The 288,358-nt window shown below is 43.6% G+C and overlaps 1 protein-coding gene across 1 annotated transcript; it reads right to left on the bottom strand.

Moving 5' to 3' along the window:
- Positions 1-66,096: 66,096 nt before the first annotated feature.
- On the bottom strand, positions 66,097-284,163 carry ZSWIM6 (zinc finger SWIM-type containing 6). The gene is made up of 14 exons (XM_062212045.1): positions 283,470-284,163; positions 145,390-145,746; positions 127,789-127,937; positions 123,562-123,712; positions 93,546-93,725; positions 87,502-87,678; positions 87,078-87,224; positions 83,423-83,569; positions 81,140-81,400; positions 76,884-77,019; positions 71,719-71,876; positions 70,895-71,058; positions 68,697-68,778; positions 66,097-66,978 (listed from the first exon to the last, which is right to left on the bottom strand). The coding sequence occupies exons 1-14, from the start codon at positions 284,161-284,163 to the stop codon at positions 66,116-66,118; spliced, it is 3,666 nt and encodes a 1,221-aa protein (XP_062068029.1). The 3' UTR covers positions 66,097-66,115.
- Positions 284,164-288,358: the final 4,195 nt, after the last annotated feature.

Below are 288,358 nucleotides of genomic sequence, written 5' to 3'. Positions count from 1 at the left end.
GAAAAGCTAAACAAGGGAGCATGAAATGATACACTCCTCTTTAGAGCCCCTGAATGGGAAGTTTAGGCAGCTCTGTCAAGTGGAGGAAAATAACAAGTGAAAGAAGCATCTGGAAGGCGATTTCATTTCTTAAAAGAGCAATAGAAGCTGGCCTCAAAAGCTTTGTAGGAGGTAGCAAGTGTTGCTGGGAGTCTGGGGAACCAACAAAGCCAAGCACGACATACACAAACAGGCAGTGTGTGCACAGGTTCAGTTGGGCATATGCCAGAGGCCGTGCCCGCTTGTGAACGTGGGCTCACGTGCACGCACACACACACACACAAACACGTGCACACAAATACTGTTTGCTCCCACCGTGGGATTGCTGGCCGATAGATGCCCTGCTTGGGTGTTAAGGGTCATTCAGCACAGTCCAGTTCCAGTGCCCTGAGCTCAGGGGGTACTGTCAGGAGAAAGGGCAGTCTGATTAGAGGCTCAGGTCCCACGTGGGTCCCAGTCCACAGGGACACCTCGACTTTGTGGCACTCCGCAGCACTCTACAGCACAGGCTGCAGGAATCACTGGGTGCCCACGCGTTTGACCAGCTGGGCCCTGAGTGGTCAGCATGGCAGAGGGCAGGCAGCAGAGCTGGCGAGCCACCCCGTGCCCAGTTAATAGCTCACATTGATGCCTTCCCTGCTCACCTCACAGAGGATGTCTGGGAGCCAAATGAACTCTTGTCCAGTCACAGAGGCTGAGCAGCACTGACCCCTGGTCTGCTGGGGGATGGACCATACCTTCTGCCACAGCTCCAGACTCAGCCCCAACCTCCTGGCTCTAATGGAGATCAGAGGGTTGGCAAGCATCACCTCCTCTACTGCACACCCCCCCCCGCCCCCATCACCAGGAGCCCTAGAATACAGGGAACCCCTGGGAAAGGAAGAGGCCCAGTTCTCTAAGCCTTTGGCCATGAGATTGGAGACAGAGGGAAATGGTTTCCCAGCACACCTGGTGAGCTCATGTCTTTCCAATGCCTGACTTCTTCCTGGGCACAAAAACAACTTCCCAGGTCCCTCACCACTGCAAGCCTCGGTGGGATCCTCAACAGGGCAAAAGTTCATGAGTATAGAATCCATACCTTTCCTTCTGCACCCTGGGCCAGGTCACTCCTAGAGCAAGGAGTTGGTGGGAGCAGGAAATTGACCAGTGGTAACTGCTTCACGCAGTGCGTGGTGCTGGGACTTAGAAACCAAAGTACCTTTCTAGTTCTGGTTACAAGACAGCCATGTGGTCAGAACAGATAGGAATAGATCATGACCTGTGAGCCCTCTCCCAGCCCTGGGGCCCAGCTCCAGTTTGGTCCTGCTCCTTTTTGTCTGATCTGCCTCCCTCCCAACTGCCTCACTCCATCTAGGTCTCTCTCATGAGTTGCAGGGGCCCAAGTACTTGGGTCATCTTCCAGCACTCTCCTAGGCTCATTAGCAGGAAGCCAGATCGGAAATAGAACAGCCCGAACTTGAACCTGCACTCATACAGGATGCTGGCATTGCAGGCAACGGCTTTACCTCTCTGTGCCACAATGCTGGATGCTGAACAATCTTTCTAATCAGCCTCTGTAAGCCCAGGCTCAGGCTCAGAGCAGCCCGGAGCCAACTGTCTACAGGTGTGGCATTCCTGGCGTCAGCCGCCAATCAGAGAGTGGAGAGGGCACAGAGCCAGCCAGCCCATTATAAAAACCCACTCAAGAGCTTCTGGAACACAAGTGTCCAGGCCAGTTGGGCATCTCCCCTTCCCTCTAGAGACTTCCCCCACAGTCTCCTCATCAGCTAGGGCCACAGCTGCCGAGCAGAGAGCCTGACTCCAAATGGGGACAGTGCTCCACGGAGCCCCTCTCGGAACAGTATATCCCCTGAACAGCTGGGGCTGGGGCACTTGTCCTCCAGGAAAACGCTTCATTCCAGAGCAGTGGAAACCACATTTAAAGGCGAAGTCTCTCCTTCCTGCTCCTTGCCGTATAGGAGATGGTAGGCACTGTGGGCTTCTGGGGGAAAGTCAGCCCGAAGCCCATCCCCACCACAGTGCTTAGACTATGTGTGAGCTTTTGTGTCTTCAAATGGGAGCAGCCGTGTTGACTTAATCACCTTCAGAGACGCAGAGGGTGCCAAGGGTACAAAAGCTCAAAAGATGCAGCCCTCGGTGTTACAGATCAGTACATGATGGTTGAGGAAGGCAAGAGAGGAGCGGGGCATCCGGGGCTGAGGCCAGGCTAAAGCTCAGGTCCTCTCACTCCTGGCCAGTGTTGTTTCTTCCCTCAGCATGACACAAGGTCAAGATGGGTGTGTCCAGGACAGGGTGCCTGCCAGTGCTTCCAAGCTAAAGTTGTTCCTTCACAGGGACCTCTGGGGAGAAAGCTCCTTTGTTCCCTACCAGTCTTTGCTATTATTATTATCATACGTCACGAGCAGTCGTATGGGTGCCTCGCGCTGCTCAGTGGCCAGCAGGAAGTGATGCAAGTGCCGGTTACACACTTCCCATGTTCAGAAAGAAGAAAGGGGGTCATTGGCTCTTCAGCCTAGAGGCCAAGCTTTTTGCCAGCTGGATCAGAGGGTAGTGTGGGCACAAGGCCAACTGGGGACATCCTGGTTGACATATCCTCCACCAAGGAGCACCCAAAATTCAGCCCCATTCGGTTGTCCAGGCACCCAGGGGACCAGGGCCTAGCACGGAGGTCCCTGAAGCTGGGTGTACACTAGAACCACTTGTGGCAGTTTTGCCCAGGCACCACTTCCCTCGGAGTCTCTGGATGGAGCCCAGACATCAGGGTTTCTCAGGGCACCTGCTGGCGATTCTATGCGCACCTGATGGATTACAGACCCGGGAGTGGACAGTGTGCAGTGGGGTGCCCCCAGCCGTGACTTCCCAGGATAAGGGAAGAAAATACCCCTTTCCTAGGACTCTTTTCACTGTGGCAAGGTGTTTCCTGTCCAGAAGACCCTGGTGTGGGCCAGATGTGGCACTGAATGGGTCTACTGATAACTCCCAGTAGGAATTTGGCCTATGCATGCTCACATGGCTTCCTTACACAAGGCGGGGCTGGGGGCCACAGAGTAGGGTCACCTCCCCCCTCCTGGTCCACAAGAGAGAGTGAAACTGGGCATTGAGATCCTATCACGCAGCACAGCGTCTCAGGACACCGGGGAAGAGGGAGGAGGAAAGGTCTGCGCATTGCACATCTCTCACGAACGCACCCCTCATTCCCATCATTTCCCCTGGCTTCCTGGGCAGCACGGAAGGGAAGAACAGGCTGGGAACCATCCTGAATCCTGAGAGTGCAAACCTGGAGGAGACCCCAGAGCGGGCAGGGCTCGGGGTCAGGATGGACCTCTGCTGCAGTGTCACGGACATCATTCATAATTGGGTTTCCATGCCCATCTCAGACAGTCTGACCCAGGAGGGCCAGGGAGCTGCTTGCTCAAGAAGATCTCTACATGGCCCCCCAGCCTCAGAGCCAGCCAGTCCTCTCCCAGGGGAAGACTTGAGATTCAGGGGCCCACGTCACCCAGCTTGAGGAGGTGCAGCTTGGCAGAGTTCGAAGGCCTTGGACTTGGTCCTTCTGTTGGGGTCAGAGTAGCAGCTCTGCCACCCGCTGTCTGGGAGACTTTGGTGAGTCTCTTAACCTCAGCAATCCCAGTACCAGACATTCCTATCTAGCCAAAGACAGGGACCAACCTAATTTCCCATCATAAGGAGAACTGCTATATGAATTCCAGCACATCGAGCTTCTGGAACACTGTGAAGGTTCTACAGGCAAAGCAGAAAAGCAGCAGTGCTGAACGTGCTGCGAGAAGTGGAAAAGCAAGGTCCACGCTCTTACCTGCACCCCCCTCCTGCCTGCTCAGTGTTTCCCCTCCTGCTGCTTCCGGGAAGAGGCCCTCAGTCTGGTGGACTCCATCTCTCAACTTCTCCAAATCCATGCCCTTCCCTCCCCACTGCACCTTCTCCCCATGGATCCTGGGACATCGCTCCTCCCTCACAGCCCAGCCTCCCAGGCATCGCCATGTGCAGATCTGACCTGCCCACCCCTTTCTATCATTAAACCCCTTTGTCAATGCCTCATCAGCGCCTGGAATGTCATCTCCAGCAACATTCCATCCTCCCACCATAATTCTGAAAATGCACCCTTTCTGTCTTACCTGCAGGTCTGCTGCACCCAGTGTCCAGCCATAGCCACGCTGTCTTCCGTGCAGAAGCTTCCTTCACAACATCGTGGCCTCCCCACCAAGCCCAAGTTCTCCCCTGGTTCAGCTTTCTTTCCACATTGTCCTTGTGCATCTCTCCCTTCCTACTTTTCAGTGCACCTGCAGCTCTGGGAGAGGGGGACCTCAACCTGTTTGTCTCCTAGGCCTCCAGGATCCAGCACCACCATGAAGCAGACGCTGAATAGATATTTGTCTGATGAATAAATAATAGCACTCACCACAATGTGTTAACAATTATCTGAGCTCATCAGTGGCAAGCTCTGGGTGACAGATGCCGAGGATATAAAAATGAATTGGCAGTGTCTGGGACACAGGGAAAACGCAAAGGAAAACATGCCAAATGAGTGCAGGAAGGCTGTCTTCCTCCTGCGGGGCATTTGAGCATCTCAAGTGCTCCCGGAGTCTGGAGAGCCACAGAACGTCACAGCGGTCACTCAGAGCCAACACAGAGGGTCAGAGAAAATGGGCGGGATCACCAGCAGGTCAAAGGGCTTCAGGAACAATCGAATGCCGCCTGAAAAAAACCTGGCGCACTGTGAAAAATTCATCGTTTGCAAGGTTTGAGGTGTAGACCCTCCGTACAGTATTGTTGGCAGGATTCTAGGTAACTCACGCGTCATTTGTCAGTGTTAAGGATCAGAGCTCCTGCAACCACGCTGAGATCCCATTCATTCGGGAACACAAGGGCATTCTCTCCTTCTTCTTCTTCAATGCACTAGGCACCATTTGCAAAATGACATCTCCTTGTGGGTTTGTTTGTTAAATATCTAACTCTGTCACTCACCTCTAAAGCTACAGTCAGGGCCAGGAAAACGTCTATTTCTATCTCCAGCACCCAGCAAGGTGTTCTCGCACTTAGTAGGTGCACTAAATGTTTATTATTTGAATGAATGACTGAATGTGTACTCAGAATACAGCGTGGGAGTTCATTCACCCATGGAAAAGTACTGAGCCCTAGACAGGAAAAAGCCATCACGAAACCACTTTGAAAACCAAGGCAAACGAGAGGCAGGGCTAAGCCAAGGTCACTAATGAGTCAGATTTGCAAACAGAAAAAGGAGAGACAACCAGAAATATGGACGCAAGAGGAAGGAGGCTTCGATGCGCACTGACAGATCAATTCGGGGCGTCGTCATGTCCCTGAGCTGTGGACAAAATCCTGCTTACCTAGGCCCTGCTGGCGAGCCTCTGCATTGTTTGCGTTTCGCTTAGATGAGAGCGCCAAGGCTGCCCCGTCAGCCTCCATGTTCAACTGCCCCAATCAACTGCCGCCTGTAATTAGGGAGTGCTGGGGAGAGGACGTGGAAGAGAAATCAGCGTGCATATTTTCCCTTCCATTGTGGCTGGCTCATTTGAATGATAATGGTTAGCAGTCAAGGGTGCAACACGGACTGTGTTGAATAATGAGGCAGCCCTGGACTCCCAGTACCTGAGCTAGTGGCCCGCTTAGTGGCCGGCAACAAAACAGGAGCAACATCTATGGACGGTCCACTGATGTGAGCGTGGCGGGAGACAGATGCTGGGGCATCTGCAGGCAGCAACAGGAGCTGCCGTCACTGAGAGCCTTAGGCACTTTATTCACAGTCGTTTTTCCAGCTGAGAGACCTGCAAGGCTTCTGGCCGGTGACGTTCTGAGATGATAAAACACTGGGGCGGTGTCCAATAGAAGCACAGGACACAACCCCCCTCCTCCCTCCCACCCAGGGACGCTTAACACGCACAGAGTCCGTTACCTGTTTTCAAGGATGCAGGGGACAGAGCCCGATGCCAGCCGGAGGGTCCTGCCAGGTTAGAGATTTTTTTAGTATCACTTTATTCTTGTGAATATGGATAGCCCTGGAAAGCCACCCACACATATAGACACCTGGCTCTGGTCACCTGGAGGTGTCCAGGTACGAGAAGCAGCATTGTGCGTAAGGAGGAGGGCACTCCCTGGATCCAGACTGCCTGGGTTTGAAGCCCGTTCTGCCACATCCCAGCCACGGCACGGCTGTGGGCCTCCATTCCCCCATCTGTAAAATGGAAAGATGATAACAACAGCACTTAACCTCATATACAAGGTCGCCGTAAGATTAACCATGTAACTCAGCATAAAGCACTTACAACAGTGCCTCACACATATCCAACGCCCATAAACATTAGCTATTATCAGTGACACCTGTGCAAATGCCAGGAGCTGCATTGCCAAGCAGCAGAGCATGGCTGTGGTAGAGGCCCTAGGGCAGACTCTGGAGTCAGGGCATTGGTCAGCTGGGTTACCTTGGACAGTACTTAGCTTCCTGAGCCTCGGTTCCCTCACATTAAATAAGACCCCCTAATGCAACTCCATCACAGCATTGCTTCCAGGCAGCGAGTATACAAACACTTAAAACAGTACCTGGTGCATAGCATCAGTAATAAAGAGGCTACCTTATGTTGCCACATTGTTATTACAGCACACGGGAAGGGGGGTGGTCTTTGGGCGGCAGGCGGTAGAATGTCATGGGCCATTCATTTGAGGGGCTGCCTGTCCCCCTCGTGTGCTAGCACTCTCACACCAGCAGCAAGTGGGCAAGTGAACTGGGAAGGGGAGGTCCACCAGGGAGACCAGCCAGGAGCCACCGCAATCGCAGGGTGATCAAGGCGAACCCAAGTCACCCCTCAGAATCCTTTCCATCCAGGTGGACGTTGTAGTGCAGCCGGTTAGGGTGCTGCCTGGAGCATTCACGTCCCATATCAGAGCATCACTTCGAGTCCCAGCTCCTCCGCTTCTGATCCAGATTCCTGCTGACATGCTGGGAAGGCCCTGTACTTGGGCCCCTGCCATCCATGTGGGTGACCAGGCTGGAGTTCCTGGCTCCTGGCTTCAGCCTGGCCCAGCCCTGGCTGCTATGTGTATTTGGAAAGTGAACCAGTAGATAGAAGATTTCTCTCTTTCTCTCTCTCTCTCACTCTGCCTTGCAAATAAAAGTAAATAGTCTTTTTCCCTTTAAGTTCTTAAATATGGGGCAGGTGTTGTGGCACAGCGGGTTAAGCTGCTGCTTGCGACATCTGTATCCCATAACTATCCAAGTACAAGAACCTGCTACTTCGTGTTTCCAATCCAGCTCCCTGCTAACGTATCCTGGGAGGCAGCAGATGATGGCTGGTGTGCCTGCATCACTGTCACCCATGTGGGAGACCCAGATGGAGTTCCAGGCTTCAGCCTGGCCCAGCCTCCAGTTGTTGCAGGCATTCGGGGAGTGACCCAGTGAATGGAAGAGATCTCTCTTTCTCTCTCTCCCTCTCCCCGACCCCCTTTCAAGCAAATAAATTTTTCTTTTAGTCCCTTAAATAGCCAGAACCTGAACATGTGCAATTCACATCCCTTATGACTGTCTTCTCCTTCCTCTTCTTCCTTCTTCCTCTTTCTCTCCCCACCCCCAATTCTATTAATGATATATCACACCAAGATTTCTTAAAATCTTTCTGGATGGGGCCGGCATTGTGGCGCAGAGAATAAAGCCACCGCCTACAATGCCAGCATCCCATATGGGTGCCAGTTCAAGTCCCACGTGCTCCACTTCTGATCCAGCTCCCTGCTAATGCGCCTGGGAAAGCAGCAGAAGATGGCCCAAGTCCCTGGGCCTCTGCACCCAGGTGGGAGATCAGGAAGAAGCTCCTGGCTTCGGATCAGCCCCGCCCCAGGGGTTGAAGCCATCTGGGGAGTGAACCAGAAGATGCAAGATCTGTGTGTGTGTGTGTGTCTCCCTCTCTCTGTGGGTCTAACTTTCTGGAACAAGACAGGAGATTAATACACAGATTGATCATGCCAGCAACATGGGTGTGGGGAGCCAGGTGAAGGTGTTGTGATTCTTTTCCAGAGGCTGGCTCTGAGGAGGACCCTGGGGCACCACTCCCATAGCTCCTCTGGGCCTGGCGCCTGGGACAACGCTCTGGAAGCCATGGAAGCTGCTTTGCCAAGTGCCCCTCCCCGCCGGCTCCCCACCCCCTCCCCACGCGCGGCCCCACCCCCGAGACAGGACACGCCCCTCCCTGCTCGGGCGACGTGTGCAGCGCGGGCGCCCAGACGGGGCTCATCATCTTGTCACCGGGACAAAGGGAAGAAATCCCATTATGTCACCTTGCACAGGCGGGCGACAGCGGCAATTTTCCGCGTAAACACTGCCCTGACACTGTTGTGATGGATCTCAGGCGCGCCTAATCAGTATGGCAGGCGAGCGCCTGCGGAAGCTCTGCAACCTCAGACGCCCTTCAGCGGCAACTGGGGGCTCCTGTCGCCACCGAGTGGACCGGGCTGGGGGCAGCCAGGCCAGCAGACGCTGGTGCGGGGCCCGCGGGTCCGCCCTGCTCCACGTGCGCGCCCAGGTGAGGCAGAGTGGGCACCCGCCCCCCCTTACCACGACCTCACCCGGACTGACTCCGTGCCCTCCCGTGCTTTCTCCCCCTCCAGATTTTACGACGGTAGAGGTGTTTGTTTCTCCAGAAAGGACTCTTCTTTCTCTCGCTTTCTATGTCCCCAACAGCAACCAGGGCCTTGAGTTTCCCAAGGGGGGCGGGGCAGGGGATGGCACAGCAGTTCAGACCCCGCTGGGGACGCCCGCGGCCAGTGGCCGCCATCCGAGCTCTGGCTCCTCCGCCTCCCTTCCCGCAGGAAGGCCGCAGGCCATGGCTCAGGGACTTGGGCCCCTCCAGCCCACGCGGGAGACCTGGACTTTGTTCCAAGCTCCTGGTTTGGCCTGGCCCAGCCCCGGCTGTTGTGGGCATTTGGGCAACCAGTAGGTGGAAGATCTCCGTCCGTCTCTCCGTTTTTCAAATAAAGTAAAAATAAATTTTGAGAAAATAAATGTGTAGCCGACAGTACCCAACCATAAAAGTGTTTCCCACTTCAAAGCCGTGTGTTCTCTGCCTACAGGTGTTGACCCTGGCCAAGAGAGCCGCAGCGGACAGCTCCGGTCAACATCCCTCAGGCTTCCTGTCACCATGGGCGGCACAAATCAACTTCAGGTGCTTCCTAGGGGGATGAGCTGAGAAGGACAGAGCACCACTTCCAGATCCCAAATTATGTAGGCAGGGGCACCCCCCTCCCACCTGGGCAGACTCAATTCAGGGACCCCCAGGAAACAAGCCGGCCTCAGGTGCCCTACCCCAGGCCATCAGGTTCTCTGGTGAGTGCAGGCGGGGCACCGGGTTAGTGCTGTTCCCCTTGAAATGCTCTGAAGGCAGCCTTCACACTCCAGCTGAATGGGATTCTGAGCAGCAGAGTGGGCCGGTTTGGAGCTGCCCCAGGCCAGGGTTCCCACCCACCTTGTCCTGGCTCACCTCTCAGACCGGGACCAGCTCATGGCCTGTGAATAAGAGAGACTGCACTGAGTTGCAGGATTCCCCGAGGTCCTGAAAGTAGCCCTGCACCTCCTGTGCACTCCCTGAGACAGAGGCAGGAGCGTGAGCTCACTGCAGAGCTGCCGTCCCCGCCTGCACGTGTCCCCAGGGAGCCACTCTGCCTGGCGGTCGCCCACTGCCCTCCTCCACCGGGTGGGGTGGTAACAGTACCTCCCATGGCTCTCTATGCAGAGTGTTTGTCATGTGGGCTGGCACCCACTTGACATTATAAAAATAGCAACCCTCTAATTTTTGCTACTCTTCTTTTATTTTACCTGGCTGGTGATGACTTTTCTGGCACATAACATGTATCTCTGATGAATGTCATTTTATTTTAATTAATATTAATGACTTTTTAAATTGTATTTATTTATTTGAGAGGTAGAGTTACAGAGAGAAGGGGAGACACAGACAGAGAGGTCTTCCATCCACTGGTTCACTCCCCAAATGGCCGCAATGGTTGGAGTTGGGCCGATCTGAAGCCAGGAGCCAAGAGCTATTGCCTGGTCTTCTACACAGGTGCAGGGACCCAAATGCTTGGGCCATCTTCCCATCTTCCACTGCTTTCCCAGGTCATAGCAGAGAGATGGATCAGAAGTGGAGCAGCTGGGATATGAACCTGCGCCCATATGGGATGCCGGTGCCGTGGGAGGAGGATTAACCTGCTGTGCCACAGTGCCGGCCCCAAAGACTTTTATTTAGGATGTAGAAAAAACTCTCATACGGGGGCTCACTCACTAAAATGCCTGCAACTTCCATTTAGCCAGGAGCCTGGAACACAATGCACGTCTCCCTCGTGAGCAGGGACCCAAGTCCTTGAGCCGTCACAGCTGCCTCTCAGGGCACACAATAGCCACAAGCTGGAGTCGGGAGCGGAGCAGTCTCCACGCAGGCACTCCCATATGGGATGTAGGCATCCCAAGCGGTGTCCTAACAGCTATGCCAAACGCCTACCCCTAGTACCAGTCTTGAACACCACATTCTCAATTTTTACACTCACGGCTAAGAAGACATATTTGAGTTCCACCATCACGTCCTCCCCCGGAACCCCCTCCAACTCCTTCCCCTCCCCTTCCAACCACCATCCTCTCATCTAATGTAAAAACCACATGGCAAGGCAAACCCAGAGTCCGGGGCTTGCCCACCAGTTCTGCCACTCACCAGCCAGGTCCGCTGGGAAGGGCACCTGACCGCTCCGTTCCTCAGTTTCCCCGACTCTAACAAGAGGGTGAGGAAACCCACCTCCCTCAGGTGTGCCACGGGATGAGTGGAGAGGACACGTGGGAAGCGTTCAGGCAGTGCCTGGCGCATAGCAGCAGCTCAGTAAATCACATCCACTGTGATAGCTCCAGGGAGCTCACTTTTTAGAATGGAGATTAAAGAGTTACTTAGAATACTAAGCGAAAGGAATTATTTTTAAAAATTGTTTCACCTGAATGAGAACGCACTAATAATAAGACTGCTTATAGAGATCCTCTGTCTCTTGTTTTGGGAAGCTTTGGGTATATTCCTTAACCTAAGACCTTTGCCACCAGTTAGTCTAGTGACCAGTTATTCATGTCCCCATAAGTATAATAAAATATCATCCTAAAACTAATCTGTGTCATGCTACCTGTATTAGCGTTCTTCAAGAAACAGAAGCAATAGGATATCTATCTAGCCATAGATCAGTTGATTGTTTTTAAGGAACTGGTTCATGAGACTGTAGCAGCTGGGAAATCCAAAGCCTGCAGCGTCGGCTTTCAGGGTAGAGACCCAGGGAGGAGCTGAACAGCACCGCAGGTCTGAAGCTTCTGTGAGCAGAACACCCTCATTGAAAGGGCTCAGTCTCCGGGCCGGCGCTGTGGCTCACTTGGTTAATCCTCCACCTGCGGTGCCAGCATCCCATATGGGTGCCGGGTTCTAGTCCTGGTTGCTCCTCTTCCAGCCCAGCTCTCTGTTATGGCCCGGGAGGGCAGTGGAGGAGGCATCCATGTGGGAGACCAGGAGGAAGCACCTGGCTCCTGGCTTCGGATCAGCGCAGCGCCGGCCGTAGCAGCTATTTGGCGGGTGAACCAACAGAAGGAAGACCTTTCTCTCTGTCTCTCTCTCTCTCTCTTTCTAACTCTGCCTGTCAAATAAATAAATAGAAAGAAAGGGGCTTAGTAGACTGGATAAGGCTCACTCACATTACAAAGGGTAGTATACCCTACTCAAAGTCTGCTGATTTAAATGTCAACCCTGCACAAAGAAGTAAATGCCCTCCCACAAACATCTAAAATAGTGTTTGACCACTTCTGTTACTGCAGCTGTAGCAAGTGAGAGGAAAGGATGCTGGAATGAGGGTGGTCGCAGTGATGGAGAGAAACAGGGACACTGAGACACCTTCGGACAGAAGACGGACCCTACGCCTTGTTGCAGTGGAGGGAAGAGAGATGGGACTGTCAGGAGAGTGTGGGACTTCCCACACTCCCCCGGGCAGACCCCACCCACAGGTCTGAACAAGAACCAAGGGCGGGAGTGGTCCCCAAATGCTCCCAGCAGCCTCCAGGGCCAAGTTCAACAAGGCCAGGGTCTGAGGCTTGGGCTCTGGGCTGAGAGCGCATCTTTCAGAATTTTCTCTTTTTTTTATTGCCTTCATAGAGAGGATTATAGATAGCTGACACGTGTGAGTGAGATTACTTCCATCCATAAAACAGAGACTATAAAATCTTCTCACCCTCATCAGAAACAAGCATCCTTTTGTCCCATTGCATCCATCAATATGTCATATTTAACAGTTACAATTATTGACAGGTATATAAAATGTTTGGTGACAGAGAAAATAGCTTCCTATAAAGGGTTCATTCTTTTTTTATTGATAATAAGTTGGCTTCCCTAGCCCTACCAAGAGAAAATGGATCACTAGCAAGAGATCGAATTCATGTCTAGGACCTCACTCCTTCAACTCTGGGGCTGTGGTTTTAGCCCTACCTTTTGAATTTCAGCAACAGTGGGAGCTTGGAGCCCCAGAGCAGGGTCCTGTTACTTCTGTAATGAGGTAAGCATCATTCTAACGGCATCCCTCCCTACACCCTTTCATTGTTCATTCTCAAAGTAGACTGGCTACTGTGTGCCTACGACTTGAACCTTCCAAACAGAATTCCAGCAGCCGAGGAATAGTAATCAAAGGGCCTGCATGCAGCGCCAGGCTGGTATTGGGCATAGGAATACTAACAATGTATTAATAATAACCATACATGTAATTGCTACTTTTACTGAATGCCTACTGTGTGCCAGGCACTTTACAGAAGCCACAGTGTGGAGCTGTGCCCTGCACAAAAGCATCCGATTGGAGGCAGGTGGGAACTGAAAGCTACTCACCAAGCCCTTGTCCTTGAGTTGTGTCGATTCAAAGCAAGGGGTGCTTTGTGTTACGCCGCAGTGTGTACTAGCAGATGCCTTGCCTACTTGCTTACTTATCCATACATCCTTTCTGGTCACTGGGACATCAGAGTATTTCACCAACATGGAAACTTGAATTTCTCTGACTCAAAAACTCGGTGACAATGATGCTTTTCCACAGAAAGAAAACCTACAGATAGAATTTTCTTCTAACCCCAAGGGAGCACCCACCAGAAACAGAACTGACTCCATCATAAATGCCCGCAGAGGTGTATTTGATCTCTCGATTGGTCTGTCTATTGATCTGATAGAGCGGATCATTCACGTGGCTATCACCTGCTCACCTGCTTGCCCCCACGCTCTGCCGCAGCAGCAGGTGCTGATGGGAGGGAAGGCACCGTGGCCTTCAGCCCATGTTCTCAAGAGAAAGACATCTGAGCAGAGAATCACAACCCCGAAGTGGGCAGGGAGCCATGCCAGCACAGAGAGGCTCAGTAGGCATTGAAGGAAGCCTTGAAGGATGAGAAAGTTGTGAATCCGGGAATGCATGGGGCTGGGGGCGACTCCAGGCAGTGGCATGAAAGCTGCACCCAAGACATGAAGCAACACCACCCCATCCCTGCTCTAGCCTCAGCCTAGCCTTCGTGTCTGCCGCTGCCCAGGCACCGACGCCCATCTCCTGGCCCCATCACTGCCACTCAGGCATGGAGCACTGTGGACAAAGTGGGGTACCCCTGAAGGCAGAGGCCCTTCCCATTACTCCTCACCTGCCCACTGGGCCCCATCTCCCCAGCTTCCTGCCCTGGCCTCAATCTCTTCTTTCCCATGCATTTTATCAGCAGAGTATTTATTGTTAATAAAATTGCTGGGGCCAGAGTTGGTGAAGCTGTTAAGACACCACCAGGGACACCTACCTTCCACACCCTGCACCCACGAGGGAGACCTGGAAGAAGCTCCTGACTCCTGGCTTCTGCCTGGCCCAGACCTGGCCATTGCAGGCATTTGGGGAGTGAACCAGCAGGTGGAGGATCTGTGTGTGTGTGTGTGTCTCCCTCTCTTTGTATAACTCAGACTTTCAAATAAATGTTTTTTTAAAAGGGAAGGAAGGAAGGAAGGAGCCCAAGGTCACACAGCAAGTGCACGGTGGACCCGACGGAAGCCAGGCTCTGATCACAAGCCCCTCTTTCCCGGACTGGATTCAAGCCTCCCTGGGAGGCTCTGGGGTCTCAGCACCCTCTCAGGATAGATGAGCTGAGTCCAGCACTTAAGGAAGACAGAAAATTCACTCCATTTCTGCAACATAGTCAACTGCTTTCAAAGTCCCTTCAAATCCTTTCAAAGTTCCTTCCCAGAGTCATGAGAGGGAGAGAAAGCTGGCCTGATTCTTCCCCCTGTTGACATATAACGGGTTTGGTTTGGTTTTGGTTTGCCTGGCTTTTTGTGCCTCTGGTTCTCACTGCTTTAAATACCAACACTTGCCAGAGATCTCACTGTGTGTTTCACGCCTGCTGCTCCAAACCCAAGCAGCGACTTCCCCACCCCTGGGCAGCAGTGTTTTGCCTACAAAGCACCCCCATCACCGTCTTCAGAAGGCTGCACGGACGTGGCCGTGACCTCCCTCGCTTCCAGACCCTAGCTTAGGAAGCAGGAAGCAGAAGGGTGAAGCATACGCCATGGGGCTCCGACTGGAAAGGGATGAACTGTCTACAAAATAGAGATGGTTTGAAATGAGCAAGACAGAGAAGCCATGACAGACGAAGCAGGTCTTCTCTGTGCAGCCAGCGGAATGGGATGCGGGGGTGAGATGCAGGCTGCAGGAAACAGTACCGAGCCTCCCCCAAGCTGCGGCCCTCAGTCAAGGTTCACCCTGGAGGGTTGGACTGGCCCACGGGGTGGGAATTTGCTCCCCCACAGCCCCAGGCACCGTCGCTGAGGCTCTCACGTCCTCTCGACCCAATTCTGAGAGGCCCTCGGCCACCAGACCTTGGGACCCAGCTCTGCTGGGGACTCGGCGGAACTCCTCAGCTCCAGGAAGTGAGTCGCTTTCCTCATTCCCACGAAGCAAAAATGCCATGAGAAATGCAGGGGTTGCACTAGTCCAGGAGGGCCCAGGGGTGGATCTGCAAGCAGCTTCCCGCACAATGGGAGCTCCCAGCTGCTCCGGGGAAGGCAGCTCGGGTAGAGCCTCAATAGGGCTGCAGAGGGAACGGGCAGGCACCATGGTGCTGCTCCGGTGCAGGGCAGGCAGGTGCAGGGGTTCCGAAGCCACAGGCCCACTACGCGGAGGGCTTGTTAAACACAGATGCTGAGCCCCAGACTGTCTTCCGAGCTGCTCAGTAGCAGTTCTGGGGCCAGGGCCCATGAACTTGCATTTCCGTCAAGTTCCCAGCGCTGCTGCTGCTGCGGGTGCTACTGGTGCATTCTCCACCCTGTCAGAGCACTGCTTTGCTGCCACACTCTGCCTCTCAGCCTGGAGCTACAGGAACTGGTAGGTGATTCAAACTTCACAAAGACCTGCCTTGTGTGGTTGCATGGTGTGTGCACTGCCCAAAGGCACTTGGCTGAGGCAAAGGGGGTGGTAATTGAGTGCATGGTCCACTGGCCAAGCTGTGTGCTTTGCCAAGAGGCTGTGTCAGCCCAAAAACGGAGCTCACGCATCTGGAGAAGGCTTCTTTTTTCCAATCCATCGACCCAAAGAGACCACATTTGAAATCTGCAAAAACACACACACACAGGCTGGTCCCCTTAAATAAATATCCCTTATGCATTCTGACACATAGCGGGACATCAAATGCAACCTACTGTGAGACCCTGGAAAAGGCAAAAGGTGAGTCCACCATTTGGGGCAGGTGGGGGGAAAAGTTGGCATCTCAACCTCATTTCTCTTTCAATAAATAAATTTATCTTACAGTTCTATTTTCCATGCATTTTAAAAAATTTTTGAAAGATAGGCATAGACAGATCTCCCCAATGGTTCACTCCTCCAATACCCACAACAGCCTGGGGCTGAGCCAGGCCAAAGCCAGGAGAACGCAATCCGTTCTCCCACGTACGTGGCAGCAACCGATGAGCCATGCCCTGCCGCCCTGCAAGGTGCACGTTCGCAGGAAGCTGGAATCAGAAGCAGAGCGAGGACACGAATGCAGGCGCTCCCACATGGGACATGGGTCTCCCAAGTGGTGCCAGCCACTGGGTCACATGCCTGCTCCCTGCAGCCTCCCACGGAGGCTCTCAGCCAGAGAGGGACAAGTCATTTCCACAGCCTTGTCACTGCAGAACCTCAGATCGCCAGGCAGGGAGCTGCTGCCACAGAAAGAATGTTCTATGGCTAATCCCTGTCTTCACCGGCTGGCGCCACCACTATTGAATGCTGTCTACACTGCAGGCACTCTCAGGGGAGTGCTCCCAAAAGGCCTCCCCTTACTTAACTGGCGCTGTTGGCTGGTGCCCACCTACCCCTTTCCCACTATAAAACCTCTCATCTGCTCCCTGCAGCGGGCTGACCCTCTCGGCCACCGCCTCGGGCAGCACCTCCCACTAGGATGCCCACGCCGTCTCTGCCTGCTGAGCTGTGCGCCAACCACGAGTTCAGTGTGCATCTTCCCAAGCCATCCATGCCAGCTGAGTGTCCTTGTCAACACGTGATTTAATTAACTACCCTGTAAGCCGGACAAACAGAAAACAAAAGAGAACTTTGGGTTTCCATGAAAATTAAGTTGATTGCTTTGGAAAAGCTCAATGGAGGCAAGTTTCCAAAACAAAGATTACTGTCTAATTAGACAGCGCTGGGGGCAACAAATGCACAGGATGGAGGCGCCGCCCTGCAAATCTGGAAGCTCCGTGCTTGGATCACTCACTTAGCGCGCGCAGTTTCCATCTACAGATGCCGGAGGTGGGAACGGGAGCTGTGGCGTTACAGGGAGGGTATCTACGGGGAGCAGGGGGTGTCGAAGCTTCCACGGCTTCAGATCCAGTTTAATAAAGATGCATCTAAGTCAGCGCAGCGAGCAGCAATAGAGGGGTGGAAATGGCTCAGCTGGGGAGCCCAGGTCACTGTGTCTCTTTCTAGCGGAGTGATCTCAGATGCATCATGGTCCAGGCCTTGAATTCCTCACCTGTCAATGAGGAGAAAGCATCATCCCAGGGAAAATGTGAGAACACACTGGTGTCCGCTGAGCTTGCAAGCCGGCATCCCTCTCCCCCATCCCCAACATTGTCCCCACCCTCCTCCATGTCTTCCCCTACCCCGGGCAGGTCAGGGCCAGTGAAACTCAAGTTAGCAGGGATCTGACCTCCCTCCTCTCCTGGGTTGGCTGCTGCAGTGACGTGAGCCCGAAGCTGCCTGAGGGCAAAGGGAAAAGAAAAGGCTGGAGGACTGAGCCAAACAAACTGGAGGAGGGAGAGCAAGGAGCGGTAGACGCCATTTGAACCCTGATCAAGCCAATCCTGAAGCTGGAGTTTCTATTATCCACGCTAATAAATGCCTTTGGCACATTTAGACAGTTCATTTGGGGAAGGGGGGTGTCTTAGCTTATTTTCCCCAGAGTCAGACCCTAAGGCTGAAACTGAACAGCAAGATGTTGATCTGGAAGCTGATCCCAGGAAGCTTAAAGAGAGGAGTGGGGAGAGAGGAGAGCCAGGTGAGGCCCATAAGGGGTCCATTGCTTAACAGGTGTCACAGTGAGCAGCTGGGGCATTACGCCAGAGAGGAGTCTAGAAAACAAGGTAAAGCACACTCCGCGGGCTGTCCCACCCGGGGGCCAGGGAACAGGGGTCTTACTCCACCCGGACCACCCATCATTGGTTGCAGGCTGCTCTGCGGTGCAGCTGAAACATTCGGGCCATGCACAGGCAGAGGAGGACTCCTGCTTCCAGAAAAACCCTCCAAGGTAGCAGGTGCTGGCAGCTGGACACAAACAAACTGGGCTTAAGAGGGTGCGGCGGGCGCTAGCCGCGTCTGCTTAGCTGGATTCTCCATCACTTGCGAAGCAAAGATCGCGCTCAGGGCGGGTCGCACCAAGCCTAGGACGTAGCAAGCGCTCAGAGATGGCAATCCTCCTTGCGGTTGTTGTCATTGGTTCTGACCAGCAGCGGCCGTTGCGAAGACCCAGCTTGTTATGTAATGACAAGTACTGTCACGGTAGCTTCAGAACTCTGGGCAGAGGTGAAGAAGTGATACCTCAAGGGGACTCCCTCCCCGGGCTCCTCGGTGGCCATCCAAGCCACAGCCACAGCTCCAGGTACAGGAAACTCCACCCACAGGCTAGGCCCGCCCAGGGGCGGGGCTTGTCTGAAGCCCTGAGCCAACTAGAGCCAACAGAACCCTTGCGAGTTTGAGAAAGCCAAGAGAAAGAGGTGGGGAAGTTGGTGGCAAGAGATTGAGCATAAAGGTTAAGACCGAGACCTGGGGAGGGGGTGGGGCAGTGTTGTGGCCTACCGGGTTAAGCCACCACCCGCAATGCTGGCATCTCATACAGATGCGGTTCCAGTCCTGGCTGCTCCACTCCCGATCCTGCTCCCTGCTAGTGTGCCTGGGAAGGGAGCAGAGGATGACCCAAGTCCCTGGGCCCCTGCACCCATGTGGGAGACCCAGAAGAAGCTCCTGGTTTCGGTCTGGCTCAACCCTGGCCATTGCGGCCGTTTGGGGAGTGAACCAGTGGATGGAAGACCTCTCTCGTTATCTGGACCTCTAACTCAAACTCTCAAATAAATCTTTGTCTCTTCTTATCCCAGTCTTGGTTGCAGACCCCACTTCTCCTAAAACTAGGGAGGAGACCTAAGGTTGAAGACGCCGATTTGTTCATGGTTAATTGCTTGGACTAAACATACTTAAACACTCGAGGGTTGCCTGTAGTTGTAAGAGTTCACGAAAAAAAACTTGGGCTTCCTGAGAAGGCATCAACTTGCTCTGTTTGGGTCTCCAGGTGGATCTGGAACCCAGCACCAGAGATGGGGTACAAGTTGGGACCCGGCCACTCCCTCGAGGGCTCCTGGGGAGGCTGCCCTCGGCCTGCATCCCCGAGGCTCCCAAGTCCCAGGACGACATAGTCCAGGCGCTTTTGTAAGCGCTTGGCCACCCTCAAAGGTGGGAAATACCATTATCCCCATTTTACAGTTTTACATTTTACTACGGTGCCAAAAGGACACATGGCTGGTGAGTGTTCAAGCCCGCATGGGAACACGGGCGTCCTGGCTCCGAGGCCACAGGGCCGCTGTTGCAAGACAGAACACTCTAGGAGCTGCCGTGTGGCACAGCAGGTGAAGCCGCCGTTTACAACACCCGATCCCATATCTGAGTGCCGGTTTGAGTCCCCGCTGCTTTGCTTCTGATCTGGCTTCTTGCTACTGCATGTGAGAGGGCAGTGGCAGGTGACCCCAGCTGAGCCCCTGACACCCTTGGGAGAGGCCCGGATGGAGTTCCTGGCTCCTGGCTTTGGCCTGGCCCAGACCTGGCTCATGTGGCCATTTGGGAAGCAAACCAGTGGATGGAAAATCAATCTCCCCCCCCTCCCCCATGCTCCACCTTTCAGCTAAATAAATAAGTCTTTCCAAAAAATAAAAATGAGAGTAGCATGCCTTGAACACAGGGTTTGTGGAAGCACAGGTTGGGTGCCCCGCTCTGTACCCAGCCAGGAGGGGGCGGCGTCTTCCCCCAGCGCCCCTCTGCCTGCCCCCGGTAAGCAGGGAATCCTGCTGCTTGCTGTTCCTGTGCTTGCTGGCATCCTGTGCGCTTGCGGGTTTGGCTGGAGGCGGCCATCTCTGGCAGTGTGGTCCAGCACAGCCTAGCGCATCTACCAAGTGAGCTGCGGGCACGGCGGGGGAGCTGGGAGCCCCGCTGGTGCGGTCAGGCGGAACTGCTTCAAGGAAGTCAGGGAGGAGCGCGGGCCTAAGTGGGGACTCCGGAAAAAATCCAGCAGGGACGCCCGTGGCCGGGTGTACACGCAGAATCCTCCTATGCCAGGGAATCGACCAGTTCTCCCAGAGCCTTCGTTCTCATCTCCTGCATCAATTGCAAACAATCGTGCCTGCCTGGCAGGGCGGTTGCAAGATTTAAGTGAGAAAGCCTAGGTGGCACTGGTGCCTAGCACAGGGCACCGCATACAGCAGGCTCCCCATAAGTGCTCACTCCCCTCTCTCTCGGTAGAGAAACGGGCCACACGGAAGGCCGATGACCGTCCGGTTCCGGGAATAGTGGAAGTGGTTCTGCTGATGTCATGGGAAGGAAAACCTCACTTGGGAATGGACGCTTTCTGGGGAAGACAGCTCAGCTCGGCGTCTGGCCGCGGGGCGTGGGTGCCTCGGCTCGGGCTGCGCCGATGTTGATGTGGCCAGGGCAGGGGCAGGGGGAGGATTCCTGCTCCGGTCCCCATGTCTCCAGGCCACACGCACCTCCTGAGACTCCAGCTTTGGACTGAACGTGAACCCTGCAGTTTGTGAGTTTGTTTGCTTTGGGCAAATAACGACTTCCTGTTTCTTAGAAGACTGAACGGAGAGCTTCCCCAGCTTCTGTGCCAGGCAGCAGTTCAGAGCACACAACAGGAATGTGCGGGTAAACAGAGCGGAGACCCGGGAGGCCGCCCACCCAGCTTCCCCAAGGAGGGGCCCCCAGGGCGCTTTGGCTGCCCCAGCCCCCCGGGTTTTAACGGAGTCCCAAGGGCAGTTTGTAGGACGGAGGCTTTGCCCACGCACACTAGCCTCTGCACTGTGAGAGTCTCACTGGACCTCAGGCCCTCGGCCCTGTCCCTCTGCCTCCCAACCCCCTTGGCAGCTCTTCCCACCCACCAGGGAGCCTGACTTCCTCTGTGTCCAAACGGCATGCTAGTCTCACTCCCATTCCCAAGCCTCGTAAGTTGTCTTGTTTGTCTTCCCATCTTTCTTGTATGTTCAATTCATATCTTGCCTCCTACAGGGAGTCCTCTGGGATTGTTCCCCTGAGCTGCCTGTTCACAACCCTGAGCACTCAGTACTGTTCAGTGAAGTTAGTCTCATTTCCATAGCCCCAGATTGCAGATTGTCTGATGGCAGGGGTTTTAACAGAGCTTTTCATGCTTCATTTCATTTAAACTTTCACAACCTTTGTGAAGGAGGCACTTTCATTATCCGCATTTTACAAATGAGGGAACATAAAGAACACAGCCAAGATCACAGAGTTGCTTGGTGGCAGAATGGGGCAAGGAGCCAGCGCTCACGCCAGTGCCTGTTCCCCTGGGCCCTGCAAGGCGTGGGCCGACTCTCCCACAGAGCAGCAGCAGCACCTGGGAACTCGTTAGAAATGCAGATTCCCGGGCCCTACCCCAGGCTTCCTGAATCCGAACCCCCACAAGCTTTTGAAAGCCCTGCAGATTTTTTTCTCATGCTTGCTGGTGTTTAAGACCAGAGACCGATGATTGGCAAACTTCTTTCCATTACACACTATATAAAAAAGTAGGCTTTGTGGACACGAGGTCAAACAGAGGCTGTCATGTGGATAGCTACAGAGCAAGACAGAAAACACATTTCCACATCTTTTTCTTATTGATGAAATTCAAAATACGACCGTAAGTGACAAAGTCTGACTCCTTTTTTAAATAATGCACATCTAAGGAAGGGAAGAGTGACATTTAGCAGGAGGAGTAGCGTTGTGCTTTCCAGGGTTCCCTGTCAGCAGATCCGTGGTGAATGGCCATTTGGGACAGAGTCCTCCTCCAGCGCCTGCGCATAGCAGGTGATGGCTGGAGCTGGCCGGCGGGCATCTGCCACGCCGGGGACACGGGGCTCGCTGCTCGTCCAACGGAGCCGCCGGCCGCTCTAAACAACCCGAGGGGTGGTTGCACACCTCCGACCCAGCCCCCACCCCGGAACAGTTGCTCAGCCCAATTGACAGATTTGGCCAGGCGCTGCGGCCTCGCAGAGCTCTCCGCCAGGACCGTGCTCGCCTCGCGCAGCTCCCTGACAGGGGGACAGCTGTCCAGCCAGGTGGCAGAGCAGCTGCAGAAAGCTTGGGCCCCGCTCCTGCTGCCACCTGTGGCTTCTGTCCCTTCCTCCTCGGGCCCCGCCTGCACCTCTGTGGCCTGCTTGCTCCCAGCAAGGCGGGCGTCTGGAGAGGAACCAGCTCCCCACCCTGTGGTCCCCGGCCAGGCTTCTGCAGCACCTGTCTGTACTTGTGGCTGAATGGGAGGCCGTGGGGAGCTGAGACACAGAAGTTACAAGATGCTTAAGACCTCTGCTGCTCCCTTAAAAAGATGTGTAAAAGTCACCAACGGTGGCGCACTCGTCCCCCAAGGCAATGTATTCAAGTCCTCACTCCCAGCACCCACGAATGTCACTTACTTGACTTGGAGGTGATCAAGTTAAGATGAGGTCTCGCTGGCCCAGGGTGGAGCCGAAGCCAATGATTGGTGTCCTTAGAAGGAGGAAATCTGGACCCAGAGACCCACAGGGCACAGAGAGAAAGCCGTATGGAGACAGAGGCAGACACTGAAGTGGCGCATCCGCAAGGCGAGGAATGCCGAAGACTGCCCGCGCCCCCCGGAGCTGGGCCAGGGACTCCAGCACAGCTCCCAGAAGGAGCCAACACAGCGCACCTCGGGGCTGCTCCCTGGCCTCCAGAGCTGAGAGAGCCCTTGTCTCTACTGGGCTCCTCCAGTCAGGAAAGGCGGTCATTAAGAAAGAAGGGCAGTGAAATACAAATGGTAATCTGTGTTCACCTTTGGCAAAGACCAGAGGTTGGAAAGCAAGAGGCCCACCATCTAGAACAGAGCAGCCGCGAAGTGGGCCCCCGAGACGCTAAAGAAGAGCCTGGAAGGCTCCCGGACGAGCAGCCAAAGTGAGAGCAGACCCCAGACCGCTTCTCAGCCACCCCCACACCTTAAAATCATCTAGGGACATTTTCTTTAGGTCCCACCGCAGGCCGACGGAACAAACCAGGAGAGGCCACCTAGGATGGCAGGAAAGTTAAATTTCATTTCACCGGTCTTTGCTTTGAGAAACTTCTGCACCATTCCCCCTTGCCCTTTGACCCCAAATCCCTCGCCCGGCAGCAGAGGCAACTGCAGAACTCTGCCTCCGCCTTCTGCTCCTCTCGGTCGCTCCTCCCCTGCCCTCCTTCAAGCCCAGCCCCCAGACTCAGAGACCCCGCCCCTTCGCCAGCACCTGCACAATGCTCACTTCCAGGAAAACAGATCCACATATGCTAGAATCAAACCAGGGTGGGGAGAAGGCAAGCACAAAGCACAAGAAGGGCGAATTTCTTGAAAAAGATTGATTTATTTATTTGAAAGGCAGGGTGACAGAGAGAGAGAGAGAAATCTTCCATCTGCTAGTACACTCCTCAAGTGCCCGCAACACCCATGGCTGAGTCAGGCCAACGCCAGGGGCCCGGACCTCCATCCAGGTCTCCCCACATAGGTGGTCGGGGCCACAGGACTCAAGCCATCTTCTACTGTGTCCCAGAACGCATTAGCAGGAAGTGGATCAGAAGTGCGCGGAAGCCAGGACTGAAACCGGGCACCGGAACACAGGCTGCACCTGCCCCAACTCTGCTGCTGTTCAGTGACCATCTACTCTGTTCCCAGCCCTGCTCTGGAAGCCAAGCAAAGGGAAACGTGCTTATGCCAGCGACTAGTGAGCTCGTGTGACAAGTGAGCGCCTCCGTGTCTCCGCTGGGGCTGGCAGCTGGAGGCGTGGACATGAAGAGACGTGTCGACGGGATCACTGTCCTCAGGGAGTTTATAGGGGAGGGAGGAATCTGGTACAGTTGAAGGCCAAGGCTCCTTTAGCAAAATTAACAAAGTGCCTTCTAGGCGCCAAGTTCACCACCAAGTCTAAGGTAGTGTCTAGGCCAGCACAAAGCCAGGCTGGCACCATGGAAGGCAGGAGGCAGGTGGGCCTGGGAGGTTGCCCAGGGAAGGCAGACCCGAGCCCAGCTCTCTCCAACTCAGCGCTTGCCTTCCACCCCCTGGTTCTGCTCCTGCTCCTTTGCCAGGCTCTGCCCTGCCAACCCACTCCCCAGCGACCTTCCCCCCGTCTGTACGGGTCTTACTTTCTCCTTCCCCTCTGCCATGCCTCAGCAAAAACCCATCCTCAGATCGTCCCTGGCTCCCCTCACAAAGGAGGCCCAGTCCCAACATGTTCTGTGTCTGTTTCTTGTTCATTTCTTTCTTCTCACCACAGCGTCTTCATTTATTTCATGTAGCTGTCCCTTTCCACAGATTTGTGTCTGTCTCCCCACTTGAAATATAGACTCCACTGAATCAGGACCGTGTCCCTGTTTCGCCGTACCTGACACATGGTTGGTGCCCTTCAAATACTTGCTGACCGAATGAATGGATGTGACGATACGAGTCTGCAGCTACCCCTGAGGATATCAGACCTTTAAACAGTCCAAGAAGCTGGTGCAGTCCTGGATGCTTTATAATGACAAACGCATTTCCTAGCGCTTGAGCAGGGTCTTGAAAGGCAAATAGAGTTTGCCAGGCAGGGAGAGAGGTGGGCGTGTTCCTGGCAGAGGGAATGGCACCTGCAAAGGCCCGGAGGTGTGGAAACACCCGGCGCGCTCAGGAGCTGACAGCAGGTACGGAAGGTAGCACACTAGAGCAGTGGAAGCCATCAGAGGCGAGCTGGAGAGGAAAATACAGAAGCAGCAGCGAGAGGTTTGGGGAAGCAAAGCCCGACGTCCTCCTCCTGGTGAGGAAGCCTCCCTGCGAGAGGTCTGCAGATGCCCGTGGGATGTCACAGCCGCCAGCTCTGCCGGTGTCTCTGCCAGCCCGCCGGGCTTGGCTGCCTCCCTGTGCTTTATGGGAACATTCCTCCCCCAGCAGAGCCACTCGCCAACATCTGTTGTGATAGGTACCTTCTGGGGTCCCCTAGACTGGGCCACGGGGTGCCCAGGTCTGGTTCTGGGTGCGTCTGGGAGGCTGAGATCACCACTGGAATGGGCAGACTGGGTACGGCAGGTGCCCTCTCCCCAGCGGGCATCCGCCTGTCCAATGCGCTGAGAGCCTCGCCAAGGGGAAGAAATTAACTCCGGGAGCAATGGGGAGCTGTCTGTGCCCGGGGCTGGGGACTGAAGCCGCCTAGGTCGTGCTTCTCAGGCCGGGGGACGAGGCCGGGACTCAGCACCGGCTCTCTGGGGTCCTGGCTTGCAGCCAGGACTTGCCAGCCCCCATAATGACCTGAGCCGATTCCCTCTGTGTCTCACTGTCTCTGGCGAATGCAGACTCACGCACACGTTCCTCAGATCTTGACCTTGCGGTGAGGGGGAAAAGGCAGTGGGAACAACTTCAGGGGCTCAGAGAAAGGAGGGAAGGGCAGCATGGGAGCAGAGAGCCAGGGCGGGCAAGCGAGAGCTGCTCACGGGGCTCCTGCTCAGTGGCTGGAGGCAGGTCCCAAACCACCAGGGGCAGGCGGAGCCAAGTGGCCTCCCCTGTCCCTACCCCATCACAAAGACAAAAGCGGGGCTTCCCGCCATGGCTGGGGTTCCAACAGGAAGTGCCCCTACCTGGGTTTCTTAGCAACGTCCTGTCATTTACAGGACCCTCACACTCCCCTACCCCCCCACCCACAAGACAAGGCTTCCGGTGAGAGGTATCCAGGCCATTCACTGATGTTCTGCCGTCTGCCAGCTGCCTTGAGCACGTGGGGCCGTGCTAACAAGCAAGGGTCCCAGTGGGCACGGAAGGGACAAGCAGGATGCTCTGAGACTTGGGTGGGTTAGCCCCGTCCGACTCAGCTGTGGAGCCTCGGGCAGCTCTCTCCTGCTGAGTCTCCAGTCGCCGCTCTGTGAGACACGGTGTCCTTGAAGACCCCTGTGAATCTGCAGTCGAGTGGCTGGCTCAGGAGGCGACCTCTTTTGCATCCAGGACCTGGAACGGCAGACCCCATGGCTTGTCTGAGCAGCCCTATCTGTCTTAAGGAGGGCCATGGAAAATCATCACAACAAAAACGCGAGCCAGAAACAGACCATTCACTCCAAAGGGTCTACCTTCCCTGAAGGACCCAGAAGTCATCAGACTCTGAGAACACGGATTGGAAAAACACACACACAGTGGCGTAGCAGGTAAGCCACAGCCTGCATGCCGGTTCGAATCCCGGCTGCACCCTTCTGATCCTGCTCTCTGCTAATGTGCCTGGGAAAGCACTGGAAGATGGCCCAAGTCCTTGGGCCCCTGCACCCACGTGGGAGACCCAGATGAAGCCCCAGGCTGCTGGCTTTGGTCTTGTCCAGCTCTGGCCATTGCAGCCACTTGGGGAGTGAACCAGCAAATGGAAGACCTCTCAGTCTATTTCTCTGCCTCTCCCTCTCTGTAACTCTGCCTGTCAAATATATAAAATTTTTTTAAAAAGAAAGAAAAATACACATACAAGAGGGGACTTTAAAAGTTCATGGAGAATGTGCATAATCTTTTAGTTTCATTTTCCTGCAAATATTTCAAAGCTCCTTCATATTGTTCAGCAGCTAAGACTCCACACATAGCAGTTAAAGCCCATGTCACGTATCAGAGTGCCTGGGTTCAAGTCCCAGCTCCACTCTCCGCTTCAGCTTCCTAATCATGAAGACCCTGGGAGGCTCAATTGGGTCCCCGCCACCCTTGTGGGAGACCCAGATTGAATTCCTGGCTCCTGGCCCCAGCACCAACTGCCATGGGCATTTGGGGAGTGAACCAGCAGATGAGATATCTCTCTTTCCCTCCCTCCCCCCCACCTTTCAAATAAATAAATAATAATATTAACAAGAATACCAGATGGAGAGTCAGTAGACTTGGGTCTCAAGTCTGTTCAGTTCTGGTTCCCGCTCACTGGATCCACTTTAAGCAATTAATTGTGTGCAAACATGTGGCGAACGAGGCTCATGACCCTTCCTACGGTAGCTTAAAGACAGCCTCCAGTTCTCTGCTTCTCCCACACTGAGTGAGGTGGTCTGCTTCCCTCCCCTCGGATCCGAGCCAGCCTGCATGAACAGAATGTAAAGGAGATCCGTTATCAGCCGTGGGCAGGGCCGCGTGGAGTCTGGAACTCCCATGGTGGTCTCTGCAGGTGCTCCATCTCAGCCACTCCCTCTCAGGACCCCCACGCGGCGACCCGACAAGCACAAGGCCCCAAGGAGAGAACCGGCTGCAAACAGCCTCACTGAGCTCCTGGCCCACACTTGGCCTCACCTGGCAGCGTGTGAATGTGCTGTTCTAGACACATAGGTGTTAACTTGAGGGAATTTGCTGCACAGAGACCGTGGAGCACCTGTCTTACAAAGCAAGAGGCTACTGTGTGACATCATCAAGCACACAGCAAAGCACCTCATAAACCATGACGCGCTCCACAAACACAAAGGCTCATTGTTGGCACCGCGAGTCCCTGCGCTGACTTCCCTTCCACCCGAACGAGGGCCCAGCTCCGCGCCCTGGCCGCAGCCTACGGCACTTTTCTGCCTTGGCTCTGAGCCTGAGCGCTCGGATCTTCCAGGTGAGCTTCTAAAGGTGGCCAAGACCTCTGAGGACTCCCAGGAGCTCCTGGGGCTGCTTAGCTGATGCCTTGACCTGTCTGCCTGCCCTCTTGGGCCTGCCTCTGCTCACGTTTCCGGATCCCCACATGCACCTCGACAGAGGTGCCCGCTTGTGCCCTCAGCACTGGGTGCGCTCCCTTGTCCCTTGTCAGAGCCGTGCACGAGCTTCCTGCGGGCGAGTGCTTACTATCACGGGGAACCACAGAGTCCCACATCCAGCGCACGGCCACCGGGCAGGAGCCTGGCGATGCCCCCCAGTCAGCTGGCTGCACACTTCCTCCCCTGCTCCCTGTGTAAACCCACTGCTTGAGGATTCAACAGGGTTTGTTCACTGACGCAGGCCCTTGGGCCCAGGCCCTCTCCCTCACATTCCTGCCTTTTTCAATATTCCCAGCATCCATCATGAGACAGTGTTGATGGCACACTTTTTTTTTTTTTAATCTATTCAGATGTGCAGCTTTCCTGGTCTTGTAGAGTAAAAACGATTGAAGGGAGCTTTGATCTAAAATCCAGTTCTTCAGACGAGCGCTCGTCAATGATCTCCAGGTCTCCCACGGGACTGATGTTTGTCACCTGTCCCCCCAGCTCGATGGAAGACAACGCAGCACCCCTGCGAGAGTGAGACTGCTGCAGGGGACACTGCGTGTGGCATGGCCGGCCTACAACATTCTCGCTCTCTGTGCTGCCTTCTGGGGGCTGGAACCCACAGACAGCGTTTCCCAGGCCAGTTCCCACACCAGCTGGTCCTTAAGTCCTGCCCATGGCAGGCACTGGCAGGAGACCGGAACGAGGGAACAAGGCAGAGGGCTTCATTTGGCTTGCTGCTACCATTGGCGGCAGCCGCAGGTGCGGGCAAAGAGCACTCTGGGTCCCTGGCCTGCAGTGGCAGCACCTTGGCCTCCCCGTGCTTATGGGCTCTGGCTCCCGCAGCAGCACTGCCGGGGTCAAGGTCTCCATAAGTCCAGGCCCCTGCAGTCCCAATGAGAACAGATTCTGGCTTCTTGTAAAATGATAGCAACAGTGAGACCAGCAGCAGGCACACCAGCAATTCTGAGTTTGGAATGATAATCTGTTTCCTCTGCAGTCAGAGCCTAGGGGTGGCAGGGACCTCCTTCCGTTCCTCATGCCTGGGTAAGCTCATTGTCCTCTTGTTTTCCTCTCCTGTGACCCTTCTGACACCTGTCCAATAAACAAATCCCTGCCATGAATTCCCTCTGCCTGACACACCTTGAGTGGCTTTTCTTTCCTTCTTTACACCTGGCTGCTACTCAGTAGTCTAGCACCTCTGGAAAACACTGTCCGCTGTCCACTCAGTATCCACTCCCCTCCCTGTCTGATACATGCAACTCCAGCTGTGATCAGATTAACAACATTTCCAGCTAAATACTCACTTCCACAGTCTCCTTTGTAATCAGAGAGAAGCCATGTGCCAGCTTTAGCCAATGAAACACAGAAAGTTTTCTGAGATTTCACGGAAGGTTTTTTTGTCTTCCTGACAAGATGAACAGTGCTCTTTCTCCATCTTCCTCTATGCCTTGAGTGCAGATGCGATGTCTGGACCTGCAGCAGCCTTCTTGCATCCCAGGGTCAACAAACAGGAGGACAAAAGGCAATACTCTAGAGATGATATAGTGGAAAGATAAGAGTCCACGAGAAAAAGAAGAGTCCATGCCCATGTGGTTGAGCAGCTAAATTAACTCCAGCAACCCTAGGATCCAGGCATCCAGGCCCTGGGTCCACCCTAACCCCAGGGTCGATGCTTCAACCCCATCCTGTGACAGCCATGCACCCTGGAGCTTCCCCAGTTCTTTTCCGTAAATTCTGCTTTAATTTGAACACTGAAAGTGGCCTGCAGCTCCTGCATACACACTCAGACAGGGCCCCTAGACAAGAGGGAGTAGGTCAGAGACAGATTATTTGGGTCATGGCCAAATAACGCAATATTGCAAATCCTTCCCTCTCACCCTACACCTTGCCTGCCTTTCTTTCTGTCTTTTTTTTTTTTTTTTTTTTTTTAACCAACATTGGCTTTGAAGGTGCATCTTCCGGGAGAGGCAGGCTGATGGCCCTCGCTGACCGTGGTCTCTGTTGGCAGCAGGTCTAGCTTGTTGGGTCCCCCGTGGTGCTGAGCCTCCCTCCCCGGGAGCCCTCCCACCGCCCGGCCCTGCTGTAATTAAGTGGACATCTCGTTCCCGCAGAGGTTGTGCAGCTGCTGTGTTCTGCTAGGATCTTGAAGCCAAATTAGAATTTTTCAACTCCGTAGCGTTTATTTGCTGAGTTCCCTGGTATCTTGTGGGAATCGCACCCCTCACCCCACCCCCGTCCTGTTCTTTAGGAAGCCTGGCTGAGAGGCAAGGAGGAGGGGTCGCGCCCTGGAGCCCGTCACTGTCACGTGCGCGAGCACCCTATTTGCGAAGAAAGGGAGGCAATGGGAGAAACCTCATTTCTCTCCTTCGATTTGTTTTTTAATCAAATCAAATTCTTAATTACATTTGGCTGGAATGAAATTATGCCTCTGAAGAGCTTCCAGATGGAGCTCGGGAAGTGACTCGAGCTGAACTGTGCAGCCATGTGGGTCAGTGGCCAGGCCGCTGTTCTCTCCTGAACGCGCTGCCGGCCTGGGGGCTTGGCCCTGAGGGGCAGAGGGCACGTCTCCCCCAGCTCCCCCTGCAAACGTGGCCGGGACACTCTGTTCCCAGGTGGGAGGCACGGCCTTGTGCAGTTTGTGGGAGTTCTCATCCTGCAGGCGGGGGCTCCAACCTGAGCTGCGTTCCCCAGGGTAGCAGGAGACAGGGCGCCACCCTCCCAGCCATCCTCCTTCATAGGATTATTGCAAAGCATGGATGGTATGGTTTCCACGTAGCATGGATTGCCAATCCTTTCCTTGTTCTCCCAAGAGAGAACCTTGCCCGAAGAAGCTTGGTCTGATGGTCCCGTTCTCAAGGTTTGACACAGCGGGCAGGCGTGCACCCATCGTGTTGGAGTTCACGTCCCTGGCCAGCTTCCGTGCCCAGCGTCCTGAAGTTCTGCTGTCCTCAGCCTGCTGGCTGCTTTGCCGCGAGTGTCCTCTCTCCTCTCGGGCTACGTCGTCTGCGTCCATCCAGCCCAGTCTCCTAGAAATGAGTTCTTGCTATAAAGCACACACAAGCCCAGCAAGAGGCAGGCAACGGACATAGGCTGTAGGAGCCCAGGCGGGACACTCAGGGATTCCTCCGGACTCCATCCCAAGCCCAGTGGACAGGAAAGGGGAGGGAAGGCAGGAGGAGAGCAGACCTGCTCGCGTAGGGTAGAGCAAGCTCAGATGTAACCACTGGATTTCTGGGACGTGACCAAGCCATGTGGTCCAGTGCACCTGACACACAGTGCAGAGCCCAGCAGGCAGAAAAGACAGTAGCTGCTACAGAAACTTCCAGAGCCGGGCCGCCTGTGTCCTGATACACTCTGCCCCCATGCCACACCCGCCATGAGCACATGTGGGATTCCCATAGGGGGCTGGCATTGGGTGAATTTCTAGGACAGCTCCTTTCGATGTTCTCAGGGGCTTAGGCCAAAGTCCCCAGGTGTGGCTCACCTGCCCCTGAGTCCCAGCCATCCCAGACGTCCCAGGAGGAGCCCACGTCAGAGGCTGCTCCGTTTGCAGCTTCTGGAAGAAGGCGAGATTCTCCCTTTCCCTTCTTCATGGCCCAGCTCTTACATTTGCTGAAATGTTATGAACGCTATGCTTGTTAACATGATGAAAAGTCCAACAGAGACGCCGCACGTGGGCGCAGCCACGTTGGGGTTTGCTGTTCATCTCTGGGCTGAATGCGCTGACCTCTGAGAAGCCGTGCATACGTATGTACGGGTCCTTGTGCTTTGTTGCAGGCTGCTTGCTGTAGCAGGTAACGCAGATGGGCTTACTTGGTCCTCATTACCAATCACATTCCTCCTTACCTTCCTAACAACTGAAGCACTCAGCTCTCCCAGCCCGCTTCCAGCCAGAAACCGCCACGCTCCAGCCAAGGAGTTGTCGGTGGGAACCACAGGGAGGCACCTCTTTTTTCCAAACAAAAAGAAAAGGCCTCCCAAGGAGAAGGCTTTGGCATTCCCCTTCTTCCTGCCTGGAAGCAGTCTTACAAACAGGAAGCTCAATGCTGCACGCTAAGAATGACGGGACAGACGAGGGGGGAGAGAGAGAGACAGAGACAAAGGAACTGACAGCGTCCTGGAGCAGCTGTGCCAGCCCCAGGCTGCCCGCCTCCAGACTTCTTGTTACTTGAGAAAAATAAAATCCAACTCAGCAGTTCAAGTCTCTCGGATTTGGACTTTCTGTTATTCAGAGCAAAACTCATTCCTAAATTATATAAATATGATCCCACAGAGATTCTGAAGAGTCAGGGTATTTCTTTCTGGCCCTAAAGAATCACAAGTACATGTATTAGTACCTGGATTTTTGTTGTTGTTTTTTTTTTTTTTTTTTGGAGGGGGTGGGGCACAGGATTGTGCAAAGGGACTAAAAGGAAGCGTTCACAATCAGCCACAAACCCAGAGCTGGGGTCAGAGCTGCTTGGATTGTGTTGCTTGAGTTATGGACTTCCTATTTCTTTGTGTTTGGGGATTTCTTTTTCAGAATTTGATATTTAGAAGGCTGGATGAGACTCAAGTCTCCCGACATAAAAACATGAATGGTTTCACTTCTCAAACATTTCAGTTGAATGTTTGCCAAAGTTTTTATCTCAGGGAAACTATTTGCTGAGGTTCTGATATTATGTAAAATACTGAAGCAAGACTCCCCCCAGGGGATATTACTATTTAGTTTTATATTTCTTCTGATGCCTCCAATAAATCATGAACTTCTTCAGAGATGTCAGAGGGCAGCCTGTCTCTTGCACTGCAAATGACAAGCCATGAATTATGCACACAAATCTCTCGCAGGGAAGCTCCCAGACCAAACAGCCCGTTGCCTTCAGGCCTGGCTTGCGGTTGATCAGTGTGTGGCAGTGGAGCCTGGCTTCTGATCGGTGCCGGTGAGCCCCGGGCTGGGCAATCACAGTGCATCCCCGGGGACAGGCAGACCCTCACGGCATCAGGAGCACCAAGAGGTGCCTGCAACTGCCAGAAGAATGAAGCCAGAGAACTCCCGAGAAGCAGCCTGTGGGTTTGAACCCTTTCAGGTAGACTCAACACCCCTGCAAGACGACCTTGGTCTCCAGTATTTCCTAAACCAGTGCCCGGGCCTTAATAAAGAGCTGATGCATACTGATTGTGTGGAAGGATGGACATGTGGGTGGATGGATGGAGGGAGGGAGGGATGGAGGGAGGGAGGGAGGGCAAGATGGGCTGTCACAGAAACCCTATTGGCAGAAATCAGATACGCAGTCTACAAATCATAATGAATAGAAACAGTAGCAAATAAAAGCTTGTTTGCCAAGTAGTGTGCCCAAAGAAACTTCCTGGGGACGAACGGCAAGTGGAGAAGAGACTCATCTTGCTCATCACGGAGGCACCAGAATGACTTCTCTGTCCTCCCAGACTGCAGCACCTCTCAAGTCCAAGGCCATGAAGACGGATATCAGTCAGTTTACCAAGCCCAAATTCTCATGAGAGGGATGCTAGTGAGGCCAGCTCCTATCAGAGAACCACTCACGATTCCATCAGCCACAGTCAGAAGTGTCCAGCTGGGTTAGAAAGGGCACTTAACAAGGCTGAGAAACAGACCCAGACCGGAAAGCTGCCTCAAGACGCGCCTTGCACAGCTCTGACGTCACAGGTGCTCTGATTTCAAACCAAGGGTCTGTTTTTTGTTGTTGTTGTTTTGCTTGTTTGTTTTTTCTGTATCCCCACACTGGCCTATTACAAGCCAGACATATCCAAAATCAAGGAATGCCCCTTCAACAAACACCTTGGAATTTCTTCATGGCAATCAACATCAGCTCTCTCCTGCTGTCTAACATTTCAAAGTTAATCTCAAGGTCTCCCTTTCTTTAATGCTTTCCCCCTAACATTCTGCCCAGACAATATTCAGTCTCCCGGATTCATTACCTTTTCCATCCTGAAGGAGGCACTGTGGTTCAAAATGCAACAGTGACTGCCACCACTTGTCAACCAAAGAGCCAGCCGGAGAAACCTCCCTGCTACCCATAACACTTGAGTAAAGTTGGGTGGTGGAAGATTAACTAAGCTACCTTGGACTGAATCAAGAAAATTGTAGGAGCAATTGTTGATACTAGAATAAAAATGAACTCTATTACAGAGAAAGTACAATCCAATCAAGTAGTTTTTGAAAATCAAAGGAGGGGCCGGGTGCTGTGGCATAGCGGGTAAAGCCGCCACCTGCAGTGCCAGCATCCCATATGGGTGCCAGTTCAAATCCCGGCTGCTCCACCTCTGATCCAGCTCTATGCTGTGGCCTAGGAAAGCAGTAGAAGATGGCCCAAGTCCTTGGGCCCCTGCATCTGTGTGGGAGACCCGGAAGAAGCTCCTGGCTCCTGGCTTCGGATCGGCGCAGCTCCAGATGTGTCGGCCAATTGGGGAGTGAACCAGCCTAGGAAAACCTCTCTCTCTCTCTCTCTGCCTCTCTTTCTCTATGTAACTCTAACTTCCAAATAAATACATAAATCTTAAAAAAAGAAAGAAAGAAAGAAAGAAAGTCACAGGAGAGGGCCAGCACTGTGGCCCAGCAGGGTGAAATGGCTGCGGGCAAAGCCAGCATCCCCTAGGAGCCCCATTCAAGTTCCTGCTGCTCTACTTCTGTCCCAGCTCCCTGTGAATGCTCCTGGGAAAGCAACAGAAGATGGCCCAAGTACCTGAACTCCTGCCACCCACATGGGAGACCGGGTAGAAGTTCAGTCTGGCCCAGCTGCGGCCACATGGGGAGTAAATCAGTGGATGGAAGATCCTCTCTCTCTCTCTCTCTCTCTCTCTCTCTCTCTCTCTCTCTCTCTTTCCGTGTGTGTGTGGGGGGGGGGGGGTCCATCTCTTTCTCTGTCACTCTGCCTTTCAAATAAATAAATCTATCTTTAAAAAAAAGTCAAGGCATTGGGTTTGGTCTATTAATTAAACATGAACTGATGAAACAATTGGAAAGGAGAGGCAAGGGAAGAAAGAGGGCGGGACTGAGTCAGTACTCAGTGGCAGCCGACAACTCACTGAAGATGTGAGGGAAATGGAAAAAGTTCACCACGAGCCAGGAAGATCTCAGGCACAAAAACAAACAGAACAGAGAGGACGATCGCATGCATCTCCCCAGTAGGGTGCAGGTAGATATTTCACAACTGCCCGAGAAAGGCCTGAATGTGCACCAGTTTCCATGGTGACAATTGGCCACCCCAGCCACTTGCATACCATCCTCACCTCCCTGAGCTAGGAACCAGACCAGGTGCTCGCACCAGCAGATCCGGTTCTCACCCTCCACCAGCCATCGCCAACCTCCCTGCTCTCGGGGGTCCTAGAATGGAAGGAGCTGCAGTTGACCCAAATTAGAACCCTTCCCAATGAAAAGTCCCTTGCCTCAGCCAAATGAAAGGACCCGGAGGTCTTGGTTATTAATAAAACACGCCCCTCCCAAGATCAAACATCTCTTTGATCTTGCCATAAATCAATTTGTAATCTAGTATGCATTGGAAGAAATGTACTTTGAAAAGGGCTCTTCAAGAAGAGAGGAAGGGAGTTGGGGCTGGGGCTGGATTTGGTGGATGGGGAGTGCAGGTGGGGAAGAGGCAGTCGCAGGCAGAGGTCTAGACTGAGACCCCAAGACGGGGAGTCAGGGCCAGGGGTGTCGTTGGTGTGCATGGCTAGAGGCGTGAGCTCCGGTAATGTCTCCGGGGCAGCCTGCTCTGGGCCACCCGTGCCTTTGCAGTGTTCTCTGGCCATGGAGGGACTGTGTCAGAGCTGTTCATGGTGGAGATTGCTCTGGAAGCCGTGTGTCCTTGGATGGGGCGTGGGGCTGTGCGTGGGTGTGTGCGAGGCAGGTGCGCACATGCGTGTTGAGGGTGTGGTGGGGATGAAAGTGATGAGACCACTAGTGAAGGAGCAAAACAGAAACCGTGGCAAAGTCATGGGATCTGGGACTTAAGGGAGGTGGCCGGAGGATAAAAAGAAAGTGGTGACTCCAGAGACTTTGGTCAAACAAAGAGGTAAATATTATTTCTGGAGACGCAACATCTTTGCGGGGAAGGTTCAAGAGCGAGCTCCCTCGGAGGCAGCACTGTGGCTTTTAGTAGACGCATCGTGAGGCTCCATTCCCAGATGCACCCCCACACACACCGTGTCTGTCCCCTTCCCTGTCCCATCCCTCACTCCCACGCGTGGTAGGGTCATTGCAGCCGCTCAGGGCTGGCCCTTATGACTCAGGCCATGGGGAAACCTCACAGCTGGACATGGTTTGCTCTTCTGTACGAACTCAGGAAACCTCGGATAGACACTTTGGCTCACCAGCTATCTTTGCAAACTTAGTTACAAACTTTAGTTTAATTTTAAAAATAGGAAATAAAATTGTATCATTCACAAGTCCCAAAAGAGGAAAAATTATACAGTACCTGTTTCTCTTCTACCTGCATCCCGCACCTGTGCGGTTCCCACCTGACCCCACACCTCGGCTACGTGTGCTAGGTTTCTTGTCCTGCTCTGTAATCCTGACCGCTTACCTCTCCATTTGACTGACGACTCAGAAATCCACGGCGTGCTTTCCCTTCCTTTGCCGCCTCTCTCAAACCCAAAGCCTCATGTCTCTTTATTCTCTCTTTGCCAACATCCTTCTCACTTTTACCTCCTCCAACACACATGTGCGCACCTGCCTCGCGCACACCCACGCACAGCCCCACGCCCCATCTAAGGACACATGGCTTCTAGAGCAATCTCCACCATGAACAGCTCTGACACAGTCCCTCTGTGGCCAGAGAACACTGCAAAGGCACGGGTGGCCCAGAGCAGGCTGCCCCGGAGACAGTACCGGAGCTCACGCCTCTAGCCATGCACACCAACGACACCCCTGGCCCTGACTCCCCGTCTTGGGGTCTCAGTCTAGACCTCTGCCTGCGACTGCCTCTTCCCCACCTGCACTCCCATCCGCCAAATCCAGCCCCAGCCCCAGCTCTTTCGTGTCAACAGGGATTTCCTTTTATTTAAGAACTGTTTTCTTCAAATATGTATATATATTGAAAGGCAGAGTGACAGAGAGGGAGAGGCAGAGAGACATACAAAGAAAGACACTGACAGATCTTGCCCACATGTTCCCCAGCAGCCAAGGCTTGGCTAAGGCAGAGCCAGGAGCCAGGAAGTCCACTTGGGTTTCCCATACCGGGTGGGGCAGGAGCCCAAGGACTCGGGCCATCTTCCACTGCCTCCAGGTGCGTTATCAGGGAGCTGAATCCGAAGTGGAGCCGCCAGGACTCAAACCGGCGCTCCAGTATGGGATCCGGGCACCCCAGGAGGCAGACTAACTGCTTTGCCACGACATGTGTCCCTCCAAGAGCCCTTTGCAAAGTCAGCCTTGCACATTTCCTGGGAAGTCTGCTGCACGGCAGCTTCCTTAAGTTAAGCATTATCTGCTGCGATAGGGCGCAGAGGTCCCCCTGACTAAGCACCTATTTAGCTTGTTACATTCTGAAAGTGCAAGGCAGAAACTGCTAGCTGTCCCCTCGTACCCAAGCTCCACTGCTGGCTTCCAGGGAAAGAAGACCTATGGCCTCCCGGTGACCCTTACACCTCCTGCCTCCCCCAGTTCACGCTGGCCTGGTGCCTAAGTGCTGGCCCACAGGAAGTGAACCAAAAGGCAAGTGCAGTTCCAGGTTTTTCCCCCTCCCCCTCCTCCCCCTCCTCCTCCCCCTCCTCCCCCTCCTCCCCCTCCTCCCCTCCTCCTCCCCCTCTTCTTTGTCCTCCTCCCCCTCTTCCTCCCCCTCCTCTGCTCCTCCCCCCACCCCCTCCCCCTCCTCCTCCTCCTCCTCCTGCTCCTCCCCCCATCCCCCTCATCCTCCTCGTCCTCCTCCTTTTCTGTGGCTGGAAGGCAGCTGTGCTGGCCTCCACGTTGGTCCCGGCAAAGGTGAGCAAAGCACCCTGTCAGTACAGAGAAGGAAGAGGCAGGCAGCTCGTCCCAGATCACACAGAGCTGCCTTTCCAGCCAGCTGTGCACAGGAAGGCAACACAGGTCCCCTGTGCTCAAGCCGCTGTGACTTTGGGTCTGCCGCACACCTGCATTTATTAACAAGGTGCTTACTATCTGTTTACCGAACTGAATTCACAGGTGGATGGATTCAAAGTTTGTACAGGAAATAGGAAAGCAGAGTATCCTCTTCACAGGTTCAGATTTAAGTTTTGGGCAACTGCACTTCACACGACCACCCTCAGAGCTCCTTCCCCCAGAGCAGTCGTTAGAACCTGCAGGAGCCAGGACTTCAACGATGAAGGGCACTTATCTGAGATCAAACATGCCCCAGTTGTGCCAGACATCAAGTTCATGGAGGGCCCTGGCCAAGTGTGGCCATTCTCTTTGCTGGGAGAATTTGCTGCATTGGGGCAGCCAATGAAAGACAGCCATTCACAGAGCAGGGTGAGCAGGTGCACCTGCTGAAGGGGCTAGCGAATGTTCTTGCAAACACTCCCAAAACGACAGTGCCCTTGCACCGTCTTCCATATGTAATGTTCTCATTTTCTTTTTATTAAAAAAATTGATTTATTTGAAGGAGAGAGAGAGAGAGAGAGAGGGAGTCCATTGGCTGGTTCACTCACCAAATGGCTCCAACAGCCAGGGCTGAGCCAGATTGAAACCACGAATTCCATCCAGACCTCCCACATAGGTGGTAGGGGCCCAAGCACTTGAACCATCATTTGCTGCCTTCCCAGGAGCGTTAGCAGGGGGAGTGGAGCCACCAGGATTCACACTTGCTCTCCAATATGAGAGGCCGGCACTGCAGGTGCTCAGCTGGCTGCACCACAACACCCACCCTGTTCTAATTTTCTAAAGTGACAGGATCCCTGGGGAGTGTGAGCGCCACGCTGGTGAGCAGTGCTTCTTCCTCTATGAATTCTGCAGGCTACTCTGCCCTACCTCACAGCCAGGCTCCGTGCAACTGAGCAGGCCTCCCTGGCTGCCTTCTCTCCTAACCACTGGGCTGGCATCATGCTACTTACAGGAACTGCATGCCACATGCGAGTGAAACAGGAGATACAGGAAATGAGCCCGATCCGGGGCTGGAGGGAGGGCTCCTTGTTCAGCAGAAGCGAACAAAACAAGAGCAGCACACATGGCGCCCGAGCCCTTGGCACACTACACAAAGGAAGGCTGTGTCCGCCCCTTCTGGAGATGCTGTCGGGCTGGATTCTGAAAGCCCAGCTTCTTTGCTTTTCCTCTAAGCTTGAAGCCTTGAGAACTCAAGGTTGTGCACACATGTGTGTGTGCGCACGTGCACATGCGCACATGCCTGCTCGTGTGTGAGCATGCACGTTTTTAACATGGCTGTGGATCACACAGACTGAGGATCTGTAGACAGTTAAGAGACCGAGTGGGCTCCCAGCCGACTCTGCCGGCTCTGCAGAGAAGTCCACATGGGAGGTCCGGGAAGTGGCCCTGACTCAGCAGCTCCAACCACACACTCAGCCCAGCCGGGCCGGAGCCCCACTGTGCCGTGCAAAACGAGGGGAAGGCCCTCCAAAGAGCCCAGGCGTTTAGGTTGGGGACTGCCCACAGAAGTGCCCCTCCTCCTGCTCCTCTTCCTCCTCCTCCTCCTCCTCAATCCTGCATCTCTGCCTTGGGGGTCCACAGCCTCTGCCTCTGAAGACGTGGATGTGAAACTCTCTTAGGCTTTCTTGGTTCCTCCCAGGACCCTTCGCTCTGCCTTTTTGCCAAATGCACAGGTACACACAGGGTATGAGCCCTGCAAGGCGATAGGAAGCCCCATGGGGGCAGGGGCTCCAACACCTCTGCCTCCACACAATGCCCAGCACAGGCACCTGGGTTTGGTTTCCTCTGCAAGGATGCCTTTCCTCTGCTCCTATGAGATAAGGAGACAACATGGCCAAGTCTCCCCCCACCCCGCATCAGATCCCAGGGTGCTTGGAGATTGGCTGTGTGTCCCCCACTGTGGGCTACACCCAGGTCACCATTGTATGGCTCAGAGACAACCACACCCCAAGTCTGCCCTGTGAGAGCACTCCCTGCTCCACGCCAGCTTCCCCGGGGAAACGTTGGCCTCGGGGGCAGGGGGCAGAGGAGGAACCCCATGGGGACAGGGACTCCTTCCTCCTGAGGGAAACCCTTGCTCCCCACCAAAAGCTTCCCATCAGACAGAGGATCCAGAAGCTGCTGTCTGGTGACATGGAGTGACCCAGCCTTTTTTTTCCTGCGGGCACAGAATCCACCAGCAAGCCCCAAGTGTCTGCAGAGGCTGCAGCCATAGGTCTGGTACATGCGACTAATGAGGGGTGTCCCTAGCAAGTGTCCCCTTTTCCCGGTCACAGGTGTCACCTCTGTGGCAGGTGGCGGCAGGAAGCCCGCGAGGTTGGGCCCCGGGAATGGGCGGCAGCTCCCCGCTTCTGTGAGCACAGCCCCTTTTCTCATACCACTCCAGGGCCCCCAGGTCCTCAGACACACCAGGCACGTTCCAGGGTCAAGACCTTCGCATCTGCACCTGCCCTCCCCCTCTCGAGCGTGTGCAGATGCCAACCTCTTAGCGAGGAGCTCTTCCCCAGCAAACTGCTCCTCTCCCCCGGCGGGCCCCGCGCCCCACGCCAGCTCTATCTATCTCTGCTGTGCCATCACGCCTCTTGCACATTTTGCTTACTGCCTGCCTTTCCCCTTGACAAGGTGAGATCCACAAGGGCTGTTCTGGTCTCTGCTCCTAGAGAACGCCAGACAAACAGGAGGTACTCAAAGATACTGGGCGTTTTCACCAAATAAACAAAGGAATTTGTCACCCTGGATGGCTCTGGGAGTCAGGACTTCAAGGCAAGGGGGCCACAACTCAACCCACTACACTCCACCAACCCACAGACAGACGGATGGCCTTCCAAGCAGCGACCTCTTCTCATGCTGCTCTCATGGCTTCTCAAGGGAAGTAACACAGACGGCATACGGAGCTGGTCCAAGAGCAGCCCAACAGCCAGCGCCCACCTTCCCCAGGCCTTCCCAAAAAAGGGCATCGTCTGGGCAGTGTAGACTGCTGCTCCCTGCCCCGCAAAAGCAAGTGGCCCTCCCTGCAAGCGTCCCGCATCCCTTGCTGATGGGAACACACCAGCGCCCCAACAGAAACTGTTCAGACGGTGCTCCTGAGCAGAACCTCAACCCTGAAAACCCAGGCCCCACAAATGCCCCAGGCAGGCGGGTGCCGGCCGAAGGTGGGCTCACCCAGCATGCACTGCCGTGGGGTGAGGGAGCCGCCAGCCCCTAACTAGGGCACCTGCACGCAGTTCCCAAGGCAGCTCATCCACGCTTTGCAAACAGCCCAGAGATCTTCAGAGGCCTCAGTGGGATTCATTATCCAGCTGCCCGTCAGCGTGGACACGCGGACGCTGGTGTCGGTGTCACGTGGTGCGCCCCAGTTCCTGGTGCTTCACAACATGCTGAGCGTGGGCTGGCCAGGTCTTCCGGGGGCCTCCCAGGCGTTAACCCGCGCGCGTCTGCTCCCCTGGAAAGGCACTGGAGAACATGGGTGCTGTCATTTTTACAACCAGTTTGATTCTACCGGAGCTAAAACTGGAATCATTAAAACCCCATGGTCCAGGCCTGGCTGTGCGACCTCAATAAAGCCTGAGCCCCGATTTCCTAGTGCAAACCCTTCAGAAAGTTCATGGAAATGGGAATAAAAAGATAAATTCATTTTGGTAATCCCCCCACCACAAAAAAAAATCCAGGCATCTTTTTTTTTTCCTTGAATATTTTGAAGATTCCTCGTAGATGTAGATTTCAAAATTTTTGCACCAAAATAAACGTATTTAATTCCATTTTCCACAAACTCTTTGAAAGGCTGTTGCACTGGCTAAAGAGTCCAAGTCCTTCCCTTCATTGCTGCTGGTGGGGATGTGCGACTGGGGTGCACACAGTAGGTGCTCACTAAATGCAAAGGGTCTCAGCTGAAGGAGGAAATCCCCCAGGCCTTGGGGCTGCTTCCCTCTTCCCTTGCCGTGGAGGCGGACGCAGCCAGAGGCGAGGCCGGGAAGCTGGGGGCTCAGCGCTCCCAGTGGGCAGAGTGCGGTCCGTGGCAACTTTTCTGCTGCTCAGATTTAAATTAAAGCAGGAAATTTGCATTCAGTCCCCTCAGGGCCTGACTCAGTGACCGAAGCCTCAGGTTTGAAATACTCTGCTCCGGGGAACTGCAGGTTCAAATCCCAAAGGGATTTCTGCCAGCCCTGGCATCCTTCTGAGACACATCATTTGAATAAATGCAATTTAGGGAAGGCAGAGCTTGCCGAGGAGGGCTGGGGAGGGGGTGTGCGGGCGGGGGCAGGGTTTTATCAGTCTTCTCGGTGTCCTTGCCAGACGTCACGCGTGCACAGAGGACTTGGGGGAACAGAGAAAGCCCATGGGGTGCCTCCACCCCCTCCTCATCTCTAGGCTGCATCCCCCATCTTGTCTTCCTTCCCAGCTGCCAGTGGGTGCTTTGTGAGAAGGGGAGAGTGTCTGCCTACACTCCTGGCCAGTCTGGGGCTGGGCTGCTCCAAGCTGCAGCCCTAGGACAGAGGTCAGCTCAGGGGCTGCAGCTGTGGGCTTCAGAGTCAGCTGGCCTTTGTAATCCTGGCTTCTCCCAGTCCTGCCTGCATGGCCTGGGGCATTACAAGAGAAAAAGTACTCTTGTCTCCATGCTCTTAAAAAATAGCCCAGGGGTAGGGTGCCCTGGTTCAAGGTCTGGCTCTGCCTCTCATTCCAGCTTCCTGCTACTGTGACCCTGGGAGACAGCGACTGGCTCAAAGCACTTGGATGTCGCCTTCTGATGTGGGAGCCCCATCAGGGCTGCTGGCTTGGCCCTGGCCTAGTCCTGGCTGTTGCGGGCATCTGGGGAATGAACCCGCAGATGGAAGATCCACCCCCACTCACCCTGCCATCTTTCTGCCTTTCAAATAAATAAAAATGAACAAAACACAAATGTTTAAACACCTCAGAGCTATCTGCTCTAAGGTGTATTCACAGTGCCCTGCTGCCCTGATGGGAGGGTAGTTGGGGGGCTTCTAGAACAAGGGGGTCTCCAGGAAAGCTCCCCCTGGCCTCCTGACCCCACAGCCCATGGGCAGCGTGGATGTCAGGGAGTTCTCAGGGGCTCAATGCTTGCAGAAGGGAAGGGAAGGGGCAGGTGGCACAGAGGGGGACAGAGCCGTCCCAGGTGGAGGAGGGCGCCAGGCTGGGCTCCTGCCCTGTGGCTCAGTCTCAGGACATGCGCTGCTCAAGGAAGGGGCCCTGGTTCTGGGCAAGGTGGCCGTCATGGTGGAGGCAGTTCCCAAAGAGAGAACCAGCCGCTGAGGGCTGTCTTCCCGTGCAGCTGAGAGCAAGATCCCTTGGCGTCCGCCAGGAACCCCTGCCGCGACAACCTCTTCCTTCATGAGCGGAAATACCAGCCATCGCGGAGCTCCTCAGCGGTCCCAGATCCCAGAGAAGCCGTTTCCTTTCAGCCAGGGGCGCGTCCATCCAGCCCCGCCTCCGAGTCCGGGCCAGGGACAGACATAGGAATATTTCCAGCCGTCCAGTCCTCGGGTTAGGAAGAAATTCAGGGGTCACTTTGTGGATCCCTCACCCAAGGAAAAGGCCCCCATCACACCCCCAGGGGTCGTCCTCATCTTGCTGCTCATGCCTGGCCTGGGGGCTGCGGCCAGGGTTTACTGACGGGTCCTTGCCAGTGTGAAGATCCTATCGGCATCTCGGCAACCATCATGGATAACTCACAAAGCAAATTTCTCTCTCATCCATCATTCTTCAGCTATTTGGGGCCAGAGATTCGGTTCCCTTCCACGGGCACCAGCTGTGTGCTTCCTCAACATTCAGGCGTTTGGCAAACACTGCCTGGTGCCCTCCTCCCAGTCCCTTCGGTGTGCACTGAACGACTCAGTGACTGTAGGAGTCTTCCAGCATGTCCGTCCCCGGTGCCCACCCGGGACAATGAGGGAAGCTTCCCCCAGGAGAGGGGGACTTCAGGCTGGGCCTGGAAGAGCAAACGGAAGTCTCTTATCTTAGAGGGGGTGGCGTTCCAGGCTGGGGGGCAACACTAATGCGGAATCAGAGCATCAGGGGCCTGGCGTGTTTGGGGAATACTTCAGATGTCCGTGGAGCAGTGGTTCCTAACCAGGGACATTTGCTCTCCGGGGGGTATTTGGCAATGTCTACAGGCATCTCTGCCACAGCTGGAGGTGGCGCCTGGCATGTAGCTCACGGAGGCCAGCATTGCCACCAAACATCCTTCAAGTCATGTATTATCTGGTCAAAAGTCTCCGTGGCGCCAAGGGTGAGAAACCCTGATCTAGATCTTTGGGGGAGGGGGCGATGGTGAACACGGAAACGGGGGCTAGATTCTGAAGGACCAGGATGTGGCTGAAAATGGAAGATTGGGGTCAGGGGTCACAGAGCTCGTTTAGGCGACTCCGGAATTGTCCACACATCCGTTCTTTCCCTCATCATCTGTTTCACAATTGATGAGCATCTACTGGGGTCTGTGCTCGTCACAGGAAGTTAACGCTACTAAAACAGTTCCCACCCACTCGGGTGTTCCAGCCAGAGCGAGTGAAGAAGAGAGACACTATTTAAGTAATCTTGACAGGGTGAGCGTTTAGCTGAGTGGTTAGACACCTGTCAAGATGCCCGAGTCCCACATCCAAGTGCCTGGCTTGAGTTCCTGGCTCCAGCTCCTGACTCCAGCTTCCAGAAAAGACAGACCCCAGGAGGCAGCAGCGGTGGCTCAAGTAATTGGGCTCCTGCCCCCCACGTAGGAAATCTGGATGGCGTTCCTCTCCCTACCAGCAGATAGGAGGACTCTCCACTCTTTCTGGCTCTGTCACTTCCTCAAATCCCTATATAAAAGTTTTAAGTAAATAAAGAACCTCACGAATATGTGAGCACACAGCAGCAGGCACCAGCAAGGGAGCTACCAACTGATGTGACGGCAAGAACCGATCAAGCCTGGCTCCCAGGAGCAGAGCGGTCTGAGAGATGGGCAGAGAGGGGAGGCATCCAGGCGAGAGATCCACCGAGCCTCTGCTGGGCGGAGCGAGAGCGGCTGCGCCAACTCAGCATAACCTTCGGAGGCGGAACCCAGGTACTATGTCACCTTGTCCACCTGGGTCAGTGGGAGCGGCTGGGGTCCTGCCTGGATTCTGGTTCCAGGTATTGCCTCACTGGGCGGGGGGGGGGGGGTGTCCGGGGGTCACACCCTGATGAAGAGCAAGGTAGGAAGAAGGAGCCTTCACATCCGTGAGAGGCAATGTCCAAACACACGGGGGGCTCCCAGTTCCCTCTGGGCCCCAGGACGTACAGAAGTAACCCAGCAGTGGGCGCTTCCTGGAGCGCCCTTTCCTGCTCCCGTTATCTCATTTTGTTTCTGGAAGAGCCCTTAGTCACGAAGCCTGACTTCAGGGGACAAGTGAGCCCCTGAGGCCAGAGGGGCTTGGGGACATTCCCACGGGGTACCCGCTCTAGACAAAGCTAGTACCAAACCCCAGCCGTGAGCACAGCAGGGCGAAGGCAGGCCCGGCCTTCTGCTGCCCAGTCACATTGGTCGTCCCCAAATTGAGGACCAGTGCCTGTCCGAGGAGGCCTGGGCTAAGTTGTTTTGGGAGCACTTCAGCCCCTGGTCCCCAGCAGCGAAGTCACAGCGAGAGAAGGTGGGGCTGTCAGGGAGGCTGAAGTACGTCCAGGAAGCAGAGAGGAGCTTGGGATGAGGCCCAGGGATCCCAGGGCAGGATGGAGGGGGGGACATGGCCTGCAGCCTCCCGTAGGTGGTAGAAGATGGGAGCCATCTCTGGGCTGTCGCACAGGACTTTCCCGGTCTCCGCGTGCTGCCCATGGCCCCAGCACCAATAGCAACAGAGCCTTAAGAGCCCCACCCTCTGCGGTATGGTGTGGAATCTTCTTGCAAATGGCTCTGGCTGGTCTGGCCCTGGAGGTGGTGCAGGCTGGAAGCTGAGAATGACTTGGAGTCATCGTTCTGGGGACAGATGAGGCTGGTGGGAGGGAAGTCTCTGGAGAAGCCAGGCTGTGCCCCAGGCACAGACCAAGCCAGGGGATCCACAAGGAAACCGCTCTGGAGGGGGCTTGGGTGTGAGTCCTGGAATTAGGCAGCTGAGTGCCAAGTGGCAAGCTTGGAGGCGGAGCTCTGGCTGGGTGAGGGGCGCCTGCTGAGGCAGAGACAGCTGGGGAGGGGCACCCTCAGAGGCACCGGCTTCTGGATCCCCAAGGTGGGAGGGGGTAGAAGGCAGCACGAGGAGAGAGCAGGAGATGTAGGGAGCCATGAGGCTCAGAGGACCCGCATTTGGGCATCCTCGAGGGCCCAACCCCGATTACTGCCTCAACCTGGGCTCTGTGCACTTGTGCTTGCATGAGTCCCTCTCTTAAACTGACCCCAGGAAAGGCCAAAGGAACAAGGACCGGCTGGGTAAGAGATGGGTGGGACAAGAAGGTGGGACCTTCCCACCGCAGGCTTCCAAGGTCAGACCCGAGCTGTGCATGTGTGTGCTCATGAGTCTGTGTGTGTGTGCACACGCAGGCACATGTGTACCTACCTGTAGGGGGAATGTGTGACAGGCAGGCAGGGATACACTTGAAATACACGTACAAGTAGAGCTTTGATTGAGATGTACTAGATTTGTAATCGCTGTGGCTAATGAAACTATTTTTAAATTTTATTTATTTGAGAGGCTGGGAGACAGACACAGAGACAAATCCCATTTGCTGGTTCTTTCCCTCAAATGCCCACAAGCCCTGAATAGAACCAGGTACCTGGAACATAATCCAGGTCTTGTGTGTGGATGGGCGAAACCTAATTCCTTGATCTATCGCTGCTCACAGCCAGGGTCTGCACGGGCAGGAAGCTGGAGTGAGGAGCCGGTGCTGGGACATGCAGTGGGCACTCTGACGTAAGACGTGAGCATCTTAACTGCTGGGATGAGCACTGGATCCCCGAAATAAACTGTTCTAGAGGATGAAACTGAACTCGAGTGGGAAAGCTTTGTGGCCACCCAGGGATATGGAAGGAGGAACCAGGATACAGCCCGGGATGGCGTTCACACCTTATCAAGTGCAACTCACACAGCAGACAGATTACTCTTATGCAAAGAAGCCACAGCCCGGAGCCCGCCTCTGGACTGGGCAGGGCCTGGCCGGGGGCCGCAGAGTGGCAAGGCAGACCTGACCAACCAGAGGCAGAACAGGCCCTGCGTCCTGGATTGCGGTCTCTCTCCATACCCAGGAGCCTTCTCAGGAACCATGCCGCTATACCGTTGGGAAGAAAGATGAGAAACCAGGGCTGAGTCCTTGGGAAGAAAATGCCAGCCTCATATGCAAGCTTGAAGGCCCATGGTCCCCGTGGCTGCAGCCCAGCCCAGCCTAGCCCACCGGGAGACCCTCACCCCAGACTCACGCCCAGCCAGGACGTCGGCCTCCCCTCCCTTCCCAGGCGGAGGCGGCAGTGGAAATGACCCCCCTTCCCTTTCGCGCAGATGAGAATTTGTTGGCCATGAGCCTTTTCAGCACGCATTTCCTTCCCAGGAAGCTGATGCCTTCACACATGGATTCTTTGCATTGAGGCTGAGAATTCCTGCTGCCTGTCTCTCTTCTCTGAGGCCCCGGTCCCTCTGGGTGCTGTGAGAACAATGCTAGGGGCCACTCTTGTCCCCACAAAGCAGGAACTGGCCCACCTAGTGCTCAGATGATGGGCTGGGCTTGGCTGGAAAGTCCTTCTGGCTCTGCACAAGCCAGAGCTACCTGATCCCAGCAAAGGCTTGGACTGGGAGGTCAGAGGGTGGAGAGCAGGGGCGGGGCTGCGAACGGGGTAGGTACGCAGTGGGTACCCACTAGATGTTGCTAGTTCAAAATAAAGCCACCAGATTCATTGTCCTGGTTGCCCTACCAGCTTGTGGGCCAGCTCATTATCCCATTGGCTGTTCTCCAAAGCCACGCGTGGAGGTTGGAAAGGCAGCTGACGGCCAGGTGCAGGGTGGCCTCTGGTGGCTTTTAACATAGCCCTAGTCCAAGGCTGGACCTTGTCTTTCGATACTTATAATCCACCCTTTCCTTTAGCCTCAGCGATGGTCACATAAGGCCTGTGGATGAGCCAGGCTACCAGTGTGTTGATCTCAAGGGGAGAGGGTGAGAAAGAGGGGGGCCCTTTCCAAGGTCCCCAGTACTCACAGCTCCTTGTTCAGGATTCTGCAAGTTCCCAAGTCTGAAGCTCTCTGGCCTCTGATCAGGGAACCACATTGCCTTTTCTTCCTTATTTTCTTGAGTTTCATTATGTATTCCACCCCCCTGTGCTTTCACCAAGCCTCCTAATAGTCCTGAGTCTTCCATTATCATTTATGCTTCAGTGAGCTTGGGGAAACCTCAATAACATTTCACTATGTGTTGATTTCACTAGCTGAGCGTTCACAACCTCCAAGTCTGGCAACTTCTTGGAAGGCTTTCATGCAAAGATACCTTCCAGCCCCGGGCAGGGCCGTCTGGGCTGGTGAGAGGGTGTGACAACAGCACCATGTCAACGTCTAAAGAAATACACTTCCGGCTTCTTCAAGCTGTTATTCCACATGCATTGCAGCCAGGGGAGGAGCCAGGAGCCAGCTAAAAGCGGAATGTATTTGACCAGAGAATTGAAAGGATGCAAAGATGAGAGTCGAGATCAGCGTGGTGGAAGCGGCTTAACATTGGAGCTAGGTTGCCTGGCTGCACTTGGAGGCTAGAAACTAAAAATGCATCTCACCATACTGCAGCAATAGTCAGACTCTGTGCCACGAGGCATCTGTGTGTCTTTGTTGCAAAATCTGGGGTCCCTGGGTAGTCATTCCAACTGCCAGATGCCCTCCAACAGAGCTTCCCCTGGTGGAAAGGCTTCCCCAGCCTTTGGAGCTGGGGCCAGGATGCAGTACAAGCCCAGCTTGCCACTGGGCAACAGAAGCTCAATGCTACGGTTTGAATGCACTCCTCTTCTTAAATCCAGGAGTGACCCACGGGCTAGAACTAAGAGGTGATTAGGCCGTGAGGGCTCCTCTTCGTGACTGGGGTCTGTTGCCCTTTATGAGAGGCGTTGGCAGAGGGAAACTTTCTGCCCTTTCGTTTTCTGCCATGGGAGGACACTGTGTGCTTTGCTTCTGCAGGATCTGGCGTTCAAGGCACCATCTTGAAAGCAGAGAGCAGCCCTCACCAGAGACTGAACCTGCTTTAATCTTGGCCTTTGCAGCCTCCGACTGTCAGTTACAATTTCTGTTCTTTGCAAATTGCTCAGGCTCACGTGTTCTGTAATAGCAGTGAACAGGCTAGGTATGGGGCCCTAGGCTCAACAGCACACAGAGTGTGGGAAGGCATGGCATTCCTGAATAGTTCAAGGACTCTGAAACCAGCTCACAGACCACTCCCAGTGAAGAAATCTTCCGGGAAGCACACTATAACCCAGGAACCCACTCAGGCCAAACAAACTGGGACCCAGGCAAAGAGTCTCAGAGAGAGAGAAAGACTGGAGAAGCCCAGACAGCAGACCAGAGATGGAGGGGAATGGGGCTGTGGCCACCCTGAGTCCTCGCAAGCTTTTGGGCCCAATCTAAGCAGATGCTAAACACACGCTTCTCTCCTGAGCTCACTGACATGTGTCTCTATTCCTTGATGCGGCGATGCCTTCACAAAACCATCCTTAGCCAAAGAAACTGAACACTGAGAACCCCTTGAGTACTTGATGGTTATTGTGACTGTCGCACCTGGCCTATGCCTCTGTTTGAGAACCACTGTCTCCATTTACTGAATTCTGCAAAGCCTGGGATGTGGCCCTCAGACACCTGACATACTTCAGTCTCAGAGGTGGGGTAGGTACTGCTAGCTCCACTCTATACATGTGAACACAGACTATCAAATGGCTTTAAAAAAAAATGACTAAACCTTCAGACGTTACTAGTGGGAATGTAAAATGGTACAGCTACTTAAAAAATAATCTGAAGGCTCATCAAAATGTTAAACATAGGGGCTGGCCTAGTGGTACAGTGGGTTAAGCCACTGCATACAATGCTGGGGTCCCACGTCAGGCTGCCAGTTCAAGTCCCAGCTGCTTCCCTTCCAATACAACTCCCTGATAATGCGTCTGTGAAAGCAGCAGAAAGTGGCCCAAGGACTTGACTCCTGACGCCAGTGTGGGAGATCTGGATGGAGTGCCTCACTCCTGGCTTCAGCCTGGCCCAGCCCTGGCTGATGTAGCCATTTAGAGGATGAACCAGCAGGTGCAAGATTCTCTCTCTCTCTCTCGATCTCTCTCTCTCCCTGTCCCTCTCTGTTTTCCTCCTCCTCCTCCCTCCCTTCCTCCTTCCCTTTCTATATCATTCTGCCTTTAAAATGAATACATCTTTTTAAAAATGTTAAGCATAGAGATATCACATGACCCAGCAGTTCTATTCCTTGGGATGCACCCAAGAGAATAAAAATCATGTCTATACAAAACTTGTACATGAATGTTCATAGCAGCATTAGTCATAATAGTCAAACGTGGACATTCCAAATGCCCATCAACTTAAGAATACATGAATAAAATGTGGCATACCCATACAATAGAACACTCTTCAGCAGCAAAAGGAATGAAGTCCTATTCCATACTACAGCATGGATGAGCTAAGTGAAAGAAGTCAGACAAAAATGCATACACGTAATTCCACTTCTAGGACATGTCCAGAACAGGTGAACCCCTAGTGCAGAGGGTGGGCAAAAACACAGTGATTGTTAATGGTTATATGGTTTCCTTTTGGGGTGATGAAAAGTTCTAGAACAAGATTATGGTGAGGTCTGCACAACTCTGCAAAACACACTTTGAACCATTGAATCAAGTATTTCAAATGGTTGAATCCAAGGGGGTACCTGGGTCCGTGACTGCAAAGTAGCCTTTGAATGTAATGTCTGCAGCTGTTTTTCCAAGAAGAGCAAAACCAGAAGTGTCTGTGTGTTATCAGAGAGGACACAGAGCTCTGTAACAGGAAGATCTGAACTTATGTGACCTTGAAGATTCAGTGCTTCTGTGCCAATCTCTAATACTTTCATTAAGATAAGTTGGGATAATATTTGTCACAGACGCTCATATGTATTAGTGGATAAGTACATTCATTATACTCTCCCAGTTCCTAGGAGAGTGACTCAAAAGAAGAAACCAGGGTCCCAGCCCTGAAAACAGGGCTGAAATCCATGTTACAGGATTTCAATAGGAATTTAGGAATAGGAATAAGGCTGAGGTCCATTGTGACTGCCGGGGCCCAAGCAGTAAGGACTCAGGCTCAGTGACAACTTTAAACTTCAAGACTTGGGTCCAGACCGGTGCCATGGCTCACTAGGCTAATCCTCCACCTGCGGTGCTGGTACACCAGGTTCTAGTCCCGGCTGGAGCACCGGATTCTGTCCCGGTTGCTCCTTTTCTTGTCCAGCTCTCTGCTGTGGCCCGGGAGTGCAGTGGTGGATGGCCCAAGTCCTTGGGCCCCTGCACCCCATGGGAGACCAGGAGAAGCACCTGGTTCCTGGCTTCGGATCAGTGTGATGCGCCGGCCGCAGCACGCTGGCCGCGGAGGCCATTGGCGGGCGAACCAACAGTAAAAGGAAGACCTTTCTCTCTGTCTCTCTCTCTCACTGTCCACTCTGCCTGTCAAAAAATAAAAATAAATAAATAATTTCCAACCAACAATCTAGTCGTGATACTCAGCCTTACATTGATAGAACTTGAGACGGTTAAACACCTCTTTGTTCTGATTATACATGATTCTGCAGTTCATGGGAGGCCTGGGGAGGTTGTGGAGACTCCAGCCCAGCTGTGGGGAACGGAAACAGGTGGGACATTTTCAAAGCAAGCAACACAGAGACATGAGCAATCTCAGTCCTTCAAAGATTCTGCACTGATCTGTAAGAATCTATTTCTTTCTGAAAAATGTTTAAGCTATATGGATGAGAGAAATAAAGCGCCATTGCTTAGATTATCCATGCATTCAAATTTTTCATTCATCTCACTTATTTCCAAAGAGTTTCCTGCTCAAATCCAAATTCTAGGCCAGTGGCCCCAAGAGCTTCTTGACTCCACCTTAGAGGGCAAAAGAGGAAGTAGCAAATCTACATTCAGTCAAAAAGCTTTGTTAATCCCTCTTCTATGGCATTTTTAGTGCTTTCCATTTAAAACTCTTTTAAAAATGTACATAAAATCTAACATAGCTTCCTTCCCTTGGTTCACTCCTCAAATGTCTGCAACAGCCAATAGCCAGGGCTGATCCAGGCTGAAGCCAGGGGCCCAGACCTCCATCCAGGTCTCCTCCATGGGTGCAGAGACCCAAGCACTAGAGCCATTATCTGCTGCCTCCCAGGATGCATTAACAAGAAGTTGGATTGGAAGCGGTGTAGCCAGGACATAAAGCAGCACTCTAGTATGGGATTCAGGCGTCCCAAGCATTATCTTAACGTGCTGCAGTACAAACCTGCCCTGCACTTGTCATTTCTTGAAAGAAAGACAGGGACAGAAAAGAAAAAAAAAACTATATATTTCTATGGTTAAAATCTCAGCTCCTGATTTTCAATTCAGTCAGCCCACTTAAGATTCAAGAATAGTACCATGCTTACTGATGTAGGAGCTAGAAATACAGATAATAAGTATCTCTTAGGATTACTGTGCAGATGGAATAAGGCAGTGACCCAGTTGAACAAACTGTAGATTTGGTATCAGGCAGAAGAAGGCCTGTGTCTGAAAGGCCTTTAACCTCATGCACCTACCCCAAAAGGCTGTTGTGAAAAATCACTCATCAAGGAGAGCTGTGAGACAGGGAGGTGGCTTGGGCTGCAACCTCACACTGAGGGCAATTTTAGTCTCAGATCTCAGGACTGGGGCAATGTCTGTCCAGGCAGGGGAGACCACCACACTCTCTGTGCCTTAAGGAATAGCCATTGCTCCACCGGGGTGTGGGGTGGGACTGGTCAACCTGGCAGGGAGAGGGAGCCCACACAGAGAGGAGGCACCTGCTGACACATGGCATTTACAAATACGACAGGCGACAGGCGACGCAGTGCTCTCTGACCTCAATGGCATAGCTGCTCTGTGGGTCTTGCTCAGGCCCCATAGAAAGGCAGTGGTTTGGAACAATTCACCACCCAGCTCTTCTCCTGTCTCCCTCTGAGGCTCCTATTGAGCTCTTAGATCCAGTAGTAAAGAAAGCAGCCACTGTTTACATCCTGAGCCTTTTGTGCCCACTGTTCCTGCCTCGGTGGGTGGCAGGTGTCCTGCAGAGAACAGAAGGAGTGACTTTTATTAACCCCCTTTGTGTGCTCACCTTTCTCTCCCCCCAGGCACACACATTCAGCTCTGAAGCTGGGGAGGAGACGCTTTCATAGCAAGCCAAAGGGTGTCCCAGAGGCCATAGGCTGGGCTTGGGGGGAGGGGGGGACCGGGGAGAGCATCTTTTTAACTGAAGAGGCTGCTCACCGGGACCCAAGACCTTCAAGGTTCTAGGATGAGAAAAAAATTGATGTGTGGTTGCTCAGCCAGGCTCAAGCTGATAACCTGGGGACTAGCAAAGGGGACTCAGAGCCAAACTCACCAGGCCAGGGGAGCTGGAAGATGCAGTTGTCTAGAAAAATGGTAAAAGAAGGAGTAGTGTACACCTGAGGCTCACGAAGAGGTATCAACACCTGGGTTAAAAATAAGTTCTTGATTAGTTCATGTGAGCATGTGGTGTAACACTCTGAAGATAAAATTGAAAACCATGTGTTCCGGCCGGCGCCGTGGCTCAACAGGCTAATCCTCCGCCTTGCGGCGCCGGCACACCGGGTTCTAGTCCCAGTCGGGGCACCGATCGTGTCCTGGTTGCCCCTCTTCCAGGCCAGCTCTCTGCTGTGGCCAGGGAGTGCAGTGGAGGATGGCCCAAGTGCTTGGGTCCTGCACCCCATGGGAGACCAGGAGAAGCCCCTGGCTCCTGCCATCGGATCAGTGCGGTGCGCTGGCCGCAGCGCGCCAACCGCGGCGGCCATTGGAGGGTGAGCCAACGGCAAAGGAAGACCTTTCTCTCTGTCTCTCTCTCTCTCTCTCACTGTCCACTCTGCCTGTCAAAAATAAAAAAAAAAAAAAAAAAGAGGAAAAAAAAAAAAGAAAAGAAAAAGAAAACCATGTGTTCTGCCGGCGCCGCGGCTCACTAGGCTAATCCTCCGCCTTGCGGCGCCGGCACACCGGGTTCTAGTCCCGGTCGGGGCACCAGATTCTGTCCCGGTTGCCCCTCTTTCAGGCCAGCTCTCTGCTGTGGCCAGGGAGTGCAGTGGAAGATGGCCCAAGTGCTTGGGTCCTGCACCCCATGGGAGACCAGGAGAAGCACCTGGCTCCTGCCATCGGATCAACGCAGTGCGCCGGCCACAGCGAGCCAACCGCGGCGGCCATTGGAGGGTGAACCAACGGCAAAAGGAAGACCCTCCTCTCTGTTTCTCTCTCTCACTGTCCACTCTGCCTGTCAAAAAAAAAATTAAAAAAAGGAAAAAAAAAAAGAAAACCATGTGTTCCTGTTATCCATGTATTCTGCCCCAGCAAATCCTGTCCCTGGAAGAAGGGTTTCTTGTACATTCTTTGAGAGGTAACCCGTGCATTTGAAAGCACATGCCTGTGTGTGTGTGTGCATGTGCATGTATAATCTTCCCCACCCGGTAAGTGGTGGTTCATATTGCTCTGACTTGCTTTCTCTCTGCTTGACCATGCTCATATATCTTACACACTATTCAATAGCTCTATTAATTACTATTAAATATATTTATACTATTATCATTTACTTTAAAAACTCTGATTCATCCTCTAGCTCTAAAATATTTGGAAATCAGTGTGTTTGCCTTCTTTTTCCCTTCCAGAATCTCATATTTTGGTGAAACATGTTATTTCTATGTTGAAATAACATATGACACTTAAATTCTGTATTATGACCACCATTTCCTCCAGATGTTTTAATTCTCAGTCCTGTGGCTGGATGGATTTGATGCTCATTGCCATTTTTTGTTCAATGTTTCTCCACTGACCTCTGGTTGGCCAGAATTTGTCTTCTTGTGATCTCTCTGAAAACAGTCACAGGGATGTTGGCCTTGCATATCTGAAAATGGTTTTCTGTTCCATGTATAGTTAACTGACATATTTGCTGGGTATAAAATTCTTGGATTCCTTACTTTCAGTTTTCATGGTTTGGCAACGTGTTGATTGTTGCTGTGGAGAGCTTATCAACCCAATGTTCCCCTAGAGAGCTGTTCACAGGATTCTTTGTTCATCTCTGAAGCCCAGTTATTTTACTAAGATGTGTGTGTCAGTTCTTTTGGGAGTAGGATTTGCTCTTTCATGGCATAAATTCAGGTCTTTTATTTCTGTAAGTAATCTTGAATAATATCTTTGAGTGTTGATACTCTTCATTTGCCTGGTTCCTTTTTCTATGGATACTATTTACAGAGCTCATTGGACTAACACCCCCACTTGTTGTTTTCACATTATTCTTGCCAAACTCTTCTTCATGTCCAATGCATCTCATCTGCTTTTCAGTCCTCCATATCCTCTGGAGTTCCCATCGGTGTTCATTCCCTTAAACACTTGTTTCAATGTGGACTTCCCTTCTCTGTGGGCTCTCCCAGCTCCCTTGGCTGGGCAGCATCATGGTGACCGTGAGGCTCTGAAGGCAAGGTGACCAGAAGGTGACTCTGGTCAAGTTATCTGGCTTGTGGCACTTCATCTTTAAAATGAGTAAGCCAAGAGCACCTGTTGAAAGGAGGAATGAGTTAGTACAAAAAAGGGGGAGGGCACTCTGAGCGCAGATGGGCACATTGAAAGGTCAGTTTGTAAATTAATAAAAGTAGATAATAATAACAACAGCTGTTCCTTCTCTGAGCTTTTATTTCTCTGCTTTGCTCTTAGGCCAATGTATGACTTTTTTTAAAAACAGATTTATTTATTTGAAATTCAGAGAGAGGGAGGTCTTCTATCGGCTGGTTCACCCCAAATGGCTGCACCTGAGACTGGGTCAGGCCAAATCACGAACATGAAACTCCATCCACGTCTTCCATGTGGGTGACAGGGGCCAAGCACTTGGGCCATCTTCTGCTGCTTTCCCAAGCACAGTATCAGGGAGCTGGATTGGAAGTGGAGTAGCAGGGACTCAATCTGGTGCTCATATGGAGATGCCAGTGTTGGAGGCAGTGTCTTAACCCACTGAGCTACATTGGTCCTGATTTGTGAAATTTTTAAAAACAGGATCATGGGGCGGCACACTGTGGCGTAGTGGGCTAAGCCTCCACCTGCAGTGCCAGCATCCCATATTGGGGCCGGTTCTGGTCCCAGCTGCTCCTCTTCAAATACAGCCCTCTGCACTGGCCTGGGAAAGCAGTAGAAGATGGCCCAAGTCCTTGGGCCCCTGCACCCACATGGGAGACATAGAAGAAGCTCCTGGCTCCTGGCTTTGGATCGGTTCAGCTCCAGCCATTGCAGCCACTTGGGGAGTTAACCAGTGGATGAAAGACCTCTCTCTTTGCCTTGCCCTCTCTCTGTCTGTAACTCTGCCTCACAAATAAATAAATAAAATATTTTTTAAAAAGGATCATGACTTTTGTCTACTTAATGCTCATATCTTTTCTGGCACTTATTTTTTGATGTTTATTTTTCTTACTCGTTTCCTTGTGTTTTTCTTGAAAGCTGGTTCCTACAGACGCTGAACCGATTCCCTTTGGTTATTATTTCAACAACGCTTGTTCCCTGCGCCAGTCTGGGTTTCAGACCCGCAGAAATTCTCTGTGCGATCACAGTGCCACACATACAAGTGAGTTTTCTCCCTCCCAGAAGTCACCAGTTACTAGGCCGTGCACCACTGGGAGTCTCTCCTCTTCATCCTCTCCCGCCAATCACCTTCAAAGCTGACTCAGGCAGGCCTCCTGTCTTCGCCACGTGCCGAGTTCCCGCCCCCTGCCGGTGCACACTTTGCCCATTTCAGCCATGGGAGAGGGGCCTCGTGCTCTCTGGGGTGGGGAAGATGATGGGGGCAGAGCGTGAACTCCTGTTTCTGGGTTTCCTCTCTGCGGCGGGACCGTGGCTTGGACCACTTGGGAGAGGAGAAGGCAGAGTCCCAGAAGGAGATGGCCTCTGTCTGCCACAGCGGCCAGACGCCCCCAGGCAGCCACCTCCAAGGAGGGGCCGAGGCCTCAGCGCGTGAGTGGAAGGCCTCGGCCATCGGTAAAGCGAGCGAGGCCCACCTCCCCAAGGGTTTACATAATCATCGGGGACCTGGATCCCGCGCTCCATGAACACATCATTCCATCTCACAGCAGAGCCTACAGCGTCCCAGCCACCACCACCTCTGCACGGCTTTAACCGGAGACGCCACACGCTTTGTTTTTGGTGATGTATGGTGGAAGGTTACATTTTCTCCCTGACTAGCTGACGTGGAGCCTTTCTCCTTTGGAAGTTTCCGGAACACGGGAGCACCGACTGGATGGCAGCCAGATGCTGGTATTTTTTAAATGTTCCCTTAGTTAGGGAAACCACAGCAAAGCAGCAACAGCTGAGAGCTCGCCGGGCAGCCTCCAGGACAGTGGGGGCTCCTGAGCCGGGTCCGCCATGCACAGTGGTGTGCTGAGGGTGTGAGCTCGCTGCGTGGAGATGTCTCGCCAACACAGGCAGCTAGACCGGGAGCGGGCAGCGAGGCCTCAGAGGGAGCCCACTGCGGCCTCTGAGCTGTGTGTGGTGGAGCTTCTGTCGGACTAAGTGCTCGGAGAAAGAGCCTTGAGAAGGGCACGGGGACAGAGGGATTTCCCCTGAACCGTGGGCAGCGCACTCATGACAGCGCAGAGGGACCCGAAGGGCGCGGAGACCTTGAGGGTGAATTCTCTGCCTAGCAGTTTGCAGAAACGTCTTCCGCACATCAGCACTGGTCCCGGGTCTCCCAGATCTCTCAGAATGACAGCCATCCAAATTGATTCGGGAAATTTCATCCACAAACGAAGCGTGCTGGCTCCTAGTATGAAAGCTGGGTGGCGTGGTCTTGCCGCCAGCAGGGGCACCTGTAGGTCTGAGGTCTGATTCATCGCAGACAGCAAGGCTGAGTGGGCCGGCAGTGGATGCAGGTGCGGCTCGAGCTCCGCGTGCGGGACTTGGTGTACCCAGGGAGGCTGCAGGTTGTGTGCGTGGGGGCTAACACATGGCTGGCTGCAGGAGCCATCCAGGCCTAACGTGTTGCTCTGGGACAGGTGTTTGGCACAGCACTTACGATGTTGTGTGAGATGCCGGCATCACAAATCAGAATGCCTGGGTTTGAGTCCCAGCTCCACTCCCAATTCCAGATTCCTGCTAACGCAGAGCCTGGGAGGCAGCAGGTGATGGCTCAAGTAGTTAGGTGCCTGCTACCCACATGGGAGACCTGGATGCACTTCCTGGCTCCTGCTTTTGTCTGGCCCGGTCCTGGCTGTTGTAGGCTTATGGAAAATGAACCAGTGGATGGGAGATTCTCTCTCTCTCCCCCCAAATAGTTAAAAAATTTTAAAATTCATTAGCCTTGTTCCAAGAGAGTTCTTTTGCTAAATGGTTTTGGTCTCTACTAACAGTTTTCACCAAGAGAAAGATCCTCCGGCGTCTACCCACAATTAATTCCATGGGAAGCGGTGTAGTGTGCTTGCTTAGGACGGGACTTGCGAGCCAGTTGCCAGGGTTTGAATCTGCCACTTACTAACACTGGGCAACCTGTGTCTCAGTGTCTTCATTGGTAAAATAGAGCAGACAGTAATACATGCCTCACAGGCCAGCTGTGAAGAAAATCAATGAGGTGATCTATACACAGAAATGGTGCCAGGTACACAGTAAGTCTAAAGCAGATGTGTTTGCCAGCAGTACTGTGATTGCTATTACGGTGCTGATACACAGAACCATAGTTGTCTAGGATCAAAGTGTGCGAGCACGGGTCCCTAACACCCTCCCAGTGCAGATGTGTGCAGCCTGCTGATATAAAGCAGAATCAGCGCTCAAACCGCGCTGAAGCACCTGCCATCATTTCTACATTTTGTATCACCTAATGGCACATCTCTACAAGGCAGCAGGCCATTTAAAAATCATTGGTGGAAGCTGGTGTTGTGGTCTGTCAGCAGGTTAAGCTGCTCCTTACAAGACCGGCCTCCCACAATTTTTAAAATTTAAAAAAAAATTTAAAAATTTTTTAAATTATTTGGGGAGAGAGAAAGAGAATCTCCCATCCACTGGTTCATTTTCCATAAGCCTACAACAGCCAGGACTGGGCCAGACAAAAGCAGGAGCTGGTTCGAGTCCCAGCTGCTCCACTTCCTGTCTAGATTCCAGCTGATGCTTAGGCCTTGCACCCACGTGGGAGACCCAAATGGAGTTCTTTTTTTTTTTTTTTTTAAAGATTTATTTATTTGAAAGTCAGGGTTACATGGAGGGAGAAGGAGGGGCAGAGAGAGAGAGGTCGGTCTTCCACCAGTTGGTTCACTCCCCAGTTGGCTGCAATGGCCAGAGCTGCGCCGATACAAAGCCAGGAGCTTCTTCCAGGTCTCCCATGCGGGTGCAGGGGCCCAAGGACTTGGGCCATCCTCCACTGCTATCACAGGCCATAGCAGAGAGCTGGATCAGAAGTGGAGCAGCCAGAACTCGAACCGGTGCCCTTACAGGGTGATGGCACTGCAGGTTGCGGTCTTAGACGCTATGCCACAGCACTGGCCCCAGATGGAGTTCTTGACTCCTGGCTTCAGCCTGTCAGCCCTGACCATTGCAGCCATCTCTCTCTCTCTCTCTCTCTCTCTCTCTCTCTCTCTCTCACTCCTCCCCTTTCTCTCCCTCTTCCTCTCTCGCTCCCTCTCTCCCCTGCCTTTTAAATAATCTTAAAAATAAATGCATGGAGGAAGAGCGAAATTCCTCTGTCTGTGCTTATAATTAAAGGTCTCCATCCCTCAAGTTAGGATTTACCAGGGGAGCTGAAGTTTCAGTTTTTGAATTTTTAATACAGTGAACTATGGCAATTCTTTCAAAAAGTAGATTTAAAAAGTTTCTTCATTCTTCTTCCTACTTCCAGTAGAAGGTGTTTCCATTTGGCTGAGTGCAGAGAGGAAGGGGCTGTTTTCTCTCTTTTCCATTAGAACTGGGTTCCCTGTGCTGCAGCCACGCATCCCAGCAGTGCTCAGCATGTGTTTTAAAGATTTATTTATTTATTTGAAAGGCAGAGTTACAGAGAGAGAAGGACACACACACACACAAACACACACAGAGAGAGAGAGAGAGGGAGGGTGGGAGGGGGAATCTTCCATCCACTGGTTCACCCCCCAAATGGCCACAACAGCCAGGGTAGTGCCAGACTGAAGCCAGGAGCTTCTTCCAGGTCTCCCATGTGGGTGCAGGGAACCAAGCACCAGGGCCATCTTCCACTGCTTTCCCATGACCGTTAGCAGGGAGCTGGACCGGAAGTGGACTGTCTTCTGGAATTTGAAGCACCGCCCACCTGAGAGGCCAGTCACAGGTGGCTGTTTAACCAGGCCCACGAGTGTCAATCACCACACTTTGAGTTCTGCAGCGAATGTGGACATTTAGAAAGTCCAGTTTTCATCTTGCTACTCTAGACTTTTCTGTGTACTTGGAAAGTTCAGAATAAACAATTACAAAACAAAAAAAATAAAATTAGGGAGGAATAAGGACTGTAGTTTCTTCATCTGGTTTTTAAGCAACCACAATGAGTCTCCAAAATGTAGAAAACCTATCAATCTTGCAGGTGACAGCAGAGTATCAGAGAAGTTTGGATCATGCACAAGGTACTTACATCTTTAAGGCTGTCCCTCAGTAGCAGGTACTGTTCCTGGCATGGAAGGTACACATGACCAAACAGCTGAAAAGAAACCACTTCTTTCTGGAGCTCCCCACCCCCATAAATCAGGCCCCCTACTTGGCCATGTCTGTCTCCAGGACCCTCCCCCTGTATCCGAGTCGTGGCGGGGTCTTCCTGGGGATTTTACAAACTGTGGAGCTCAGAGAAGACAGTGCGTCTCCAGCATCACCTGTCTCTCCATGGAGCACCTAGTTAGCTATTTTAAGAGAGCTTGAAGCCCACGTGCAGAGAACAAAGACAAGAGGGAGCAGTGGACTGAGTAGTGAACAAGTGCCCATTTGGTCAGCCAGAGGAGGATGGACTGGCAGGCTCAGCGTCACGGTCCAGGCCAGGAAGCAGATGTTTTCAAGACCGTCCCGGATCAAGTTTGCTTCGTGCCCAGTCTCATGGCTGCACACAACGTCTAATACTGAGGACTCAAGTCTGTCTAGCGCTGGGCTTTCTTGTGCACCACTCCCATTTGATGGCTCCACAGGGCTGTCGTTTGGGCATTGCAGATTTTGCCACGTTCAGAACTCCACTCCCTGTCCTCCGAAGACCTTGCTCCCAGGCACCTTCCCCAGTTCAGCTACCGGCCACTTCCAGTTGCTTGTTGAAAATTCCGTGTCTCTTTTTCACACCACATCTATTATCCGGAAAAGGCGGCAACTTCCCAGGATTATGTAGACCCTAACCGCTCGTCACCATCCTCACCACCCCCACAAGATCCAGCCCCATTTTTTTTTTTCCTGGATTTTTCTAGTAGCCTCCTAATTTATATCCCTGCTTCTCTCTGGCTGTTCTAATCACACCTAACAGCAGCCAGCGAATCTCACCTCATAAGTCAGATTACTTGATTCCTCCTAGGTTTGGATCCTTCAGAGTAGAAGTCTACTGGGACCTACAAGCCCTGCTGGGATCCACAGCTTCCTCTCCTGCCCTTGGACCCCACCGCTTCCTCCTCTCTCGCCCTGCACACATCTGCAGATCCCTTTGCTGATGGCTGTCAGCTTAGCTGGCACCTTCCCACATTTCCACCTGCCCTAAACTCCCTTCCTTCAGGCATCTGTTCATGCTTAGCTACACCAGAGGGCCTTCCTGACCATTCTACCAAAAACGGACCCCTTCTCTCCTGCTTTTTCTTATATATATCAGCCAATACACTGCTTACATGTCACCACCCAGCGGAGTATGTTCCATGAAAATAGGCACTTTGCTTTCTTTACGATTTCTTGTCTTTGTGCCTAGACACAGGCCTGTCATGCTTTTTTTTTTTTTTTTGGCGGTAGCTGCACAAAAAAATGTTTGCTGAATGAATCATTCAGAATCCTTACATTTTATTTCCTCATTTGCCTAAGCTATATTGAATTGGTCCACATACTGGTGTAAAACAATTCATCTTAAATTTTACCCCAGGCATGGGGTGTTTTCTTAGTGATTAAAGCAAGTTGAAATGCCTGCATTCAAGATGATGGCCTGGATTCGAATCCTGCCTCTGCTCCAGACTCGTTTCCTACTGGCCCACCCTGGGAGGCAGCAGGTGATGGATGGCTCAAGTAACTGGGTCCTTGCCACCCACATAGGAGACCCAGATTGGGTTCTGGGCTCCTGGCTTCACCTGGCCCAGCCCTTGCTGTTGAAGACATTTGACGAGTGAACCAGCAAAGGGAAGAGCTCCCTCTCTGCACTTTGTACAAAGCAGTACGTGTTAAGATGCCAGTGTCCCTTATCAGAGTGCCCTGGTTGGAGGGCTCGCTCTGGCTCCGATGGGAGGCAGGGGTGATGACTCAAGTAAATTTGACTCCTATGGGGGCTTGAATTGACTTCTTGGCTTCAGCCTAGTCCAGTCTCAGCTATTGTGGTCTTTGGGGAATGAACCAGTGGCTAGGTGCTCTGTCTCCCAAAAACAAAAGTTAAAGCAAATAAAAAAAAATCCACCCCACACATTCTTTTTATCAAGTTACTTAATAATTTTCTTAATTTCCCTACCTTCCATTGATGACTCATTAATTCCTGAGCCAGCTGCCATTTTAACAGCAACTTAATGAATGCTGTTTCCAAAATATCCAGTGTTTCCTAATATTACTATTGTACTACTGCAGTATTGTGACTGTAGTAACATTGGTCTTAGTACTCACTTGCCTGAAACCGTAACTTCTATTCTCAAATGAAATCCGAAGTCAAAGAGCACCAAAAATACGGAGTTCCTGTCCAGCCTCCAGTGAGGAATAAACTCTCTTGCTGAATTATCTAAGCTTGTCACTTCTATTTCTCCTTCTTGCTCTCCAAGTTTTAACACCCTCAAGGCTTCCGTCTCAGCAGGCCCGCAGCAGGATGAGACAACATGGACACATCCAGTCAGTGCACCTGTCTGCTTGGCCAGAGGCATGGTGGTTCAGGAGTGCTGGCAAACACGGGCATGGGCATGGGGAAGTCATTCCAGTTCATCCGCTGGTCATCCTTGGGCTCCGACTCTATTTTATGAAGACCCATGGTAATCCCAAGAGCTCTGCAAAGATACTGAACGAGCCCTGACTACGTCCATCAGAGATCTTAAAATCTTGGCTACCAGAAGCCACTTCATCCTTTGATGCCACTTCTTTCTAGCAGTCTATGTCACCGTGAAGTGTGCCACTGTTTTATGAATTTGTATTTGCCCTTAAGCTCTATCAACTTACACAAAAGCAAGTTGGAAAACAGAACAAACTCATACTACTTCGTAATTTCTATTTACTTGGCATTGATGGGATTTTAAACATCACCTTAAACTCATTTATCTTAACTTTCACCAGTGGCTCAACTTCTTGATATCTGGAATCTACTGCTAAGAATGGGTCCCAAAGACAAACTTTTAAAATATTTCAGGGGAATAAGTATTCTGCAAACTACAGCTTCAAGAAAGCATTTGTCAATCCCATTTCTGGGTCTGTATCCACAAGAATTGAAAGCAGGGTCTCAAAGAGGTATTTCCAAACCTGTGTTTGCAGTAGCATTGCTCATAATAGCCAAGAAGTGGAAGCAGCCCTAATGTCCACAACTGATGAGTAAACAAAACGGGGTTAATACACACAACGGAATGAACACAATGCAGCCTTAGAAAGGGAGGAAATGCTATCACGGGGAAGAAATCCTGTCACATGGTACCTGGTGAATCCACAGGACACTATGCTGAATGAATTAAGCCAGTCACAGCAAGGTGCATACTGTATGATTTCACTTACAGGAGATATCATAGAAGCAGAAAGTGGAGTAGCAGTTAGGGGTCGGTGGGAGGGGTGAAAGGACACCTGTTTAACTGTAGCTTAGCTCTCCAAGATGAGAAGGTCCTATATTACAACAGTATAAACATACTTAATGCTGTTCCACTATACAGATGGTAACTTTTGTGATTTTTTGATGCATACACACACAATCATTCTGCATAAAATTTTCGATGGAGATGGAGTGGCACATATATTTATACTGTGCATGTAGCATTTACTCCTTATAATGTGATTTCCTTTTAAACCACACATGAAACAATACCTCACAAACTCAGCATTCATGAAATATCGAGTACATCCAAAATTAGAGAGGAATGACCAATGTACAGACTAACTTAGCTATTCCGTCTCCTGTTTCATCTTTGCGATGATCAGATTTATGCCTGTCTTCTCTAGTAAGCCGAGAGTAAGCTTCAGGGTCTAGTTTTGGTCACCATTGTCTATCTGGAGCCTGCTACAGCGCCTGGAAATTAGTACATCAATATTTACCAAATGAGGGAGCATAGTATTAAACTCTAAGGCATACTAATCACCAAGTTTAAGTGTAGTAAGAGGTATACCATAAAGGAGGCAGAATCAACTTTCAAAAAACTAATTTTAATCAAAACAAAAATTGTTGATCATTAACAAGTTTATAAAACAGTGATTTAGTTACATAAATAAATTGATATCAGTGTATCAAATCTTAATTACTTTCAACTTCATGAGCATGTTTACATGGGTGATGAAGTACAACCTTTTTTTTTTCTTTTTACCTATTATAATAAATAAAATGGAACGCATGAAATAGTTCTTCTAAACAAAAATACCTACAAACATACCTCTAGCATGTTCTCTAATGAAGGGAACAAGAGACACTGGACAACTTTTGCACCAAAACATAAAAATTGCTTTAAAAAGCACAAGGTTACAGAACCATCAGCTAAAGTAAAGACACTATACTGTAACCAAAGTTGGTATTTAATAATATAATGAACAGTTTGGTAGTTAGATCTCCAGTTTGGTTATTTTAAAGCATTAAGACAAGGCAAGATAGAAGGCTGCTTTTGTTTTGAGTAATTCTAGAGAAAATAAAATATATTTAAAAAAAAGGGAAAGAAAACTGAAAAGTAGAACAGTCATACCTACACAACTTTCTGTCCTGCACAAAGTCAAAATACCTATGCAGAATAGATATATAATATATATAATGTTATTTGTGCACAAAGGTTAGCTTATTATTAGCTCACTGCAAAGGCGTAATGTATCATATGTCAATTGTTTTGGAAAACATTTTGCGTTCTGTGTCAAAGGATATTTCTTTTTAAGTTTCCTAGGCTAGGAGGCACGAACCCCAATTCCGGCATACTGTATATTCTTAATGCTAAGGCTTGCTGCTCTGGCTGTGTGTTTTGTTGTTCCTCTTTATTCTAGTGCCTGTTATAAGCATGTGTGGTGTAGTGGTTGTTGGTGTTGTGTGTGTCTGTGTGTATACATATATATATGTATACATAAGTTGTATAAATATATATACATATATAGTTTCTCCCAATAGATCTCAGTCCAACCATGCAATCCAAAAGGTGGCTCTGCATAGATGCCCAGCACGAAGTTCACCACCTGAGCCAACCCTGAAGCAAGGCGCACTTTTAGTCCTTCTGATAGGTTTTCTCTCAGTTTTTTTGTTTTTGTTTAAAACCAAGCTACTGCAGCTTCAAGTATTTTGCATTACATAGAATATTTTTTATAAATTAGTTAATGTTATATTTTCAATATTCAGACATATACTATAATATATATACAGTACAATAAATGCTCTCATTCTTTTTTTAGTTTTTTCGGATAAATCCCTGAGAATGTATGTTGACAGTCGCTAAGTTTCCACATGCACAAGCATCGTGTGCCATGCTTCTGGACGAACAGCACTGCAAAGCCACGTGGGTCAGCCTTCACTGTTACTATTTCATTGTGTTGGTTTGTTTAAATACGCTGCAAATGCAAAGATGAGTTACAAAGGAGTAAAGCTGAATCCATTCGAGGTACTTATCACAGGATGGAGGTGTTTTGTTTGGTTTTTAAAGCCATTTCAATTGGTTTTTTTTTGTTTTTTTTTTTTTTTTTTTGAGGCTGTGAACGTATACAGAAAACAGGAGAGCTATGTGGACTTTTGCCACTTGACAACATATACTCAGTGTAAACCAAACCTTTTTAACCTCTCTCTCATACAAAACTGAAAATAAAAAAAGAACGAAAGAAAGAAAAGAAATTTTAAAAATAAAAAGAAAGAAAAAGGGAAAAAGATTTTAAAAACACGCAAACTTTCACAACATGACAATTTAGTCTGCAAACGCAATAGAACTATACACATATAATACCGGTGTGGCTCTGTTCTTTTAAGTTAAAAAGGGTACAAAGGCAGGCTCAAGTAAAAACAAACCATCCCTCCCTTCCCACCCCCCGCCCCATTCATACAAGTTCTATCAACCGAACCTCTCCCGAACCAACATCATCAGTTTCTTTTTGCCTTTGTAGATCTGTTTCAGGTTGTCAATGAACTGTGTAAACTGAATGTGTCCGTCATGCGCCATGAGGAAGGTCTCTCGGGCCTTGCTAAGGAACTCGATGAACTCACTGTAGTGCCGAGGGCTGATGTGCGTGAGCCGCGAGTGCGTCGTGTTGATGTAGGCCCCGATCGTGGCATCCAAGAGTTGCCTCAAGGGGGCTTTGTCCAGTGACATGAGCTTACCAGAGTTCCTCCTGCCGTGCAGTCCCACCATGCCGGGAGTGGTCAGCGTGCATCTGCGCAAAATGTCTGACAGTACCGTTGCACATTTGACACTTTTGACCACCAGAGGTATTATAGCTGCAAGCTCATTTTTACCAAGGGAGTGGCTAAGCGCACAGGCCCACAAAACATCATTAATGGCAGGGTGCGTGTCCTGATTGTAGCTCAGGTTGAGATGGGTCATGGCCAGGGTGGCCAGCTTATAGGCCCTCATGGGGTACCCGCGGTGCTCCATGTACCGTGCTATGGTGAAGAGCTGTGTGTAGCTCATGCCAGTTGTAGCAGCGTCAAGAACGATTTGGTAAGCCGTCTCAAAAGCTATGTGATCCTTCTCACAAAGGGTTAGCGCAGAGAGAGCACAGTTCTGAGGGTCCTTCATGGCACACTGCAACGCGAGGGTCCGGGCACTGCTGGCCAGCTTTTCCTGCTGGTGGCAGTCCAGGTGGAGGCGGACAATGGTGCTGTTGGACATCACCGTCGTCGCAACTATACTTGTGGCCTCGGTGGGAGTAAATAGTGTAAACCAGCTCTGCATGATGCTGTCCAGGGCATAAACACCTGCAAGGAACACAACCAAGCCTGTAACCGACTGGGAGGCTGGCCAGAGGTGTCGCCTGATTCCTACTTTTCTATCAATGCTTACATTGTTAACCAACACAGCGCACCAGCTAGGCCAGAAACTCCTGTAAGGTAATGTGCCTGGGGGCCACCTTTGAGAAGAAGGTTATTTTGGACTGTTAGTGAGATGTCTGAAAGGAACATGAACTTCCTCTAATAAAGAAGGAATCCCCTTGGTAGCTGGTATTTGTACTGTGCTGTTTGCCATTCAGACAGTGGCTCCTTGCTAATGGTTTCTAGTTCACTGGAACCTCCTGTCGGATGGCCAGTACAGAATTTGAGGCAGCAAAAGTGCAACCCTCACCAGACAGGAACTTTACATGGTGTGCAAATCTAAAGTACACACACTCCAACAACTCTAGACACAGGAAAATGGGATCCATAATCAAGAGAAAACAAAGTCAACACAAGCAGACCACAGATGTTGGAAATGGCTCAGGTCTTGCAAACGACCATTTTAAGTACACAACCCAAATATGCCTCACCTGAAGGTAAGCAATCTGAAGAAAAGGTGCTGTGCCTGTCTTGGTGCAAGGAGACAGGAATTGCATGACAGTGCCTGAACTGCAATCATATCCTATTTCTTCACTAAAACATGACTTCAATAACCTAAAGATAATTTTTATATTACAACCAAGTCCCTGTTTTCTAAGGTAACAAACCATCACAAAAAAGACAAGAAAATGATTTTACAGTGTCTGCTGTGTGTATTTATTTTTAAAAAATCTTTAAAAAGATTTATTTTATTTATCTGAAAGGCAAAGCTTCAGAGAGAGAGAGAGATCTTTCATCTGCTAGTTCACTTCCCAAATGGCCACAATGGCCAGGCCTAGGCCAGACCGAAGAAAGGAGCCAAGAGCTTCATCCAAGTTTCCCACGTGTGTTCAGAGGCCCCAACATGTGGGCCATTCTCTACTGCTTTCCCACATGCATTAGCAAGGAGCTGGATTGGAAACAGAACGGCTGGACTCGAACCCGTGCCCTTACAGGAAGCCAGTGTGCTGCAGATGGCGGCTTTACCAGCTAAGCCATAGCGCTGGGCCCTGTGTCAGTACCTAAACACTGAGCTGGCAGTGTCTTCTCAGCAAGAGGTGTATGTCCTTTTCTGGTGCAAATAGGAAAAAAGACCAAACATTTCACGAGCATTTATTTGAAACCGCATTATGTTTGGGTTGGAAATCTTGCCAGCAGTATGGTTTTCTCTGGTACTCATCTACTGGTGTGTGTGTGGGGGGAGAGCTGGCTGAAGAGCCTCACAAATTGCAGCTCAGGGGCGACCAGGGCATCTTCTACAGCCCACTACCATTTCCCACGTCTCAAAGCTCCCCTAATCCACATCCCACAGGAATCCTCCTCTGCTGGACCCAGTGAGATGTGTATACCCTCACAAGATGATGAAAACTCAAGGCAACTAGGTACCTTTATAAGAGCTGCATAAAACACGTTCTTCCTGACAACCTATTTTAAGTAAGAGGCTGGAGCTCCACAAAATGTGATGGTTTAGAAGATGAAAAATCCAACTGTGCGTTTGCAGCTAAGGGAGTAAGGGAAGGGCCCAGAAGGACAGAAAGCTTGCAAAATTCCCGGTAAAAATGAAAAATGGCCTCCTATCTGCAAGCGACGTTACATCCCACCATCAAGTACCAGAGCTGACTTACCGACTTCAGTAGCACACGTGACCAGCCACCTCACCATCTCCCGCCGTCGCCAATTTAAGGTAGACAGTGTCATCCGCATAACCTATAAAGGCAAGATAACGAAATGTTTTGGTAGATCACTCTCATCAATGGGAAAGGAAACCAATTCATTCCATAGTATGAACTACGAGACATACTCTCTACGAGTGAAGATCTTTCTAGGAATTTGGCTTTTCTGTGGCTCCCCAGCTGTCCAGTCTTGCTGAGCCCACTGACCAGGCGTGGCATCCTGGGCAGGTCACTCTCTTTTCCCATCCACAGAATCAGGAGCTGTGCTAGCATATGAAACACAGTCCAAGCCTTCACCTCCTCAGCTTTAACATTCCACAGTGTGCTTTCTGATACTCCTTGTGAATCGTCCTAACTAGGGACTCTTAGTGAACAAAGAAGCACTTTAAAAAAACCATTTTAGGGGGCTGGCACTGGGGCGCAGTGGGTTAATGCCCTGGCCTGAAGTGCTGGCATCCCATATGGGTGCTAGTTCTAGTCCTGGCTGTTCCACTTCCGATCCAGCTCTTTTCTATGGCCTGGGAAAGCAGTAGAAGATGGCCCAAGTCCTTGGGCCCCTGCACCTGCGTGAGACCCGGAAGAAGCTCCTGGCTCCTGGCTTCGGATTGGCGCAGCTCTCACTGTTGCGGCCAATTGGGGAGTGAACCAGCGGATTGAAGAGCGACCTCTCTCTCTGCCTCTCTTTCTCTCTCTGTGTAACTCTGCCTTTCAAATAAATAAATAAAAATTTAAAAACACCATTTTAGGCATGTCTTCAATCTCAGGCTGCTCTTTTTCTGGTGACTACGAAGATAACCCCCAGTCTATGCAAAGAAATCATCATTAGTATCATTAGTAATCTGGTTTTTCCACTTTTTAAAAAAATAACTATTTATTTTCATTTCATTTGAGAGACAGAGAGAAAAAGATCCATCCATCCACTGGTTCATTCCCCAAATGCCTGCAACAGCCAGAGCTAGGCTAGACTGAAGCCAGGAGACAGGAGCTCAATGCAGGTTTCCCCATGCAAGGCAAGGGCTCACCCACCTGCTGCCTCCCCAGGGTGTGCCTCAGTAACAAGCTGGATCAGCAGTGGGGGAGGAGCTGGCTTTCAAACCAGACCCTCCAACGTGGGCACTGCTCTTACAAACTCCCACCCCTTCCTTCATTCTTTAAGATACAGAACATCTAGGGGCCCTGTGGCATTCCTTCTTAGGTTTGAGAAAGAAAGCAGGCAGTAAGTTCTCACTAATTTGTCATTTACCAAAGGCTCTGAATAACCAGGAAGCTTATATTAATGGTTCTATCTTCATCTACCTTTAAGATGAAGCAAATGATAACAACAAAAATGTCAAGTAAAATCGATTTATTTTTACAACGGAACTTTCAAACTGTCAGTGTATAGCTTAAATTCAATTTCCTATAACCTCTGTACATTACTCTCTTGTCACAGTGGTATGCATATTTTCTAATCACTGTTAAGGAGAATCTGTAGCTTAAATCAGATTAATCATCTAATCAGGGCATTCTTTCCCCATATTTAGGTAATTAGGATATACAGTTTTCATTCATTTTTTTTTTTAATGAAGAAAATAAAAAGGAAATGTTAATAGAGAGTCTGTGAGAAAAGTAGAAACAAACTTCATTTTATGGTTTATATAGCAATCTGTTAAAACAAAAACAAAACTATAAGGCAGCAAACCTCTACCTGCATGATTAACTCAAAATGTCCCTACAACGCGCTGCTGAAATGTAAAGCTGCACCCAGGCCTAATCACCCTCTTCTCCCTAGTTTTCTGAATGTTATAATAAAAAGGAGCTAGGATTTCCAAATGCAAACATCAGTATCTCTTGCTAGCAATAATTATTCTCTATTCATGCCAAGGAGAAACACGATGTGAAGGCCTGCAATTCAGAAATGATTTTTTAATTGAAAGACACAAGTAAGGCTTTTAAATGTACAGCCCCTGTACCTCAGACCGCAGCCTGGTTCAGCTGGGAGTGACCAGAGCTCTGAAACACAGAATTCACTGACTTCTGAAGGCTAACAATCTGCACTCCAGAGTCATTTATCTGCACTTAAAAACTCAAGCAAACAAACAAAAACAACCTTAAGAGGTGCCTTTATTTAGCAGTCCTTGGTTCCCCAGGAAAGACCACCAGTCATGTACCTGCAGACCCAGCTCCAGAGACACTTTCAAAAGAGTGATGTCTGGCAAACTGTCCATGAGAGTTGCTATTTTAAATGCGTCTTGGGCAAGCTTGAAGATGTGTGATGAGGAGTGAATATTTTTCTGGATGGATTCTAATACTGTTTCCAGCCTCCGAACATCGCCTGTAAGGAACAAGGGAAAACCAAACCAAACCAAATCAAATGAAAGCAAAGCAAAATAAACCAAACAAAGTACAACCACACACAGTACAACCACACACAGACATACACATACACACACATACTCACACACAGCAAAAAAATTATAAAGCACAAGTTAATTTACCTGACATGTTCGCAAAGGGCACAGATGTTACAGCAGAGTATCCTGTACTTACTGCATTGTGTATGAATCTGACCTTCACAGAGAGTCACCGAGACCTACCCCAAATGACTAAAATTACACATAAACCAGAACCAACACAATACAGCACACAGCTCTCCTAGTTCCTAATTACGTATTTTTGGAGATTAGTTAAGAGACCAAGAGAAAAAAAAAGTAACTGAATTTTTTCATCTGCTTCTGAATCTCATTCATTGACATTTTCTTGGCATAATAACAAACCTGAACTCTGCCAGCAACAAGCTTAGTAACACATTAAATGAGGAAAATGCCAGGCTTCATTTTGCCTCATAAGCTAGTATCTCTGGAAAAGGATTCCTTACAACCTGTCTGATACTAATATCACTATGAGAACTTGGTAGGAAACATCACTCTTGGAGGCGGGGGTGGGGGAGGAGAAACTAAGGAAGCAGTTAGAAGGCCTGGGGACAACACAGTACCTTTGGCTGCAGTTAACATGGTGGATGCCAGCTCGCACTGCTGGGATTCAATGTGGCTTAGAGTGAACCAACGAGGGTAGCGGTTAGGAACAACTGATGCAATGTGGTGTGGGCGGGTGAGGTCTCCCGTTGGAGCAGTAGATTCCAATACTAGTAACCTATAAAGAGATGACAAGGAGAGCCTCCAGTTACTACTTGTCCATTACTTTGGCCACAAGGCCTGGCCAGCAGATGCTAGAGGAGCAGTAGATGCTGGGAGAAACTGTTCCAGCTGGGTCAGGAAGAGCTGATAAAGCAACACTCTTTTCTAGATGCTAAGTTATCTTGCTTGTTGCTCACTTCCAAACCTAAAGGAAATTAAGATGCTCTCACTGAAGACCTTTGAAATGCACGTCTTGGGGTTTACGTATAGCTTTGGATATTATCATTCATTTAAAAAAAATCAACAAAAACTGAGAGTGAAATATATTTAACACAGATTACGACACCCAGGAATCAGTGGGTAGCTAACATGAAAAAGCTTAACTTACTAATCATAAAATAAGAGAAGTACAGCAAAAATCATCTCCCTTTCATACATGCATACTTTCTACAGAACTCTTCCTTGTGACTTCAGGAATATGGAGTTAGAGTATGTTCTACCATCATACCAATATGTTCTATCTATCACATCAAAGAAGATGAACCCAATTGATTCAAGTAGCTGTCCTTTGACAGTTTTGTACAAATTCAGTGACTTCTGGCTTCAATCAATCTAACTTTGATTAAGAATATGTTCACAAGTAAGAAATAATTATTGAAAACAAAGCACATGCTTTGCTTTGTTAGTGATAATTTTTCTTTCTTTTTTTTTTTTAAAGAAATAACTTTTTTATTTGAGAAGCAAAAAGAAGGAGACAAAAGAGAGGAGAGAGCTTCCAACCATTAGTTCACTCTCCAAATGACTGCAAAAGTGAGGATTGGGTCAAAAGCCAGGGGCTAGGGACCAGGATGCCAGTCCAGGTCTACATGTGGTGGCTAGAATCAGATCTGCAATAGCAGGAACTCGAGTCAGGAGCCTGAGCCAGGTATGAAACCCAAGCTCTGAACTCAAGCACTCTGATACCAAGATGCAAATTTCAGGGCTGGCATCGTGGTGTAGAGTAAAGTCATTGCCTGCAATGCCGGCATCCCATATAAACACTGGTTCAAGTCCCAGCTGCTCCACTTCTAACCCAGCTCCTTGCCAATGGCTTGGGAAAAGCAGCAGAAGATGGCCCAAGTCCTTGGATCCCTGCACCCACGTGGAAGACCAGGAAGAAGCAGCTGACTGCTAGCTTTGGTCTGGCCCAACCCTGACCATTGCAGCCATCTGGGGAGTGAACCAGCAAATGGAAGATTGCCCTGTCTTCCCTCCTCTGTAATTCTGACTTTCAAATAAACAAATAAATAAATAAATCTTTAAAGGAAACAAAACAGAGGCAAGTGTCTTAGGCACTAAGTCAAAGCACCTAGGGATGTCTTTCAATTACCAAAGAGATCAGAGACTGAATTTTTTTTGCAATCATTAAGACACTGGCCTTCATTCAGGTACACCAGAGTAAGGGAGTACAGAGTCATAACCTGAGACGAAGAAGAGTTGGCGAGATCAGCAAGTGATGCTATCCTTTAGAGAGAGCTGTCCAAAAGCAGTTATTGCTCAGGTAACCCAAAGGGCTCACTCTGTGTTCCTTTTATCTAGGGTAAGTGGTTGTGAGCATTAGAAAGGATGGCAAGATAGGCAATTAAGCAACAGGATGTTTTTGCTATTTACCTTTTCCACAAACTCAAGAGGGCTCTGAATTCAGACACGTCTTGCCACAGGTGCTGCGGCAAAGTCAAGACCCCTCAGAGCCGAGAAAAGGAGACCAGAGGACACCTTTCCCCAGCATCCTCTTCTGAAGGACCGAGGAAGCGTGCAAGCCACCTCTCTTTTTTCCTTCCTGTGCCCATGGCTGCCTTGAAAGGCTCTGGCAGGCCACGTGATCTTCCTGCCACGGCAGGCCTTTGGGTGAGGCAACAGAGGCAGGTAGAAAGGACAGAGAATAATCCCCTGTACTCTGCTGACATTCTCCACTATAGACGCTGCCTGGGCAACGACCAAGGAAGAGTGCGTGTGTTCCTGAGTGTTAACCCTACAAGCCTCTCTGCTGGCAGACACCTTCACCTAAGCCAGAACTGCACAGAAACCTTGTGCTATTTCACCCTTGAAATTCTAGCAGTGGAGGCAGCAACAGCATCTAGTGGCATTATAACATTAGCATTCTTGCCTTTACAACAAGAGTAGAATTCTGAGGATTTGGTAAGTATAGAGCTGAGCATCTGTCTTCATAAGGTAATTTCCATTTCTACTTCCAAAAGTGAGAACAGGAACTACATTTACTTATTATTTTGCTTGAAACTATAAAGCAAGTGGTATAAAACAATTTGGTGGGAAATTTTTACTTATGACAGTTACTGATTTTTTTTTTTTTTTTTGCATTTTAAAAACAGGCAAGTGAACACTTGAAATGTTTCTTTAATAGGTGAATGAGATTTCCTGCTGCCAAGGAATGTATGTGAAACACACTAACACACAGGTGTATACACACATATACCTACCACTGCATAAAAAGAGGCCTCCTGACAGATACAAGCTAGAGCTAACACTTTAAGGACAGGGTAACTCTGGGGTAATTTACAGACAAATATTTCTCTTTGAACACCTATCACTCTGATTACAGATACCGAATCTTTGATGACAAGCTTCTTAGAGGATTCAGTTATTCTCCAGCACACGAAGCTTTTAGTTCTGTATATGGCTTATCTTTAGGTAACTATAATGCTGTCTAATCTGTACTTTCCATTAGAAACATCAGAGCATTCTGCTAATTTTAAAATTTCTTTTTTTTTTTTTTTTTTTTGACAGGCAGAGTAGATAGCGAGAGAAAGAGAGAGACAGAGAGAAAGGTCTTCCTTTTTGCCGTTGGTTCACCCTCCAATGGCCGCTGCGGCCGGCGCATCTCGCTGATCCGAAGCCAGGAGCCTGGTGCTTCTCCTGGTCTCCCATGCGGGTGCAGGGCCCAAGGACTTGGGCCATCCTGCACTGCCTTCCTGGGCCATAGCAGAGAGCTGGCCTGGAAGAGGGGCAAGCGGGATAGAATCTGGCGCCCCACCCGGGACTAGAACCCGGTGTGCTGGCGCCGCAAGGCGGAGGATTAGCCTGTTAAGCCACGGCGCCGGCCTAATTTTAAAATTTCTAACAATTTTCATTTTCATTTTACTTGAAAGGAAGAGAGAGACAAGAGAGAGACAGACAGAGACAGAGAGACACAGAAAGAGAGAGAGAGAGCGAGCACAGAGAGAAATCTTCCATCCACTGGTTCACTCATTAAATATCCATAACAGCCAGTGTTGGCTCAGGCCAAAGCCAGAAGCCTGAACTCCATCCAGGTCTTCCACATGGGTAGCAGAGACCCACCTACCTGTGCTGTCACCTACTGCCTCCTAGGATTGGATTCCAAGGAGGATGGATTGGAAGTGGAGTAGCCAATAAATGAACCAGGCATTTCAATATGAGATGTGGGCATCCCAAGTAGTGATGATGACCATTAGGGGGGTGAACTAGCAGAGGAAGGACCTTTCTCTCTGTCTCTCTCTCTCTCACTGTCTATAACTCTACCTGTCAAATAAAAAAAATGCTGTGCCAAATGCCTAACCCATTATTATTCTTAACTTTTTTAAAAAGCAAAAAGAAGGGGCCGGCGCCGTGGCTTACTTGGTTAATCCTCCGCCTGCAGGCGCTGGCATCCCATATGGGTGCCAGGTTCTAGTCCCGGTTGCTCCTCTTCCAGTCCAGCTCTCTGCTGTGGCCTGGGAAGGCAGTGGAGGATGGCCCAAGTGCTTGGGCCCCTGCACCCACATGGGAGACCAGGAGGAAGCACCTGGCTCCTGGCTTTGGATTGGCATAGCAGCCATTTGGGGGGTGAATCAATGGAAGGAAGACCTTTCCTCTCTGTCTCTCTCTCTCACTGTCTAACTCTGCCTGTCAAAAAAAAAAGCAAAAAGCAAAAGCTGATGTTTGAAGAAAAGTGGATGTTCCCATTAGGTCCTTAAAGTTTAACAGGTTAAACATAGGACTGAAAAATAAAACCTTATATACATTAAAAAGTATTCATCTTAACAAATGTATGATAAACACTTTTTGGTGAATAACTTTAAAATCGGATGTGGGGGCCAGCATTGTGGTACAGCAGGTTAAGCTGTAGCGTGCTATGTAACCAGTTTGACCCTGGTTGCTGTTTCCTATCCATTCCCTGCCAATACGCCTGGGAAAGCAGCAGAATACGGCCCAAGTCTTTGTGCCCCTGCACCCAAGTGGGAGACCTGAGGAGAGTTCCAGGATCCTGGCTTTGGCCTGGCCCAGACCTGGCTGCTGTGGCCATTTTGGGGAGTGAGCCAGCAGATGGAAGAGCTCTCGCTTTCCTCCTCTGTCACTCTGCCCTTCTGAATACGTAAATACAGTTTTAAAAATACATAAATCTATCAACTTAGAGAAAGCAATGTGAACACAGAAAGGTGAGTGGTACGGAACAGCACTCTGCTACTAATGAGAAGGGACTGGTGAGGTGACGCAGTCATACTGAGGCAGGCAGATCCTGAGGCCCCCTGACTGTGCCTCCCACAACATGAGACACACGCCACCTTCTCTCAGCCTCCAGTCGGCCACAAACGTGTCTTGGTGGTACAGACACCTTCCTCACTTCTTATATTCAGCCAAGGATATGTACTGTTTACCACAATTTCAAAAATCAACTTTGTTTTTTCCAAAATACTCAGGAAGGCTTCCACTGTTGCTGTCTTATGATTATACTTGGCCTAGAACTGTATTCTATTCAAGATATTATCTTCAAGAAAAGTGAGAAGCAGCAGGTGGCAGAAGAGTTGACAGCAGTTAAAAACACAACAAGTCTTCCCTTCCTTTAAACTGGAAGTAAAACAAGTCAACAAACAGATCACTCCCACAACAAGACAGCAAGCATTCCTAAGTACTTCAGTCAGCTTTCTGCTGGCTGCAGAAACAGCAGGAATGAATGGGAAGTCAGTGGGCCATCTTTCCCAGCGAAGGAATGTGGACCACCTCTGCCTGCTGGGCTGTGAATACGTACCGCATTGCTCTCAGTGCAATTGTGTATGCCAATTCAGCATCGTGAGGTAGGAGAGAAGTGAAGAGATACTTGGCAAATGTGTGCATTGGAACGCTCTCCCGATGGATTATTTCGCCTAAACCACTATATGGACCAGCTGTGGGAAGAGAGTATACATGGTTTACATTCCTAAACAGGGAACTAACACCTCTTGTATATTCAAAAATGCAAAGTAATCTTAAGAATTTAATCTAAGAGACACAGTAGAAAGGAGTACAATTTCCGAGTCAATAAAAATTCCTCAGGGTACAGTATCCAATGCAGACTTAATTCCACGAACAATACCCTAATTGTCCCACAGCCAAAATGAGGACCACAAAACTAAGGGGCAGGACTCTTTCACAATACAAAAACCCCAGAGAAAAGAACCCTCTGGAGCATAAAACTGTGCAGAATGTGAGAAAGATCCCCTCCGTGTGACAGCCACGCTGTCGGTACCCAGATCACAGGTGATGCTGCAGCCTCACCCTGGACTCACCGCTGGGCCCAAGCGGTCTGTATGGGGCTCACATATGCCAGGGGCTGAGGGCTGAGGGCTCAGTACCACACTGCTGCTACTAAGGAGCAGAAATAGATACCAATTCCCCGAAAGTGGGCATAATAATAACAAATTAAAAAAATAATAGAAGAACAGTTAGCCATTTGATACCATAACCAAAATAAAGAATATCAAAGTAACTGGAAATCTACTACTCTTTGGGCTCCAAAAGGCCAATGTCAAAAGCAAAATTACATAGAAGCTGTTAAAATTCATTTCTTAGCAAATTCTGACAGGTGTGGTGGCAGAGCCCACTTCCCCTGTCTGCGCCCTGATTGCTTCTCTGAGAAGGGCAACACAGACATTTAAAATAAATTTTGAAAGGAAACCACAGTGGTTAGTTCAACTACTTTGCACTTAGATACTCTGAGGTTTAGTGACGATAAAGTGTTTAATACATTAGTTTCCATGTCACCTTTGGGTAACACCTGTTTCATGATTTTCAGGATTATGAACCATGACACTACTTCTCAGAAGCCATGATACATTTGTTTTCTATGAGAAGTCTGGCAAAGAGTTCAGAATACAAGAAATACAGTTCAGAAAAAACACCAAGTTACCGAACTGGGTATCGGACAGGAGCAGGATACATTTTAGATTATTTAATTTTTATTTGATTTTCTATGAGCATTTTATACTACTCATTCCTTAAATACTTTGAGAATCCTACAACTTATCTTTTCACTTAGACAAACTGAAATCTATCCTAAATTTCTAATTTTATCAAATCTACTAATCTTGTTTTTAAAAGTCATTTTAGAGAATTTTTTATATTCCATAAAGCTTTACATATTTTTCTGATTAACAGGTAATACTTGTATATACTTATGGGGTACACTGTGACATTTCAAGACATTTATACAGCATGTACTGATCAAAACATGGTAATTAGCGTTTACATCACCTTATCATTTCTTTACGTAGTTCTTCATAAAATATAACTATGTTACTGTGCACTTCTTCATAAAATATAACTATGTTACTGTGCACTACCGTCACCCCAGCATGCTGTGCAGAACCAGAACATGTTCCTTTTGTCCATTATCCAACCTCTATCTATTCTCCCTCCCCAATCTTTTCTTTAAAGACATTTTAAAATGTGGCAGTGATCTTGATCTGATATTCTTCAAAACCTGTAGGAGAATTATACTGAACCTTTGGTTTACATAATGAGACTACTTTTTAAAGTAGTCTTAGTATATTACAGATTAAATGTGTTATGTTCCCCACAAATTTGTATGCTGAAATCCTAAGACCCAATGTGATTATAACTGGAGAAAATGAAAAGTTAAATGAGGAAAGAGGGATGGGGCACACAGAACTTTCTCTGTCACGTGGGGACACAGTTGAGAGATGGCTGTCTTCAAGCAGGGAAGAAGGCTCTCTCCAGAGGCACTTTGATCTGGAGACTTTCTAGCCTCCAGAACTGTGAGGAGTAGATTTGTGCTATTTAAGTCAAGCAGTCTATGGTATTTTGTTATAGTAACCAGAGCTAAGACCCTAACTCTATTTTAAAGCCTAATTATAGCAAACTTAATAGAATACCTGTATTAGTCCTTTCTCCTCCATTTCCTCTCCATGTTTCAATCCTATTCAGCAAAAGCTAGCATGTGTACTCAACATCTTGTTACCAATACCTCCCCACAAGCCATTTAGGTATCACAGAAATATTTATGGATTGATAATTAGAGCAAACACCACACTCAAATGTGATGAATAATGAACAACTAACATTCAGCACTTGAGACTTCCAGTGCTGTGGCCAGTAGAGAGTAACACTCAAAACATAAGATTATCATTTGCTCTTTTGACATATCTGGGCCTGCTAACTAACCTGCCCCTGAAATTTGCAGAAGAGCGAAAATGCATGAAGAAATTTGAGCTCCAGTGTAGTCAACTTAGTCATGGTGCTCTTTTGCAATTTACAGAAATGGTTCCTTGGCCTCCCTTTGGACTGCTTCCAGCCCTGCAACCCCCGCTATTGGTGGGCTTCGCTGGGCTGGGAAAGGAGGCCCAGCTCATACCTGATGAGAGGGCTGGACTAACCAAAGACTAAGTTTAAACGTATTCATGAATGATGAACACGGAGACTTATTTTTAAAAGGAAGATGATAAATACGTATCAGACAGTATTAACTATGAAAACCATGCATCTTTTTCCTGAACTTCAGTATGATGGGAGTCAAGTCAGTGATAAGAGCCAATGACATATAGCATTAATAAAGTTCGTGGCTGGGGCTGGTGCTGTGGTGGAGTAGGTAAAGCCGCCACCTGTGGTGCCCAGATCCCATATGAGTGCTGGTTTGAGTCCCGGCTGTTCCACTTCCAATCAGCTCTCTGCCATGGCCTGGGAAAGCAGTAGAGGATGGCCCAAGTGCTTGGGCCCTGCACTCGCATGGGAGATCCAGAGGAAACTCCTGGCTCCTGGCTTCGGATCGGCACAGCTCTGGCCATTGCAACCATTTGGGGAGTAAACCAGCAGATGAAAGGCCTCTCTCTCTCTCTCTCTCTGCCTCTCCGTAATTCTTTCAAATAAATAAATCTTTAAAAAATAAATACACGAAAATAAAAATAAAGTTCATGGCTAACTGTATTGCTTATATCAAATGGAATTACATGGAAAGAAACCGAAAGGAAATAATAATTAAATAATTGTGATCATTTCAGAAATTTGCAAAGATGGGATTTTAAGTTTAAAAGAAATTTAACATTAGGAACTTTTCTAAAATTAAGCATGTTTAGACTTACCTTAAGAACATTTTCCCTTTAAAATGTATTTCTAAAGTAAATAAATGTATATAATATATCTGAAGAAAATATATTTCCTTCACATTGATCCCTGGTTTTGGACAAATAAAAGGTTTGAAAATGCTATTTTCTCTAGCTCCCTTCCCCTCAAGTGTTCTGAACACAAGAAGAAAACACCACAATTTATTAGTTTACTAATCACAGAGAATCCCAAGGTAACAAACCCACTACTTAGGAGATACAAGTAATTTTATCAGTTGGACACCATTTAAATTTGCACAGAAGATTAGGCCACTAATACTAATAAACTTACCCTTTTAAGGAAAAAACCCTGAAAAATAGTGCCAGTCAAAAGTTGTTAGGCCCTTATAAAAAAGAAGAAAATCAGATTTTGCCTTAGAAATTCTATGAAACATTTTCTTCACTGAATCTATGCCTAATGAAGCCTCTGAAATAATGAGAGCAGCGGAAATTCACTCTTGCGGTCCTCAGTCCTTCAGTGTATGCATATGATATATTCAAAACTCAAGTATCACATAACAGCCAGTAATTCAGAAATGCCAACCAATTTCTAATTTCTTATTTAATTGATCAAATAGGAACAGAGCTACTAGTAACAGCTCACTACATAACAAAATTGCAATTATCTCAGACCTAAATAAAAAGGTCTTTGTCAAATCTTGTGGCATTAAACTGTGCTGATCTCTAACAGGCTACCCTACAAGACCACCTACTTCAAATGCCACAAATCCAAACATCTGTACATTTTCAATTAGAGACACTACTTTTTAGACAGCCATGTCTTGGATGTTTTGTTATCATATTAATCATGCTAACTACCACATTAAATGCATTCAAAGTACTCTTAACACAAGAAAGATTACCACCCTAAATCGAATTGGCTAAATAAGTGGAAACTTCTTCAACCTACCTTCTAATAGGAAGACTGCTTGCTTTCGAAAAATTTTCACTAGCGTGTCATCCAGTTCAATTTCCTGAAGTTTAGATATGAGTTGCCCCTCATTCCGACAAACTTTCTCTTGTGTGTACAGCCCATCAGGCATAACACGCTGCTGTCCCAGTCCTATCAGGGCTACTTCCACAGCCAGTGTTAAATAGGATTCTCCTTCTTCTAAAAATTTGTGTGCAGGTATATGCTGGTATTCCAGAGACTTGCACTGTCCCATATTTTCTATAAAACACCACAAAGAAATCAGAGTTCAGAAGCTACTTTTGCATGTATCTCGACAAGTATAAATACTTATTCTATCCAGTACTAGTAAATGAATTATTGACTTAACTCTGAGAAAGCCAGCATTTCATGGTTTTTAAATATCTTTTAAAAAGTGATCATGAGGCCGGTGCCACGGCTCACTAGGCTAATCCTCCGCCTGCGGTGCCGGCACACCGGGTTCTAGTCCCGGTCGGGGCGCCGGATTCTATCCCGGTTGCCCCTCTTCCAGGCCAGCTCTCTGCTGTGGCCCGGGAGGGCAGTGGAGGATGACCCATGTGCTTGGGCCCTGCACCCCATGGGAGACCAGGAGGAGCACCTGGCTCCTGCCTTTGGATCAGCGCGGTGCGCCGGCTGCAGCACGCCAGCCGCGGCGGCCATTGGAGGGTGAACCAACGGCAAAAAGGAAGACCTTTCTCTCTGTCTCTCTCTCTCACTGTCCACTCTGTCAAAAAAAAAAAAAAAAGTGATCATGAGTGGGGCCGGTGTTGTGGTATAGCGGGTTAAATCACCACTTACAATGCTGCCCCGTCCCATACTGGAATGCTGGTGTGAGTCCTGACTACTCCACTTCTGAGCTAGATTCCTGCTCATGTGCCTGGAAGTAGTTGCAAGTACTTGGCCCCCTGCCACCCACAGGAGTGAGAAGGATGGAGTTCCTGGCTCCTGGCTTGGTCCAAACCTTGATGTTGTCATCATCTGCGGAGTGAACTACTGAATGAAAGATCTGTATCTATTCTGCTCTCTCTTTTAAATAAGTAAATCTTTAAAAAAAAATCAGAGTGATTTAATGCATGTATTTTGGGGACTAGAATCTTCTTTTCCTACTAAACATGAATCACCAAAGAAAATTATAAATCTAAGAGTATATAATAAGAATACTAAAAAGTGAAAAAATACTTCAATTAAATAATAGTAAAATTACATCATGAATGCAACAGTTAAAAAATTTTTGAGGCTGGCATTTTAAAAAAGCATCCACACTTTTATTACACTGTTGAATCTTATCATTAAGAACAGTAGAGAACACAACCCATCTAACCCGATCTCAAGTCCTTTTTTGTTATCCGAGAGACCTATGGTACAGTCTCTTGACTCTGGTAAGGTGCTTCTAGTAAAAACTGTAACAAACTTCAACCATCAAACTTTCAAGGAAAACCTCGCTCAGATGCATACCTCTCACCTTCTTGATAAGAATCTGAGTCACCCTTATTCCATGAAGGCCATCACCACATGGGGAATTAGGATGACCAAAATAATTAGCTGAGCTCAGCATGTCAAGGGAGCTACAATAGGACCATCCTTGGGCAGTCTTTTGAGGAATGAGTCTTTACTCTCACGGAACTACAGAGAAATCTCAAAATACTGCTTTAAAGGAATGAATGTTACATAAGTTTTAGATAATACTTAATGCTTTACCCTTAAAGTATATCTAAATTTTTTTTTTAATGCTATGATACACATCCTTCTTATCCTTCTTTTATATCTTTGTGCTAGAAAACAGGTACATTCTTAGATGCAGAATAATGGTTAGAAGAGAATAAATACAAGGGTACTTCAAAAAGTTCACAGAAAATGGAACTGAAATATTTTGGCAGAAAAAATTTTGAAACCCACGTGTGTACAAAGTATCTTTAGAAAGTACATGAGGAAAAATGCTCATTATAAAAAGTAGGATGGATTTCAAAATTTTTGTGCCCAAATAAACTTACCTTTTAATTTCATTTTTCATGGACTTTTGGAAGTACCTTCGTATTTTTTAAAAACTGACACATGCTGCCAAACTGCTAACTCTCAGACTTTCCCCAGCTTTCGAAGCCTGCCTAAAAAGCATGAGAGTGCTATTTCCTTGCTCTTTTGCTAACCATAGGTGCTATTAACTATACATTATCTGCACATAACACATACTGTAAGAAACAATGACTAATGCCATTCAGGGTTTACAAAAAGAAAAGCACATGAGAGAAATTGTAATGTCTTTACCTGTAAAATCTGAGAACCCAGAGAAGCTGTCATCACCCATGTGGCAGGCTTCCATAAGGCTACTGAAAAGAGTACCCACAGGGTCTAGGGGATGTCCGACCCAGCCTTCCAGATTGGTTATTGAAGTTATACTTTTATGGGGTAGCTCTGTGTAAGGGAAGGAATTGAGAGGGGTAGAAGGGGAAGATGGAGGGAAAAAAGTAGGAAGAAGTGAGGCTTTACCACTTAATAAGCAACATCCTGACAAATTAGTACTCAATTCTGTTAGATATTACCCTTTAATTAACAAACAAGTCAAAAGGTATCATAATCCCCAAATTTTAAGACATTCTGAGTTCTAAAGGTTCATCTGTAAATTTTTACTAAAACTCCCAGTAGAAGTACCAATCATCTATTTAATTCATGTGCCCAGGGTATCACGCTAACTCTACTACTTACAGTTAAATCATTGTTGTATGGGGAAAATATGAACTCCAAATTTTAGGAAAGGCATCAGAAAGACCTAAGAAATTCCTTGGAATTCTCAACTGGATAACTGTACACTATATTAAGATGATTTCTCTAGGAGTCAGTATACATTGGGTCATCTAAATTGAGGACTTGCGGACAGCAATAGCTTGGGTTAGACCTGAACTCCCTGTAGTTATTGCTAAATTACCCCCTGTCACCTTAGAAAAGTCTTCTTTATTGTGGATTTGCACACTATGTCAGAGAGGGCCTTTGCTACAAAAGTAAACATAGAATTTGGGTGAAACACAGCCCTTTCATTTACTTCACAGGATGTTAACACTTATGGGTGAAATCATGGAGTGCTGAGAGAAAAGCCCCAAGTGTTTTAAGAAGTGTTTACTAAAGTAATAAATAATAATGGCTCCCTCTTTAAGAAAAATATAATAAAATCTAGAAACAACATGCAAAGGAAAAAACTGGCTTGTCAATGGTTAAAGAAGCATCTCATGAATCTAGCATTCCTTCAGAAGTCTTCTGGTTTGGAACAATCAACTACCACCAGTACAAATAAGTGAAAAACAGCTTGGCCTAATATGGTAAGATTTACTGAAATCTGGTCCTAAACTCCTTAGAAAGATCTTTCCCTTTGATTTCTGTCATTGGCTTCTTTATATATAACCAATATGAGAAAAAGCAACATGAGCAATACTCTTGGGAAAAATCCAAATACATATGCTTGGTTAAAGAAATATGTATATGGCTCAGAGAAATGTTGTGTTTTCTACGAATATTGTTTGTAGAATTTTCTGAGGTTGACCCACAAGTAACTTTTATGGCACTTTGGACTTTTAACAGCCACTAGAAGCCTAGTCTTTAAATATGGACAAACAGCAACAAAAAAGTAGGCAAAGATTTAGGTATAGACACATAACCCAAGTAATAGTTAAGAATAGTCTAAAATAGGCCGGCGCCGTGGCTTAACAGGCTAATCCTCCGCCTTGCGGCGCCAGCACACCGGGTTCTAGTCCCGGTCGGGGAGCCGGATTCTGTCCCGGTTGCTCCTCTTCCAGTCCAGCTCTCTGTTATGGCCTGGGAGTGCAGTGGAGGATGGCCCTAGTGCTTGGGCCCTGCACCCCATGGGAGACCAGGAGAAGCACCTGGCTCCTGCCTTTGGATCAGCGTGGTGCACCGGCCACACCGCGCTGGCTGCGGTGGCCATTGGAGGGTGAACCAATGGCAAGGGATACCTTTCTCTCTGTCTCTCTCACTATCCACTCTGCCTGTAAAAAAAAAAAAAAAAAAAGTCTAAAATAGGCTTTCATTGCTTGCAGAATAAAAGAAAAATGAGTCTAAGAATGGATCTAAACCTAGGTGACAGAATTATCTTAAAGGAGTTTAACTTAACATGCATTCTTAACATATCTAAACAAACTAACAGTATTATTCTTTGCAATTTTCTAGATATTACAACATTTTTATTATACATATTATCAAAGATTAACATTTCTTAGTAAAATCAATGATTTTGTTAAAATAGCTAGAAGTTCATTATGAGCTGGCTCTCCTTTGGTATTATACAAAATGCTACACTCTTCTTTAGCCTGAATGTTGTGCTTTTTAGAACTAAATACCTTTGGCTACAGAATGTATATGTGTTTAAGGCAAAAAGGATTTCAGAAAAAGTTCTAAAGGGCCTAGCAATGTATTCTGCAAACACCAGTATGATAGGAAGAATGTCAAGAACTGGACAAAGTAATGATGATCAGGGTTATTCCATGTCCATCACACCTAACTTCCTCCTTTCCCTGGTTCAAATTGTAACTGAATTTTTTTCATCATGAAAATGAAAAGTGTTAGTTAACATTCTTAACACTTCCCATAGAAAGGGCATTAACAGTTATCAATAAACACATTCTCCAAACTCCACACTATTTCATTAACTTTTAATTTTTAGTTGTACTCCAAGAGTATGATTACTGGAAGACTAAAAACAACACACACACACACACACACACAGGCAGAATAGCAATTTAAACTATCCCTCTTAATAAAAAATGAAATTGAGAAGCAGAAAATAAACTTTGTTTCAAGTACCAAAGAAACATAAAAATGAAATCTATACCTATAAAAGGAACAAATGCGTGGATTAATCAGAAAAAGCATATACATTTCTTAATCTGATCAGGAGCTTATGCTTGCATCATAACCCTTTAAAAGATGACTAAATTGAGAAAACAGAAATTAAAGTTCTGTCAGTTGACAGCTCATCAAATGTCATTTATAGAACTTGAAAAATCCAAGAGCTTTTTCCCAGTTACTTTCAATAAGTAATATGTCTTGCAGCCAGCGCTACAGCACAGTAGGCCTGCAGCTCCGGCATCCCATATAGGCACCAGTTCTAGTCCCAGCTGCTCCTCTTCAGATCTAGCTTTCTGTTAAGGCCTGGGAAAGCAGTAGAAAATGGCCCAAGCACTTGGGCCCCTGGAACTGCATGGGAGACCCGGAAGAAGCTCCTGGCTCCTGGCTTTGGATCAGCTCATTGCAGCCATTTGGGAAGTGAATCAGCGGATGGAAGACCTCTCTCTGTTTCTCCCTCTCACTGTCTGTAACTCTGCTTCTCAAATAATTAAACAAAATCTTCAAAGAAATAATATGTCTCAATGTGCAAATTATTAGTTAGAATGTTTTAGAGTACTTACATAATGTGCTAGGTTTTGTTTTAAGTGCATTACAGGAATTAATCTTAATCAATTTTTAATTTAATCTTTAATCTTTTCAACAACTCTAGGAGATAGGTCCTCTACTGTGTACCATTCCAAAGAGGAATAATAGAACTCACAGAGAAGTCAGGTCACTGCCTTGGGTCATCCAGCTGGGACCTATTGCTGTGATTCAAGCATACAGAAGTCTGCTTCTAGAGTCCTTATTGCTGGAATTAAAATGCACTTTCACTAAATAAAGTATTTGGCTAAGCTGTCTTTAGGTATTTCAGACATACTAAGTAGTTACTCAAACAACAAAAAAAATTTCTCCTTCTTACAACATTCAACCAAGAAAAATGTGCTTAAAATTTCTTATGAATCAGCTGAGTAAGCTATCTCTATGATTCTAAGTTTTAAAAGCCATCTAGTCCACAAGAACACAAAACTTAGTGATGTCATCCCAAGAATCCCATTCCAATGGAAACAAACTCCTTCACATTCACCTTTTTTTTGAGTTCGGAACATTTCCAACTGTTTCTGTTGTTGTCGTCTTAAAGTGTTAACAATAGCTATTGCTAGTCTCAATGCTTCTCTGGGGTACCCATGAGAACGTAATGCATCCACTCTTGCACAGGCTGTAGGAACATGTTCTAAAACAGAAAGTCAAGGGGGTAAAGTTGCCACTGTCAGATATATCTATAAAAACAAGATATAATAGTAAGATGTCTCTCCCAACATACTATTAAAAAGACACAAGAAACCATTTCTGAACTTGGATTTGAATGAAAAACTCAGCTCCTAGTGCCAAGTATTCATCCATCTCCCATTGAATGAATCCCTCAATTCTCTACCTCCCACTCCAATAATGCTATAGAAACTAAACAAAGAAGTAAGTCATGGAAATGTCTTTCCGGTTTGGCCACTTACCATGCCAGAGGGGCCACCCGCGGGAGTCAAAGAGGGAGTTTTCAGTGTCGTCATGGTAACAGTAGTTGGTGTATAGGTCACTGCTGATAATGTGCTGCAAATGGCTATCCTGCCAGTGGAGATCGCATGCCTCAATGGCTCGGGTGAACACTGTCCGATGTGGCCTGTTCGATGAATCTGTTTTTTCCACAATTCAGAAAGCCGTGTCAGCTATTATTCACATGTGAATAAATCAGTCATACCATTCTGTGGCCAGATGTTCATGAACACACCCACACACATTGCCCTGCACCCCCTATGCAGCAGGGTGAAGGGTGAATATTCTCACATCCTAAATACTAGGAGGCAAGTCAGCCCAAAGAGCCACCATTCACTCACTGGTTTTATCAAACACAAACACTCTGCAGCCATTTAAAGCTAAGGTTAAAGGCATCCTGCAAAAAGAACTGTCAAGTCTAGTTTCCATGCCAAATACACTGAAAGGAGGCACTCGGCACAAAAATCACAGGAAAACTCACTGCTCCCCACTTCGGAGGTGCCGTGGTGGGCTGCCCCTGATGGGATCAACAGCTCTCACAAACACTATGCAAGAGATGCGACACCAGCCATGGAACCTTTCAGGAAGATGCAGTCAGCCTTTAAAGATATGCATAAGGACTGTGCTTTTGGTTGTATTTTTTAACTATATTGTGCGGTTTTGCACAATTAAAACTATTATGCTTCTTGGGATATAAAGATTAAATGCTACTTTATATCCCAAAGGGCATAAATGCATATTATTTAACAGTTCACAAAGCCACACAACATAGCTACAAAACAAACCAGCGCACTTACCTTCCCCTACAGGCTGCCTCCTGACTCCTGGGCAGGTTCCATGACTGGTGTGATGTCCCCAGCATAGCGTATGCCAGGGTATCACAAAAGAGTAGAAGCATACACTCCGAAGAGGATTCAAGTCTCAGGACCTGACGGAGAAAAGAAATGTTTGGGGAATAAAGAAGATTTTCACCCAACTCTTGGGATTATTCAATTCCCAAGGACAATATGGATCAAATTCTACCTGGACTCCCATCCCCTTGGGTTCCCAAACCAAGCTTAACTTCGACCGTGGCACAAACCTCAGGAAGCCTCAACTGAAAATCAGGATAACAAACTATTCCCATTTCTGTGTACTTAGCCTAGCTCAAGTAATTCTCTGTTCTGAGAAGCCAAATCTGGAGCGTCCTTAGCTGTTAACGATCCATGGTCCTTTCACTGGACCTCTGCTGAGGACACAAGGGCAAACACAAAAATCAAAGAACAGCTGAGAAGAGTTGGGAGAACTCCTCTAGTCCACCTCCTTGATGCTGCAGGTGGAACTGAACAGCAAGGGAGGTAAAGTGACTGACCAAGATCAGTCAGTCAGTCAGGGTAAGAGCAAAACACAGATTTCCTTCTGTAAATTCAGCTAATTCAACTGTTTAGAAAAGCTTCTGACAGGTCTTTACCAGAGACTTCACCTCAGCCTGGTCTCAGGTCAACTTAGAGATCTGTGTTTGAATGGCAGACATATGAAAATGCATGGATGACAGATCACGTGAAAGGCATAAAAAATGATGCACTTGTTACATTCCCTGTTTAAGCTCCTTACTAATGGTAGAGGGATATATACACTGCCAATGGAAAGGGGGGACCCCACATTTAAACTACTTTGAACTATTTAGGGCTTTTTGTTGAACAGAATAAGTACACCCATACCCAGTGAGAAACTGGTTCCATGACCTCTCATAGTCAATCCATCAAATATTCCATAGTCCAAGTCTCATGTCAGTATTTTTAAGCAGTACTGTCATTTCATTTATTTTGTTTAGCACAAATCATAGGAAGATAAAATCTTTAAAAGAGTAACTTGATGTTATATGTATATTAAAAGAGTAACTAAATTAGCCTTCCACATGTTGACCTGGCTCACTATCTGTGGTATCAATAATAAAAGCAAGCTGTGGACTATAATTTCATTAAAATAATAATAAAAACCTGAACTTCTGATATTCTGTATGTCATATAGAAATGACGAATATACAAACCTGGCTTTTAACAGTGCATTGTTCTGAGACCAAAAAAGGTCAATTACTAATGAAATGAAATGGTATTTAAATACAAATGTAGACTATGAAATCCTATGATAACATAAGAAACATATAAGAAATTGATCATGGTCACATGTCTACATGATGATGCACTGTTAAGGAAGTGCTCTGATGGGGAAATGCCCACCAAATGTAGACTCTGCTCCTTGGTCCTGGCACTTCAGGAGCTTACAGTCTTGTTTCGCTGACCACTCTATGGTCAGCCTGTCCTAATGCTGTGGACCTAAAATTTGCTTTGTTGAAGTAGTACTCAATTAAAAGGTTGTGCAGGTCACAGAAAATACCTCTGTGAGGGTGAGGGAGGGGTAAAGGAGGACTTCTTAGATATTTAAATATCTATACATTTTTCATTTCATAAAATGAATGTATTCATTCTAAAATTTTTATAAAGCTTAGTCTTGATTGCCATGCCAACTAAGTTGTTTTAAGGAACTAAATCTCAATCTACCCATACCACAGACCTTCTACATTTTTAATTGAAGATAATGATATTTTTTCATTTCTAGAAAAGCTTAAACTTGGAGGAGTGGCACAGTGATAATCACAAGGCCACTGAAAGGAACTAGGGAATGTGTCAGTTCTGGCCTTGTTCTCAGCCTGGAAGGGAGAAGATGGACTGGTGAGGTGTCCCAAGACAGCTGATAAAAATTCATTTCAATGGGGAGCGAGCATCTAGCATGTTGGCTGGAATGCAGCTTTGGATGCCTGCATCCCATATTGGAGCTCTGGGTTCAAGTCCCATTCTGACTCCTAATTCCACCTTCCTACCACTGTGGACGCTGGGAGGCAGCAGTGATGGCGCAGGTAGTTGGGTGTCTGGCAGCTGTACGGCAGACTTAATTAGGTTACAAGCTCCTCCAGGCTTTGGCCGGACCCAGCCCAAGATGTTGTGAGCTTTCAAGGAGTGAACCAACTGATGAGAGCCATTCTTCCTCTCTGTAGCTCTCTCTCTCCCTCTTCCTCTCTGCCTTTAAAACAAACGAAGCGGCTGGCACTATGGTGTAGTGGGCTAAGCCTCCGCCTGCAGCGCTGACATCCCATATGGGCACCAGCTCATGTCCTGGCTGCTATGACCTGGGAAAGCAGTAGAGGATGGTCCAAGTGCTTGGGCCCCTACACCTACATGGGAGACCCAGAAAAAGCTCCTGGCTCCTGGTTTCAGATCAGCTATGCTCTTGCCATTGTGGCCATCTGGGGAGTGAACTAGCATATGCAAGACCTTTCTCTCTGCCTCTCCCTGTCTCTGAAACTCTACCTCTAAAGTAAATAAATAAATCTTTTAAAAAACTGAAATAAATAAAAGCTAAAAAATAAAAAAATGATCATAGATCATGTATGTAGACAATAAAAATTTGTTTCCGTTAGACATCAAAATTTTACCTTGGATATTTGCTTTTAAAAATTTTTTACAGTTAAGATTCAAAGAAAGAAATATCAGGTATTTCAAAAACTTTATGAAAAAATAAATCAAAAGGGCACTGCCTGTGATGCCAGCTTCCCACATGGGCTCCAGTTACTGTCTTGACTGCCCTACTTCTGATCCAGCTCCCTGCTAATGCGCCCGTGAAAGCAGCAGAAGATGGCCCAAGTGCTTGGGCCCCTGCACCCATGTGGGAGACCTAGAGGAAGCTCCTGGCTTCTGGCTTTGGCTTGGTCCAGCATTGGCTGTTGCAGCCATTTGGGGAGGGAACCAGTGGATGGAAGATCTTTCTGTCACTCTGCCTTTTAAATAAATAAATTAAATAAATAAATAAATAAAAATGCATCCTTTTAAAAAAAAAAAGCATTAAAGTTTGTTTTAGCACAAAAAATTTCAGTCCATGCCATAGTTTTTTGATTTTCTATGAGCCTTCTAAGGACCCCTTCAGTCTATATTTTGATTGAATTTTTTAAAAGACAAGGACAGAAATTTGTAAGGGTTTTTAGGTGAAGTTTATATAAGGTTAATACATGCTGACTAAAGAAGACATGAGAAACTTAGGAAAGTAAAAAGAGGGAAATTCTTAGTTTTTTGTAGCCCAAAATATTAAAAGTTAAAAATTGGCTATCAATCTAGAATACTAAAAAAAAACAAAAATAAACCAAAAAACCCTACTCTTTGCAAAGATAGATTCCAATGTTCTTATTCATTAATTCTAACAATTTATCTCAATAGAAGTATGGCCTCATAAGCCCTTCACATTCACTGTAATGTGCGAACACATGCAATTCTGTACATGATGTATCTGTAGCAACGCACTCAGCACAGTTGCAAAGATGGGGCTGTCGGATTCTGCTGCTCACCACAGGCTCTGCCCCAGTGAGCCTGCTCCATTCCAGCAGAGGCACTTCAAGTGTGAGCACCAGACCTTCTCTACAGGGAGGATATGGCGTTTCTGCTATAAGCAGGCACCCTGGTGCCTTTAGGCACAACGGTTATAATACTGCCTCAGATACCAGGTCCTGACTTTTTACTGTCCAGGCCAAATCATAAGTGAAATGCACTATTTAGTCTGGAGGCTGCATCATTTCTTTCCAGCTTTCCAGAGCCTATGGAATATTCATAGTTAACCAAGGGTAACATAATGAATAGAAAGTAAAGCATAAAATGTCACAGTGGCAGTCCTAAAAAGCAGCAGGAAGTGAAACAGAAACTTCCAAGTATAAATAGAAAGGGTTTAAAGATAGTGCCTAGGCAGACCCTTTTCTAGCAATGTTGAACAACTAAACTTGAAAATTCTGAATATCTAGAAAAAATGGGGGTATTTTCTTTGAAATCATTAAATAAAATCATGGCCAATAAAGATATAACAGATTCCAAATACTGAATTTCCAATGCAAATATCTCTAGACAAAGCACAGCCAAACTCCTTCCCACAGCTAAAACTTTTGATCAGACAAATCCCTACAGAATAATATATATAATTTTCTTGTTTTAGAGAGACTGAAAACATGATGCTAACATCATATTGAAACTTGACACAAATTGTAAAGTTCTTTCTAGAAGCACAAACTCCTATGTGGCCAGCAAATAGAGAATGACAGTGTTTGATCCTGGAATCTCCTGATGTCATTTAATTCCTACCTTCCTTCTATCCTGATTTTAAAGTCTATCAAATTTTACCAAAAAGAAAAAAAAAAAAAAGCACAAAATCATGTAAAATTGATGGTATGAATTAATAAAGAATTTTAATTTACAAGAATGTGGTTATGAAAGAGGAGAAAATTCTGCAATAGCTAGAAAGGAAAATGGCACCAAGGAAGAATTTTTAAAGATGGGAGGAATTTGAGCTGAATAAATGGATCCAAGGGAGTGTTACAAGATGAAAAACCAGACAGAAGTGAGAGACAGGTTCTTTTGGAAATATTCAGAACACTTTTTGGTTTTCCCAAAGATTGTGGAGGGGGGCACTGTCAGTTTATAATACACAGCCACAGGTATGCTAGAGAATCCTTCACAGTGAATAATTTTTCCAATCCAAATTCCAACATCATGCCGTTACCCTCAATCCAGTCACAAAATGTTTCCTTTCTATCGTCCAGAACAAGCTTCGACTGATTAAATCATACAGCAGCCCAAACATAAATTAATCATCAGAGATAAAAACACCCAACTCCTCAAACCTCTCAATATTTTATTTTACAGAGTAACATATTAGCACACTACTCCACAACATCTTAAACTGAAAAAGAACATTCAAGTCAAATCATTAATAGATCACTCTAACACATATGTATGAGTATTATGCTCATCTATGAGTTTTTAAAAGTGTACAGAGGTCTCAAGTAAAATGAAAACATACACATGATTCACAGAATAATATATAAGGTCTTAAGTCAGTCAAATACTATTTCATGAAGTTGTCAGTTATTATTGTAAACATCTTTGCACAACTGCATAGGCACTAAGTGAGCAGAACATTACTGTGGACTCACCTTGGCTGGCATTTGCACCCTGAGGCAGAGCATTGGTTAAATTGGGTAATTCACTGCCATGATTTCCATCTTCCCATGGACAGACATCAACACTGTTCCACTTTTTCAGCTGTTTTAGCCAACTTGCCTTTTGCTCTAATTTGCAGTGGGGGTTTAAAACTATGCACATCCACAGAGCACCTAAGTTCAAGAGGGAGAGAGAAGTAATTCTCAAAAATTTATTAAAATATCAAATCTAACAGCTAAAGATAAATTTTAAACAATTTCAAAATGGACCCAAATCTGCTATTAAATTTTAAGACTCTATTCTCCTTAATGTAAGACACAAATCTCATACAAAGTTTATCAGGGGAGGTCAACAGATCCCAAGTTTGAAACAAAGATCGAAATATGGCTCTGCATAAATATGAAATATATTGCACAAATGCTAACTGCAACCAACCTGCCACTTACTCTATGTCTAAGAAGAAGAAGTCAGTAACATGACAGTCATAGGGTCCAGTTTACAGATCCTACACGTGGATGCTGCAACACATCACTCCAAATGGTCCGGCACAAAAATCAAATTTACTTTCTAAGATTACCCTTTTATAATAACTGCAAACAATCATAAAGGCATACAATGTACACAAATAAACAACCTCCCACTCTTAACAAGAGACTCAAACTCTTATTATTTCTTATTAACTAGTATACATTAAACACCTATCAATAAGATGTGAAACGTCTGAATAAAAATGCCAGTAAAATATAACTTAGAAAAATAAAATTCACTGAAATACACTTCTCTAAATTATTTACTAAGGAACTAATCTTTGTATAACTGAAATTGCTAAATGTATGTCTTTATATTTACGAAATCACTAAATATTAATGAAAATTTCACCAGTTTTGCAAAGGAAAAGTGGCAACTTAGAAGAAAGGTATAACTCATAATTAAATACTGGTAATCCCGGGGCTGCCTTGTGGTGCAGTGGGTTAAGGTGACATACTGGAGTGCCAGTTTGAGTCCCAGCTGCTCTGCTTCTGATCCTGCTTTTGGCTAATGTGTCTGAGAAGGCAGCAGCAGATGGCCCAGGTGCCTTAGTTCCTGCCACCTGTATGGGAAGCCAGGATGGAGTTCCTGGCTCTTGGCTTCAACCTGGCCCAGTCACTCATTTATGGAGTAAACCTGAGGTGGGAGTTAACTCTGTCGCTCCCTGTCTGTCAGTTTGCCTTTTCAATAAATACATAAATCTTTTAAAAAATTGATAAATTTATTATTCCTTTCTACATTTTTCAAAGTGGTAGCTAATTCAAGCAAATATTTTACAAATTTTAAGGTTTTACTTTACTAATTTCAAAATAAGACAGATAACACTACTCCATAGTCATTTTACAACATTTTTCCTTTGAAAAGCTATGTGTGTATCTGCATTTTAATCAGTTGTGTTGACTAATGATTAATAAAGGTATGAATTATCATTGTCTATATTTGTCCAAAAGAGATGCTCTACATTCTTCCACATAAAAATGGCAAGCTTCTTCAATTTGAGCACATGATATATTAAATATCACATAATTTTTCTCAGTAGCAAACAAAAATATCGGGGCAGGCATTTTGGCACCACTGTTTAGGATGCCTGCATCCCATATTGGAATGTTGGTGTAAATAAACATTTACAAATAAAAACGAGCACAACCTATCTAAGCCACAGAAACTTATAAGCTGCAGTTTGTATTTCTAAATGCCAATTAAAAATAAAACATCATCAGTCAGGACAGAGTAAAGCCCACTAGAGCTTCTAGAGCTTCTCTCTCCCAGTGATTATGACTAAAAACTCTGGACAAAGCACACAAAGCAGCAGCAAACCTAAGGATTCTGGAAGGTAGGCAACAGTAAGCCAAGGGGGGAAGGGAAGTTAAACTTGAAGGCATACCCCATATGGGAGCCATTACTTCTTCTTCTTCTTCTTCTTCTTTTTTTTTTTTTTTCTTTTTTGCTGGCTTTGACGTAAGATTAATCCCATTCAAGGAACTTTCTAGACACAGCAAAAACTTGAGAGAAACCTCACTTTTCTGGCTTAAGAACTGGAAAAAGAGATCCTTAATCCAGGAGTTGGAGAGGGGAATCTCTGAAATCTGTGTACATGCACCTGCCCTGGTTACATCTCATATATATGAGCAGATCTAAGGTAGGACAGCCAAGGACTGGAAATCAATTGACACTGGAACTATCACCCAAAAACGGTGAAACAATTTATGGCCTTAATTTACTCTGGTTGATTGCATGCTTTAAAAATTTCTTTTTAAATCCCTGGAGTATTTTAATAGCACCCAGATTCTCATAATTCTATATTCAAAATATCCAGGGACCTAAAATTATTTGGCCTACAAAGAACCATGGAAATATGACTATTTTTCAAAAGAAAAAAAAAAAAAAAACCAACAGATGCCAAGCAAGATGAACCAGATGTTAGAATCATCAAAGATTTTATAGTTACTTTAATAATTATGTTCCAGGAGATAAAGGTAAGCACTAATGAAAGAAATGGAAAGACAGTTCTCAGAAGTGAAATACAAAGTATAAAATACAAACAGAAACATCAGAACTAACAAATTATTATTTGAAATAAGAATTTACTGGATGGGCTCAAAAGCAGAATGAGGACGACAGAGGGAAAAAAAAAATCAGTGATTATGAAGACAAAATACTCTCAATGGAAAAAAGATAGAAAAACAACTGGAAGAAAAGGAATAGAGCCTTAAAGAGAGGTGAGAAAAATAGTTAAATGATTAAACATTTGTGACACTGTATTCCAAAAAGATAAGAAATGGATAAAGAAAAATTTGGAACAATTCCCAGACTTGGAGAAAGGAATACATAGATACAATGACAGATTAAATATAAAAGAATGGAAAAAAGATACACCATGAAAACACTATCAAAATAAAGCTACAAAGGCTATATTAGTAACCAATAAAGTGAACTCAGAACAAGTGGTACTACACCATAGGTAAAGTATAATGATAAAACGGGCTAGTTCTCCAAATAAGACATAATAATCTTAAAGGAGGAAGCTGCATCATACAGCAAGACTTCAAAATACAAGATAAAGCTATAATTCTATCTGGAGACTATAACGCTCTTCACTTAGTAACTTAATAAGACAACTAGAGAGAAAATTAGCAAATACCTGAACACCAATAAACCTGACAATTATAAAACATCCCACCCAATATCAACAGAAAAATACCACCACCTTAAAACAGAGAAATGAGAAATCAGAGTTGAAACAGAAGGAAAAAAATAACAGATCAGAAGTCAGTAAGATTAAAAATCCATAAGGGGAAAAAAAGAAACCAAAAGTTACTTCTTCAAAAAAGTCAATAAAATCAGTAAAGCTATTACCAGGTTAACTGAAAACAAATTGACAAGACACAAAACACCAGTATTAAGAATAAAACAGGGGGCCGGCGCCACAGCTCACTAGGCTAATTCTCCGCCTTGCGGCGCCGGCACACCGGGTTCTAGTCCCGGTCAGGGCGCCGGATTCTGTTCCAGTTGCCCCTCTTCCAGGCCAGCTCTCTGCTGTGGCCCGGGAGTGCAGTGGAGGATGGCCCAAGTGCTTGGGCCCTGCACCTGCATAGGAGACCAGGAGAAGCACCTGGCTCCTGGCTTTGGATCAGTGCAATGAGGCGACCGCAGCGCGCCGGCTGCGGCGGCCATTGGAGGGTGAACCAACGGCAAAAGGAAGACCTTTCTCTCTGTCTCTCTCTCTCTCTCTCACTGTCCACTCTGCCTGTCAAAAAATAAAAAAAAATAAAAAAAAAAGAATAAAACAGGGTACATATTACAGATCCTAAAGGTTTAACATTTATAATTATATGTAATTATAATATCTATAGGTTTATAAGATTCATAAGGAGAGAATGTTTTCATTTTACTTTATAAGGCCAGAATTACCCTGATACTAAAACCAGACAAAAACAGTACAAGTAAATACAACTGTAGATCAACAGCCCTCATAAACATAGACATAGAATGCCTCAACAAAGTAGTAGCAAATCTAACTGAGCAGTATCAAAGAGGAGACTATACTACAACCATGTAGGCCTAGAAACACAAGGCTGATCCAACAATCAAAAGTCCATCAGTGGGGGGATTTGGCCTGCTGACTGGGATGCTCACATCCCATACTCAAGTGACTGGATTCCAGCTCCAGCTCTAGCTGCTAATGCAGACCCTGGGAGGGTGAGGTGATGCCTGAAATGGCTGGGCACCTGTCACCCACATCCGTGACCTGGATTAAATTCCCAGATCCTGGCTTTGGCTCCCCAGTCCACGGTAAACATTAGAGAAGTGAACCAGGGGAGGGGAACGCTCACTCTTCCTGTCTCTCTCTGCCTCCCAAATAAAGTTTTTTTTTTTTTTTAAATCAATGTAATTCACCCCATTAACAAGACTAAGGAAGAAAAAAAATGAAATCGTCTCAGTAGATTCAGAAAAAAAAAATCTATGCATCATAAATAAGCTATAAGCAAACTAAGAAGAGAGCTGAACTTGATGAAGGGCACCTACAATAAACCCTACAACTACTATCATAATGGCAAAAGACTGCCTTCTGCCCTAAGATCTAAAACCAGGCAGATGTCTACTCTTAACCATTTACACCGAGCATAACCCTTAAGTTCTAGCCAGGTAATAAAGCAAGAAAAGAAGGTTAAAAGCACAGGATGGAACGGATAAAATAAAAAGACTTCCATTCACAGACAACTAACCTACCATAAAACTTGTAGAAGTAGTAAGTTTAGCAACTTCAAATGATAAAAGTTCAATGCAAAAAAAATTTTTTTTTAATTCTTTCAAAACAAATGCTAAATATAAACAACTGGACAACAAAAGTTACTTCCCCCAAAAGTAACACTTACTATTAGCACCAATACAATAGTAAAACAATTTTAAAGGACAATGTTGGAGGACAAAGATGGATCTGGAATGCCAGAATTTAAGACTTCCTATAAAGTTACAGTAATCAAAACAGTACACTAAGGACCAGCATTCTGGCACAGCAGGTTAAGCCACTATCTGCAAAAAGGCATCCCATTTGGGCAGAGTTCATGTCCCAGCTGATCCACTTCCAATCCAGCTCCCTGCTAATGGCTTGGGGAAGCAAAAGATGGCCCACATGCTTGGGCCTCTGCCACCAATGTGGGAAACAGGATGAAGCTCTTGGCTTCCTGCTTTGGCCTGATCCAGCTCTTTTATGTTGTGGACTTTTGGGGAGTGAATCAGCAGAAGGAGGATCTCTGTCTCTCTCTCTGTGTAATTCTGTGTTTCAAATCAATAAATCTTTTAAAAAATTAGTGCACCAATAGTGAAAGGACAGGTATATAGATCAACAGAAAGACTAGATAATTCAGAAATAGACCTACGCAAAGATAGCAAGTCCAAAGTCAGTTCAATGGAGAAAAGATTTAAGTCTTTTCAACAATGGGAGCTGGACCAATTAGACATCCACAAGCAAAGAATGAACCTTAAGCCTGTACCACACATCTTAAAACAGTAATTCAAGGGCATATGGCACAGGAGTTAAGATGTCCCTTGTCAGTTATCAAAGAAGGAGGTACCTTTCTCTGAAGGGAGGAGAGAATTTCCACTTTGATTATGGCCCTGTCTAAATAATGTCAAGAGTTTGTGAACTCAAGAGGCTTCCATAGCCTTGGCAGCTCATGACAAGAGCCTTGGGTGAGCGCTGACATCATAAATAAGAGTGTCAATTGTTAAATCAACAACAGGAGTCACAGTGCACTTGCTCCACACGCCTCTGTCCTTTATGTGTTGTACTATGAGAATTAATGGTAAAACTAGTCTTCAAATAGTACTTTATATTTTGTATGTATGTGTGGGTGCAAACTGTTAAAATCTTTACTTAATATAGAGTTGATCTTCTGTATATAAAGATAATTAAAAGTGAATCTTAATGAAGAATAGGATGGGAGAGGGAGTAGGAGGTGGAATGGTCTGGGGGTGGTAGGGTGGGTATGGGGAGAAGAACAACTATAATCCAAAAGTTGTACTTACAAAATTTATTTTTATTAAATAAATGCTTTCTATTAAAAAACAAAAATAAGAAAAATTTTTAAAAAGATTAAAAAAAGATATCCCTTGTCATGCCCACATTGCATAGTATAGTGCCTAGGCTCCAGTCCCAGTTCTGCTCCCAATCCCAGCTTCCTACTATTGCACATTCTGGGAGGCAGCAGAGGATACCTCAAGTATTTGGGTCCCTGCCACCCATGTGGGAGACCTCGAATGAGATCCAGGCTCCTGGCTTCAAGTTGACTCAGCTGCTACAGGCATTTGGGGAGTGAACAACAGATGGAAGATGTGTCTGTTGGTCTCCGTCTTTTTCTCAAAGAAATAAAAACAAACTCAAAATAGATAATAGGCTTAAACATAAAACTGAAAACCATAAGAATTAGAAAAAATCATAGAAAATCTTCATAAACTTGGGTTAGGCAAAGATCTAGATACAATAACCAAAATATGACACATAAGAGATAAACTTGATAAACCAAGTAGATTTCATCAATATTAAAAATCTTCCTCTACAAAAGATACTGTTAAGAGGATGACAAGTTGGGGCCGGCGCCATGGCACAGTAGGTTAATCCTCCTGCGGCACCAGCATCCCATATGGGTGCCGGTTCTAGTCCCGGTTGCTCCACTTCCAATCCAGCTCTCTGCTGTGGCCTGGGAAAGCAGTAGAAGATGGCCCAAGTCCTTGGGCCCCTGCACCTGTGTGGGAGACTTGGAGGAAACTCCTGGCTCCTGGCTTTTGATCTGCGCAGTTCTGGCCATTGCAGATGTTTGAAGAGTGAACCAATGGAAGGAAGACCTTTCTCTCTGTCTCTCCCTCTCACTGTCTGTAACTCTACCTCTCAAATAAAAAAAAAATAAATAAAAATAAAAAAGAGGATGACAAGTCAAGTTAGATGCCAGGAGAAGATATCTTCAAATCATCCATGCGACAAAGAACTTGTACGCTAGGCCCTCTAAAAACTTAAGTAAATGAATAATCCAACAAAAAGGTAAAACAAACAACGAACCAAACTATAAAGCCATGAAAAAAACAAAAAAATTTAAGAAACTTAAATGCATATCACTAAGTGAAAGAACAGAATCTTAGAAGGCTCCACACAGGATGATTTCAACCGCATGACATTCTGGAAAGGAAAAGTCTTTAGAGACAGTTCAGAAGATCTGTAGTTACCATGGGTTATGTGGCAGAGAGGGATAAAGGCGGCCACAGAGGGCTTGAAAACTACTCTCCGGTACATACATGTCAGGTTACAGCTGTCCAAGCCCAGTGAACGTATGAAGCCCAAAGTGAACCCTATGAACACTGTGACCTTTAGGAGCTTTAGGTGAAGGTGACGTGTCAGTGTAGACTGATCAACTTAACAAATGTTAACACCCTGGTAGGGTGTGCTGATTATCAGGGAGGCTACGCATGTGTGGCGGCAGGGGGTATACAGGAAATCCTCCATTTTTCTATGAACCTAAAACTGCTTTAAAAAATGGAAAAGTTTTAGTTTTTTTTAGAAAACAGCAAAAATTTATAAAGATACTTTACCACAGATGATATACAGATGGCAAATAGCAAACCAAACATGGTTAAACATCATTAACCATTAAGAAAATGCAAGTAGAACCACCACATATCTATTACAATGGCTACTACTGGGAAAAAATAATTAACCTGACAACAACTGCTGGAGAGGATGTGGAGCAACTGGAATGCTCATCAACTGCTTCTGAGAGTGTAAAATGATACAGACACTCTGGAAAACAATTCATTAATTCCCTATGAAGCAAAATGTATATTTATTGTGTGACCCAGCAGTCAAGACTACTAGGGATTTGCTCAAAAAAAATAAAAACTTATGTTCACACAAAAATTTATACAAGAATGTTTATAGCAGCTTTGTAAATGCAAAAGATGGGAAACAACCTGGATGTCTTTCAGTTGGTAAATGGATAAACTGTGACACAATTCAGCAATAACCAAAACCAAGCCACTGACAACTCACATCTTAAACGCATTATGCTAAGTGCAGAAGCCAGAATCCAATGGCTTGAATGTAAACACACACATTCTTTACTATTCAGTCTGTAGAATACTGGGGGAAAGGCAGAACTAAAGGGAATGATAACAGATCAGTGGTTACTTGCCCAGCTGACCAAGTCTGTGACAAAGAGACAGCATGAGGGAATATTTAGGGTGTGACAGATCCTTCTCTATCTTGATTGTACTGGTGGTTTCCTGACCATATTTGTCCAAATTTAAAACTATACATTAAAACATTTTAATGTATGTACATTTATATAGTATGTATTTTATAGTACATCAAGTAATATACAATATAATCTTAAAAACTAAATAATGTTTATTACCATTAATATCACCACATAGTAGCTGCTCAGTATAACCTACAGGTCCCATATTTAGAGCTTTCCAATAATTTCTCACTAACTCATTACAATAACTCATGTAATCAAAATTACTATTTCCATTTAAAATTATTAAAGATTTTAATATATATTTTTCTATTTTTAATGAATTATTTATTTAAAAAGTACAGTGACCAAGGCGGGGGGGGCGGGGAGAGAAAGAGAGAGAGAGAGAGAGAGAGAAAGATAAAGGGATATTCTACCTAATGGTTTACTCCCAAAATGCCAGCACCAATGCCAGGTACCAGGAACTCCATCCAAGCCTCCCATATGGGTGGCAAGAACCCAGGTATTGAGACATTGTCCACTGCCTCCCAGCTGCATTATTAGAAGGAATTTGGATCAGAAGTGCAGAGTAGCCAGGATTTTGATAGTGGATGCAGCAAGCAGTGACTTAACCTCCTGTGCTACAATACCCACTTCTATTTTCATTTTAGAGTGTCCTTTAAGTCTGCTATAAAATATATTTATAAACTGTGTGCCTTATTAACAACATTTGCTCCCCTCAGTTCTGGAGGCTGAAAGTGCAAGATGAAGGCACCAGCAGATTCTGTGTCTAGCAAGTTCCTCACAGATGGTACCTTTCTCACTATGTCCTCAACTCATGGTGGAAGGCCAGTCGAGCTCTCCTGGGCCTCTTGTATAAGGATGGCTCTGCCCCTGCAGTCTAATCACTTCCAGATTCAGGATTTGAGCATACAAATGTGGGACATACACAGACATTCAGCCCATAGCAATGAGAAGAGTAAAATAAAACTTAGAGAAGAGGCTTAAAAGCAAGGACCTAAATATTCTTGGTAACTTGAAAAGATTTCTATGAATTTGAGGGAAAAAGAAATCCCTAGAACTTATCTTAGATTCTCACGCTTGTATTTCTTTAATTAGAAGATTTCCATTTTGTAGAATAAGAAAAAAAAATTTTAAGCCAAGGCTTTATTAATTTGCCTATAACATTCTTTTATTGCTCACCTCCCTAAAGAGAGGTTTCATCCTGAAAGGATGTTCTTAATGTTAGAGTCAAGTTCAGAGCTATAATAGATATGGTCTTTTATCTTAACAGTCATCACTACAAAAGCTGTAATTAGCCTTAATAACCAAGTTAACCAAATTGAGTAAGTCATTCTCCAAATTTTATTAATTCAAAGTCCCACTTTGGGCATTTATCTCTTTCTCCTCCAACACGCCTAAAACATCTGTAGCTTTAAAAATAAAACTCTTTGATGATTAAACACTTCATTCTGCTGTCTCTATGAAATATAAATCTTTTTAAGGACTCATCTAAAAACAGGTCAGAGAGCTCAATGAGAAATTAGCATTTTGGGCAGCTAGCAGAGGACCTGGTACGTAGTAAGGTATTACTACCAGTTCTTTCATGAAGGATGCTTAATTATTTGCTATGTATTACAATGAAACCAGATTTAATACTTTCAAACTGCTTCCCTAGTGTCAATGCCTCTCAGTATATAAAGGCAATTATCAAGTCACTGATGTGTGCATCACCCAGTTTCTGAGTTATCCAAGACATGTTTTCACTCTAGTTTTTCTCTACCACCCAGCATCCTTTCTCTCCCCTTTCAGAAAGATGCACTGTAACATAAAGGGCAAAGTAAACTAAACTAGGAGAGCAAACTTCAATGCTCAGGGAAGAAAACAAATGGCATTCTTCACATAAAGTAAATAATTCTTATTTACTTAGCGGTTTTATATCTGCTCACATCTTATATCTGACCCAAGGGAGAATACAGGCAGAGATGCACTGAGGCAAATACCAATCATCAAGAAAGCCTTTGGTGACTTCTGCATTCCACCAATTACAGCGCCAGTGGACAACAGCAAACTCTCAGCAAATGTTGAGTAACAAGAACTAACCCTGTACTCCTTTAAAGACAGCCTTTGCCATCAAACATTTAGATGTACAAACTGTCACCACCATTTTGCCTCACTGCATAGGCTGTTTCACATTTCCAACCAGGAGAAAAATGTGACCAACAAGCTCTGATCTGGAAACAGGAAGATATGGGTCACCAGCCACAAGACCTTGGGCAAGCACACTCAGTCTCTCTGCAATGGCAGTTCCCTACAGTAATTTCAGCCTACCTCATAATGTTGTTTGGATGTTAAATGTTTTGTCAAACTGTGCAATTCACCCAGCTCCAAAAACTTTGATTTTGAGGAAATGGAGACTCAAAGATTAAAATAGAATTAGGAGGGCTCAGATTGCAAGTGATGCTCAGGATGTCTTTATAAGTGTATTTACATTTAATAAAATAAAACAGCAAATAAAAATCAATGACATCACGTATTTCTTAAGCCAGCCAGTAATGATGGGTGTTTGTGCATATAATTAATTTCCATGTGCCATCTAGAAACATTAATGTTTAAGTTCTAGTATCCCATGGAAACTCATAATTCAAAATAACAAGAACTTAATTTAAAAGTGTGGCCAGAGTCCTATTGAATGGGGAAAAGCTGGAAGCATTCCCACTGAGATCCAGAACCAGACAAGGATGCCCACTCTTACTACTGCTATTCAATATAGTCCTGAAAGTTTTAGCCAGAGCCATTAGGCAAGGAAAGAAATCAAAGGGATTCAAATCATGAAAGAGGAAGTCAAATTATTCCTATTTGCAGATGACATGATTCTATATATAGGGGATCCAAAGACTCCACTAAGAGACTACTGGAACTCAGAAGAGTTTGGTAAAGTAGCAGAATATAAAATTAATACACAGAAAACAACAGCCTTTATATACACAGACAATGCCGTGGCAGAGAAAGAACTTCTAAAATCAATCCCATTCACAATAGCGACAAAAAAATATATCAAATAGTTTGTAATAAATTTAACCAAGGAAATCAAAGATCTCTACGATTAGAATTACAAAACATTAAAGAAAGAAATAGAAAAAGATACAAAAAAATGGAAAAAAACTTCCATGTTCATGGATTGGAAGAATCAATATCATCAAAATGTCCATTCTTCTGAGAGCAATTTACAGATTCAATGCAATACCAATCAAAATACCAAAGAAATTCTTCTCAGATCTAGAAAAAATTATGCTGAAATTCATTTGGAAACACAGGAGACCCCAAATAGCTTAAGCAAATTTATACCACAAAAACAAAGCCAGAGGCATCACAATACCAGATTTCAAGACATACTACAAGGCAGTTATAATCAAAGCAGCCTGGTACTGGTACAAACAGATGGACAGACCAATGGAAAAGAACAGAAATGCCAGAAATCAATCCAAGCATCTATAACCAACTTACATTCGACCAAGGAGCTAAAACCAAGCCCTAGAATAAGGACAGTCTTTTCAACAAATGGTGCTGGGAAAACTGGATCTCCACATGCAGAAGTATGAGGAAGGATCCCTACCTTACCCCTTACACAAATATCCACTTAAAATTGATTAAAGATCTAAATCGACGACCTAATACTATCAAATTATTAGAGAGCATTGGGAAAACCCTGCAAGACATTGGCACAAAGAGATTCTGGAAAAGACCCCAGAGGCACAGGCAATAAAAGTCAAAATTAACAAATGGTATTACATCAAATTGAGAAGCTTCTCTACTGCAAAAGAAACAGTCAGAGGGCCAGCAGTGTGGCATAGTGGGTAAAGCTGTCACCCGCAGTGTGGGCATCCCATATAGGTGCCAGTTCATCTTCCACTGCTCCGATTCTTTTTTTTTTTTTTTTTTTTTTTGACAGGCAGAGTGGACAGTGAGAGAGAGACAGAGAGAAAGGTCTTCCTTTTGCCGTTGGTTCACCCTCTAATGGCCGCCGCGGTAGCACGCTGCGGCCGGCGCACCGCACCGCGCTGATCCGAAGCCAGGAGCCAGGTGCTTCTCCTGGTCTCCCATGCGGGTGCAGGGCCCAAGGACTTGGGCCATCCTCCACTGCACTCCCGGGCCATAGCAGAGAGCTGGCCTGGGAAAGGGGCAACCGGGACAGAATCCGGCGCCCGGACCAGGACTAGAACCTGGTGTGCCAGCGCCGCAAGGCAGAGGATTAGCCTAGTGAGCCGTGGCGCCGGCCCCACTGCTCCAATTCTGATCCAGCTCTCTGCTATGGCCTGGGAAAACAAGTTCTGGCCCAAGTCCTTGGGCCCCTGCACTCACATGGGAGATCCAGGAAGCTCCTGGCTTCAGATTGGCATAGCTCCAGCCACTGTGGCCATCTGGGGAGTGAACCAGCAGATGGAAGACCTCTCTCTCTCTCTGCCTCTGCCTGTCTGTAACTTGCCTTTCAAATAAATAAATAAATCTTAGAAAGAAAAAAACAAACAGGAAAGTGAAGAGACAACCGACGGGATGGGAGAAATTATTTGCAAACTATGCAATAGATAAAGGATTAATAACCGGAATATACAAAGAGATCAAGAAACTCCACAACAACAAAATGAAACACCCAATGAAGAAAAGGGCAAAGGACTTAAACAGACATTTTTCAAAAGAGGAAATCCAAATGGCCTAGACACATGAAAAAATGCTAAGGATCACTAGGCATCAGGGAAATGCAAATCAAAACCACAATGAGGTTTCACCTCACCCCAGTTAGAAAGGCAGACAGTTTGGAGATACCTCAGAAAATCTGAATATAGTCCTACCATACAACCCAGCCATCCCACTCCTGGGAATTTACCCAAGGGAAATGAAATTAGCAAATAAAAGAGTTACCTACACCCCATGTTTATTGCAGCTCAATTCACAATAGCTAAGACACAGAATCAACCTAAACGCCTGTCAACTGAAGACTGGATAAAGAAATTATGGTATATGTACTCTATAGGATACTACACAGTTGTAAAAAGAAAAAAAGAAATCCGTTCATTTGCAACAAAATGGATGGGTTTGGAAAACATCACATTTAGTGAAATAAGCCAGTCCCAAAGGGACAAATACTATATTGTCTCCCTGATCTGTAATAACTAATAGAGCACCTAAGGAAACCTATAGAACTGAAATTGACACTGAGAAGCAATGACTTGAACAGCCCTTGTCTTGACTGTTGAGAACAGTTTTTTGTTGTTGTTGTTTTCCTTCTTAATACCATTGGTTGAACTCTTTACCTAACATAGAATTAATCATATGAATATAAAGTCAATTGAAAATAGATCCCAGGCCGGCGCCATGGCTTAACAGGCTAATCCTCCACCTTGCGGCGCCGGCACACCAGGTTCTATTCCTGGTTGGGGCGCTGGATTCTATCCCGGTTGCCCCTCTTCCAGGCCAGCTCTCTGCTATGGCCCAGGAAGGCAGTGGAGGATGGCCCAAGTCCTTGGGCCCTGCACCCGCATGGGAGACCAGGAGAAGCGCCTGGCTCCTGGCTTCGGATCAGCACGATGTGCCAGCTGCAGTGGCCATTGGAGGGTGAACCAACGGCAAAAAGGAAGACCTGTCTCTCTGTCTCTCTCTCTCACTATCCACTCTGCCTGTCCAAAAAAAAAAAAAAAAAAGATCCCAGTAAAAAATAAGAGTGTGAATAAGAGAGTGAAGAGGAAGTGTGTAACTGTAAAGCTGTATAGTTCTACATACATTCCTACGGACTTACTTCTAAGGGTATAGCTAAGAGCTTGCCATGGGACTCCAAATCCCATTAAGCTAGGTGGTAATAATGCCATCTTAAGTGTTAAAGTGATCATATTAACTGTTAAATTGACCATATAGATATAATTAAGTGTTAAAGGGATCATATAGATGAAATCATGTGTCTGGTAATAATAATAGAATTAAAAAGGAAAGAATGTTCCAACCTGGGAAGCAGTTCAAACAGCAGACTCATAGAATGACAATTGCTTTAAATAGTACTCTGACCTCAGAATAAGCCCTTAAGGCATTCTGGTCTGGCTTAAAAGCCCATGAGAGCAGTTAGGGCATGGAAAGCCAAGACACCATGGCAAAAAGAATATCCTAAATGAAGGATATCTGTAAGTGAGACCTCAGTGGAAAGAAGGGGCCATCAAAAAAGGATGTACTTTTCTCTGAAGGGAAGAGAGAACTTTCACTTTGCTTACAGCCTTGCCTAAATACTGATGGAGACTATGGATTCAAAAGGCTTCCATAGCCTTGGCAGCTCACATCAAGAGCCTCAGGTGATCACTGATGTCAAACATAAGAGTGTTAACTGTTAAATTAACATCAGGAACCACTGTGCACTTACTCCTCATGTAGGACCTCTGTGAGAATTAACTGTAAAATTTGTTCTCAAACAGTTTTATATATATATATATATATATATATATTGTGTGTGTGTGCAAATTGTTGAAATCTTTACTTAGTATAGAGTTGGTCTTGCTAATTGAAAATGAATCTTAATGGAGAATTGGGCTGAGAATGGGAGAGGGAGGAGGACGTGGGGTGGGAGGGCGGGTATGTAGAGAAGAATCACTACATTCCTCAAGTTGTACTTATGAAATTTGTACTCATCAAACAAAATGTTTCTTAAAAAAAAAAAAAAAGTGTGGTGTTGGGGGGAAATGCACCCCTAGGCATGTGTGGAGGGTCGGGGTTGGGAGATAAGGGAGGAGAAGGAAGAAAGCCAGAAGTCAAACAGGATGAAATCTGGCATTTAAAAAAAATCTGTAGATGAGGAAAAATTACTATAATTTGTTATATTATTTCCTGTAATGAGATTCAATTTTGGCAAACCCAACTCAAGAGATAGCTTTTTATAAAAACAATTTATTTATTTACTTGAAAGGCAGAGTGACACAGAAGGAGGGGGGAGAGAGTGTGTGAGTGAGCTTACATTTACTGGTTCACTCCTCAAATGGCTGCAATAGCTAGTTAACTGAAATAATGGAACTTCAGTTCCATATAGCATTTCCACATTTCCTAGGACACCTGGCATTTGGAGAGTTTAAATCAGAAGAAGCATAAGGTACTGTCAGACTTAAAATCAGTGTTTTGATTTAAAATTAGCCTAAAGTTCAGTGTCAACAATATATCATATCTCAGGATTCTATGGCTGAGAAGTCTTCTCTCCTCCCCACTTCCAAACAACCTCTCTACATGAATAGCAAGGTTGTCTCATGGCAGACTCAAGATAATCAGACTACTTATGCAAAAATCCAGGCTTCCAAGATGGACAAATCTTTTAAAGAGACAAGTGGATGCTGCCAGCCACTTAAGGCTTGGACCCAGAAACCAGCCCAATATTTCCTCTGCCACATTCTGTTGGTCAAATATGTATTAAAATCACCCAAATTCAAGATTAGGGAAGAGATACCTCACATCTCAATCAGAGTAGCCATCTTTAATCTGTCACACTTAACCAAGAAAGATTACAAATCTGCTAGATTACAAAACAGAAAACTAAGCTATTTGCTATTTTTTTTGCCATATGCATATGAAATGTTAAATCAAATTCAACTAAACCACTCAACATGAGAGGAACTTAAGACAAAAAAAAGTCATTATGAGAACTTACCCATATAAAAGTATCCCAAAACACACTGCAATATTAAATGCTGGTTTGTATGCTAATTTTTTCCCTTCAAGGAAAATCCTAACAATATCAGGTTACACATGTTGGGTTTCTAATTAGATTCTACATTTAAAGTTTTTAAATGTCTATCTGTAGGGTACAAAGATTGTTCTATCTAATTCATCTTACATATTTCTAAAAGTAAATGGCATCGACATGTATCCACCTGAGAGTAACTGCTGTCACTTATTGAATATGTATCTCACATTAACTCTGTGCTAAATATTTCACATACATTGTCAAACATATTTCACCTGCACACACACAAAACCTACCTTGTAGATACTGAGGTTCAGAGAAAAGTAAGAAATGTTGCACTTCTATTAAAGAAGGGAGCCAGGATCTAGTCCAAAGCTCACATTCCCTAAAAACCAAAATCTTCACACTCTATGGTGTTCAGCAGTCTATATAGCTAAATGATCAGGAATCTCTCTCATAAGTCAAGATTCCTACGTGTAGCTGTGGACACACAAATTCCAAGGTTAACCATTTTAATATTTTTTTAAAGATTGGTTTATTTAGTTGAAATACAGAGTTAACACAGAGAGAGGAAAGGCAGAGAGAGAGAGAGAGACAGTGTCTTCCATCTGCTGGTTCACATCCCAATTGCCCGTAATGGCCAGAACTACGCTGATCTGAATCCAGGAGCCAGGAGCTTCCTCCGGGCCTCCCACACAGGTGCAGGGGCTGAATGACCTGGGCCATTTCCTACTGCTTTCCCAGTCCATAGCAGAGAGATGGATTGGAAGCGGAGCAGCCAGGACTCAAACCGGTGCTGGCACTGCATGTGGTGGCTTTACTCGCTATGCCACAGCGCCAGCCCCCATTTTAATCTTTTGAAAGTCATCATTCCATTCCTCATGTTAAAGCAATGTAATACAAATAGTGTATTATCTAAAATTATGAAGTATCCTTAATTGTGCAGCTTATGATCCTGTACTTCATTAACCATGTGCTTTCATGTGCTTGAAACATGTTTCTCCCATGTATAAGAAACAACACATACAGAGGTCCAACTAACAGAAGCCCAATTAAGCAAAAGAAAACTGTGCTTTTCAGGACTCACAAGCATAGCAAATAAATAATTTGACTGTAGATTAAAATAGCAGACAAACAATCAAAAGCTCAACTTAAGAGTTCAAGATTGATTACTCAAGTCAGAAGAAATCTGTTTTCTCTGAAAACATTATGATCAGGTGTGGTAGAGTTAAGTCTGTGTCAGCATTTCTGGGATAACGCACAGGAGTGTGACTGAGCATGCTCTTTGCATTGCTGGGTGTAGGCCAGTATAATTTTCACCTGAACAGATCAGCTGCCCACTCTGTGTCTATTGCTGCCCTACCCCCAATCCCAATCAATAAAACTTGTTTTTCCATTTCTTCTCCTTCACATTTTTTTTTGGCTAATATCAAATCAATTCAGTGCTTAACAGCTATATAATTTCTATAAGACACCCTTCCTATTTTTTAATCATTGTTTGTTTTCCAGAAAGATGTATATAATGAAAGAGTACACAAGGGCAGCTGACAGTGGGGACAGAAGAGTAAGCCACCTCTCTAAGGTAAAAATGAAAAAGATCAGTGGTTCCCTTTTCCTATGTCACAATTACAGGAAAACAAAGGTTGTTATGTGGAAAGTTTAATTTCTACTTATTTAATATGAAAGCAGAACAATAATTTTTGGTATTTCCCAGGGTTCAACAATTATAAAATAATCCATAATACTTATCATATTTATTTTTGTTCTCAAATGCTACAATTTCATGCATGATCCAATTAACTAATTATGCTTATTTAGAGGCCATGAAATGCCTAATTGCAGTCACAAATAGGAGATAACTGGCATAATTAGTTGTGCTAGCAAAATTTTTTTTTTTTTTTTATAGTCACAAAATTTCTTGGGTCAGACCGCACCAAAACTATGACCCTAATTACAATATTGTTCTCAGTACAATGCAGTCTTAATATATCACTCACCTTATCTTTGGAAAATAAGCTTAACTGATAAAAAAAATTCTCATTTAAAATCACTTTGAATCTGTTAAAAACTAATTAAAAATGAAAAATGAAAAAAATGATGTGCTAGTTTCTAATTCATTGAAACACTTCTGGAAATTTTTCAAACTAAAACCTCAGGAACACTGTAAAGGGTTTTTGAGATCGCTCCATCAGGCAGAATTTACACTCAGGTAAGTGGCACACAACTAATTATAACTAGGCTCTGAGAAAATTGTGAAATAAAATAACCACCTTTATTGTTGTCAAGAAAAAAAAAAAACACCCATGGCTATTTCACAACATTTAACTCGTATCCTGGATAAAGTTCCTTTTGGTAAACCTGTGTCCCTTATCTAGTAACATTCTTCCCATTCCATCTGATATCAGTTCTGTCAGGTCAACATGCAAGATTCATCAAAAAACAGCCTGACCTCATTAGAAGCCCCGTTCCAGGGATATCACCAGCGCCAGCTCTTTACCCCTCACTATCCTTCTTCTTAATGGAGAGAGGGAAGCAAAGACAGAAAAAAATTATTCTCAGAATCTTCTGAAATATCTCCCACATTGTATAACCTCATTTTCACAGTTTTCTTATGCTGTATTGGGCCACTTTCCATTTTTCATTTATTTTTCTATTTCCTAACTAGACTTTAAGCTCCCCCATGGCAATGCCCACCACACAGGCACTATAAGCAGTAGGTTCTTTTTACTTTACCTGCTTTTCTGATAAAGCACTCAATGGTACACCATTTATATTCATGCAAAAATGCTTCCCTAGCACACAGATACAACTACTTTTTCATTTGCTACGGAAAACCAATTTAGAGTAACAGACAATCAACAGCCCTACTAAAAAATAATCAAATTTGCCAATGGTTATTATTACAGAGTACTGATAAACATTTTAGCACTGTACTTAAGAACTCCAAGAAAAAGGCTTGCAGTGCCATCAGACTGAAGCTGCAGTTTTATTCTTAAAAAAATCTTAATGCACTGACTTTTCTGTAGAGTTCACAAAGAACTTACAATGGGTGTTGGGTTTCTTGGAGAACAGAATGTTTCATTTTGCTCTAATTCATTCTATTACTGAATTAAACTTTGATGTATTGGTCTTGACAAGTGCTTCATGCTGATTGTATTGTGTATGATAGTATAATCACTCCCCATGCATTTCCCACTGGCTGGCTGATTAATGCAATAGATTACCTGCAGCATTGATGGCAAGGGGGAATCATTGCCTTTCTGTACTCTAAATTGTTTGTGTTTCAGTGTACGTGTGTGCATGAATGCACACACATGCACACACAGGCACCTATGAATATCCTACACATGAGCAGAGGACAGAGTAGGAAAAGTTAAAACTGAGGACACACTGGTGATTAATTCCTTTCAGTCTCTGTTTTCAGTGCACCACACATACTTGAGCTTTTTAATGATTCCAAATAGATGGGATACATTATACTTCAACGACTCATTCATTTATTTATTCACAAATATTTACTGACCACCAACTATATGCCAGACAAATGTTCTCATCGTTAAAGGAAAAATAACCCTTTAAAAATCTGCTACTTTCACTGTTCTAATTAGTGGAATGAAAGGAGAAAAGGAGGTGACGGGTGGCATTGTGGTGCAGCAGGTTGAGTCGCTGCTTGGGACGCCCACATCCCACACTGGGAGTGCTAGTTAAGAGTCCCAGCTGTTCTGCTTCCAACACAACTGCCTGCCGGTCTACCTGGGAGGCAGTGTATGATGGCCCAGGTGCTGGGGCCCCTGCCCACAATGTAGGAAATCTACATTAAGTTCACGGCTTCACCTTGGCTGAGCCCCAGCTGTTCTGAGCATTAGGAGAGTGAACCAGCAAATGGGAGTATTTCTATTTCCCCCAAATGCCTCCTCACCCCTATCCTGTGCCATTGTGCTTTTTAAACAAATGTGTGTGTGTGTGTATATATATATATACATACATATATATATTAAAGATTTATTTATTTTTTTGAAAGGCAGAGCCACAGAGAGGCAGATGGGGCTGGGGGGAGGGGCAAGCAGAGAGAAAGAGAGATCCTCCATCTGCTGGTCCACTCCACAGATGGCCACAATGGTCAGTGCTGCGCCAATCCAAAGCCAGGATCCAGGAGCTTCTTCAGGTCTCCCATTTGGGTACAGGGGCCCAAGGACTTGGGCCATCTTCTACTGCCTTCCCAGGCCACAGCAGAGAGCTGATTCAAGCCAGGTCTTGAGTCAACGCCCACAGGGAATGCCAGCACCACAGGTGGCGGCTGTACCCACTACACCACAGTGCCAGCCCCATGAATATATTTTTAAAAACAGAGAGAGAGAGAGAGAGAGGTGGGGTTTGGGGGAGAGGTGAGACTCTCAAATGCACACTAATACACTGATTAAAAAAATAAAGATGGCACCTAAAGGAGTTTCAATAAAGACAGAAACTGATAACTAGCTTATCGCTCAGGTTATTTGGCCTATTTGGTCTACATAGCACCCTAATGTTTAGCAAAGACTGTCCTCTGTGTATGATCAATCTGTTCTAGTGAAAGGTTGCTATACATATTGATCTCATCTTTAATGTGTGTGTAGGTGGGGGAGACAGACTTTTGTGCTTCCCGGCAGCACTTAAAATTTGAGTGGCAGGGAGAGAGACAGAGAGGGAAAGCTCCCACTGGCTGGTTCCCTCCCCAGATGCCTGCAACAGGAACTCAATCCAGACCTCCCTTACGGGTGTGAGGAACCCAATTGCTTGAGCCATCACCAATGCCTCCCAGAGTCTCAGCTGGCAGGAAGCTAGAACTGGGAGAGCTGGAACTTGACCCCAGGCCCTCTGATGTAGGAAAGCCAGTCTGAACTGCTGGGTGAAAGGCCTGCTCTATCTTGGCAGCATTTGAAACCATGATTCCTAATGGGATTTTCTCTCAGTTCTGAGCTTGTATTTAACCCAAGTGCCCTGATTGGGACTCTCCCATCCAACCCTTATTCACACAGGAAAGAATGGCATCCAAGAGGAGCTATTACAAGGTCTCTATCTGATTCCCACTTAATGTTTCTCCAGGTTTGTAAAAGAAAATTGTGAAATATACTCACATCCTTCAGAATGAACTGGAAAGCACAATCGATAGTCAAAAAGGTCCAGCTGGTTATGGCTCAAAATCACAAAGATGTGGCTATTCAAAGGTCATTTTTGCAACAGAAAGCTGACTTAGCCAGATACTATCACTATTCCAGGCTATTCCATCACCAGATCAAACTTGAAACAGTAGCCCTGAGACAAGTGATTAACTTGTTCTAGCAAGTTAATGTCAGAAGGCACCACTATTCAGATGGAAGACCTCTCTCCGTCTCTCTCTCTCTGTGTCACTCTACCACTCAAATAAATAAAATAATATATAAAAAATAAAGCACCACTATTTTATAGAGTCCAATTCTTACTTTGGTTTTGAAATTTTTTAAAATTATTTTTTTAAGATTTTATTTATTTAGTTATTTACTTACTTACTGGCAGAGTAACAGAGAAAGGGAGAGACAGTCAAGAGATTTTTCCATCCCCTGGAGTTCACTCCCCAAAAGGCAGGCTGCAACAGTCAGGGCTGGGCCATGCCAAAGCCAGGAACCAGAAACTCTATCTGGATCTCCCACGTGTGTGATGGGGCCCAAGCACCTCAGCCATCTTCTGCTGCCTTGCCAGGACATTAACAGAGAGCTGGATTGGAATCGAAGCAGCTGGGACTTGAACTCACACCGAGAGGCAGTGGAAGATTAACCCACTGTGCCACAGTGGGGCCTGGTTTTGAAATTTTTAAATAATTTTTTAAATAAAATATGAAAACAATGTTATGCAATAATCAGAGAAGCTTATAGCAGCCTCAAAAAATTCACTTGCTACAAATCATTTACCAGCCTGCATTCCCTGAAGGTATATGAGAAAGTATCTAAATAAATTAAAGTCAGTTTTTGCTACACCTCCAAGAAGAATGACTATTTAAAAGCCTACTGAAGACAGTGATTATCAAGCATATAATTTTTTTAAAAAAATTATTTATTTATTTGAAAGGCAGAGTTACAGAGAGGTAGAGAGGTAGAGAGAGAGAGAGAGAGAGAGAGAGAGGTCTTCCATCCGGTGGTTCACACCCCAGATGGCCGCAATGGCTAGAGCTGTGCCAATCCTAAGCTAGGAGCCAGGGGCTTAGGTGGGTGCAGGGGCCCAAGGACTTGGGCCATCTTTACTGCTTTCCCAGGCCATAGCAGAGAGCTGCATCAGAAGTGGGATGCTGGCAGTGCAGAAAGCGGCTTCACCTGCTACACCACAGCGCCGGCCCCTCAAGCATGTAGTTTTAATCTCGGAACCCTTTCTCCAGAAAAACCTGGAACGTCTATGGTGAAAGTCAAACTGCTCTGATAGAACAGGATCTGCCTCCTCCTGCATGCTCCTTTTTCCCCTTTTGCCCTCAGGCTCTGTGCTGGGCAATGTCTGAACACTCCAAGCAAGCACTACCATTTCTGATTTCCTTGGATTCTCCTCCACATTCATGAACCTACCCGAACTTAAATTTACTAGAATAACCTCAGTAAGCAGCCTGAAGCAGCTTTTCCTGACTTCCCTTAGCTTCCACTTTTTTCATCCTAGCTTGAGAATTCTTGGTTGTGGATTAAAATGAGGATTCTCAGACTTCATTGATTTTTGTATGCTGCTGCTAACTTTAGGATAAGAAATGGTGAAAAGTAAATTTTCCACAGCCTACCTGGGCAGAACCCAGAGGCCTCCGATCAAGAGTACAGAGCTCTCAGTTTTAAGGAACAGAAAGCAGCAGGACTACTCAAAGAAAGAAACTAGGCCCTGGTAATGAGGACCCAACAGCAGATAGATATTCTGAGAACAATGCTGAAGGGAAGTAAAACCTCCTGGGCAATACAATTGACAAAGCCTCTGTATTTAGAGGGAGCTATGAATAATGTGGGAATAAGCAGACTGAGCAGTACACACCCCATGTGAGAGCAGAACAGTGTGTGTGCAGCAGTTTGCAGAGCCTACAGACCACACTAGATCACTAAGTGTTGGTAAGCATGTTATCATTACTAGGGCCTGGTGCAGGCCAGGGAAAAGACAGTGAGCCCGAGAGTACTCGGTAGCTCTTACCAAAAGGGACTGAAAATGGGATGAAACACCACTGGAGCCAATTTATAGCAATACTATCTGTATGTGTGATAAGCTTACTATAGAATACAGCATGAATTGGCTACTTTACACTAAAGTGTTTGCTTTCTCAAAAAACATGAAGTTTGAGTCCCTGTAAACATGATGCAGATAGGCAACTAGCAACTAGGTACACTCGGCTGACAACTAGCAACCAGGATTGTGCCATGGATAGCCAAGACCACAACAGGCAGCTTTTAGTTTTTACAGTGTTTATTGGGGTCAAGATAATCCTGCTCTGCCCTTAGCAGACAGACCCACCTGGCAGAAATCAAGAATAAGCTGATGATGTTATCCAGTTTGGTAATTTTTTTTTAAGTTACTTATATCTGGGATCAAATTCCTGTTCTATTTCTGACTTCAATGAACAAGCTACCTAGCCTCTTTAAGCTTCAGTTTTCTTGGCAGTAAAATGAGGGTTAAAAATTGTACCTATGTCATAGGGTTTTATAAGTATTAAACAAAATAACACATCATAACACATACATTAAGTACTTAGCATATTGTCTGATAAGTATGAGTAACTGTTACTACTAGCTGGACCAATATGGGAAATAAAACAAAGCCCCAATCTAATTCTATGATGTCTATCTACTCTCTCTTGTCCTTTTTTAAGTTTAGCTACAATAATGAACCGATAGTCTTAAAAAAAATAAATCTGGTAAAGAATGTGGTCTATACCCTCCCCCACTGAGCCTATCTGTGTTGATGTTCATGTCTCTTCTTTCTAGAGTATGATTATTATTTCTTTCCTATAATTTAACTCCATAAACATCTTGTAGAAACATTTTAAATTAAGTTTGTACTAATTTTTATTCTAATTAGTAACAGAATTATTCTACCAGTTCATTTGTCATGTCTCCTAATGTCCCCATCTCTACTTCCTCCTTACTCCCAGTACCATCACCTACACTAAAATCAAACACCCAAAACATCTATCCCTCTGGATATAGCAAATGCTTCTCATACATAGTGGAAGGGCCAGAACAAGACTTCTGGAAACAAAAGTAACACGAATGTATCAACAGTGGCAAGTAGTGGTGAACAGCTATATTCTCCTTGTGCCTAGTGAAGAAAAACTGGTAGATGATAAGCAATCCCTGACGTGTGGTTCATTAGGATTACCTTCTGTCCTTAGAGCTATTTTGAAGTTTCCAAGCCTAAACAGACACTGCTTTGCCCCAATAGAGCTTTGGCACTGGCAAAAAGGCCAACTACTGACAGGGCAAATCACTTTGGAATGCTTTCTGGTTCTCAGGAGAAGCAATTATTCCTTAGTCATTGACAAACCAATATCAACTTTAAAATGTGGCCATGCTTGAGTGTGAATTTACCATAGAAACTAAAAAAGTGACTCAAAACATGGGGGAATTATTAAGCCTAGTGCTCTCAGAGATGCTGGATGCTAAGATGGCATTCCCCGGAAATTTCTCCACAATTACCTTCAGAGCACAGCCTTTAGAATCTGATTTCTGGCTGTGCACAAAGACCTACATTAAGTAGAATACCACTTGAATGTGTGACTTAAGCATGTATTTTCCCTTTTAAAAAAATATTTATTTATTTATTTGAAAGGCAGAGTTACACAGAGGGAGAAGAAGAGACAGAGGTTTTCCATCTGCTGGTTCATCCCCCAATTGGCCACAATGGCTGGAGCTGTGCCAAACCAAAGCCAGGAGCCAGGAGCTTCCTCTGGGTCTCCTACATGGATGCAGGGGCCCAAGGACTTGGGCCATCTTCTGCCGCTTTCCCAGGCCATAGCAGAGAGCTGAATTGGAAGTGGAGCAGCAAAGACTTGAACTGGCGCCCATATGGGATGCTGCGGCTTTACCCACTGCAAGCCGCGGCTTTACCCACTCCGCCACAGTGCCGGCCCCCCTATATTTTCCTTTTATTCCATATTCATGTAAATAGGTGTGCAAGAACCACTCACTATGTTTAGGATGGCAGACATTTTGGGTACACGGAGCAGGTAATTTTTAGTATTTTGCAATAACTGGTGCCATTGGATGGGCTGAGTTCCATATTGTTGAACACAGTTAGATTCATGCTGATTCCAAGAGTCCTAAATCTGTGTTATCACTCAATTTAGTTCCATCCAAGGAATACTACAGCTGCTGCTTAGTAACAAGTGATTAAATTAACCTTTCATGGGAGTAGGGCCAGAAAGAAACATCTACCTATGGCTTTTCTGCTCAGACACAGAGTTAGATCCACAGATGAGAAGCTGTGAAAGGAACTCTGAGAGTCCCCATCCTGTTTTTTGTGACCTGAGTAAGCAGAGCTCAAAAGACTCAGGCTCCTACAAAGGCAGCCTACTCTCTTTCTAAGAAATAAGACTGACTCAGAGAGAAAAAGGTGTAAAACCTGAGGGAAACTACATTACATGTTACTTGAAAGTGAAAATTCAAGAATTTTTCCCTGTGATAAAACTGTAATTAAATCTTATTTAACTATTGCCTCTAATGACATCCATTTTAATTAGATTTTAATAGACTAGCAGCCACAACCTATAGTTTTATGAAGCAAAGTAAAATTACAGTCTAGGAAGACATTTATGGAAAGAGACCCATCAACGCAGATGAGAGGTTACACTCCATCCCATAATCCCTAAAGACCCCCATAGTAATTAAGTGCGCTGAACAGACAGCCATTAGGGCGAACAGTAGGTGTGCTTGCCACAAATCAGCACTGGGTTGTTCTTTAAAATCCAAGTTATTTCTGCAATCTGCCTTCCAGAAAATGTGCATGTCATTGAAAAAAGAATGCAACAGAAGTGTGTGTTCTACAGCTTCTACTAAATGTGTCATCTCTATCAAGTGTGCAGCTTCTACCATTGAAACGGGATTTCATGTTCTAAGAGTCTTTAATACATACTTTTCCTTATAGCTGATTATTATATAGTATTACTCATCTTGAGAATACAGAGCTATGGTTGGGGAAATGAACATTATGTAGGTACATAAAGTAAAACTAATATCTGAAAAACTGATTCACATGTAAGATAAATGTTTCTGCAAATGACGTGTACTAAACAGGATCTAAATCCTAGGAATGTGTATCTATTTCATATGACATTATGAAAAATCAGGGAGTAAATAACAAAAATGAACTCAGACCAAATGAGTATCATGGGCATTTAGATTAGAGAAGAAGAGCTAGGAATAATCAGTCCATTTGTTGGTTGGAAGAGGGGGGAGGGCTTGACCTGTTGCTACCACAAGTAAGTTTGCATGTACTTAACTGCAAGAGAGAAAAACTTAAAGTAATTTTGTTATTTTTAAAACTAATTTTGAAACATCAATACTGTTAAATTTTCATAAATTGCATGTAATCAGAAAATTAAATATCTTGGGAAAAGGGATATCTGGTCCTCCAAAAAGCAACTGTAATCTTGTGCTGACAATCTCCTGGCTCCAAATTCCTCTGCCAAGAAGCACAGTTACTTGGCTAAAATACTCTCACTTGTACATTTTCATCAGATTAAGATTTTCATGCCAGGATTTTTTTTTTTCCTGGTGTATTTGCCATGGCCAGATATGGACCCATCGAATCCACCGGTGCTAAGGAGTTAAGCATCTGAGATTTAATTTAACAGTTTCAGCTTTATTAAGCTGTCACAGAGCGGCCCCACTCTGATAACAGTAGCTGCTCCAATTATGGCTTGGTTTAGGGTTGACAAGTATAATGATTCATTCGTGGCACATGAGAAGCAATAAAAGGTTGTTTTGCATTACAGCTTTAAAAATGTGGGCACTTTTTTCATTTAATTTGTCACTTAGCTTTTGCTAAGAGGACATTTAAATTGCAGTAAAAGGCAAATGGGGCTTTTAGTTTAAATGTAATCCCCATATTTAAATGATCTGTAATGGTGCAGTGTTGGAGTGGGAACACTATTGTCTCACAGTGGGTCCTGATGGTGACATGTGACATTTGTATTCAGGTCCTGTATTATCCATGTGGCTAAAGGGCTTCCAATTTCATTTCACAGCCAGAAGCCTGCAGAAAACACCAATTAACTTGCAGATCCCATTTGCCGACAAAACTCAGCCTCTTCTCAATGTCTGGCATCTGGCAGTGCTCAGCATTTAATTCCAAAGCAGAGCCTTGAAGCAATGTGAGTCCTGTGTAGGGGCACAAAGTCAAATTCCCTCATTTTGTTAAAAAGCAAAAGCCTTTCCTTTTGTAATACAGAAGCAACTTTAGTTAATTTTTTGGTGAGTGAGTATTAAGATATGACAGCTATTGTTACTTCTACATAGGATTCTTCACAGAACTTAGATCCCATTAAAATGACAAGTGACCTCTGCCTGGCATCAGGGGTCACAGGAGTAATCTAGTGTCTAGTAGTCACTGGAGGAAGAGGATATAGAAAAAAGAAACTATGCTCTTCATCCTGGACTGAAATCAAAGAATTTATATAAAGCCTGGCCCTTAATTAAAAACTACTCCATCAGAGGTCATAACTATACTCAGTTGGTAAAAGTTTACACCTAATGAGAACTTGTGCTTTTTTTTAAAAAGATTTATTTATTTATTTGAAAGTCAGTGTTACACACAGAGAAGAGAGGCAGAGGGGGGGGGGGGGTCTTCATCCGATGGTTCACTCCCCAATTGGCCGCAACAGCCTGAGCTGGGCCGATCCAAAACCAGGAGCTTCTTTGAGGTCTCTCATGTGGGTACAGGGGCCCAAGTTCTTGGGCCATCTTCTACTGCTTTCCCAGGCCATAGCAGAGAGCTGGATTGGAAGAGGAGCAGTCGGCACTAGAACTGGTGCCCACATGGGATGCCAGCATTTCAGGCCAGGGCATTAACCCAATGCGCCACAGCACTGGCCCCAGAACTTGTACTTTTGACTGAGAGTTCTGGTACATAATTTTCAAAACCAATTTGGAGGGGCCAGTGCTATGGCACAGCATGTAAGCTGCTGTCTGCAACACCGGCATCCCATACAGGCACTGATGTCCTGGCTGCTCCGCTTCCAATCCAGCTCCCTGCTAACGTGCTTGGGAAAGCAGTGGAAGATGGCCAAAGTGCTTGGGACCCTGCACCCATGTGGGAGATCCGCAAAAGCTCCCAGATCTTGGCTTCTGATCAGCCCAACTCCAGCTGCTGCAGCAGCCATTTGGGGAGTGAACCAGGGATGGAAGGTATCTCTCTTTCTCTGCCTCTGCTTTTCAAATAAATAAATAAATAAATAAATCGTTAAAAAAAAAAAAACCTTGGAAAGATGAGATATAATCACGGATTAAATGTGAGCACTACAAATATTACTTGAGCGTATTATTTGTAAAGTTTGTATTTTCCTCCTAATCAGATACTTATAATTCTAAAGTTCCTCCAAGTCCCAAATCTCTTTAGATTTTATTCACTTAATAGTAATCCAGTATTTTTTCTTTAAATGATCCCCTTCATTCCAATTTTTTTTTAATGCTAGTCCTTTTTGCTTTTATAAATGAACTAATCAGTTCAACACACCCTGTAGAGCTACAAAATTGAAGTGGGTTTTTGGGAAAGCAAATCATTCATTAGTCTATAAAAATATTTGTTTCAATATTATATAACATTGTGTTGTCTGTATTATTCCAACACATTAGAATTACCTATCATAGTTACAAGATTGATTCAAATTTTGAAGGGAAAATCAACTATAATTATTTCAGAAGATCCAAGGAAGGTACCAAGATTAAGTTATTTAAGATATTTAAAAAAAAAAAAAAAGGGAAAAAGGGGAAAAGGTCAAGAAATTTCTAACACTTGGCAAGCAGCAGAGATATAAAAAAGAATAAAAAATTTGTATCCACAACCAAGTCCCTGAACACCCTTCCTATTAAAGGAAAAGATGATTATTAGAGATTATCTACCAGCTTGTTGCCTAACTCTACATCACACAATGTCATCTTGGGGAAGTCTCCTAACCTCTCTGGGCTCCAGTTTCCTTATCTGTAAAACAGATAATCTCAAAAGAAGCTTCCAATTCTGATGATTATGTACTATCTTCACAGACAACAGCTTTTCTTGGTTTAAAGTAAACCTGGGATCAACAAGCATGATGTGGCCCACCCTTGGCCAAGAACAATTTCATTGAGACTAGGATCTAGTGAATGTAACCAGTGGTTTCCTCTTGGAAATTAGTACACTAATACAATGTTCATCAAAGTTTCATTTATCACTCACAGATTTCTTAATAGAAAGACAACAAACATATCATTGATTACTTCCCTAGGAATGAGCATTACGAGACTCAACCTAATAAAATTTCAGTATTCTCTTAATTAGCATGTCTAGTGGATGCCTCACTTTTTCAACTACTTGCTACATTTATATCTTTAACCACCAGGGATCTGGGATGCAATAAATCTTAGAGTTTGCTCTATCTTTTCCGTTCTGAGGATCAAGAGTTCATCTAAATAGTAGCCAAAAATAACACGAATATCCAAACCACATTTAATCAAGGTTGGGAAGGGGAAGACAGACTCCAAATTTTAGCTGCATCAATTATATTAATCTAGAAATAAACAGCCAGTCTGTAACACAAAACAACTATTTAAAAAGTTATCTTCTTTTTTTCCAAGCAAATTATTTAAAGACAGATTCCCTTCCCCAAGATCAGACAATTCCCTCAAATCCTGCCAAGGCCATTTTCTGCAAATGTCAGTCCAAGTCCTCATTCTTCCTATTCCTGCAATCAGTGTACAGGCACTAAGTTCATTGATGAGCAGAAGACCTCTCTTCCTCAATATTATGACCATGTTTTTCAGATGTTCAACTCTATGTCTCTATCCATGCACAACTCATGGGTGATCTGTCAGGAAATGTATTTACCCAACTCGTCCCAGAGCTGCCTGTATTTGTCAGTCATCGCAGTGCCTTGTTGCCTCCAAAGTGACAGGCGAGGGTCAGCCATGAATTGCTCTGTTATCAGGGTCAACATGCGGGCCCCATTGGAGTCCCTCATCTTTAACATCTCCCGCACCTGGTGGGGAAAAACAAACCTTTAGAGAAATGTTTAAAAAGAAAAGAAAAGAGAAATACCCAAAACAAACCACTTTTCTCTATCTCTTCCAGGGAAGGAAGGAAGGAGAAGAGATTAAGCCTTAACACCAGCCCTTATAACCAAATAAAAGTAGTTTAAAATGGCTCTATATTCTAAATTGCAATTCAATCAAATCAAGAGAAATGACCATTGATTATTTTAAATTCCATTTAAGAATCAGTATGAGGAAAAGAAGTTTACTTCCCAACTCCAAAAAGTTTTCAGCTGGGTCTTACACATCTGATTAAGATAACTGATTAAATCTATTTCCTATGTCCGGTGCAAACTTTTTTTTTCCTTGAGGTCTCCTTAAAAGCAGTTTTCTTACTAAGCCAGATGCACTTTGTGGTTCAAGATTATATTCCCACTAAGTAAACTACTAGTTAATCATGCTTTGACAAACCATAGAAGTAAAACCTGGCACCGAAAATAGGCAACTGAACCTAACAAGGACACCACAATAGGTTTTAGCTCAGTGCTGCTGTTCATGGAGCTGAGGTGCTGTGATTTTGATGGCCTACAGAAAAACAGAATGCCAAAACAAGCACAACAAATAGTTTGGCAACTTCCTGACCGTCCCCCTCTGATTGTCCCTGCCACCAGTAAAGTAGTAGCTAAAGCAGAATGCACTGACAACTCTTCAGAGGTCTTCCAAATCGATCTAAGAATGCTTAGAATAATGGCATCTGTACTCTTGGTTTTTAGATAACAGCTTTACTGATACATAATTAACATACCACTCAGTTCTTGCTAATGGTTTTTAATATATTCACAGTAGTTCAAGTCCTTCTGTTTTTGAGATAAATTACTAATTTCAGTAAGTTCTGTCTCACTGAAGTTTTTTTATACAAAGAGCAGCAGCATGTAGTTGTTTCTCTGTATGTGGACAACTGGTTCCAGGACCCCCTCCCCAAGTGATACCAAAATCCTATAAAATAGTACAGTACTTACATATAATCCATACATATCTTCCCATATACTTTAAACTCCTCTAGATTATTTTTAATAGCTAGTACAACATAAATATTACATAAATGATTGTGATGCTATATCATTTAAGAATTAATGACAAGAAAAAAGTCTGCAAACATTCAGGTCATATAGGCCTAGCTGTGTCTTTGAACCACAGTTGACTCAATCTGTGGGATTCATCTGTGTGCACTTTTGACACAGATGGGGCTGTTTTTGCACCGGTTAAGAGAAAATGGATAGGGCTGCAGGGTCAAAGGCCTTTTGTGCTCTATGTGAGTGATCCACAAGGTAGAATAATAACCACTGACCTAATATGCTGGCCTCTTGAGCTGGAGCTTGCTCAAGCTCTGTCTGTTAACTCTCATGCTAAATTTCCCAAAAAAAAAGAAAGAAGAAAAAAACACCAGGGAAATCCTAAAGGAACACATCCATTTCAGAAGTGTGTACTGCCATGGATTCAACAAACAAGAATCTCAGCTGGTGCAGGAGATTTAGCTGCCACTTGGGACTGTCACATCCCTTATTAGAGCGCCCGATTTGAGTCCCAGCTACTCTGTTTCTCATCGAGCTTCCTGTTAATACACATCCTTGAGAGGCAGTACATGAAAGCAGAAGTACTTGGGTCCCTGCCACTTGTGCTAGACCTAGATACTGTTCCAGGCTACTAGCTTTGGTCTTGCCCTCCCCTGGTTGTATGCAAGGATTTCAGGGAGTGGACTGGCAGACAGAACATCTCTCTCTCTGCCTCTCAAAAAAAAAAAAAAAAAAAGGATTCCATGTGAAAGGCAAGTAAAGGAGAAACCAGCAGATCTTCAATAACACAGCCCAAATCTAAGTGATCAATAGATCCTGTCTATAACTATACCCAAACAAGCAAAGGAACGCCTTTACTCACTTAGGAAGTTGAGGCTTTAAGGAACTCAAAAGTACTTCTACCCTAAATCACAAAGGCTGTGCTTTTAGGAGGGTTATTTCAGTAATCCTAAAAGTTTATTCCTAATTTGGAAATACTAAAAAGTCATGAACCGTGAAGACCAGGGGGAAGAAAGGGAGCTGCCGGCCGGCGCCGCGGCTCACTAGGCTAATCCTCCACCTGCGGTGCTGACACTCCGGGTTCTAGTCCCGGTCGGGGCACCAGATTCTGTCCCGGTTGCTCCTCTTCCAGTCCAGCTCTCTGCTGTGGTCTGGGAAGGCAGTGGAGGATGGCCCAAGTCATTGGGCCCTGCACCCGCATGGGAGACCAGGAGGAAGCACCTGGCTCCTGGCTTCGGATCGGCACGCGCCGGCCGTAGTGGCCATTTGGGGGGTGAACCAACGGAAGGAAGACCTTTCTCTCTGTCTCTCTCTCACTGTCTAAACTCTGTCTGTCAAAAAGAAAAAGGGAGCTGCCATTTACTTGATATCATGCTGAAGAGTTTTATTTACATTTATACTTACCACTTAATCTTTACATCAACCATGTAACGTAGGCCCAATATCAATCCCAATTGTTATAAATTACAAAACTATGCCTCAGAGAAGTTAAAGGGTAAGGGGAACAGCAAAAATCAAAACCCAGATCTATTTTTAATTCCAAGAGCTATGCCATTTCCAAAATTAGATGTTGTTAATAACATCATATGGCATGTAGAATGTGTATACAATATATACAGATAAAAATAACAGCTGTAGACCAGCCTAGTAACACACATTTCATACTGTTTCTACCAGTCCACTCCGTATTCTGCTGACATGAGAATATATGAAATACTTTGTGTGTCTAAATATATCAAACCTTTTATATTATCAGTACATCAATAGATTTGATCTAGTAGTAATTTTCCTGGTAGATTTTTAAACTATTTCTTAGTTAGCAACGGTAATGAAAATGGAAGCTTTGCCATTAGGTGTATAATGAGAACTTTGTGTGCAACAGCATTCAAATGCATCTATAGCCTAATGGAAATTAATTTGCAAAGTGCTGACTTGAAGTATCATATGACTTTAAAGTACCTGTGAACTACCACAAAAATGATTAGGTAGCTTGTGAAGCAGTTTTACAGCTGAATGTGTTGTACTCCAATTCACGAAAAATGGCAATCTACATATGGTATACAGGATAAATCTTTACTAAAACAGGGTATTGATGAAATCAGAATACATTATTTTCTGGCAATACAAAATTAACAAAGTGTACCCTACTTCTTCTGAACAATGAAAACATCACTAATAGATCTTTTAGTTATTATGAATATTAGAGATGCTATTTAACAAATATATCAATGAACATAGCTATCTATTCCCTTAACCAATTTTAAATATTCCATAATTATAACTGTATTAGTGAAAATACACTCACTTAAATATTATTAAAAAGGCATTTTATCTGACATTTAACAATGTGCTTATGGTACTAAAAGTTCCATCTGAAGCAACAGACACAGCTTTTGCTCCCAAGTCACTTATGACCAAAATAACTCTATTTTTTAGGCAACCAATTTTTGGTAATCTACATTAACTCTAAACATCATTATCTAACACTATTATCACAAAAATAAAAAGATATATTATTATTCACTAATATCTAATAACTTGCTAAGGTTTGTAAACTTTGTAAAATCTAGAATTTAAATAAAAATCTGTATGATTCTAAAATCCATGTTTCTGAAACTTAGTGACATTATTAAATTAAATACTTAAAGCATATTTTAAGGATTGTGTTTAAAATTATACTGAACTTGGGAAAATTAACTAGAGAAAGAAAAAAAAAACTTGAAAAGGTGGCAAATTAAATAAGATCAAGATCTTTGTTTTGTTTTCACTAATGAATGAACTTTTTCAAAAATGTACGAAGTATTACCATTTTAGTACTGCCTGGGACAGACAAAAGGGTCTCACATTGTCTAAGGTGACCTCAACAAATTAAAGCTTACAACACAAAAGTTTCTAATTTAGACCCCGTTCTTAATTTACAAAAAGCTTTTATCCTAATGTAAACATGAGTGTTGATAGTTTCTATATACATATACATTTACAGAATTTCTTTTAAAAGAAATATTTCATACCTTTGCAAAGAGCAAATTAAGCTGCTTCCCTGATCCGTGGTACCCGCCCTGGGAAAGGAACAGTTTAACCTGTTCTTGTACCTGCTCTTCATCTAAGTGCCAGCAGTTTTCATCATCTATACTAGCACCTGCTGTTGGATCAGGAGCACCTAGAAATAGAAAGAAAAAAAATAACAGATATGCTATACAAAAACTCGGTGCTGAAAGGATCCTGATAATAAGCATGAAATTAAGATCCTCTATTTTTTACCAAATATTTTAAAATCCAATCTCAATGTCAATTATACACATAAATTTAAAACTTAAATTAATGGAAAATTCACAGGTTTATTTCTTGGACTTTGCTGATTTGTGACAAGCCAAGAGTAGAGTACTTTACAACTGAGATATCTCAATCTTTTAAATTAGAGATGATTATCTTTGGAAATGAGTTAATAGGTTCTCTAAACAATTAAAAAGCTAAAACAGTCTCATTGTAAATACATGATGTAATAAAGTTCTGTGGACAAGATGCTAGAAGAATGATTATTTTCAAAGACTTCAGAGAAGTAAACTCAGCAGAGTATTTCTCTTTACTATGTTAATTCAAAAAGCTTTCATCATTACCTAGTGCTGTATAAACTACATGCTGACATAAGTCTTTAGTTGCAGAAAACTGAAGATTAAAAAGGGAAATCTAGCCACATGGGAACAGGCAGTGCAGCTGTTGTACTAAACCAGGTTGTAGTATCACCTTGCCAAACTGCATAAATATTTTATTGCTGAAGTACACAAAAGATAACAGCTATGAAATACACCCTGCGTGTGTGTGTGTGTGTGTGTAGATTATATCAGAATTTAAAATTACTCCAATATTTATGCAGGTAAAAACCAGGTTTCACTATTTGTTAATAAAATAAAAAGGTATTTTAAGGCCTAATATCCAAAAGAAATTCAAAACATTTTAAATCTAAAAATCTTCAATCCCTAATGTATCATCTCCTTCCTTATTGACCCTTAAGAAAATAGATTTGTAGTTGTGGTTCAGCAATATGTCACTGGAATGTTGATTCAATCACTAACATCTGTTTAGAACCGGGGTCCACTAGTCCCTGTTAGAGGAAGGCAACAAGCCTATGACCCTCCCTGAAAAGTGTATATTTATTCATTTAGCCAGTCAGCAACTGTACTGAACGCATGACCAATGTCAGCCTCTGCTAGAGTTGGGGATACAATGGTGTGTAAAAGAGAATTCCTATCTTCACCAAATTTAGTGTTAATTCAGAGGATTTCAAGATTTTTTAAAAAATAAATAAAGGGAAAGACAGAGCTCTTGCATTTGCTGGTCCACTACTCAAATGGCTGCAATGCCCAGGGCTGTGTTGGGCCAAAACCAGGAGCCCAGAACTTCATTCAGGTCTCCCACATGGGTGCAGGGGCCCATGGACTTGGCGCAGCCTCCACTGCTTTTCCAGGCACATTAGCAGGGAGCTGGATGGGAAGCAGAGCAGTCAGGACTGGAACCCAAGCTCATATCGGATGCTGGCATCACAGGTGGCGGCTTAACCTACTGGGCCACTGTGCTGGCTCTGCTTTTCAAGCTTTCCTGACCAAGACCCACCACAAGAAATATCATACATAATGCACACACATGTCTGTGTGCGTACGTGATTACAGCTATTAATCTGAAGCAAAAGTCTGATGGGAAGAATAACCTTTACTATAAATGAAGATATTTTATATTTTCTATTCCATTTCAGTTTTTAAAAAGCTTGTCATACTTTTTTAAATCGATTTCATAACCAAAGATGGGTCACAACCCACTACTCAAGAACAAATTTGTGAGATAAAAATCAATGTAACAATCATATATAGAGATGGTAATTGCTCAAAGGAAGAGGACAGAGTGCTGGAGACTATTATCAAAGAGCACTGACTTGGCCTTGGATTGCTAGGGCAAGCATACCTTGAGGAAATGGCACTAAGCTGAGATCTGCCGTAAGCAGATAAGAAGCTAATTACAAGTTAACCAAAGCAGGCTAAGGAGGAAATGGGTCTACATGTGAGACTAAGAAAAGAACTCAGGGCTGGCGCCGCGGCTCACTAGGCTAATCCTCCACCTTGCGGCGCCGGCACACCGGGTTCTAGTCCCGGTCGGGGCACCGGATTCTGTCCCGGTTGCCCCTCTTCCAGGCCAGCTGTCTGCTGGGGCCAGGAAGTGCAGTGGAGGATGGCCCAAGTCCTTGGGCCCTGCACCCCATGGGAGACCAGGAGAAGCACCTGGCTCCTGCCATTGGATCAGCGCGGTGCGCCGGCTGCAGTGCGCCAGCCGTGGCGGCCATTGGAGGGTGAACCAACGGCAAAAAGGAAGACCTTTCTCTCTGTCTCTCTCTCTGTCCACTCTGCCTGTCCAAAAAAAAAAAAAAAAAAAAAAAAGAACTCAGGCAGAAGACTTAAGAGGGAAGGAACACAGTGCAGAAAGGATGTAAAAGACAGTTCATGCCATTTAAGAGTACAGGATAAGGGGAAGAGCAATATGAGGGTACTTCAAAAAGTTGGCAGAAAATGGAATTAAAAGATATTTTTAAAGATTTGTTTATTTATTTGAAAGGCAGAGAGTTACAGAAAGGCAGCGGCAGAGAGAGAGAAGTCTTCCATTCTCTGGTTCACTCCCCAAATGACCACAAGAGCCAGAGTTGGGCCGATCCGAAGTCAGGAGCCAGGAGCTTCCTCCGGTCTCCCACGCAGGTGCAGGGACTCTAGGCCTTGGGCCATCTTCCACTGTTTTCCCAGGCCATAGCAGAGAGTTGGACCGGAAGTAGAGCAGCTGGGATGTCGCGGCGGCTCTACCCGCTACGCCACAGCGCCAGCTCCGGTACAAAACATCTTGAAATTCATGTATACCAAGGGTTCTCAAGGAGTTCATGAAAATATGTATTAAGGAAAAAATATGCATGGCTTTCAAAATTTTTTGCACCAAAAAATTTACATTCTTTTTTAAAAAATTATTTAAAAGAAAAAGAATTTATTTAAAAGGCAGCATTTCACAGAGAGGGAGAGATAGAGAGACAGAGAGAGACAGAAAAGATTTTCCACCTGCTGGTTTGTTCACTCCCCAAATGGCTGGGGCTGGGCCATAACACAATTAGGAGCCTAGAACTCCATCTGGGTCTCCTAAATGGGTGGCAGGGACCAAGAATTTGAGCCACCTTACGCTGTTTTCCCAGGTGCATTAGCAAGCAGGGAGCTGAATTGGAAGTGGAGCAAATGGGACTTGGACTGGCACCCATATTGGATGCTGGTGTTGCAGGAGGCAGCTTAACTTGGTGTGCCATAAGGTCCCAAATTTATCTTGTAATTCATTTTAACGTGAACTTTTTAAAAAGTACTCTCATGGAAGACAATCCTGGAGAAATAGAAGTAGGGTCAGATTGTAAGAACCTTGCTGGTGAGAAGCTTAGTTTTTTTTCCCCCAAAGAGTAACAAATGGGAATTCACGACAAAGTTATCTGAAGTGGAAGAATGGAATACTCCAGATAGTAAAAGATGTTTTCTCCTGATCTGCATCTATTGCAACGTTGCCACCATGGAATAGCATGCAGCCAGAATGCCAATGTGGAAGTTCTTCATGTGCTACGAGGGAAATATATCCAGGATATATCATTGATTAAAAAAAATCAAGGAGAAAAATGTATACATACTATACCTACCACCTTTCATGTGAATAGTGAAGCCTCAGATAATGATAATGTGTCAAGTCCTTTTGAAGGTTATTTAAATTGAGTAATCCAGTTATATGAAAAAAAGAGAACCATGTGAATATGACTTATGTATCTAAAAATATTACTTTATCTGAAATGTAGAGAATGGCTGGGGAACAAAAATATGTAAGAGAACAGTGAGGGTGCTATTTTGATAGTCTGCACACAGGATGATGACTTGAGCCTAAAACACAGCTATGGGCAAAAATGGAGAATTAGAGAGGAATTCAGGATCTAAACACAGTAAGATTTGGTGAAGAAGTGAATGTGCAAGGAAGGTCTGGGAGATTAAGGGGGAGAGACACACAGGTTTCTAAACTCAACAACATGACAGGACATTGGGTAACCCACTGATGGACTGCAGAGGACTAGGTTTGGGAGTGACAGAGGCAGTGTTTGGGAGGTCAGGAGTGCAGTTTTACACATGGTAAATTTGAAATACCTTTGAGACAGTGGAGAGAATGGGAGAGGATTCCAAGCAGGGAGCTGGGTACACTATCGGGGGTAGCACAGGTAAAAAAGTGTGCCCAACACCAAGCCCTAAGAAAGGCCAACATTTAAAGGCTCAGTGAGAGGACAAGCAAGAATGGCAAAGAGAATGAGTGGCCTCTGGATGGAGAAATCTGGTCTTCCAGAAGAACAATGTTCTAAGCAGGCACTTGGCATGGTAATTAGATGTTTGAGCTCTGGGAGATCAAAGCTTTAATAAAAAAAGAAGAAACAAAACAAAAACCAAGAGGCAGATTTTAAACTCAACAGACAGATTCCAAGGTGAAGCAAGCTCCCATCTAATGGTTCATACCCCAAATGTCTGCAAGAGCTAGGCTGGGCCAGGAAGCTGGAAGGAGGAGTGGAGGTGGGATCCAAACAAGGCACTCTGTTGTGGGATACCAACTCATGTTATGCCCTGCTCACCAGTACCTGGGAGAAGGGCAGCAGGATTCTTACTCAGCAGGTTAAGAGCAATTGTCAAGCATCCTCACACACCTCATCTCATTTTTCTCCTCATAATGTCCTCTAGAGGCAAGTACAGTCCGCAATCCCTGTACAGACTCAGGATGGTTTTGACTGGTCCATAGCACACTGCTAATATCCAGCATTCTGGTTCTCTTCCAGTCAATGAACATATCTCAGAACCCTAGAGCCAAAGTTTTGAGCCCTGAAGCCATCAAAGCAGGCGGAGTCAACACTAAAACAAAGAGAAATTTAAGAGAGGATACTGGTACTTAAGGGCATTTGTTAGCAGGTTTCTCTTTTAAAGGAGGCATTAAGGATACACAAACCTGTGAAGAGTTAATTACTAGGTCTGCATTGGTTATTCCTCAGGGATTCCAAGCCCCTAATTTGGTCATCCCTTTGATTCTATGGGAAGACATACACCACACACCCCTGGCACAAGACAGCTTCTCCTGTGGCCTGAAATGGCAAAAGGAGTCTACATTCAGATATTCCCCCCAAAATTTCAGAATGTACTCAACTTTTAATTTTTCATGCTTAAGAGCAGAAAGTGATAGAAGAACCCAGTAATCACTCTGGACTTGAATTCCATGGTAGATTTTTCTTTTAAAATCTGACAGGTTTGCAAATTTGAAATTGCTTTAAGGGCCCATTTAATTTACTTACATACACATCTTGGCTCTGGCTAAGTGGTAAATACATGAATTAGGTTTTTTCAGGTTCTTATGGAAACTGTCTTTGGCTTTTATTGTTTAGTAAGCTAGTACTACTTCTTTAGAGTACAGGAAGGGCACTAGAGAAGAAAATGACCCCATGGATAACATTTATTGCAACTTATCTCTAAGGTCTACGAGAGCGGGAAGGACGTGAAGGATTCCTAAATCCCGGATTAGAATTCACAAGGTTTCAGTTCTAGGCACAGTTTGGAAAACCTGTGCATCCTCTGACAATTCATTTACATTCTTAGGCCTCCATTTCCTCAATTCTAAAATCTATAAAGCAAGAATAAAAAGGGAAGTGGGCAATAAAAATTAGGAATCTACTCATGAAACAGAAAATGTCCTAACTTAGTTGTAAGAATGCAAGGAAAGATAACTAGTGGAGAAATAAAACATACATTTAACTACATACAACTCAACATTTTAGGAATAAGACATGTTTACCATCCATTATACACCAGAAAATTAAATGTCTACAACAATATTCTCCCCCAAAGTGTAAATGTATACATAAAACTCTTGATGCTAAGGTTTAACTATTTAAATTTTCAACTGTTTATTACATCCTTTCCTAAGCTGTACATAAAATGTAAGATCTGCAACACTCATTTATGCTTGTTAATGGCCATCCATAATCAAAAACACCTCCCAGCATTTACCTTTGGAAAGGAAATGCAAAGGGAAATGTAATTCATATATTTATATATTTGCTATTAAATATCCTCTGAGTTGGGCAGAAACCAGAATGTGTATGTACATAAATTCAATGGTCCATTAAAATGCTTTAAAACCTATCACATTTTTCACCCTTATTTGTATTTATAATTATAAATGCTGTAATATTTATGACTGTATAATTAATTTTTGTGGGCATTTTATTACTAAAGCTCATTCTTCGAAGTTTTAAGCCTTCAGGGAAAATGAAATTATCTGCTAGAAAAAAAGAGAGTGTAACTATCTCTATGCCCAGACTGGGATGTCTGAGTTTGAATTAGCCTCTCCAGCACAGGAGGGGAGAAGAGGAGGATTCACAGATGCAAAGAACCACTACCTAAGCCTTCCTCCGACTAGTGCTGGATTTGGTTCTGAACTTAGTTTTGATTTATTGCAACAGCAAAACTCCCTTATCAAGCATTATCAAGATTCCTGGGGCACACTGTGAAAAACAGATGCCTAGGCACCATTCTAGACCTGTTGAATCAGAATCTCTGCTGGGGATAAAAAGGGAGGGAAGGGGGCAGAGCAGCATTCTAAATCTGGAGAGAATGTTAAGCATGTTGGCATATTCTGGATCTTAATAATGAAAAGTATTCCAGTTCCTGAGGCAAAGGAGAGAAACCTCTCCAGCGTATTTAAGGAAGCATATTGAAGACATCCTGATGAGAGATCTGTCTCATGCTATGGGGAGTCACTTGTAAGATTTTCAAAGTCAGCTATGAAGACACATTCACAACTGGCTTACGCTATGTTTGGTATATCCACAGTTTTGGGTTCTAATGAGGGACTTGATGCTTTCTCATAACATAGTTGTCCTAATACTGCTTTTGTAATCATTTACATGTATATAGCATACATTGATATGCTATGTAAATTCTTAAAGGGTCAAATGCAGACCATGTAGGCAGAATGCAGAGAGCAGATGTCTACCCTGCAAAGATAATTAATTCAGCCTCTTTGGGGGGAACCTATAGAAGAATACCATCTCCTACAGTTTAGCACCTGCTGTGAAAGCTAGAAAACATTAAGCCTGTGGCTCACAAAGGCGTAGGCACACCTGTCTTACAAGTTGAAGGCAAAATCCCAAACATCAGCCGTTGGCACTAAGAGGGGCAAGGCAAGATGGGACCCTAGTGATTTTGACTTAAAAGAAAAAAGCCTTAAGAGCAGAGAAAACTAGAAGATCACTAAAAAATAATGTGCAATGAGTAAACACACCCTTTAGAAAAGACTTAAATTTCATTTTTAATTGAATTCTCACTTCCAGGCAGTGCTGAATGCCTTCATTTCAATTTATAATTTTGTTATGGCTGAAACAGCTAGTTTCTTCATCACCTTCTATCCTCTCTGCAGGCAGCCCACACTGCTGCTGGGACAGAGTGCAGTGTCCTGTCCAGGAGCTGTCAGAGAGCACTCTGCTTACTGTGGGGTCTACTGACAGAAGCAGCCCTGGAACACTGCAGGCTCCGCTCCCCCAGCCAACCACCTTCCTCTTAGCTAAACCCACAGCAGTAAATAAGCAGCAGCATTGCCACCAGCATTTGCCACAGGGAACTCAAACACACCTGTCAGTTTATGGCCCCTCCTCTATTACTCTCCTCACTTCCCACGTTAGTATCTCTTGCCACCATTTAATTTACTTTAGGAGTTCAACAGTACACTTGTTCATGGCTAGAAACAATCATGTATTTCATACGAATAAAAAGCAATAAAGTAGTTGTATATGTGCCAGTGCTCACTTAAAAATACAGAGTGCATAACAAGTCACATCCCATTATTTATCTTATAAAAGTATTAGTGATCACTTGATATAGAAATATAAAAATTAAAGAGAAAGTTCTCAGTCTGCAAGTTTTAAGTATAGTTTGCTCAAACTATTTTAAAAGACTTTAAAAAACTAATTCACAAATACTTTCCTCAAATTTTTCTATGAACTTTTTGAAGACTCCTTATATTTACTATTGCCCTTGAAGATTTAGGTCAACTGCCACACCATAACACCGGTGAGGAGAGCAACTCATTTCCAGCTCTTGGATCCCCCTGACCTTATGAAACAGGCAGTCTTTGTTGTCCCCATTTTACAAAGAAGACCGAGGCCTGCACAGATCCAGTTGTTTGCACCCAGCAACAAGCTGGAAAGCAAATGCTGGTATTCTAACCTAGGCTATCTATCTTTAAAGTTGAATTCTTAAACATTTTGGACAGACTTACAGTGGGAGGTATGCGATACTCATTTGAGGGGATGCAGGAATAAAAAACTCACCAAGACAGCAGAGATAAGACTCTAGGGTCGTTAAAGGGGGGAGGAGGGGAGAAACAACACAGCTGATAGCAACACTTTGCACAAATTATAAGAAGACTAAAAGGTATACAGAAAACAAGTATTTGGAGATGAAAATAGAGTGAAGAGTTTTGGTCTAAAAGTATTCTGGCTGTCTGTATCACCCCAGCAGATCACTCATGGGCTAAAACTTTATGATTCCTACAAAGTATGAGATATAAATTCGAAGACTACTTCCTTTTTAAAGAATAAAATTGAAAAACATTTTCAGAGGAAAAAAAATCACCTGTGCATTACCACATAAATTCCATTCCATCGATGGTTTTTAAAAACATTATTTAAATTGGGGTGAACATTTTGCCTAGTGGTTAACTGGCTGTTTAGGACACCTGACTCACATGTAATAGAGTGCCCAGCTCCACTCCTAACTCCAGCTTCCTGCTAGTGCATATCCTGGTAGGCAGTGGTGTTGGCTTAGGTAACTGGGTTGCTGCCAGCCACTGTCAACTTCCTAACCCAGACAAGACTTCAAGACTTTTATTCTATGAGCATTTGGGAAGTGAACCAGTAGATAGGGGAACTAACACACACATATACACACACATGCACACACAAAAATGCACACACTTTCTCTCAAATAAAATATAGTTAAAAAGATACTTAAATCACATACAGAAACACAAAGTTTAAGTTTTAACTTAAGGATAAAGTGATAAATTTTTGGAGCGAAACTAGAAAGTTATAAACTTCAAAATGACATTTGTTCTGACATTTCTACTATTAAGAACCTGTTATTCAAACATTTATGCACAGATTCATACATACATACACACACACACACACATGGTCACAACAGCACTGTACATATAGAAAGTAGAGAACCTCCTCAAGGTCATTCAGGAGGTTAGTGGCCACAAAAATCTGTAACATGGAATACTACACAACATTTAAAACAATAAAAGACCTATTTGTACTCACATAAGATATTCATGATATATTAAGTGAAAAAAGCAAACTGCAGAAAAAATTTTTTGAATTGCAATTTATCTTAAAATGATGTAAGAGGCTACTTTAAAAGTTTAAGGAAATGGAATTAGAAGTTTATTTTAGTGCAAAAAATTTTTTTGAAATCCACACATTTTTTAATAATAGGCAGTTCCACAAACTTTTTAAAGCTTCTTGTATACATGTTTGTGTCTTTCTGCAAACATGCATGCTTACAAAAGTATATTCACTAAGAAAAATGCTGGGGCCAGAATTGTGGCATAGCAGGTTAAGCCAGCATCTGCAACACTGGCACCCGTTATGGGCACTGACTGAAATCCAAGTGACTCCACTTCCAATCCAGCTCCCTGCTAATGTGCCTGGGAAAGTAGTGGAAGATGACCCACGTGCTTGGGCTCCTGCATGCATGAGGGAGACCCAGATGGAGCTCCTGGCTTTGGTCTGGCTCAGACCAACCTATTGTGGCTGTTTGGAGAGTGAACCTGCTGATGGAAGATCTCTCTCTCTCTCTCTCTGGCTCTACCTTTCAAATAAATCTTTAAAAAAGAAACAAAGAAAACTGTCTACCAAAATATAAACCATGCCATCATCTGGGAGTGCCTTGGGCAAATAAAGATGCTATTGGGAGTATGGAGCCTATGGGGATTTACCTTCCATCTTCACACAAGGTACTTTAAAAAGTATGTGGAGAAATTAAATTTATTTTGGTGCACAAAAAATTTTAAATCCATGCATATGAGGAGTCTTCAAAAATTAATGAAAAATGAATATTATGAAAAAAATTATGGTTCTTAAAAATTTTTGCACAATAAACTTAACCTTTAATTGCATTTTCCACAAACTTTTTGAAGTACCTTGTGCACTCCCATACAATTTTTTTCTAACATGAATTATTATTTTAAATTTTCTTTCTTCCCTATAGAACATATTTTCTAATTTTATTGACCACCAGCAGATCACACCTTTGTTTCACCAACTGTCAACAGCAATATGCTCTACAATACAAAGGATATGCTAGGTGACAATCAGATTATCTCCCTAGGATTCTGAAAAAAACTGCCTGCTAATGCAAGCCCAATTACAATGAATACTACCATCCACAGGGAAATAAAAGAAACAGAGATGGAACATAAGGCCTCCATGCAGCAACTCCAACTGGCACTCACTTGTAGATCTGGAACATGTACGTGTACATGTCCTTTAAGAATAAGCTCCGGGCCGGCGCCGCGGCTCACTAGGCTAATCCTCCGCCTTGCGGCGCCGGCACACCAGGTTCTAGTCCCAGTTCGGGCGCCAGATTCTGTCCCAGTTGCCCCTCTTCCAGGCCAGCTCTCTGCTGTGGCCAGGGAGTGCAGTGGAGGATGGCCCAAGTGCTTGGGCCATGCACCCCATGGGAGACCAGGAGAAGCACCTGGCTCCTGCCATCGGATCAGCGCGGTGCACCGGCCGCAGTGCGCCAGTCGCGGCGGCCATTGGAGGGTGAACCAACGGCAAAAGGAAGACCTTTCTGTCTCTCTCTCTCACTGTCCACTCTGCCTGTCAAAAATAATAATAATAATAATAAAAAAAAAGAATAAGCTCCAAGTTCCTACCAAGAACAAAACAGAATGACAAATGACAGTGTAACTTTTTGTTTAACAAGTGTGAGTGCTTATCATGTCAAATAATGTGCTTAGGGAGGCTACCAAGACCCACAGGTCATAGTTTCAGCCCTGGTGGAGCTTAACAACCAAATCAAAGTGAAGAGCTAAGCTGTAAAAAAGGGACTGCTGAATGGAAAAGACGACCATTTCACCCATGTACAGTAAATAGAGCTGCTGTCTATATCCCCACTAAACTAGGGTCTTTTTTAAAATTTTTAAAAATTTTTATTTATTTGACAGGTAGAGTTACAGCAATGAGAGAGAGAGAGAGAGAGAGACAGAAAGGTCTTTCTTCCATTGGTTCACCCCCCAAGTGGCCTCCACGGCCAGCGCTGCACCAGTCTGAAGCCAGGAGCCAGGTGCTTCCTCCTGGTCTCCCATGTGGATGCAGGGCCCAAGGACTTGGGCCATCCTCCACTGCACTCCCGGGCCACAGCAGAGAGCTGGACTGGAACAGGAGCAACCGGGACTAGAACCTGGCGCCCATATGGGATGCCGGCGCCGCAGGCAGAGGATTAACCGAGTGAGCCATGGCGCCGGCCCGGGGGCTTTTTGATTTTTACTTGTTAAACTTCCTATTTGGTGAAGTATTAAGCCTTTTTACTGTAATTTTAAAATGTTACCTCAAAAACTAAAAAAAGAAAAAAAAAAGAAAGGAAGGGGAGGAAGGAAATATCATGTTCTTAGAATGTCAAATTGTATCTACAATGACATCGACTCTGTTAAAAAGTAAGTAAAAATGAAAATAAATATCTTTAAAAATGGGACTGCTGAGTAGATTTACTTGTTTTTTGCTCATACCTAAAAGAGCCTGAGAAAACTGACATATAACATGACGGACAGCAGCATTTGGAGGCTAAATTCAGCAGGATAGGTAGATGTGAATAGAATTCGCAATCTTAGTTTTATAAGAACCATACTCAAAACAGCCTGAAATGGAAGAACAACACACAAATGCAAGGTTGGGTAAAACTACAGAGTGCACCTTTGCACTTAGGATATCTAGGTGTCTCCTATGTCTTTGAGAGTTCGAAGAGACCTCAGATGTCACGTGCTATGGCGACCCTCATCTAACATGTAAATAAATCCTCCTCTCCGGCTGACTGAGACAGTATCTTTGGGCACATGGCATGGAAGTGAGGGATGAGTTTAACCTGACAATGAAAGGGTCACTGAAATGACACACTCCCCCCCTTCCTCGGTCCCATATACAGGATTATACCCCAGTACTAGTTTCCCCGCAGTCCAGCCCTTTGATGTAGTCCACCCAGTACACTTCACAGCAAGGTCAGTAAAAGAAAAGGCTCATGAGAAAAAGTAGAAGAGGAAGAAGTAAATGCTACAAAGTCAGAGGAAAGCACACTGGCCTCCGATTCTAATATTATCAATTCGACAGGTTTCTGCTCTCCTCTTTTTAACTGAGTACTTGTGAATACCCTAAGAAGAATTCATTAATTAAGCTCAGTTATCTTTTTTATTATTACTGTTATACATGTATACATTATATCACTAAAAATTCTCCACTACTGTTAAGAGAAGATTCTGTGTACTTTAAATGTTAAAAAAATAAAAAAAGAAAAAACTTCAGTCTCATCTAAGATCACACAGGTAATACGCAGCAAAGACAACATGGATATTAGGACTCCAGATTTTAAGGTCAATGTTCTGTCCCTTCATCACCAATTACCAACCTACAATACATCTCCTTTAATAGGATGTGTAAAGACCAGAAGAAGCTGGATTTAATTAACTGAGTGTGGATAATTCTTAGAAATTAGTAAATCTCTTCTAAGGACCTAGCAAAGACAGCAGCTTTACTTTCGTTCTTTCTTTTTTTTGAAAGATTATTTATTGAACAGCAAAGTGTCAGAGAGAGAAGGGAGCCAGAAAAAGAAACCTTCAGTCTGCTGGGTCACTCTCCCAACCAGGTCTCCAACATGAGTGGCAGAGACTCAAGGACTTCTCCCTTCCCAGTCGCAATAGCAGAGGGCTGGATGGGAAGCAGAGTAGACCGGACTCAGACCAGGTTCTGATGTGGGATGCTAGTGTCACATGTGTAGTAGCTTAACTGCCGTGCCACAACACCGGTCCTGAGCAGTTTCTTTTTTAAGAATATGGAAGCTGGAGAAGTTTTATGAGAATATAAAGCCAAGGGCAAACAACTGTTCTTAAAAAATACAGAAGGACAACTGGAGATCTCCTTGGTGAGCAATCAACATTAACTATCTTACAGTGAGCTTTAGCATACAGTGGTTAACTTTACAATCTAATTAAAAGTATATAGGAAATTTTATGAAAACACAATGCAACACAAAAGGGCCTACTGATGAGCACCGAAATACAATGATGATTATGTCTGAATCTGTGACCCTGGGTGCACCACTAAACCATTCTCCTTGATTTCTTCATCTCCATCCCACTGCAGTTATCTACACTTACATGGAAACTGAGGAGCAATGTTTATGAAGCAGACTTGAAAATGCTTTCAATTCTTCAGGATAAAATTCCTCAAAAACAAAATATTTCAAAATAATAGGAAAAGCAATGAACAGAATTTTAAGAAGTGGTTCATAAGGGAAAGGGAAAAACCCTATTGTTACCAACATATTTCAGATTTGCTTATAAATTTTAATTATTCTTCTCTTACAAAGAGGATTTGGATAAGCTAAATCTCATCTTCATGACAACTAAAATAATGAAGTCTAAATCTTATCTTAACCCTATTTACCAAGCAAGGAAAAAATTATGCTTTTCCTTGAAGAAAAATTAAATCCTCCCAATATTAATGTTCAGTACATTTTTCTCAAAGGAAAAAGCATAGAAAAGCATACAAGAAGTACTGCTTTAAAAAAGAGACTTAATAAAAGAAGAGTGTTCTGTGTACAGATGTCAGGAGGCAGGTGGGACCATGTAGTCAAGTAACTCCAAAACATTTTTAATCCCATCCCCTACTAAGTCATTAATCTAACAGTTAAAAGAAGACCCTCCAGGGAGCAGATTTCCCATTTCATGACTTAAGGTCATGGCCTATTTCCCACCTCTCTTCTTTTTCACCACAAGAATGGAGGGCAGGAAGGCAGCTTGTCTAACTGGCCCATTTCCAGCAAAATCTGATGATAAACTAAGTGGAGAGAAAGCTTGAGGGATAAACTGCGTAAGTTCACTGCTCAAGAAGCTGCTCTCACAGAAAAGTTATTTGAAAATCACAGTGGGTCTAAAACTATTGTGCATTCTCTCCTGATGTTTCTTTAGATCTCTTTTCCTTCTAATTTTACAAACTCTGAAACATGTCATGTGAACATATCCATTTTAATTTACATTACTGTTTCATTAGTTCCATTATTTCCACATGGAAAGGATGTAAATTTTTTGTCTAAAACTCTCGATGACTGCTATCCTTCAAAACAAGCAAGAAAACTGCAGAACAAGCAACTGACTTTAGATGTGGACCTTTGGTTAAACTAAAATTCAGACAACAAAATGCTCCTGATGGATTATCACATGAACTAAGGGGAAAAAGAGCAGATAACTGAGAATGCATAGAAGTTTGAAGAAATGACATGTCCTGTTCTTCACCTCCATTGATCAACTGAATAAAACGCCACAACCAGGATCCTGGACGATCCTGGATGACTGCCAGCTGGCCTGAAAAGTCACAAGGCAGCAGACTTGAGACAGATGTTATGACAGCAGAAGCCCACTTGAAAGTCCTTGAATACATGTATTTTTGGTGGGTTGAAGGTTCTTCTATAACTGAGTTGTTTATACTCCTGTTACTTAACGGTGGCAGGCTCTACCAAGTAAAATGACTTATATACCTGAGATAGCTACTTAAATAAAGCTGGGTCTGACATGGGGAGCACTAGAAGAAACAGGACTAGATGGATTTTCCTCTGACATAAAAACTGCATTAGAAGTATCGCACAGTACCAGGAGACTTGTAAAACAATCTTCACAGCAGCTCTATTCAAAACAAGGTCCCATCACAGTGGAACGGACAAATAAACAGTGGTATTCTCTTACCAAGAATACTATAGAGCTGTGCTGCCCAATACCAACCACATGTGGCTATTACACACTTGCAGTAATTAGAGGCAGTAATTTCACACTTCAAGTGAAAAAGTCAAATGTATCAATATTTTTGTTGATTCAACAATTATGAATATTGTGATACTTATTAATACAAATAATCTGAATTGGTACTTTGAATATATTGAGCTAAAGAAAATACATAATGAGAGTGAATTTTACTTTTTAAAATGTAGCCCCTAAAACATTTAAATTTACAGTGTTATTTGTGATTCATATTGTATTTCTACTGGATGGTACTGCTCCAGATCAATGAAAACGAAATACAGATATATAAAACAGTCTGAGTAAACCTTACAAACATGACTTTGTATGACATATATACACTGTATCATTCCAATTACATAAAGTTTAAAAACTAAGCCAGAGCTGAATGATGTCAATAGCAACAAAGGGGAGCTGGCTCTGTGGTGCAGGAGATGAAGCCAATGCCGGCAGAGCTGGCATCCCATATGGGTGCTGGTTGGAGTCCTGGCTGTTCCACTTTTGACCCAGCTCCCTGCTAATGTGCCTGGGAAAGCAGTAGAAAATAGCCCAAGTACTTGGGCCCCTGCACCCACCTGGGAGACCAGGATGAAGCTCCTGGTTCCTGGCACTGGCCTGGACCAACCCTGACCATTGTAGCCATTTGGGGAGTCTGTCTGTCTGTCTGTCTGTCTCTCTCTCTCTCTGCCTTTCCCTCTCCAAAACTGCCTTTCAGATATATAAATACATCTTTAAAAAAAAAAAAAAGCAACAAGGCTTTGGCTTAGTGGTTAAGACTTCCACATCCTGTATCAAGTACCTGGGTTGAAAACTGGTTCAGGTTCCTGACTCCAACTTCCTGCTAATGCAGACCCTGGAATGCAGCAGAGATGGCCCAAGTTTTGGCTTTTGCCACCCACATAAAGACCTGGCTCCCAGCTTCAGCCCCTGGCCTGGCCTGGAGCACACTGTGAGTACTTAGGGAGTAAACCAACAGATGGGAGCTCTCTCACTCTCTTTGTTTCTCAAATAAATAAAAACAATAAACAAATACATAGAAACAACAACAACACACACAAATGAGCAAGGAAGTGACCACCATCTACCATAAAAATCAGGCAGTGGTTACCAAGGGCCTTGTGACTGGGCAGGATCACACAAAGCACTCTCAAACACTGAGACTCGGCCTGGGTGATAATTCATTTTATTTGTTAAATCTACAAATTTATGTTTCATGTACTTTTCTGTATTTCATGTCTCACCATTTTAAAAGTTTTTTAAAAAATGATCTCAAGCTGCTTTCTTTAAACAATTCAATTTGCCATATCAAGTAATGACTTTGAAGAAAATCTAACAAAATAGGGTTAAATGACCTGTCCCATATTTCAAATCAATATCACTACAGAAATGGTAAAAATGTTAGGTCCCTGAACTGCCTAATCAAGATACCTTACATTTCTCAACATATTTTTAAATATTTTAAAAATTATGTCTTGGGTCCAGATCTGTGGTATAGCGGGTAAAGCCACCTGCAATGCTGGCATCCATGTGGGCACTGGTTCTTCAAGTCCCGGGCATTCCACTTCTGATCCAGCTCCCTGCTAATATGCCTGGGAAAGCAGCAGAGGATGGCCCAAGTCCTTGGGCCCCTACATCCATGTAGGAGACCTTGAAGAAGTTCCTTGCTCCTGGCTTCAGATTGGCTCAGCTCTGGCCGTTGCGGCCATTTAGGGAATGAACCAGTAGGTGGAAGACCTTTCTCTCTGTCTCTACCTCTCTGTAACTCTGCCTTTCAAATAAATAAAATATATCTTTAAAAAATTATCTCAGTGTTTTAAGAGCACAAGCAATCTGTATCTCAACAATATTATTCATCATATATAAAATACTATACAAAGTGATGAGTATATTTCTAAAAAACTGTACATATATTCTTGAGCCAACATATTTTACTTGATAACTGTGTTAACATGTTCAATGTATGCAAGATTTACAAGAACCTCTTTTTGAGACTTCCTACACAAAATGACTGTTCATGTACTAAACTTTGTCTAAACAAGTTGTAATATTTTAATAAAATAATTTATTTTCTTAGTATGAAGTACCCTCTCATAAATTTTTCTGTATTAGAAAACATTTTTAAAAGAAATGAAAAAAAATCAAATCAGTTTACTGACATGGTAAGTTAAAAAAACAAGTGTTTTGCATAACTAACAAGAGTATTTGACAAAATGTCATTAAACATAAAGAAGTTAAGAATCACACTTTAACAAATGAGGTATTTTTCTGAGTACAAAAGGTTTGCCACCAATGAAACAATTTGAAAGAAATTATTTAGGATCTAAAACTAAATTTAAAAATCTCTCAACTACCCAAGACAATACTGATTGACTTATTTCAAATTTAATAAATTTGTATGTAGAACTGAACTTATAAATGAAAAAGTATCCAGAGAAGACACTTACAGAATCAATGTACATACTCACCATGAACTTGGTTGATTTCTGAATTTTGGGAGAGGATTTCATCTGCTAATTTTTGAGCAGTTGGCAAAACTTCTGTGTGGTGCACTGTGATCAAATACTGTACAAACTTTTGAAGTTGGTCTCTATTCATTTGGAAGAGAGTCTCTGAAATGGGAAGATGCAGTTTGACCTGATCTGGCTTGCGGATGCGGTATAAAGACAGTGCCACAACATGGGCACAATAAAATATGTCCTTGTTTCCACAGCTGCAGGTCACTGAGGTAATCTTGCAACGATCAAAGCTGATGGCCACGTTGCAAACAGTTTCTGGCTCCGATTGTATTGCAGGTTCTGTCACTGTGCCGCTCAAGTGGAAACCTATGTGAAAGAGAGGGATAGGTTAATTTCTGCATGTAGCTGCTGTGAAACACTCTAGTTCTTTGAAATAAGAGGTACCTGACAGCAGCAAGAAAAAAACAGAACAGCTTTTATTTTCAAGTGGAAACACTGAAGCTCCTAATCAGTCCAGCACTGCACCCCCATCACGCAAACAGGTAAAAAACATGATGAAGTAGTTTATGCAGTCAGATAAACACTTATTGCAGTACATCATCATTATACCTGCAGCAATAAGCCATCACTGCTCTACTATGAATCTGTGATACACAAGACAAACGTCTCCTAGATCAGCTGGATTCATAGTTTTATTCTTTTTTTTTTTTTTTTTTTTTTTTTGAAAATGAGATTCAGACACCATTTTTATTCCAGGCAGTCTGCTCCAACACTGCAACTCTTAGGGGCTCCTTTCACAATCTACGAGAAATCTTGTATTTAATAACTCTTTCTGTAGCATACACATGCATATTCCAATACAGCAATGTCTATGAGCAGCAACTCTAGGTAGGAGTGCAGGGCCTGTCAAATCTCATATAAACCAATCTAAGTAACTCATAACAGTTCTTCCACATCACCAAGAGGAAAGCTGGTGCAGATTTAAGGTTATTACACATGCAAGCATGCACGCACATGGATAAAAACTGCCTTAGAAGCCGTACACCTTAAACTTAGAACCACACAAGAATCCTTGCCGAGCTCCATGACTGAGGGCCTCTAATGATCCAGAGGAGAGATGATGACCTTCCCTCAACAGCCATTCTCTCTTGGACAGCTCTAGCTACAGCTTACAGTCAACTGAGAATCACCTCCCATCACCACTGTGCACTAGCCAGTCTGGCATGCCTGGTCAGAGGGCAAATCTTCTACATTCCTTTTCTTTAAATGCGTAAGAAAGCTACCTCTCCACTGGAGTCCAACCTCTCCCCTCTCTCAAATCCGGTAATGAGAAAGACCTCTCTGGGAGTCTCCAGGACTCCTTCACCTCAGGATTTCAGCAGCCTGACAGAAACTTGAATGCTATACCAGGAAGCCCTTGGCTCTCTTGGCCTTCCACTATTTCCGCTACTTCAACAACAGTGTTAAAGTAGTGCCGTCAAGCTCCCTTTCATTCACAGTCAGAAGGCCTCCACCACGAGGGACTTTGGAAGGAGGGGCGCTGCAGAGATGTGGCTGCAGAGTGGTAGCCTGACAATGCCAAGCGTTCGCACATGGACCTCTACACCAACCCATTTACTATCTCCCCCAACTGAGGCTACCCAGGTCACAAACCTGGACAAAACACTAGTCGAAAGAAATATTTCAGGGTAATATAATTTCATCTTGATAACTCACATTCAGCAACACTTAGTAGAAGAAGTGTTGCAATCATTTTTACCAGATGAATCAATTTGAAAGAACATTCCCTAAAAGCAAGTTACTATTTTGTTTTACAGTAAGAAAATTTGTTTAATATGTATGTTAGTGTTCTTTTTATTTTCAGCTTAAATATGTACACAGTAAATCGCAACATACATAATCCTGGTAAGCAAAAGCACTATGGGGGTCCTTCTTAATGGATAAGTGAGACCAGAAAGCTGAAGAACTGCTTTTATAATGCACTGTCAAGACAGGCAAAATGTAACTCCTTTTCTCCAGATCATTTTTGAACTTGGATCTTACAGTAGTAGTTAATAGTTAACAAGACTCAATAGAGAAACATTAAAGGGACCAATTTCTCACACAAAATCAGATTCAAATCATCGGGATTAATTTCATATTAACAAAGAATAATTAAGGTTTCTAAAAAGCTAATACTTAATTCTTTACAAATATTTGAAATTAAACTTTCATTGATTGATTTTTTCATATGTAAGGTTAAATTTTAGGTGCATTTTAAAGGAGGAAAGGAGCCAGGATAGCATATTGGAAAGACAACTGTCTTACAATACAACAAGAATTTCTAAAGGTTGACCACTTCATGCATATATGTATATGTACTCAGCTAACTGAAAAATAGTTATAAGCTCAAAGCATTAGAAAATTTCTAAGGTAAAATAGCAGACAAGAAATAAACACACACACTAAAAACTATCGCTTTCAGGGCACATTCTTTTTGGAAAAATATGTGCCCTGTGCAAGAGGCACTCAAGTAACTATTTCTTTGTTGAAAAAGAATTTAACAGAAGCACTGGTGTAGTACTTACACAAATACATCTTTCACCCTTCTCCTAAACATAAAGAACCCCAGGGGAAATTAAAGGCAGAAACCAAGGCAATGTAGTGTTATGGCTGAAAGGGTAGTGAGGGTCATGAGAGGTTTTTTGTATTTTTCTAGAGCTAAGTGTTAACATTTAACACTCTCAAACAATGTATTCATTGGTTAACTAAACCACCATTGGCTCAATGTGCAGTAACTAAAATTCTTGATTATGTGTCCTTGGTAAAACAGATGAGTTAATCAACTGCCCTAAAAAGCCTAGCCATAAACCTTTCCTAACTCTGAGTACTACTGCACACAATCCAACACCCCACATGGCAATGCTCAATACTAAAAACAAAATGTTCCCATTCAAATCATGCACAATTTCCAGATCGTGAGTACAGACACTATGAGGGTACAAGATTAAGGCATATAATAAATTCAATTCAAAACTCAACTTGTCTAAAATATCATATTCTCTGTGTCCAACTACATAATTTTCTCAAAAGAAAATCCTAAACAGACTGCGTCCTGTGAGCTGGCTAATTAAATCCTCTAGCCTTAATTTCTAGTACTAAGCTTAAACAGCTTATAGAAAGACACTATCAGATTTTGCTGGCAGTCACTAGTGAAACAGTTTCTATCTTTTAGAAACATTATTTTTTAAGGAAAAGCTTTATTTTAACTCTACTTTAAAAATGTCTATTTGGAATAGAAGCACTCCTATACTTCATTAATATTTCAAAGACAATGGCAAATTAATGCAAAGGCCAGACTGTAAACCACAGCACACCACATAAACAACATAAAAATTTACGGAGCATGCATTGGATGGGCACAACCAAGAGTTCCCAGCAGCATTGTGCTCAGTACTGAGTTTGGCTTCTAGTTAATGCAGTTTCTTACACCCTTTGCTACAAAGAGCCAAATGATCAGAACATCTGTGTCAGATTTGAACAGCATTAGATAATTACTTAACATTATTTCTGAAAAAGACACTTATATGCTAATATAGTGATCTATAATGGGCACCTAGAAGTAGCACTAGTTTAAGGGGAAAGTGTTGGATTTAAAAAAGAAACTATAAAAAGTCTGGGGTGGGCATTGTGGGACAGCAGATTAAGCCAGTGCTTGGGATACCTACAACCCATGTTGGAGTGCCAGTTTGAGTCCTACCTCCTCCAATCACGATCCAGCTTCCTGCTAATGCATCCTGGAAAGCAGCAAACGGTGACTCAAAGCGCTTGGGTACTTGCACCTACGTGGGAGACCTGGATGGAGTTCCAGATTCCTGGCTTTGGCCTGGTACAGCCCTGGCTGTCATGGGCATTTAGAGAGTGAACCAATGGATGTTAAGAGCTCTCTGTCTCTGTCTCTTCCTCTTTGTTATTCTTTCAAGCAGATGAAAAGAAAATAAACATGAAAAAAAGTTTAAGTAGCCTCACTCTGTGCCCTAAGGGTCACTTCCCCTACTCTACCCACCAGCATCAAGTCATCTTATGGAGCACATTTCTGTATTTTAACATGCACATCTGAGGGAAACACTCACTGCCCAGCCTCAGATTCTGGATGAGCAGCCAGGAGGCAGTTGTGATAAACAAATTTGGTATAATTTGAGTTAGATTTGCACAACTGCTAACTCCACAAGGTGCTTGGGAGTGTAAACTGATCATCCCAATCTCTTCAATTTAAGTCATTTTCCTCTGATGCTAGTCTTCTGTAACACAAGCAAAACAGCTCTAGTCATCAGTTCTCAAAGGCAGGAAAACCCAGGCAGCGCCCCGACCTGCAGAGCCCCCTCTGCCCCATCTCCTTTCACCTCCTTTCCGTGCTGCTTCCTATCCTGTTCCCTTCTCTCAGGTCCCCAACTTCTAAAGTGCAGATGAAGGTTTAGAGCCCTGTGCTGCCCAAACATCAACTTCAGCACCTCTGCACACATCTGCTGCCTCCCAGGATGGAGTCTAAATAGGGATCCTTTTACCTGTTTATTCCCTGTTGTTGCTTATAGCAAAACCACCTTCAGAAATGCTTGGCTGCTTGCTTTAGGAGAAGTGTGAAGGGGAAACTCTGGACACCAGCTCTGTTTACCAGGGCAAGAACTGAGGGGAAAGTGTGCTCAGATCTGCGAGGGAAGAAAGCCTCCGTAGTCAAATTCCTCCACTTACACAGGGGAGCTCCAGCCCAACCCCGCACTCCAAAAACAAGCCCCAACATTTTGGCCCCAACCCATTCCTCATGTCTTATGCCATGCCCAGACTCTGACCAACTTTATTCTCACAAAGATCCCGCAAAGTAGGCGTCCTATTCTCATTTTTACAGATGGAGAAACTGAGGTACTCAGAGAGGCAGTGGTGGAACACTGGATTAAGAAGGCCTCTTAAGGACTTGAAAAGAACACGAGGCATCTACAATCCAAACAATAAACTTGCACAAATAAAATCTTTCCATACCAACACATAAATAATTTAAAGGGATGAGGGGAGCAAACTCACAGATCCAGACACTTGAATAAACACTGCTAAGGTTTAAGACCCTTGTAAGCAGGGCATCACCTTCCATCTCTGTAGCCCAAGGATCCAGTACAGCTTTCTAACAAGCCAGGCCCTAGAAACCAGACCAAATGAAGGAACTCTTGGGGCTCTTCTAAGCAGAACCTGCACCATACTGTACAAGTCACAAACAACTTAAATGCTTTGGCCTCAAGCCCAGGATATTTTAACTTAGCGAACAGAGTCCACTCCTCTGTTATCCTTTGAGTTAATAAGCTGGAAGCTCAGAGACAGCAGAGATCTGTGGCATCCTCATCACAGAGGACTGTCTTGGAAGAAGTACTCAAGAAGAATTTGTTGGACAAAAGAACATCCAAACACTCTCAATGTGCACAACATACAGACCAGTGGTTCTCAGAATCATCTGGGCCCCCTACAACCCAAGTTTCTGATTCCTTCCAGACAATGCTGATATTGCTGACATAGATAATGTTAATCAAAGTTTTCTAGTTGAAATATATTTCATTTAATATGGGTCAGACACTGTGGAGCAGCGGGTGTGGCTGCCACCTTCGATGCCAGCATCCCATGTGGGCGTCATGTGGTTCGAGTCCTGATTGCTCCACTTCCAATCCAGCTCCCTGCTGGTGTGCCTAGGAGACCCAGAGGAGGCTCCTGGCTTTGGCCTGGCCCAGTACCTGCCATCACAGACATTTGGGGAGTGAAGTAGCAGATGAAGATCTGTCTCTTCCTCTCTCTGACTCTGTCTTTCAAATTAAATAATAAAAAAAAGTAGTCAAATGTTCTCATTCTAAGCAATCAGGTATGGGATGTTTATCTGGTCTGAGTAGTTAAAAGAAAAAGGAAAAATTTGCGATTTATAGTAACAAAAATTGTAACTACTAGTTAATACAGCAACACAATGTTATTTTAATCAAAACCTTCATTTAAAATCTAAATTAAAATGTAAAAATAAAAAATGATTAATTAAAGTATTTATTTTTCCAATTGTTTTACAATGCCTAACGGGATTCCTCATAACTGAGAATCTTTGTGTATTAGAAATGACTCAATTAAGAAAAAAATATTTGCAACCATTTTATTAATGCTTTTTTTGCCTAAAGGCAAGGTGTACCTTACAAGAAAAAGTCCAAGGCAAGAGAATGCAGGACAGCACAAGGTGCAACAGGGTTTCAGAGAATTAGAGCCATCTAAACCAAGACCAGACTTCCTTCAAACTCCATCATGTCTCAACTAAATGAACTCAGGCAAGCTTAGTCTCAATTTTTTAATCTATAGAAAGGGAAAATACCTATCTTTCAGGCTATTATAAGGATGAGAACTCACAACGTATGTAAACTATCACAACAAATACTTTTGCAGAATGCCTGCTGTTTTCATTATTGTAATAGAAATGCCACTTGCTCTGGGAACCCTGGCATGTTCTACATGTGCACAAACACCATAGCCTGTTGTTTGAGTGCATGTGCTATTGGAAATGCCATGATCCCAAAAGCAAGCTGCCATCCTATTACAAAAGACAGGTTTGCTGGTTTAGGAATTCATATTCTATTATAGCCATACTTCTAAATTAATAGAAGTGCTATCAATTTTTCTTCTGTTTCCACTTTACACAGCACATTCTTAAAATGTGATTTGATCCCAAATAGAAGGGACTTGGAAGAATTAACTTTGCCGCAAAAATAACTTCTGGTTTCAATAAACAAATGTTTCACTCTTCCCTTTGAAGATCTAATAAAATCGAAAATATCTCTTTTATCCCTAATGTTTGCCTTCCATGTAAAATTATTTTTACAGCTCAAATGCCTTGCATCGCTAAGTGGAAGACTAATTCAAAGTTGGCTACAACAGTATATAGAGTTGCAATTCTTACTGCAGAAGAAAACATGACCACAGCTTTTCATTCTTACTTATAGCTAATCTTATTAACACATTCCCCCACCAAATATAGGAGCAGTATCAATACTATGACTTTTCTGTGTTTTAGTTGGAGTGTGGGAAGTGTTTCTTCTAAAACTTCTACAGTTAACCTATCATTAATTGGGGAAAGGGTACTTTTAAAATTGGAAAGTATGTAAAATATTCCTAAAGACTTTGACATACAAATAATTTCCAGTACATACTCCTTGGTGATGACTACAAACACTGAGGGTCATCACTATAGCTTTGCTATCCTGACTGGCTCAGCCTACCTTGGGAACTGGAGACTCCAACACTCTCCTTAATCAGCAAATGCTCAGCCCATCTTATGGCTTAGACACAGTCCAGAGAAAAAGATAAACTACACAACTCAAAGTAAGGCAACAGAGAAAGAGACTAGGATCCTGGCTCTAATTTCAGCCCCACGAGCAAGTTACTTAATATTTTTTTTCCCCTCTTTTCTAGTGCATAAAGTAAAGGAGGAGTGTAGGAGCAGCTTTGTGGCACAATGGGTTAAGCCATGGCTGGCGATGCTGGTATCCTGTATTCCAGTTTAAGTCGCTGATACTCTGTTTTGGATCCAGCTTCCTGCTTATGCAGCCCTGCTGCCAATGTGGGGAAGCAGCATAGAGTTCCTGGCTCCTGGCTTCAGCCTGGCTTAGAACTGACTATTATGGCCATTTGGGAAGTGAACCAGTAGATGGAAGACCTTGCTCCATCTCTCTCTGCCTTTCAAAATATAAAAACAATCTTTTCCAAAAAATATAAGAAGAATAGATATAAGAGAATTTCTTAAGGATTATGGAGGTGGGCTGCAGTAATAGCATGGCATTCGTGACAAAACAAGGAATGGCAGTTGTCACATTCACTCATATGGCAGAGGACCATCAAGCTGCCCTAGCTGCTACAGGACTGAAGCAATGGTCATCTCAAATGACTTGGCAGCTCTGGAGCTGGAAAAGGGAGAAAGGATAAACACTGCCAGAGCTGCAGTCATAGAAATGTTACTGATATTTTCATGAAGCTTTGAATTTCAACATAAAAGCAAGTAAATATTTAATTTTTAAATTTCATCAACATAATTTTTACTCACTTGCCTTTAATTGAAGGCAGTGTATCCTTTTGTTGTACTCGATAGCTGGTAAAATTTCCAACTGTATAAAAACTCTTAGATTGATAAATATAACCTATGCAAAATACAGAAAATGTTTTTTTAAATCCATTAAAAAGGAATGAAACTAATGTACCATGTTTTCTTTCTTCACCATTAAAAAGGCAGTATTCTTTCTTACTATCTTCTATGTATTAGAAATATGAGTGGGCATGCCACTCAACAACCACATCCCTAATGCCCTAATTGGAAACAGGCAAAGTGCAAGTCTCCAGAGAAGCATCCATGAATAACAAAAGGGTTCCAGTTCTGACAAGCTACTGAGTTATTGGAGAATTTGATTATTAAGAAGTTAGATCAAAACTGGATTCAGAAACAAGAAGAGAAGCAAGAGTACTATCCCTATTTCCCAAACTGTGTTATGTGTGTTGAGAGGAAGGGATTCCCAAAGCTACATAAATTTGGATTTAGCTGCATATAACATCACTCTTTTAGAGATTTAGAAAGCATTATCAGAATGGTAATGGCTTTGAACTCATACAGTAAAGAGACTTTCAAAGAACTCTATTTACCCACACTTTAAAGAATGATAATCAAAGGGCTAGAATAGCCAACTTAGGAAATGAAAAGGGAAACAGCTCAGGATGAGCAACAGGGTTGCTAGCTAATCAGAAGTAGAGCTCAATTATGAGATTAGAAATCAGAAATCAGCATGAGCCAGTTGAAAAGGTTAAGTCCACCTGCACATATGTGGCTTAAAGGTTAAATATACTGCATTGTTAGTATCCCCTAACCACCATGAAATAATAAATTACTTATTAGAAAAGGCAAATCTATTGTTGAAAGTCGATCTTCTTATAATACAATACAAAAGAAAACACACCAGTGCTGTTACTATCTGTACCACAATTATAGTCCACAGTTCATCTGGCATACTCTCAACTACATATATCTATTAATATTTGATTAACAGGAATACCACACACTCTGTTTATCCACAATGGACCAGAACAGCGTTTAAAATATTTTATATCCAAATCCTCAAAACCTGAGTGGAAAAGCTCAAATATCTCTTTGAGGCTCACAATTCTCTTTGTAGGGGACCTGAGAGAGTCTAACTTGCAAACACTGCATAAAAAGTTTATTCCATAATCTAACAAGAGACTCAAGGGCCTGTGAGAAATGACTATTATGGCCATGGTGCCATTCAGAAACGGTGCTTGGCATATGATACATGCTCAGTATTTCCTGAATGAACGAGCAAGTCAAAGAACAGACAAAAGTGACACAAGAGTATTTAATGACAGGTTCAACAAAAATGGAATAAAACATCAAATCACCCTATTGCGGGAAGCTATAAGGTAGCAAAGTCTGAAGAGAAATGATCTATGTACCTTACCCAGGAAACATATGTAAGGTCTTCAAAAGGTTCATGGAATTGCATGTTATTAAAAAACTGTGCATAGATTTCAAAATTGTTGAACCTAAAACTTACATTCTATTTTCCACAAACTTTTTTAAAGCACACTTACATGTGATGGGAAAATTACTGAGAATTAAACTCTTACTGTAGATGATATTTTTCAAGTGACTTTTTCAAGATTTAAGAAAAGTGCCACTAATTCTACACACTACTATTTCTTCTGAAAGCAAAAATTTATAATGTAAATTAATATACCCATGTTAGCCTAAGAGAGCATTCTGTTGGCTGTTGCAGGTAAAACAATCGACAAAAAAATCAGGAAAACCTAGCTATTGGCCTAAGGATCTAACCACAATTTTCAATATCAAGTAACTTTTAAATAAAGCTAGTCAGGAATCATAATGACCCCATTCTGCTAAACGTTAGTACAAAAAATTTTTTTACCATAGATAACAGGGTATCCCTGAGCCAAAATTATTTCAGTTCATTTTTTTTTTTTTTTGGACAGGCAGAGTTAGACAGTGAGAGAGAGACAGAGAGAGAAAGGTCTTCCTTTTCCGTTGGTTCACTCCCCAAACGGCTGCTATGGCTGGCGCTGCACCAATCCGAAGCCAGGAGCCAGGTGCTTCCTCCTGGTCTCCCATGCAGGTGCAGGGCCCAAGCACTTGGGCCATCCTCCACTGCCTTCCTGGGGCCTCAGCAGAGAGCTGGACTGGAAGAGGAGCAACCGGGACAGAATCTGGCACCCCAACCGGGACTAGAACCCAGGGTGCCAGTGCCGCAGGCGGAGGATTAGCCAAGTGAGCCACGGGGCAGGCCTCAGTTCATTTTTAAATAAGAAATATAAACTAAAATGACTTTAAAGTGAAAGAGTGCTAATTAAGTTGCAATTATGTACACAGTGGCTTAGTTTTCAGAATTAAAATTTGTTGGAAGAATGGCAGTATACTGAGGTGAGAACTCAGTAAGGTAAGAGATCTAAGGTTTTTTTTTATATTTTTATTTATTGAAAATAATTAGAGAAGGGGGTGGAGGGGAGAGAAAGAGAGAGAGAGAGAGAGAGAGGGAGAGAGAGAGGTCTTCCAATCGTTGGTTCATTCCCATAAACGGACATAACAGCCCAGGTTAGGCCAGGTGGAAGCCAGGAGCTACGAGCTTCATCTGGACCTCCCAGGTTGAATGCAGGGACCCACGTACATGGGCCATCTTATACTGGGAGCATCAGCAGGGAGCTTGGTCAGGAACGAAGCAGCCAGGACTGGAACTATCAGCATTCAAAATGGGATGCTAGTCACAGGCAGTAGCTTAACCTGGCCCCAAAACTTTCCCCTAACAAGAATGGCAGGGACCTAACTGCCTCCCGGTGTGTACAGTAGCAGGAAGCTGGAATTGGGAGTAGAGTCAAAACTCAAATCTCGAGCACTCAGATACAAGATGCCAGGCACCCCACCTGCTTTGCCAAACATTCCCCCTGGACACTTTCTGAGAGGCAGAGGGAGAGAGACAGAGTGTACTCCTATCTGCTGATTCACTCCCCAGTGCCTGGCTATGTGGCTACTGTTCAGGCTCTGGAATTCTGAGGACAGGGCATTCAATCAGGCATGCATATATAAAACACATTATATCAACAAATTCTTTATCACAGCTCAAACTAATTTCTCTGCCAGAATAGCAACTCTGCTACTTGAGGTTGAAACAAATTTGTCCCTTCTTTCTAAGGCAGGAGGTGATCAGAAACTAGAAAAGGTCTAATAGCCAACAGAACCATACTTTCCTGCTTCAGAAACCTACAAATGTTACGACAGCAAACTAAGGCACACGAGGAGCAAAGACAAGCAGTAAATGACAGCTGCAGCAGTAGCTTTCACTGATCTCTCTTGTTTCTCTCTCTACTAACATTTGTTCTTTCAAATTCTTTCCACACTGTCCATCTCTACTAAACACATTTCTCCTTTTCCTCTATTCCTTGTCCTTTACTCTACTATCAAAGTTACTATTACAGACATATGCATAGAAGGAGGAAATTCTTGGAAGAGCTGTATTCCCTGTTTAAACGAGCTGCAGACACGTGCAGGGAGCTGCCCTTCCCACCACTGCTTTGGGAGCAGCTCTGTAGTTCTACTTGGAAGACAAGTCTAAGTACACACACACACACACACATATACATTTTGCATACTAAAACTTGACATTTTATTAAGGAAGAAAATCATAAATCTAGCCAGATAAGAGAAATCTAGCCTTAAAGCATTTTCTAAAAGACTCTCACTTCTTCGGTAACTCCCTGGAATCAAATTTTCGTATTTTTCTAAATAAATACATGAAAATTATATTCACATTCTTTTTGAGAAGGCCTCCAATACATAAAATCTCCTGGTGCAATTAAATCCTCCTGGTGTTAACAATGACAGCCATACTAATGGGATAATTTTTAAGGGGGAAAATCAGAAATGAAAGCTGAATGCCTAAAGGGAAAACTAAGCTGGCATAATCAGATTAAATAAGGATCTGATTTTCACGATCATGACCTTACTAACAATACTGTATGCTCAAAAACTTTGGCTCTCAATAATTCTGGAGAAGAGGAAGTTCAGCTTGAGCAACTGAGGGGAGGTTTATTCCTGAAACCAGTATTTTCGTTTTGCCAGGTTGATAAAGTCTTTTGAAAATGCAGCTACCTTCCCCAGTTACCTAAAAAGTATTTTTTAAACATAATTTCACGCTTGCTTGGTGACTCAAGGTTATCATTATGAACAAACTTAAGTACATTGTTCTCCCAGAAATGCCCTTCAGTGGAAGAGTTCTGCACTGTCCTGCTGGCCAAGCACGCAGCCTCTGCTCTTTCTCCTCCCTCGCAGAAATCACATGCCCCTTACCATTGCTGAAACTTCATTTAATAACTTCAACCCCTTTGGGTCTTCTAAAATGCTAATTTGGAAACTTGATAATCATGGTTTTTTAAGAGAGAGAAAAATAAATGAAGTTTCAGTATAGGGCTAAGACTTTCTACTGTAAGTTAAAGCTTAAGCTTCAAAGTATGGAATATTGGTGAACTGCGCTTGACAGTTTCAGGAGCCTCTTCCTTGTCCTCAATTGTATCCTGGATAGGAAATGCTCATTAAAGAAAAGAAGTAACTGCTTCTCAAGTTCTCCAAAGAAGTGCCATGAACTTGAAAGGGCAAATTTTGAAAATTACTTCTCATTACTAGAAACACAGTATGTAGTGGGGTAACATGTCTTATTACTCCTTGCTACTACCTTATATTACCAAGAAAGAAATCTAATTTACCTATTCCTACATGAATCTCACTTTTCTCTCAGAGAGAAAGACTGAGGATAAACATGTTAAGTCTAAGATAAGAAGGGTATACCTTTGTCTCCAAGATAAACACCTATTTAAAAATTAATGTCCAGGGGCTGGCGCTGTGGCATAACAGGTAAAGCTGCCGCCGCCTGAAGTGCCAACATACCATGTGAATACTGGCTGCTGCTATGGCCTGGGAAAGCAGTACAAGGTGGCCCAAGTCCTTGGGCCCCTGCACGCACATGAGAGACTCAGAGGATTCTCCTGGCTCCCGGCTTCGGATCGGTGTACCTCCAGTTATTGCAGCCACCTGGGGAGTGAACCAGTGGAAGGAAGATCTCTCTTTCTCTCTGCCTCTGCCTCTCTGCCTTTTAAATAAATAAATAATGCCCAGTGCTTGATTTCTAAAAACTATTCCCCAACAAGGCCGGCGCCGTGGCTCAACAGGCTAATCCTCCGCCTTGCGGCGCCGGCACACCGGGTTCTAGTCCCGGTCGGGGCACCGATCCTGTCCCGGTTGCCCCTCTTCCAGGCCAGCTCTCTGCTGTGGCCAGGGAGTGCAGTGGAGGATGGCCCAAGTGTTTGGGCTCTGCACCCCATGGGAGACCAGGATAAGCACCTGGCTCCTGCCATCGGAACAGCGCGGTGCGCCGGCCGCAGCGCGCTACCGCGGCGGCCATTGGAGGGTGAACCAACGGCAAAAGGAAGACCTTTCTCTCTGTCTCTCCCTCTCTCACTGTCCACTCTGCCTGTCAAAAAAAAAAAAAAAAAAACTATTCCCCAACAAAAGGCTTCTGGGAGAAATGGCTGAGCCTATGGCTATGACAAAGAAAAGATGAGCCTGCAAAGTCTGACAGTGCCAGAAAGGAAGTAATTAAAAAATATTCAGTAATTGCTCCAAGCTATAAAAGCTACTAATGGCCAACCTGTAACTTTGTGAGCAACAACATAAATACTGGTGGTCTTGGGATATAACTTAAAGAATAAAATAAATTATCTACAGGTCCATACTGATATACATAAATTATTGAATAAGGGCCAGCATCGTGGCTCACTTGGCTAATCCTCCACCTGCGGCGCCGGAACCCTGGGTTGGGGCACCGGGTACTAGTCCCGGTTGCTCCTGTTCCAGTCTAGCTCTCTGCTGTGGCCTGGGAGGGCAGCAGAGGATGGCCCAAGTGCTTGAGCCTTGCACCCGCATGCGAGACCAGGAGAAAGCACCTGGCTCCTGGCTTCAGATCGGTGCAGCACTGGCTGTAGCAGCCATTAGGGGAGTGAACCAACGGAAAGAAGACCTTTCTCTATGTCTCTCTCTCTCACTGTCTATAACTCTCTCTCTCTCTCACTGTCTATCTCTGCCTGGCAAATAAATAAATAAATAATAAATAATAAATTATTGAATAAATAAATGAGAGGGATAGAAGGATTCCTATCAATAAATGTAGAACAAATGAGGGAAATCAAAATAAACATTAGAAGACCAAAGTATAATTACTTCAGGTAAGATACACTGACAAATGATAAAATTAGTGGGTAAAACTTTGAAGAGAAATAGAATTTGTATAGCCTCAAATATTTATTTCTAATGTGGTAATTTCAACATATATCCACAAATGCAGTGATTCTTCCCCCTCCTGTAGGCAGAGTGTGATTCTCCTCTCCAACACTGAGGACTGGACCTGAGCGACTCCCTTCTCATGTAAAAAGCATGGATATTCTTGGGAAATGCCACAGTGCCGGTTACGGTGCAGGCTTTCTGCTTCTGATCCAGCTCCCTACCAATGCACCAGTGGATGATGACTCAAGGACCTGAGTCCCTGCCACCCCTGAGCAGACCCAGATGCAGTTTCTGACTTCTGGCCTTGGTCGGGCCCTGCCTCAGCTGTTGAAGCCATCTGAGCAAAGAACCAGTGGATGGAAGATTAATCTACTGATCTCTCTCTCGCTCACTCGCTCCTTTCAAATAAATATTTAGAAAGTGGGTAGATTTCTAAAAACCTGGTAGAGGGTGCCTTAAGCCTAGGTTAATGGCCAATGCCATGGCTTAACAGGCTAATCCTCCGCCTTGCACGCCGGGTTCTAGTCCCGGTTGGGGCACCGGATTCTATCCTGGTTGCCCCTCTTCCAGGCCAGCTCTCTGCTATGGCCCCAGAAGGCAGTGGAGGATGGCCCAAGTCCTTGGGCCCTGCACCCCATGGGAGACCAGGAGAAGCACCTGGCTCCTGCCTTCGGATCAGCATGATGCGCCGGCCGCAGCGGCCATTGGAGGGTGAACCAACAGCAAAAAGGAAGACCTTTCTCTCTGTCTCTTTCTATATCGCTATCCACTCTGCCTGTCAAAAAAAAAAAAAAAAAAAAAGCCTAGGTTAACATAACCAGCAATAAATTATGCTACTATCATGTATCTACCTCAAACAGAAGCAATGAAAAGCGCACAAACATCACTTCCATGATTTCTTGCAAAAAAAAGTACAACCTCAATCTAATCATACAGAAAACACGAGATATCTCAAATTGAGGGACATTCTACAAAACATCCAATCTTCAAAAGCATCAAAGAAAGACCAGGAATACTAAAAAACTATCATATATTAGGAGACAAAGGAATCATGCCAACCATGCAAATGATATTTTGGACTGGACCCTCGAAGAGGAAAAGAACATTAGTGGAGATGCTGGAGAAACCTGAATCAAGTCTGAGGTTTACTAATATTACACTAATATTGTTTCCTCAGTTTTGATTCAAGTACCTCAGTGATATGAGATTTTAACACTAAGAGGAGACTGGGTAGAGGGGCTATGGAAACTCTGTGCTATCTCTGCAACTCTTCTGTAAATCTGAAGTTATTTCAAAATAGAATTTTAAAAAAGACAACCAAGCAATAGGTGTTTCACCTTGAAAGCCAAGAGCAATTCTGCTGACAGCTATCCTGCCAGTGCCTTCATCTTGTACTCCCCAGCTTCCAGAACTGACATTTATTTCTACTGTTTATTAAAATAAATTAATTAAAAGACAACTCGACGAGATTACTTAGTTGTAGGAAACACAAATATCTAACCTGCAAATATCCTTGCAGCTGTTGAAGATAAATTTGTAATATTTCAATTTAAAGAAAAACAAATTTTTTCATGCCAACAGAAACAGTAGGAGAATCCTAAACAAATACTTGCACATGTGCACCAAGAGACATCAAAATGATATCCACAACAGCTTTGTAATAAAAAGCTGGCAACCCAAATATCAGCAGCAGCAGATTGAATAAATTTTAATAAATTCATAAGTATATAACAGGCTAGTACACAGCCATGGGTATGAATGAGCTACAAAAATAACCACTTTGATTAATCTCAAAATACAATATTTTAAAGGGAGGAAACTGAAAAAAGCAAATTAAAACAAGTAAGTATGAAGAACATTAAGTGGATGATTCTTCCTCTTCAAAATGTAGTTATTGGCCGGCGCCACAGCTAATAGGCTAATCCTCCGCCTGCAGTGCCGGCACACCGGGTTCTAGTCCCGGTCGGGGCGCCAGATTCTGTCCCGGCTGCCCCTCTTCCAGGCCAGCTCTCTGCTGTGGCCCGGAAGTGCAGTGGAGGATGGCCCAAGTGCTTGGGCCCTGCACCCCATGGGAGACCAGGAGAAGCACCTGGCTCTTGCCATCGGATCAACGTGGTGCACTGGCCGCAGGGCGCTGGCCGCGGCGGCCAATGGAGGGTGAACCAACGGCAAAAGGAAGACCTTTCTGTCTGTCTCTCTCTCTCACTGTCCACTCTGCCTGTTAAAAAAAAAAAAAAAAAAGTAGTTGTTTATTGGAAAGGCAGGGCCACAGAGAGAGGGAGATGTAGAAAGAGGTCTTCCATCTGCTGGTTCAATCCCCAAGTGGCTGCAAAGGCCAGGGCTGAGCCAGGAGCCAGGAGCCAGGAGCTTCATCTGAATCTCCCTTTGGTTGTAGGGGTCCAAGCCCCTTGGGCTACCTTCTGCTGCTTTCCCAGGTGCATTAGCAGGGGGCTGGAACAGAAGTGAAGCAGCCAGTTCTCAAACCAGTGCCCAAATGGGATGCTGGCATTGCAGGCAGCAGCTTTAGCTGCTATGCCACAGCACCGGTCTCCGTGATTCTTCTTTTTAAAAAGGCAAGAAAACAGGGGGCCAGCGCTGTGGCGTAGCAGGTAAAGCCACCCCATGTAGTGCCGGCTGCTCCTCTTCTGATCCAGCTCTCTGCTGTGGTCCGGGAAAGCAGTAGAGGATGGCCCAAGTCCTTGGGACCCTGTACCTAGTGGGAGACCTGGAAGAAGCTCCTGGTGCCTGGTTTCGAGTCAGCACAGCTTCGGCGGTTATGGTCATCTGGGGTGTGAACCAGAGGATGGAAGACCTCTCTTTCTCTCTCTCTCTCTGAAACTATTTCAAATAAATAAGTCTTTTTTTTTAAAAAAAAGGCAAGAAAACAAATAATTTGGGGTCTTGGTAATCTCTGCTGGAAGTGGGAAATAGGAAGTGAAGCAAATGTATCTTTGGACACACAAATGATCCAAAATACAGTAGTGACTTATTTTTAAGTTGAACAGTGGGTAAGTAAGCACTCCTTTTACATTTTTGCTTTATAACTCTCACGAACATATTATAAATACTCTTTTGTATGTACATAACTATAACCAATTATTAAAAGGGTGAGGAAGGAGGCTCAACGTTCAACACATAGCACATTTTGCCAAATGTACTAAAGTTTTTTAGGTACTAAAGTTTTTTCCATTTCCATAAATTCCAACCTTAAAAGATTACAATCATCTTATCTGATAATCTAAAAATGACTGCTTCTCTTTAAGATTTATTTTATTTGAAAAACAGAGTTATAGACAGAGAGGGAGAGACAGAGCGATCTTCTATCTGCTGGTTTATTCCCCAAATGGCTGCAATGGCCAGGGCTGGGCCAGCCAAAGCCAAGAGCCTCTTCCCAGTCTCCCTTGTGAGTGCAGGTGCCAAAGCACCTGCGCCATCCTCAGCTGCTTTTCCAGGCGCATTAGCAGGGAGCTGGATTGGAAGTGGGGCAGCTGGGAATCAAACTGGCACCCATAAGCAATGCCAGCATTGCAAGAGGCAGCTTAACCTGCTATACCGCAATGCTTGCTCCCAAAATAACCATTCATTAACAATACTTCAACAAGTATGACACTCATTTTAAACTCAGCAGTGTAAAACAAAGCAAGCTTGCTTGCTTCCTAGTGTGTTCAATGACACACTAGGAAATCTGTACTCTCCCACTTAAGAGAAAAGAACTCTTCCCATTTCTCTGATGCCATCCTATGATAAAGTATTTTCTCTTCAAAAAAAAAAAGAAAAAGAAAAAGAAAAACAAGAAGTTTGTGGACACTTTGGACCCTTGGACACTGAGTGTTATTTTATATAATTCTGAATACCAAATTTAACTCAGTAGTCTTAAATAAAAATGTCTTCAGATTTTCAAGTATTTTATACAATTTTCAAAAGCCACAGATGATTCATAAAAAGCCCTCAATGTTTATAATTCAGCCTTAGACTTTTTCATTTTCTTGTTTTTAGGATTTTTAAAGTAACAGGGAAGGTCAGTTATGTCATGTGGGTATAAAATGCAGTCTTAAAAAGTGAAGGTAAGGGTTCTTGCTTTTATTTTTTTAGTTATCTCCCTGATCAATAACAATAAAACCAGTAGTTCACACAAAACACACAAAAAAGTGGCACTTGGACTTAATATTCACACCTCTAAATACTGTATTCCCAGCACAGTGGGAATCTAACAGTATGACAAGACTCAGCTGCAGGATGGCAAAAATATGCCTATAAAGTGCGAACTTTGGTCAGCATTAAACAATTTCCAATGTGAGCTATCTCATTCTACATTTACTATACACTTGCTTATTCCAGAGGAAAATATATTATGTGAGAAATACTTCATTTCACTTGAAAATAATCATTTACTTGATGTTTTCTAGTCAAGTGCTGACTTCAAAGAAGAAAACCTCTGTCACTCAAGAGCATACAAAAGGAGCCAAGGTAAAGTGAAAGTCACATGGGGGAATGTGTATGGTGCTGTGAAAAACTATGAAACTAAAGAATTAAGGCCCCCAGGGAAATCAAAATAAAAATTTACAAAAGTTCTTATCACTTTCTATAGGTCTCTTGAAATATAAATAACACATTTACAAATAAAGTGTTTAAATAGGATAATTTAAAGCAAAATATGGATTAAAAATAATTTTGTCATTCTGTCAATCAAAAGTACTCTGACCTGAGTCCTGAATCTAGCTAAAACATTCCTGCTGGGATGCCCACTTCCCAGGCAGCTCTCTGAAAGGACTGAGGAAGCTCAAGTTCCCCTGGCTGAACAGGAGCCAAAACATAAACTACTGCCTCTTCTGTGCAGCTGATAGCAGGATAAGTCACTCATAAATCAAAGCAGTCTTTATTGATCACAATGACAACCACAATACTAGCCAGACAGTGTTTAGGAGTCTGGGCATACTTTTAAGGTAACAAGAGCTTCAAACTACAGACCCTGGCAACAGACTTCTTGGAACCATATTATCCTTAAATAAATAAACCTCAATTGAATGAAACAAAATTACAGATGGCCCTAAGAATACAGATGGCCCTAAGAAACACACTTGAGGACTCGTGTTCCTCAAATGACCAACAGCAAGTATTTCTGGGGTTTCTCCTCCCTGTGCTAAATTATGTCTCCTTTGAGCACAGTCTTATCCCTGACCCAAGCTTTACCTTCATAAATCATTTTGCTTATCTCAGTGGGTAAAGAAAGTAATTGCTTCCTATACTACTTACTACTCTGAGGTCCTGTAACAACAGTACTAGTGATCTGGTTGTGAAGATCAAGCATCCAGAGTCCAGAGTAGCGTAACTCTAAGTTTACCACCAAGAAGTGGTAAAAGTTCCCACTGCTGACCAATCCTTTCAGGTGGCAACTCAGTGGAGTATATGATTTCTGGAAGCCATTATTTAGTGTAGCATTATTTACTCTTTTCTCAGTTATACAAATGAGAAAGAGTATGTCACTCTGCGGAAAGCATCCCCTTTGGTCCCCCGCTTCCATTTCCCAGTAGAACAGCAAAGTTGATGAAGAGGCATCAAATCACCCACAGCAATCCATTTTCACTGCCTACGGCAATCCCCATTTCAAGCGTGCTCCCACCTTTCCTAATGCCAGTTTGTCAGAGGAAATGAGTGAGGAAGATATCTAAGGAAGGCAGAAAGAAAGGTGGCAGAGAAAACCATGGCCAAGGGTGTGAGAGGGTTTAGGAGGCTCCTGGACTGCTGAGATTCCCAATATCTAAGAAGCAGTGGTGGCAGGGAGGGGTGCATACATATTAACGCATAAGACATAATGTTTCTTTAAAACCCAGTTGTTCTTTCTTCTAAAAAATCACTTATTCATTTATCTGAAAGGCAAAGCAACAGAGAGAATAGAACAGTCAGAGCTTTCATCTGCTGGTTCACTCCCCAGATGACCGTAACAGCCAGGTCTGCGTGAGGCCAACACCAGGAAAAGGAAGCTCAATCTGGGTCTCTTACGGGGGTGGCAGGGGCCCAACCACTCGGGCCATCTTCTGCTGCCTTTCCAGGTGCATTCGCAGGGAGTTAGAACAAAAGTAGAGAAGCTGGCTGCTGTGGCCTGGGAAGGCAGTGGAGGATGGCCCAAGTGCTTGGGCCCTGCACCCGCGTGGGAGACCAGGAAGAAGCACCTGGCTCCTGGCTTCCCATCGGCGTAGATCCAGCTGTGGCGACCATTTGTGGGGTGAACCAACGGAAGGAAGACCTTTCTGTCTCTCTCTCTCACTGTCTAACTCTATATGTCAAATAAATTTTTAAAAATTAATAATAAAAAAAAAAAGTAGAGAAGCTGGGGCTCCAAACCACACTCTGATATGGGTATGGGATGGCCAGGATGCAGCAGGCACTAGTGGCAGTTTAACCCACCACACCACAATGCCAGCCCCAGGATGGGGTTCCTTCATTCCATTTAAGTGTGTAGCCGGTCAGTCTAAACTGTTCACACCCCATTCCATCGAAGTGTACCTTTCTGGTAGTTAGCAGTCAGGTGACTGTTTATTCACACCTTCAATCAACCTTCCATTGTAGTTACCGATCACACCTGCAGACCAATCAAAGACAGGTATTTCACCCAGACTGCCCACTCATCTGCTTGCTCCTATTCTTGTCTTAAAAGTAGCCACACTTAGAAGCAGAAAGGAAAAAAAGTATTCAGAAGATGGAATGGGTCTACCACAAAGCTTTGTGTAGTCAGTATTGCAGTCTACTCTCCTTCCCAGCTGTTCTGGGCATGTGACTCCTAGAATTAAGACAACATAACTCCAGCAGAAACAAACTAAGAAACACCTCGTGAGGTGCAGGCTGGCGTAATTTTACCAGCGGAGAACTGTGAGATAATATACATGGCCTTATTCAAATCTAGGCAGTTAATAAATAATGCTAAGTGTTAAAACTCTTGAAATTCCAAGAAGTAATTTTTTAACTGCTGAAAAAGTCGTACAATCCTAATAAAGACTGCTTTGTTATACACATTTCAATACTATTAAATACTGAAGTGGTCAGTGTGTGACTTGCCTGAGTGAAAACATTAGGCCTAGAACTTTATAAAATGATTTTCTTTTACTTAAACCTGAGACAACTAAAATGAGAAACCAATGTGATGATAAAATAGTGGGCATACCCTACTGGAATACATGCTTTTCTCTAAATTACTGCTCTATTACATTATTAGGATGAACCCAGGACTATACAAAACACTTACCAGGAGTCAACATTCTTAGCCGTAAATGTCAAAGAGCAATGCCATAGGATGAACAAAGAACTTTAAAGAAAGAAGAGGCTCTGGTTACAAAGCCCAGTGTGATACTGTTACCATTCTGTAAGATTTCCCAGTATATTCCTCTTGCAGATAGCATTTCAAGAAGATATGTCAAAATATCCAATATATACCTTCTATTCACTTTTCTTAATGGTGCTGTGATTTTGTTAGACTGCATCAGTATCTCTAGTCAGATCTAGTCTCACTCAATTTCCACTCCAGCTACAGACTTATCCTTTTTCTTCATTCCTAAAATATGCTTAATTTTGACTTCCACATGAAAATAAGTCTCCCCACCATACTCCCAAATAGTTCTTGGTTCAATGTTTTCACTTCATATCTCTTAAGTACATCAGATCAGGACCAGTACATCTCTCTGAAGATACAAATCCCTCTAATAGCTCCTCTCAGAATGCTAGCAACAACACTATCATCTTCCAAAACAGGAAATGTTTAGGTTCCATATACACTGCCTCATTCACTAGAGAATCAAAGTACCTAGTAAAATAAAAAAGTTCTCTAGTCATTTTAATAAAGCACTGCTGTCATTCAACAAACAAGTTATGGGGGAAAAATTAAATAGAGCATGAGGAAGAAACTGATTGAATAGGCCTACAGTCATATGTATAGAATGTGATATTCTGAGAAATGATTTCTAGTCTATGACCTCATTTGATCCACATATACAAAGAAAAGACATGGGTGACAACAAAGAGTATGTACTTTATATTTAAAAGTTTTACAACTCAATACATTATTACTCCCCCCTCCATTTCAGATAGAAAGAAGGAAACTCACAGAAGCAATGATGTTAATGTGCTGTTACAGTGGCAGTTCACCTGATCGCTACGCCAAGTTGACATTAATCTAGCATAAACAAAGAAGTAGATTTCTTAAACCAAAATGGCAGAAAACACAAGAAAATTTGGCCTGTGATATTGTCAAATCCAGGACTTATAGAAACTATAAGTCTTTTTTGTTAAAGATTTATTTATTTATTTGAGGGCCGGCACCGTGGCTCAATAGGCTAATCCTCCGCCTGCGGTGCCAGCACCCGGGGTTCTAGTCCCGGTCCAGGCTCCAGATTCTATCCCGGTTGCCCCTCTTCCAGTCCAGCTCTCTGCTATGGCCCGGGAGTGCAGTGGAGGATGGCCCAAGTGCTTGGGCCCTGCACCCACAAGGGAGACCAGGAGAAACACCTGGCTCCTAGCTTCGGATCAGCGTGGTGCACCGGCCGCAGCGCAATGGCTGCAGCGGCCATTGAGGGGTGAACCAATGGAAAAGGGAGACCTTTCTCTCTGTCTCTCTCTCTCTCTCTCACTGTCCACTCTGCCTGTCAAAAAAGAAAAAAAAAGATTTATTTATTTATTTGAAAGTCAGAGTTACAGAGAGAGGAGAGGCAGAGAGAGAGAGAAAAGAGAGACAGACAGACAGACAGGTCTACCATCTCATGGTTCACTCCCCAATTGGCCACAACGGCCGGAGCTGCGCCATGCTGAAGCCAGGAGCCAGGAGCCAGGAGCTTCTTCCAGGTCTCCCACGCGGGTGCAACAGCCCAAGGACTTGGGCCATCCTCTACTGCTTTCCCAAGCCATAGCAGATCAGAAGTGGAGCAGCCAGGACTAGAACCAGTGTCCATATGGGAGGCCGGCATGTCAGGCCAGGGCGTCAACCTGCTGCGGCACATCACCGGCCCCATATTAAGTCTTAATTATATGAAAAATTCCATGTGGTCAGAGAACCTGATCCTTGCACACCATATATATATAGTAGATATATATGCATCTCTACCCCTTCCCAGCCCCAGTCTACAGATAATATACAATATGGAAGGCACATCATATCATTTTCAAAGGTATATTCATCATTATTTTATTTCTCTTTGATAATCATATTCAATGGTACAGATTAAATTTTTTATAAATGTACAAAATACATAGGTGGAGGATTTAAAAATCACTATTCCATAAAATAAGGATTAAGTTTTAAGCTTCTCCTTATATACTCCTAAACACAGACTTGCATTTAAAGCATTTAATAAGTAGTTCTGAACAATGAAAGATGAACAGACTGGAGTCTCACTAAAAAGATATCTTCATTTCCAGGAGGGGTCCAAGTTGCATCTGTCTAATTACCAAACTCTGGCTGAGACAAAGAATGTTTTTAAGTATGTAATTAAAAAAAAAAAAAAAAAAACAGAAAAAAAGGGGGGCTAACAATTTCAAACTTGGGATCACTGTCTAAATCACCACAAAATTTTAATTTTCATGTATAATATAATCTCATGTAGATTATCTACAATCTGGATGAACATCAAAATCCCTTAATTCATATAATTTCCTCTGCCAAACATGCCCCTAAGTCTATTCACCTATATGACCAATCTAACCCATGCCTTAAGCACAGTAAAACAGGCAGGCCACTGTTCCTCACCACCCCTCACACACACACCAAAACACTTGCTCTCCTCTTATGCACCAAAGTATGTTCTGTAAATTGCTAATATCACAGCCCTGAGCAAACAATGTATTGTGGCTGTACTATTATAGTCCTTAACATACAGCATACTGTGGCGGATTGCTGTGATATGCCTTTCTGTTCCAGTGACCTATAAGCTGCTTTGTTCATCTTTATGTCCTCAGTACCTACCAGGACCAGGCACATGGCTGGCCCACATTAAATGTTTAATAAACTGAACAGAATATTTCCCATTCACTCAGCCAACATAGGATTTTAAACCTGAATACCCTAATTCATGCTTAGACATGCTTTGGACAGCAAAAGCAAACTCCAAGCACAACATAAATTCAGTCCTCAACAATATTATGGGTAACAAGTATTTTAAAAGCAAGCTTTCAAAGTCCTACATATTTCTTACAGATTTAAGGATTTTTTAAAAAAGTAAATTGAATATCTGCAATATCTTTAATGTGCTGCTAATTATTCCAATATTCTGACATTCATTCTTTTATTTAGTATGGTAAAACAGGGGTTCATTATGTGAAATATCCACTATTTTACTACTGTATGAAGAGTCAATCCTTTACCCTTGGGTTCAGCAGTATCTCCTTTTTTTTTTCTTTTTTCTTATACAAATGAACAGCACCTAAGGGACAGTCATTTTTCTATTTCACAAAAAATCTGAAAAGAGATCTGGGCCTCATGCCAAAAAGTTGTCAATTTTTCAAACAAGATTACCTTACCAAATCAGTCATCTTTCCTCTTCCATTAGGAAAGAGATTAAAATAGAATTACACTTCAAAATGTGAATTCAACATTTTAAAACCACTAAGCTTTTTGTATCCTTAATATACTCAAGCTTTTTCAAAAATTTGTGGTACAGAGAGAAAGAGACAGAAAGAAGGACAAAGCCAGACAGACAGAGAGAGCGTGCATCTACTGATTCACTTTCCAAATGCTACCCAACAGCAGGGCTGGTGCAGGGTCAGAGCCAGAAGTAAGGAACTCAATCCAGCTCTCCTCCCTGGGTGGCAGGAACCCAACTAGTTGCTACCAAACAGGGTCTGCACTGACAGGAAGATGGAACAGGAAGCCAGAACCAGGAACTGATCTCAGGCACTCTGATACGAGACACAGGTATCTTAACTTCTAGGCCAAACACACACACTGTTAGCGTGTTTATTTGTTTGTTTGTTTTAAAGCTGTGGCATGGTTTTCAGTCTCACAGAAATTTCCTGTATTTCCCAATTTGTCAAGAACTAATCCAATTGCTATTATAAATTACGAGTCATGATTTGACATTTCAACAATATTCCTGCAAAACTAGGTTAGACAGAAAGGACATCTGAATAACAAGTTAGTTACCTATAAGTAACTATCATTACATTCTTATGAGAAAACCAATTCTATGAGAAAATACATGGCCTTTGTAAAACCATGAAGTCTGTCACAAGTCTTTTTGAATTGGAATAATCACTTAGAAAATAGTTTGCCCTCATCTAGTAAAGTTAAATCTACAATGGGGCAGGTGTGGTGGTGTAGAGGGTTAAGCTGCCACATGCAGTGCCAGCATCCCATATGGGTACCGGTTCAAGTTCCAGCTACTCCACTTTGAAGCCAGCTCCCTGTTAATAGCCTGAGAAAGCAGTGGGAGATGGCTTGGGCCCCTGGTTCCTGGCTTCGGGCTTTCCCAGCCACGACTGCTGCAAGCCATCTGGGGAGTGAACCAACAGATGGAAGATCTGTCTCTCCCTCTCTCTCTCTCCCCCTGTAACTCTGTCTTTCAAATAAATATAATAAATCTTAAAATAAAAAAGCTACATACCCAACAATTTCATTCCTAGGTTTATACTCCTAATGTATGTACACATACACCAAAGTATATAATCAAGAATGCTCTTATAATATCATGTTAATGATAGTCCAAAATCAAAAGCAACCCAAATGTCCACAATAGGAGGCTGGACAAATAAAGTATAGTAGACATTACTATACAGCAATAAAAATGCTACAAGTATCACAATAGAAAAATCACATAATGTTGACTAAAAGAAACAAGCACAAAAACGCAAAACTCCTTAGCTATATGTCAACTGTAGATAACATTTTATGCCCTGCTATTTTATATTTCACAACAAAAAATCAGTGTTTAACTTGAAAACTCTAGTCTCAACACAAACATCTTTCAGTTCTAATATTTGTAAGTTTATATTTCCATCAGACTACAAACTGCTTGAGGGTGGAAATTGATTTTATTCATTTTGGGGATCCCAGAATATGACTGTACACTGCAGGTGCCCAACAAATATTGACAGGGAAGATGGCTGAATGAATTATGGGAAATCTCAAATGGCAAAGGAATCTCCACTTGGCAGAAGAATAAAAGTCACTTGCCTTTTCCTACATACAGGCAAATACCAGTTTTATAAAGTCAGCTGCAAATTCCAACTACGTTCTAAATACATTCTCGAATGCCTGCTTCTAATAAATTGTTCCATCTGGACACAGGATCGGTTTAGTATGTACTTTCTCAAAAGTGCAAGATATTCCTGAGCTTGGTTCAGTCGCCAAGTTCTGCTTCACCCTTTTGTAATTCAGCTGCCAGATATCTACTTGTCTAACCATATTAATAACTCCTTAATTTAAATACAAAAACACATGTGCAACTCTCTTTATGAATTTACCCCCAAGAGTTATAAAGTGTTTCTCCATTAAAGAGCACATCTCAGCACATCCTGCTGTTCTTGGATTTGGAAGGCCTCCTTCCTCCCAGTTCCCTGTCAGTCTCCTATGGACCATAGGACTGAAATTAGCTATTCATTACCTATGAAGAAGCACTGGCTGGAGTGAAGCCCTGCAGAGAAAGACTGCTATTTTACATGTCAATTTCAGAACCAAAGCACCTGCTACCTTACTCATATGTATATTTAATGTCTCTGCATAATGTACAGAATTATATGCTGTTCATTGCCTATTTGTTCTGGCATCATGTACTCTGAAGGAGCATTATTCTAAATTATTCTCTTTGAAAAACATGGGACTTCTCATTAGGTCTTTTCCATGGTATTGCCTGTAACAGAAAGCACAAATGAACAAGAAACAGAATATCGAAAACCAAAAAATAGTCACTCAGAGTTAAGATAAACAAACATGAATGACATGTTTCTGACCTGTGATTACCAATACAACTTACTTTGTATTCCAGATTTCTTACTCGTGAATATAGTTTTACTTAGGTTGCCATGAAATGGAGGGCAGAGGGGGCGGAGTACAAAAATGATGTCAAATTTTCAACAGTTACTGGTAAATCCAGAATTTTAAAATAGCTCTTTTTCTGGAAAATCAGTACACTTACATTAAAAGTCCTATTTCTGCATGTCTATCAGTAATTCATTCCATATTAAAGATGTAAATTTTTTCTGTGAATTATGACAATACATGTCACAGAATACAGTACTGAATGACAGGGAGGGGTAGCTGAACAGATGGATGAAGAAAGAAATAATATGTTAAGTCAGCTTTAAATTGTGTAGTTCTCAAAGTATACAATTACCATTGCTTTTGTTCATTAACCTTCATACTCAGCAGGAAACTGAGAATGTTCAATATTCAAGAACCATCTTGAATGGCAATATAAGACTATTCAAATCTAACTGATGCTAGATTTATAATAATATATGTGTTAATAGAAATGAAAGTGCCATACTGGAACAGCAATCTGGATTGCTTTACCACAGTACTACTGTAATTAATGCCTTATTCATAAATAAACTGGGTGATTCTGGCTTTGTAAATCATCCACAACGTGTTAGTGAACAGTCACTTCAGTTCTGGGAGCTGACTAGTGGAGTCTGGTTTTGTACATGGTGTTCACCCACATCAGACCTTTCAAGGCTCCCAACAATGCTTTGGTTGCTAAAGCAATGCTAGCGCCTCCACTTCCCCTCTCTTAGGATGCAGTATCTTTTTGTCTACTTCCTCTCCCTTATGTTGTAGTTTCTGTTTTGCTTGGTTTTAGCAGGGCTTTATACCAACTAACATAACAGACAATGTGTGTACCTAATACTCTTTTCTCAGCTTTCAACACCCCTCTCAGCTGAAGAAAGTAGGCAGGACAAGATCTAAGAGGGATTCTAGGTCAACAGGAAAAAAAATGTTAGATGACAGGCAGTAGAATTGAGTGTAAGTTGATACAGTTAAAATAATCAAAAACTAGTTCATACTAAAAATCACTGTAAGTTAGAAAGACAAGTTATACCATTTTTATTCTGATGAACAAACAGAACTAGCTCTATTTCTGGGGAGTAAGAACTACTGAGGCACCTCTAACTTTCTGGCACTCTTTTTTTTTTTTTTAAAGATTTTATTTATTTATTTATTTATTTATTTATTTGAGAGGTAGAGTTACAGACAGAGAGAGAGAGAAACAGAGATGTCTTCCATCTGCTGGTTCATTCCCCTAAATGGCCACAACAGCTAGAACTTGGCCAGTCAGCAGCCAGGAGCTTCCTCCAGGTCTCCCATGCAGGTACAGGGGACCAAGCACTTGGGCCTTCTACTGCTTTCTCAGGCAGGGAGCCGGATCAGAAGGGGAGCAGCCAGCACACGAACCGGCACCCATATGGAATGCCGGCGCTGTAGGCGGAGGCTCAGCCCACTACACCACAGCGCCAGCCCCTCTGGCACTCTTTCACCCTTTCATGTACATTTGTCATATGAGAGGACCTGAGGAAGTTCATGGAAAATGCGTATTATTATGTATTTCAGAAATCTTTGCACCAAAGTAGACATGTTCTAATTTCATTTTCCCCATAATCTTTCTCAAGTACCCTTGTATATTTAGTACTTATCTTTCCATGGAAGGTGTGCTTCAGAAGATGAGAGTCACATTTGACCCAGCACAATGTCTAATATTTAGTAATGATGACTTGACAAATATTTGTGGTGGAAACGCTGAGTATGAATACTAGAAACAGATCTCGGAATAGGAACTCTCAAACAAACATACTCTAATAGATAGAACCTATCATCACACCAGAAAAGTTGGCAATGAATAAGGCTTCCATGAAGAAGCTCACTTCAAGTCTCGTGTCAGGATCTGTACAATATAAAATATCTGTGCATTTTAATAAATGGTACCTGGCAAGAATCTTAACAAATGAACTATAATGTATCCAGGAGGGAAAAGGGGTTAAATTGGAGAAAATTTTCCCCTCCACTATTGTCTTCTAATATCTAACATTGAAGATTATTACTACTGTGTTGTTCAGTTAAGGCCTGGATTGATTAGCTGATGTCCAAGATGCTACCAACATCTCATTTGGTAATAGAGACTAAAATTTTTAAATTAATAATTAAATGCTTATCTTAGATGTCCATTCTTGACTACAGAACAGAAAATAATTTTAAACTGGTAATATCCCACTTTTAACCAGATTTCAAAAAATACGTAATAAAAGTTAGTTCTTAGTGTAATTTAAAACAACCACCACAAACTAACATTATTAGAAAATATAATAAACCAATTTTCTATTTAATTAACAATGATGTTAAGATATAACCCTTAACAGTTGTTTAAAATATGCATAACCGGTTTGGAACAGTTATCCTGATTTAAAGCTAAAGCACATCTGTTTATGAGAAAGTAAATTTAGTCTGACAGCAATTTGGAACATCTATCAGAAGGAATCAACTGCAAACTTAATAAGCATTATTTGTATTCTACATAATACTCTATTTGTTCTTCCTAGCCACTGCAGTAATAAAACAGACTCAAAGTCAGTTAGTGTATACTAAATCCAAAGTACCTAGGCAAAACACTGCAAATTCCATTCCATTCCACAGATCCCAACTTTTTAAAGTATTACTCCCATCTGGTTACTAGTCTGTGTTTACCAAAACAGTAGCTGTGCACATATTTCTATAGCAGCTGTGGTCAAAAAAACTTTATATCAATCCATTTGGCTAAAAGGGAACTCTACAAGGCAAAAACAAATGCAGCATTTTGAATATATGCTTGAAATAATTCCATTACTAATTTTAATCATTTCACAAGGACGAAAATAATATTTTAGGAAGTATTTGAAATAGCTTTTTATCTTTTACCAAATGACAGAAGGTCCACAGAAGTTAACCGATTTGTCCAAGTTCCAACAACTACCCAGTAGCTGGATTCTATCCAAAACAAAGGTACCTACCTCCTTGTTTCCTATAAAGGGTCTTCTTACAAAATTGTTTCATCTGAGTACCAGGGTCCTAGGAGCTGAACTGTGTCAAGAGAATATAGCATTGGGGCTGGCGCTGTGGGTAGCTGGTAAATCCACCGCCTGCAGCGCCAGCATCCCATATGGACGCCAGTTCCAGTCCTGGCTGCTCCACTTCTGATCCAGCTCTCTGCTATGGCCTGGAAAGCAGGAGAAGATGACCCAAGTCCTTGGGGCCCAGCACCCACATGGGAGACACAGAAGAAGCTCCTGGCTCCTGGCTTCAGATAGGCCCAGCTCTAGCAGTTGTGGCCACTTGAGGAGTGAACCAGCGGATGGAAGCCCTCTCTCTTTCTCTTTCTCTCTCTCTGCCTCTCTGAAACTCTGCCTTTCAAATAAATAAATAATCTTCATTTTTAAAAAGTCTTTTAAAATTCAAAAAAAGCATATTACAGTTTAATAAATTCATCATAAATGTCTTGACTTTTATTTGTTTAATAACTATGCCCAGGGGCCGGTGCCGTGGCTCAGTAGGTTAATCCTCCATCTATGGCGCCACTAGTCCCGGTTGCTCCTCTTCGGATCCAGCTCTCTGCTATGGCCTGAGGAAGCGGTAGAAGATGGCCCAAGTCCTTGGGCCCCTGCACCCACGTGGGAGACCAGGAGAAAGCACCTGGCTCCTGGCTTCGGATCGGCGCAGCTCCAGCCGTTGCAGCCATTTGGGGGGTGAACCAACGGAAGGAAGACCTTTCTCTCTGTCCCTCCCTCTCACTGTCTGTAACTCTAACTCTCAAATAAAATAAATAAAATATTTCTTCTGTTTTTTTTAAACTTTTATTTAGTAAATACAAATTTCCAAAGTAAAGTTTATGGATTACAATGGCTTCCCCCCGCCCCCCCATAGCTTCCCTCCCATCCACGACCCTCCCATCTCCCGCTCCCTCTCCCATTCCATTCACATCAAGATTCATTTTCAATTCTCTTTATATACAGGAGATCAATTTAGTATATATCAAGTAAAGATTTCATCAGTTTGCACCCACACAGAACATAAAGTGTAAAATACTGTTTGAGTACTAGTTGTAGCATTAATTCACATTGTACAACACATTAAGGACAGAGATCCTACATGAAGAGTAAGTGCACAGTGACTCCTGTTGTTGACTTAACAAATTGACACTCTTGTTTACGGCGTCAGTAATCTCCCTAGGCTCTAGTCATGAGTTGCCAAGGCTACGGAAGCCTTCTGAGTTCGCCAACTTCGAACTTTAAAACTTTAAAAAAAAATAACTATGCAAGAGCTATGGACATCCTGTGAAATGTTTAAGAATTTTAATTTTACAAACATTCTCCTTTTCATTTTTCACATCCTTCCTCCAACCCCTTATAAAAACAAATCCTGGGGGCAGGCATTTGGCCTAGATGTTAAGATGACTGCATCCCATCTCAGAGTCCCTGAGTTCAGTGCCTGCCTCCGGCTCCTGACTGCAGCTTCCTGCTGACGCAGACCCTGAGAGGTAGCAATGAGGCTCACTTGGGATTCTGCAAACCCAACCCCTTAAGTATTCCCCATTGCTAGCATTTGGGGAGTGAACCAGTGGGCAAGCCTACTCTCTAGCACCGAAGTGTTCTCTAATAAATAAATGAATAAAAATAATCTGAAAAATTTTAAAAACAAATACTGTTTCTGTGGTCAAGAAACTAAGTTATTATTTTAGAACCAAAATTAATATCTTAGTTCTTACACACATTCTGTACATCTTAAATGCCACACCTCATGCTTTCATATAAACACAAAGTCTTTTCCTAATTAGTACTATCATTCAAATTATCCTTTTCATTCCAAGAAACAAACTTAATTCCCAAATACAATATAGAAATGCTTTGTTCCTTGCTTAGAGGGAGAATAAAAGGTAGTAGAAGTCAAATGTATTCTACATAAAACTTTTGTTTTTATAACACTAGAAATTTTTCTAGTAAAAAAATTTTAGGACATCACAGTGCTTCTTTTTTTTTTGACAGGCAGAGTGGACAGTGAGAGAGAGAGAGACAGGGAGAAAGGTCTTCCTTTACCGTTGGTTCACAATCCAATGGCCGACGCGGCCTGCACACTGGGGCCTGCGCATCGCGCTGATCCAATGGCAGGAGCCTTGTGCTCCTCCCGGTCTCCCATGGGGTGCAGGGCCCAAGCACTTGGGCCATCCTCCACTGCACTCCCAGGCCACAGCAGAGAGCTGGCCTGGAAGAGGGGCAACTGGGACAGAATCCGGCACTCCGAGCGGGACTAGAACGCGGTGTGCTGGCGCCACAGGCGGAGGGTTAGCCTATTGAGCCACGGCACCGGCATGTACATCACAGTGCTTTACTTTTATCTGCAGAGCCATTATCCTTGCTTTAACAAAAATTAATTCAGATTCATTCATTTTTTCATGACTTCTAAGAAAAAAATATACTACCCACCCACAAAATCAAAGCATGTATTCACACGTGGAGTATAAAAGTTCAAGAGAAACACCTAAGTATTAAATTACTTGGAGGTAAAAATGTGGAGGGGCCGTTCGTATTCACAGGTAGAATGTTTGTTGGCTTCCTAATTCCTTGGCATTCATATTTCAACATGCAAAACTATTGAAAAATCGAACCTCAAAAGTTTATGTACTTCCTTACATCACAGGGGGAAGGAATCAGTGTAAGTAGGCAATATCTAGAACAAATGGGGTGGGGGCAGTTTAGCATCACAATTACTGAGACAGATGAACAAGGGGCTTACATCCACTAAAATTCCAGGTACCTCACCAACAAGACAACACAAGCAGTGTTATTCCCATTTGACATAAAGATAAGAGAACCACAAAGGCCCAAATCTAGAAAGCCAGCCACCAAGCTGTGATGAAAAAGCAAGTCTTCTGTTGATCAGTCCAGTAGTCATTCCACAACAATGCTGCAGTTTCTTTCACCAGTTTCAATTAATATTTTAGCCATACCAATAATACAAAGCCATAAATAATGCCTCGCTCTGCTCACCTACTGTTCTTGGTCTTTGTCTCTTTTAACACAACTCAGTGGCTCAGCTTACAAGTTTCAATCCTATACTTCATTTTGCACAGGTGGTCAGGATTCCACTTCACCGCTTATGTATACACAATTCTTTCTACATTCAAACCTAGCACAGGCTGAAGTTTAATTTAATGTTTTGGAGAAAATGGAAGCAAAATTGTTTTTAAATTCTCTATGAAAAACAGCCTGTTGTATTAGAACAAACAGCAGCTTGTTCCTATCAGTCCTTTGTTTGACAAGTCTGGGCTAGCTAGAAAGGTCATTTATGCCTCAAAGCATCAAATTAACATTTGAAGACATGAATTTTAAAAATGGCTATTTGCTTCTGTTCTGTGAATGGCTAATATAGTTCACAAATACAGAAAAGAGAAAAACCTACTATCATCTTAGCCAAGTCCAAAAAGAGATCCCCAAAACAATAACAAAAACAGGGAAAAGAAAACCCAAAACTTCCCTCACAAACTGAGCACTGATTTTATGTTTATGTCAACATATGCTGTATCTTAATTAAGCTTTATTCTTTAACAGAAGAATTAAGGGGGTAGCTAGAATGGTCAAACTTTTAGCAAGTTGCATAAAGGGGAGTAGAGGCGGAAAGGGAGACACAAATCACATCATAAAGTCCATTAAAATAAGGTTTTTCTATCTCACCCATACCCTTCTGCTCTAATACCAACAATGATTATATTGGATAAACTCCCAGTTTAGTTAGTAAAATAAATGTTGTGGCTCAAATACACATTTTCCCCTTAATACAGTATTTATTTTTCCAACACAGAAAATTTTCTTACATATTTTAAATAAGTCATCATTACTAGCTATATAAAAATTATCAATCCAAAATTAGAAAATACATTGATTTCAAACAAACAATCAAGGAATCTGAATTTCACTGAATAGCCTTAGAAAAGCCATTCATTTTCATCATAGTTCATTTTTAACAAATGTATATTGGGACTACCACAGTTTTGGAAAAGATAAGATCAAATGTTATACTAAAATCAGATTTAAGATTAATGTAAGACAACATAGTTACAGAATATAGCATGAAATAAAATTTGAGAACATTATTTCCCAAAATACAGGAAATTGAGTAAATTTTTGAAATTTGAGGAAAAATTACAAAACATCACTATCAACAACTCAAAATAAACTTTCAAATGCAAGACTGTTTCTCTATATGACATTTAGAAATGTTCTATGATGTCACTAAGTTAGTTCACAGTTTCAAGGCTGCTGTTTCCTCAAGGCACTTCCCTTCTCTCCTCCTCTCACTGCTTCACCCCTGCAATCTGGCTGCCATTCCAAACTCACCAAGGTCAGGTTTTGCCCAAGATTAATATTTTCATAAGTGCAAAACAAAAATTCCTCATCTTAGGCCTCATCCTCTTTGCCACTTCTCTAACATTGCACTAGCATAGTTTTTGGCCTATCTAAACATTTCCATTTCAATATGCCTTTCATACCATTCATGTATCTAAATAACTCTGAAGTCTGAGTTCTGTCCCTGCAGATCTGGCGCAATGCTAGTTCTCAGAAAAGACAATGTGACTGGTACCCACTGGAGCGGAGTGCTGGAGTGGCCCTCTCCTTGGATTGTCCTCAGGCTCTAGCCCCATCTATTGCCCCTTGAATCTAGCACTGCCACTAACACACAGGTCGGAGGAGCACATTTCTCCACATGCTCTACCAGAGTTGAGACTAATCTCAAAGGGAAACTGAGAGCCTTGAGATTACTGCCCCACCTCTCTTCTATCCTCCTTGCTCTTCACATTTCCTAACTTAAACTCTACTGCCAAGTACGTGTGTGCGCACACATGTATGTGCATTTGTCACTGTGTATAATAAACTTGTAAAACTCAAATTTTCCTTGACTGAGTCCTTCTATAAAGTACAATGCTCATGTGAAACATGTCAAATCTTATGAATATTGTTAGTTATATATGTCACATAAGTCAATGCACACATTCATAATCAGTGATCAGTTTATTTCCAGGTGCTTCATTTTAAATACATTTCAATAAAAAAGACCGTTATTTGAAACAGTTACAGAATGGAATTTCAAGATGGCAGAATAGGGAGGGAGCTTACTGCTCTAGGCTAGGAGAAGATAGTTTAAAAAAAAAAACAAGGAAAAAGAAAAAAAGGTGGCAAGACTGCAATCTCAGGTAAGAGAGAGAAAACTGCAGAGAAAATTCCATGCAAATTAGAGGGACTCAGGATCTACATGGAGGGTGTAGATGCCCACAACGTAGGACCCCAACAGCTGAGAGCCTCAGCACCAGCTTTGGAGAGTGAAGTGAGACCAGAATGTGGCAGCCCAAGCCACTGGCAATAAAGCTGCAGGAACAGCCTGGCATGAGTCCCACTTGGAACCCAGTAGGAAACAGTATCTGCCAACCCAGAGGGAAAAAAGGGGGCACGTTTCTCTTGCCCTGGCCACCTGGTACCAGCATCCCGCAACTAGCCGAGTGAGGGAGGGCACCATTTTGGATATACATAAGAGCAGTGCCAGCTTGTATCCACCCACCCAGCAACCAGTTGATAGGAGAAAACTGAGTCTGCTGGGAGACTGACAGGGGGCTGGGTGCTCATGACTGTGGGAGCCTTGTGCACTGTGACAGACTGTGACAACACTGTGGCTGCGTCTCTGAGCAGTCACTGTGGGCAGTTTGACATGCTCAGGGCTCCCTGATTACCTGCTGAGAATCATTGCTGCGGGATCCATGCTCACACAGATGACTGCACAAATCCTTTGTGTAGTTCTTGTGGCAGTGCGAATGAATACTGCACCCCACTGGGGCTAGCGCCCAGGCATTGGCCTCCTTGGAGGAGAGGAGGTGAGCATGAGACTACGCCAACAGAGCTGATAAAACCCTTTCCTCTGATAAAAAAAAAAAAAAATTTACCATGCTCAACTTGGGTGTAACCTTGGACACTCCCTTCATTCTAGAGCATTGAGCAGAGCTCCCTGACCACACCTAGCACATGCTTCACTGAAAGAGTGGACACTCCACTAAGCCACAGAAACACAGTGCAAAGGTAAAAGCTATCACAGGAAAAAAAGTATCTCCAAAAAAATGCCTAAAAATAAATACAGAAATTCAAGAAACAATAAGGAAGACAACATGACACCCCCAAAGGAACACAACAGCACCTCAATACTAGAATGTGAAGACAAAGATATTGAAGAAATGCCAGAAACAAAATTCAAAAAACTCATCATAGGATTACTTAGAATAAGAAGCAAATCCATGAATTAAAGAAATCCATAAATGACATGAATGAAAATCTTTCCTATGAAATTTAGATTTTAAAGAGAAATCAAAATGAAATTTTGGAAATGAAAAATTCAATAGATCAAATAAAAAATGCAGTGGAAAGCCTTAACAACAGACGTGGTGAGGCAGAAGAAAGAATATCTGAGTTAGAAGACAAATCTTGGGAAATTTTAAAGTCAGACAAAAAAGAAGAAGAAAGTACAAAACTAAAAAACAGTGTTGGAGATTTGTGGGATACTATCAAATGACCCAACATAAGGGTCCTTAGGAGTTGCTGAAGGTGTGGAAAGAGAGAATGGATTAGAAGGTCTTTTTAGTGAAATAATTACAGAAAACTTTCTTAATTTGGAGAAAGAAAGGGACATCCAAGAACAGGAAGCACAAAGAACTCCTAATAGACATGACCAGAAAAGATCTTTACTATGACACATTGTAGTCAAACTCTCTATAGTAAAACATAAAGAAAAGATTCAGAGGATCTCCAGTTAGACTCACAGCTGACTTCTCATCAAAAACACTACAGACTAGGAGACAATGGCAAGGTATATTCTAAGTCTTAAGAGAAAAAAACTGTCCACACAGAATACTATACTCTGGGAAACTCTCATTTGTGAATGAAGGTGAAATAAAGACCTTCCATAACAAACAGAAAATGAAAGAATTTGTCACCAACCATCCAGCCTTACAAAAGATGCTTAAGGATGTGCTACACACAGAAATATTCATCACTATGAAAGAAAGTGAAGGCAGAAAATCTCCCAGTAAAAGCACAAAGGAAATACAAATACAAAAACAGGACTATTTATGGAAACATGCCAGGATCAACAGTCATCTTGAGTGTAAATGGCCTCAACTCTCCAGTTAAAAGACACAGACTGGTTGAATAGATTAAAAAACAAACCCATCTATTTGCTGCCTAAAAGAAACACATCTAACAAAGATACACATAGACTGAAAGTGAAAGAATGAAAAAAAGATATTCCATGCTAACAGAAACCAAAAAAAAGCTAGTGTAGCCATCCTAATATCAGACAAAATAGACTTTAACACAAAAACTGTTAAAAGAGACAAAGAAGGGCACTATGTAATGATTAAGAGATCAATTCAACAGGAAGCTATAATAAACTATATAATAAACATATATGCACCTAATTACAGGTCACCTGGCTACTTAAAAGAAATGTTAATGGATTTAAAGAGAGATATAGACTCCAATACAATACTAATGGGGGACATCAATACCCCACTTTCAGCAATGGACAGATCAAACAGAGAGCAAAACAGCAAAGCAACAGAGTTAACACAATAAAATGAAATCAATATACAGAACTTTTCATCCTACAGTTGCAGAATATACATTCTTCACACCAGTGCATGGAACTAGGATAGTACATATTCTAGGTCATACAGCAAGTCTCAGAAAATTCAAAGTAAATTGAAATGATACCACACATCTTCTCTGACCACAAAGGAATGAAGCTGGAACTCAGTAACTCAAGACACTCTAGAACATTTTCAAACACTTGGAGACTGAACAACACGCTCCTGAATAAACAGTGAGTAGGTCATAGAAGAAATCAAAAGAGAAATAAAAAAAATTTCTGGAAACGAATGAAAACAACAATATAACATACCAAAATTTATGGAATACAACAAAAGCAGTGTTAAAAGGAAAGTTTATAGCAATTGGAACCTACATCAAGAAATTGGAAAGGCACCAAATAAATGAGCTATCAATGCATCTCAAGTATCTACAAAAACAAAAGCAACCCAAACTCAAAATTAGTAGGAGAAAAGGAACAAGTGGGATTATCCCTGATATGCAGGGATGGTTCAACATTTGCAAATCAATGTGATACATCATATAACAAACTGAAGAACAAAACCATATGATTATCTCAATAGATGCAGAGAAAGCATTTGATAAAAGACAGCATTCCTTCATGATGAAAACCTTAAGCAAACTGGGTATAGAAGGGACATTCCTCAACACAACCAAGGTAATTTATGACAAACTCACAGCCAGCATCCTATTAAATAGGGAAAAATTGGAAGCATTCCCACTAAGATCAGGAACCAAACAAGGACGCCCACTCTTATCACTGCTATTCAATATAGTCCTGGAAGTTTTAGCCAGAGCCATCAGGCAAGAAAAAGACATCACAAGGATACAAACTGGGAAGGAGGAAGACAAAACTAACCCTATTTGCACATGACATGATTCTGTATATAGGGGATCCAAAACACTCCAGTAAGAGACTACTGGAGCTCATAAAGGAGTTTGGTAAAGTCATAGGATATAAAATCAACACACAAAAATCAATAGCCTTTGTATACATAGACAATACAATAGCTGAGAAAGAACTAAGATCAATCCCATTCACAATAACTGCAAAAAAAATTAAAGGGCCTTGGAATAAATTTAAACAAGGACAAAGATCTCTGCAATGAGATGTACAAAACACTAAAGAAAGAAAAAGAAGACACAAAAAAATGGAAACACCGTCCACATTCATGGACTGTTAAGAATCAATGCCATCAAAATGTAAATATTACCGAAAGTAATTTACAGATGCACTGTGATATCAATTAAAATACTGAGGACATTCTTCTCAGATACAGAAAAAACAATGCTGAAATTCATATGGAAACACAGGAGACCCTAAATAGCTAAAGCAATCTTATACAAAGCTAGAGGTATCACATACCAGATTTCAAGACATATTACAGGGTAGTTATATAATCAAACCAGCCTGGTACTGGCAAAAAAACAGATGGATAGACCAATGAAACAGAACAGAATCTCCAGAAATCAACCCAGGCATCTACAACCACCTTATCTTTGACAAAGGAGCTAAAATCGATCCCTGGAGCAAGGACAGTCTCTTTAACAAATGGTGCTGGGAAAACTGGATCTCCACATGCAAAAGTATGAAGAAAGACCCCTACCTTACACCTTACACAAAAATCTACTCAAAATGGATCAAAGACCTAAATCTACAACCTGAAACCATCAAATTATTAGAAAACATTGTGGAAACTCTGCAAGACATTGTCATAGGGAAATAGTTCTTGGAAAAGACCCCAGAGGCACAGTCAAGCAAAGCCAAAATTCACAAATGGGATCCCATCAAACTGAGAAGCTTATGCACTATTAAAGAAACACTCAGCAAAGTGAAGAGGTAACCAACAGAATGAGAGGTATTATTTGCAAACTATGCAAAGGATTAATAACCAGAATGTATAAACAGATCAAGAAACTCAACAACAACAAACAACGCAGTTATGAAATGGGCAAAAGCCTTAAAGAGGCATTTTTCCAAAGAGGAAATCCAAATGTCCAGACACATGAAAAAATGTTCAGGATCACTAGTTATCAGGGAAATGCAAATCCAAACTACAATGAGGTTTCACCTCACCCCTGTCACAATGGCTTTCATACAGAAGTCAACAAACAACAAATGCTGGTGAGGATGTGGGGAAAAAAAGGTACCCTAATCCACTGTTGGTGGGAATGTAATCTGGTACAGTCACTATGGAAGACAGACTGGAGATACCGCAGAAATCTGAATACAGACCTACCATATGACCCAGCCATCCCACTCCTAGGGATTTACCTAAGGTAAATGAAATCAGCATATTAAAGATTTATTTGTAACCCCATGTTTATTGCAGCTCAATTCACAATAGCTAAGATATAGAATCAACCCAAATGTCCATCAGCTGAAGTCTGGATAAAGAAATTATAGGATATATACACCATGGAATACTACACAGAAGAAAAAAAAAACCTGTTGTTTGCAACAGAATGGATGCAACTTGAAAACATTATACTTAGTGAAATAAGCCAGTTTCACAGGACAACTACCATATGTTCTCCCTGATCTGTGTTAAGGTAATCTATAGAAGTGAAATTGACACTTTCAGAAGCGATGACTTTCGACAGCCCTTGTCTTGACTGCTGAGGAGCAGGATTTTTTTTCCATACTATTTGTTGAACTCTACTTAGTATAGAGTTAATCTTACATGTGTAAACTGAAAATAGATCTTAGTAAAAAAAAATAAGAATGGGAATAGGAGGGGGGAGGAGGGGGGAAGGAGTGCGAGTGGGAGGGCAGGTAGGGTGGTAAGAATCACTAAGTTACTAAATATGTATTTATGAAATGCATGAAGCTTATATACCTTAAATAAAAGACTTTTGGGGAAAAGTTTTTTTTTAAATAGCAAGACAATCATTGTTCCTGATTAAGGAAAGATGTATATCATCATTCTTTCTGTAACAAACCCTTCAGGGGTAAGCAGTGTTCCATGCTAAACAGGTACTCAATAAATGTCTCAGAATCTGAATCTCATATAAGTAGCAATACTTGACTGCCCCACCCACACAGAAACAGGGTGTTTTTTTTTTAAAGAGATTTCCCTGATATTTCAAAACATAAAATGCTAAAGATGTAATGCATCCAAGAAGCTACAGTAAATGTATCTCTGAATTACCAATAATTTATTTTATAACAGTGGCAAGGGACCCACAGTAAATAATTCACTATTTCCTCTTCTCCTACTTATGACCAATAGTCAAAAACCAGGGTGAGGAGCACAGACCATGGTCATTAAACAGCACAAAGCTGCCTAGAAAGCACACAGGTGGAAGACCATTACTGAGAGCAGACCAAAACTACAACAGAAATGGGGGTAGAGGGGGATCTGGAGCAACAGAAGTTATTACAAGAGGACATCTAATAAAATTTAACCATAGTCTCCACTCTTCAAATATTTCTGGCTTCCTCATAATATCTTAAGATAAAATAGCCCAAGAGAACCACCAGAATGACTTTTAAAACAAAGGAAAGCAGCTAGCTTTGCAGGGCAGCAAGTTAAGCTGCCACTTTCAATGCTGGAATCCTGTATCACAGTGCCACTTGGAGCACCATCTACTATGCTTTCAATCCAGCTTCCTGCAAAGCTTCCAGCTTACGGGAAGGCAGCAAAAGATGACCTGTGTTGGGCCTTTGCTCTTCATGTGGGAGACCAGGATGAAATTCTTGGTTCTTGGCTTTGGCCTGGCCAGGCCCAGATCTGGCTGTTGTATCCACTGGGGAGTGACCCAACAGATATAATTCTCTCTCTCCCTTGCTCCTTCTCTCTGCCTTTCAAATAAATAAATAAATCTTCTTCCAAAAAAAAAACCTCAGGAAAATTACAACATTGATTTCAGTTAGGAGAAGTAAAGCCAAGTGATTTAGTTCACAGTAGCATTTATGCCTGAATCTTATTCCTTTTTGCAAAAAGATATAAAATGTCTTAACATCTGAGTCAAAACAGCTGCTGTTAATTCCAGGAACAAAAAAATTAAGAAAGTCTTACATAAATTAAAACTCTCTTAGATACTGACCATTCTACAGGTAATGCCTGCTGTGGTCTCCTCTACAGATAATACTGACATCCAGCAAACTCCTTTCTAAACTGTCCAAGGAGCCAAACCAAGGAAGCTACCTTCAGTAGCTGGAAAGAGGATTCACAATATGGAAAAGGGAGCACATAAAACAAAATCTTATTCGTGTGGACTGGATTAGAAAGATCATTTTTATATATGAGAATTTAGACTGTTATTAAAAATGGTTGATTATTAATGAAATTAACATACACACAAATATATATACACATATATATAAAACCATGAAGTACTTATTATATAAAGATAGTTTAATCATTCTGCAACACTGCAGGAAAGATTAACTCATGTATGAATCATCAACAGATGACAAGTCTAGGAGAAAAATGATGAAGAACAATATATGGTTATGGTCTTAAAAGAGTCTCCGCCTAGGTTGCCTGTCAGCTCCTAGAGAAAAACTAGTAATTATACAATGAATAAATTGAAAGACACTTTGAGCAATGATCACAATTAACACTACTAATAAGGGGCAGATGAGTTGTGTGTGTATTCAGATGTATTACCCTGAGGACATGTTTGTCATGTAGTATGCAGGTAGCAAATACATAACCTGAATCTCATCATGAGAAAACATCAGAAGAATCCCCAAATAAAGAATGTTCCATTAGAAAATAGTGGAGGCTATATTCTTTAAATTGTCAATTGTCATAAAAATAAAAGATAAAGTCTGGAAATATTCTAGAGTAAAGACATGAGAATAAAATGCAATAACTGATCTAGAATAGATCCTACTGGTGGAGAAGGGGAAAAAAAATCCTGTAAGGAATATTATTGGGTTAACTGATAAAACTGGAATATGGACAGTTAAAAAGTTGTCATTAATGCTGAATTCATTGATGATGACAGCTGTTCTGCCTGCTATGGTTTTGCAGAATAGGATCCCTACAAAACTTACTCTCAAATGGCGTGGGAAAAATATTGCTTGTGCACTAAAGCTTGTGTGAATGAGTCTATGTGTAGAGAAAAAGACATCAAGTGATAAAACAAATGGAATAAAATGTTAACAACTGAATGAAGGTAAAAAGTTTACAGGTATTCTCTGTACTATTATTCCCACAACTCCCAGAAGCTTTTCCTATTATCAAAAAGGAAAAAAAAAATGTTGAAGCACCAATTCACTATTTTGTCATTTAACTTAGTAAATACAGTAGTAAAATATGTCATTGTAACAACTGACCCTGATCAGATTATCATCTTACAACCTTGCAAATCAAGCAATGGTCTGAACTGCCTCACTATGCCAGAAATACTTAACTGTGTCAAAGGCTTTAAAAGCAGCCTCCGGGCTTCCATAGCTAAATGTAAATGAGCAGATTCTGTTTCTAGAAGGCATAATTGTATAACAGCCAATGAGGAGGAAACGGGAGCCATCCCTGCCCGTGTGGCCTTACTGTTCAGGACCTCCAGGTATCCGCTCATCTGACTAGACAATGTAAAATTCAAACTCCCCCACTTGGCGCACTTGGCGCTTCACAATCTATCTAGGGTATCCTGCCTTTTCAGATTTACCTGCTGCCACCAGCCCCCCCCCCCCCCAACACGCTCAGCATTTCTGTCCTGCAAATCCCATGTATGAGCCCTCTGCCTTTCCACATTTCACTCCTGCCTGAAGCCTTTTCTGATGCTTCCTGGAAAAGCTTAAATGCCACTGCCTCTTGGAAGCCTTTCAGGACTCCCCTGACAAAAGTCCATCTTAACTCCTTTATATTCTGCTCCCAAAGAATTGTGTTCCTACTCCCAAGCTATAGGGGGATTTCTATCTTTCCTGAGTTTCTCCCTACCTAGAACTTAAGGCTTCTCAGAGCAGGGATTGTGTCTTCATATACCCCGACTGGTAACTAAATTAACTTCTCTAACTGGCACAGGTTCAACGCTAAGTAACACCTAACTCTTGGAACACTTACTTTGTATCATACACTAGTGTAGGTGCTTCACAAATACCAACCTACTCCATACAACAATCCTAAGAGAAAGGTGTGCTGCTACCACATTTTGTCAATTCTATGACTATATATCTTTTTCTCCCTTTTAACCTGGTGAGTCTGGGATCTTATATACTCAGTGATGTATCATAGGAAATTAGACAATATTTTTTCTCTTTGTGGTACGTAAAGCAACGATGCACCTCTTTCTTTCTCTTTCTTCCTTTCTTCCTTCCTTCCTTCCTTTCTTTTTTTGACAGGCAGAGTGGACAGTGAGAGAGAGACAGAGAGAAAGGTCTTCCTTTGCCGTTGGTTCACTCTCCAATGGCCGCCATGGCCGGCGCGCTGCAGCCGGTGCACCGCGCTGATCCAAAGGCAGGAGCCAGGTGCTTCTCCTGGTCTCCCATGGGGTGCAGGGCCCAAGCACTAGGGCCATCCTCCACTGCACTCCCGGGCCATAGCAGAGAGCTGGCCTGGAAGAGGGGCAACCGGGACAGAATCTGGCGCCCCGACTGGGACTAGAACCCGGTGTGCTGGCACCGCAAGGCAGAGGATTAGCCTGTTGAGCCACGGGGCCGGCCTAGCAACAATGCACCTTATAGTCAGTGGTCTCACCTGATAAAATACGGTATTATTCCTAGATATTCCAATCCATCATATTTACACAAGAGCAATATGAGACACAGAAGAGGGTTTAATTAAGGTGCTGGCAGTTAACACAAGAAAGCCAAGATTGAACCCTAGGCAAAGTGGCTCAAAACCCAACCTCTTAAACCACAAGAGTGACCCCTCAGCATGGACAGCTATTGGAACCATAGTTGAGTCTGTCCTAGAGTGAGGCATGCAGGAGCCTGGGAAAGAGCTGGGATGAAGACAAGGCTAGAGGCAATGAACTAAAATGGACTTTGAAGTGCCTGATTCTTTATCAGCATCTGTTCTTTCTAGGCAAAGCCTGGGTCTGAGTTCTGGGTTTTTTGTTTTTGTTTTTTTTTCTATATGCCCCATCTCAGAAAACATCTCTACATCCTTATTTTCTCCCTATGTTTCCCATCAGTTCTCAACAAATACAATTAGAATTCTCTCAAAGCTAGTAATTGCACAAATAGAACCTATCCAAGCCCTCTGCCTTATATCTGAATTCCTGTAACATCATCTCTGATAACTTATTCACCCTTAAACACTTAAGCAGTTGCTTTTTTAAAAAAAAGATTTATTTATTTATTTTAAAATCAGAGTTACACAGAGAAAGAAGGTGAGGCAGAAAGAGAAAGAGGTCTTCCATCCGCTGCTTCACTCCCCAACTGGCCAAAACAGCAGGAGCCTCACCAATCTGAAGCCAGGCGCCAGGAGCTTCTTCTGGGTTTCCCACGCGTGTGCAAGGGCCGAAAAACTTGTGCCATCTTCTACTGCTTTCCCAGGCCATAGCAGAGAGGTAGATCGGAAGTGGAGCAGCCAGGTCTTGAACTGGCGCCCATATGGGATGCCGGCACTGCAGGCATCACTACGCCACAGTGTTGGCCCTGAGCAGTTCCTTTTATTTTTAAAAGATGACGAAAGATATTCCTTCTATTAATTAAACTCCATCTCCTCCTAACTTCTACTCCTGCGTCTGATAACCATACTGTTGAGACAGCGACTCATAGACACTCTATCTGCTTTTGGAACTGACCATCAACACAAGCGACAGGAAGGGCGGGGGGGGGGGGGCTGCAGTAACAAAGCATAAGAAAAACGTTCAAGGGGTAAGTAAAGATTCATACAGGAGGAAGCACCTGGCTCCTGGCTTCAGATAGGCGCAGTGTGCTGGCCGTAGCGGTCATTTGGGGAGTGAACCAATGGAAGGAAGGCCTTTCTGTCTCTCTCTCTCACTGTCTAACTCCGCCTGTCCAAAAAAAAAAAAAAAAAAAAGATTCATAGAGGAGATAGCTTCTAAGGGATAAACAGTCAGCTGGGTGCCAGCATTGTAGTGCGGTGGATTTAGTCACAGCTTGCTTTGCTGGCATCCACATCAGAGCACCGGTTTGAGTCCCAGATGCTCTGCTTCCAATGCAGCTCCCTGTTAATGAGTCTGGAAAAGCAACAAATGATTTCCCAAGTTCTTGGGTTCCTGTCACCCACGTGGGAAACCCAGATCCTGGTTTCTGCTTGGCCCAGCCCTGGCTGTTGCAGGCATTTGGAGAGTGAACAAGTGAATGAAGATCTCTCCTCTCCCCATCCTCTATCTTCCTTTCTTACTCTCTCTCTCCCCCATCATTCTGCCTTTCAAAAAAGTTTAATATATCTTTTTTTTTTAAATGTCAGCTAATCGGCCGGCACCGCAGCTCAATAGGCTAATCCTCCGCCTGAGGCGCCAGCACCCCGGGTTCTAGTCCCGGTCGGGGTGCCAGATTCTGTCCCGGTCACTCCTCTTCCAGTCCGGGAGTGCAGTGGAGGATGGCCCAAGTGCTTGGGCCCTGCACCCGCATGGGAGACCAGGAGAAGCACCTGACTCCTGGCTTCGGATCAGCGCGGTGCGTCAGCCGCAGTGCGCTGGCCACAGCGGCCACTGGGGGGTGAACCAATGGAAAAAGGAAGACCTTTCTCTCTCACTGTCCACTCTGCCTGTCAAAAAAAAAAAAAAAAAAAAAAGTCAGCTAGTGTCAAAAGTCCTCCATATAAACAAAAAGCTGAACTTTTAATCAGGAAATCCTTTATTTTCTAACATTTTTACTTCCACTTTATGATCCTAGGCAGAAGACTCACTGCCTTGCACAATGTGTGCAGTGCTGAATGCATAGATAACCAACCTATTGACAGTGGCATGACGAGTTGAAATAAACAAAGTAAAACTTACAACCTGAGCAGTGCCATCTGATTTGTAGCAGAATCACATGCTGAAAATTCTACCTGTATTCTTCACTAACAAAGGGTAAGGGATTACTACAAATGCAAGCTCTGTAACTGCTTCTTGATAATGAATAACCAGGTCAGATTGTTCAGTGCCCATTCCCCACACATTCTCCACCTGCACTCCCCAGCAGCCTATGTTCCTACTGTAATGTAACATGGATCATGCCTAATACCATGCCCCAATCTCACTGTGAGTTCAGGGGAAAAATCTATATATTTTGTTGGAAATACTAGACTCCTACACAGAGAACATTTCAAAAACCTTATTGGAGGTGATCATTATTCCTATATGATCTTTTTTTAAAAAATTTATTTATTTATTTATTTATTTCAAAGTTACAGCGAGGCAGAGAAAGAGAGAGGTCTTCCATTCCCTGGTTCACTCCCCAAATGGCAGCAATGGCCAGAGCTGAGCTGATCTGAAGCCAGGAGCTGGGAGCATCTTCCAGGTCTCCCATGGGGGTGTAGGCACCCAAGGATCTAGGCCATCTTCAACTGCTTTTCCAGGCCATAGCAGGGAGCTGGATTGGGAGTAGCCAGGACTCAAATCATTGCCCTTACAAGATACTGGCACTGCAGGCAGTGGCTTTACCCAATATGCCACAGCGCCAGCCCCTCCTATCTGATCTTAAAAGAGTCACTTAGTTATTGATCTAGGGAACAACTGAAGTACCTGCAACATTATGTAACATGGTCCATAACTTATTCCTATATTGTCATTAGACAATGTAGCAATCTCTAACCCATGTTAGCTTTTTTGTAAGGTCATTTTTCTAGATCTCCATCAATTAGTTCAACGTGATGCCTTCGAAGCAAAGATATGAGAATTTGCTGCAAATTAAAAATCCTGTTGCATGAAGTTCTTACTTTAACCAGAAAAAATATTTGTATGTACAGTCTCTAAAGAACTTTCTAATCCATATGACACAATAATCTTTTAAGATATGGTCACAATTTTACAAGTGAAGAAACTTTTAAAGTTCAAAGACATCAAAAGATAATTCAAGTCCATACTGTTATTGTTAGTAAGCGACACAGGTAGATCTCAATCCAGATCTTCTGGTTGCAATTTCTAGAATCTTCTGATTAATAAAACCATGGCTAATTCTAACTTCAGCCCAGATCAACCCATTAGCTGTTGGATATTCTCTTCTGTAGTTAATCCAACCAGAGGATAAACATTTTCCAGAGGGTACATCCCTCAGAAAAGCCTTTCAGAGATGTTTGCCCTATGTGGAAAAGGAATGGTACTCTAGACCACAGCTATCTAACAGAACTTTCTGCAGTAATGAAATGTACTAAGCCTGAGCTACTCAATACAGTAGCCACTGGCTACCTGGGGTTACTGACACTTGGAACCCAAAACTGAACAAGTGAACTTTTGACTTATTCAATTTCAATTTTTATATGTAAATTCCCACACGTGCCTAGTGGCTACCTTACTGGTCAACACAGTTCTAGACCTTAAAGATTGAAAGCAAAGCTTAATATTAACACATAAATACTGTAACCATGAGCACAAATGAAAAATCAACTGAACAGTGAACCCAGGGCACAGCACTAGCTCACTCAGTGATTCATGGATACTGGAATGGATATGATACGATCAACAGTAACACAACCAGCAAGATAATGGTAAGATTATCTTTCAATCTTTGTAAACCTCTCTGGTCAGCCAAATACAATGAGTGGCTGAAGAAGCCAAGAACCACTCACAGTATCAACTATGAAGGGCATAGGACTCAACTGTCCTATAGGCCACAATGGCTTTCCTGAAAGAAAATGTGTTACTCTCAAAGAAACTAATCCAACTAGAGTATAAAAAGAAGCTAACAGATGTGGAAACCCAAGATGTCTTGATAAATTTGACCAATTTCTCCAATGACAACAATGTTTTGTCTGCACTGAAGAATTTTAATTAAGCACCTTACAGGCTATCCTCTTGTATTACAGTACCTCTAGCACCATCCACATCATTTCTGAAACACATGTTTCTGTGTTTGTCTCCCTCATTTATCTAGCTAAAATGACAGATGAATTCTGCAACAAATCTCTCTTTGTATTAAAATTATTGACACTGTCAAAATCCCCAGGTAGATTTTGAGAGTCCTATTAACAAAAGCAATTGTTATTTCCTGTTCCTTTAGCAAAAGTCACAAAGTATTACTCTGGTACTGACAACAGCACTGGATTACAAGGCCAAAGCCTGCAGTCCTAGTTCTTTGCTAATGGTAGCAAAGTGAACTCTGCAAACCAATTAATTTCTCATTGCCTCACTTTTGCATGGGCTTTGGTTTTTTTCTAATCTTAGCAATTTATCTGTTCTGATACATCTTTTCCATTCTGTCCTGTGATCCACTGTAGGTGGCAGCCAAGGCAGTTGGCTAGGGCTAGTGGGCTATGTGAGTGAGGCCAAAAGAAGAGGCACAACAAAACCAAATCACTCCCAGACAGACAGACCTACAGGGATATAGGGATCAAACACTTGATTTATCTCATTAGCATGGGCCCTAATCATTTGGCTAAAATGTCTACCTGCTGGTCACTCATCACTTCTGAGAGAATCAAGAAACAGGATGCTATCACATGCCCAGGAGGAGATCAGAGGTGCATAAGCTCTGATAGGTATAAATAATCAGCTAAGAGGAAGATCAAAGACAGCATGATACCAGAGGCTCTCTTTCTCCTGGAAATTACTGCTGGAGTATCTAAAATTCTCATTAAAAATTTCAAGCAGTCTCCTAGTTTGGGGGGAGCGGAGACCAGTGATAAAACTACGTGAAGAGAAGTTTCACATGCAGCGAAATCCCAGGGGCTTGTGGAGTTGACTCATCTTAAGAAGGTTTCATTGAGTTACTAGGTAGAACAGCACTGTTGAGAACCAAGCCTGTCTGCTTCTTTCCTCTCTAAATCCTTCCCAGCATTTGGATTATCAGAGCCACTAAAGTATTTTGTTTTGCAAGCTCTTATGCCCAGGAGTACTTCCATTTAGTCCTTTTTGTTTCCAATGCTTCCTAGGACCTGCATTCTCTAGCGACCCTACAAGTAGGAAGTTTAGACTCAGATGGTAAGCTATGCTTTGGGCTTTAGAGAAAAATCAGACTGCAGGTATTCGAAGCTCTGGTAAGTTTATCTTAAGTTAAGCTCACATTACCTTTCACTGGTCAATTTTTGTATGAAAACCTTTGCCCTGAAAGTTCTCAGTAGTTTAAAAGAATCCTTCCTCCCCAAATAAAACAAGTTTTTAAAAACTAAGTTATTCCTTGTGTGACAGAATACAGAACATCTTAAGGGTCTTGAAAAAGTTTGTAAAATGTATACCAAGAAAAAAGTATGCATAATTTCAATTTGTTTACACCAAAATAACATCTTTTAATTCTGTAACTCTCAGAAGTACCCTCATACTATAACTGATACAGATCAACTATCAGCAGATACTAGTGACTTGTGAGGCTATCTTTAAACTGTGACCTTTACGACCTGTAGAGAAATGGGGCCCAGAGACTGTATGTGGCCCCAGTTCTCACCTCTTATCTAACATTCTGACATAGGAATCAGTAAGTATTTCTGTCCTAAATATTCCTGTGCTATACATCCAAAAAATACTCCTTTCCTAACATACAAAGCACCTCTAAACCACTCTAGAGCAGAGGTGGGGAACCTTTTTCATCTGCCAAAGACCTTTTGGATGCTCATAACATCATTGTGGGCCATACAAAATTATCAACTTAGAAGTCAGCCTCCTATAGATTTATTGAATCTCAAGTCCCACGTGTGGTTGCCTTGGCACGGCCAGACCAGGTGATTTTGCCAGACCTATCAGGTCCGTGGGCCGGATGCTTCCCAGCCCTCCTTTGGAGGCTTCATTTCACACATTTAGTTCCTAAACTAACAAGTAAAAGCCCATTTGAGCTCCACCACAATAACATTTCTGTGCACGGCATTACACCAAAAAATCCAGCAGAAACAGAACTACAGGTTCTTCATTCCAACCAGAAAGAACAACAGTGACTGAGAGCATAGGCCAGTTAAGCAGGGTTCAGGCCCCAACTCTGTTAGGCAAATATTCCCAAGCGAGTAATAACCTCACTGTAACTCATCTGTAAAGTGAGGATCCAAACCTAATCTACTTTACATCCTTGTGAGGATCATGGTGCAGACAGAATAATGTAGAGAAAGGAATTAGTGCCAAGGCCCACACATTAAACATCTGTTGTAGGTCGTTACTTAGATCATTTCTGAATACTAGAAAAATTTGGTCCTGTTACCCATTGTGCCATTTCCTCCGCTTCTAGAAATCTTAATCTTGGGCAATACTCAGCCATTTCCAAATCAATCTAACCTATATAATCAGGTAGCCCAGTTACTTAGAGAAAAGTGCCAAAGGCAGCATTATTTTTGCTGTTTCAGTCAGAATTCACTAGGAAGCTCGTTAATGTGTAACTATTTTTAAGGAAAATCACAAGATAATGTCTAGACATACCAGAACTAAAAAGAAACAACTCAAGCACAGGCCTACTATGAATACATCAAAGGCATCAGCTGTGGATATGAAAAACAGCATTATAAAAAACATCAACTTTCCAACCTTCTCTCCAATCTGTAAATGTACTGAGATTGAAATAATGTCCTGATTTTAACACTATTCCAAAAACACAGGTAGTTTATACACTATCTTAATTTTCTTTTTTTTAAAGATTTATTTATTTGAAAGCGTTACACAGAGAGAAGGAGAGGCAGAGAGAGAGAGAGAGAGAGATCTTCCATTCACTGGTTCACTCCCCAGTTGGCTGCAACAGCTGGAGATGCACCATGCTGAAGCCAGAAGCCAGGAGCCAGGAGCCAGGAGCTTCTTCCGGGTCTCCCACATGGGTGCAGGGGCCCAAGGACTTGGGCCATCTTCTGCTGCTTTCCCAGGCCATGGCAGAGAGCTGGATCGGAAGTGGAGCAGCCAGGACGTGAACCGGCACCCATGTGGGACGTTGGCACTACAGGCAGTGGCTTTACCCACTAAGTCACAGTGCAGGCCCCACCTATTCGGTTTTGACAATCTGCTTTCTCTGTTGAAACTGTTCAATTCCACCTCAATGGAAGCCCAATAGTCAATAATTAGAATATGCAAATAGTTACAATGCTGAACAGAACAGAGACATAAACAACAAAAATAACAAACATGTTCACATCACTAATTCCTGATATGCAAGTAATACTCTAAATCCAAGTCCAGAAAATGTTAACATCACAACAGGATGCCTCAGCAACCATTCTGCATGGGACCAAACCATAGCTGTTGCTTCTCTTCCCAACCCCATTTCACAAGAAACAAGAAACCATACCTGAATTGTAACAGCTGTCATTATAACCTACCAGATAGTTCTATTCTTTAAAAGAAAACAGATAAAATTTATTCTTTGAGGCTTTTCTATATCATGACACTTCAGGCCACCAGTGATGACTGGATAACAAGAAGTTATCTAACAAACTTTGTTGAAAATTTCAAGCCATCTAATAAAAATCATCATTTTACTAGAGGTAAGCTACAAACAAGACTACAAAACATTAAATTTCTTGTGAGCTGGGATTAAATCAACTCAGTATGGTACTGGCTATCTGAAGCTGTTTAACACTGTAGGTATACTATCTTTAACCTTCTAAAAATTATATACATAATCACAAGTGAAAAATGCACTTCATGCTCTGAATGTTTTAAGACAGCCCAAAACTCATATGCTGAGACCCTCAGCCCCAAGGTGATGCTATTAGGAGGTACAGCCACTGAGAAGTAATTAGGTTACAAGGACAGATCTCTTATGAATGGGATTAGCACTCTTATAAAAGGTAAGAGACTCTTCACCCCTTCTTTCCACCATGTGAAAACCAAGTAAGAAGTTGCAATTTATGAACCAGGAAAGTGGGCCTTCACCAGACACTGCAATTGCCTGTAGCTTGATCTTGTACTTCTCAGCCTCCAACAACAACTTTCTGTTGTCTGAAAGTCATCTAATTAAAGGTAATTATGCTATAGTAGCCTGAAAAGATTATATGGATAATATGTTTCAAAATATGCATTTCCTAGACAAAAGTACCTTTAAATTATTACTTGAAAAGCTGAGAGACAGGGCAAGACCAGGAGCGAGACCTCCCACCCACTAGATCACTGCCTAAATGCCAGCCAGGAAGCCAGGAATTCAAACCAGGTCCCAGAAAGGGATGGCAGGGACCCAATCATCTGAGCCATCTCCTGCCGTCACCCAAGGTGCACATTAGCGGGAAGCTGGAATGGTGAGCTGAGCCAGACTGGAACCCAATCACTGTAGTACAGAATGCAGGCATCTGAGGAGATAGTTTAAATACTGTGCCCATTTGTACTGAAAAAAAAAAAATAACTTTGAGGGGTTTTTATAACAGACAAGATTGAAACTCCCTGAAATACAGTATTGGGGCAGCAAAACTACCTCATAAGTTTGGGCAAAACTTGCAATTAGGAGATTCCTTCTTCACTAATATCAAGACTACTGGGCAGCGATTTGTAGAGTTCTCATCTATTATAACGCAAAATGTGCTCACTTTAGTTAGTATTCAAGTTTTAAAAGCAGTTGATCAACTAGGTCATACTTTTCTTCTACAAAGTCCAAATACAGAGTCATCCAACAAGATACCAGCATTCACTTACCTTCTGAGGGGACTCTATCTTAGAAGAACTGACCACTGTTCTTACAGAAACAAAGAAAACCCTAATTCTCAATGCACAGAGCACAGGAAGAATTCACAACAGGATGCTGGAGTGCTTCGCTAAAGCAGGGTGATGGGAAGGCCAGTCTGCAGCTGCACCAGCTTGCCATTTCATCTGCTGCCTTACTCCTAGCAGCACCAACCCATGATGTGTTATTACCAGGAATTCTGTTACATTTTGATAAAAGCCTTCATTGCCTTCAGTCCTATTATGGGAGGACTAATTAAACATATTTCCCCCTAGAAAAACTAAGACAGTGAGATTAAAAAGGAATGGACAAAATCATGTCACCAGGCAAACCAAGCAGAATTCTTTTTTTCTTTTTTTAAGATGTATTTATTTACTTAAAATGCAGCGTAACAAAGAGAGGGAGAGAGATCTTCCCTTGGCTAGTTCACTTCTCAAATACCATCAACAGAAAGGGCTGGGCCAGGCCAAACCCAGGAGCCAAGAACTCCACCAAGCTCTTCCATGTGTGTGGCAGGAACTTGGTGCCTCAAAGACATTAGGAGGAAACTGGATGGGGCAGGACTGCAACCAGACTCCAATATGGGATGAGGACAGCACAAGCAGAGGCTGAACCAGCTGTGCCACAACACTTGCCCCATACTTCATTCTTAATTCAATGTTCAATCTACCAAGTATTGAGGGTACTTCAAAAAATTCACAAACATAAGATAACATGCCATTTCTATGAACTTTGTGAAGAACCCTTGTATTCCTGGTGAATATTCCATGTGCTTAATATTTGGGTTCATTGTAACAACAGCTCTTTAAACTACTCTTTTAACATTATTCTGCGTGAAGTATATTATTACCAAAAGATAACCTAAGTGAAAACACAAGTCCTAAAAGTCTAGTCCAATGCTTTAAGAAGAAAATACAACAATTATTACGATACTATTCACAAACTCAGAACATTCTTAAATTCTGTGAAATTATCAATTTAGTGCTAAGCAATGAAGTATTTGGTTAGTTCAGCACTAAGCATGATGCCTTTTGCCAAAGGTTCTGGGTTTTTGTTGTTTTGTTTCTTCCTGTTCCTGACTGCACTTCAGCTGGGCTGCTGTACACAGACGAAATCACAGTGATGATTCCAGCAGGTGAATGCCACTGATGCCAGAAGAAAGGATCACAATCACACAGAAGCAGCCTCTGACAAGGACAAACGCAGAAAAGGCTTCGTCTCATGAAAGGCCTGGGGCCAGCGCTGTGGCATAGTGGTCAAAGGCGCCACCTACAGTGCTGGCCTGCTCCACTTCCAATCCAACTCCCTGTTGATGTGCCTGGGAGGGCAGTGGAGAATGGCCCACGTGGTTGGCCCCTGCACCTATGTAGGAGACCTGAAGAAGCTCCCTGGCTTCAGCCTGGCCTAGCCCCAGCAGTTTGGGCCATTTGGGGAGTGAACCAGAGGATGCAAGACCTCTCTCTCTTGCCGCTGCCTCTCTGTAACTCTGCCTTTCAAATAAAAGAAAGAAAGGAAAACAAGAACGGCTGAAACCTCCTCTCTGAAAAGTCATATAACATCACTTTTATAAATCTGGGGTCTCTGAAACAATTACTCAAAGCCAGTCAATTAAAACTTCAACAGCCACTCAAAAACAGTCTTCCTCTACTGGCTGGTCAAGTAAAGATTTCCATGAAGTCTAATGTCTCCTTTCAGATCCTAATCTGTGAACTTGGACTGCATTCCAATCATACAACCCACATCTCTCACTGCCCCACACAACCCCCTCCAGAAAAAGCTACTACACTTGCATTCTGGACTGACTCACTGTAACTAAGGACTTAGCTATGACTTCAAAAAATGATCTAATTAATAGCTGAGAAAAACAAGTGCTTTTAACAGGAAAATGAATCATCATAAAAACAGAATGGGGGTAGTAGATTGCTCTGAATGTGATCTTTCTAAGATGTCACCAAGGAAAAGCCCACATTTTTCTTTAAAGGCTGAAAAATCGGCAGCAATAACCCTAAATTTGTCATGGCCTAAAATGGTTTTATAAAGGTCAATTCAATTTGGGCAGTTTTCCACCTAATTTTTCTTCTTTTTCATCTTTTGTTTTTACAAACTTGCACTTGAGACCATCTGCAATTTTTTCTGATACCAATTCTGAAACGAAAATGGGCTTTTAGGTGAAAAAAACTGAGAACCCCATTACCAGGCAAAATTCACCTAACCTCTGCAATGTTAAATATCATCAAAGGTTTTACTGTTTTTCTCTCTCAGAAATAAGAGCAAAAACCGGCCCTTGGAATTTGACAATTTTATGTGTAATACTTAATTTCAAGTTTTCAGTTATTACTTAAAATGAAGCAATACAGAGAGAAAAAAGTATTTCCCCATATTACAAAGAGAATCTATCTTCAGAATTTGTATTCATTACAGAAAAGCAAACCCGCGCGCCGCCCCACCCCAGTCTCTCTCCGCTCTCTCACTCACACACACACACACACACACACGCCGTCCCGCCCCTCTCCGTCAGTCACACAAGCCCCGCCCCATCCCGCCCCCGCGCTGTCAATCTGTGGCTCTGGCCCGAGGCTGAACCGGCGGCGCTGACGTCAGCTGGCGACCGCGGCCGCATTCCTAAACAGTTCAGACAAACCCACTGGTGGGAAGCTTCGAAAGCCCTCAGCTGTAGTGTGGAAAGCAAAGGCTTGGCTGGCAGCCAGACTCCTGAGCTCAGCATTTTGTAATGCACTTCCTTTTTACTTAACAGCTTGCATAATGCCCTTAACCCTTCCTTTACCTGCATCACACCTTTAACCCCTTCTTTTCCCGGTTCGACTGCAAAGCAAACCAGAAGTCCATCTCCATCAGGGTTTTAATGTATCCCTCATCAAATCACAACGGATGGATTTTTACTATTGCTCACACACGCTCCCCCTCAACCTGCCTATTTCTTGTTCCTTAAAGCAATGTTAATTTTCCAGCAAGGAAACCAAAACATTAAAACAATGTATTTTAATGTCCATTTTCCATGACTTTTCCTGCATAATTTATCTTTTAGAACTTTTTTTTTTAAAGATATAATACTTTCAAATGACCTAAAGCACAAAGGAAAAGCAAGGTATACAGTGACAAAATCTCCCTCCAGCCCCGTCCTGATCCCATGCTGAGTTTCCTTTGCATTCACTCAGAAGCGCTTCAGTTGTATATAACGAAGTCCAAATGCATTCCATTTTACACACATGGTAAATACTATACATTCTGTGCTCCGCTTTGCTTCCTTGTTCTTTTGAACTCCATGAAATTCAGCACAGTGCCATACATGAGCATTTACCTAACTTCCAGTCTTCTCTGCTATGACTAGCAGTGTTGCAGTGAAAATCTCCCGACTTCCTTTCTAGAGTAAATTTCCAGCGGGAGAAGCGCGAGGTCACAGCTAACACATATAATTCTAACTTTCAGCTGCAGGCAAACTGCCCATCACCGAGGTTTACCTTTACTCTCCCATCTGCAGTGCCTGCCACGCCTACCTCTCTCCTCTAACTCAGGTTGTCTCACGGTAAGTCCAGACAGATCCTTTGACAGACCACTGTCAGCAAGCTTAATTTTTAGAAAACAGATCTGTGAAAAAGTTATCTCAGTATAGCTTAATAAACATTTTTCATATAATGAATGGAGAATATTTTTAACGATTTTTGGAGCCATTTGTATTTCTCTGTGAACTGTTAAATCTTCCCTTTTGTCCATAATTCTCTTCATTTTGTCATTTTCCTACTGCTCTGCAGGAGCTTTGTAGGCTTTTAGGAAAACAGGCTTTTGGCTGTGATGATAGTTTGAAGGATCTTTTTATATATTACAGAAATCAGCCTTTCATCTGTGATATGATTGACAAAAAAATACATTTACAAACGTCTTTCTTCCAGTTTGGCAAATTAAGTTGGTTTCTGCTGGCTTTTGACCTACAGAAATTTAGGAATGTTTATACAGCTGAATGTTATCTACCAATATTATTCTTTTATGGATTCTGGTTATTGTATCATACAGTGTCATTCCCTATACAGTTTATAGAAGTGTTCTTCTGTGGTTTCTTTTAATATTTTTATGTTTTTAGCTTTACAGTTCAATATTTGGAGTTTGTAAACTTGGGATTTTCCTAGAGGGTTCAATATCAACAAGTCCCAACAATGAATAATCTCTCTTTACTAACATGAAATGCTACTGTTATCATATGTAATAAATTCTCTTAGATAACACTGGTGCTCATAGATTTTTATACTTTAGTAACATCAGTGATAATTTTAAAATCTGATGTAAAGTAAGAGGTCTTCCATTTCAGAGTTTGGGAATTTCGTTTTTAAATCAAACTGAATCTTTTGTAAGACTTCTAGGTTAAATGAACACTTGTAGCTTTTTAAAAATAACCATTCAGAAACAACACTTCTGACCAATTATGGTGGATATTTTTAGTCTTTATAAAGACTTCAGATAATTACCAGAAAGATTTAAAATGTTTACAAGAGGAGCCTACATTGTGGCACAGCAGGTTAAGCCTGTGTGACCCTTCAGAAGTGGACACCCCATACCAGAGCACCAGTTCCGAGTCCCTGGAATCCTGGCTGCTCTGCTTCCAATCCAGCGCTCCTAATATGCCTAGGAAGGCAAGGGAGGATGAGAGACCCAGATGGAATTCCAGGCTCCTGGCTTCTGCCTGGGCCAGCCTTGGCTGTTGTGGCCATTTAGGGAGTGAACCAGTAGACAGAAGATCTCTCTCCATCCCTCACCCCTGCCCAGGTCTCTCTGCTTTGAAAAAAATCTTCAATCAATGGGTGACATTTTAAAGCAAGGTTTGGATAATGACTATAGAGAACTTTGTGTCAGTATAGTCTTTAGGAAAAATCAGTGAGGGATGAGGATGAACTAGTCCTTTCAGCTACTTTTTTACACTTTGGGGAAGCCTCAAATCCTGGGATGCAGAAGACCCCAATGCCACTCAGGCTGTCCTGTGAATGACAAGGCTATCATTCATTCTGAGCAGTCCCAAGTCCCAGACAGCACGGGACCTCACACTGTATGTCAACAGACAGCCTTTCCAGGTACCTTCCTTGTGTGGTACAGGCACCTGCACGTATGCATTTTGTAAGTTTGTGAAATACAACTCAAATAAAAGACTTTAACTTTCTAAATAAGATGTGGTCCTACAATGCTTATGAAGTTACAATTTGAATTCTGAGCTCATTCTCCTATAGAATAGAAACTATGACACACAAAACAAAGTCCAAAGAGAAATGACTTTACAGTTCTTGACACTCTGCCTCTCATCTACTCTTTACTCCCGTATTTCACAAAGCCTACACTTTAGCCCCATGGAATCAAGGTCTGCTGTTACTCAAACATGCCTGTTGACTTTGTTTACATTTTCCTTTATCTGTAATATTCTCTCAGCGAGAGAAAACATTGATCTCTAGACTGAGATATCCTCCCATCTTTTAAAAAGCTCAGCTCAAATGCTACTTTTTCATTTCTACCTCCTCTGAAGTTATCACCTCATAACCTCCATCAGCGTTTCCATGATGATGATGTTGGTGAAAAATGTTAAAGAGAAATGTCATCAAAGTGTTTAAAATTCTCATATTTATGCAAAGATGAAAGAAACTAAGGAAATATCATATCCCACTAGATAGACCATTATGAAAAAATGCAAATCCTATTTATAAAAGAAAAGACTTAGATATTTCACATGTGAACAAATAAGACATTTTTATTCCTCCCCTCTTGAAGCACAGGGTCTATCAACTTACTCATGTATCTTCATACACAAACAAGATAAAAGCTAATATACCTTAAATATGGTGTGACAGAAACTAACCCCATCAACAGGATGACCACAGATAAGTTCAACGGCTCTCACTCTTAGAACTCTGGCTATCAGTTCAAGGACCCCTGAGTGCCACCACCTGTGACCTTCCTATCTGTTATGCTGTTAAGTCCTACCTTTCAAAAGCTACTGGAACTGACTCCTAAGACTTACGACCCAGAACTCCAAACGTTAGGATGAGACACTGTATCTCATAGTTCTCAAATCTACCTGGGCATCAACATAAACTAATGACTCAAGACACAAACAGATTCTCAGGGCTGAAGCTCTAGACTTTCTGAGTACAACAGCTGAAGGAAAGGGCCTGGGATCTTTGGGGGGCGGTGCAATGCAGTTCTCTAGGTGATTTAGATATTTGGAAATAAATAATTTGGAAAGTGAGAAGATGGGGAAGGAAGCAAGAAGGCTGAAGAAAGTAGTAAAACAGATGGGTGTTTCATACAGCCACTTAGGACATACGGAAGAGCCTGAGTTCAAGTCCTGCTTCACTTCCAAACCATCTTAATGTTAATATAACACCATGGGGAGCAGCAGGTGATGGCTCAAGTACATGAATCTGTGCCACCCACCTGGGAGAGACCTGGATTGAGTTCCTGGCTTTAGCCTAGTCCAGCCCCAGCTGTTGCAGCTATTTGTGGAGTGAACCAGCAGATGGGAGACCTCTGCCTGTTGCTGTTTCTGATTCTCTTTCACTTTCAAATAAAGCTTTTTGAAAAAATAAGAAAAGGTGATTTTATTTATTTTTCAGGCAGAGTACCAAAGAGACAGAGAAAAAATCTCCCATCCGCAGGTTGACTCCCCAAATGGCCACAACAGCTGAGGCTGGAGCAGGCCAAAGCAAGAACCTAGAGTGGGTGACAAGGCACAAGTACTTGGGCCATCCTCCACTGCTTTCCCAGGTTCTTCAGTAGGAAGCTGTATTGGAAGTGGAGAAGACAGGAATTGAACTGGCACTACAAAATAAGATGCCAGTATTGCCAACGGTGGTTGGTAGTTTAACTGCTGGTCCCTGTAGTTTCTTTTCACCCTCCTTTCCCAGAGAGTCCACTCTCTGTCAACAAATTCAAACTAAATAGAGCAAATCAGGGATGCAGCTCATTTTGTGGGGTGGCAGCCAAGGTTTCAAGGAGCTGGAGAAAATGTATTAGAACTTCAAGAGAGTGATAGCAGTCTTTCGAAGTTTTCTACCCACCTCAGTTTATATCATTCGTTGCCTAAAGATTGGAAAGTAAATAAAATAACTGGAATAAGAAAAAAATGTAATCATTTTCATCTGATGAGAAGTGGGGGCAAAATGCTTTCCTAAGGTATGAAAAATACTTTTCACCAAAGTTATTATTAAAGAGAACTTAAGTGGTCACCTAATTCATCTCTGAGCAGACAACACTACACATAAACAATCCAGGGAAAGATACTCCAAAACATACCTCAGGGACTCAATGCCCACATAATTTAATCTCCTCACTGTCAAAACATAATTTAATTATCAAGAAGCTCACAAGATTAGCAAGTAAGAACTAAGCAACAAAAATGACCTCCTTTAGTGACAAATATCTATCCCAGCCGTAAGTTTTCAACTCCTACACAAGCAGTCTAAGCACCTATTATGAGGGGCTTCAGAAAGGTCATGGAAGATGAGTATTATGATCCCAGCGTGTTTCTTGGTAGTGATGCGATCTTGAATGAGTAACTCCATCTCTCTCTGATTTAATTATATGCAAAATAGGACAGAAAATAATACTCATCTTATGAGACTGCTAAGATTATATATGTATACGGTTGCCTGATACACAATAATCATTTTGGAAGTGTTGTCTAGGAATGCTGTTTCTATTAACTTGTCGATTTTTCCTAATTGTGACCTATACTGGATAGTCTAAGTATAATCTTTTAAACGTATTTATGCATATATATACTGTTACTTTGTAGTTCTGATTCATGAGTTATTTGCTCACATTCTTATTTGTGTTGTTCTATTAGTATGTTTCTGTAAGGGTATTTTACATATATTGACATTAAACCTTTGTGTGTCATACATGCTGCACCAATGTCTTCATTATATATTTTATTATTTAATTTTACTTCTAATTTCTGTAGTCATATAAATATTAAATTTTATATAAACAAAAAGTAAGTATTATGAAAAAATTATGCATGGATTTCTAACTTTTTACACCAAAATGTACTTATCCTTTAATCACATTTTCCATGAACTTTTTGAAGTAGGCGTATACTTTGTACAATTCCACAACCTTGTTTTACACTGTTTTCCTTTCTGATTTTATTCAAAAGATGCTTTTTCAAGCATCCTTTTTTTAAGTCTAAAGATAAAGTGCTCCTTGTCCCTGGTCTTCCCTGTGATGAAGCACAGGAGCTACAGGGCTCACAGTAGTCCTACTTGTTAGTCCGCTGTAAAGAGCGATGCTGCCAGATACAAATGGATCAGAATCTACCTGTTTACAGTGGCTCCGCTGTACCTGTGCTGAGAGAAGGATGAGACAGAACACAGGACACTTGGTTTAGAAACCCTAGGCCAGATTTTTAGCTATAGATTTTATTTTTGTCAACAACATGACTTTAAAAGCCCAGAAGGCATTCTGAACGCTAAAAGACTAGACTTTTGGTAATATGAAAACTGCCCCAGGAGACAATTTCAGTTGGAAGTTTTAAAAAGATAGCAAAGATTTGTGTCCTCAATTAAGTTTGAAATCTTTGTTTTGTCTCAGATGTATAAATTTAGAAGTGATATCATTTGTGAACTGTACATTATTTTTGATGTAATACACGATTTTACTCCCTTAATTTATCAAGGAGTCCAGAGTTGGATGCATGAATTTTCCCCCATATTACCTAAGGATACAACTTGCTGCCATTTCTTTTGTCCCATTCCCTTCTCCACTTCCCTACAAAACCTGCAGCATATTTGTATGCTTATATATGCATGCACCCTGATATGCAAACTGATACCAGGGATTTCTGTTTGATTTCTTCATTTCTAAGGCAGGGGCTACCTCTAGTACAATAGCATTTCAAAAAGTTCACAGAAAATGGAATTAAAAGGTAAGTTTATTTTGGTACAAAAAAATGTTCAAATTCATGCTATGTTTTTCATAATATGCATTTTCCAAAAATTTTTCAAGATCCCTAAATGTTCAAATCATCATTGATTAATTAATGCTGGCCAATTAAAACACAAAAATGAAGTTCTACTCATTTAGATATAAGATGCAACTATACATATATTGATATATAAATTAAAAATTATTCCCAACAACTCAAATAACAGTTATTTAGGAAATTACTAACTGAATTTCCTAAGTTGCATGCAAGTAGACACAACCTATAAGATACAAAATTTTATACATTTAACAAAATTAACTACCATCAGAGTTCTAATTTTATTTTTTTAAGATTTATTCATCTGAAAATCAGAGTAAGAGAGAGAGAGACAGAGAGACAAAAACAGAGAAGAATCTTCCATCCACTGGTTCACTCACCAAATGGCTACCAACAGCCTGGGCTGGGCCAGGCCAAAGCCAAGAGCCAGGAGCTTCTTCTGGGTCTCCCAAGTGGGTGTGAGGGCCCAAGGACTTAGGCCATCCTTCACTGCTTTCCCAGGCACATTAGTAGGGAGCTAGATCAGAAGTGGAGTAGCAGGGACTCGAATAGGCACCCATGTGGGATGCCAGCACTGCACAGTGGCTTACCCGCTATGTCATAGCACTGGCCCCCGGAGTTCTAATTTCTACACGCAGCCCCAGAGCACTGTAATCTTGAAACCATACAGCATCTTGTTCTCTGAAGAAGTTAGTCATTTAAAACACCTTAATTTGGGGGTCCTAGTGCTGTAGCATAGTGGGTAAAGCTGCTGCCTGTAGTGCTGGCATCCCATATGGGTGCTGGTTCAAGTCCCAGATGCTCCACTTCTGATCCAGCTCTCTGCTATGGCCTGAGAAAGCAGCAGAAGATGGCCCATGTCCTTGGGCCCCTGCACCTGCGTGGGAGACCCAGGAGAAGCTACTGGCTCCTGGCTTCGGATCAGCCCAGCTCTGGCCATTGCGGCCATTTGGGGAGTGAACTAGTGGATGGAATCTCGCTTTCTCTTTCTCTCTCTCTCTCTCTCTCTCTCTCTCTCTCTCTGCCTGTTTCTAACTTTGTGTATCAAATAAATTAAAATCTTTATTAAAAATAACCTTCACTTGGGAAGTTTCTGGATATACGATCTCCTATGTTTATATATTTTTCTAAAGATGTATTAATTTGAGAGAGAAAGAGAAAGGTGTCTTCCATCTGCAGGTTCACTCCCCAAATGGCTGCAACAGCCAGGGCTGGGCCAGGCTGAAGCCAATAGCCAGAAGCTTCTTCTGGGTCTCCCATGCAGTGCAGGGGCCCAAGGAGTTGGGCCATCTTCCACTGCTTTCCCAGACACATTAGCAGGGAGCTGAATGGGAAGTGGAGCAGCTGGGTCCTGAACAAGTGACTCATAAGGGATGCCGGCATCACAGGTGGAGGCTTAACCTCCTATGCCACAACACTAGCCCTATTTATATTTTTTGTACCAAAAAATAAAAGAATCACTGGAATTGATGCTATAAAAGCTTTAACTTAAGTCTTATACTTCAAGTAGCACAGGTTCAATATAGACTGGGACATAATTCTAACTAACAAAATTCCAATTATAATGAGTGATGTAATGGGAACATTCTATTATAGTTTTAGAAGATACACTGTCATTAATAATTGTTAAAATTTTATACATTTATGGAAATATCTTCAAAATCATTCTCACCTATGAATCCATTCTTCCCCCAAATGTATTTATAATTGTTATAGTCAAACTTTCTAATCGTCATAAATACGGCACTATTCTATAGATTATGTGCTCAGGGCCAGTGCTGTGGCGCAGCAGATGAAGCCACCACCTGCAGTGCCATCATCCCATGCAGACGCTGGTTCAAGTCCCGACTGCTCCACTTCAGATCCGGCTCTCTACTGTGCCCTAGGAAAGCAGTGGAGGGTGGCCCAACTCCTTGGGCCCCTGCAACCGTGTGGGAGACCCAGAGGAAGCTCCTGGCTCCTGGCTTCAGATTGGTACAGCTCTGGCCGTTGCAGCCATCTAGAGAGTGAACAAGCAGATGGCAGACCTCTCTCTCATTCTGCAACTCTGACTTTCAAATACATAAATAAATCTTAAAAAAAAAAAAAAAGGAACATGCTCTATCATTGCAAAAGGGCAATATCTACTCATTGCTACCATAACTAGGATATACATATTCCATAAAGGATGTTTTTTAAGTGTGACAAAATCATAGTAATTACTTGAATTCTGTACCATACCAAAGACTTTGGGAATACTTTCTCACTTTCTTTCTCTCTCTCTCTCTCTCTCTCTCTCTCTCTCTGCCTCTCCTCTCTGTGTAACTCTGACTTTCAAATAAATAAATAAATCTTTAAAAAAAGAAAAGAAAAAGAAAGAAAACACAGCCATATTTAAAAAAAAAAAAAGAAGTGGCAGTAAGGAAAGATGAAAATGGTCCTGCTGGTTCATAAAATGCTTGGCTTAATGAGACATCTGGGTAGTGACATTTTGAAAATATTCATGCTAAAAAAGCTTCTTTTGTAATACATCAAACTACAGAAAAGTCATATAAAGTGACACAACTAAGAAAATTCTGTAAAAAAATACAAATTACAAAATATGCAGATATGGCCTATTCTATACAATGATTATCTCCATGTCAACCTCTGACACATCTCTTTAGAAAATCAAGGGAACCTCCATGGTCTTTCTGTTGTAGCACTATCCCACTACGTAGTTATACTATTATGCTTTTTTAAACTAGGTATCTGCTAGGTAAATTTCATTTGTATTTTTAATCTATCTCATCATTATTTACAGAATCTTTATTTTCTTAAAAATACTTTTTCAACATACAGTATCCCTCAGAATATCTGGAATAAGACCTCAGAATGTTTCTCTTTATAAACCACATTTTAAACTTTATCTACTCATAGAATATACTGTCTCAAGTTATAATCCTTTGAAAACCCTTGGCATGTATTTACAGTGGCACCTCTGGAAAAAAAAACTGGAAATCTTGGTTTAAGAGATTTCCTCCCATTAGTCCACCAGCTACCCCTGTTTAACACTTGGTATTAGGCATTCTACGTGTCTGGGAATCAAGGGGAGACTAAGAATGTGAACACAAAGAAAACGCGGTGGGTGGGAGTAACATTAACAGAAGTCATTAAATCAAAAGCTAATTAGACTAGAATAAGTGAAGGGGGCATGGAGGAGTAGCTAGAAGCAGTTCAGAACAAGCAAATTTTCAAGATAGAAGATTTTAAATTAATGAGAAGACTGAGTTTAATGCTTTAAACCAAGACAAACTACATGCGACCAGGATTAAAAACATACTGTCAATAGGAACCTGGAACCACTGTCCAGGGTCCCCATTTGTCAGAAGTAGAGATAGTAGAAAGATCCCAGCAGTTTTCCCTGGTCAGTATTTCATCAAGTACTTGGGCCAAACCCAAAGGTCTCATCAGTGAGAATGAGGGGACAACCACCTGAGGGACTTGCTAATGCCCAGGGCCAAAGAAGGTTCAGAAACATTCAGCAGGACAGAACAAGAAGCAGATATAAAATAACTTCCAAACAGATGAATATATATAAAGCACACCTCAGGCCTAAAAACCTAAGCTGCTCATGTATAACATGAGGCCTTGCTTATGAGCAATTCATGTGAAGGGCAACACTATGGATGCTAGAGAGAGATGCTGTCTACTAAACAAAACATGGCCAACAAAATCAACTTACCTTGTTAGCGTGTTCTATACTAGTTACAACACATCTGAAGTACTGTATGCTTTTCTAAGAATCCTATTTTTAAAAGTGCCAATTAAAACCTGCGACATTTCTGGCAAGCTAGCATGACCACGAAGGTATGAAGCCACCTTTTAGAGGGATGCACAGAGGTTTGACAATGTAACTTGGCAAAGAACCAACAACATAATTTTTGCTCAAAATTTGAAGATTTATTACACAAATGGTTTCAGATCCACCCAGCTCCGGCCATTGTGGCCATTTTGGGAGTGAACCAGCGGATGGAAGACCTCTCCCTCTCCCTCTCTCCCTCCCTCTCCCTGCCTCTGCCTCTGTAACTCTGCCTTTCAAATAAATAAATATATCTCTTAAAAATTTAAATACCTTGGATTTTTTTTTTATTTGACAGGCAGAGTCATAGACAGTGAGAGAGACAGAGAGAAAGGTCTTCCTTCTGTTGGTTCAACCCCCAAGTGGTGACCACGGCCGGCGCTGCACCGATCCAAAGCCAGGAGCCAGGTACTTCCTCCTGGTCTCCCATGCGGGTGCAGGGGCCCAGGCACTTGGGCCATCCTCCACTGCCTTCCCGGGCCACAGCAGAGAGCTGGACTGGAAGAGGAGCAACCGGGACTAGAACCCGGCGCCCATATGGGATGCCAGCGACGCAGGCGGAGGATTAACCTAGTGTGCCACGGCACCAGCCCAAATACCTTGTTATCATTAACATTTTATCTTAATTAAATTCACCTTGAGTTATGAGGGAGTCAGTGAAATGCACTAGGGGGTGGCATTTGTGACTGTAAATCGTCATTAAAAGAGATAAGTGGCAGATTATTTTTGTTGGTCCACACATGCTGTGCTGTGAATTCTCAGCCCTGCAGTGGAATCCTCCAGGGACTGTGGCACACGCAGCCCATCAGTGACAGCCACGCTGTTGGGATGTGACTTCTGAAGGGGTTAGAGTCTTTGTTGCCTGTTTGGCTTACTAACTCCAAGTGTAGAGAATGGACTTCGTGAACCACATTCTCTTAATCCACATTGAGAGGATTCTGTGCCTACCACAGACATGCCATTTAGCTGTTGCTAACATAATTATTAGAGGCTTCCTCGTTTACATTAAAAATCAAGGAATCTTGTTTTCATGTCTACACTTATCCCTTCCTGCTCCCATTTAAGCTTCTGGTTATAAAACAGCATCTTGACACGTCTTGCCATCTGGTACTCGTGAATCTCTTCGGCGAACCCACTCCCTTGCTGTGGCTCTTGTTGCTTGGTGCCTTGCTGCATCACTCTTGCTGAGCTGCTGTGCAGGCAGTATGGGACAGTGATTAAGATCTTGAGACCTGGAGTTCTGGGTCTGAATCCTGGTTGTAGCACTTAGTAGCTCTTTACCTTGGGCAAGTAACTTAATCTCTGGGAGCCATGTTTCATTCATCTGTAAAATTAGGGCAATATTTACCTTATCAACATACCTATAAAAATGCTTTGCACAGTGTCTTGTGCCTGGTCAGCCTCGGCAAAGGCTGATTAAGATTGTGATTTTCTGATTAAACCAAGTGTTGTGTGATTTCAATTTGGAGAATAATTTTCTCTGCATTAGGGAGCAAACTGAATTTGTGTTCTTAGGTTGTTATGGTGATTGTGAGAGGAGATAGGATGACTGAGTTTATGACTGAGTGATAGTTCAGGGGCCTGAAGAAAAGTTCTGTGTGGCTTTCTAGATAGTAAAAAGACTGTTATTTGAAAATATGTTTTGATCAAAAATACTGTTTGATTATGGTTTAAATCCTTCTCTACATGCAGTTAGGCTGAGAAAATTACACTGGCATTCTAGTTTGTCTGACACACTGAACTCTCTTTCCTTGTCAGTGCAGATTCCACTTCTTTTTTAAAATCTTCTTGGGGCTGGCATTATAGCACAGTAGATAACGCTGCCATCTGCAGCACTGACATCCCATTTGGGTGCTTGTTTAAGTCCTGGCTGTTCTGCTTCTGATCCAGCTCCCTGCCAATGACCTGGTAAAGGCAGCAGAAGGTGACCTAAGTGCTTGGGCTCCTGAAACCACATGAGAGACCTGGATGAAGTTCCTGGCACCTGGTTTCAGCACGGCCCAGTGCTGGCTGTTGTGGCCATCTGGGGAGTGAACCAGCAGATGGAAGATCTCTCTCTGTGTTGTTTGTATCTCCCATGCCACCCCCACCCCCAAACCAGCCCATAACTTGACTTTTACAATAAAGAAGTGTTTTTGTTTTTGTTTTTTAATCCTCTTTTGCCTTTTTTTCAGGCTCTGAGCTGGATGAACACAGTGTGAGCACTGGGGAGGCATTCCTCTCCAGGGGCCTGAGAGGCACAGATTCCTCTGGTTGCAAAGCCCTGAGAGCTGAATTTTTGGGGGCATGTGAACAGTATCAGGCATACACTAAGAGCTGGTGTTTCATGGGCTATTTGAGTAACTTTGAACTTTACAGAAATGAATGAAAAACAAAGAACCTCTTGTCCTGAACAAGGTGTACATTTCCCACCTTTTAAACATTTACTTACTTGAAAGGCACAGAGTGACAGAGAGGAAAAGATGGAGTAGGGGGTAGATATTCCATCCTCTCATTCATTCCCAAAATGCTCACAAAAGCCAGGGCTGGGATAGGCAGCAGCCAAGAGCCAGGAACCTCATCCTGTTCTCCCACATGGGTGGCAGAAGCCTAAGTACTTGGGCCATCATCTACTGCCTTCCCAGGCAGGGCAGCAGACAGTCAGATCCAAAGCAGAGCAGTCAGACTCAAACCTGCACTACAGTAAGGGATTCTGGTGTCACAAACAGCAGCTTAGCTTAACCCATTGTGGCATTTGTTTTCAAACTACTTAAAACAGGCCAATTTGACCAAAGTTAAGATATGATACTATGCCACTAAAAAGAAAAAGAAAATCTGACAGTAATACCATCTAGAATTTGTACAGCATTTTCGAGTGAGATAAAATGTTTTATTCACAGTTGAATAAAAATGATTCTCAGAATAACCAGTAAAGCCCAGACAATTTAGTATTAGGCATGATTTTTTTCAAGAAATGGAGATAACATAGCCAGTCCCTGACTTAGGACAGTTCAACCTGATGATTTTCCGACTTTACAATGATGCAGAAGCAACAGGCATTCAGTAGAAATTGCACTTCACATTTTGATCTTTTCCCTGGTTAGTGGACTTATCAGAACATAACCCCATTCTAAATAGAGGAGCATCTGTACAGCCAAAACTCACAGCTGGAAGTAGCAGAGGTGCCACGTGGAAGACAAATCCAGCTCTCTGGCCCACCCACACTGCCCAATATCACATCACCCTCCAAACAGCAAATCTTCTGAGCTCAGTCTATTTGTAAACTTGTAAAAAAGTACTAACTTTCCAGATTCTTTTTACCTACCAAGCAACAGACAAATTTACAAAGGCTCAAATCAAAATCTCCCTTTCACAATATAATGTAGAGCTTAATAAGATATTCGAAGTCAACAGTCCTCTGGCCCCCACTAAGTAAAACAATTTTCTTTACTCAACATGAACAATTTTATAGAGAAAATAAATTCTCAGAACACTTAATATCAGATTACTAATACAGTACAAGGCCTAGTGTGTCTTACAAAACTTTTCTTAAGAGATCAACTGAACAATCTTAATCTCACTCAATAAACCCTCCAAAAAAGCCTAAATGTGGCAGGCATTTGGCTTACCTTGTTTGGGACGCTGCATCCCATATCAGAGTGCCTGTGTTCAATTCCTGACTTTGCTTTAATTCTAGCTTCCTGCTAATGCACACCCCAAGAGACAGCAGGTGATGGCTGAAATCCTTGTATTCCTGCCACCCACATGGGAGATCTGGATAGTTCCCAGCTTCCTGATTTGGGCTGGCCCACTCCCAGATCTTGTGGCACTTGTAGAATCAATCAGAGAACAGGAGATCTCTGTTTCAAAATAAATAATTTTGGGGGCTGATATTGTGGCACAGCAGGTAAAGCCACTGCCTGCGACACCAACATCCTATAAGAGTGCTAGTTAGAGTCCTGGGCTGCTCCATTTCTGATCCACCTCCCTGCTAATGGCCTGGTAAAAGCAGCAGAAGATGGCCCATATGTTTGGGTCCCTGCCACCCACACAGGAGAGCCAGATGAAGCTCGTAGTCCAGGGTTGGCCATTGAGGGCCTTTGGAAAGTCAATCAGCAGATAAAGATCTCTCTCTCTCTCTCTCTCTCTCTCTGTTTCTCTCTCTCTCTCTCTCTGTCTGTAACTCTTTCAAAATAAATCTTTAAAAGTAAATAAATCTTTATTTATTTATTAGGATTTTTCAACCAAGTGTTTTAACTTCTGAAATTCATTTTGTTTTAAAATCAGGTTTTTTGGCCGGCGCCGTGGCTTAAAAGGCTAATCCTCTGCCTTGCGGCGCCAGCACACCAGGTTCTAGTCCCGGGAGGGGAGCCGGATTCTGTCCTGGTTGCCCCTCTTCCAGGCCAGCTCTCTGCTGTGGCCCAGGAAGGCAGTGGAGGATGGCCCAAGTCCTTGGGCCCTGCACCTGCGTGGGAGACTGGGAGAGGCGCCTGGCTCCTGGCTTCAGATCGGCGAGATGCGCTGGCTGCGGCAGCCATTGGAGGGTGAGCCAATGGCAAAAGGGAGGACCTTTCTCTCTGTCTCTCTCTCACTGTCCACTCTGCCTGTCAAAAAAAAAAAAAAAAAAAAAAAACAAAAAAACAAGGTTTTTTAAAAAATCAATTATTTACTGAGTCATCACTATGTGTCTATCCCTGTGCTCACTTAACAATTAAACCACTGATTTTTATCTTAACTCTGATATTGCTTAACTCAGTATTCAGAGATGACACCCTGACAGATCGTTATCTGTGTATAGGTCCGAAGTTATCTGTGTATAGGTCCGAAAGGAGACAAAAAAAATATCTATGCACAGCAAGTGATTTTCTTCTTCTTCTTCTTCTTCTTTTTTTTTTTTTTAAACAAACTACACAAAGACCATTCTTAAGACTCTGCATAATCTGTCAGTAACAGCTACCAGGCAATGCTGTGCAATGCCCTACCCAGTTCAAGCCCCACACCTGTCTCCCTTCACCAGGTTGGACTGCCTGCAGAGAAAGTCCCCTCAGCACTGACTGGTTATACAATCTGCTGGAAACAGTTCCTCCTTTACTAAAGGATTTGTTCCGCTCACCTTCTACATGTTGGCACTGCTGATGGGATGTCACGTTATAAATATACTCCCTCTGGTACTGATGTGAAGCACATTCCCTAACTTATAAATGGGATTTTATCACTCCCTGAAATGAGCACAATGGGCTTTCATTTGCTCATCATGACTGTGCCTATAAATCAAGGTCCGAGGCTAATTAAAGTCTTGTAATGGCACTGCACTGTCCCCAGAGGACCAAGTCCAATTCCTCAGCATGGCACACCAAGTCCCTTATGGTCTGCACTGCCTCTACCATCTCCTCTCCTGCCACCACCTTCCTCCAACCATTCAACAGCAGCCCAGGAAGCCGTGCAGAATAGTCTGAGGGTGAAATGAACTGCTTCACATCTCTACACTTTTGCACAAGCATGACTTGATGCCCAGAATGTCTTTCCACTACCCTCCACTGGTCAACCACCTCTCCCCCTACAAAGAGCATTTGGCCAATTCCTCCCGCTTTCCACCACTGTGTCCAAGTTTCTCCTAATCCTTTGGAAAACTCCAGAGATCCCCAGGAAGAACCAATAACCTCCCTCAAACACACTAACTAATGGGAGGACACTTAATACTCTGTCAATCAAAGTACTTGCCTCCTCACTCTCAGCCATGGAGAAGCCACTGGGTACCTAACAGTCGAGGGACACACCCAGAGATCAGGGCAGACTCTCAAGGACGAACCCTACAAGTGGTATGTGTCACACAGAGAAGGAGTGAAGAAGCATTCCAACAGCCCTTCAAGGAGGATTTTCTTTTCGACGTAAAAGCTTCCCCTTTTATCTCAATTTACACAGCCTCATCCCTTGAGTCATCAGTATATTTCTTCTTTGTAATAGAAATCATTTATTTCAGCAGAGTATGGACACAAAAAGAATAGCTCTCAAACTAAGAAAGTCTTTACCTATGCAAACATCTAAACACAATCTATGCAAACATCTAACCAACAAACTTTCCTATCCCAACTCCATCAACTGGACACTTCAATTTAGGGGTACATATAATACAAAGATACTTTTGGAAAATTCATAGAAAATTATATTAAAAGGTAAGATTATATTGTTGCAAAAAAATGTGAAATCCATGCATAGTTTGTTTCATAAAACATATTTCCCATGAACTTTTGAAGACCACTTGTATGCAATGGATTTCAATTTTTTTGCACCAAAATCAACTTTTAATTCTATTTCCATGAAATTTTTGAAGTACCCCACAAGATTCATAAACTTACCTCTAAGCTCCCTGGAGATTAAAAGTAGCACATTTAAGAAGAAAGATAAGAAACAAACCAAGAAAAAAAACTACTAAAAAACAAGACCAACAAACTCTGAAGTTTGGCAGTCTGAATCCTTTGGGCCCTATACATCTGAATGTTCAGTAGTCAATCTAAAATAGTATAGTTCAGATTCTTGAAAAGGCAAAATATCAGCTGTCTTGGAATGCTTGCCACACAAAATTATGTATTTCTCAATACACTGCCATAGGTAAAGTATAAATATATATTTAAACAAAATTATCTAAGCAATTCCATTTCTAAAAATTTATCCCTAGAAAATAAGTGGGCATGCTGAATATGCCAGTATGCTTAGTGTGGAACTGTTCACAATAGTGAAAAAGAGAAAAACAAGTTTCTAATAAAAGGGTATTGAAAAACAGATATATAAACAGTAGAACACAACTCAGCCAGTTTAAAATATCATATTTACTACATGGGAGGAAAACCACCACAATTTATTGAATTAAAAAATAAAGGCTGGTAAACAGCATGTAAAGTGGAAACTTGACTCTCACACATTGCACTACAAGTGACACACCCGTGGATGTTCCATGAATGCTTATTACCAAACTATTAACAGTGATAATTTATGTATTACCAAACTATATCTGTGACTTTATCTTTCTTCTTTACTTTTCTATAGTGTATGAATTTTCACCAGAAATAGATTTTTTTTCATATAATCAGAAAAGGTTACTTTTGGAAAAATACACTGCAGCACATACACATCCATCTCAACCACTGTTTCACACAGCAAATGGTACCGTAGAAAAAGGCAAGTGGGTACAACTATGTAGGATGCAACTGCCATGTGCTGCTTTCCATCTATTTATGACCACAGGTAAATCAGCATAAAGCTAGAGACTCATTACAATTCATCAACACAGCTAGAGATCAACTTTGAAAGTTAGCATATTTATACATAAGGATACCTTACATATTGCTCCAATGTTCCTAGCAATTTCAAATAGCCTCCTACTATTAGCTGGGAAAAGTCCTTCCTCAAATTTTCAGTGTTAAAGATGGGGATGGGCATTTGGCACAGCACATAAGATACCACCTGAGGTGCCCACATCGCATATCTTAGTGCCTATGTTCAAGTCTTGGCTCTGTTTCTGGTTCCAGCTTTGTGCAAATGTGCATCTGGGGAGGCAACAAGTAATGGCTCAATTACTTGGGTTCCAGCCACCCACAAGGCAAATCCAAGTAGAGTTCCAGTCTCCTGGCTTAGGCCTGGCCCAGCCCAGGTGTTGTGGACACTTGGGAAATTAACCCCCGGACAGAAGCTCTCTCTCTCCATTTCAAATAAATAAAAATTACACATACACAAAGGCATGTCGATCTATGAGAGTGCTATGATTTGGATATCCACTCCAAAACTCATGATAAGGTTTAATTATCATTCTCTCAGTATCAGGGGCCAGTGTTGTGGTACAGTAGGTTAAGCTGCCGCCTGCAATGCCAGTATCTCATATGGGGCACTGGTTCACGTCCTGGCTGCATCACTTCCAATCCAGCTTCCTGCTAATGCTTGTGGGAAAGCATCAGAGGGTAGTCCAAGTTCTGGCATCCCACACTGGAGTGCTTCAAGTCCCGGTTCCTCCATTTCCAATCCGGCTCCCCATTGATGTGCCTAGGAAGGCAGCAAAAGATGGCCCAAGTCCTTGGGTTCCTACCACCCATATGGGAGACCAGGATGAAGCTCCTGACTTCTGGTTTCAGCCTGGGCAAGCCCTGGCCATTGTGGCCATCTAGGGAATGAACCAGTAGATGGACGATATCACTCTCTTGTTCTCTGTCTCTGTCTCTCTCTCTCCCCACCTCTAAGTCTGCCTTTCAAGTAAATAAATACATCTTTAAAAATTAATTTTTAAGCCTAGGGTGATTACTGATGCCATAAACAAGAGTGTCAATTTATTAAGTCAACAACAGGAGTCACTGTGCACTTACTCCTCATGTAGGATCTCTGTCCTTAATGTGCTGTACATCATGATTTAATGCTATAACTAGTACTCAAACAGTATTTTTCACTTTGTGTTTCTGTGTGGGTGCAAACTGTTGAAAGCTTTACTTATATATGCTAAATTGATCTTCTGTATATAAAGATAATTAAAAATGAATCTTGATGTGAATGAAAAGGGAGAGGGAGCGGGAGAGGGGAGGGTTGCAGGTGGGAGGGAAGTTATGGGAGGGAAAAGCCATTGTAATCCATAAGCTGTACTTTGGAAATTTATATTCATTAAATAAAAGTTTAAAAAATTAAAAACTCACAAAAAAATAAAAAATTAACTTTTAAAAAACAGTATTAAAAGGTGGGGCTTTTTTTTTTTTTTTTTTGACAGGCAGAGTGGACAGTGAGAGAGAGAGACAGAAAGGTCTTCCTTTTCCATTGGTTCACCCCACAATGGCCACTATGGCCGGCATGCTGCAGCCAGCGCACCACGCTGATCCAAAGCCAGGAGTCAGGTGCTTCCTCCTGGCCTCCCATGCGGATGCAGGGCCCAAGCACTTGGGCCATCCTCCACTGCCTTCCCGGGCCACAGCAGAGAGCTGGACTGGAAGAGGAGCAACCGGGACAGAACTCGTTGCCCCGACCGGGACTAGAACCTGGGGTGCCGCCGCCGCAGGCGGAGAATTAGCCCAGTGAGCCGCGGCGCCAGCCAAAAGGTGGGACTCTTAAGATGTGATTAGATTATGAGAGCTCTGTCCTTAAGGAAAGGGTTAACACCAACTAGCATGACAGTGTGCTTCTGACAAAAGGGAGGAGTTTGGCTTTTCTGTCTCAGGCATGCTTGCTGCCCTTCTACCGTGTCATGACACCGCATGAAGGCCATTGACAGATTTGGCTCCTTCATTTTGGATGCCTTAGCGACCAGAAGTGAGAGCCAGACAAATTTTTTATAAGTGATTCAGTCTATGGTATTCTGTTAAGAGTGGATAAAGGACAAAGATGGAGGGAAATGTAATACTGAAGGAAAATAGATGCAAAATAGAAGCAAATCAATGAAATCCTACTGGACAGCAGAAGAAGCCTTGCCCCAGGAAGATTTGAAAACACTCTTTTCAGAGTGCTGCCCAACTAATAAGGCTCAGTGCTATCGTTTGTGGGACTGCTCCAAAAGAAAGAAGCAAATTCAAGGAGGACAAAGAGGCAGGGAATAAGAACTCACATTTTCAATTACACAAAAAAGGGCACAGGCATGGACACTGTAGCATAGCAGGTCATGTAATTCCCTGGAATGCCAGCATCCCATATTGGAGTGCCTGCTTTGAGTGCCAGCTACTCCACTTCTGATCCAGCTTCCTACTTATCCACCTGGGAAGGCAGATGATGGCTCAAGTACCTTCCATCCACCTGGGAGAAGGGGGTGGAATTCCTGACTCTGGCCCAGCCCTGGCTGTTGTAGGCATTTGGAGAGTAAATAAGTGTATGGAAGACCTCTCTCTCTCTCTCTCCCTCCCTCCCTCCCTCTGTCATCCTGAATTTCAAATAAATGAATAATTTTTAAAGGAAAAAAAGTCATAATGCTAGAACATTATATCTGATCTAGTAATTTTCCTCCTTATAAAAGGTATGAGGATAATGAAATGTGTATTAACTACAGTAACATTCTTAATCAAGATAAATAGCCCGAATGGAAAAGGAGAACTTATAAAAATAATAAAGTACTCAAGTGAACATTCCCACTATAGCAGACTAGTTGTCCTTTAACACTCTGTGAAGGTAGGACATGACCATAGGTAGGTAGGCAGGTAGACTTACAAGCAGGCAGGCACACTGAGAGTCAGGTGAGGGAGACACAGAATGGAGATAAAGAAAGGGAGTTCTGGGCCAGCGCTGCGCCACAGCAGGTTAAGCCACCCGCCTACAATGCCGGCATCCCTTATGGGCGCCAACCAGTGCTCGGGCTGCTTCATTTCCAATCCAGCTCCCTGCTAATGGCCTGGGAAAAGCAGTGAAAGATGGCCCAAACGCTTGGGCCCCTGTTACCCAAGTGGGACACCTAGAGGAGGCTTCTAGCTCCTGGCTTCAGCCTGGCCCAGTCCTGGCCAGTCACAGACAACTGGGAAGTGAACCAGTGGATAGAAAATTGATTGACCTCTCTCTCTCTCTCTGATTTTCAAATAAACAAATACGTCTTTAAAAAAAAATAAAAACAAAGAAAGGGAGTTCTGTAGCATGTAAGATGAAAGAAAGAAAGGAAAATTCCCTTCTACCTTATGCCATAGGAAATGTCATTAATGGCACATTCTCATTACAGAAATTCCTTCAGATTCGCCAAAGGACCTGCTTTTTGGTTCCCAGGTCAAAATCTACATGCACATTTTTTGTACATCAAGGCTAATGCATTTATGGCATGTGGCTAAGAAGTTATTCTCAGCCCAGCATGTCCTCATCAGGATACATCTGTGGCCTGCTGTAATCTCCCCTGACAACACTTACAAGTTGCACAAGACCAACTCAAAGGCATGGCAGACAGACATAGAATTGATTTAAATCCGTCAAAATTGTGTCCTGAGACTCTCAAACTGTTCTTTTCCCTCCATGTGATACAGTTTCCAGATGCTTTTATCATCTGAATCACTGCAGATTTTTTCACTTCCCCAGCTTCTGTTAAATTTGCAAAGTTCTTAAAACTCTAAGAAAAGTACACTTGCACTTCAGTACACAAGTGTGGCACCATAAAAACTGGTTCTGTTAACAATGAGCTTTCGTGAAGCAATAAGCCTTGATGAGGTCAGAGGAGACACAGAGAGTCCATCATACATGAAAGAACAGACCAAGATTTCACTGACAGATGGCAACTTCCACCATTTTTAATCTCTTCTCCCATTTCTCCCTGAATGAGTTTTGGGACAGGTGTCCCAGTATGCCAAAATACATTTACAGATCTTTAAGTGAAAAAGAATAAAGAAACACCAATCTGCAATGACTGACAAGACAGGCAGTCTTTCTGGTGACTGAAGAATCAAGTTCAGAATTTCACAATTTTGTCAAGTTTCACAAGTAATACTACTTCTATTTAAACAGTATAGATTTCCAAGATAAGGTTTCCTATTAGCAAAATGCCCAAAGCCACTATTTAACCCAGGAAAACTCAAACTTCCTCAATTACTACACAGCAAAATAGTTAAGGATATATATTTTAAAGCCATACTGTGGGCTCAAATGCCAGTTTTGTCATTTATCAATTGTGTGGCCATGGACAAGTCACTTAATGCCTGTGCTTCAGTTTCTTTATCTGGTCCACTGGGTTCTTGGGCATTTTAACTAGATTTATGCATGTAAGGCCCTTAGATTATTATGTGGCACTTGCTGTCAATAGTAATGACTATCATCATCATCATTATCATCTAGTAGGTTTGCCTGGGGCACTTCAATTCAGCCCCTCCTGGATTAAGGATGTCACCCTTCTAAATCACTCCAAATATTTCCCAATTTGAGAAAGCAGTATGTAAATTGAGAATGTTTCATATATCTTAAAGGATATTTTGGTAACTGAGACATTTCAATCAAAAGTTATGCCTGTCAAACCAAGTTGTAAAATGTGAACTGCTCCAAGAGGAAAACAAAGAGATGGTTTTGCAGGCTGTTCTGTTTTTGAAAGGGCAGCTTTGACACATCATGAATTAAAGTAATTTAAAATACATTTGTAGAGTATTTATGTGCTAAGCTTTGTCTTACAGCTTTTTAACTTATAAGCTGTACAAGCACCACTTTCCTACTACATAAGTTTTAAAGTAATTAATTATTCTAAAAAGTAGGGGGAAGTGTTTGGCCTAGTGGTTAGATTGCCAACATCCCTTAGTCTGGATTCAAATCCTGGCTTCAGCTCCCAATTCCAACTTCCTGCTAATATGCACCTTGGAAAGCAGCAGGTAATGGCTGAAGTACTTGGGTCTCTGCCACCGTACTAGGAAACCTGAATTGCATTCCTGGTTCCCAGATTCAGCCTGGCCCAGGCCCCACTGATGCCAGCATTAGGGAAGTGAACCAGTAGATGGGAGTGTGCTCACTCACTTTCTCTCCTTGCCTCTCAAATTAAAAGTAATAATAGCATTTTCCTATTGTGTAACTTTTACATGTGTTATTTTACCTTTTTTCCCCCATTTCCTACATTTAAAATAACCCATCATTTTGTCTATGGCACTGATGTTAATTAAAATAATCATTAAGGGGCCGGCGCTGTGGCTCAGCAGGTTAACAACCCAGTCTGAAGCACCGGCATCCCATTTGGGCACCGGTTCGAGTCCTGGCTGCTCCAACTTCCGATCCAGCTCTCTGCTATGGCCTGGGAAAGCAGTAGAGATGGCCCCAGTCCTTGGGCCCCTGCACCCACGTGGGAGACCCGGAAGAAGCTCCTGGCTCCTGGCTTTGGATTGGCGCAGCTCCGGCCGTTGTGGCCAATTGGGGAGTGAATCATTGGATGGAAGACCTCTCTCTCTCTCTCTCTCTCTCTCTCTCTCTCTCCCTCTCTCTGCCTCTCCTTTAACTCTTTCAAATAAATAAATAAATCTTTTAAAAAAATAGTCATTAAGTTTCTATAGGATGAGATTTCATACTTCCATAATGGACACAACCAAGGTTTTAGGCAGCTTACATAAGTAAGTTTGGCTAAGGCAGCAGACTTACTGTACTTTATTATCCATTTTCAGATTTGGGGGAATACAGATTTTCTACCTAGAATAGATAACTCATCTACCATAGAAAGCTGTTTTCAGACTTAAACAACTACCAACAGAGAAGTAAACTTTCAGTGATCAGAATAGCCCTCTTTGAACTCTATGTGGTGCTCATTATCAATATCATAAATAACACAATAAAAGACAAATGTTTCCTTGAAAAGAGCCTTAGCAACTACACATAAAGGAACCTGCCATAAATGAGTTGGAACAGAGGGCAATTGGCAGGAGCACAAGGGTAAAGAGCCTCAAAAATAAAATGAGTGCCAATAATGTTCTTTGAGAAAGTAAACTGTTCAAAGGTATAAAGGATATTTTTTAAATCCACACACAGGCATTTTTAAAACAGTAAAATCTATCAACCCACAAGCTGCTGGGTAATATTTTGCTTAAGTACACATATGTTTTGGAAACTTTAGAATCTCAAAATATATTCCTGATTAGCAACACTCAAGCTTCCAGCTGCCTTTACATTTGTTCACTTTGTCAAAGGCTTAAATCTACCAAAGTCCTTTGTCCTACTCAAACGCCAGCTCAGCTCACCTTACTGGAAAAGCTCTGCTGGTTTTGTCAGCTGTGCCCATGATCAGCAGCTGGGAAGTATGGAAAAACCATTAACTATTGACTGAAAAAGAGTGTGGACATGGAGTTTTACCATATGTTGCAGAAGAGGTTATAAAAAATGTAAATCAAAAAAATGAAATTAAAAAGACTATTCATTGCTCCACACCTGCTCAGAAAAGCTTTGCAATCAACAATCCATGTGAAATAGCCAGAGCTCAACTAAGGGAAGCATTTATTAATCAGTGTTTAAACCAAGAAAAGAAAAAAAAAAAGAAAACTGCCAAGGCACAAAACAAAGGCAAATCACTCAGAAGTAGGAAGAGAAATGCTCACTGATGCACTAGGGATAAACCAAAGGTCCCTCTGAGGTCTGCATTTCCCTAATGTAGTACTCTAACTACATGGCATACCCAGAGCAGCAGATACCAACTTGGAATATAGGCAGAACTGTTCACAATTTCAAAGCAAAAGGAATAGTTCTCTTAGCCTTTTTCCACCCTCCCTCCCTTCCTTTCTTTTTCCTTTTCTTTCTTGGACCACAAATGAGAGAGGGGAGGAAAAGAAAGGCGGGAGGGGGATAGGTAGGGGGTACAGGGAAGAATTACTATGTTCCTAATGCTGTATTTACAAGATACATACAAATAAATGTTTTAAAAAAGTGTTCTCAATTACTGTGTAATGTATGAAAGCCAAATGCAGACTAGGCCTCAAAATATTGCCCATCCTTGGCAATGTCTAATTGCCAAGCAACAGTGCCATTGCTCTCATAATCTCTGATGCCTACCGTGCCCACTACTCCTAGAAGTGTGACTATTAAAGACTTTTTCCAAGGCCAGCGCTGTGGCACAGCAGGTTAAGCCTGTGTGTGGCACTGGCATCCCATTTGGGCACTGGTTCATATCCCATCTGCTCCTCTTCTATTCCAGCTCTCTGCTATAACAGAAAGCAATGGAAGATGGCCCAACTGCTTGGGCCCCTGCACCTACATGGGAGACCCCAAAGAAGCTCTTGGCTCCTGGCTTTGGCCTGGCCCAGCCCTAGCCATTTCAGCCATTTAGGGAGTAAACCAGCAGATGGAAGACCTTTCTCTGTCTCTCTCTCTCTGTAACTCTACCTCCCAAATAAATAAGATCTTAAAAAAGAAGAAGATGACAATGATGACGACTTTTCCCCCCGAGCCTATACAAGAATCACCCACTGAAAACCTTCATACCCAAACCTGGCCAGAAATCAAATCCCGCCAGACATCCACAGTCTGAGGAATACTTGCCTCAGTTCAAAAGACATACAGCTAGCCTGCTGCTCCAGAAAACCCACGCAAGTGGACATGACCACCATGGTCAGCAGGATCACGTACACCCTCTGCCCCTAGGGTACAAGAGCTGAGAGGAGGCTCCCAAAAGAAATGAGTTCATTCATTGTGGGTTGTCAATGGCATACCAAGTTTCCAAGTAAACAATTCTATGTGAGACAGCATGTGCTACAAGTGACATGTGCATTGCATTGTGAAACAGTGAGTGAGAAAAAGGCATTAACCCTGACAGAATACCTATGCAGTGTCTAGGTACCAGACATAAATTATCTCCATGCAATTGAGGCCTTGTGCTTAAATAACTTACCCCAGGTCATGAAGGCGATATGAACTAGAACCAGAATCCAAACCCAGGTATGCCTAACTACAAAGCAAGCAAGCTCGCTAACAAACAGATGCCTTTCGTTATTTTTCTATCATCATACTACCCTGAAACAGATAAGCTTCAACTCTAAGCATCTGTAGAGGAAGTTGAGCATTTCCCTGACAAACCAGCAATACACACTAATTTGGGAGGACTTCCTCAAACATTAAAATGTTTCTCCTTAATACTACTGATGAAAGTCTTTCTTAAAATATTTAATTCCCTCCTCGATCAGAGTATTTCAAACACTACCAATCAGCCAATGTGTTGCCAGGTCCATGATCTTTTGCCTTTAAGGATGAGAGTCAGCACTGCACCTTAGAAATGGAAAGCACCACACAAATCACCCAGTCAAAGCTCTGGACTGCAGGAGATTCCTCCTAAGACACTTTCAACTTGTAGGGCATCGTGTTAAAAATATGTGAAGAGAGGGGCCAGTGTCATTCTGGCCTAGTGGGTTACAATGACTACAATGCTGGCATCCCATGTGGGCACTGGTTTGTGTCCCAGATGTTCCACTTTTGATCCAGTTCCCTGCTAATGTACCTGGGAAAGCAGTGGAAGATGCACCAAGTAGTTGGGAGCCTCCACCCATGTGGGAGACCCAGATGAAGTTCCTGGCTCCTGGCTTTGTCCTGGCTCAGCCCCAGCCACTGCATCCATTTGGGAAGTGCACCAGCAGATGGAAGATACACCTCTCTCTCTGTCTCTCCCTCTCTCTCTGTAACTCTGCCTGTCAAATATATAAATAAATCTTTTGAAAAATGTATGAAAAGAAAGCCATTCACATGTAGCCTGCTGGATCTAAAATTTATTTAAGCAGTTTCTGGGATACAAAGTTTCCAATAGCCCCTCTGAATTCATTCCACCAGCACTTGAGTTTCATCCCATCAAACAGAGGTAACACCCTCCATGTGGGCAAACTAGTCACCTGTCAATCTTCAGACTGTCTAAATCCTATAATCTCATTAATTCAGATTCAACTGCACAAGATTAAAGCAACTGTTCACAAACTTTTATGAGAGTAGCTGGTATTGTTTTCCCTTCATCAGTCTTCTTCCTCCCTGCTCATACTCAGAGGACTCTATATACCTTTGACTGCCATGCTTGTTCAAAAAAGTTTTATTCCGTTTGGAAGACTTACCAATAAAGATCAGAGATTTTCTTTTTTTCAGCAAAGAGCAACCCTTTACCTGCAAGATTTTTACTTATTTATTTATTTAAGAACCAAAAATACACACATAACTAGAGAGGAAACAGATAAACAGAGGGCTCCAATTCCATCCACAGGTTCACTCCCCAATGCCCACACTGGCTGGGACTGAGCTGGGGATGAACTCAGGAGCCAGGGAATGCAATCAGAACCCTGTCACTTGAGCCATCACCAGTATTTCCCAGGGTCTGCTCTGGCAAGAAGTGTAGTCAGCAGCCAGAGCTGGAAATCAAACCCAGGTACTGGAATTGGCAGTTTCTTTAGATATCAAGAAAGCAGTAGCTTTCCTCAGAAATATTACTGAGTTTAGTGTTTTTTTTTTTTTCATTTTTCCTAAACAAGATGTTCTACTATTTAAACTGATCCCAAAAGGCATTATTAGCATATACAACTGTATTTAAAGAAGTTCATGGAAAACTGGAATTGAAAGTTGTATTAATTTTTGGTGCAAAAGATTGAGATTTGTGCATAGTTTTTTCACAGTATACATTTTCCATAAACTCTCTGAAGACTCTTCATACATCCTATGAATAAAACTGAAATAAGAAATGTTAAAATACTACAATTATGCCAAAGTTATCGATCCTTCCAGGTCTTCATTCACTCAAAACAAGATCAAGACTTCAATTAGGACTACAGCCAGCAGCTGCAGTGAAAAGAGAAAGCCAGCCACACAACCCTCCACCCATCACCTGCCTTTCATCTTCCTCCCATCTCCAAGCTGCCTAGATCTTTAACCCTATGAGGATGGTCTGCTTCTCAGCTGCCTAGTCTTTGCTGACGGTACAATTATTTCAGCACCATGCCTGAAACTTGAAAGGAAATGCTAAATAAAAGCAACAGACAGGGTTCTCAAAATTCAAAAAACATATGTAAGTTACACTTTCAATAACATGATCAATAAGCACGTTTCCCCTATGTGTCCAGACTTTTTGGGCATTCTGTATTTATTGTACTACTTTAAGAACTATACCCATTGCTTTGAAATTAGAAAAACTTCCCCTGAAAAGGTATTTGAGGCTAAAGAAAATTATACTAAGCATATTATTCTAAAGCAAAACTAACATACTGTTTAAATCAAATTTTTCCTCACTTTAAGCACTTTGTATTTTAATCCACTGTAAATTTGCTCCCTTAATTTCAGACCTACACTCGTGTACCCCAAACACCCATTTTTTTCTTGCACCATAACTTTACTGCTGTACCCAGTACTGCTGTACTGGGATAGCATGTTTGTGAAACTGCTAGAGATTTGGGGTAGGTGTTTGGCCTAGTGGTTAACAGACTCACATTCAGTATCAGAGTGCCTGGGTTTGATAACTGGTCTGGCTCCTGACTCCAGCTTCCTGCTCATGCAGAACCTGGGAGGCACTGATGATGGTTTGAGTAATCAGTTCCCTGCCACCCAGGAGAAAGACCTGGACTGAATTCTTGCTCCAGGTTCAGCCCATACCAGTCTTGGTTAGTGCAGGCATTTGGGGAATGAACCAGCAGGAGGGAGAGCACTCTCTCTCTTTCTCTCTCTCTCCCTCTCAAATAATTTTTTAAAATATTTAATTATTTGAATTACACAAAGAGAAGAAGAGGGCAGGGGGGAGAGGGGAGAGGGGAGAGGGCAGGGGGGAGAGGGGAGAGGGGAGAGGGAGGCCCTTCATCCGCTGGTTCACTCCCCAGATGTTTGCAATGGCCAGAGCCGCGCCAATCCAAAGCCAAGAGCCAGGATCTTCTTTTGGGTCTCCCACGAGGGTGCAGGGGCCAAGGAACTGGGCCATCTTCTACTGCTTTTCCAGGCCATAGCAGAGAGCTGGTTCAGAAGTGGAGCAACCTGGACACAAACCAGCACCCATGTGGGATTCTGGCACTGCAGGCAGCGGCTTCACCCACTATGCCACAGCACCGGCCCCTTGAGTAATTTTTTTAAAAAAGAATTGCTACCACCATCAGAGTCCAGTTAACTCTGTTATGGACTATCATCTATTAGGTGAGCCTCAGATCATAAATCAAAATACATCTCTCAAGATTATTAACACTGATCAGAGTGCCAAGGGGCAGTAGGTGCCCACAAAATTTTTTTGAGAAGATATCAAAGCATATCTGAAGTGGAAATGAGTACCTCTTTTCACTCCAAAATACAAAGGACATTATTCTATTTTATCACCAACTGCCAGTTATTCATGTGGAAAGAGGAAAAAATGTCCATGAAGAGAACACACAGGACCAGCCACCACCAGTCACACGTGTCTACCAGATGAGCACAACACTACTTAGTCTTGAGAGTATTCATCTGGAAAGAAGCAACTTTTGGCCTGCGTTCTAGTTCTTATTTTCCTCACATATCTGTACCATTCTACAGATATCCCTCAACAAAGAATAAAAGTTTAGCAGATGGATCTTCACTAGTACAGCAGGTTAGCTACAACCAACTTTATCTGTGGTATCAAGAAAGATCCACGGGGCCAGCGCTGTGGCGTAGTGGGTAAAGCCACCACCTGCAGTGCCGGTAACCCATGTGGGCACCAGTTCTAGTCCTGAGGGCTCCTCCACTTCTGATCCAGCTCTCTGCAATGGCCTGGGAAAGCAATAGAAGATGAAGATGGCACAAGTCCTTGGGCCCCTGCACTGGCTTGGGAGATGCAGAGGAAGCTTCTGGCTCCTGGCTTCAGATTGGCACAATTCCGGCTGTTGCAGCCATCCCGGGAGTCAATGAGCAGACGGAAGACCTCCCTCTCCCTCTCTCTCTTTCTGTAACTCTTTCAAATAAATAAAATAAATCTTTAAACAAAAAGATATCCACATTCCACTTCCACATGAAAAGGCTTAGTAAATTTTACATTTGTTGTGAATGGATTGTATTACACTTATCCGCACAGTAAGCCACTACCCCAATGCTCTGTGATGGAGGGATCCATTCACTCCACAGTGCATGAATGCTTCAATCACTAAATAGAAAAATAGCCTGTCCTATGGAATTTAAAACCTATCTACATGGAATTCCAGCTAACAGGGAAAAACATTACTAAAATGATCAAAGAGGTAATATACTATGTATTAGTTTTCTACAGTCATGAAGCCACACACCAGAGACAAGAACAACAAAATACAGCAGCCCTCCTTATCTGAGAGAGATATATTCCAAAATCCCCAGTGGATGCTGGAACTGTAGATAAACACAAACTATATATACATACCATGCTTCTTCCTAAAAATACCTAGCTATGAAAGTTTAATTTATAAATCAGGTACAGTAAGATATTAACAATAATAAAAGGGAACAATTACAACAATATGCTGTAATAAATTTAAAACTTGTGAATTTTTTTCTGAAATTTTTCATATAATATTTTCAAACCATGTGTAGTATGGATGACTGAAACCAGGAGAGCAGCACCACAGACCAAGGAGACGTATGGTACAGACAGCTACTCACTACGGACACGCGCAGTACCTTTCTGATACATTAAAATAAAGTCATGACAAGCATTACCAGGTTGGTTACTTTGAGCTCTTCACTGAGGACAGATTTATGCTTGCCTAAAGCAAATCCAATACAAGTATAGTCACACACACAAAAAGATTTGGAAATGATTTTCACTTTAAAAAGGAATTTACAATGGTATTCTTCAAAAGTCCTAGAATGATTCATTCTACAAATGTATCACATACTTGAAGAAACAGAAAGAGTTTATGGACACATGAATGAAGTTATGCTTGCAGTAACAGTTCTAGACCACAGGTCTATAATCACTGACACAAAAACTAAAGGGAACGAGAGTCACCACAGGAGATGACTTAATAGTATGCACGGAAGGATCATCGCCCGTGGTTCCAGTCAACATTTCTAGTAAAGATATCTCTTGAGTACCTCCCAATCCTATCTGAATCAGTAGTTTTGCATCTCCACCTCAAAGACAGTCAGAGGTTGCTGACCCTGTTGCAACACATTCAGTACCCTCAGTTTTGTCAATATTTTAATTGACAAAATTTAATTTAATTAACACAAATCTCTATTTGAGAGAAAGCTTTCATCCACTGGATCATTGCTCAAACGCATGCAATGGTCCCTAAGCAGGATGTGGAAGCTGAAGCCAGGAATTCAATTCAGGTTTCCCACGTGGGTGACAGGAATCCCACTACTTGAGCCATCATTTACTGCTTCCCAGGGGCAGGAAGCTGGATTCAGAAGCCAGAGCCAGGCACTGAACTCTGGCAATGTGATTTGGGAAAGGGCCATGGGTGTATTAACCACTAGGACAAACACCTATCCCAAGTTTTGTCAAGATTTTGATGTACTAAGAACTCTGAGTAAATGTTACAGTGCTATTTTCAAAAATTAGATTGAAATCTATTGAGACTGTACATCCCAGTCTGCCTAATAAATCCTCTTCTTTTACTTTCAGTCTGTGTGTCTGTGTTTAAAGTCACTTATGGATAAGGATACCGGAATGCCTTATTCTTTTAATCAAACCTGTCAAGCTCTGCCTTGATCATCAGTCCATTTACATTTAATTAAAATGTGATTGAGATTTAAAAAAAAAAGAAATCTAGTGAGAAGACCAACTTACAGAAGCTAGTTATTAGGAAAACTTCCTGGGGTTCTCCTACTACAACAGGACTTACTACTAACTTCAAATTCTGAGAAAAATTTGAAGCTACACAAAACCTATTCTAAGGAGAGTGATAATTAAAACAGTGCCAAGTCTACTCAAACTCATTAAGAACAGGCAAAGTCATTTTTTCATCTTAAATAGCGCATAAAGAAGCCTAATATTTTGCTTACTGTCCATCAGATGTAAGTTTGCATTTCCACTGCCAACAGTTTTTTTCATGTTCAATTTACTACAAGAGAAACTTCTTTAGAGGGAGGTGTTCATTTTCATGGGAAGGCTCATCCTGTTTTACTGAAGTTTTCACTTGATATTCTAAAAGGAAAGACTCCAAATATAATTTGTCCCTCATGAAAGACATCTCTCAGAAGACAAAAACCAATGGAAATGAAAAATCTCCTAAAAGAACTGTTTTCCAATATGCACTGGAAAAAAAGAACTTCAATTTTTTGTGGTAATAAATTTTTTGTCTTTATACAGTTATCAACTCAAAACTATCAAAAACCCATTTGGAAAAATGAAACTGTAAAAGGCAACGGATTACTTGACCACAAGTAAATCCCTACAATTTTAAGATGACAGTCTACTTCTGTACAGTCATTTATGAAGACAATAAAGATTTAAAGGAAAAGAGAGGCAATAAAACACACTTCACAAATTCAGAAGATGGCTCCTGGGATAGAAAGCGTTCCCTTCACAAGGTCTAGCCTTGAAATTCCAGCAAGAAAAAAAAAAAAAATCTGAATTAATAAACTGAAAATATAATTAATATTAACTTCCAAACTGTTATCTATTAAATTTTATTTAATTTTTATTATGGTTTAAAAATGAAAGGATATCCTTAATCCCTAGCCTCTTTCAAGATGACCTATTTCAGCCGGCGCCATGGCTTAACAGGCTAATCCTCCGCCTTGCACACCGGGTTCTAGTCCCGGTTGGGGAGCCGGATTCTATCCCGGTTGCCCCTCTTCCAGGCCAGCTCTCTGCTATGGCCCAGGAAAGCAGTGGAGGATGGCCCAAGTCCTTGGGCCCTGCACCCGCATGGGAGACCAGGAGAAGCGCCTGGCTCCTGGCTTCGGATCAGCACGATGCGCCGGCCGCAGCGGCCATTGGAGGGTGAACCAACAGCAAAAAGGAAGACCTTTCTCTCTCTCTCTCTCACTATCCACTCTGCCTCTCAAAAAAAAAAAAAAAATGACCTGTTACTACTATTTTATGAATCCTTCCAAATATATAGCATCATATTAATGCTTATATAATTATTTTCTTTGTACTCCAATGAAACCATAACACATTAAGCATCTAATTCATTTCATATCAGTGATTCCTTCATTCTTTTTTACAATTGCACAGTATTCATCTTGAAAGGATAATTTAACTAGTTTTCTAAAATGAAAACTTAGGTTGTTTCCCACTATATATAATGCTTTAATGAACCTCAATTATACTTCATTTCAACATAATGTAATATAAATTTCTGGATGTGAAATTTCTGGGTCAAACAGGGCTGTAGATTTATAATTCTGATGAAGAATCCTGTCAAATTATACTCCATAAAGACTGTCCAGGTTTATGTTAATCCACAGCAATACATGAGTACCTATCACTAAACCCAGGCAAAAGACTTGTTAACTTTTTATTTTTATCGTGTAACCTTCTTTTTAATGGCATCTGCTCTAGTTTTTTCATTTCTCTTATAGAATACTGTCTTATAGTGTGCATCTACTTGTATCTCATTTCTGTGAAATCTCAAGATATATCCTTCATCTATATTCATAAATTGTCAGTTAGTTTCTTATTTATTTGCAGAAATTGCTTACACATTAAGAAAATTTAACCACTATTTTTGATGAGCTGTAACTGTTTCTTCTATTTGTCTTTGACCTTATAGTTACAATGGCTGAGACTGTGGTAGTTTTTGGTTTGTAGAAACTTTTATTTATTTTTATTTTTTTAAAGTTTTTTTTTTTTTTTTAATTTGAGAGGTAGAGTTATAGACAGTGAGAGACAGAGAGAAAGGTCTTCCCTCTGTTGGTTCACTCCCAAAATGGCCACTACAGCCAGCACTGCGCCGATCAGAAGCCAAGAGCCAGGTGCTTCCTCCTGGTCTCCCATGCAGGTGCAGGAGCCCAAGCACTTGGGCCATCCTCCACTGCCCTCCCGGGCTACAGCAGAGAGCTGGACTAGAAGAGGAGCAACCGGGACTAGAACCCGGCGCCCATATGGGATGCCAGCACCGCAGGCGGAAGATTAACCAAGTGAGCCACGGCACTGGCCAAGAAATTTTTATTTTTTATGCAATCTAATTTATTAATCCCCTTTATTGCATCAGGGTTTTATGCAAAAAAAGTCTTCATTCTAAATTTAAAATTTTCTGCCTTGTTTAATTCTATCTCTTTTGTGACTTTCCTTTTAAAATTTAAACCCTGATCCATTTAAAATTCCAGTGGAGGTATGGATTACAGTTCAACTTAATTTTTTTCCAGATGGTTGCCAAGTCATCCCAACACAATTTACTAAATCAATCTCAGCACTGACTTCAGCTGCCACTTTTATCACGTCCTGTGATCTGGGGTCTCTTTCTGGTTTTCCCATTTCATTAATCTGTAGATCCATACATGTGTCTTCATCACACCGTTTTGATTATAGTAGCTGAATGACATCTTTTAGTGTCTTATAGAGTTGGTCCCACCTCTCAGTACTCTTCTTTTTCAGCATTTTTTTAAAGATTCATTTATTTATCTGAAAGAGCTACACAGAGAGAGAAGGAGAGGCAGAGAGAGAGAGAGAGAGAGAGAGAGACAGAGAGAGGTCTTCCATCTGCTGGTTCACTCCCCAATTGGCCGCAATGGCTGGAGCTGCGCCTATCCAAAGCCAGGAGCCAGAAGCTTTCTCCAGGTCTTCCCACACAGGTACAGGGGCCCAATGACTTGGGCCATATACTGCTTTCCCAGGCCATAGCAGAGAGCTAGATGCGAAATGGAGCAGCCGGGACTCAAACCGGCGCCCACATGGGATGCCAGCACTGCAGGTGGCAACTTTACCGGTATGCTACAGTGCTGGTTCCCAGAATGTTCTTATCATAAATACTCATTTCTACGTCAATTCCAGCTAGTTTGTTAAGAAAAAAAAATCTGTTGTCATTTTCATTGGTGTTACTTCCACTCTACAAATTTATGGAGTTTACTTACCCCTAAAAACAATCCTAATACCTGACAATGTTGTTCCACTGAATGCAAATGGAGTGATTCATGGCTTAACTAGAGTGCTTGTATTTCACATTCGTATGTCTCCAACCATAAGAGGCCCATTTTCCTCACAGCTGATAGTGGTGTTGGCATTAACCTTCCTCCTACAACTAAAAGAGCTGCATATAAAATGTACAAAGGTCAAAATACAGTTGACATACTATGTTCTCTGAGTTTATCCATAAAAATATAAACAGGAAAAAATTCCATGATGAAGGAATTTTGTAAAATGAAAGTTAAAGACAAAAGCAAAAAAATTCAAAAGGACTTCTGCAGATGATTCGGGCAGCTTTAAGCAACATCTTCTTCTGAACTTATCACTCCTGTCATAATGGCTTAATTTATGAACTGTTTCCTAACTTTCCATTCTAAGGGCACTCCAAATCAGAAAATCTTACCTATTCTACTCCAACATTCCTACAAAACTATTACCACATGTATAGTATCTTTTATCATATAAATGGAAGCAAAAGGAGTGATGGATGGGAGTAAGATGTAAACAAGTAATTTACATTAATATTTAGTTTATAAACACTTAACAAAAACTCTTATTTGCCATGTATGCATCAACTAAGCTGCCTATGTATGAAGGAATATATGAATCATATATTAGAACAATTTTATAAGCAGTATTCTAAAACCAAAACATGTCTACTACATTCTATAATTTCAACACTAAAAACCAAAACAGAAACAAGTTCTGTTGGGCAGAGAACACTTGGTATGAGACTTAAGAAGGTAGGACCAGATCATGAAGAGTCAGGCAACAATAAGAATTTCAGACTTTAGCCTCAAGAGTGGTATAGCATCATTAAACAGTTTTAAAAATGGAAGAGAACAGGATCATAACTGCTCTCTTAAAACTGTGCAGATACAGTTGTAGAAATGAGTTAGTTATAGGAAGGCAGGGGTAGATACACAGAGAAAAGTTAACTGCATGTGGTGGTTGGACTTAGTGTAGTAGCAGTACAGATGATGAGCAGAGGACTCAACAGATACTGAGTAAGTAAAAATGGTACAAAATCAACAAATTACTGGATGGTGGTGCCATTTATAGAACTAGAGAACAAAAGAGTAAAGGCAGATTTGGAAGGATGAGTTGGAGGCACAAGTGTGAAGATAACCAGGGAATAGCTGGACTACACAATTCTGGAACTTAGGAGAAGCAGACATTTAAGCCTGGTGCCTGGTGTTTCTTGTTTGTTTGTTTGTTTTTTAAGACTTATTATTTATTTGAAATGCAGAGTTAGAAATAGAGACAGGAAGAGACAGACCTTCCATACTCTCGGTCACTTCCCAAATGGCCACAACAGCCAGGGCTGGGCCAGGCAGAAGCCAGGAGCCAGGAGATTTTTCTGCGTCTCCCACATGGCTGCAGAGGCACAATCAGTTGGGCCACCTTCCACTGCTTTCCCAGGATTATTAACAGAGAGCTGAATTGGAAGCAAAGTGGCCAGGACATGAACAGGTGCCCATATGAGATGCCAGCAGGTGGTGTCTTAACCCACTATGCCACGATGCCGGAAACACACATGACGTTTTGAAGGTAGATAACAGTAGGAAAAGTGCCAAGGAACTTGGGAAAAAGAGGATGGCCTTGCTAAGAAGAATGGACTTAGACAAAAATCAGAAGAGACTGGATTTATAAGTCAAGTAAAGATGATGTTAAAAAAAAAAAAGAGTGGACAGTTGTGTTGAGTACCTCTGAGTTTTCAAATATGACGAAGAATGAGAAGAGCCCACTGCATTTAGCAACACTGGCAATCTAGCGTTTGAAATTTCAGTGGAATCAAGGGACAGAAACCAGAGTAAAGTGGAATAAGAAGAAAAAAAGTGAATGTGATACCTCTTTCAAGAAATGTAGTTATGGGGCCAGTGCTGTGGCGCAGCAGGTTAATGCCCTGGCCTGAAGCGCCGGCATCCCATATGGGCGCTGGTTCAAGACCCAGCTGCTCCACTTCCCATCCAGCTCTCTACTGTGGCCTGGGAAAGCAGTAGAAGATGGCCCAAGTCCTTGGGCCCCTGTACCCGCGTGGAAGACCTGGAGGAGGCTCCTGGCTCCTGGCTTCGGATCAGCCATTGTGACCAACTGAGGAGTGAACCATTTGATGGAAGACTCTCTTTCTCTGCCTCTCCTCTCTCTGTGTAACTCTTTCAAGTAAAATTAAAAAAAAAAAAAAATTAAAAAAAAGACGTTGTTGCTGTCAAAATAAATAGATAAATAAAAACTGTTTAAAAAAAAGAAATGTAGTTATAAGGGGCCAGCACTGTGGTGTAGGGGTAAAGCCGCCACCTGCAGTGCTGGCATCTCATATGGTCGCCAGTTCGAGTCCTGGCTGCTCTACTTTCCATCCAGCTCTCTACTATGGAAAGCAGAGGAAGCCGGCCCAACTCTTTGGGCCCCTGAACCCACAAGGGAAGATCCAGAAGAAGCTCCTGGCTCCTGGCCTTGGATCGAAGCAGCTCTAGCCATTGCGGCTAATTAGGGAGTAAATCAGCAGAAGGAAGATCTTTCTCTCTCTCTCTGCCTCTCCTCCTCTCTCAGTGTAACTCTTCTAATACATAAATGAATCTTTAAAAAAAAATAAAGAAATTTAGTTATGAAAAAGAAAATAGGGCATGAAGAATTGGGAGGGGATACAAAAGCTCAGTGTCAGGAGGGCTTTTTTTGTAATGCTTTCTCCATGTTTAAATAGCACTTACACACAATAGAAGAGAAGTAATTCCTTTTGATAATGCCATAGAATTAATATGGAAACAAACTGGAATGTTGTGTAGTTCTGCAGAAGGTCTTACAGTAGTAAGAAACTTCAGTCATCCTTAAATGAAATTTATTGGGTCTGTAAGATAACAAATCAGAAAAAAAAAAAAAAACCCTTAGATGTCATAAAACAGATGTGCTTCCATTCAAACCATAAAGTAACTTACAGGATGCTCATATCAAAATGGGAAATGGTGCTTCATGTTCCATCAATAATCTGTAAGTTGTGGGATATATTTTCTCAAACTAGTCAGGTGAGAAAGGATAAACTGTGGGTACAAATAGGTTAACTTCCTCTGATTCTTCCACAGAATGAAAATTTTACATATTTTGTGAAATGAAAGAAACTGATGACTACACGAATGGTTTGGTTATTTACATCTCTTGAGGCTCATTCAAAGCACACCTAACAGTTTTGTACTGAGGCAAAAAGATTTAATAGACTGTCCTCCTAATGACTCCCTAGACACTTTAAGGCCACATGACCCTTATGTACAGATTCCTACATAAAACTCATCTTTAGGAAAAGACCAAAGATAAATATTGCATGAACTATTTCTGACAAACTATTAACAACACTCAAAATCTAACAAATCACCATGTCAAGAACTAGCTAGAGGACCAAAAAAATTCTGAACTTATTTTGCTATAAAATAAAAGCAATTTAGGTAAAAGTATTAGCAAGTTATTTAAACAACATCTTAACCCAATGAACTTCTGAACACTGAAGTATACTGCAAGTAAAATGTCAATTTTAAAATTTCAGAAGTGAGAAATTTCATTCATGAACGGTATCTGTCTCCATAATAAACACAACTACAAAAGGCATCTTTTTTTTTTTAAAGAGTTTAAAATTTAAAACAGAAATGAATGTTTCGTACAGCAGTTAAGATGTCTGCACTGCATATTTGAGTGCCTGGGTTTCTGAGTCCCAGCTATCCTCCAATTCCAATTTCCTGCTAATGCATTAGGGAGGCAGCTGGTGATGGCCCAGATGCCTGAGTTCCTGCCACGCAGTGGGAAACCTGGACTGAGTTCCTGGCTCCTAGCTTCACTTTGCTCAGCTAACTGCTGTGGGCATTTGGGGAGTGAACCAGCACATGGAAGACCTCTCTGTGTCCCTTTCTTCCTTTCAAACAAATAAAAAAATTTTGAAAAATAAACAAATATAAAATAAAAACTATATAAAGTCAGTAGATGAAAAGAATTTTCTAAACTAGAAGAAATATATAACTAAGTATCAAATTTCTGGAAAGTTGAGATAATTTTCCATATTTAGAAAATAAATCAAAATGGAAAAACGTGAACTTTTTAAAATGTATTTATTTATTTCAAGGTCAGAATTACAAAGAGAGAGAGAGAAAGAGATACAGAAAGAGATCTTCCAGGGATTGGTGCTGTGGTGCAGTGGATAAAGCCAGTCCCTACAGTACCAACACCCCATACGGGTGAGTCCCAGCTGCTCCACTTCCGATCCAGCTCACTGCTATGGCCTAGGAAAGCAGTAGAAGATGGCCCAAGTCCTTGGGCCCTTGTACCCATGTGGGAGATTTGGAAGAAGCTCCTGGCCCTGGTTTCTGGCTTTGGATTGGCACAGCTCCAGCTACTGCAGCCATTTGGAGAGTGAACCAGCGAATGGAAGATCTCTTTATCTCTCTCTCTCTCTCTCTCTGCCTCTGCCTCTCTGTAACTCTGTCTTTCAAATAAATAAATAAGTCTTTAAAAAGGGGGGGGAGGATTTTCCATCCACTGGTTCACTCCCCAGATAGCCACAACAGCCAACACTGGGCGAGGCCAAGGCTAGGAGCCAGGATCTTCATCTGTCAAGGGCCTAAACATTTGAGCCATCTTCCACTGCTTTTCCCAGGCCATTAGCAGGGAGCTGGATCAGAAGTGTAACAGCCAGGATATGAACCTGTGCCGATATGCCACAACGCATGCCCCTGAATTCTTAAAAATAAAAAAATCCCTCTTATGTCCCCAAAAGGCAGCTAAAATCTCAGCAAGGTACCAGTACCTATCCACATTCCCCACTCATAGGGCAGACCCCAGACGTATACCCAACTCTCCTGTCTCTAACTTCTCGCTGTCTACAGCTGAGACCCCCTTAAAACTTTTACCAAACAGGTGAAAAGGACTGGAATATATTCATCAAACAGAAAATACAACACATACACACACAGGAAAATATTTAACTTTCTGAGTAATCCTGAATTTTCATATTAAAATAAAAGAATTAGTTTTTTGCTGTTAAACTGGCAAAAACACAAAAACTGTGGTAATATTCAGTCCTGGCAATTGGGGTGTGAAATTGCTAGGCAACTTGACAATACATAAAGAGCCATAAAAACACCCGACATGCCCTTTGGCCCACTATTTCCTCTTCTAGAAGTCAATAATAAGGGGAAAAAAAATGGGCAGTGTAAATGGGGATGCTTAATGTGCAAGTGTAAATTAGATGTTCATTTGATTATTATGCATAAAATGAAAACTTGGAAACAATCTAAATGCCCAAAGTAAGACAAAGGTCAAATAAAATGATAAATTCATGGGTTTACTAAAGTTATTAAAAATTCTAAAATTTATACATAAGAAAAGTGTTTTTATATATTATCAAACCAAAAAGAGCTAAGTATCATATACTGATAATAAAAACTTTAATGCACAGAATAGACAAATGAAAAACAATAAATGGTGACTATGGTTGGTTAACGTAGTAGTTTCTTTCCCACTAAATTGCCAATGTTTCCTAAGTGTTTTCATTACTTCCATTATTTTAATACATCTTTTAAAAATGGAATGGGGGATTTCACAGAGCACTTGCAAATTTAAAATATAAGAACAAAAACTGAGTGTCCTTTGTAACTTTTTTCCAAAACTAAAAATAATAGTACAACTATAAAGATGCTTCTGATAATTTGTCTTATATGAGCTACTGATTCAAAATATTTCTGAGAGAACAGGTGGGCTATCCAAAGCACCAGTTAGAAAATCCAGCCAAGCCTCCCAGTCACCCAAATATGAGCTGAAGTACACGATTCTAGTCAACAATTTATTACAAGAGATTGTTAGCTTATTCTTTTGGTTATTATATAAAATGGCTGTTAACACAGAATTCTCATTTATGAGATTCAAAAGAATATACTTGAGTTTGACCCAATGATCAAATCAGTCAATTCTGCAATTCATTTTCCTATGCTCAAAGATCATTCTGATTGAACCAAATGTTGTAAGAGAGAAATTCTTCAATAGGGATGCAATATTTAACTCATCTCATCAAAGATGCCACATTTGCCATTAAAACCACTGGGTCTTCAGATCTTGGAATGATACAGGAGGACACTTAAAATTTAAATTCAGTACCCAATAAGGTGATACCACATTACTAAAAGTACCCATGAACATTTGAATAGCACTATACAGTTTAAAAAGGGCTTTCCATATAAATATTATTTAATCACTAAAATGTATCTAGATCTTTCTTTATAGCTCTCCTTCACTCACGCAATATATGCCACTTCACATTCAAACAAGCCTTTTAAGTTAAGCAAGGTGGGTATTATTACCCCAACACAGATGTGGTAAGTGGTAAGCTTAAGTGATTTGCCAGGCTCATACAACTGCTAACTGTCAAAGCAGAAACTACACTTTGGAGTGAAAGACGCTCATTTGCCTCTCCTCCCTACGCCAGATCTCCATCAGAGAGCTGGCCGACTTGTGTCTCATGCAGGAAAACAGGATCAAAGGGAAATCATTTCATGATATCCCAGACATAAGTCTTTTCTTGATAGCCGGCCAGCAGTTAAGAATTGTTTCATCTACCAACGCACATAATAAAAAACCCACAGTTCTTTACCCAAAAGGCAGACCCATAATTAAAAAGGTTAGCTTCCTATTGGGCCAAAGCCCAGAATCTTTTTTAAGAGTTTATTTAAAAGTACAGGGGCTAACAGCATAAAGGAAAATTGAAGACAGACTTCTCGGGGTCCCACCTTCTTTTCTAATGTTTACATCAAGCATGACAAGGTCTCACAATGCCAATAACCCTAGTTTATTTTAATGAATGATGACCGCTTTTCTGCATCAATACTTTAAAATTTTTCCAACTGGTTAAAAGTTTCTAGAATTTATAAAATATCTACCTTCTTAAATATGGAGAATTACTGGTATGTCTACTATTAATCACTAATAATCATTTTATTAAAAATACAGTAACACATTCTGGGCTCTTAGCAGGTGGTCGTTGGGCACTGGGCTATTTCTATACAAGTATCACTGAATCCTCACAACAATCCTATCTTGTAGATACAACAACTTTTAAAACTATTTCATAAATGTGGAAAACAGAGGTAGCGGAGTAGCAGTTAAATCAGAAAATAACACTGGGATCTAAAGTTAGAAAGCTTAACTACTACCTATTGGGCCTCTGTGCTCTGCCTGTTCTCTTGTGGGAATTCAGAACAATGAGAAAAGCACAGACTCTACAATCTGACCGCCTGGGTTCAAATTCTACCTCCTGTGCTTACTGATGAATCCTGGGAAAGCTAAAGGAAACTGTCTCACACTTTTCTTAACAAAAGGAGTGAGAGTTGAACTGAGTTCTTGTGGTATGGAACTGTCATGAAGACAAAATACAATGCTTAGAAACCAGTGGCTGGCTCACACTGAGGGCTTAGCAATCTCAATTACTCCTTAGAAACACTATGGCCTTAGGCCCACACCAAATGGTCTCATCCTCCTCTTGTTGAGTTCTTGAGTCCTCTCTCTTTTTTTTTTTTTTTAAAGGTTTCCCTATCTTATCAAGTAAACTGACACTGATGGCTGCTGCTGTGCCTATATACAGGGCACCTGCTTCTCTTCCCTGTTCTGTAACTCTTGAAAATGTGTGGTAAACTAGAAAGTGGGACATCTGTATTTCCTTTTTTCAAAAAAGATTTATTTATTTACTTGAAAAAGTGTCAGAAAAAAATGGAGGGGGGAGGAGAGGGAGACAGGGAGAGGGAGGGGGAGGGAGAGAGGGAGGAGGAGGGACAGGGGGACAGGGAGAAGGAGGGAGAGAGGGAGGGGGAGAGGGAGGGGAAGAGGAGGGAAAGAGGGAGGGACAGAGAGAGAGGGAGGGGGAGAGGTAGAGAGAAAGTTCTTCATCTGCTGGTTCACTTTCGGAATGGACAACCAGGGCTGGACCAGTTCAAAAGCAGGAAGCAGGAACTTAATCATTTGCTGCCTTCCCAGGCACATTAGCAGAAAGCTGGCTGAGCAGCAGAGCAACTGTACCTCCAACATGGGATGCCTGCAACAAAAGTGTAGGCTTATCACGCTGCACCACAACCCAAGGCCCTCTGAATACTTTCTAAAATGATCTCTAAGAAAAAATACCCAGGTTCTGAGAGAGGAGTCACTGTTTCCCCAACTAGGTGAGAAACAAAATTTCAATGTATGGACACTGTACATCTGGTTTTGGTTTTTCAGGTTTTTTTTCTATATTCAGCTTCTCTCTGAGGTCTGAAGAGGGCTGAAGATACCACACATTTTAGATCTGTGAATAAATCTGGTCTTCGTGGAACACAGTAAAATGTGGCATTGCCACTATTCCACCAATGCAGATACATAAAGCCAAAAGGCTGAGGGCTGGCCTAATGGATTACTCAAATAACCTATAAAAGCATAAGCAACCTTCTGCTCTGACTCACTATGGGTTACAGGAGGTTAGAAATTACAGCCGATACATACAGGTTTTGGAAGTAGGATGCTGAATGGGACAGGAACCAAGATACCTGGCAGATGTCCTCATTTTAGACATGTTTGCCACATTTACTGCCAAATGTTAGTTTGACAGAACAACTTTTCTGCACATTATGCCAACCCTATGCTATTTAAATGCACATGCTCTCTAGTAAGCAAGCAAAGGCAATCAACCCACCTTTCAATGAGGAGCCCATTAGACAAACTTAAGTGCTGAAAACCACCAAGTGTTGAAGAGAAAATAATCACACTGTTTACTATAAAAGAAAAGTCTGCATTGGATTAAAATAAAAGCACACAAGGAGGATGAAATGGAAGTGATCATACAAAATATATTTGAGATGCCTCAAAAATAGAAGAAAAGCTGTCAAATCCAAAATGAAGTTTAGAATGTTCCACTCTCATTACAGCAACTATATATCAAGCACAGCTATATTTCTGTATCACACCACTGTAACTGTCATCCCTAAACATTTCTCAAAATTCAGCAAGTCATAATCACCTTTCAGAAGCTGTTCTACAAATTCATGTTTTTAACCTCCAAGCCCTCCTGCTTTGTAGTCTTTATGATCATGACATTCTACACTAAGTTTTGGAATAATCAGGTTTACTAATATAATTGATGAAATGTGTCAATACCCAAAAAGGCTAGCAATCATGCATATTTGAGATATTTGAGGTTGTTAGATTTAGCCCAAAAGGACTACAGCAAACTAATGAGCTTAAATGTGTTCCAATAAAGCTTTTTATTTTTAAGGGCTCTGAAATTTGACTTTCAACCAATTTCGTGTCACAAAACATTATTTTTTTTTTTTTTGGCTTTTGGTAACACCTAAAAAAATTTAAGCTACAATTCTTAGTTTGCAGGCTATACAAAAACAAGCAGCAGGTCAAATTTAACCTGTGATCCATAATTTCCTGATCCCTGACTGACACAGATTACCAAATAAAAAACAGAAATGTAAAAATTAGATTAACACATTAACAATAAAAAACAAATATAAAAAACCAATTGTAATTTTCATATCAGACTGCCTTCTAATCTGCAGAAGGCGGCATGCTATCCCGTTTTCGGAGATAGAGACTATGCAATACAGACAATTACAAAGTTCTATCTTCTAAAGTTAATACCAAAATGTTAGATAGGATACTGTGTATGTTTTTAATAAGCTTTAAGTGTATTTTAGCTTCCCTCAGGAATGACTTAAACATTGCTGGTTCTCACATTAGCACAGTATTTTTAGGTCCATCCTTGGATAGTTAGGGTCTCTCCTCATCCCCAACAAGACAACAGTTACTTCACTGTGCCAATTATAAATTTACACGGTATAATAAAAGCTATTTCCCAATACTTCATTAGAATAAATATGGGGGCCAGTACTGTGGCGTAGTGGGCTAAGCCTCCCGCTGCGGCACCAACATCCCACATGGGCATCAGTTCAAGTCCCAGCTGCTCCACTTCCCTTCCAGCTCTCTACTATGGCCTGGGAAGGCAGCAGAAAATGACCCAAGTGCATGAGCTCCTGCAGCTGTGTGGGAGACCTGGAAGAAGCTCCTGGCTCCTGGCTTCGGATCGGCTCAGCTCCAGCCATTGCAGCCATTTGGGGAGCAAACCAGCAGATGGAAGATTTTTCTCTGCCTCTGCCTCTCTCTAACTCTGCCTTTCAAATAAATAAATAAATAAATCTTTAAAAAAAAAAAAAAAGAAATATGTTGGGTCTTAAATGAAAATATGAGAACACAGGGAAGACACAGAGAACATCTGAGAACACAGGATTAGTCAATCTTCTGTGAAATAAACAAGGTAAGTACCTACAAGACAAATGACATGTAAATAAAATACTTAAAACTGGTTCCACATATCAATAGATGACTCAGAGTATTCTTACTTCTGTACAAAAAGAAATTATGAATATCAAAATCTGTTTCCATGATCAGTCCCTCCAGGAATTGATGTGAAACTTTTCAAATGGGACAGTCCTTTACAATGACTGTTAGCCTGTTGAACCTTTCCCACTCAAGCCAGCCTCAGAGGGCTCTAATGGACCACTGTCCCTGTGTGCAATGGTCAGCCTCAGAGGGCTCTAATGGACCACTGTCCCTGTGTGCAATGGTCAGCCTCAGAGGGCTCTAATGGACCACTGTCCCTGTGTGCAATGCCCCTGTGAGGTGAAGAGGAAGGCAAATAGAGAAAGGTTCCTATCTGCAAACCTTGCTCAAGCATGTGTAAAAGACCTGCTAGCGATAAAGGTGGTAAAGGAAACAAAGCTCTTCAAATTGAAACTCACAGGAGAAAGAGACAAAATAAATCACTGGTTCATTCAGAGCATGCCTGCTTTGTTTTGGGACACCAGAACATCTTAAGTCAGCATGTGGGGGTGGGGCAAAAACATATGGGCTGAACATTCATTTTGGACCTGTGGATACTGACTGGTTTCACTATATAACTTTTAACAATTATTAGTTATTCCAGTTACCCAGATTTTGTTTAGACAAGGATAAAGCAAAAATACAACTTCTTAGAAGGGTCAAATAGTGGCTGGATTACTGGTAAGGTAAGGAGCAGATAGCTGGCGCGGAGGCTCACTAGGCTAATCCTCCACCTAGCGGCGCCAGCACACCAGGTTCTAGTCCCGGTCGGGGCGCCAAATTATGTCCCAGTTGCTCCTCTTCCAGTCCAGCTCTCTGCTGTGGCCTGGGAGCGCAGTAGAGGATGGCCCAGGTCCTTGGGCCCTGCACCCGCACAGGAGACCAGGAGAAGCACCTGGCTCCCAACTTCGGATCAGCACGGTGCACCGGCCGCAGCGGCCATTGGGAGCTGAACCAACGGCAAAGGAAGACCTTTCTGTCTCTCTCACTGTCCATTCAGCCGGTCAAAAAAAAAAAAAAAAAAAGAGCAGATATAGTCCCAGAAATTTTAGCTTCCTGATACAAGGGGAAAAATCAGCAAATTATTTTGCTCCTCTCATAGTTACTGAATACACGCTAAATATTTATGGTTTCCAAATATGAGGATAGGCGCCCTACAACCAAAGACATCTCTAAAATATCTACAGCACATTGAGGACAGTAGTTTTCAAAGAGTGGATCGTGACTCACTAAGAGGGAAAAGATTTATGTGTAGGTCACAGCATTTAAAAATGAAAATGAAACAGTATTCAGGGGCCAGCGCTGTGGCGCAGCGGGTTAATGACCTGGCCTGAAGCGCCGGCATCCCACATGGGTGCCAGTTCAAGACCCAGCTGCTCCACTTCTGATCCACCTCTCTGCTATGGCCTGGGAAAGCAGTAGAAGATGCCCCAAGTCCTTGGGCCCCTGCACCCACGTGGGATACTTGGAAGAAGCTCCTGGCTCCTGGCTTGGCGCAGCTCCAGCCATTGTGGCCATTTGGGGAGTGAACCAGCGGATGGAAGAGCGACCTCTATCTCTTTCTCTGTGTAACTCTGAATTTCAAATAAATAATAAATCGTTTAAAAAAAGAAACAGTATTCAGAGCATTAGCAGGCATGGTATGTCTTAAGGGTAAGTCTTGTCTTGTAAAATTTTTGATTGTGGGTCTGGCATTGTGGCTTAGCAGGTCAAGCCATGGCCTGTGATGCCCGCATCGCATGTTGGCACTGGTTTGAGTCCCAGTTACTCCACTTCCAATCCAGCTCCCTACTAATATACCTGGGAAAGTAGCAGAAGATGGCCTCTGCACCCACATGGGAGACCAGAAGCTCCTGGAACCTGACTTCAGTCTAGACTAACCCTGGCCACTGCAGACTGATTTGGGGAGTGAACCAGCAAACATAAGATCTCTTTCTCTGTCTCCCCCTCTCTAACTCTGCCTTCCACATGAACAAAATAAATCTTTGAAAGAATTTTTTAAGTATGTATTTTAAAAAAGAAGTAATGACTGTGTGTACTTGATCTTCTGATTTTGCAGGGCAAAATTTGCAGTCTAAAAATGGCCTGAAATGTCTATCAGACTTAAGTAGACATTAAAAGATAAATAACCAGGATAGCAGCCAGATCTGGAAACAATAATTGTGGAGCCATCATCCCTTGGTGGCTTGGAAAGTTGTGGGATGGTTGGTATCCTCAAAGACAAGGGCATCAAGGAGGAGGAAAGAACCCAACTCTTGTCAAACATTAGGGACACCCAAAGTGATCAGTTTCAGTTCATAATTGATCATAATGATAGGATTAAGAGTCAAAGGGATCACATAAACAAGACTAGTGTCTGCTAATACTAACTGATAGAATTAAGAATGAGAGAACGATCCAACATGGGAAGCGGGATACACAGCAGACTCATAGAATGGCAGATGTCCTAAACAGCACTCTGGCCTCAGAATCAGCCCTTAAGGCATTCAGATCTGGCTAAAAAGCCCATGAGTTTCTCAGGCATGGAAAGCCAAGACTCTGTGGCAAATAATAATAATAATAATGATGACCTAAATGAAAGATCTCTGTGAGTGAGATCCCAGTGGAAAGAACAGGCCATCAAAGAAGGAGGTACCTTTCTCTGAAGGGAGAGAATTTCCACTTTGATTACGGCCTTGTCTAAATAAGATCGGAGTTTGTGAACTCAAGAGGCTTCCATAGCCTTGGCAACTCATGACAAGAGCCTCGGGTGATTACTGATGCCATAAACAAGAGTGTCAATTGTTAAATAAACAACAGGAGTCACTGTACACTTACTCCCCATGTAGGATCTCTATCCTTAATGTATTGTACTCAAACAGTACTTTACACTTTGTGGGTGCAAAGTGTTGAAATCTTTACTTAGTATATACTAAATTGATCTTCTGTATATAGAGATAATTTAAAATGAATCTTGATGTGAATGGGATGGGAGAGGGAGTGGGAGATGGGATGGTTGAGGGTGGGAGGGAGGTTATGGGGGGAAAAAGCCACAGTAATCCAAAAGCTGTACTTTGGAAATTTATATTTATTAAATAAAAGCTAAAAAACACACTAGGGACACCAAAATGTTGAAGATGTAGAGAGGAAGAACCGCCAAACTAAATGAAGGAGTGACTAGAGAGGTAGGAAAACCAAGGATCTGAGGCTCCCCCTGCCAGCTCTCTCTACTGCAGGAACAGCCAATAAAACTAAAGTTGAAAAGGAAGCACATATCCCTTTCAATTTCCCACTTATAAAAAATAAAGTATGAGTGAGGAAATCATTGGAGAACATTTATGCAGTAAAGAGGATAAAAAGAATCCTACAAAGTCTGGAAATTCACTTACTTTGCTGACACATACCTAGGAATGCTAGCTGGATATTTTATGGTGAGTACTGTATACCAAGAAAGGACACTTAAGGGAGACTCACTCACATAATGGATAATCATTTTAGGGTTGTCTGTTGGCTTTCTAAATGTGTCAAACCACATTGCCCTTAAACTATATTTTCCACTATCTCTGCAAATCTCACACTAAATTTTCTGAAAGTAAACAAGGATTCTTAATAACTAGGAACAAAATGCTCTCAACAGGAAATATAATGGGATAACATGGCTGTTCTTGGTTTGGACTAGAGTTGTTCCAAAGCTGTTATCCTAAGCCCTGGTCAATAAAAAGCCACAGCCTCTAATGTTCTGGGCAGCAGCATCATTTACAAGTAATAAGGCTTACTTGAAAAGTATATGAAGATCTATCATCATGACTACTTTAAATGTCTTTGTCTTAGCTCATAACTTCTTAGAAGTAACATGTTTGTACTCTCAGTCTTAAGCAGGACACATCCTAGAGTGGAATGGTAATTTCCTTTTTTCTTGGGTATTAGACAAGCAACTACTACTCAGATTAGTATATTACAGAATCAGAATGATGGTACTGGAATAGGTCTTAAAAATTATTTTACTGGCCGGCGCCGTGGCTCAACAGGCTAATCCTCCGCCTTGCGGCGCCGGCACACCGGGTTCTAGTCCCGGTCAGGGCACCGATCCTGTCCCGGTTGCCCCTCTTCCAGGCCAGCTCTCTGCTGTGGCCAGGGAGTGCAGTGGAGGATGGCCCAAGTGTTTGGGCTCTGCACCCCATGGGAGACCAGGATAAGCACCTGGCTCCTGCCATCGGAACAGCGGTGCGCCGGCCGCAGCGCGCTACCGCGGCGGCCATTAGACGGTGAACCAACGGCAAAGGAAGACCTTTCTCTCTGTCTCTCTCTCTCTCTCACTGTCCACTCTGCCTGTCAAAAAAAAAAAAAAATTATTTTACTAAGTTCCCTCACTGAATGTAAGAAATTGAGAGCTTTTCTCATATGGTACAGAAGAAATAATCTGATCAAAGCCAGTGTTAGGAGGGTTCAACTCTGGGTCATCACACAGTCAGTTTCCTCATTTGTAATGTAAGGATGACTACCAACCTCCCAAAGAAGAATTAAAATAAACAGTGTGTGTAAAACACTTAGCACAGGGCTGGCACATGGTAAGTATTCAAAAAGTTTGTCTCTTTCCTTCCTCATTATCTTTGCTGCCTTGTCTAAGAGACCAAAGTAGAACCCTACTCTGATTTCTTTGATGTTACTGTACACACAAAGGAAAAAGGCTACAAGAATGTATATTTGATGTTTCTATTGGTTTTAAGTATGAAACTAACACTAAGTAGTTTATTATAGCACATCTAGATCCAAATCCAAGCCAAGACGGCAGTGATTTAAGGAAAGATAAAAGAAACTCAGTGAGATAAGGAGAAAATGAAGCAAGATCAGCATCACAGAGGTCAAGGTTGAAATTCCACATAAGTGGTTATCAGTACCACAAGCCACAGAAAAATAAAGGAGAAGCAAAATCTTAAATAATCCATTTACCATACTGCCTATAAAATCAATATAATCCTGAAGAGAGTTTTCAGGAGTGAAAAACTAGACAGTAATGGAAACCCAAAGAAAAACAAGTACTAGGTGAGCACAATCTATGGGAACAGCCACTCAACTGAGATGCTCAACAACAAGGAGATGAAGATCAAAGTATAGGCACTAAGGGGGCAGACTCTGAAATTAAGACCACCACGATTCACATTCCAGCTCTGCCTAATAGCAGCCATACAACCTTAGATTACTTTCTGTGCCTCAGGTTCCATATCTATAAAGTAATAAAAACGGTACCCATTATACTAGCTATTCTTATGTAGCTTCTCATTCTTCTATACATTGCAAAGTGCTGGAAGTCTTATCAACTACATTTTCCAAACTCCCTTGTCAACTGATTTCGTTAGGTTCTACCCATAGGAAATACTGGCACGGCACTATAAAGTGAGAAAGAAATGTCTTTTTTGTTCCATGCTTCTAGTAAGAGCTCCAACAGCAGCAACAAACATCTGCAGGCTCCAGCATCAGCTGTGGAGATTCCAAAGCAGCAGAACCATGAAGAGCTCCAGCACATCTGTAGGGCAGGCAATTTACACAGCATCTGCCCGACAACTGCCTGACATCTGACGTAACACTGCCCTCTCCTTTTTGCTTCCTTATTCACCACCAGCACCAACTACCCAAGTTTCCTCCATGAATGCCCCCAACACACATATATACACTTTTGCTCCCACACACATCTTTTTATTCCTATGACCCTTGTAATACCACCGTAACCAAATCCTGCATTAAAATTACTACTCAACTAGTATTTTAATCATTTTCCTGACTGAACACTAATTGAAAGCACCTACTTCTTATTTTGACAATACTTTAGATAACTGCCTATATCCTAGAAAGCACTCTACAATTATTAAAAATTGTTGTTCTACAAGCATATTAAAATCCACATCACCAAGATCAAGCTCTTTGGCCCATACAGAGTCTAATTCTGAACCTGGTTCCATCATTTCTTCATTTTCTTCAGTGCAGGATCCAAATCTGAATGATCTCTTCACATCAGGAAGCAGAATCTGTGCGTTCCCTCGCCAGCAGTCCTCCCTGCTGCTCACCAGCTCTAAGCCTGCATTACCTGCTATCTGGCCCTGATCAAGGCCTTCCCCGCCCCAGGGCTTTCTCCGCTGGAAGGCTACATGTTCACTCTACACTGAACCAGGAGGATTTTTTTTTTCAGAGTGGAGCGAGTGACATGTGAACATACCACTCTAACAACAGGGTCTTGGGCTCATTCAACCACATAAAGGCCTCCCTAAGTTATCTGCTGCCTCCCTTTTTAACAACACGTTTTCTGTTTACATGTTCAAATTTTATAACACAACCACATCAGAAACCCTCTGGTTTCCTCCAAATTCTCCTTATGCTCTTTGGGCCCTCCCTATCCTCACAAAAGATAATCCTTCTGGAAAAATGCCTTCTGTCACCACACCATCCTCCCCCTCCCCCCTTTGCTACATCCCTTCTACTCCACTAACAACTCCCTCTGCTACTCTCCTAGCATTTACCAAACCATCATTATTACCACTTACTACCATATGTGTCATCAGTCGCAAGTACTGAGTGCCTAATGAGATGGAGATTCCTAACTCTTTGTCCTCTACAAAGCAGAACTTCTCCAAAGAGAGCTGAAAGTTGCAAGATATCCATGCCTCAGCTCTGGGGGACGCCAGGTGGGACTGACAGTCCCAGAACTAGTGTGTGTTCATCAACCAGTGTTCTACACAGAAGATGATTTTTTGTATGCTATGAAGTTAAAAAAAAAAAAAAACTGGAAAGCACTGCCCTATAACTGCCCTATAGCATCCAACTCAACACCTTGCACACAAAACAGATCTGGTATTCTGCCATAGCTCAAAAAATAGAACTTCTCCAATTCCATGTTTTTACTGACAGTTTTCACTGTTAAAAACACAAGTAAATGGAAATGTATACCAGTTCCTCGCCTGTTTCTAACTTTTCTCAATTTTTGGAGTAGGAATACAATAAAGTCAATGAATAAAAGAATAGATCTCCTAAATGTAAGAACATAATAGTCCACAGGGCCAGTGTTGTAGCACAACAAGTTAAGCCAACACCTGGGATTCTGGCATCCCCTATCTGAACATCAGTTCATGTCCCAGCTGCTCCACGTCGAATTCAACTTCCTGGTAATACACTTGGGATGCAGGGAATGATGGCCTAGCACTCAGGTCCCTGCCACCCATGTTGGAGCTCCAGATGGAGTTCCTGGCTCCTGGCTTCAGCCTGGCCCAGTCCTGGATGTTGCAGTCATCTGGGAAGTGAAACAGCAGATGGAAGGTCTCTCTCTCTCTCTTTCTCTCTCCTTCTGAGCCACTCTTTCAAATAAATAAATCATATATATGTATATGTGTGTATATACATATATTCCAGATTCGTTTGCATTCATAAATACTAATTTTATCTTCCACTGGAAATACAAAATTAAACATACAAATGGATTTTTTTTAAAGATGTATTTATTTGAAAGGCAGAGTCACAGAGAGGCAGAGGCAGACAGAGGTCTTCCATCTTCCAATCTGGCTCATTCTCCAGATGGCCACAATGGCTGGAGCTACGACAATCTGAATCCAGGAGCCAGGAGCTTCTTCCAGGTCTTCCACGCAGGTGCAGGACCCAAGGACTTGGGCCATCTTCTACTGCTTTTCCAGGCCATAGTAGAGAGCTGGATCAAAAGAGGAGCAACTGGGACTGGAACTAGCACCCATATGGGATGCCGGAACTACAGATGGCAGCTTTACAAACCGTTATGCCACAGTGCCAGGCCCCACAATTGGATTCTAAGTCAACTGGAATTTAGAACACAGTGCCCCCTCATAAGAGAAAACCTTGGTTAGCTTCTTAGGCTTCCATTTCTTATAATTCTTTTTTTAAAAAACTTTATTTATGTATTTATTTGTAAGTCAGAGTTACCGGGGTGTGTGTGTGTGTGTGTGTGTGTGTGTGTTGTCTTCCATCCACTGGTTCACTCCCCAATTGGCCTCAACGGCCACAGCTGTGCTGATCCAAAGCCAGGAACCAGGAGCCTCTTCTTGGTCTCCTACATGGATGCAGGGGCCCAAGGACTTGGGCCATCTTCTACTGCTTTCCCAGGCCATAGCAGAGAGCTGGATTGAAGTGGAGCAGCCAGGACTCGAATTGGCACCCATATGGGACACCAGCACTCCAGGTGGTGGCTTTACCCACTGTGCCACAGCACCGGCCCCTTCCATTTCTTATAGTTTAAAACAATACTGCAGTGAACCAGCAGGTGGAAGACCCCTCTCTCTCTCTCTGCCTCTCCTTCTCTCTGTGTGTGACTCTGGCTTTCAAATTAATCTTTCAAAAAAATACTGCTTCAAAAATTGCAATTAAATACTGCTGTCCAGGAAAAATGGACTAATTTAATAGGATGAGGAAATGCATGACTTTTTGCAAAAAAAGGATCACCATGATCCTTTCAAAAGCTTAATGATCGACTTTCTAATTCCACTTCAAAAATCTGCAAGTTGCATTTTCCTTGTTACAGACCTATCATTGTAATCACCCTTCTCCTTTCAGCCACAGTAATCATAACTCAAACAAAGGGGAAAGGGAAAAGAGAAAAATGGAAACATACAATATAGAATAGAGTTGGGCTTTTTTTTTTTTTTTTAAGGTTTATTTACTTATTTGAAAATCAGAGTGAGAGAGGGAGGGAGGGAGGGAGAGAGGGAGGGCTGAAGCTGTGCAGATCCGAAGCCAGGAGCCAGGAACTCCTTCCGGGTCTCCCACACGGGTGCAGGGGCCCAAGCACTTGGGCCATCCTCTGCTGGTTTCCCAGGCACATTGGCAGCGAGCTGGATCAGAAGTGGAGCAGCTGGGACTCAAACTGTGCCCATATGGGATGCCAGTGTCGCAGGCAGCAGCTTAACTCACTGTGCCACAGCGCTGGCCCCTAGCACAGTTTTAAGCAATGAATAAGAGGCAAAATGCAGGGGCCGGTATTGTGGCACAGTGGGTAAGGCTGCTGCCTACATCGCAGGAATCCTGTATGGGCGCTGGTTTGTATCCTGCCTGCTCCGCTTCTAGTCCAGCTCTCTGCTAATGGCCTGGGAAGAGCAGCAGAAGATGGCCCAGGGATTTGGGCCTCTGCCAACCCATGTGGGAGACCTGGATGGAGCTCCTGGCTCAGCCCTGGCTGTTGTGGCCATCTGAAGAATGAACCAACCGATGGAGGATCTCTCTTCTTCTGTCTCTCCCTCTCTCTCTGCTGCTCTTTCAAATGAAGAAATAAATCTCAAAGGGCGGGGAGGGGAGGCCAAAATACTTAAAAAAAAAAAAAAATCCATCCAGGATATTCCATGAAAGTTTTCAAGAAAATCGAAGAAGCATGTTTCCCATATCTGCCACAAGATGGTGCTAATAACCAAGGGCAGCTTGGTGGTTTCTCAAAGAGTGCGATAAATATAACAGGTCCTGGAATAAACAAGAAATAGAAATTCTTTGCAAAGTAAATTCATGTCTCCCAAATTCACAGGTGCTCGTCCTTGAAAAGATGTCCCTGGTCAAGACTGAAATTATAAAAAGACAGTTTAATTTTCATAAAGCTAAATTTATTCCATTAAGAAGACAGTATTCTGAGATTATGTTGTAGTATTAAAATGGCTTCTAAATTTTAAAAATTGTATTAAATTTTATTTTAAACTGTAATTACTAGCTGTGCAACTTCTGGGCCTGTGGGCCTACAGATCCTGTCTTTCAGAGCTCTGTATTTCAGGAGAGCTCTTCACTGCAGACATCAGGAGGCTGTCCTCTGGATTCAGCCTAGGAGAGGCACAGGTGGAAGAGTGGCAGCTGGGATGAAGGGGAGAGCCAGGATACTTCCTTTGCCTCTCCTTCAGGCAGTTTTCCAGGAATGGCCGAATTTTTCCCATGGTCCCAGCTCTGACCAGCCCCTACTAGGAGTTCCTAAACTCCAATAACCCTACCCTAGTGGGCATATTATCTTTGTGCTGCGCTGTGCTGTGTAATCAACTCCTTGCACTGAATTTCTGTTTTTGAAACTTCAGAGCGGTTTCACTTTTCCTGAGCTGACCCTGATCAGTGTTGGGTTCTTGGTTCTGTGTGTATCCAACACTTGGAGGGCTCATTAAAACCTAGATGCTGAGCTCTCATCTCCAGAACTTTCCAGTCTGATTACCTGTGGTAGAGCCCAAGAATGTGTATTTCTAACAAAGTGGTATCCAAGTGATAACCATGCTACTGAACGAAGGACCACACTCTGCAAAATACTACAGAACAGAAAACAAAAAGCTGGCCCTCTTATGTTGGTCTGTCTCCTCACTAAATTGGACAGTAAAGTCCAAAAAATACTCTGAAACTCAAGGAAACTCCAGTCTTCTGTTTTCATACAAAAAAAAAGTAAAAACTTTAAGACAGTTTTCTCATATTACTACAGAAACCAATGCTTTGGGGGTATTTTGTTGTTATTTGAAAGGTAGAGAGAAATCAAACTCCAATCAGCTGGGTTCAGTCCCCAAATGCCTACAAGATGGGAGGAAGCCAGGAGCCAGGAACTCAATCCACATCTGCAACATGGGCGGCAAGGACCCAATTACTTGAGTCATCAATACTCACTAAATCAGGAGCAAGAGGTGAATATGGAAACCCAGCACTCTACGATGGGATGCAGATGTCTTACTCTAGGCCAAATGCCCGCCCCATTTTTCATGAATGAGTTTTAAACATAAAAATATAATTTTAGCATTTGTATAATTTACCCAGAAATAAAATCCCAATTTGAAATATCATAACCAACCCACTAAGCTTTTGTGAAAATGGAATTTAAACTCTCAGATTATGGAAAATAATTTAGTCAATGAAGCCTCAAACTTGCAAAATAATCAACTGGCAAACAGTTCTTCTACCTAAGGAATTAAAGACTGAAAAACTATCTCAAGTAATTTGAAGGGTAATTAAAGAACAATGTCTTAGAACCATGGGTTATTCATCACTATAGGGTGTTTATGTTGACAAAGTTAAAATCAAGCTTGTAACCAAACCACCTGAATTGTGTACCTAAAAAAAAATGAACACAATATGAGACCAAAGAGCTATAAACCAACCCTAATTAGAAAATGTTGAGCCATATGTAATTTAAGTTATCTTACAGCCATATTGTTAAAAGGTAGAAATGTGAAATTAATTTTAATATATTTAACACAATACCCAGAATGTTATAATTTCAACAAATTATTCAAGTTTTACATGCCCTTTATTACATGAAATCTTCAAAATCTAGCGCCTGTGTTACACATCCAGCATGTGTCAACATTCCAGCCTGCCAAATTCCAAATGCTCAACAGTTACATGTGGTTAGTGGTTACCACAACATACAACAAAACTATTGATGAATAAAACTTTACCTGTCTCTTTACTGAATATATTGATGCTTAGCAAGGTGGTAACAACCTACTATGCTCTCTTCACAAGTTATTTGTGAATTATAATTTTAAGAATTTAAAGTTTTAAATATCTATACTGTTCTCAGTCAGAAACATGTTAATATTTTGGCTCCTGGCACCTAACTCTCAAGAGAACCACAAAGTAAACAGGCAAGGTACCATCACTGCTATTTTACTTGGAGTGCCAAAGCCAGCACTATCTCAACTTGCCTTCATCAGCCCAGGGGAAGGCCTAATAGCCACTACAGGCCTCCACTGATCCCCAGGCTAAGGAATTCTCATCCCCTGGGCTTGTGAATAGTGAGCTATGTTACAACTACCAACCTAAATCCCCAAGCTGACATATCTGGTCCTTTGACAAGGGAAACTGATGTAACCTGATCACTAGCAGCACAGTTAACTCACTTAACAAAGCAAGTAGAATGGTGATGAACAAAAATTAAGTTACATTTTAATGTGACTAAAATATTATTAAAGATTTGCTCCTTTGAAAGGCAGAATTAGAGAAAGAGAGAGAGAGGTCTTCCATCTGCTGGCTGAAATGGCTGGGGCTGGGCTGGGCAGGGCCGGGCCAGGTTAAAGCAAGGAGCAAAGAGCTTCATCTGGGTCTCCCACAAGGGTGGCAGGGACCCAAGCACTTGCAGCATCCTCTGTTGCTTCCCCATGCACGTTAGCAGGGAGATGGATCAGAAGTGGAGCAGCCAGGACTCCAACTCATGCCCATATGGAATGCAGGCACTGCAAGCAGCAGCTTAACCCACTGTACCATAGCGCAAGCCCCGTAAAATCTTATTTTATTGCTGTATTAAATACAAATTAGAAAGGACATATCAGTTTAAAGACAAATCAACTTAAAATACTACCTTTATAATCTGTAAAAGGAGACCAGACAGATAACCTGTACATAGAATTAAAAATCTAAGTAGACTACACGTTTTTACTTTCAGTAGAAAACAAAAGGGCATGTCTTGCCTCTAATTAGTACGATGACCAAAATAGTCTAGGGTTGGGGTATAACAGGTCAGTGAGTAAAGACAGAGACTCTAAGTCATAAGCATAGTGCTTTGGAAAGCTCCCGAAACTATTGCTAATACCTGAAATCTAGGGTATGATAATGACTCTAGAATCCAGTGATGTACGAATTAAAATTATGCCCTAAAGAAAGGCAGAGGGATTATGGTGCCTCTAATACCAAACCTCTGAGTCTCTCAAAAAGAATGGAACTATTCCTTACCTTATCATAAGGTGAATTTTCTTTTGCACATAAAACTGTTGCCACAAACATAAATGTACTGTGTGTATGTGCAAGATTAGTGAGATAATTACATACCTTTGGGGCTTTAATACATCTGGTGTCAAATCACACCTTAGGCATACAGTTATTTCATTCTGAACCATTCACTCTAGAGAGTAATTACTCATCCCATAACTTGGTCATAAAAAAGCAGAGCTCACTCAGTATTTTAGCAACTGCATAGCTATAGGAGTTTTATATGGTAGTTTTGTAGATCAGATAATCAAAACATATATATTAGTAAGTTAAAATGCTAACATTATGACAAGTCTTCAGACTTTCAACCTATGTAGCCGACATAGAAAGCTACAAATGCTACAGACCAAGCTGTAGAATCAAAGTAAAACAAACGGGCAGTTCACTAATGGGGGGGGGGGGGGGGGCACAGGAAAGGCCCAAAGGCATCCAGTGACTCTGGATGTTGCCTGGGGAAAAAAAAAAAACACCGAATCTTTCCTCTTTCTTTGCCTGTGAACAGAGAGTTTTCTAAAAACAAAGGTGGGTAGGCCGGCGCCGTGGCTCAACAGGCTAATCCTCCGCCTTGCGGCGCCGGCACACCGGGTTCTAGTCCCGGTCGGGGCACCGATCCTGTCCCGGTTGCCCCTCTTCCAGGCCAGCTCTCTGCTGTGGCCAGGGAGTGCAGTGGAGGATGGCCCAAGTGTTTGGGCTCTGCACCCCATGGGAGACCAGGATAAGCACCTGGCTCCTGCCATCGGAACAGCGCGGTGTGCCGGCCGCAGCGCGCTACCGTGGCGGCCATTGGAGGGTGAACCAACGGCAAAAGGAAGACCTTTCTCTCTGTCTCTCTCTCACTGTCCACTCTGCCTGTCAAAAAAAAAAAAAAAAAAAAACAAAGGTGGGGAGAAAACTAAGTTTTACCCTATGAGTTAGAAGGCCTCTAGACTATAATCTGGCAGAAAGAGAATGTCCACAGCACTTCAACAATGGGGCTAAAACAACCCAGGTGCATTTGAAGATGCCTTGCAGGAACACAGCTGTGTACACCTTAACTGCTTCACACAGCTGTTGTTATCTTCTGTTTGAAACATCTATATACATTGCCCCTAAGTCTTCCATTAAAATCAAGGAACTCAGAGCCAGCGCTGTGCTGTAGCAGGCAAAGCCACCGTCTGCAGTTCCAGCATCCCAAATGGGCACCAGTTCGTGTCCTTGTCCAGCTCTCCACTTTGTCCTGGGAAAGCAGTGGAGGATGGCCTCAAGTCCTTGGGCCCCTACACCTGTGTGGGAGACCTGGAGGAAGCTCCTGGCTCCTGGCTTTGGATAGACCCAGCTCCGGCTGCTGTGGCCAACTGGGGAGTAAACCAGCAGACAGAAGACCTCTCTCTCTCTCTCTCTCTCTCTCTCTGCCTCTCCTCTCTCTGTAACTCTGACTTCCAAATAAATAAATAAATCTTAAAAAATAAAATAAAGGAACTGAGGAAAGAGTAAATAGTAACTGTTTCAGGCCAAATTATTAACGATTTGCTGCCATTTAAACTATTTTTTAAGTCCCCCCCCCCCCCGCCCCGCCAAAAAAAAAAAAAAGTCATCTTCAACTCAGCATAGTATCAGCTCCGAGAAGCAAGAAGATACTAAAGAACAGACATTTATCCTGGAGAAAACATCCACTTTCTTCATCAGAGCTTGTTTGTTTCTCAGCTTCAGCCCCTGACTCCAGCTTCCTGCTAATGCAAATTCTGGGAGGCAGCAGGGATTGCTCAAGTATTTTGTTTCTTGCCACGTGACACAGAGACCTGGGTTGAGTCCCTGGCTCCTGGCTTCAGTCCACTAGCTACTGCTGGCATTTGGGGAGTGACCAGCAGAGTGCGCCCGCTCACTCTCTCGCTCTCCCTCCCCTCTTCCCTGTCACTAAATAATATTTTTTTTAAATAAAAATAAGGTACTACATCATAGATGGGTCATACTTCCATTACTACTATTAAGGAGAAAAAAGTTAAAAAAAAAAAAAAGCACATTCACAAGTTTTAGAACACTATTCAAAGATCAAATAGCTGGATTTGAGAGGTTTCTCTCAATCACAAGTAAGAAGACAAGTTGCCCCTAACAACACTTAGAGAAACAGGTGGCACAACGCAAAGATACCACTTGAGAGCAGGGAGGCCCGGGTTTCCAAGTCTACATCAGATTGGCCCGGTGCTCCTGAAGCAATGATTTAGTATTTCAAGTCTGTTTTCTCAGCCACTGAATGAATACAATATCTTCTTCCCTAAATTGCTATGAGGGCTAGAGATCATGCTTACAAAGCACAGAACTGGTACTCAAAAAGCAGTAGCTTTTACAAGCTACAAATATATAAATTGATAAATGAATATAAATTTAAATTGTAGCTGACCTCAATCCTCACCTCTAACAAGATTTTTACAAAAAGGATTTTTTCCAAGACTGTTCTAATGGTTCAAAAATAACTTTACACATTAAACACTTGATTTTTTTTAAGATTTTTATTGATTTATTTTAGAAGTAGAGTTACAGAGAGAGGGAAAGACAGAAAGAAAGAAAGGTCTTCCATCCATCGGTTCACTCTCCAAATAGCTGCAACGGCTGGAGCTGTGCTGATCCAAAGCCAGAAGCCAGGAGCTTCTTCCGGTCTTCCACACAGGAGCAGGGGTCCAAGGACTTGAGCCATCTTCTACTGCTTTCCCAGGCTATAGCAGAGAGCTGGATCAGAAGAGGAGCAGCCGGGACTACAACCAGTGACCATATGAGATACTGGCGCCACAGGCAGAGGATTAACCTACTGCGCCACTGCACCAGCCCCCACTTGATTGATATTTCTTATATGAACCATTAAAATATATAACATATATTTAGTATTAGGAAGCAAAGATTAAAATTTCAGGAAAAAAAATTGAGGGGAAAAAAAAGCTCTTGCGTATTTGCTGTGGCCCAGTGACCTTGCACTGTCCAAGGCCCTACCACCATGACCAAACACAACTGCATCCAAGAAAACCAAGGAAAAGAAGAGCTGATGATCTCATGTGGACAAAAGCACCTCCTGCTCTAAATATAATAAAACTGCCATCCTCTCACAACCTTTGATTGCAAACACAAGGCTCTTTGGTTTTTCCCAGTAATATATACCAAACTGAATTTCCTGGTCCATGTCATACAAACCTATAACCCGATACACTTGACCTTGATAAAGTACTTACTATAAACAAAACAACATCTCAACTCTTCTAACGAAGTCCCTTTAACAACAGAAGTGAATGTAAATGAACATCTGGGGAATCATGGAATGGCTCAAAGTGACCACAAACACAAAATAAGGCCATATTTTCAAATTGACATAATCTCTGTGTGACAGATGTGGGGTAGGAGACTGATGGAACCACTGAATAAAAGCAGTGCCTCTTCTTGGGAGAGTTATGACAATATTAAAGTAAAACACCACTTCCTTTATGCATTTATTCAACAAACTATTGAGAGCCAAATCTGTGCAAAGAGTTATAAAGATCTACAGACTGAAACACATGTACACACACACACATATATATATAGGCACACATAGAAGGGTACTTCAAAACGTTCATAGAAAACAGAATTAAATTTACTTTGGTCCAAAATTTGAAATCCATGCATAGTCTTTTTTTTTTTTTTAGAAAACTTTTATTTAAATTTCAAAAGTACAACTTTTGGATTATAGCAGTTTTTCCCCCTTACCCGCCCTCCCACCCACAAACCATCCCATCTCCTACTCCCTCTCCCATCCCATTCTTCATTAAGATTCATTTTTAATTATCTTTATATACAGAAGATCAACTTACTATATATTAAGTAAATATTTCAACGGATTGCACCCACACAGACATACAAGGTATAAAGTACTGTTTGAATACTAGTTTTACCATTAATTCTCATAGTACAACACATTAAGATAGAGATCCTACATGGGAGTAAATGCACAGTGACTCCTGTTGTTGACTTAACAAATTGACACTCTTGTTTATGGTGTCAGTAATCACCCGAGGCTCTTGTCATGAGTTGCCAAGGCTATGGAAGCCTCTTGAGTTCACAAACTCCGACATTATTAAGAAAAGGTCATAGTCAAAGTGGAAGTTCTCTCCTCCCTTCAGAGAAAGGTACCTCCTTCTCTGATGGCCTGTTCTTTCCACTGGGATCTCACTCACAGAGATCTTTCATTTAGGTCATTTTTTGCCACAGTGTCTTGGCTTTCCATATGCATAGCCTTTTTACAATGTGCATTCTTCCACTCAGCTTCTGCTCTCCTGGAGCTTACAATCTAACCAGAGAGATTTTTGCCAGATTTCTCTAAGCCAACTCAACAATTAAGGCATGAACCAAGCAAAGAGCATCCCAGGCAGACAAAAGAAAATGAGCCAAAACAGATAACAGGGCAGCTTGAACACAGCTTGAGAGCAAAGAACACTGTGCAGGAAAGAGATTAGGGTCAGGGTTTGAACATGCTGAGCCTTGTACACCCATGAATGACTTCAGTTCTCTGAGTGAAGGGAAGCCACTGATGCTGTAAGAGGGTGAGTATGGATAACATCATCCTGGCTGCAATACAGACTCTTAAGAGTTGATCTCTGCCTGCCAACATTCACCAAAATTGATTAACGTTTTTTGTTGTTGTTGTTGTTGTTGTTTTGACAGGCAGAGTGGACAGTGAGAGAGAGACAGAGAGAAAGGTCTTGCTTTTTGCCGCTGGTTCACCCTCCAATGGCTGCTGCGGCCGGCGCATCTCGCTGATCCGAAGCCAGGAGTCAGGTGCTTCTCCTGGTCTCCCATGCGGGTGCAGGGCCCAAGGACTTGGGTCATCCTCCACTGCCTTCCCGGGCCACAGCAGAGAGCTAGCCTGGAAGAGGAGCAACCAGGATAGAATCCGGCGCCCCAACCAGGACTAGGACCCGGTGTGCCGGCGCCGCAAGGCGGAGGATTAGCCTGGTTAAGCCGCGGCGCCGGCTGATTAACTTGTTTTTTTTTTTTTAAGGCAGAGACAGAGAGACATCATCCATTCACTGGTCTACTCCCCAGATGCCCGCAAACAGCCAGGCCAAAGCCAGGAGTCCAGAACTCAATCAAGGCCTCCGATGTGGTAGGCAGGAACCCAAGTATTTGGGTCATCACCTGCTGCTTCTCAGGGTGTGCACTATCAGAAAAGCAGAATCAGAAGTGGAGCTAATACTCAAACCCAGGCACTCCAATATGAGATGAGGGGGTCCCAAGCAGTGTCTTAACCACTATGCCAAATGCCCACCCACCCTCATTAACACTTAGGCATACATGAAGCCCACTCCTACTACACTGACACCACATGGAATTTAGCGAACTATAGAAATGATCCCTGAAAGCATAGTCTTACCACATGGAATTTAAATATAAGTTCTATGGTACAAGTCAGAAGTATCTTGGATAGTGCAGTCACTGTGCTATAGTGAGTCTGCATGGGACTTTCTTTTTCCCTGTCAGTTAACAGGTGAGAAAAGAGGAAAAGGTCATACCTAGTGCAATCACAACTTCACTTAGCTCTTAAAATCTTACTTGAAATAATTTTTCTGAAAACTTTATTTGCAAATCTTTAAAACAGAGGTAAACATTCAAGAAATCTTTATTTATTGATAACAAGTCTGTGAAAGAAGAGAATATGGCTTAGAGCATTCAGAAACATAGATCTGAAACTGAGAATTGTGTACTTTCTCCCATCCTCCTGCTGTCGTGTAAATACTCAGGGCAGCCTGGAAACGAAACTCCAAATGACTAGACTAATCCACAAATGATTCATTCTGGTCATGAATACCTCACAACTGGTGTTAGCTATCTCTCTTACTGTGTTCAGGAGAATTCCAAAGTTCCAAGTGCAAACAAAAAGTCATTAATCTTTGTTGCCGTTGATTAACTGACGCTCACTTGCCAGTGGCCACCTTCGCATGGCCTTCTCATTCCACTACAAATCTTTAGCATCAAAAACAAGGGAAACATTAATAAGAGCAATGACACACCTTGTTGAATAATACATGCTGTTCAGCTGCACTAGATCAGCAACAATTACAATCATAATAAACTATTAACAAAAATTAATCTCACAGTAAAATTTAAATTAACAAAAATAAGTCTGATAGTGAAATTTAGTGTTTGAATGGTAATGAGATATTTTTCAAAAACACTTCCCCCTTCTCTACTTACCGAATCAATATATGAGAATTGCAAGGTTTCTGGAAAAGACAAAAAACTGGAAGTGGAGGAAATTAGGCAAGACTGGAGAACATCATAAAAGTAATATATTTCCCTTAGGTGTAACTATTTAGAATTCAACTATTTTCATGTCGGTCTCTTAGCAGCCTCATGATAGAAGTGATAGAGGTATAAAAATGTCTATTTTATAAGGACTCAAGGAAGTTCAGAGCCAGTAGATGACCTGCCTCGGGGCATACAGGTAGTAAGACAAGACTCAGCAAAAAGGTCTCTGGTCTCCTGATAGCTCAGATATCTTCTTCAAGTTCATGGCCATGTGATTAATAAGCAATATGCACTCACTTAAAAGGCTAACTCCAAGTAGCTAAAATGAGCTGTACCTGTGCACATCAACCTAAGATATGAGAATGTGCACAGAATTGTAATAACACAAACACATGCTAAGTAAAACACTACAACTTCAAATAAGAAATGCAAATTTGTGTATCTTTATATTGTGATGGGAAAAATGGGAGGATACATCAAACTGATGCAGACTACGAATGTCCTAACTGCTTCCTTTTGGTCTCAATGAAAATCCAGATAAAGGGAAGCCTACTCGTAAAAAAAAAAAAAAAAAAAAAAAAAAAACGAAGTAAGCCAGAGGTCTCCTTTCAGCCCCAAACTTCTTCCTTCCTCTCTCCTGCTTTCCCTTCTCTCTCTCTCTCTCTCTCTCACACAAACACACAGTATTAATTCTAAAGCTATTTCTTTCTTATCCTCTTCCAAACTGCAACACTTAAAAAAAAAAAAAAAAAAAAAAAAGGCATGAAAACAGCACAAACCAAGACTGATGAGGCAAATGTGAACTGCAGTCACCAATATCTGGATAACCCAATCCTCTCAGGAGCCACGCATTCAGAGTACACCCCTACTGTTAAATTACTGTTCAAAAAACTGCTTTAGTAAATTCCCATTTTATGCAAAATTAAGTCTTAAATTCTACCTCAAGGGAAAGTCATAAGCATTTTGTAGACCAGTTTAAGGAACCATTCCTATTAATTACCAATGACTCTTCACTTTGTATTAAGATCTTGTGGGATGCTTTGAATTATATGTGCTTTCCAAGTCATCTGGAGGTAGAAAGTTTTTAAAAATTAAATTTAGTTTAACAGATTTCTTTAAAATGTGAAGTACCAAATAAAAGGAAAAAGCAATCTCTTAATCCTTCAATGGCATTAACAATAGGAAGTTATTTTCCTGGGTAACCCAAAAGTAATGTTCTGCATGCAAATACCCAAATTGTTTTCTGTTCAAAAGTTGGAATCATCTAATAAACGAGCTGCTTTTCAGAATAGCTTTTTGGCTGATGTTACTACTAACAAGTTAGCAAGTTTGAAAAACAAATCCCCTCAAATGAGAAAAAGAAGTAAAATTTACATAACATCATGGTTAGGACCCCAAGGGTCTATATATTTAAAATTTGTTCCCTAGTATGGCAATGCTGAGGTTGTGGGATCTCTAAGACATGAGGCCCAGCGGAGATCTTTAGAATACTAGGTACCTTGCCCTAGTAAAGAATTAAGGTAGTTCTCATGAGACATTGTTGAAAGAAGCCTGGTTCCACCCAGCTCTCTCTGGCTTTCTTATATGGAGATGTCATTGCATGCTCCCTCCTACAATACTCCTGTCACTGTTACCCACGAGATGACACATTCAAGGCAGTGGGAAGTGGGGAGTGGGGCTCTCACCAAAACCTGCACTGTGCTTTTGAATTTTCAGCCACTAAAACTGTGAGCCAAATAAAACCTCTTTTGTCTATAAATTAAGCTACCTCAGGCAATTCAACATAGTAACAAAAGGCTAATACACACAGAATCTTTAGAAATGCATTGATGAAAATAAACTCATCACACACACACACAAAAAAAAAAACCCTACCTGGCCAATGGTCCTATTTCTATTCAAAAACTTTCTTAATAAACTAAGTTTCAGAAACTATAATCCAGAAAATCCAATCAAAATTAGAACTTGGGGCTATTTTTTTTCCCAGCTCAAGTACAGGCACCCACAGTTCTGGTGTATAATATAATCCTGTAATTCATTCAAGGGGCACTTCAAATGTCTCCTATGCACACATTACACTATTAATTGTGGGATGTCCTGGATTTAAAATTTGGCAGTATCTTTTGCCAACCCAACAGATTCATGTTCTACTCTGAAATGAAACTTGTATTTAAATAATCTATAATTCTTATCCCCCCAAAAAAGACTAGAAATATCTTCTAATCAATAAGTAACTCAAAATGATGACTCCATATCAGGCAGAATATTTTTACATTTATCTGTTAGTACTCCACACTGGGTTAAATCCATTACCCAACTAATGCTCCCTTTATCAGAAATGCATAGCAATCCGTAATCCTATAAAGGACATAGCTGCAGACTCTCCTAAGACTCTCTCATTTCTTTCAATTTTTACACTAAAGATGAGTTCCACAGATGTGTTCTCAAGTTTGAGACAAGAGTCAGGCGAGGGTTAGCAACCCCTTGTAGAATTCCAGAATGCGGGGCAGGTGCAGAATTCCAGAATGTGGGGTCAGTGCTGTGGCACACCGGGTTAAAGCCTCAGTCTCAGAGCCTGCATCCCATATGGGCGCCAGTTTGAGTCTCGGCTGTTCCACTTCAGATCCAGTTCCCTGCTGTAGCCTGGGAAAACAGCAGAAGATGGCCCAAGTGCTTGGGCCCCTGCACCCACGGGGGAGACCCAGAGGAAGCTTCAGGTTCCTGGCTTCGGATCAGTGCAGCCAACTGAGGAGTGAAGCAGCAGATGGAAGACCTCTCTCTCTCTCTCTCTCTCTCTCTCTGCTTCTCTGCAACTCTGCCTTTCAAATAAATAAATCTTTAAAAAAAAAAAAAAGAATTCTAGAATACATACATACTTCCACTGGTAGAAACAGTGCCCCCAATCTACTAAGAAACCAGACTCTAGCCGGCACCACAGCTCACTAGGCTAATCCTCCACCTGCGGCGCCGGCACCCCGGGTTCTAGTCCTGGTTGGGGCGCCGGTTCTGTCCGGGTTGCTCCTCTTCCAGTCCAGCTCTCTGCTGTGGCCCGGGAAGGCAGTGGAGGATGGCCCAAGTGCTTGGGTCCTGCACCTGCATGGGAGACCAGGAGGAAGCAGCTGGCTCCTGGCTTCGAAACGGCACAGCACGCCGTCCGTAGCGGCCATATGGAGGGTGAACCAACGGAAGGAGTGCCTTTCTCTCTGTTCCTCTCTCTCACTAACTCTGCCTTTCCAAAAAAAAAAAAAAAAAAAAAAGAAAGAAAAGAAAAGAAAAAGAAACCATACTCTAAATGGATCTGGGTCTAGTATTACATATTTTTTAAAAAGTTATCTCTAAAACATATAATGTTCTAGATTCAGTATATAAGGCTTCTTAAATTTGACTCAAAGCTCCATTCTATATGATTAAAAAGAATCAAAAGGGAGGAAAAAATGAATTGTTCCACAACTGTAAAGAATCGAAGATTTACTACACTATGATATAGGTTCAATAAACTTGCTACTCTATACAAGACATTCATTTCCTAACGAAATCTTTGTTTTTACCCTAAATAAAAGAAAGAAAATATTCTTGAATCAGCATCAGCAAATTGCCCAACTTGCTCTTACCCAAATGCAAGCACCTCTGTTTTAAGACATAAAAATGTAAACTCTGAAACATCTGCATTTTATAAGCTACTAGAGCAACAATTCACCTTTCACTAAATCCCTCATCTTAAGCTTCTCATTTTCACAAGTAAATTCAGCAAAATCATTCAATAATTATCTTAAAGACAAAGTGAAAAAGAAATCAATTTGATTCTATTTCTACTTACTTTGAACTACCTTGAGAAGGATGTCACATCAAGACACTAACTCCAAGTTATTCTGCTATCCAACAGATCTAAACACATTATACCACTCCTGAATAAGCGAATAATCACTGTTTATATTCCCATTCAGTGTACTCCAAGGTATACCACAAATCATCCCTAACACACTCTGAGCTTTTCAACATGAATAAACACTATTCTTACCCAAGCCCCTTCCAGAAATATAAATTCATGTTGTGACATTCTTTTTACTTCTTTCCAATACTATTCAAGAATAAATATATGGCTTGTTTTGTTTCGTTTTGACCACAACAGATTATCACGTAAACCTTAAATTCACAGATGCATCCAAAAAGATTAAAATTGTTTCCAAATACAATCTACAAAAATACTGGCTATAGAGAGTGCACAATCTATAACCACCAGGGCAGGAGTTCAGCATAGTGGTTAAGATGCCCACAGCTCACATCAGAGCACCTGGTTAACTCCTGGCTCTGGCTCCTGGCTCAAGTTGCCTACCAATGCAGACCTCGAGAGGCAATGGGGGTGGCTCAAGTACTCTGCTCCTGCCACCAACAAGAGACCTGAGTTGCACTCTTGGCTCCTAGCTTCAGCCTCCGCCTCATCCTGCCCACTGCAGGCATTTGAGCAGTGAACCAGTGGATGGGAATGTTCTCAATGTGTCTGTATCTGTGCCTCTCAAGTACATACATTAAAATGCTTTTAAAAAATAATCTAGATCCAGTCAGTGATATTTCAGTCAAAACCTAGCTGCTCCCTGTAAGAATAGTAAGCTTTCTTAAACCTATTACTAGAGCAAGCCTAAACACACATGAATGTGTTAACCATGTGAACACTAACAACTTAAGAAAACACAGTGCACATTGTTTTTTTGTTGTTTGTTCTGTTTTTAATTTATTTGACAGGTAGAGTTATAGACAGTGAGAGAGAGAGACAGAGAGAAAGGTCTTCCTTCCGTGGGTTCACTCCCCGAATGGCCGCTACGGCCGGCGCTGTGCCGATCCAAAGCCAGGAGCCAGGTGCTTCTTCCTGGACTCCCATGCGGGTGCAGGATCCCAAGCACTTGGGCCATCCTCCACTGCACTCCTGGGCCACAGCAGAGAGCTGGACTGCAAGAGGAGCAACCAGGACTAGAACCCGGCACCCATATGGGATGCCAGCACCGCAGGCGGAGAATTAACCAAGTGAGCCATGGCGCCGGCCCCACACATTGTTTTAAAAGCCTAATGGCACCTATAAATATACAAGCTGATGCAGATTCCACCATTTCAACAGCAAAGATTGTTTTAAAGGTGCACAAGGTATATATTAAACAAATCAGGCAACTTTCATGCCTCTTGATGCCACCACAAAATTATGTCTGACCTGATAAGGCAACTCTTAAATCTCTCTCCCATCTAAAATAAATATATATTATGTGTTATAATGATTACTATTAAAATTCAATCACTTCTTTAAAAATATGCATATTCTGTTTTCAAAAAGTTAAGGTAAGCACAATACCATAGCACAGAGTATGTCTGAAACTTAGTTCAGTTTGATAAAAAGTTGTATTTCTGACATTCGTCAGCAGTCTCACAATGTGCTGGCCCTGTGCCACCATGGCCTGGTGCCAGCCTGATGTAAGGCCAAGCTAAAAATAGCAGCTAAGCAGCAGCTGGAACACATAGGTCTCTCTGACCTCAGCTTTCTTTCCCTAAATCAAGGGCGGGGAAGGGGGTTGTTGGGAGGAGGAGACAAGTATAGGGAATGAAATGGAATATACTCTTGGTAGATATTTATCATTCCTGGTGGTTTTTTTCCCTACAACACTCTCCTACTAATTCTCACTCCCCCAATCCAGCCCCAAGAAAGGAAGGAGATAGGAAAAGGCAGTGAGGGAAGGAAGGAACAAACTATGCCATAGATTGGGTTCAGAAACTCCCTCATTTCCTGCCCCAAAGTCTCACTTATTTCTACCATTAACACAAAGCACTCACTGAGTACTTCAGTCCCCAGCTTTATCAATGTCCAGAGAAAGTATAAACCAGTCTTGCTAAGATTGGTCAGTTTGGGGCCAGCGCTGTGGCACAGCAGATTAACACCCTGGCCTGAAGCGCCAACATCCCATATGGGCGCCGGTTCAAGACCCGGCTGCTCCACTTGCAATCAGCTCTCTGCTATGGCCTGGGAAAGCAGTAGAAGATGGCCCAAGTCCTTGGGCCCCTGTACCCACACGGGAGACCTGGCAGAAGCTCCTGGCTCCTGATCAGCACAGCTCTGGCCGTTGTGGCCAAATGGGGAACAAACCATAGGATGGAAGATCTCTCTCTCTCTCTCTCTCTCTCTCTCTCGGCCTCTCCTCTCTCTAACTCTAACTTTCAAATAAATAAATAAATAAATCTATAAAAAAATACTGGTCAGGTTGACTGGGCTGAAGATCTACCGGACAAAAATTACACAGGTGGTATTCTGGAAAGAAGGGAGAGAACTACAGACAGCATGAAGAACTCAAAACCCACGGCAGGCATTTGGAGCAGCAGTTACAATACAGGTTGCGATGCCTACATCCCCTACCGGAGTGCTGGCGTTCAACTCTCAGGTCTGCTTTAGATTCCAACTTCCTGCTTAAGGTGCAGCCTCAAGTAGTCATGTCCCTGACACCACGAGGGAGACCTGGATTGAGTTCCAGGCTTCTGACTTTGGCCTGGCCCATCGTTGGCTGTTACAGAGAACTGGGGAACACAACCCTGAACTCTCTCCTCTGTGTCCATCTCTCTCTCTCTGCCGTTCAAATTAAAAGGGGGGTGAGGGAAGGAGTTGTTTGGGGAGAGTGAAAAAGTGTGCTCTCCTTGAAAGATAAATTACTAAGCATGAAAATAATAATAATACAAAATTCCAGGGTAAGCGTTAAACCTAGCAGTTAAAGACTGCTTAAGATGCCTGCATCCACATCAGGGCACCTGGGTCCAATTCCCAACTCCAGCTCCTGACTCCAGCCTCCTGCTAATGCAAGCCCTGAGAAAAACCAGTGATGGTCTGAGCAATTAGGTTCTTGCTCCTGGCTCTGGCTCTGGCTCTGGCTCTGGCATTGGCTCTGGCTCCAGCCCCAGCCCCAGCGCCGTTCCAACTATTGTGGGCATTTTGGGAGTGAATCAGCAGATGGAAGCTCCATCTCTCATATAAATAAGTAAATTTAAAAGAAAAAAAATTCAAATCCCAGGTGCTAAGGAACCTCAAAGAAATGTCTTAAGGGTACAGGTAGAACATATTAACAAGTTTGCTCACATAGAACACATTATGAGTTTCTAGAATTTGAGTTTTGGGGTTTTATGACAAATATCTATAAAAAATCATGGCTATCTTCTTCGTAGAAATGACAACAGAAAGGGACAGCACGAGCAAAGGGTTAATTCAGCATCAAAAAAGATAGTGCTGCCCTCTATCTCTGCAGACCTTCATGAAGAAAGACCAAAAGCAACACAGGGAGAGGTCTCAGGCTTCGACCTTGATAAATAAGTTATAAAATACCTTCATTTAAAAATGCTGGTTTCTGTCAGCAAAGCATTTAACAGGTATAAGTTGGCACATACAGAATTCTAAACCATACTGACATAATGAACTTTAAAACTTAATTCTGTGGATTCAGTCCACATGCAATCTTCTTGTGGATATTTTCTGTATGTATGTTACAACATTAGAGATCTGGCACTAATTAACAATGAAAAATACTTTAAGTAAACAGACTGTAAAATAAAGCAGGATCATCAGCCAGTCACCTGACTTTTTTTTTTCTTTTTGACAGGCAGAGTGGATAGTGAGAGAGAGAGACAGAAAGGTCTTCCTTTTTGCCGTTGGTTCACCCTCCAATGGCTGCTGCGGCCAGCGCATCGCGCTGATCCAAAGCCAGGAGTCAGGTGCTTCTCCTGGTCTCCCATGCGGGTGCAGGGCCCAAAGACCCATCCTCCACTGCCTTCCCGGGCCATAGCAGAGAGCTGTCCTGGAAGAGGGGCAACCAGGATAGAATCCAGCGCCCCACCCGGGACTAGAACCCGGTGTGCCGGCGCCGCAAGGCGGAGGATTAGCCTGTTAAGGCACGGCGCCGGCCTCCCCTGACTTTTAAACACATAAATTCAGTAGATGGCTTCCAATTAATCTGATCAGTTTATTGAGCTGACAGGTTCTACTGAATCTTTCCAATTAACATCAAGGTTCAGCAATTGCATTTCCTTCTTCTTACTATTTGTTGAACTCTTAGTGTAGCGTTAATCTTATCAGTATAAAGTAAACTGAAAGTAGATCATTGTAAAAATTAAGAGAGGGAATAGGAGAGGAAGGAGAAGGAAGGGTGGGAGCCTGGGCAGGACGGAAGGTAGGGTGGGAAGGATCACTATGTTCCTAAATCTGTATATATGAAATACATGTAATGTGATTACCTTTAAAAAAAAGATAAAACTATCTCTTTCAAAGACTATGAAAGCTCTTTTATCAGCAAGAAGAAATATTATAATTTTTACACTTGATCTTAGCCAAAAGGTTGAGAAGTGATTGAAATATTATAATTTTTAATCATAACATTTTAAAAGGGCCTTAAAATGATAAACACGGAGCCAGCTCTGTGGTGTGGTGGGTAAAGCTGCCGCCTTCAGTGCCAACATCCTATATGGTTGCTAGTTCAAGTCTCAGCTGCCTCACCTCCAATCCAACTCTGCTATGGCCTGGAAAAGCAGTGGAAGATGGTCCAAGTCCTTGGGCCCCTGCACCTGCGTGGGAGACTGGCCGTTGTGGCCACTTGGGGAGTGAACCAGCGGACAGAAGACATTTCTCTTTCTCTCTCTCTCTCCACCTCTCTGTAACTCTACCTTTCAAATAAATAAATAAGCTTTTAAAAAAATTTTTTAACTAGATAAACATGGAATTTCTTAAGTATATTTTGAGAGCTTATGTTTGCTGCATATATATGATTAAATCTGGTCTTTAAATTACTTCTTTCAAAAGTTAAAAACTTTCATAGAAGATTATCAAAATCATCCAACACAATCATCCTCCAAGGCAGAAATTCATTCATATAAGACATTTAAAATGAAATGTTTTTCATATAAAATGTAAACATTTATATTTACAAATTATAGTCATGATTGCAGTCTAAAATTCAGGTCACTGTGAAGTCACAATGGTCTACAAATCTAAAGCTAAACCTTCTAGAATAGCTCATGATGATGCATACAGGCAGTATTGCTTAGCGGGTAAGAGCACCAGCCAAAGAGGCTGAGTCTGGTTCGTATTTACTAGCCTGTACGACCCTGGGCAAAACATACCTGCATTTTTCCCCTATGCTTCAGTTTCCCCCTCTGTAAAATGAGAATAATGGTGCCTACTTCATAGGGTTTTGTTAAGCAGCGCTTACCAAAAGCAGTATTTACATGCAGTTAGATGCGATGAGAAATGTTAGCTGTCGTTACTGCTCTGCTAGTAAATGTTGCTGTGATAGTATTAAAAATACCACCATAAATCATGTCCAGCTGGTTCAGAAAAGAATCATCCCAAATCATATAAAAACTCTTTAAAAAACAGTGGTTATCAATGTGTTGAGGCCACATCAATTATTAAAAAAAAAAAAGTGTTCATGTTTTAAGTACATCTATCCTGCAAGATTACGTATATACTATTCATTGGTAATAAGGGAGGAGAAATACTGACAGTGAGATATGTACAAAAACAGGTCAAAATACAAACACTCCTGGACACATTTTCATAAATACACTAAATTCAGATCAAACTTCTTACTGGGTATTAAGTACTTCTGTTGTTCTGCAAAAGTCCATTAAGTAAGTTCTTTACTACATACATGGATGTCCTCAGCCATCCCACACAATTGTAATATTTTTGTACAATTAAGAATCACAACTTGAATCTTGTAACACTCTGACAAGTTCCAAATTATATACAAATGTCTTCTACTACCACATATTTAGCATGCCAGACCCATTGCTGAATATGAAACACTAGAATTTAACCTAACACTAAAATGCTACCTTCAAATATTTTATAACATTCAATAAAATGTTAGCCAAAGGGCAGATGCTGTGTTGTAGAGGGTAAAGCCACTACTTACAGTGCCGGCATCCCATATGGGCACCGGTTCAAGTCCCGGCTGCTCCACTTCTGATCTAGCTCTCTGCTAATGGCCTGGGAAAGCAGTAGAAGATGGCCCAAGTCCCTGGGCCCTCGCACCCATGTGGGAGACCCAGAAAAAGCTCCTGGCTCCTGGCTTCGGATCAGCTCAGTTCTGGCCGTTGTGGCCATTTGTGGAGTGAACCAGTGGATAGAAGACTTTCTCTCCAGCCCCCCTCCCCCATCTCTGCCTCTAACTCTGCCTTTCAAAAATAACTAAATCTTTTTAAAAAATGAAATAAAATGTTGGCCAAATGACCTCTGCAATGGTCTAGTTAATTTACACTCAAGATACCCTTGTTGTGATTTCTGAGGCTGCCCAGCTAGGTTTCTAGCAAGCTGGAAGGCAGTGCAAGCCGTGGAAAAACAGATTCAGTGTTTACAATGCCACAAGGGCAGTTTACACGACATGCTTGTGCCTCAGTTTTTCATCAATAAAATGAGAAAACATGGAATAGGTGCTATCTTTTCATCTCTAAAAATCTCTGTAACTCTAAAAGGAGAGTAACAGCTATAATGCAAAAATATGCTCCTTATAAAGACAGCTTTCTCTTCCTTCAGCATATTTTAGGAAATGGAACAGTTCATTTGTACACAGAGGTCACTAGCATATGTTTGGGGATGATGATACTCAAATGATGTCTGAGTTCATTTGTCTTTTTCTGCTCAATGATAATATACACATATATTAGCTGACACAAAACTTATTAAGCATTCCACAAATACACATTTAGCAAGCCCTTAGCAATAGTTTACTACCAGTTGAGAGTTAACCTTTCAATTAGCTGAGTTCTAAATAATAAGCAGATTTTGCATTGCGTTCTCATTCATTTGTTTTAATGTTTTCTAGATGAAAAAATTAAGGAAGCATTGCATTTTTAAAGAACTGAAAATCATGTACAAAGCAGATTCTTTACAGAACACAGGGCACTGAAAACAAAACAGATTTTAAAAGTTTTTAATTTTTACAAGCCGTAGGTTTTTCCTCAACAAACCTAACCAATGCACTGTTTTTGAGACTCTGGCTAGGACTGAGAAACAACAGTATCTTTTCATGGGACAAGACTATGAAACATTTTTTTCCAAATTAGTATTTGATATTGATTTCTCAGAAGATGGTCTTATCATGTTTTACAGTAAACTCCATACATTCATGTCAAAAAATTAACAAACCAAGAAAACTAACATGGGCATTTTATTGTGAAAAACCTCTATTTTTTAAAATTATACCACAGTAACTTCTAAAGTAACTAAAATAGTTTTGTGGGTTTTATGTAGCTTATAACCATTTTTAAAAAATTTGTCTAGGAGCCGGTGTTGTGGTATAGGAGGTATAGCTGCCGCCTCTGAAGCTGGCATCCTACAGGTGCCAGGTCACATCCCGGCTTCTCTGCTTCTGATCCAAACAGCCTGGGAAAAGGAGTGGCGCATGTCCCATGTGTTTGGGCCCCTGCTGCCCACTTGGGAGACCTTGATGAAGCTCCTGGTTTTGGCCTGGCATAGTGTTGGCCATTGAGGCGATCTAGAGAGTGAACCAGCAGATGGAAATGGAAGATACCTCTCCCTCCCCCAACTCAGCCTCTCAAAATAAAATAAAATATTTGTCTAAAATTGTTTTTGTTTCTTTCTAAGGCATTTATACTTACCTACAATGTACTTTTCTTTGCTAGCGCATCTGTCCCAAATAGAACAGTTTAAGTCAACAGCAGTTTGAGTTTAATGATTTCCCCAATAAAAACTTCTAAGATGAAATGAGTTTATCATACGTATATACAATTACACTTCTCAAAATAAAGTACCAATAACATTTTTGCATCACTGAAGAAAACTTGCAGTCCAACACAAAAATATAAACCATGTAAGCAAGTGGAATAGTAAAGAACCAAACATGTGATGGTTGAGATAGCCTACTTAAAAAACACATCATTCCTCCACTGCTATCCTGTTCACTGAACACATTACTAGCTGAAATCACACATTTCTAACTAAACCCTTAATGTGAGTATGAGATGCTGGCCTGTATCTTTTCACATGAAACAGAGTTAAGACTTGAGATCAAAATTGTCCATCGTGAAAAGAGGCCTAGAATAAACATCTTCAAAATTATCAAGAATGTGTTTAAGACAATAATGACCTGAACTGTTCAATTAATTGCAATAATTCTTCTATTGCATTTGATGTTTTTAAAAGGGAAGGCACCAAAGTCACAAATTTTAAAAAGGAAGAAATCCAATGCTAAATGGGGGAAAAATAATTATGATGGCCTTTTCAATCTAAGGGGGTACTCATAACACAACTATTTAGCAAGAAATTAAAGACTGAAGCAAAAGTAGAAACGTCTGCTTAATCAAATCTACAATTCCACCTTCCATTATTAAAATTTTGAGCTGCAGAAAGTATTTTGTCCCCCTAATTTTCTACATTTCCACAATGGACCAATCCACCAGAAAATAAGTATCACACCAAATTCCAAATACTCTTCACCAAAAACTGAAATTTTTAACTTCCCGCAGAACAATGCTGTGGATTTATCAGGAACTGAAAAAAAAAAAATCAATTACAGGTGTGGGCATTTGACATGGTGGTTAAGACGCCACTGGCAACACCCACATCCGATACTGGAGTGCCTGGTTCTGGGTTCAAGTCCCAGATCTGCTACTGACTGCAACTTCCTGCTACCATACACCCTAGGGAGGAGGCTTCAGGTGATGGCTCAAGATGTTAGCTCCCTGCCACCCATGTGAAAGACTGGGACTGAGTTCCATGTTCCTGGCTTCAACCTGGCTCTGCCTGGACTTTTGCAAACATTTGGTAAGTGAACCAGCAGATGGGAGATCTTTCTTTGTCTATGCCTGCATCTGTCTCTCTCTCTGTGTGCCTTTCAAATAAATGCAACAAACTTTCTAAAGATCAACTATAAACAAATCAAACATCTCAACTTATAAATACAAAACAATAAAAAATACAAATATGATTGGTTGAAAAATTGAAGTTCTTTTGGGTACTATACTTTTTCTTAGTCAAAAGGCAGAAAAAGCAAAGGATCAAATTCAAAATTGTTCTCTATTGCTTTAACCTTGAAAACCCAGTCAACGAAATGTATCATCATCAATCAACAAAACAATTCTGAAAGAGCTCTAAAAACCACATCTTCACATAGTAATCTCTGGTCTGTAAGAAAGTTGAAATACTCCAAACAGAGGCCAGTATGTTATGAGACTATTATTCATCTTCACCCTAATAATCTCCTGTTACTGCTTGTCACTCCTGAAAAACAGAAAAATTTAAACTATGAATCCGAAAAAAACATAAGAATGTATGTTTACCAAAGTGTTAGAATTCTGGGCAATATTTTTTTCCTCCCAAAATTATCAAAAAAAAAAAAAAAAACACTTTACTAAAATTCATCCCCTTCCTTATCATACAAAAGAGTCTGGTTTTGCTTAAATTCTTCTGTTTAAAATGACTATTTAGGGGGCTAGCATTGTTGCACAGTAAGTTTAGCCATGGCCTCTAAAACAAGCATTCCATCTGGGCTACAGTCTAGCTTCACTTCCTATCCAGCTCCCAGCTAACATGCCTAGGAAACCAGTTGATGGCCCAAGTGCTTGGGCCCCTGCACCCACATGGGAGACCTGGATGGAGTTCCAGGCTCCTGGCTCTGGTCTGGCTCAGCCCCAGCTGTTGCCACCATTTGGGGAGTGAACCAACAGATGGAAGACCTTTCTATGTCCATGTCTCTCTGTATATAACTCTGCCTTTAAAATAAATAAATAAATCTTTAAAATGACTATTTAGTCACAAATAAGGAAACTGTGTGTTTCAAAATAACAAAAAGAGGAATGAAGACTATGTTTTCAGAAAGGACATGCACTCACCTACTTGAGTACACAGAAACACATGCAAGCATGCTAAAACAAACAATAAAAATGAATAAAAAATTCAGTAAGTTTTTAAGTTTATTACAAAAATAAGCATCTTCCTAGACTTAGAAAAATCCATCCATAAGATACCCATAAAGTGAAAGTAAAATTCTCCCAAAATTTTGTCCATTTTCTTCACTGCCCTTCTCCAACAGGTACTATAGACGTGTACAGTCCTCCAGACATTTCTATGCATCTACACACAAGTCAATCCTTTAACACACACACACACACACAAATTACAGCATTCTACACAAAGTTTGGGACTTGTTTTTAAATGATGTATTCTGATCACCTTTCCTTTGTCAGCAAATATAAAACTTCTTTATTTTTTCACAATTGCATAGTATTACATTAGGCTCTTCTTAATCAGTTCTCTTCTAATAGAGAATTACACTGATTCCAGCTTTTCAGGACTGCAAGCCAGGCTGCAATGAGCACCACTATTCAGAACATCTTCATGCACTGACTTCGATTTTGTGCGAAGGATAAATTCCTACAGAGGACACTGTGGCAAGCAGCAGGGCAGGCAGCATCCACTTCTCCCATCTCCTCAACCAATTCCGGGCACTGCTTGTCCTTTTAACCTTCTACAATGCTGTAAATGAAAAGGACATCTCGTTTTCACCTGTGTCTACTTAAGAGTGAAAGATGAGTGTTTATTAACCAGTTGTATTGCCTTATCTCAAATGTATTTTCCATTGGGTTACTCATCTCTTTTTTTTTCTACCAAATTTTTAGAAGTTTTCTGCCAACGTTCAAACATGCTGTAAATATGCCTCCAGTTTAGATGCTTAGCTTGGTTTGTGATGTTTTCAGCACTACAGAAATGTTTATATTTTTATCCAATTAAACCTATGTGCATGCTTCTGCACAGTTTCAGCTTCAAGCTATACTATGGAGCTTTCTCAGGCAAAAACTGGGAAGAAAGCGTTTATGTAACTTCTACAGCATCGTTTAAATACTGTCAACAATACGGAGGTGCCAATACCCTCAGAGGCAGCTCCCTTCCAATACTATTATTTAACAGAAATAAGTAAGTTATGCTGTCTCTGAAACTTTCCTATGATCAACTACCATATCAAAGCTTTCAATTCCTTCCAAGGAGTTGAAAAATAGTAACTACCAAGCAGGTTTAATTTCTGGCAAGCCACAACTCTTTTGTACCTCAATCTTCAGGTAATCTTCAACAGCATAAATGCAAAATAAAGCCCAGTAACTAGGTTTTCCCTATTGTTGCTATAATCTAGTCACTGCTACAAAAGTCACTGAATACTTCCTGTATAAACAAACTTGCAATTTCACAATGCCAAAAAACTGATTATTGTGCTATCAACACAGTATACTGGTCTTCTCCATCTCAGGTTCTAAATAAAATTCTACCTCAAGTCACAATTATAAAATAAGCCACTTGAGTTTGTGTATGAATTCAAACCACGACTTAAAAGCTAAATTAGATGGCTAATGTAGCCACTCTCTCCATTCCCCCATCAAGGGGGCAAAATAAATAAATAAGCAAAATAAATAAACAAAGAGAAAAAAAAAAACCTGGTCATAAGTTTTTCTTACAGTGCCAGCTCGCCAGGCATTTCACAGCCTTCCATCTCTAAGCCGACTGGCACAACAAGTAATACAACTTGGAAGTTAAGGAAACTGGCAGAACTCAGAAGGGAAAAAAGAATACTTTCCACAATTTGTACAGCACTTGTTTAGCGCATATGTAAGTATTTCCAAAGTGGTGGTCAACTCTTCAAACTACTCTAGGAGCATCATAGCACTTCACATCAACTACTGCCAATTCCATTCAGTGGCCTCCTTCCCCTTTGGGGACTATTCAGAAAGTTACTATTTTCTTTTACAACTACTCACCCAGGCCTCTTCCACTGATGAAAGCAGGCAAAGCCCACGCTGTGTGTCTGTCTCCTAGAGAAGATTGCATCTTTTATTTATCGCCCCTTGGCTTTATTTTCACAGTGAATTCCTGGCTTAAATGCAATCAGCCAAGAAACCCTCCCTATGTGCTCTCCTGTCATTCCTCATTGCTTGCAAGCAGAGTCAAGCACAGAGGGGGGAAAAAAAAACCCTCGACATTGCCAGCCAAGCCATAAAAATCCGCAGACTAGTTTGTTATACTGAGAACCCATAGATGTGCTTCAATCCGCTTCGACTAGGCAGGAAACAAACAACCCTCTCCCCAACCCCCCAAAAAGGTGTGACCTGAAAGAATGTTAATTAGACTTTTAAAAAAGGGGAGGGGGACAGAGAGCCTCAAAAGCTAACCCCCCTCCAGACAGAAGGAAAGGTTGCTGGGCATAGAAAAGGCAACACTGGGGAACTGGGGGCTGCCTTTGGAAATAAATGACCATGCAGAAAATCACGTTTGCAGATTGCATTAGAATTCAAATTAACCAGACAGGATTAAAACAAATCTTAATTCTCTCTTGGGGCCCTCATCCAGACCCCCACCCCACTCCCAAAAGAGAAAGATAAAAGGAACTGACTACAGAAAAAACAGAAGAGATTAAGTTTAAAATCAAAGAGACGGAGATGCTTCCAAATCTATCCCCATTCATCTGGTATCCTGTCCACCACCATTTCAAGTAGACTAACGTGGGAGGGGGTGGGAAAATATGCCATTTGCAACCAGCAGAAAAACACGGAGAGAGGGCAGTTTCACTACAGCATTGTTCTTTTCATTCCGGCTCCAACATTCCCATCTCTAGGGCTGAAAGAGATAACTGGACAGGAAAAGAAAACACACACACACACACACGCACGCACGCACACGGAGAAGGGGGTGCCGGAGCCGCTTTTACACTGGGCATTTAAGAAAACTCTCTGCCAGAGAAAGGAGGGCTGTGTGCAGCTTTTAAATCCCAAGTCCTTCTCTCGCCTTTGTCAAATATCTTCTACTTTACAAGCCCTGAAAAGAAATAAAGAGACTCTTTTGTTTGGTTTCCCCTTTCCCGAGGGTGACAGAAAATGGAAAGGGACACAAATAAACCTGCGAAAGAGAACAAAGTGCGGGGTCGCGGCGGGCGGCCGTGCCGGGGCGGCCGCGGGAGCCGGCGGCCAGCCCTCCGCCCCGCGCTCGCGCAGCCCCGGCCGCGGGCAGCTCCACCGGACCACCCAGCGCACACCAAACTCCGGCGGCGGGGCGCCCCGAGCCGGCGGCGCAGACACCGGGGGACGCGAGCGGCTCCGGCCCGGGCTCGCGCCCTTTCATCGGGGGGGAGGGCATCCTTGCGGTGCGAGGGCCCTCCGGAGACGGGGTGCAGCCCGCCGCCGCCTGCCTCCCGCGCCGCTCGGGGGTCCCGGAGGAGCACAGTTAAGGGCAAGGCATTCGAAGCCGGGGCGGCCGGCCGGAGCCCGCCTGGGCCAGACGCCGCAGCGACCCGAGCGCCACCGTCGCTCGCCCGTCGGAGCCCGGAGCCGAGCGGCCGCCGAGCGGCTTTAAATGTATTATGTATTCCCCTCCCCTCAGATCGCGGGGGGCGGAGGAGAGAAAGAAAGAGGAGCGAGCGACAGACAGGGGGAGACGGGGGGGGGGGGGGGGGGGGGCGCCGAGCGGCCCGGCCCCGGCCCGGCCCCGGCCGGCATTGTCTGTGCGGCCCGCGCCCCCTCCCCCGCCCCGCACGGCCCCGCCGGAGCCCGGCCGTCCGCCCGCGCCTTTGTCCGCGCCCACCCCACCCCACCCCCCAAAACAGGCGAGCGGCCCCTCTGGGATGTGCTCCCCGGGAGCAGGGCGGGGAGAGGAGCGCGGGCCGGGGGCGCCTACACCCACCCAGCCGACCCCGCCGAGGGGCGCGTCCTGCTGATTCATTTCGCGCTCGCGCCGGCCCGTCCGGGGAGACCGGGGTTGGGGGGGTGGAGGAAATGGGCGCTCCGTTCGCGAGGACAGTCCGGGCCGGTGAGGGCACCGGGCGGCGATGCGGGCGCGCGCCGGGCTGTCCGCAAAGGAGGAGCGGGAGACCCCGTCCCTCCCCCCCCCCCCGGGACTGACGGACCGACGGACAGACGGCCCGCGGCTGCCCCGTGACTCACCGACTTGCAGGACGTTGTCTACGCAGCCGCCCTCCAGCAGCGCGATGCCCCGGCGGAAGGGCAGCCGCGTCTCGTCGCCGCCGTCCGCCGCCCCGGCGGCCCCCACCGACGGGGCCCCGGCCCCCGCGGCGGCGGCGGCGGCGGCGGCGGCGGCAGCGGCGGCGGCGGCTGAGGTGGCGGCCGGCGAGGACGAGGAGCCGCCGCCGCCCGCGCCGCCCGCGCCGCCGCCCGTGCCACCGGGGCTGCCGCTGTCGTCGCCGGGGCCGCCCGCGGCGCCGCCACCGGTGTTGAAGGAGGAGTACATGCAGATCTCCCGCTCGCTGCGGGGGAAGGACCAGTAGACGATGCGGCGCTGCACCGGCTCCGGGATGCGCTCGAAGCGCTCCTCTACGCGCTGGAACGGCCACTTCTCGGCCACCCTGCGCGCTGCGATGTCCAGCAGCGACTCGGGGCTCTGGGTCTTGCCCGGCGGCAGCAGCCCCAGCGCCGCGCCGCCCCCGCACGCCGCCGCCGCCGCCGCCGCCGCCGCGCAGCCCGCCCGCGGGCCGGGCCGACAGGCAGAGCTGTAGCCGCCACCCGCGCCGCCGCCGCCGCTGCTGCCCCCGCCGCCGCCACCGCCGCCGCCGCCGCCGCCGCCGCCCGGCCGGCAGCAGAGCCGTTTCGCGGGAGGAGGCTGCTGTCCGCGCTCCGCCATGACCGCGCCGCTTCTAACCCGACAGCGGAAGTGCCGGGACCCTATAAACGGCACAAGGAAGCGCGACACGCACACGCCGTCGCGACGCCACGCTGCCATCTAGGGCCCGCCGCTCCTTGTACGGGCACAGGAGGCGGGGCCTGCTTCCTGACGTCGAGGTCGAGGCGGGGCTCCGATAGGGGGAACCTGGGGCTGGGGGCGGGGCCTATGCAAATCGCCGGGCTGAAACATAAATAGAGCACTCCGCGGACACGGGGGTGGCGGGGGCGGCCGGGTTGGATGCGCGGTGGGTTGTGAGAATGTCAGGCTCCTGTGACGCGGGAGGCGGGGCCCAGGCGGGGTTCCCGCGGGAGGGGGCGGGCCGCCGGGCCGGGCCTGAGGTGGGTGGGTCCCTGCGCCCCCTGCCTACTCGACTTCCCCCTCCAGCTCCCGGCCCGTCTTTGATGTCCGACAAGTGAGGACGCGCCTCGTGGGTCGCAGCGGGTAGGGCAGGGAAAACGGGGGTATGTAGAGGGGAGGGGTCTGAGCTAAATGGGGGGCGGGGTCCGCAGGGCGATGCCCCACCCCGCCCCACCCCCGTCCGCCTGCCCGCCGTGGGGGGGAAAAGCCTCTGGGCGGAGGAGGCGCTTTCAAAACAAAGAAATGCGGCATGGAGCCCGGGGGACGCGGGTGGAGAGGAAGGCGGAGGAGGCGCGGCCGAGGCCGCCCGGCTGCCCGCTTCCCTTCCAGCCAGTCCGGGGGAACTTCCCCCACCCCCGGCCGAGGCTGCGGCGGCGGGCAGCGGGGCTTTTTTTCCCCCACTTCACTTTCGCAGTCCCGGGTGGGCAAGGAGCGTCCGTTCCGCTGCTCCGCGTGGCTGCAGCCCCGCCGTCCGCTCCAGCCGCGCAGCCGGCCAAGTGCCAGAAAATGCGCAGAGCGCTCGCAAGCTACGCCGGAGCCGCCGGCCGCGCGTCCCGAGCCGGCCGCAGCCGCTGCGCCCCGCCCCGCCGCCGCGCTCCCTCAGTGCCGGGGGCCGGGAAGCTCGAGCCGCCGCGCCGCCGGGACCCTGCGCGGGGTGGAGCGTGCACCCGGGCAGTGCAGTTAGCAAACACACCTTTGTGAGTACACACGCCGCGGGGGCGGGCGACACCCCCACGGGCCGCGCGCCCTCACGGCCCCGCCGGCTGCACACTTCGCGCCCAGGCCGCTCGGCTGCGCCCGGCGGCGGACAGCGGCTGCGAGCGCGCCCCGTGCGCCCTCGGCCCTGCGGCCCTGCCCGGACCCGGGGCGGGCGCTCGGGACGCGCGCCGCGCTGGCTGTCGCCCTGGCGGCGCGCGAGCGGCCGCTCCTCCCGGGGCCCGGCGGGGCAGGGACGCGGGCGAGGGGCGCGGCGCGCTGGGGCGAGGGCGCCGGCCCAGGCGGAGCCGCCAGCCCCGCTGTGAAGCGGGGTTCCCGCGGACACGCTTTGCCCCGCGCGGAGCCGGCGCGCGCGTTAGGGACTGCCTTCCTCCGCCGCCCCCTGTGTGTACTGTCAACAGCGTTAGAGATAGTGTCCCGCTGTCGGCGATAAATCCTATCTCCTTTGACACTTTCGCATCTCTGAAGGCCACGGGCTGCCGCCCTCCTGCCTGCCTGCACAGCCACGAAAAATCGCTCGCGGAGGCCGATCCGCAGCCCCTGAGCCTTGCGTGGCTCCGTCGCGAGTCCCGGGCTGCGGGTCCCTGGGGCCGCGACGCGGGCGGACTTTCCATGGCTGCCTTACTTGCGAGGAAAATTTTGGTAACACGATGTTTTTATGCATCCGTCTGGTATTTTTCTGGGCACCTCCTCCACGCCTAGGAAAAGGCACGGACAGAAGGCTCCTTTGGGACAAATCGAAGGCGAAGTCTCTCTCCATTTGTTTTGTTTCTGGATCTCTTTTAAAGATAAAAATAGTTTTTGATGTTTTTAAACCTCTTAGGTGATAGGAGAAGAAAGTAAGCTGAAAGGGAAAACTACAACTTGGGCTCTATTTTGCCTTCAGCAATGGCCGTGGTAGGAGTTTAACTGATATGGTTTGTAGATCACCGAGCCTTTTCTCAGCGACTCCCACAAAGTTACTGAGCTGCAGAGTTAAAGATGACAAACGGGTGCCCCCAGGCGGGACAAGTGATTCACTCAGGGTCCTAGGGGGTGGTAGTGGGAAAAATTAATTTACCTCGAACAGGAAAATGGACACCTTTGGAGGGGCCTAACGTTGAGAGGAGATGTCAGTGGGTTTAAGGCGTCGCCCTTCCCTAGAAAGATCTAGTTTAACTTTCAAAGACAAATGCAGCTTCGCCTCGCCCCCCCCCCCCCACACACACACCGTGGCATGACCCCTTGCCCCCAGCGATCTCTGTGGCTGCGCCCACTCTCCCCTGCAGCCCAGGCAGCCATGGCTGGGCCGGGCTCTCGGGATTTCCCTGACGCTGCCCTGCCTCCCTTGTCTCCGGGTCATCTTTTCTTCCTCTGAAGTGTTTAGTGTAACCCTGCCCTGCAATCTGTGGTAGCTGATGGCCCTTCCTTTCTGGGGATCCATCCACCCTACAGCTGTCCCCGCAAAGTACTGTCTGCCCCTCGGCTCATTAGTTTCTTCCTGGAGGCCAGCTCACATTTCCAAGATCACCAGGATACCCCTGGTCACCTCAGATCCAAAGTACCACCCTTCCCAGAGCCCAGGTCTCCCCTGGGTGTCGGTGACTGTTACACCCCCTTTCCAAGGCTTGCCGCCCTGTGCCTTGTTGACTGCCTCTCGCCTGCAGCTCCCACGCCCGCGTGCTGTGTTGTCTATCCCAGCCCCTCTTCACTGCTCATAGTCGATTATTCCTCCCCCTCACTCTGCGGGAGCCTCCTGGCTGGTGTGTCTGCATAGCCTTTCCTCCTCCACCTCATCCCCCGCTCAGCTGCTGTGCTTCCCAAAGTACATCTCTGGCGGTGTCACCCTCTTCCCCAAGGCCCTCTCAGCGGCTCTCCGCTGCCTACTGGAAGGAGTCCAGACTCAGAGCTGATCTTAACCAAAGCCACGTTTCCAGCCTGGACTCCTGTTCAAGCCCAACAGACCTTCTCCCAGTTCCCCTGCAGGATTTATGGAATGTTCGTTCCAGCAGGACCCTCCACTCTGCACAGTTACTCTAGGCGGTCCTGCTGTCTCAGGGCTCTCTCTTCCCTTGCAACTTGTCAACTTGCCAGTCTCCCTTCAGTGATTTGCTCCAAGGCGACGTCCTCTGGGAAAAGGAAGCCCACCTGGATGTGTGATCTCTCCCACTCTCCTCAAGCCCCTCTAAAACTTCAGGTCTTCCTTGTGACATTTCGGCCTTCTGCCTAGCATCACAGTTAGGTTCAGACTTGCCTAAGCCTTGTCTGCTCTCTCTGCCGACTAGAAATTCTCTGAGGGTTGGGATCCTGCTTCATCCTTTTCTGTAGCCCCGAAGTGCCTGGCCCTGCACTGCAAGGTTTCTGTCTCCCTGGAGGTTGGCTACACCCAGAGAGAAGTAAGCAATGGTATGTCATCTTTGGCTTGTGCTTGTGCCACCTCCGATTTCGGAAGATTTATAGTGTTTTGTGTGTGTGTGTCCATAGAAATCATTACTGAATTCCAGCAGGCCTGTAACCCCCCGGACCAAATCAAGGGGAAGAACCCTCTCCAGTGTGTTTGCCGTTAGGCAATGGGTGGGAAATCAAAGTACAGAAAGTTTAGAGTTTCTCATGTGAGTGAGTCATCATAGCACATCACACCGTACTACATCCGCCAGCCCCAGGCTCCCGGCAGACTGCATGAACAGCACTCCGACTGGCTACACTGATGAACTTAAGAAAGAGGGGCCACCCCCTGCCACCGAAGCACCATACGCCGCCCCCGGCCCATTGCAGTTGGATGTACACGTGGATGGCAAAGCAATTTACTGGACAAGGGCAGTGGAGTACTAGCCAGAGATCTATCATGGCTCCTCCACCATCCTTTTATTTCAAAATGAAAACTTTAAATAAGTTCAGTAGAGGTTCATCAAATTCCTGGAGCACTGGTTTTCAAAGAGACCCCTAGGGTGCCCCCAAAGCATAATGAACACAGAAATGAATACGTGGGGCAAGCTCCCCAGTCAGTTGTCTTTATTCTGACGTTTGAAAGCTACCCTTTGGGGGCAAGAACTTCACACAGCCCAGCGCTTAAGAGGAGGCCACGGAGAAAGCAAATGAC

The sequence above is a fragment of the Lepus europaeus genome, chromosome 15 (genome assembly GCF_033115175.1).
Source record: "Lepus europaeus isolate LE1 chromosome 15, mLepTim1.pri, whole genome shotgun sequence".
In the NCBI taxonomy this organism is placed as follows: Eukaryota; Metazoa; Chordata; class Mammalia; order Lagomorpha; family Leporidae; genus Lepus; species Lepus europaeus.
This window is presented reverse-complemented; position numbering and strand designations above follow the sequence as displayed.

Coding starts and splice junctions, on each gene's coding strand:
- ZSWIM6 (XM_062212045.1), bottom strand. CDS start 284,163: ATGGCGGAGCGCGGACAGCAGCCTCCTCCCGCGAAACGGCTCTGCTGC. Junction 127,938..145,389: donor AGAAATCAACCAAGTTCATG/GTGAGTATGTAC, acceptor TTCTATTTCTAG/GTGCTCCTGATCCAACAGCA. Junction 87,225..87,501: donor CGGGTGGCCCCTCTGGCATG/GTAAGTGGCCAA, acceptor TTTCTGTTTTAG/AACATGTTCCTACAGCCTGT.